Below are 276,779 nucleotides of genomic sequence, written 5' to 3'. Positions count from 1 at the left end.
AAATCAAAAAATGCGACACATGCTGAAAGTGTTCACCTGTGATATTTCATGCGATTCGAATGACGCATTTCACAAAAATGTCCCGAGTTTATGCAACTTAAAGGATGTATAATTGCCTTTGCTCTACAGATGGCCTGGTTTCATACAACTCTCCGGCAGGAGAGCACATGAGCGTGTCTGTTCCCCCAGTTTACGTCAACGACTCCGCCTATGATGGGGCCATCATCCACAGGTGAGTGTGTGTGCCTGTTCCTTTGTCACGCACAACACTGCTTCATCATTGCTATCATCATCCATCAGTATATTATTTCCTGGTCGCCATGGTGAAGGCAAAGAGACAGACGATTGCGAGTGGGTCACAGTGGTTTGCTGTTCGGCAGTGGGAATGACTCAGTCGTTGGGGTGGGGAATAATGTCCTCCATGACACAGGCAGGATTCCTTCTGTGATGTTTTTTTTTTTTTTATTTAACCATAAAGAGGCAGTGCTGCCACCTAGAGTTCGATGACGGCACCATAAAAACCTTTGAACAGAGGCTCTTTACAGGATGCTTGGTGATGTTTGTGATATCTTTTACACTCCTTTCTCTTTCGTTCAGTATGACAGAGGGTCTGGGCCAGCTAACTGATGGCGTGTGTGGCCTGGATGATTTTACACAAAGTCACGTCTACAATGTGTGGCCCGGCTATGATTATGTGGGTTGGAGCAATGAGAGTTTCCCCAGCGGCTACGTCGAAATCATGTTTGAATTTGACCGCATGAGAAACTTTACCACCATGAAGGTGCGTCTCCTTAAAATACGGGTTCGTATTTTCAGTTTTCACATCAGCACCAGTACTGAAAGCTCTCCCCACGTGGCTTAATCTACCTCCAGGTCCACTGCAGCAACATGATCTCACGGCACGTCAGGGTCTTTCGCCAGGTAGTGTGTTACTTCCGCTCTGAGTTGGACTGGGAGGCCTCGCCGCTTTCCTACACTCCTATGTTGGATGAGGAGAACCCCAGCGCCCGCTTCATCACTGTCAACCTGGCCAATCACATGGCCAGTGCCATCAAATGCCACTTTTACTTTGCTGACGTCTGGATGTTGTTCAGCGAGATCACCTTCCAGTCAGGTATAGACCAAAGAATATATATATATATATATATATATATATAAATTCCTGTTTACCTTGATGCCATCTGTCTTTTCAGATACAGCCATGTATAACACAACACTGGCGCCACCCAAGACAGGACTTCCACCTAACACGCAACCAGGTCAGCGATTACTCGGCACACACACACACACACACACACACATATTCATTAAATCATTATTTGACATGCGTTAACAAATAGCGATGCGGCTTTTTGTTTTTTGTTATTGTCAACAGTCTCACCCACATTGGGGATAGCGTAATAAGAATAGAATGTTATACAAAGTAAGATAAACATTAATATTTAGAATATATGTATTGACAAATCAGTGAAAATGTCACAACTGACTCTATTTCTGTAAAATAACACCAAGTTACTGTCAACATAGAAAAAAAGTTGTGCAAAATTATGTTTGAATTTAAGCTACCATTGTTGTTGTTTTTTCTTCCCACAGAAGATGATCCCACCCATAAAGTAGATGACAGCAACACTCGCATTCTGATTGGTTGCTTAGTGGCCATCATCTTCATCCTTGTGGCCATCATCGTCATCATCTTGTGGAGGCAGGTGTGGCAAAAGATGCTTGAGAAGGTGAGCTCCTTTCCTCTGAGATTCGTATGCCTCCTTTTGGGAGGTGGCCACAAATGTTCCTTCACCCGCCTCCCCAACATCCTTTATTCTAGGCCTCACGCCGGATGCTGGATGATGAACTAACTGCTAGCTTATCAATACAGAGTGAGACGTTTGCCTTCAACAACAACCAGTCGAGTGCGGCTAGCGAGCAAGAGTCTAATTCCACTTACGAGCGTATCTTCCCTCTCGGGCCGGACTACCAGGAGCCGTCTCGCCTCATATGCAAGCTGCCAGAGTTTGCTCAGAGCTCAGAAGAGCCCGGTAGGTGGAACACACGTATCTGCCGACACGGTCTAAAGTTCCTTAGATTTCTAGTTACAGTTTCGCCTTTCACGCATCCAGTTTCTACCAGCATGGCAGCATCTAAATCCACCACGACTGCAGCGACCCAAGATGGCGTTCCTCACTATGCGGAGGCAGACATCGTAAACCTGCAAGGTGTGACTGGCAGCAACACGTACGCCGTCCCTGCGCTGACGATGGACCTGCTGTCGGGGAAGGATGTGGCGGTGGAGGAGTTTCCTCGGCAGCTGCTCACGTTCAAAGAGAAGCTTGGGGAGGGCCAGTTTGGAGAAGTAAGTTCTCTTTACTCTTCCTCTACTCAGAACAGGTTTAAAACATGAGACTGGGATTTAAATGTTGCGCTCCTCTTCTCTCTCTCTCTCTCTCCTCGTTTCTGCCTCCTTCACGTCATCCCTCAGGTGCACCTGTGCGAAGCCGAGGGAATGCAAGAGTTCATGAATAAAGAGTTTTTATTTGACATCCCGGAAGACCAGCCAGTTTTAGTGGCCGTGAAGATGCTGCGGTCGGACGCCAACAAAAACGCAAGGTATTGACTCTAAATGTACAGGCGACCTGCACCCGAAACGGTTTAAACATCCTAAAAATGCACGATGATAATAATAATGTCTACTCTCCATAAAGTGAGTCATCTCATTTTTGTGGTTCGGTAGGAATGACTTCCTAAAAGAGATAAAGATCATGTCGCGTTTGAAGGACCCCAACATCATCCGTCTGCTAGCTGTGTGCATCTACAGCGACCCGCTCTGTATGATCACAGAGTACATGGAGAATGGAGATCTCAACCAGTTCCTGTCCCGCCATGAACCTGAGGGACAACTTGCCCTGCTCAGTGATGCACCTACAGTCAAGTGAGTGAAGCTAATCAAACGAGTAAAATGCGTTTTGTGTCTGAGTTATCTTTTCTTTCCTCTCCAGCTTCAGCAATCTGTGCTACATGGCTGCTCAGATAGCCTCGGGGATGAAGTACCTCTCCTCTCTGAATTTTGTGCATCGGGACTTGGCTACACGGAACTGTCTGGTGGGCAAGAACTACACGATAAAGATAGCAGACTTTGGCATGAGCAGAAACCTGTATAGCGGCGACTACTACCGCATCCAGGGGAGAGCAGTGCTGCCAATACGCTGGATGTCATGGGAGAGCATCCTGCTGGTAGGGACCTGTTTTCTTGGCAAGCTTTGGTGGATCTACTTTGATCATGCTCCTTCTCAAGGTCGTGAGCTCAGCGCTGGTTTCTTGTGCAGGGTAAATTCACCACAGCAAGTGATGTGTGGGCCTTCGGGGTGACCCTATGGGAGATATTAAACTTCTGCAAGGAGCAACCGTACTCTCAGCTCACTGATGAGCAAGTGATAGAAAACACAGGGGAGTTTTTCAGGGATCAGAAGAGACAGGTGAGTGCGTCCAATCTAAAAATCAAACATGATGAATCCCTTGCTCAGGGATTATTCTCTGCTTCGCAGATCTACCTGCCTCAGCCTGTGCTGTGTCCAGACTCTCTCTACAAGATCATGCTGAGCTGCTGGAGGAGGAACACAAAGGAAAGGCCCCCCTTCCAGGAAATACACAGAGCCCTCCTGGAACAATGTTACGGACAGTGATTCAGTCTGCTCATCTCTGGGGGGGGGGGGGGGGGGGGGGACCGTGATTCAGACACAATCCAGATTTAAGCTATTGTGTTTCAGTACCTAAATTGCCACCTGTGGCCTTGAAGCTATAGTTTAGGAAATGTTTCATGGACGGGGCAGTGGGTTGCCTCACAGCAAGAAGGTGCTTGGTTCAATTCCTTTGTGTGCGGAGTTTGTATGTTCTCCAGTAAACACGCAAACCGGCTTTCAGATAAGCAGTCAAGAAAATGAATGAATGAATGAATGAATGAATGAATGTTTCAGGGACATACACTCTACACAGATGGACTATCTGTATAAAAAAAATTGGATTGCCAGTTTGGGTAAAACTAGCACAATCAGATTGACCAAAACTTTTAAAGACATGCATGTGTTCTTAGGAAAATCTGGTGTGTTTTCTAGAACTCCAACCCAGAAACACGATCAAGGTTTAGCTGCGCTGGCATATATCGAGAAGGTTAAATTTTGCAAGTGACTTTCAGTTCGTTTAAAATGTTAAGTTCTAATTCAGCAGCATTTGAAGACACGTGGTTTTGATTTCTTGTGGATGACTGCTTGAATGTAGAAAAGTGCAGCAAAGCTTTACTGGCGCATTTTTATTATATTTCAAGTATTTCATGCAGACTGACAGGGTCACATCACGTAAACCGAGTCTTCCTCATCTCCCTGAAGTTTTCCGAAGATGATTTGAACATAAAGTGTATATGACTGTGTATTTTAAATAGATAAGTCTAAATCTCAAAAAACAATTTTTTGTATAATATGTTAAATATGTTTATATGATTTTGCTCTGATTATGTTTTCTTGTTTGTTTATATGTTATTAATATGTTGTTTGATTTGATTCAGTCACTTCTTTGTTTGTAATTTCTCATAAAACTCCTTTCAAAATAGTTAAATTGTTGTGTTCACAACTAAGAGCAATAAACTCCTAATTATTGATTGCATGTTACCGAATGCTTTTCAGGTGTGCAGGCTCTGATTTGGGAAAATGCTATTTTGGATTGGTTTTGATAAATGTGTTAAAGGTGTTGAACAATTTAATGCCTCTCTGCTTATACTTGGTCTCAACTGCTAAAAATAAATCTTTTATTTGTGCTATTTACAACCCTTTCACTGTTACAAGTGAATCATAGACAAATGTGTAGCTGTAAAAACAACAACAAATTTTATGATTATTTTTTATTACACATTGTAAGCATATGTTTTGTTTTTGTTGTTGTTTGTGTTTTTACACATAAGTAAATAAATACAAATGAAATTTCAACGGGAGAGCTTCTTTACGCAATAATCAGTGTGATTCTTTTGGGGCGGTGCCTGGAAGTCAGACGACTAGCTCAACGATCTGATTGGCTGGGTGCGACTGTATTGTCCAATCACAAGGTGGAGGCGGGATAAGACGGAACTTGTGACTCAGAAAGAGCGTTTGTAGTGGAACTTCACTGTCGAAGAAGCTCTTAATGAGGATTGTTTTACAGTTTGCAACGATGAATAAGGTGGTTTTGGTGACGGGAGCAAATAGGTAATATTTTTTATTAATTGTGTTTATTCTCATCCGTAAGTTTGGCATCTTAGGTATGATAGGTTCATCATGGTATATGAGAGCTTTCCTCAAGGTCATTAAAAAGGGCCTTTGAACTTAAAGCAAGTTAAAGCATGGATATTACATTTTCATTGATTGAGTTGTGGCGCAGACAGCAGCAGTACTTTGTCCTATAGAATACATCCACGTGTAATAAACAAAAATAGTAATACACAATAGTAATACACAAAAAAAGATATTTACACATGTTCTTAATATGACTATAGATTATTTAATTTTAAATGATACACAGAAGCAAACATTGATCTTTAAACCAGGACAATAAAAATAACAAACATTGGTAAAAACAAACAATGATGTGTAAAGTACAAACATTAAAAGAAATAGATGTTAGAATATATATAAAATGCAATAACTATAGCCTAATAATATCTACTGTATATACAAGTCATATTGTCATTTGTCTTTGATAGCTTTATTTTGGCATGCTTACATCCTATATGTGTTTCCTCCAGTGGCATTGGCCTGGCGCTGTGTGAGCGTCTCCTGTCAGACGATGTAGAGGGTTTCCAGCTTTGTTTGGCCTGCAGGAACATGCAGCGAGCTCGCGTCGCTCGCGCTGCCCTCCTCGCCTCTCACCCCTCAGCCCAGGTGACCCTGCTGCAGATGGACACCAGCAGCATTTCCTCAGTTATCGCCGCTTCAAAGGAAGTCAAACTCAGGTGGGAGAAGAGATGAGTCCAGTGCAGTAGAGCAGATCATGTCTGACACACAGTGTTACAGGGCAAAAGGTGTATTGTTTGCTGCAGATATAACCGGGTGGACCACCTTTACCTGAATGCAGGGATCATGCCGAGCCCACACCTTGACATAAAAGCCTTTTTCAAAGGCCTCTTTTCAAGGTAATTGCCTAATCTTACATGCTTTCTTGCAGCATGTACAGTGTGCACCTAACCTTGTCAAATTACCGAGCAACACCACAGATTATTTCAAACACGGTTTCCTGCCTCTCAGAAGTTCAGACTTCTTTGTTGTTTCCATTGCAGCAATATCATCACCATGTTTGCAACCGGCGAGGGGATCCTGACGCAGAAGGACTGCCTCACCCCTGATGGTCTGCAAGGAGTTTTTGCAACCAACCTCTTTGGTCACTTTCTACTAGTGAGTGACTGCTGTTTCAACTCCTGACTTATCTCGTAGTTCGGTTGGAGCCGCAACCATGTTCCCTCATGCAATTTTCTGGAGGGAGATCTACCGGTATTCTTGTCAGCTACAAGTGATACCAGATCTGTCTGTCACTTAGCAACAATGCTCATCAAAATTTAATTATTCTAGCCAAAAGGTCACAGCTACAGTGTTCTGCTGACTGTGCTTTTTTTTTTGTCAGATGAGGTCTGACATATATTAAGTTGTCAACTTTGAAAACTTTTCTCAATGTTCCTGTATAGACTTTCAGGGATTATTGATCCTTTTTTGCTGTTTAAGAGATTTAAGGATTGTTGCTGCTTAAAATCTGTAACATAACCAGTTTGTTTAATATGCAACTATAATTCATTCATCAATGATAAAGGTAAGAAAATACTTTAGTTACCTGTTTCCTACGCAAATCAACCAAATTCAAATTAAAAACCTTCCTCTTTCTTTGTCAAAGGCAGCATTTTTTTCTCTCAAGATATGTTGTGACTGAAACTGAGTGTAAATGATTTGTAATACTATGTGGTTCTCCTGTGTCCCGGTCCAGATCAAGGAGCTGGAACCGGTTTTGTGCCACGGAGGCCGGACCTCCCAGCTGATCTGGACCTCCTCCAGTAACGCTCACCGCTCAGCTTTTAATGTTGAAGACATACAACACCAGAAAGGCACCCAACCGTATAGCTCCTCTAAATATGCCTGTGATCTGCTCAGCCTGGCGCTCAACACACACTACAACAAGCAGGTACACACACACACACACACACACATGCTACTTTATTGTTACCACGCATGATGTTTATGAATAATTCTGGTTTCTAGGGTTTGCACTCATCTGTCATTTGCCCTGGTTTTGTGATGACCAGTCTGACCTATGGTATCCTGCCCTCCTTCCCATCATTCCTCTGGACCATTCTGATGCCGCTCTTTTGGCTTGTGAGTCCGCCCCCTGACAAGCACAAATATAAAAATGTCTAATTAGAATTAGCATTTTAATTGTGACTGAATCTTTTTCTTACAACCTTAGATAAGAATGTTCACCAATACTTTTACACTGACCCCTTACAATGGAACCGAAGCCCTTGTAAGTGAAAAAAATCTTCTAATTGCTATGCAGAGTGTTGTGCAGCTTCATTATTGAGTGCTGTTTATTTTTGCAGTTCTGGTTATTTAAGCAAAAGCCTGAGTCATTGGACCCTCAAGCCAAATACCACAGCTTAACATCTGGGCTAGGCAACAGCTATACACAGCCACGTAAGGTATGGCAGCTATTTACTAATAGTGAACGCTGAATAGTTCTGTGCAATGCTTCCTGTTGTGAGTTTTGTGTATTCTATTCTACTTTGCAGATGGATATCGATCTGGCAACATCAGAAGTTTTGTATGAGAAATTGCTACAACTGGAAAGCGATATGAGAAAGAAACTGAAGGAAAGAAAAGAAGGACTCGCAGCATGACCTGCATCATTTCCAAGCACGCCACACATTTTCAGGATGGATATTTTCTTCCAGTTTTGCAGGATTGCTTGGTTGCCGCAGGCACACCGATGTCAAACATAACGCTGACATGACTACGTGCAAGTCTTGATTCACAGCACACAAACACAAAAGTTACAGTGACTCTAAATATTTGGATTGAGTTCCTATTTAAATGTTTTATTGTGTGTATTTAGCATGACGTAAACTTCCAGTAATAGGAAAATGAACCAGAACTCTGTGTGTTGTGATGGTTCGGGAGAGAATTTACAATAAAACTAACCATTACCTAATTTCATTCACTTTATCCCAGTCAGAAATACAATACTAATCTGGACAGTTTCCGAAAATGTAGACATGGATATACGGTGAGGCCACCAACTGTTCAGAACGCGATCCAAGAGGGACTGCTTCCGATCTGATTGTTGATTCCACTGTCCTCCCGGCATAATTCACTGCAGTCCAGCAGCAAGCTGTCAGTATCGTCCCAAAAGTTTACATACGTGGTCTGTGTGAGTCCTTCTGCCGTGTACGGTGGCGCTGGCACAGGCGTACAGATGCACCGGTCGTTCGGCTCGGAAAGATCCGGAGCACAAACACAGCGGTTGTCCCCACGTTCTGCTGCTTGTTTCTCACTGTCGCTTTCCTCCTCTGCACCGCTCAGTTTCGGGTTGCAAAAAGCCCACACCATGCCACAGAAATAAATGAAAAACGTGCCCATGACCATGACCATAAGCGCGTAGGACTCTATCATTGCCTTGGTGACGGGAGATGTCATCTCTGGATGCGCAGGGGTAATAAATCACGGCCCAGGTGTGTGCAGGAGACGCTGCTGAAACTGCGACTGGCACTGTCCAATGGGTTTTCATTTCAGCACCACTCGGGTAACTTGAGATCGGGACAAGCACAAAGTAATGGATTGACTTTGTTGCCGTTTCTCTTTCACCTTGAAGCAAATGTACAGCATAGATGGGCTTTGTGGAGCTGCGTGAGGAATAATACAAAGGTCATACCATAAGTGGAGTAAAACATTTACCTACTGGTAGATCTTTTAAAATAAGATGAACATTCCTCTGTTTAAACTACTGAATTCTACTTACCTGGATAATGAAAGTGAATTCCCGTGAACTCAAACTAACAAGTAAAATGTAATGAAAACAGTCGTATTAATTATAATCTGGTATTTTCATGAGTTAACTTTACATCTTGTTTGCATTTGATTTTCTCTTCTACGTGAACGTAAATAAATAGACTGTGATATCACCTTTGTATATGCATTATACATTTGAACAGTGCAGATTTGCCTTCCTAACAGACACAGATTGCAGCTGCTCAAGGATTGACTTTCCCTTTAAGGTCAAACACTATAGCACTCCCAAAATACATTCAGTGATCGACCAATCTGTAACCAAATTAAATGCAGAGATATCACAACAAAATATAATTGGTAAAAAAACAAACAAAGGCAACAACATTCATTTCTATGAATGTAGTGCTATGTTTGCATAAAACTAACTACTATTCATTCTGCAGGACGACTAATAGCTGCACAACTCACAATGGAAACATACATTAAGTAACTAACCACAATCACAATTTATATACCTAATTCCATAAAATCTGTAGTCCATGAAACTTTTTTCCTTTAAAAAAATTATCATTGACCTAAAAGGACCCAAACTTTGTAATTCTGAGTACGGTATATACACATTTAATGTGGAGGGTCTTATAAATATAATCCATTGTGTCTGTTTACAACTTGATAAAGTTGTTGGGAGTTTTTTTTATTTCTTAATTTGTGCACCATTGTTTGTCAGAAATAGTGCATGATGGATCCATGGATCCAATCTAGTTTAAAAGACTGTTGTGCTTTTCATTGATGGCTGTTTAAAGGTTAGAGGAGACTTGTTGCAAGACGCCAGCGACATTAAAGAGAGCAGCATTGTGGGTAATGATGTTTTTCACGTCGATTGTGTGAAGGCATATGCCTGTTAAAAAAACTACATGCCCCACACTAACTAACGCACAGGTCCCGGATGTCTATCGCGCCGGAAGAGAAGAAGGTCCTTTTCATAGCCATCTTGTGGCCTCATTTAGCGGAGTGTTCGCTCTAAGCCTCATCGAATCGGAGGAAAATCCTGCTGAAGGGGCGCCATCATGCCCGGACATATGCAAGAAGGTTTTGGCTGTCCCATTGCCAATCGGTTCGCCGGGTTATTGGACAACGAGTCGGATCTGTTTGAGCTGCTGAAGCAAGCCGAGGTGAAGAAGAAGGAGGCTCCTGCTGCTGGTGCAGCTAAGACTGTAGCCCAGGCTGCAAAGCAGCCGAAAAAAGAGTCCCAAAAAGACAGAAAGGTCCCGCTGGCTGATAAGAAAGAGGAGACCCAGGCACCGGTACCGCTTAAAAAAGATGGTAAGTTCTGTTTGCGCCTCGTAGGTCGTGGCCAAGCTCCAACGTCACAATGCTAGGCTAACGAGTCGGTGCCGTCCTAGCTAGCGGGGGCTCAAGCCCGCGGAACATGAGGTCGACTCGGCTGCTTTTGTCGGCCCTCTGGCCGCCAGTCTGCAGAACCGTGGGGGAGTCGGGCGTGTTCGGCTTTAGAGATTCGCTGTTAATGGTTTCCATGCTAACTTGTTTTGGCTCGTTCCTCCTCCCTCGGCCTTGCCGAACAGGCAGAACCCGAAAGCCGAGTCGAGGATACGGCCGGTGGCGTCGGGGCTTCCACTACGAACAGGTCCCGGACGATGTTTTCCCGAACTGACGGGCCTTTTCATTTGGAATTGTAAAAAAACAAATCATGCAATTTATAATAATTGCTCTACTAAAGAAGTAAATATCCGCGCAAGCAATTGGGGGGGGGGGGGGGGGGGGGGGCGATCGATTTCGACTTTTTCGTCCGACGACGGGCGCAGCCGTCTAAGAACCTCGTGGTTGTAGTGCGGGGCGTGTTAAAGTGCAACCTGCTACTTCCCTTTGGAGAACGATGCGCGTGCACTGCGTGACATCCGTGCGCGCTCCATGGCGTGTTATTCTGCCTGACTGGATTAGCTCGATTCCTGTCGCACTTAAGTGATGATTGAAGTCTTTGTTAACCCTTAATTAACGCCTAAGAACTGCAAAAGTGAGCGTCCCGAGTTTGGGACCCGATTATGGGATGCTCCGTTTCCATGGTTTCCATGGCCGTGTTGTTGATCCGGTCTGTGCTTGAGAGGAGATGAGACAGGTGCGACTTGGGGGCGCCCAGCTGCTGTCGGAGTAAAGGCTGTCTATTTTGGTAGCTGGTGAATCCAGCAATGGGTGGGACTTGTTGTCAAACTGGGCCTGGTGGGGGGGGGGGGGGGGGGTCAAAGCATGTATAACTTTTGATCCTTCCAGATGCTGTAATTCCATTATAATTGTCTGCTAAATTTAAACGCTATAATGCCCTCCCCTTTGTTGCTCTTGTCTGGGGGGGGGGCTCAGCAGCGGGTCCCGGTCTCTGTGCCATTTGTCCCCTAATCCTCTTGTTGTGGTCAATTCTAGGTGCTGGCATGAGGAGAATGGGCCGCAAGCCAGAGGGCGATGGTTCCAGACCCCAGGGCAACCAGGGGGAGGGACGGCCCCCAACGGATAGGCGGCCAGTGGACAGGCGGCCCCCACGCCGCTTTGAGAGGCCTGCTGGCGAGGCTGGCGAGAAGCCCGAGGGAGGCGAATTCTCGGTTGAGAAGTGAGTTCCCTTTCCCTTTACCTGGAATTTTTAATGGAACAACAACCAGATATGAAGACGGGGGGGGGGGGGGGTGAGATAATCATTCTTGTCCAGACTTGATGTTTTTGTAAAATATGTCTTTTAGAAGAGAGGCAGAGAAGCCTCGACCGGGGTGACGTTTTCATGTGTCTCTTCAGACCCATTGGTGACAGGCTGATGAGGGGACGCGGCGGCGGCGCCCGAGGAGGCCGCGGCGGAAGGGGGCGTGGCATGGGGCGAGGCGATGGCTTTGATTCCAGAGGAAAACGTGAATTTGACAGACACAGCGGCAGTGACAAATCGTACGTACTTTTTTCAAATCTTGGGATTCCTGAAATAAAATGAAAAATTCTCAATTCAAACTGTATCTGTTTTAAGAATCTCTTTTACATCTTTCTGAGTGTTGTGATCTTTGCTAAAGCCAATATTGTTTCAGTAGTATGAAAGGTGAAGAGAAGCGTGGTGGAAGTGGACCTCACAACTGGGGCACTGTCAAGGATGAACTCAAGTAAGTTCATGCGTGCACGTATCACGGAGACCGTTTGTTTGCTCATGTCGCCGTAAAAGTTTCATTAAATGTTTATTATTTACCCTTGGCTCCAACAAATGCAGGCTAATGGACTGGACTCCATGGATCTTTAGTCAGTGTTATTACTTGTGTTATTACTATAATTATTGTTGAATCTGCTGTTGGAAACTTAAAAATAGAAAATGTTCTTCCTTCCCTTGTAAGTCGGTAAAATAAATGTAGAAATGTGTGTCGGTGTCTGACCCTTTTATCGTCCTCGATAGTGAGCTTGACCAATCGACTGTCACTGAAGAGAACCCCGACGGAGAGGAACATCCACCAGGCGACTCTGAGAACAAGTAAGTTTTAATTCGTTGCCTTTATGCGAGCTGACGTTCAGATTTTGGCGTAATTGATAAAGCGTTCATAACCTAAAATTAGTTTGGGTTTCACCTTTGCTAAAATTCAGCACTAGTGCATACAGTAGATATCCTTCTTAGTAATCTATTAATATAAACTGTATAAACTTTGATTAACATCGAAGTTGTGGCACTGTGTCTGTGTTGAAGGGAGAACGAGGCTGAGGAAGTGAAGGACGAAGGCCCCAAGGAGATGACTCTGGATGAATGGAAGGCCATGCAGGACAAGGAGCGGACCAAGGTGGAGTTCAACATTCGTAAAGTCAAGGAAGATGATGATTGGAACAAAGGATTTGTGCTGCGCAAATCCAAGGCGGAGGTGAGTCCAAGCTACTTTGCTCTGCAAGCGCTATAGTTGCTCAGGCTGGCAGATCCTTGGCGTCGCTTCAAATGACTGCAGTTCTTTATAAGAAAATTAATAAATCCAGCAGCACTGGGTTCTCAGGGAAAAGGTGCCATGATGAAACAAATTTCTTAAAGACGGAAATAGACTTCAGTTTCAGTATACCAAAGAGATTTTTAATGTATAAAATGGTTTTAAATCAGTCAAGCACAAATTTAATATGTTTTGTTTATCTCTCTGGGGTAAAACTTTGGAGCCTTAAAGCCTGAATCGGTCCAAATGCAGCGAGGAAATGTTGCGTTCATGTTTTTGTTGCCTTGCATTTCTCCAACACAGGAAAAGAAGATTGATCTGATTGAGCCCGAGGGCGATGAACCTAAGGTACATGTTTTTTATTTTATTGTTTTTAACGTTGCTCAGTATCTGAACCAACATCAAACGTAAAAATATATCATTCAATAATAATCTATTGTAATTCAGCTGGATGATGTGCCTCACTTCCGGAAATCGACCAATGACATTACGTCCAAGCTGGAGATCAATTTCGGAGAGGCGAGCCGTCCAGGCCGCGGACGCGGCGGGCCACGCGGTGGCCGGGGCGGACGTGGCCGCGGTGGCTTTGTTAGTGAAACCGCTAGGCCGGTCCGTGGCGGCAGGACTGACAAGGTACGTCGTGTAAAGCTCGCCGACTTGAAAATGTTTTGTCCACTTAAAGATAAGGACTTGGTGTAACTGTCAGAATCAACCCTTGTGTGCCACACCTTCGAATGCTTACTGTCTGACTCCGCCTCCACGTTCACTGTCCTCAGTCTTCTGCGTCCGTACCCAACGTGGACGACCCGGAGGCCTTCCCGGCCCTGGCCTAAGCCCAGCTGCTGCCCCTCAGGCCGACAGGAGCCCGTCGAGCAGCTCCACTACGAGGCTCGCATGATCCTGGATCCTTCAGCAAAGTGAAATGACGGAGAAGTTTGTCATTAACAAATGGCAATCAAGGACTGAGTTTTACCCAAACAAAACAAAACCAAGATGGGGAAGAGAAAAAAAAAACAGAAATTACAAAAAAAATTAAGAAAAATGGAGAGAAAAAAAACAATCTAAGAGAAAAGGACTTCTTGCTGCTCCGGAGCAACTTATTGGTAGAGGTTTTGTACTTGGAAACAAAGTAGCAGGGGTGCTTTCATACAGTATTCTTTTCAGAGGTTATGCATTGTCCGTTGAGGAAATTTTTTGTAATTGCTGCTTGAAAATATGCATTTTGAAATGTTACCATAAGAGCGTTTTCGGCTTGGTGTGAGCCCATCGCTTGCTCGCTTTGAAATGGGCGCTGTGGAGCCCGAGCTCATGAGCTCTGCCTGCCACTCGAGGTATTCTGGTGAAGTTAGAGCTTTATTCATTGAGATTTCTTTCTTTAGCACTGGGGTATTGTTTTTTTTTTTTTATGATCTTCAGCCTGCAAAGCTTAAATATTTTTCATAAATTGCTTCACAGACTGTGCAACTAGGACACACCTTGACCGTGGGACGCCGTCTACGTTTGAATGCATGGATAAAATGGCGCCACAATCTGTGTAAAGGTTCTTTTGTAACAAAATGTTCTAAAGGAGGAACATACGGTCATTTTTGGAAGAACATTAGCGATGACTGAACTAAACTTGCATTGCTCTCGAGACATTCGTCAATGGATGAAGTTGTATTTGAGACGCTCTAATATACCATTTAATGTTTCCCTGCCATTTCATCTTTGATCACAAGCCATCTCCGGGCCATTTATTGCTTTATTTTCTACTTTTAAAGAGTGTTTAAACTCTTTGCTGTGGCTGTAATCGTCTGGGAGCCCTCAGCTGTTTACACTCCACCCGAGCGTCCTTCAACAGAAGTGACTCGGCCCAGCTTCGGCTTTTTCTTGTTCAGGTCTGTGCTGATAATTCTCCGGCCCTGTAGCTTCTTTCCACAGTGTCGCCTCTGCATAATTGCTCTGAAAGAAATACGGTTCATTGTGTTGAACTTGAAGTGCTCTACAAATGTGTGAATTCTAGCCCTGCTATTGGAGACCTCTGTCGGTAAATAAAGGCGGTCGATTAATTCTTTTGTCGCTTTCTTTTTGAACCTCTCCAGATCGAGATGCAGCGTTTCCTTTGTGCTTATGAACAGATGCTTTGTGGCAGACAAGTTTAAAAACTTTACTAAAAATGTTGAATAATCCACATCAGTTAAGCAGTCGATTAAAGGCAAAGATTTCTCTATAAACAAACGAATCATAAATACTAAGCTGAAAATGCTTTTTTGAACTTGTAAAATTGACAAACAATTTGTTTCTGCCCTTATTTAAACCTGCAAATCTGACGCTTCCATCAGCAAACCTGAGGATGCTAGCATGTCAAATAGGGTACGGTGGATAAAACTAGCAATATAGCTTGTTTGTGTTTGCATTTAGCTCAATGCATAATTCTGTTAAAGTAGACTTTGTCTTGTTTCTGAATATTAATTATTGATACGCAGTTTTGCAGAGTAAAGCATCTACGATCACACAGAGATATTAACGCCAACATCACTAACAAAAATGGAAGACAACTTCTATTTGGTGAAGCTTGAGGTAGCACGATTGTATTTTTCCGAAATGGCAGATGCACAGGACTGTCAGGAATGCCGTGTCAATACAGAAATCCGATGCCCCCTTTTTACAGAACAGAACGAGACAATTTGAGATGTCGGTAAGGAAAGCGGAATTCAACCATTGTTGAAGCCTCTAATTTCAGTGTCATGATGACAAACCTGCTGAGGTAAGGGAATAACGTGTCCCCCTGGACGCTGTAATCTGTTCATGTTTCTGGTATTAATGTGTCCAGCGCTCTGAACTTAAAACAAATGCACTTTTCCGGTCAAAGGTTATTAAACATGCAAGCGGTCCAGAGGATGCGTCGAGGGTTGTCAGTAAAGTTTCTGGTTTCATTCAGGAAGGTGATTCATGGATGTCTCAACGTAGACGCCTGCCCCCACTCAAACAGGAAAACCCACAGAAGGAAAAAAAAAAAGAGTCCAGTCTCTGTCTCCTTCGGTTTAGCAGCGTCAGAAAATGTTCTGAAAGAAGTCACTGCCATTGATTTTAACTGCATCCAGAGTCAACTTCCCTCCAAACCCCAGCGGCTCAAAGCTGAAGTTGTGGCTTGGGAAGAAACCCATCATTTCTGTGGAATCCTCCTCATCCTCCTCCTCCTGCGCCTCATTCGGATTTTCCTGTACGTGCGATGCGAGATATTCAACAGGTGTGTCGAGAGAGGTCTGTGTGTGGTTGGAGCTGTCCGAGTCTTGGGAGAAGCTCTGGATGTAAGTGGTCGGCGCGTAGAGGAGTGTGTCGGGCTCTGTGATTGGCCTGGGGCTGGTTTGAGGAAGGAGCTGCAGGGAGAAGCTTGCAGGGGTGTGAGTTTCTCCGCTCCGCTTGGGCAGCTCCTCAATGTCCACCAGGATGGGCTCCTCTTCCTCGGTCACGCTGGAGTTACGTGGGTGGAGGGGGAGCTTCATCTTGCCCTGATTTGAAAGGACATGCGTGTTTAGACTGAACAATGAGCCGCCCTTTACATTAGCTTGTACTTTAATCCACATTTAATTACCTTTTCCAGTGTACAATCTTGAGCCCATTTGCTGTTTGCAGGGTCTGGCACATCATCTGGCATCAGGCATTGGAAAAACACCCACAACCTGAGGAGTGATGTGGACAGCTGCTGATCAATATGGAACAGAAACATTTGAGTTTGTCTGTCTGTTGGCAGGATTACGGAAAAACTGCAGGATGGATATATATATATATATTTTTTATCTGAAGATGGGTCTTGGTCTAATTTAGATCCCGTTATTATTGAAATATGAGAGCGATCCAGATACCCGTCTGGATACAAAAAAAAAATCAGGATTTTCCTTTTTACTTCTGAATTTTTTATTTTTTAAAGCCTCCATTATATCTTGTAAAACATACATTAAATTCACTCACCATAAATCACAACAATTAGGTTGTCCGATACGCACTATCATCCAAAATGCCTTCTGGATCTGATCCAGAATGAGGTCAGGAAAAAATATTTACGGATTCAAAAATCAGTGAAAAATACACATACACTCCGATTCACTTTGACTTTTCACGGTTGGTGTATAAAGACACCAAGAACACTTTAGAACCCTTTGATGATTAGAAATGTGACGATCGATGCGTTTGCTCGTGTACCTCTGCTTTACGGGTGAACTCTGGCACAGACACAGCAGAAACAGCCCGATCACAAAGACAACTGCAGCCACCATGAGGGCCAGTCTTTTCTCCTCTGCAACAGTGACAGAGAAATGGAGAGTGGCTGGTCATAATAAACACAGAGCTATGTTAGCTCTCAAAAGGCACCCATCTTGTGTTTAATTTCTGCTGTTCACACTAACTAGCCAATAATTCCTCCACATTGTGACTTTCTTTTTAAACATATCCAGACCAAGGTTTGTGCAAAAAAATAAATAAATAGTGCGCCGAAGAAAAAGGAAGCATGTGGCAATAGAATAGTTCACTTAAAAGGTCCCATGGAAGAAACCAGGGCCTGGGTCAGTGCCCTTCAGCTCTTGTTACACCTTGCCACTTACTCTGGATGAAGAACTTGACCTTTTGACCTGCAGGGCCTTCTCCTTCGGCAGTAGAAGCTGTCATCCACAGTCTGTAGAGAGCTGGAGGCAGATCAGCGAGGATATATGCTCTTCTTGAAGATGGTATAGGATCTGAAAAACACATTTTTAACGCACCACCTCAGTGTAAAAAGATGTTTCAGCAAAATAAACAACATCACTTCAGATAAATGCTTCTCACAAGCCTGTCGGTCTCCACTGTGGTTCTCTAAATAGATGGTATATTTGGTGATGCACCCCCCACGCTGGCCCCTGCTCATCTCTATCCAGGTCACATTCACTTTGTTTCCATCAACCTGCTCTTGCACCGATGGACCAGCTGTCGGAGCTGCAAACAAGGGCAATAACCGAATAACGCATTTCATACATTTACACATTACACAGTTTACTTTTTTTTTTCTCCGTCCTCACCTGATTCCAAAACGGCAACACCTGTAAATCCGGTCCTACTCTTGGAGCCATCGTCATGGACAGCATACACCGCTCCCTCGTAACACTCAAAATGCCTCACGCCTGCAGGAAGAAAGATGCCGGTAGATGTCAGTGAGCTAAAGAGGAAAAACAGTAAGGGCGGTTTCGTTTTCGGCTTTATTGCCCCACCTGTGAGAACAGCACAGTTATCATTCCTGCTCAGTCTGACCCATCTGAGCTCCTCCAGCTTGAGGCCCCGTGGGTACCACTCCACCACATAGGCAGCATGTTGAGGTGCAGTTTCAGGGTTCCTCCAGGAGATGGTGACACTGCGGGTGCCTGGCGTCACCTGGATGTCCTTAAGGGGCTTGGCTAGAAAAGGAGGCGCACATGTGAGGACTGCTTCACCTTGAAGTAAATCATATAGACGCCAACTCCACCTGGATTCAGTGTTATTAATGCATCACCAAGCATTCACTCATGCAAACCTTTTGTGAGTTGTGTTGTAATCCTGGCAGGAGGGGACAGCCCTTTGGAGTTACAAGCCCATACTGTCACTTCACATTTGGCACAGAAGGGGACTGAGCAGTTCCTGGCATTGGCGCTGAAGTTAGCGCTGAAGACCAATCCAGAGCTTTGGCTGTAAACTCTGACTTTATAATCTAGGATTTTCCCCCGAGCGATGGAAACGTTTGCCTCCTGCAGTCACAGAAATGTGCAAAAAGAATATCACCAAGTTTGACAAATATATTTGTGCATTTTGGGTAAGGAACAGAAAGAGCCGAGAAGCTCAAGTAAGGCACATGATTTCTGTTAAGCTATTCTCGTTCTGGTAAACTGAAAGTGCAGCATCTGCTCACAGGTTTCACTTAACTCTCTGTGACATTAAATGACTATAGTTGTGTGTGTGTGTGTGTGTCAGACCTCAGTAGTGGTCATGGCCTGAACTTTAATTTGTGCAGAACTTAACAAGAAGAGACACTGCTACTATGGTTACAACGCGGCAAGCCCACGCTGAGGCAAAGTGAAAGAGGGGAGAGGGAAAGCACAAGGTGACTCTTGCACAAAAATAGAGATGGCGGTGATAAAACTTACCTTCCAGTAAACTCTCAGGGATTTAAGGTCAGAGGCAGGTTCAGCGTACCACACATCCAGCGCTCTGGCAGGGGCTGAAACATTTGTAAATTAAACAGATTTTACATTTAACATTGAGTTTACATGCAGAGAATGATTCCATGTGGGTGCGTTTGAGTGCTGTTGGGAAACTGAAACCTTACAGTTATTGCCAAGGAAGTGTTTAAAGTAAGGAACTGCAAATTTCACTTCATGGTGAAGTGGAACATTTATTTCTAATGGGGGGTCTAATCGAACAAAAACATAAGAAACATCACATAGATCAAGTCCGTAAGAAGAAAATGACAAAATGTAATATTTTAAATACTTTGCAAATAATAGTAACATTTTGAATGAATGGAGAAAATGGTCTGTGGGAGTCCAAAGACTGATTAATCCGATTAGCACCGATTCACAACTGTCATCTATGCATGGAAGTTACTCGCAAGATTAGCTTTACTCAGTATGTCTCACTCTCAGTCCCCCCCCCCCCAAAAAAAAGAAAAACACTGAGAAAACTTACCCTCCTCTTGAGTCCAGCCAGAAACGTTGGAGCTCCACTGACTCCACAGGTTGGTACTGAATCCAGACCTGGCTCTGAAATGGTACAGCCCGCTTGGCTCCAGAGAGGAGATGGATCGAACCTGCACCGAACTCATCTTGACCCCCTGCAAGACAAAGAGATGCTTTAGTCATTTTTGTTGCTTTAACTTCAGCCAACATTTCAGTTTGGCTTTGCAGCCTGACAATTCGTATCAGCCTTTTGCGTTGAATAAGCTGATCTTGTAATGACTTTAATTTCTCTTGCAGCATCTCGCTGGACATCCCAGAATATGTTTGGAGCAATTGGGAACAATTAAGACTTCTTACTGAGTCCGGATAAGCAGTCCATGTCTGTGCTTCTGCTTTGTATTGGACCTCTAGGTGTCGAATCCTCACAGACTGATTTAGTCGGATGATGCATTCCCGGGAAGAGCACTCTGGTTGGTCGAGCTCAGGAGAGAGCGGCACCGCTGCTCAGAGAAGTAAAAAAAAAAACACATCTCAAGAAATGGGCACAAAAAAAGGGACACATGAGATGAGAACTTTGCTATCACTCTGCTATCTTTACCAATATCATCAAGCGTGTGGTTGATGCCGACGGATACTGCAGAGCCTAGTCGATTTTGAACTTGGACCCAGACAGAAATCAGCTTGACCGAACTGGACACAAGCAAACTGGCTGATGAGACATTAGTTCCCTTCCTGGAGACGTTGAACAGCACCGGTCCAACCGTCTGGTTTCCAGATACAGCTCTGACCCTGAAACACAAAAATCCAAGCTTCACGCCACACTCGACACAAACAGTACGGCTTTATGGAATCGGGCGTCCTTAATCAGACTCACCGCAGCACCGAGCTGTCTCTCAGGTAAGTGTGGCGTCCCCGGTCCCAAGAGCAGACCACGACGCCACCTTCACTAGTCCCGACAATATAGAGGCATGAAACGTTTCTGGGACTGTCTGGTGGGTCTGAAATACAGGAATACCCAATTAAGAACCACAAAACAAAACAAACCTTGCTTTCATTCCAGAATAAACAACTCCTCGCACACTTTCTTTCATGCGCATGCAAACGGTTTGTACTCTAAAAGCAGAAGCAGCAGAACCTTGAAACAGGCGAGAAGTCTCATCTCACCATTCACTGTAAAGAATCCTGCAGGATTTTGTCCTGAACCTTTGTTTCACACTCACATCCAGACGAGATGTCGAGTCCGCAGGGGTCCAAAAAAGCAGAACAGTCACAGTCGCAGCTGTATGTCGGGTTCTTGGTGATGTTGACGACGTGCATATATAGAGTTGTAGAGTTGAGTTCTTGGTGGCGCTGTTGTGTGGGAGGATGCTCGCTGTACATGGACCCCTTGCACTTGCACTTGAAGGTGCAGTACACCTTAAAGCTGGAGCCTCGCTGCACCACAGGTCCAGCAGAGGACCAGATGGAACAAGATGTCTCACCTGTGAATAACAATGATTGGCGCATGAGCTTATTATTCGCTAACGTGAATTTAAAGATTGTTTTGGAAGCTTAGAAAGATTAGAAAGAAAACTGATCAAAAATGAAAATATAGAATATTAGATCAGAACGGCGCCAAAACTGCCAAAATAACATTTTCTATGAGATGTTCATGTAATCCGCTTTCTGTCTTTACAAATAAGATAATATAAAGGAAAACAGGAGCATGTTAATTTACATGCATGTAAATTTGCATGCATGTTAATTTACATGCTACTGACATGCTAGAAATATGTCTGACCCTTACCTGCACAAAGCTGCCCAGCCAGCATCAGAGCAGCAGCGATGATATACCATGTTTGGGACGTTGCCGCCATGATTGATCAATAACTCCTTTTCTTCCACGTCTCTTACATTTCCACAGACAATTTGAGGTTATCTTAAAACAAAGAAAAGTACCCAAATACTATGAGGTTGACCTTTTTTTTAATTTATTTTTTAAATAGCAATGATTTCAGGATTAAGTAATGACAATAATCTAGTTTATTTAATTGGCAAGTCTCATTTTCTTTTATTTGTATTGATTAAGCATTATAAGAAAAGTTCAATGAGTTCAATGAACTCAGGAAAACTCACCGCGTATCACATCCAGGAATCATGTCGCAGCTTTTGTTGCTGTCTCCGTCGTCATGAGGCGCAGCGCATCCTCACCAGCGACGTGTTGGCGCGCGGCTGATTCTGGAGTGACGTAATAAAAACACGTTCAGATGCCAGAGGGGCTGTAGATGCCCCCCCCCCCCCCCCTCCACAATGGCTGTAGATATAGGAAGTTCTGTTTAAAGATGGGTTGACTTGAATTGTCTGCCCTTCAGCAGGATTTCTTTTTTTTTTTTTCATTACAGGAAAAAGGGTAGCGCGTGTTCCTGTACAGCACTGGTCCAAGAGCTCTTCTTCATTCTGTGCCCAAAATCTAATGGTTAGTGTGTATGCACAATGGATGGAAATTCTGACAAAACAGATAAACAAAGTGACGCTGGAAATAGATCATGATTGGCACGGACATGATGATCTGTGCCAATCACAATTCTCTGGTATTTTATGTTGGTCAAAAACTATCACGGTATATTGTTGATACTGAGAAGTTCCATGTTCCATATCCTGACACGATGTGTGCATGACCTGGTGTCTGGATCATCTTTCACAGATGCAACACAGAAACCCTTTCACATGAATTTTCATCACTTTTGCCACACACACACACACACACACACAAAAGTCTCACCAAATTAGAAATACAGACGCAATACTGGGATAAAAATAAATAAATGAATAAAATAACCGCATAGAGTAGCAGCAGCAGAAAGTGAAGTAAAGCAGAAAACCTTATGACAGTCTGATTGAAATGAGGAAGTGAGAGAACACTCAGGAAGTGCTACAAATGCCCTCTAAACACAGCCGGATGCACGTCTGAGTAAAAATGAACGTTTGGAAGCAGTTTGATCGACACTCACTGAGATATGAGCTGCAACAAGGAAACCCCCAACCAACCTTTTTTTTTCCTGTGTGAAGTCTGGGAAAGTTTCTCACTGACTCACTAATCATGATGGCTAACATTATAAACACGCAGATGCCACAAAATAAAGACTTTAAGCAGCTCACGCTGAAAAGCGACTTGATTCCATTTAATCTTTTTTCATTTATTTACTTGTTTTTTTTTTAAGGAAAGTAATTACAGTTACAGAAGCAGTGGTTTCCTCTGGTGACACAAAGCCACCAGAATAATGCTTTGGTACGGTTTTACTCCCATCATCCCTCCTATGTCTGCGCGCCACAGGTTGCACTGTCGCTAACAGCAGCTACCCGAGGGAAATAAGCACCAGTCAGTGTTGTCGTAACTGTAAACTGAGATAAACGAGTGTCTGCTGTGTTCCGAGTCATTAGTCCACCCTGCCGTGAAGACGGAGAGGGACAGTTTGCTCCCACATTGTCCTCACTTAATCCACTCATCAGAACGAGGCCTCCACTAGAGACATTTGTGGTTTCAGACGTTTTAGGCCACACTCGCCTGCCATCAGAAGTGAGAGTCAGTCCAAGAGGTGAATCAAAAAGGTTCACCTCCACGCTAGGTAGAAGTCGTCCAAGTAAATCTCCAAATGCATTTGAATATTTGTCTTCATCCCCGCTTGTATGCATGTCCCTCTGTTCTTCTGTCACCACCTCCTCCTCTTCACGTGGAGCCAACATGGCAACCTGGGGTTTGTAGCCAACATGCTCCACCTGGCTGATGAGCAATGTCCCAGGATCTGACTCTAGCAAAGTCGTCTCTGATTCAAGCCGAGACATTTCACCTTGGGTGTTAGGATGCATGTCCTCTTGAGAGATAAAATGAATGGGGGACAGCGGTGGATCGCTGTAGGTGCAAGAGAAGTTTGGTTCACTTCCATCCTGCTGGAGATAAAGCAAAACCTTGTCGTTATATTTCAAATGCAGAGTATGAAACACATATGTTGGAAAAAGATCGGTCATTAAGGAGGTATATGAGCACAAACAGGAATCTCACTGGTTCACCATTTCTCATTGACTGGATGACCAACATCCCATTTTTTTAAACCTTACATCCAATTAGCTGATGCTTTTATCTGAAGAGACTTCCAATAAGAATATTGAAAAGACAGTCATAATGTAAACATCGAAGCAAAAATAAACAAAATAAAATTTCAGTACGGTACCTATAGTCGTCCAAAAAACGGGGTACCTCAAAAGTATACGCTGGAAACAAAATTAAACGTTCAAAAATACTTATCAGGCTTCAAATGAAGTTCCTGTCTAGTGACGCTTGAGGTAGCCAAATAGATTTCAGGGATGCCTTTTTGGCACATGAAACATCAGCACACTGTAGTCCTCTAGAAATCCCATTTTGCTGGATATGAAAATTCTATCATTTGCTGTCTTTGAATACCTTCAGTAGTCTGGCAGCAAGACTGTTTCCTGGTTTTGGTAAGTTTTCATCAAGCCAGGCCGGCCTCCAGGATATACATTTCTGCTTGATCCTGACAGAGGAAACAGAACATGCATCTTTTTTTCTGATATCGATAATGAATTATTGTCTGATTCAGTTGTGACACCAACTTTGCAAAGTTTAGAGTGAGTGTTGTTATAATAAAACCGCATCGCTCGAAGCAGCTTTGACTACTGAGGCTCGTGTGTTCATGTGTTCCTGTTGTGTGATTTCATAAAAGCAGCCACAGCAGCATCCATCCCGCTTACGAGTAAAACATCACCGGAGTGAAAAGAAGTGAGGCTTACTATCTAAATAACCCCAATACAAAGATATGAAAATAGAAATGTTAAATAATACCTTTCCTTCACACAACTGCAGCACATCAGGTTTGCTATGACTGCCATAAAGACGGTGAAGATGAAAACAATCACAACTACCAGGCCAACTAGAAGACAGACAAGAAGGGGAGATATATACTTCTAATACAGTGGTTTCCAGAGGATTAAAAAAAAAAAAGAAAGTTGATAAGCAAATTCTTTTGACACAACAGCCTTTTTGAATGGGAGCAATCAGTGTCTGACCTGCAGGGGTTGCAGGCTGAGAGGAGATTCGGTTCCCCAGGGGACCTTCTCCTTCTGAGGTGGATGCAGTCATCTGTAGAGCCAGAGCAGCTTCAGGACACTCCAGCCACTTGTGTCTGGGGCCGGCGCCGGAGACGGTCACTGGAGACAAGCAGTCATGGGTTCTTTGTTAAATCAGCACAGTTAGTGCATGTTTTGCTTTTAGGATATCTTGTCAATGGACTTTGCGGTGCGATGTTTTTGTGCTCAAAGCTGACTCCACCTGATGCTTTAATTTTCAGGAGAGCTAAAGATGCTGTGTTTTTGTCAAAGTGCTGCTGCTGCATCTCCACCTTCAGGCTATCACCTGATTCAGAACATCCATTATGTTGTAACTGCATAAAAGGAGGAGATACACAACATACTCACATTAACCTTTGATTAAATGAATTAGAGAAAACACCCAGTTCATTTTCAGTGGGGTTCTATATTGCATTTATGAAGCAGGGCCGGTTAGTAACAGCTTTACAGTTGCATGTGTGCACATGGAGCCACATGGTTTCCTGTTTGTGGTCAAAACCAGTTCTAGACAATTCTATGGTTAACTGAAGTCAAAATGATGACAGCCAGTGTTTGTAACACCAACCTTTTCCACTACAAATCATCACTAGTAAGTCAAACAAAACTGACAACAATTATTGCGTGATGATGACCTTTCTTCCTCTTAACATCTTCTTCTCTCCTCTGGCTCTGTTTTTTATTGTTCTGACTTTTAGAATATGTAATTTATCACAAAAAAAACCTTTGAATCATACCACATTCCTGCATGGAAGGTCAAGGTGAAAACCCCTGCACACGCACCAAAGGGTCATGGGAGGAGATTATCAATGCTGGGTGCACACTCTTCTTCACTATCTAATTGTATCTGGCTTGTTTTAAAACATAAAATGTGCATACTACTGCACGTGTTTTCCCACATGTGTGTTTGATTAAAAGAGTCCCACAAGAACAGGAAACAGCTCACAGCAAAGACCTGCTTCCTTTCAAACCTAGAACTCAAACCAAGGTGCGAGTGAAAACTACAACTCCCCCCCCCAAAAAAAAAACGTTCCTGCCCTTAGTAGTGCTCACAGCATGAAAAAAAAATTTGATCAAGAAATTTACAAAAGTAAACAAACAAACAAACAAACACAGCGCTCACCATTGATTTCAGTGTTGCTGGAGTCCAGTGTCTGGAGATAGATGGTATAGTTTACAATGAAACCTTGCTGTTCGAATACAGGCAACTCTTCCCACTGGACCCAGATCCGCCTGGCATTATGGACCAGTACTGATATGTTGGGACCAGACACTGGCTCTGAAACACAGTGACAAACCTCTGTAGATATTGCAGCAAAAACCAGACATTTGCAGCAAGAATAGTCATTTACCACATTAGCAATGTATAGAGTGTATTTCTGATTAGTTTAAAGTCATCATTGAAAAAATAATGTGCGTTTCTGTCAAAAATGAGGACATTTCCAAGTGACCCCAAACTTTTGAACGATCGTGTATATGAGGGCCATATTTCTATTTAATGTAATGAGGAAGAAGCTACTACAAGGAGGGAATCTCACTCTGTTCTCTGGAGTAGATCAGATGGGACGATGGAACACTGACGCCTCTGGTGGTGACAGCATACAGGGAGACATTGTACCTCACGCCTGCAGTCAGACCTGAAAACAACCACAGGAACAATACACATCAACTCTCACTATATTTAACAGGCATTCAGACGTGTTCACAAGGCTGTCAGTTTTATTCTAAGGGATTTTTCCATGATGTGTATATATAAAGTATTTACTAGAAAAGCACTCTGAGATTCGGATCGCTCTCAAACTTTAATGGGATCTAATACAGACCATTTTCAGATTTTCTTTTTTTTCACCAAGATCCATCCAGCAGTTTTTATGTAATCTAACACCGACAAAAACAGAACCTCCTTGGTGGAGGTAAAAATGAAAACTGGTGCAATTCACTAAATTCCCACAAGAGGAGACAACATCGCCGCCAGATAAAACCAATGTCTTTAGTGATTTTTCTAAGGAGGTCATGTTTCCGCTCATCTGCTGACTGTCAGCAGGGTTACAGGAAAACTGACCCGCTTTTCATGAAAGGTGGAGGAAGGATGCAACATAAGCCGAGAAAGACCCAAATTCAGTTTAGCAGGAAAAGAAATCATGTTATCATCATTCAGATTCAAGGGCAGCAGCTGATATAGCTCAATAACATCAGACAATAAGAGGCAGACAGGCTGCACGAACAATAAATGTACTGTACCAGTGACAGATGTTCTGCTTAGATCCTTAGCCAGCTTTCGCCACTTCAGCTCTGTCGCTGGTACCCTGGTCCATTCTAAGACATAGTGCAACAATTGTCCTCTCGGCGTCGGCCAGTGTTTGTCCCGCAGCCACGACCAGGACACCGACACAGAACTGCCATCAGCTTCAGGAGCCGACACTCTAAAAACAGGCCCCGCTTCCCCTAAACAGCTCGAACCCAGGAAAGTCTGTTATTTATAGTTTGCAAATGCTTTGAATTTTGTTTTTTTTGTTGTTAGTGCCTAAATTACGTTTACCTGAGTATCGGAGAGGCACATCCGCGGGTGGAGATGCCCCATGTGAGGTGGAAGCACTGATGCTTAGGGCTTGGACCCCTGCTGGCAGCTGAACTAAGCACTGGCTCAAAGCAGCGCTACAGGTCACGTTCTGTTCCTGGCCTTCACCCAAAAAGATGTTGTACTGCTGGACCTCCCCACTGTAATCCTCTGGAGACGGAGGCTGGGAAAGGAGTCCGATTATATTACTCTCCAACATAATCTAATTACAATTTTTGGCTGGGAGCATTTTGTCCTCGTGTAAATCAAGGTAACCTATATTTAAGCCTTGTTCGCAAATTCTCCCTTCAGTCAACAAGTCACATACGTAGGCTGTCTGTGTGAATTCTCTGTTAATCTGTGGCCTTTGTATTACAAAATGGACCGAATCAATATCAATGTCGGGGCCGCTGATTCAATACATTACCTTCCACAAAACGAGCAGCAGCTCATTTGGCGTCTGCCTGCTCAAAGTTCTCCACACATGTAACCGCTCAGATGGGCCTAAAGACGAGTTTTAATCAAAAATTGTGTGTTTTACATAATCAACAACGAAAGCAAACGCTATTCTTATTAGATTTCCTGTAAGAATTGTGGGCATACCTTTTCTAGGGCTTCTCGCCCACACAGATGGGCTCCACTTGCTGCAGTATGACCTTATTCTGGTCGCTGACCTTGGCACAAATTTGGATGTGCTGTTATGCGTCCGTCCCGGTGCTGCGTCACACGTCGTCAGCTGGAACTCGTATTCTGTCAGAAATCTTAGGTGGTCCACTTGCGTCCGACCCTCGCCGAGCTGTGTCGTTTGTCCTACATTCTGGAAAAAGCAGACAAACTACGTCACACGCGATGCAGGGTTAAATAAAGCGATCTCCATTTGACGTGACATCACTTTACCCAGGAGCCATTTTCTGTGCGGAGCCTGACATAGGAGCTCAGCTGCTCTGAAGAGTCGCTGGTTTCCCACTGGAGAAAGGCTGTTGCAGACTCTTCCCCAAACTTAACCAGCGTAATACGAGGAGTCTCTGGTATCACTACAATTCAAAAGGAAATGGGAGTGATCAACTTCAAAACAAACAAATAGAAAAACTGCAACTACAACAAAGGTCAAGGCTTGTCACAGAAACAACTTTCACGTAAACGGCAACAATGGTGTTTCTATGAGAAAAAACAGAGAAATGGCTTCCGCACAGCAAGCGAGGGTGAAAGAGTCAAGGAAGAAAGAACAGATAACGAATTTCCCAAGAAAATACTTGATTTATCAGATCTTTTCTTTTTGCGTGTGTGCAAATGCATTAAGATTACAGAAATGAGAACTTACCTACATCCTTCACGCGGAGGATGAGTGGATCCGACCGTGACGCACCAAAGTGATTGTGAGCAGTGATAGTCAGCAAGTATTTGGCGTCTTCGTCCATCAGCTCTCGTCGTATGGCGATTTTATCCACATCCTGGATCTGGACTGATGGTATCTTGGTCTTATTTTCTCTGCTAATAAAACCCCCCCCAAAAGAGTTAGTGTTGTAAAATGTGAGAAAACATAGCACATCATGCACCATACTTACCTGTTGACTGAAATGTTGTAGACCGTCGGGATGTGCGTTTCCTGTCCCTTCTCCCACGCGCAGTCGATTATATCTGAGCTCCTTTGTGTTTCACAGATAACATGTTCAGGTTTGTCTGGAGGAACTCGAAGAGCAAAAAGAATGGCAAATGAAATAGAAGTCAATATATTTGTTTGCTTGCCAAGAACCACATAAACTACACATGTGTTTTTGGCACCTATGGAAATGTATGGAAGCCCATTTCCACCAATATGACTGAATTTGTTTTTAATGAAAATAACAATATCACAAAAAAATGAGGTTTCTCAAAAATAGTGAGACATCTATTTCAAATTGATGCCACAGTATCACAGTACTTTGACGGTATTTGGCATTCCCACAGGGTTTTATTTCAATTCCTTTTTATTTGTAAATTTCACCGTAGACAGCAGAGCCAAATGTACTTACGGCCGGCCTCCAGGGATAGCCCGCCGACAACATATTTGTCTCGCCCTCTCTGTAGCTCACAGCGTACTGTCGATTGAGGCATCCGAATGTCGAGCAAACTGAATACCATTGTAGTGGAGCTGATTTTCTTTTGAGCCACAGTTTTAAGATTTAGCTGAAGAGAAATTGTGAACCTGGAAGACAGTAAGAACTGCATCAGAGAATAACATTTTTATCATCTCTTAAAGGGGGTTATATATGATGTTAGGGCAATAATGTAGCACCAAACACCTATCTGCAAGGTAAAGATGCAGAAGGCAAAAGGTGAACAGAGAATGAAGGCACACTGAACATGTTCTGGTTGCTATGACAACACGTATCAGTACATGCAAGTCCAAGTTCTCCTAATAAATAAACTAAAAGGGACAGAACCTAATCACGCACCACGATACGGATTCATACGTCGCTAGCAGAGCCTATTTATGACTGAATCTTGGTACTGTAAGAATGTATTACATCGGAGTAAATTTCTACCATTCCCTGATCCGTTGGCATTTTGTGATGTTGCAGTATACTGTCAGGTTCGATCCCAAGATGAATGGTGAAGGCGGTTCTGTGGTGAGCGAGCCGCACCAAATGGCGCCGCAACCTGTCCAGAAAACATCAGCAAACATTCAATCCCGAGGAATTCGTTTTCTACAGTCCTCGTTCACTGATGCTTTCAGATAAATCATTCTGAGACAGACAGATAGATACTCACAGTTTATGGTAAAACTGGCACACATAATAAAGACTCTCAGGACGGTTGTATGAGGACTCATCTCAGGTTAGTGTCTGCAGATGTAAGAAGAACTAAAAATATTTTTAACACTATTTCTCAGAACAGGTCATTTTTCAATCGAGTAGTTTTTCCACAAACTCCAAAATCAAATCAACAGATGTTTGGATAAAGCTCACCTGAATGCCACGCTGTCAGGCCGCGTTCGAAGAGTCAATGTTTTCCTACCACGAGTTTTTACTTATGGCTTCGCCTTGTTCCGATGACTCGCTCTGAGACATGCATTTAATCGATGTCTGCAGCACAAATGAAACACGTTATGAAATACCACCAAACTAGGCCGCTGACCTAGTTTGGTGGGATTTTTTCAAAAACAGAAACCACACATTGCCTCTGGTGCTTTTGTGACCTTCTTCAGTTGCCTGTTTTTAATCACCACAAAGGCTCAGTTGACTTTAAATATCTGCTCTAAAAAAGAAAATGTGCTGCTGTTAGCAATGATCAACCAAACATGTAAAAACATCAACCTTTACTTTTGAAAACATGCCACCGGTAACTTTTCTAAATAAATAAAATCTATTTACAGTAAAAAAGTAGAGCAAACTCAGCCAATAGATAATAGATCTAACGCATTAAAGAATAATAAATTGCTGCCTCTGGACTGATGATAATACGTTACCTCTTATAGACTTGTTCATAAAACAAGCACGTTTTGCCTGAAACCGGTCATTAAATATCCTTTTAGTTGTCTCACATTTATAATCCCTCAGGGTTCCATAGTGTCGACTGTTTGGAGAAAAATAAGCAAAGACTGAAATTTTGGCAAGATGCATCAGTTTTTGTGATTTCCTTTCACTGCTTTTTTCCATTCCGAACATGCAACAGAAGTAAGACTGATGATCTGAAGATAAGAGAGACCTCAAGTTTGAGGTTTGCTACTTTTCCAAATTGACATGATTTACATAAAATGTTCAGTTGAGCTCAAATAGCTAAAAGTGCTACTCTCTATATTTATTATTTCTACATGGTAAATAGGTTTAAAATAAATTGTTTTGTTTTTTTACAGCCTCTTTATAGGCTGGAACAACCAATGCTTAAGGAGATAATAATGCATTTCTACATTGTAAACATCCAGTCAAAGGGTTAGGGTGGAACAAAGGTGGCAGCATCATGGGGATGTATTTCAGAGGCAGGAACTGGGAGACCAGTTATGATCAAGAGAAAGATGAATGTACAGAGACACCCTTGATTAAAAGCCGGCTCTACGGGGCTCTGGACCTCAGCTGGAGCGATCTGAAAATGGGTGTGCACCAACACTTCCCATCCAAGCTGATGGAGCTTGAGAAGTCCTGCAAAGAAGGATGGAAGAAACTGCCCAGAAAGAGGTGTGTGTGCCAAGTCAAAAGGACTTGAGGCGATAATTGCTGCCGAAGGTGCGCCAATAAAGTAAATACTTTTGCAAACTTTAGATTTTTATTTTGAAACATTTTTCACTTTGTCAGTCCCAAAGATCCATCACCCATTCAGCCAAAATAACTTCTGGCTGATCATGAAGTTCTTTGAGTGGCTCGTCCTGCAGAATAATAAATCACATGACCCTGTACCATTTTACATACAGGCCAAAGCAGTTCCACAGAGGACGCACAGTTATCTGGTTGATATCTTGATTTCTTATGTTAGTTCTAAAGCACTGGCATCATTTTAACTTCCAAGTTAGTCTTTCTGCTCTTAATTGGAGGGATTTCAACATTTCATGACACTGTGAATCCAGATGAGTTGGAATTACAGAGGAGTCTCCATTTAAAAGAAAGGCCTGTTTTGCAAGTTCAATGACGTGAAGGGTTACCTTTTAATCAACAGGTGAATTGTTTTAAAGCTGTGGCCTTTGGAATTAGATTAAATGTAGCTGGTAAATGATAATAGCTGGTACCAGGGGACAGTGATCTATGTTCACCGTAAACATTCACCAATTGTACAGTCAAAAACACATCATATAAATGAAAATGACTTTGCATTTTGTACATTTTCAAATTGCTTATAGGCCTCCCTGTGTCCTCGTCAAAATGAGAGACACAGTGTAGCCATGCAGTGTAAAATATTAGTATCATTTACTTCAAAAACACGTCAGGATTTAGAAAAACAATCTGCAAAGGAAAGAAGGAAAATATTGGGGGTTTCTAATTATCTGTAGTGTTTAAAGGACGTTCATGCGTATCTGAATTCAGTAGATTACATTAAAATGAAAATGTTAATGACCAGGAAAATAAGACTTGGCTAGTTATAGTGTTATGATTGCTCTGCTTGGGACAGTCCGTGGTTTATCGTGGAACAGCACAGAGCCGGTAAGGTTTGGGACTGCGAGTGGCTGCGAAATTAAACTCCAGACTGGGCTGCTCTCCATCAGATGCTGAGAAAGAAAACCTCTGCAGGAGGGAAGTAAGGAAGAGGAATAACTCCATCCTGGCCAACTGCTCCCCAAGACATGCACGTTTACCTGAGGACACACAGTCCACCAGATGAGCTGTACTTATGCAATTACAACAAATTAATTACTGCATCGCTGAGTGTGAAATAATTTAGAAAATAAGTAAGAAATCAACCCGACCTCTTAACAACTCTGCTGCTGGTAATCAGCAGTATGATGAAAACACAGAAGACATCAGCAAGGGGCTGAATACTTCATTCACAGGAGTAGAACTTGGCTTTTGAGGGATGTACCTCCTGACTAACCTGCAGAAAAAGGAAGGAAGGCTTCTCTGTTCCTAAATTTGCCATCCTGGTCCAGGAAATGTTGCGGGTTGAAGGAATGTGGAGTTTCCCACATCACTTCATCGTGTAGGACTGAGTTCAGCGTGGCCATGATCATTGTGCCCTGAATAAAATGGGATAAAAAGGAAGCAGTAAATAAAAATGATCATTTTTATTATTTACTAGAGTGGGAGAAACAAGAGAAATATAATCACAACAAAAAATAAATAATAGCGGCAATGATGACAAAGAGAAAAACATGTCTGAAGGATGTACCTTTGGGATTGTGTACTTGTCGATCGTGGTGTCTTTGACCGTTAAACGGATCACATTGAGAGGAATGATGTCGGCCATTCTCTGAATTTCGTGGATCACGGCATTCGTATAGGGAAGGTTTTCTCTGTCAGACACAGACGGCTGTCTGTTTGAACTGACAACAGAATCGATCTCAGCCTGGACTCTCTCTGTGCACAATGAGAACAGGAACAGTGTGCAGAACGATGCGCAGTGAGACCCGACATCCTCAAATCAAGTCCGGACGCTTACAGAGTTAGCAAGCAGGGGTTGAGACAGATGGCACTCATGAACATATAGACACCTTGTATGCGAGGGTAGTAGATCATGTAGAGTAGGCCCCAGTGTAAAGTAGTGGTAGTAGTTTCAGTTCCAGCACCAAACAGGTCCAGAGTGCAAACATGCAAATTCTCCAAATCAAAACCAGATTCTTTGTCCTCCCGCTATCAATAAAACAAAATCCAGTTTCTGGCATCATTTGGTGATATATTTTTTTTTGGGGGGGGGTTAGGGATTCAAAGTGAAAGAACAGGTAAAAAATAAAATCACCTCTCCCATCTGAGCGAGGAAGCAGTCAATATAGTCTCTGGGTGAGGAGGCGTCGAAGGTTTCTCTGTGCTCTCTGACCTTGATTTCAAGATAGTCAAATACCTTTTTGATCAGAGCAAATGCGTTCTGGTGAGGTCCAGGCAGCCTCTTCATCAACCAGGGAAATATGTTATAAACCTACAGAGGATGAAGGGTTTCAAAGAATTAGGCATCAGCTCACAACATGACCACAGACACTTTGAGGTGCGCCACTGCTCGCCGTCTCTCCTTGGATTTTCTACTAAATGAACTCGATTCGAAACACATGACTCTCTAGATAAATCCAGACTTTTCAAAACGATTAGAGTTCAGTGTCGTGTTTAAATGAGACTGACCCGGATCCAGACATTTCCCTGCAATTTCATGAATTCATTTAAGGCCTGCAGAATATAGAGGAACTGCTCATCAGTGTACTCAAAGCGGTGGCCAAACACCAGGCAGCAGATGACGTTGGAGACGGCTTGGTTCAGTTGTGTCTGGGCATTAAAAGGCTTTCCTACAAAATAAAGACGAAAGATCAAACACTCCTGCCTCATAAGGAGTTAAAAATATCTAAAAAATGTATAATTCCTGGTTGAAAAATGCGGTTTTGTGCCTTTCTGGAGGGCAAATGCTTCTATGAGATACTGGCACTCCTCCTGGATGGACGGCTCCAGGCTCTTCTTTCCAACGCCAAAGTTTCTGAGTGTATGAAGAGCAAATCTCCTCTGTTGTTTCCACGGATTGCCATTTGCTATCAACAGACCTTTCACGGAAACAAAGACAAATTTGGGAAGCAGAATTAATTGGAAACACGTGTAATACTAACAATTAAAATCTAACAGTTATTACCTTTATTTCCAACGACTGCGTCAAAGAACGGTATGACGGGGCGATCTATAAAATCATCTCCTCTTTGCACCAGAGCCTCTCTGAAAAGCTTGTAGCCATTAATGACCACAAGCCTTCCCCCGGTGAGACGAAGGCTGAAAACATTTCCATATTTCTCTGCAAACTGCACAAAAGGAGGAGACTGGTGTTAAATTTCAACACCAGTCTCCTTCTCCTTTATAGCACAGAGTCCAAATGTTCAACAAGTCATGCATCAACGTGATAAGAAACCTTCAGGAGAAACCTAAAATACCGTTTTTTTATTCAGGTTTTAAAAGGTGGGCTCCAGAAAATCAAAAGTTCTGCAACCCCAAATTCTTCCTTGCTCTCCTTCATGACATCATCAGCCATTGAAAACACGCTTTGTGTGACACATAAGTTCAAAGTTCACGAAATCAAAGCCTGTGGCGTCATTCTACCTTTCAAAGGGCGTTGAACCCAGAACAAATATTTACTCAAACTCTATGAAGCTGCACATTCCTATTTTCAATATCTGTTCATATGCAGATTATAATACATTTTGTTGAACAATTAATAATACATTGTTTGGTTTCTAAAGCGTGAGAAATAGTGCAACAATAGTCAGAGTCATTAAGCTAGCAGTAATTATCAGGAACGACTTTTTTTTCTAAACTTCAAAATAAAATAGACAAAAAAAATAAATAAAAAAAGCTTAAATGTTTATTGTTAAGTTACGGAAGGTCTGCGATAATCCGCTCATCGCTGAAGTACCTCTCTGAACTGCAAGTGGATCCTGCTGCGGTCGACGTGAAGCAGGTTACCAATAACAGGAAGAGGCCTCGGTCCAGGGGGGAAGTTTTTCGGGGTTGCACTTTTCAAAATATGAGCCAACAACAGAAAAACGCAGAAAAATAACGCAACAGTCCATCTGTCCGTCCACACCAAGCCGAGTAGGCCGTATACCGCCTCCATTTGTTCGTGTCGTCAATGCACGGTAGTTTAGCTCACCGTACCTCGATAGACGACGGTGCTTTCCGACAGCCGTCAAAGTATCAAAGTAGTTTCCAAAGATAGTTTCCGCCTCCAAAATAAAAGCAAGAATTTAAATTCAGCATTTATCTTCTATATAATATAATATAATATAATAAGTTAGTCACTAAAAACAATGCGACAACAAATGTGACTTCTTAATTGTTTTATTATTATTGAATGTTGAAAATGTTCAGCTGTCAGGATTGAACATACCAGAACTCTCCAGTCCTCAGATACCTGGACAACAAGTTCTTCTTGGATTCCAGAAATCAAATGACAAGGCTTATTGAACAGAACATTCAGTGTTGAAGACATGTGAGAATATTCAGAAGCATACTTTTAAGAGATCTGACTCCAAGCTTAATAGTGAATGAATCTTGAAAGCATAGTTATAATTGAGCACGCACATATCTAAGTAAACATCACAATTATTTGACTAGGTTGCTATTACGCATGATTACGTCTTAACAATGTAAATGGATTAATTATATGATTGAGTAAATATCCGTGTTTTTACATTTCATTGGCGCAGTACAGATAAAGCAGAAGTAAGAGCAAGGTTGAAATATTTCTGCTCTTTTTCAATATAAAGTCATGATGACCTGCTTTCAGGCACCACCCCTCACTTATTGAACAATTCCTTTCTTTCGACAATTGAGTCTCAAAGATTTACTCGTGCTGTGGAGAGGATCTAAAAACATTTTTAGAAGACTGTCATTTAATTTTTCCTGTGGGTCAGCCTTCCGGGAAACGTGCCTCACACAGCAGACTTTTGGAAGCCTTTAAAGAGGATGTGCTCTCCCACCATGGAGACAGCCTTGTTAGTAAGACTGAGAGCAACAAACACCCTCTGTGGATATTCTCCCTCATCAGACACAGTCAAATGGGACTCAAGGGAATAACCTTGCAGCGCTCAAGTAGATCTTCTAATATTGTCAGGTATGTATTTCCTAATTTAATTACGAGCTACACGTTTCTGTGAATAATGGATCCATATATTTTACACATCTGCGCTCGTTTGAAAGTTGATTTAGAAGATGTTTTGAAGGTGAGATGAAAACTTTTCCTCCATCCTTCAAAGCACCATCACATTTATTATGATCTTATATTCTATAACACAGACCTAAAGCTTATCAATTATGTCTTAATATTTGTTTCTTTGGGCAATGTAAATTCTGGTTTAGAATTTTTTTTGTGATGATACTGAAAGGGATTGCGTGAATGCAATGCAATAATAGTGCAATAGATGCACTATTATTGTAAAACTGTAAAAGCCCTTGAGAAAATTTAATCAAAGAATATTCCCCATGCTTTGAGCGAACAGAAGGGCCCATACAGTATATGGTGTTTGAAAGCTGCGAGAAATTATAAAAGAAAAAAAAAAATCTAAATTCAACAGCATTTAAATAAAGTAATTTCCTTTTAATGGCAGTAGTTTGATGTCCTTGTTTTATCAAACGTGACCTACATTTTTCAGAACAGAAATGAGGAAATACGATATTTAACAGTCTTAGAAGTCAGTTTTATTATTTGACTTTCATTTTCCTTCATGTTAATCAGATCGTCTTCAGCCACTGAAAACATTTACAGTGTCATGTCACTTACTGGGGATGTAAAATTGAGCAGTTTTCACAAACTAAAATTAAAGCAACCCCCTCACAGTGTCAAAAACCTACAAATACATATCCACTGTTTAAGAGATGAGTGATTTACAGTTTTTCTCAATTTGTTTGGTTCATTCATTGAAACAGAAATTACACTTTCAAAGCTCCATTTGTAAAAACATTCTTACAGTTCACCACGGCGCCATATCTCACTTACAAAAGTGCATATCTCTCCCAAAACTGCTCATCCATGTTTCAAAACTAAATTCCTTTCCCATACAAATAGTGCATCCAAAATTGCGAAAATCTTTCTCAATTGCTTTGGCTTCATTTCTTGAAACAGACTCGACGTTCTCAACACTCTTTGTACTTTTGCCAGAATGATCTTGACGGTTCAGCAGAACATGGTTCATACAAATAACAAACTGTTAAGAGAGCACAGAGCACACAATACCTACACAATATAATACAAGCTACATATTCAAAGACATTGTTTGTGCCGTTCTTGAAATTAGAATGACAGGAAATCCCTTGTCTGGTAAAATCAAAGGAAGCAGAGAAAAGAGATATCATTTAGCATCTTCTGCATATTAATTATAATCCAGATTTATTCACCTCATTATTCCTCTATGTGATCGTTTATTTCCGTGCTAATGATAAAACCTTTTTTTCATTTTTGACTGCAGAGTTCTAATGCTGAGAGGAGTCAAAACAGGAGTTGTCTTGTTGCTTTTGGGAACTCCTCTCTTCCTTGTTCAGTTCTCAAAAAATGATGAAAAGATCGTTGTTTTCCAAAACGTGAGCGAAGACAGTCCAGCCAAGGCACCCCAGAACAACTCCTATGTACACCCTTGGGAACGATGCCAACCAAATACATCTTTACATAATATAGGAGGCTTCAGAGCTCTTCCTCGAGGCATCAAGGATTTCCTCTACCATCGTCACTGTCGCCACTTCCCCATGCTGCTGGACCTTCCGGACAAATGCGGAGGACCTTATAAATCAGCAGAGGTCTTCCTTCTGTTGGTGATTAAAAGCTCTCCTCTGAACTACGACCGCAGAGAGGTGCTGCGCAAAACCTGGGCTAAAGAGCGGTCATACAACGGCGTGTGGATTCGAAGGCTCTTCATATCTGGAACGTCAGATTCAGGTTTTGAGAAAAGGAGACTGAACGAACTCCTGGAGCTGGAGCATCGCCAGTACGGCGACGTCCTCCAGTGGGACTTCATGGACTCCCTCTTTAACCTCACCTCGAAGCAGATCCTCTTCCTGGAATGGATGGAAAGAAGCTGCCCAAACGTCCGCTTCCTGCTGAATGGTGACGACGACGTCTTCGCCCACCCAGACAACATGGTGGACTTTCTCCAAAGCCTTGAGAATAATAATGGAAGCAAGCACCTCTTTACTGGCCATTTGATTCAAGATGCTCGACCCATGAGGTGGTCACAGAGCAAATATTTCATTCCAGTTCAAGTGCACAAACCAAACTCATACCCCCCATACTGTGGGGGTGGGGGCTTCCTCTTGTCGGGCCACACAGCTTCAGTTATATATAATGTGTCCCGGTCTATTACCATTCTTCCCATTGATGATGTTTACATGGGGATGTGTCTGGCCAAAGCAGGACTTTCTCCTACTTCCCATTTTGGTGTGAGTACTCTAGGATTTCACATTCCCTCTAGGAAAATAGATGCACACGATCCTTGTTATTATAGAGAGATGTTGGTGGTGCACAGATTCCCCCCACCTCACTTGTATCTCTTATGGCACAGACTAAATGATCCCAACCTGAAATGTGTTTCCTCCAAGAGTTCATTTTGGTAGGTTTACACTTCAGGTACTGTCAGGCAAAATACACACTAATGTTGCTTTAGATCACGGCCCGTGAATGACGGATTAAAAGCCTGATCGGAATAAAAATGCTGAATGTACACACCCAAATCGGATTAGTCTGGCCCCAATCAAACTCAATCCGATCAAGATACAGATTGATGATTCGATCAATGTGCATCAAAACACTTAAATCCGATATTTCGGTACAAGCCGCCCAAGACTGCGCATGTCCGTGACGTCAGTTATTCGCGCTTCTGCTATTCACAGTGCATCCGATCATAATTTTACTCCGAACTCTGATCGGATTAAATAAATGTAAACGCAGCCACTGTCGGTGGTGCAGTAATATCCGTGCGCACGGGGAGGCGCCACCTCTCTGCCAGCGCAACCAATCCGCCATAACGCGCAGGATGGAGCCCTCCAACAGCCCGGCTGGAACCCAAACTCCCACCGGGGGCCTCCACAGCAAACGGCTGAAGGAGCAGGAGAACGCCATTCTGCAAAACACTTTAATATCTCAAATGGACGCGGACTCTGGAGCGGACGCCGGGACGTCGTTGAGCTCCAGATCGGCTCCTCAGCCGCTGCGCACGGACACGGACACGGACACGGACACGGAGGAAGTGGAGCCAGCCGGGGATGTGGCGAAGGACCGCGTCGAGGAGAGGACCCTGACGGACCATCTCAACAAAAGACTGCTCTCCTCGTTCCTGGAGAAGCTGAACGAACGGGACCTGGCGCTCCCCGGCGTTCAGCGCCTGGACTGCGCCGTAGCGGGCGAGGACTCGAACAGGGCCGCGGAGGAGTGGTAGAGCCGAGCGGCGCGCACGGGGAGGGCATTCCGGAGAATCCGGACGCGCAGCTGGCGCAGCCGTTCAGGACTAATGCGCCCGGAAGCAGCACAACCCCGTCCGTATTACGCATGACGTCACGCGTCACAGTGGGCGATAAGAGTGTCTGGAAAGTCATGTTTACTTCTGTTTGACGGGAAAGGGTGAAATACTATGAAAAAGGCAGCGACGCTATGAGTCCGACGCGCTTCCGCATCGGCTTCGTGACGTATGCCGCATATGTTTAGTTCAACAGGCGCTAGTTTACGACTAAATCTACTTTAACTTCGGGTTGGACCCATATTTAACACTGGAAATAACCACAGTGTGTCTTCTCATTTTCAAGGGCCTTAGAATGAGAATTGACATGAAACCCTCCGTATAAAGCAAAATGTATCAGACGCAAAGAAAGTATTTTATTTATTGTCTTCTGCAAAGCTGCACAACACAATGATGTAAATTCAGCTGTGCTCAGTGAAGCCCCTTCCTCTAACGCTGCTTTTAAAATGGACACGACCCCTGGCGAGAAATAAAAAAGCGTCCCTTAAACGAATCTGTCATGTTGCCATCTTGTCTTCCTCGAAAGTACACACACACACACACATATATATATAATGTTTTAATTTAACAGCTTAAATTGTTATTTAAAATCTGTAAAGTCCACGTTCACAAGGACGTAAACTAAAAACAAAGCTACTTGTTTTAAGGAATATTTTGCACCCTTGTTCATGAAGTCCCTGGTGATCACTAATATGTGGTCTTCCAGGTTGATAATTCATTATCATGTATGTGTATATAAATATATTTGTGAATTTCAAAAACAAGCAGAGAATAGTGCTCATGAATCAGCGTTTATATTTTAAGAGAAGGATTGTAGCTGAAGCTTTTGCACTTCCACGTCCCTAATTTAGTCAACTGTAGCTTTTCCAAACATGTTCAAGTCTGAGTAAACATCTTTCTTGTTGCAAAGTACAACAGTAAATCAGAAAATACCAAAAAACAGTAAATTGTAGTGTGTGAGTTCTTGACAATGCTGACACTTCCTTTAAATTGTATGTGGAAGTCTCTAACTGGCATGGAAAGCTCCCATCTACTGGAGTTGAACATAACACGAATAACTTCATGGCAAGCAAGAATTCATATTGGAGAATTCTTGTGAGTCCACAGGCAGAGCAGGTGCATTGCAACAGTGCATGAATGTGCAGACGTGCAGACAAAAGAGGTATTCAGCACGGAAGGAATTTAAAATATCCCAGAGGGTACGTTTTTTCCCAGTTCAGTTCAGTTCAGTTCAGTTCAGTTCAGCTTTGACTCAACTCAGGGATCATCTATTTGTGGTCTCCAGGCAAAAAACAAAACTCCAGATTGTGAATCCTTTTGACAAAATGGGATAATAAATAAATCTAGGTAGCCTATATATTTTTTTACCTTTTGTCAGAAAGAGTTTGAACTGACAATGGCACCAGTGCAGTGCAGCAAACCAAGAGGCAGGCATACAAAATGTACAAATCTGAAAAGGTTGACACTGAAAATGAGTCTTCTGAGATGGGGACAGAAAAATACTCCCTGCAACAAGATACCGAAGGCAGCAGTCGTCAACGTTGGAAAGATGAGACAATTATTAACACAAACTTGGAAGAAGTTTTGCCACAGAGGTCTAAACCAGTAAGAGAGATCCGCACATGAGCGCTCTCATTCCCTTACTGCACAACTATGAGCTTTCAAGTGTTCTCTGAGAATACAATGGACATAAAAGATCATTTCTAGAAGTGGAATGTATGGAAAACGCGTCACTGTCTGCAGTGGGGGTTTTTGTGTGTGGCATAAACGCTTCTAAGTGTCCAACACCTGATCGCGGAGTGGGCATTTAATATTCCCATCTGTTGATTCCTCATGTTCATAAGCCCCTTCTTTATTCCGGTCCTTTAATGGCAGCTGGAGTGATGCGTCTGTCACATCTTCTCCCTGCAAAAAACCCCCCCAAAAAAACAGAATTCTGCTTTTAAAAAGACTTTAGAATTGATGCCTAGACTTAGTTTTTAGAAATGACTATTGAAGTAAACCACATGATGTTGACATAATACTTACTGTATGTTTTGAATGGACCTTTACTTGTTTTTTATTCAGATCCCACCATAACAGACCCTCTTTAATGTCATTCCTCTTAGTTGGTCCTGCGTGCAGAAAACAAAACAGCACTTATTAAATCGTCAGTGCGATAATACAATTAATTGCAGGTCCGAGTTGAATCAAACATTTCCGGGACAATATTTAGTCAGTGTACGGTAGATGAAATTCTGCAGTGTGGTTGATTGACTTGATTTAAAACAGATCTGCTCAGTAATGTGTCGCTGAGCATCTCAAGTCTCTTTATTTTCTCACCAGTTGCGTAGCTCACTATCAGCCCAACAAGCACAACCAAACAAGTTGCCACGGCACCGAAGTAGAGGTAGGATATGGAATAGAAGTTATACAGGCCCCTAGTGTTAGAAGATGAATATAATGAATCTTATGGCTCTACTCACAGTATGTCCTTAATTTAATATGATGTCATCAATTAAAGTTGCAATAATGACAACATCCTGGATAAATGTATTTCTCGGTATTTAGCGACTGTTTTTTTTTCCTGTTAATATAAAATGTTTTAATATCTGCAGATAACATGCTCCAAATGAGCCGGACTGGTTAAACTCACTGACCCCTGGTCACTGGGAAGAATTTGGATGGAGACGGTGTGATGTTCTTCCGCAGGGCTGCCGATTTGGGTGTAGTTGCTGGATGCGCACTCTGTTGCGTAGCTGGGCAGGACGCCCATGGTCTCCTCACTGGGTGGGTAAAGAGTTGAACCGACTGCCAACCACACAGAGACACAGTAGCCTGCTAATATTCCTGAGAATGCTCCCTGAGAGACAAAATAGAAGATGTTGAAGGTTCGCAGAAATCAAAAAGTGATTTGATCCATGACAGGATATGGCCTTTGGTTTTTTAATTTATATATTTTTTGATCCAAAACATTCGAAGTGACGTGTTTGCACCAGGGTTTCTCAAGTCTACACAAGAAGGTGTGTCCACTGCGCCGCCGTGCCAGTGGTCAGCGCGGTTGCCAGTATTATAGGTAATCCAGGAAAATGTATGTTTGTAATCATCTTGGTCAAACAGGACACATGAATGAAAAAGATCTATGTGTAATACGATTTATTGTGACTGCAATCTGCAAAAAAGGGGACACATCAAGTCACTCACCATGGTATTTGTTGCAGGAAAGAACATGCCCAAAATGAATGTGCCCAGTAATGGACCACTGACCACACCCATGATAGTGAATGAACCCTGAAGAGAAGACAAAGGCGGGTCAACAGATTCTATCTGCAGGCTTCCAAAACACAAATTGTTTCAATTTTACAGTCCTGAAACTTCATTTGTGCGAAGGAGTAGAGGTTGTTGCACACTAGACTAAATATTATTAGTACAGTATCCAAATATTTGTTATACCTGAAGCACTCCCCAGTCCAAGAGGGAGGAGAGAGCAGCCACAGTGATACAAGCAACTCCATACAGAAGCGCTTCAAAAAAAAAAATAGAGACTTTATGCTCAGAACAATGACTAAATGTTACATTTTGTATTCAAACGAAACATGATCTTAGCTAAACTAAACATACATTGGCATAATCTACCACTGAGTTAGTCTGAAAAGTTGAAAGTGATGTAATTATTGTAGAATATGCACTGTATGTTTTAAACAACAATAATAAATTGTAAAAAATTAAGACAGTCTAATCAGGTATACTTGCACGCATGTAATTGTTTGAACGTGACATTTCTTGGCAGCTTAAGTCCTTTGCATATCAGGAAAACATTAAGTCATCAACCTACACAGTCCTTTGGACACAAGGATCAATTTCTTCTGCGTCATTTGGGTCAAATAAGGTCGCAGTAAATCCTCCATCGTTACCGCAGCCATTGCATTGATACTCGTGGAGACCGTGCTGTGAAAAAGACAAGTGGTTATTCCATGACAGCAGCTCGTTGTTTTTGTGTACTTACTATACATATTAAAAACAAGATACCGTATGTATATTTTTTAAACTCTGAAACTAGCATTGCCACAGATGAAAGCAGAGCGTTGTAATAATTAGTGGCTCAGACCATCATACACAAAGCATTACTTCAAAAGTTAAAAAAATATATTCTTTTATAAACATGGGAAGTTTTTGAGATAATTTACTTTTACTGTTGGGCATGTTGGGATCAATAGGTAAAATTGGGAAAACTTGACATGATAAGCCAAACCATGAGAGAAAACAAGGCTAAATGAAATACCTCAGAGTTCCACTGTACGCAGAGGCAAGGAAAAGACCCGGAAAGCCAGGGTAACTTTGGAATATCTCCAACACGAAGTACGCCATGTACTTCATCAGGTGGCAAAGAGGGAAAATAAAGGATGGTAATATTTTAATATATACTGGATACATGCATATACATATACATTATTTTCATTTCATTAAACAAATATTGTAAATTATTTTCCCTCAGCTGTCAAGTCATGAATCATTATAAATATTTATCCTTTATTTATTACCAAATCAGGGGCAGCAATCCTCCCCGACTTCAAAGGATCACAGTTGATGTAATAACTGTACATGACGATGCCGCAGGTTACGGCACTGCTAACAATCAGCCACAGTCCCACTTGGTTCACAAATAGCGCCCTGCAATCACAAGAAAACATCATTACAATTGTCAACAACGTTGATGCAATTTCAGGTTTGGATTCATCTGCAATTCCAATCTACTCTATAAGACCTGGAGTGAAGGACTGTTGTATCTATAAAATGTCATTCATTCATTTATTTTATTGACCGCTTGTCTGAAATAAGGGTCACATGATTTACTGGAGCCTATCCAAGCTGTATATGGGCAAGAGGTGGGGTACACCCCGCACGAGCCGCCAGTTAATTGCAGGATCACACATAGCCAATGACTCATTCACGCACACCGTCAGACAAATTAGTCCAAATAATTTGGCTAAATTGCATGTTTTTGGTGGTGGGAGGAAGCCGAAGAGAACCAATGCAGACACGGGGAGAACATACAAAATGCACACAGATAAGAATCTGAAAAATGAATGAAAAATTCAGTGCTTACGGATGCCTTTCATCTAAATATAAGCGTTTACTGTAAACATAAGCTATAAGCTCTTCCTGCAACTTCTGTTGTGTCCCAAAGCACTGTGCCTGTCACCCAGCAATCTGAAGATGATTAGTCACCATTAAAGAGCCAATTAAAGCGGCACACTAGAACAAACAAGGCCGATGGGCTCATCTTGGGATATGGTGTGGCACGTGTGATCCATGCAAAGCATGATCCCATTCGAAATGACAGGCCTCGCTGTGACACAGCTCATTCCTGAACAAACCCTTTTATCTGGAGCCACTGCAATATCTAATATAATCTTTGCTATATGCCCAACCCTTCCAGCAAGTTTCAAAATCCCTCAGGCACTTTGTGTAACCCAGTTAACAGAAAGACAGAAGCCAAACTGGTTACCTGCACATGTTAATCTGTGTAAATAACCTGACTTTCCTTTGGCAAATATTCCACCTTCTGTACAAACACTCCGCTCAGGAAAACATGATTTGTCTTTGGTGTGCACATGTAGGGTGACATCTAGATCTGTCTGCGCTATTGGCACAGAATGAACCATCCTCAAGGCAGTTTACATAGCCTAATGTTGATAGCTTGGTTTAATGGTCATGCAGTTGAATGGGGGGGGATAGCACGCCATCTGATTTAACACCTATTTGCAAATCCTGAAAGGCACACGCTATAAATGAAATGAAGAACACGAGGAAACCGGTGGAACATGATGCGATTTGCTCTGGACCTGGGGGTGAGGGAATGTGGTTCTGCTGCCTGCTAACGCACATCTGATCTGATCTGACAGACCTCCACGAGCCGCGGGAAACACTCGAAACAAGCGCGGTTTGCTTGGTAGTTCCCGCTTACACTTTGTAACCGTGCGTGTTTGTTCCTCCCACTCTTGTCTGTACTTCTGAAGCTGCTTTCGTTCTTCCCTGACTCTTTCTGGGTTGAGCGAGGCGGTGGACTCTCTGAGTCCGATACCGACAGATCTGATGCCGGTGCCTCTGCCTTGATGCCGCTCCCGGTCTTTGTCAAACCCCTCTTTGGTACTGATTGGCTGAAAAGCCAGACGCTTAAACAATCAAATGAAAGAGGATGACGTTTAACACAATGTGGAGGAGCTATCGGTTCAATACTGGACGCGAGTATTTAAAAAAATAAAATAATGGACAATTCTGTATTTCAAAGGATGTTTGGCAACCCTACATGGAACAGACAGTGGGATGGAAGGGTGAACAAGTGATTCGAAAATATGACAGGAAGTGTAACGCAAAAGTCACTGCAAACAGGAAGAAGCTTAGGCAAAGGTGAATCTACTCCTGTTCATGGGTAAGCGACAAGATAACAGCAAAGTGATGTTCACATACGATACAGTAAGATCAGGGGCATCGACATGAAGCAACTCCACTCACCACTGTGCCTGCCTTTCAGTTCTGCAGGAGATATAGCGCTGGACTTGAGCTTGGTTTACGCCGTACATGGACAGCCAAACCAACGTACCCCCGACACTCAGGCTCCAGAAGGTATAGCGATTTCTTGGGTCAATGTTAAAACTAAAGTGGAAAAGATTAGTAAATAAATCAGTGACTTTTTCCATTGTAACAAAATACATTCCTGCAAATGTGGTGACAAAATGCAGTCTGCAGCATATTTGAATGTGGTTTTATTCTTGGCAGAAGCATCCACTTATGAGTAAAAAAAAAAAAATCAGTGTGCAATAATCTCTAATTGATGCATCGTTATCATAATGTAGTAGGTAGTCAGAAAACGATTGCTCGATGTCAGCTTCTTAACGTGTACACATTGTAATATGTTGAAATCTTAATCAAACAGTGTGTTCACTCATTGAAATTAATGCGCGATCCATTGCGGGCGATCTCCAGTACCACAGCAGGACCACCGACCAAAACTGTGCCGTGGATGAAAGTGGCCACAAAGCCAGACAACATGACAAATATCTGGAACACATCCGTCCAGATCACAGCTTTCATGCCGCCCTGTTACAGACAAGGGAAGAGACAAAAAAGAAAACCACTTTGGAGCATTTTAAACTTTTACACAACCAGAATACGAGCAATGAATAGTCATCGCTGAAGCCAGAACCTTTTGTTTTGTTTTTGGGTTTTTTCCCACTTTTTCAGATTGGGTCTATTGAATAAGTCACTATCATAAGCATAAACATGCTAATTTGTTAAGATGCAAAAAAAATATTTACTTTACCAGAGTGGTGTACAACGTGCAAATTATTCCAGTAGAAAACAGGGACGCCCACATGTTGAGTCCAGTAGCTGAAATTCAAAAGGAAAGTATGGCTCTTATAGTTTTAATGCATGAGAGGAATATTCCTCGGAAGACATTTCATCTTTTGTTGTGTGTAAAGACGTACAGGAATACTGTCCCTGACAGGTCCCCTACCTTCATTTAGGATTAAGGCAGGTGCGTAGATGACGATCCCTGTGTAAAGCAGCTGAGAAGAAACACAATTGTTCCAAATTAATGGTTAAAGAACATTTAGTTTACGTTTAGAATGTGTAAATTAAGGAATGGGTTTACCTCGTCAGAGCAAACACTGGGATTTAATTTAAACTGTTGTACCCTCTTTGGGATCAAAGAATTAAAAATAATGTTACTCTGTGAAAGAATACCGACCGCTCTTACCGTTGCCACGAGAAACTGGATGCTCCCCAACAGCTGCATCCCTCTGCCAAATCTCATGTTCAGATACTGTGACAGACAGAACAGGGCAGGTCAGGTCACCCTTCCTTCCTCACCTCCTCGTTTCATCACGCTTAATCACCCACAGGTGTATTTCGACATTGTGAAGAGAGAGAAATCCTGGCTCATTAGCATTATTGAATCTGGTCTGTAAAGATTCTCTTTTTACAAACAAAATATTTGAAATCTGTATATTTTCAAACAGGAGGTACATGAACAACAACCCCCCCCCCCCAAAAAATAAAATAAATAAATAAATAAATTAAATAATTAACCTCATTGGTGCTGGTGATGCCTAACCGAAAGAAAACTGGCAAGAAGAGATAAGCTGTCAGCAGGGAGTTGATGCTTTGTCCGAGGCACATATAGAGGAACTTAAAGCCATAGCGAAACGCTTCAGCTGGAACACCGAGAACCTGGACCGCTGACATAAAACTGGCACAGAGCGAGAGGCCGACGGGCACCGCCGGCAAGCTCCGACCTCCGGTGAAGAAGTCATCCACGTTGCCCTCCCTCGAGCTCTTCTTCAGAGCCTGGAAGAGTCCGATGCCCACAGAGACCAACAGCATGGCAGCAAACACAGCATAGTCGGCCAGCACAAAGCCCACTCTGGGGGATTCCATTGTTTTACGCTGGGAGATCCTCTGTCTTGCAGCTGGATGCAAGATATGTGATTTTTTTCTGTCAAAGTGAAAACAATAAACATATAAAACAATAACCTTTAATATTAGTTGCTACAAGTGAGTAAATATGTGCACATGTAAATGACTCAAGGCAACCAATCCAATCATTCTCCTCACATTAAAATGATTATCTTTTCCTAATATTTTACTTGCATGAGTTTTACTTTCTTTACTAATATATTTCTGATCACGCCATAAAAAAGTTGGCAAGGCAATAATGATGAAAGGGGCTGTTTGCAGTAAGTAGTGCCCCATTAACTCTTTGAGTGCCGTTCACGTCTAAAGACGTTTTTCTGAAACCCAAATCTGCCTCTCTTCAATGGCCAAATAACTCCGGAACAGAAAATGGTAGGAACACACTTTCTTTTTTGATGAAAGAAGAGACATTAATCTTTCATTCGATGCGTTTGCATATAGTCATAGTAAATTAAATATTCTTTGGATCTTGGAAAATCGGGGTAAATGCACGAAAACTGGGGCACTCAGTATATAGCTGTGTTGAAAATGGCTGGCACACACACTGGTACAGTAAATGACAAAGAGTAGTTTCAGGTCATACAAATAAAAATAATAATAATTTACAGATTGGGGCTTCCCTTTATCTATTTGTTAATCTGTTTTTGCCTTTTATGATTATTTGGATTTTATTACAATTTCCAAGATTGAAAACTGGCAACAGTTGGATTTTTAATCATAAATGTTGAATGAAATTACAAAGAACTTGTACAAAAAAGTATAAGCCACAACTTTAACATTTCTTCTATTACATTATTGTAAATAATTTAGAATAGGTGAATAGTCTTTATATCCATAATGTATGTATAAGATTAGGAAACTAAAGCTAAAAAATGTATTCAGTTGCACACAGAATCGCAATAAATAAGACTTGAAAACCATAACTGTATAGTAAATAATAAATCTCCACTTATTTCTTTATCATAGAGGTTTGAAATTTCTAAAGACTCACCGCTGACTGCAGTTTTGTCCAAGCAGTATGAGGAATGTGCTGACGGTCTCTTACTGCCCTCAGCAGCTGCCTTGACTCTAGACACCTTCTTCAACCCGGGGCGTGCGCATGAGATGTGTGCATATCATTAAAATTCATTCTAAGTTCCTCCTTAAAAAAACAGAAACTCAAGTATACGTAACATGACAGAGTCAAGCAGGTGGACATTTGCAATGAGTGAAAAAACAAAGATCAAATCAAGTGAAACTGTGATGGTCACATTGTAAGATGAGTAAAGTTCATCTTATCTTATGTCTTCTCATCTTATCTAATCTTATTTTGTCTCTATTATATAATATATATTACATATTATAATTAACGACTTCTATACAACCTGCAAAATCTAAACATCTTAGATTTTAGCTCCGTCTGCTTCCTTTCAGTCTGAACCAAAATTGACTGAACTCATCCCTCTTGGAGCGTTGCGCTCAGCTCCATTCAAAAGGCAGCGCCCGTCCATGGAACAGCGCACCTGTTTCAGAACTTGCCAAAGTAAATTGTTTTTAATCATACACTTTAACTTGTGTTTGAAACCTGTCCCTGAATTGCATTGTTTATTCTTTACTTTTTTGTGACCTGTGCTGCTGACTTCCTGTCTAGGTCACCTTCGGAAAAGAGATCTGGATCTCAGTGGGCTTTATCTTTTTAGATAAATGTTTTTATTTAAGATATTTGGGATATTTGGAATATTTGGAAGTGATAAACATAGCAGTCTGTGGGAAAATATTGGTGCTCATTCAAACCACCACAAACCAACTCACTGCTCAAATATGTTATTCAACATATAACTGTCAATAAAAACACTGTGGATGTGTGTGTGTGTGTGTGTGTGTGTGTGTGTGTGAACTATCTGCTGTCAGTTTCCAAAATCTTTCCCTGCACCAGTCTATTATATAACGTGCAGTGAAAGGGAAATATTCAATACATCTGTTGGAAACATTGCGTGGCACAACGGTTAACTCTGATACCTCACAGCGTGAATGATTCCAGAGACACCTTTGGAATTGCTATGTGGACACTGGGAGAACATGCAAACTCCCGGCCACAAGTCGGATTCAAACCCGCAACCTCCTTGCTGTGCGACGCCAGCGCTTACCACTGCGCCACCGGGCTGCCCTCATTTTAATTTCCGATACGCAAAAGAAGATGACATAACATGTTTACTGTCATCATTTGATTATGGTCCTTTACAATATGGAAACCCGCAACAGCCTCATCAAGAGGATTAACCCAAACAATAGCTTCAAACCGAGGAAGAGAGCAAAAATAATGAACTTAATTAGTTAATTACGTTAACTGATTCTGCTTACATCTGACCCTTGGAAAGGTAAATCTGAAAGCACTATTTCGCATTGATCTGAGAAGACAGTTACGTACGACCTCGTGATCTTCCAGCGGAAGCCGCCGACCTCTGAGCAACGGTAAGGAAAAATCCCGCTTTTATCCACAATTTTAATGAATTACCTGAAACTATTTTGTAGTTCCAGACCCACCATTCTGGTTCACGGTCCCTCTGAACAAATCGCATCGGTGCAATTTGATGTCAAAGCTGTCAACACTCCTCAGAAAAACAAATCATTTTGTTTCTCGGTGTTGTGATATTTATACCATCAATTTCCCAATCAACAAATAAAAACGTCTTTACAAAGCGAGCCTCAGATAGTTCATAATGTCAAGATAATAAAAGTCAATATTTGTCAGTTGATCAAAACAAACTTGTTCCTGACGACCTCCTCAAAAGCATGCCAAGTTGTTGGCGCCTTTGTATTTTAATTACACACTGAGTTCTCTTGTGTTCACGCTGTTAATCAGCCAGGAAGCAAACGCAGACATGCCTAATAACATATCATCATTGTGGGATTCGATATTTATCTGTGGATGTGTGTGTGTGTGTGAACTATCTGCTGTCAGTTTCCAAAATCTTACCCTGCACCGGTCTATTATATAACGTGCAGTGAAAGGGAAATGTTCAATACATCTGTGGGAACGGTTAACTCTGATACCTCACAGCGTGAATGATTCCAGAGACACCTTTGGAATTGCTATGTGGAGCAGGTTTTTCCCATATAGTTGCTACACAATTAACTCCTCAGCTGTGTGATTACAAGCAGATCATTAAGTCTTAATTTATTTGGTGACTCCGAGGTAATGCCGAGGGCTGCAAGATTAATAATGCCGAACATTCATGCTCACACGCAAATGTTTTTGAAAACATATGGGCAATCATTTTAATTTCATTCATTCATTCATTTTCCAACCACCTATCTCAACTCAAACAATAGCTTCAAACCAAACGGAAGAGAGCATTAGTTAATTAAGTTAAGGAACATCTAATTCAGTTAAATAATAAATATTTGCATGCAGTTCCGAGCAGGTGCTGATCTAACAGCTCTAAGAGGAAACTGCACAAGTCCTCCTACACGAACGGGAAACCACAGACGTCAGCCGGTTCTTCTTTCCTGTAATGTCACAGGTTTCTGAACGGGGTTTTCTGCACAGAAGAGCTTTTGCTTTGAGGAAGAACAAATTGATGCCGACTTTGTGCTAAAACACGAGATTAATAATGGTAACCCTATATTATATTGATTGAAATAAATACATCTGATTCTGCTTACATCTGACCCTTGGAAAGGTAAATCTCAAAGCACTATTTCTCATTGATCTGAGAAGACAGCTACGTACGACCTCGTGATCTTCCAGCGCAAGCCGCCGACCTCTGAGCAACGGTAAGGAAAAATCCCGCTTCTATCCACAATTTTAATGAATTACCTGAAACTATTTTGTAGTTCCCATGTCCCACTAGGTGTTAAATATTTCCTAGCTCAAAACATATTTGATATGTAAGATGTTTTTATTTTATTTCTCCTTTTAAAATTTGAATAATAACACATAAAACCTAAAGTTTTTAATTATTCTACATTTCAGTGTTTAATGTTATGCATGTCAATTCAGTCAGTGGGTTGAAATCTGACTGACGCAATTATATCTCAACTAACTCAACTCTGCTCAACTAAATCAGGAAATTCTATTTGACTTCCTGTCAGCACTGTTCCTCTCTCTCTCTCTCTCTCTCTCTCTCTCTCTCTCTCACACACACATAGTGCAAACGCAGATGTCACAGAAGAACATTCTGGTAAAGAAGAGCAAATGACTGAGATGAAGCCTTCTGCTCAACAAATTTAAAGGTAAAATTAAAAACAAATACTTTCACTAATGTGCGCCATTTGATCTTTAACTATTTCACTATTTATGTTTGATACTGCTTATATATGTGTGTGTATGGCATATTTATGTATATGTATATGGCATTTCTGGCAGCGGTAATAATCAAGCATGCTACACGTGGTTTTAAAAACAGAAAGTCACAATAATCTATCAATTTCCTGTTAGAGTATGGCTGTCTGAAAATAATGATAATCTTGCTAATTTGATCCTCAGAGGTATCGATGGATCTCAGTGAAGAGGAGTTGAGTCCGTTGGTGGACCGGGACAGGGAAGGCACCCAGAGGTCCAGTTCTCGCACTGGTCCCAGTATAGAGGTGCACCTCTACTTCTTCCCAACAACAATACACATTCCATCCGGCCAAATCTCTGCTGAAAATGTCTGCATCCAAGCAGCCAAAACATGCAGTAAGTTCGTCTGTACAGTAAACCATTCTGTTTACTGACGCCCCTAAAAAACATCTTTTTAGGGGGGGCAGTCGCAATAGCATCATCTGATCAGTGATGCAAATGTGATCTTTTCTTACAGGAATTTTACCAGTATATTTCAGCCTATTTGGTTTGGCATCAGCTGATCTGTCATTCTGGTATCCTCCATCACACATGTTCAGCTCCGAAGACAACTTACAAGTCCACTTCAGAGTCAGGTATGTTAAAAGTAAAAAAAACAACAACCTTACCTTCACTCTCTTATCTCATAAAGCAGTGCACATTACAAATAATAGACTTATTTTGGGGGTTCAGGTTTTTTTTTGCAAACTGGATTGGTCAAGGCCCTCAAACATCGTACCGCTACGGTCTCACCCGAGACAGGATGGGTCCCGTCCTGGACTGCAGTGTCATCGATTATCTCTTTGCTCAGGTAAAGTCTGAAATATTTCACTGCTGTCACATCATTTCATGCTTTATTTTCTATTTGAATCTAGTTCATTGTATATTTGAAGTTTGCATGGATATATATCAACAATACTTTCACATTATAAATATTTTTTTATACGATTACATTTGAAACACTGACAGAACTGCTGCACGCAATGAAACACTGTTACGTTAAAGTTGAAAGTCCAAAGATTTTACTCATTCCAACCTCGTTTTCGTTTTTTCTTTTTAGGGAAATATTTAAATTATTTATTAATACTTATGACAATTCATCATCAATATCATTGTAGTCCATGTTAATATCTGATATCTCTGGGTTTGTAGGTACGAAGTGACTTTATTGCTAGCAAGGCAGGGGTGGCTCCACCTTTGAGCGCCCAAGGGAAATGCCTTGGCCTTGTCGTCCTGGACTTACTGAGAATGGCTGAGGAACGCCACTACAGCACGAAGGAGATCTGCAAGACTGTCAGGTAAATTTAGGATAATGTTTTTATTTCATTTTACATAACCTCACTAGGTTGATATCCAACAACAAAGAGCATCTATACTTTCCTCCTTTCAGCTACAAGTCATGCCTTCCTGAATCACATCGTCTTGACATACAGAAACGAAACCGTCTGGACCGTTTCCGAATCAGAAACACCCTGAAGGGTTTCTTAAAGAACCTTGGAACAAACTCAGTGGATGAGTGCAGCTTGAAGATCAAATACTTGATTGAACTGGCTGGCATTGAACCTTCATTGGGAAGTGAAACCTTCCGGGTGAATCCTTCTTGCTCCCAGTCCACTTTTTCTCTTTTGTGTGTTAATGGGGAAACAGGAATTCAAACCAGTGCGAGCTGTCATCCTGATGGTGCCCAGGTAAATGCAACTTAAAGCTTGGTTGGATGATCTAGGTGCTTCTTCCAGGGTAGATCTTAAGTTTTGAACTGGCAAGCCCGAGGTTTCTCTCACCATGATATCTGATAGTCTCATCTCAGCTAATGATGCCAGCCTGCCAACCATATTTTATATATCATGCCTTTATTTTCTTTTAGTGGCAGACCTTTTGCGATTTCAACGACATCATTGACATCAGTATAAAGGGGGCATGCCATGAACAGGGTCTCGAAGACAGCAGGATGGTGACAATCACCCGCAAAGACGACAAATGTTTGGTAAATGGGACATATTCGCATGCCAACACTTCCTTTTTTTTTTTTTTACATTAACTGAAATGATTTTATGCAACATATGCATGTCTGCCTTTCCTTAATTTGAACTATAGGAAGCCGAGTTCCAAAGCCTCAAAGCAGCACTTTCATTTGTCTCACTTGTCGATGGCTACTTCAGATTGATCACAGACTCTACCCATTACTTCTGTCATGATATCGCCCCCCCAAGTATTCTGCAGGGCATCAAAAGCCACTGTCATGGCCCAATCACGTGAGTTGCCGCTGAATTCGACACTGCACACATACATGCGCCTCTTTTAGATGCGTCTATATCGTCTTCAATCAGATCAGAGTTTGCAGTCCACAAGCTGAAAAAGTCCGGATTTAAAGGCGGCGCGTTCGTTCTGCGACAGAGTCCCGAGAACTACGACAACTTCTTCCTCACCGTTTGTGTTCAGGTAATGGCTCCTGCACAATCAGAGATGGACTTAAAAAAAAGTATCCTCATGGGTAAATTCAGCAAAATATATGAACTGAAACAAGCATGAAGGATATGCACAAAAGTCATTCCCACTTTTTTTTTTTTTTCACAATTTTGCACTCGGGATTTCTGCACTGATTAGTTTGTAGAATCGCTGTTCTAAATGAACATTAACATATTTTATTAACACTAAAAAACGTTATTTAAACGTTGTATTTTTTTGCAGACGCCACTTGGGCTTGATTATAAAGACTGCCTCATCATTAAGAGTGAGTTTTACAGTCTCCCCGGCGTCCGGAAATCCTTTTCCAGCTTAAGAGAACTCACCAGCTATTACCAACACAACAAGCTGCTGCTGGCTAAAGTGCCAGTGAAGTTGGGCCGCTGTTGTCCGCCCCGACCCCAAGGTGCCATTTCCCCACTTATGGATTCTGCTGTGTATTTATATGACTGTCTGCACTGTTTCTTTCACTACAATTTTCACAATGCATATAGGGTTTGTGTCTGTTTTTTTTATTTTCAGGTTGCATGAAAATAAAAACTTAGTTTAAAATAAATGAAATTCACATCTGTGCAAATTGATATTTTTACAAATCGTTTGTGGATCCATCATGATAACGTGCTATCTGAGTGTCTCTCCATACTGTAAGCCTCAGACAAGCTTGGGTTTGTCACGCTGTCCTCGCTTGAACCTTCGTTGGCTCTTGGACAACAATCGTGTCATATTCTTTTCCTGCAGAGCTCACAAATCTGATCATCATACGCAACAGCAGCTCCCTGGAAGCTCAAGGTTCTCCAACACATGACAGGAACAAATTCAGCCACATCCAGTTCCACATGATCAAATATGAAGACCTTAAGTTGGTTAGTGTTTGAACATTAGTTATAGTCTTCCACCAAAGTCATCGCCACTAATCAATCCGTGCATCATTGCACCGATATAGTGCGCACAATGTGATGTCATCACGATGGTGTTGCCTTATGGAGGTCTGGCTCATGTCCTGCAAACGTACTCTAGAATTGGGAATCATGTGTTTATCAATCGGCACACAAACTGTTATTTAAATATATTATATAGGATATATTATTAGTAACATTCTTTCTGCATGTGTTTTTACTGTCAGGATGAATGCCTTGGAAAGGGATCTTTCACTCGAATTTTCAAAGGCTACAAAACAGACATTCGTGATGGGGAGAGACATGAGACACCGGTTTTCCTCAAAGAGCTCGATGCCATCCACAAAAACTGCTGGGAGGTAAGATACACAAAACATTCAGCGGCTTATTTTTTTTCTGAGTCTTTTTTAGCATTACCCACGCATGATTAACCTGTAATTGCTTTCTGCTAGTCGTTCTTTGAAGCTGCTAGCCTGATGAGTCAGCTTTCACACAAACACCTCCTCCTTGTACATGGCGTCAGTGTTCACGGAGTAAAGAGTAAGTTCCAACCTTGAATTCCAGCGAGTGCTTTTGCACCATCTTCAGGAAGCAATTGTGTTTTATTCATTACATAAAAGTGTTATGTAACGATCGGCGTTGTGTAAACATAAATATTGAGGATTATTTTGAGCCTTTCTCTAAGTGAGATCTGATGGTATTTTGGTAACAGTTTAAAAATCCATTAACATGCTTTATTCCTTAAAATTCACAGTATAAATAAACAGAAAACAGAATAAATGAACAAATGAATCACTAAATAATTACATTAGATCCTCGTGTAACCCGGACTTAGCCTCTTTAATTATGTCTGTCTCTGTCTGGTTTGAAGTGCGGTTGCAGCAACTAACTTTGCTGTGCCTTCCAGACATTATGGTACAGGAGTTTGTCGAGTACGGGGCCCTTGACCTTTACCTGAAGAGGGGGAATTCTGTGTCAGTGAGCTGGAAACTTGACGTGGTCAAACAGCTCGCCTCTGTGCTGAACTTTCTGGTAAGATTATCTGTGATGATAATCACAGTGAGTAATGACGTAAGTTAGTTAAAACCAGCGGTTGAGGGTCACACAGTCTGATTTGGTGGTTTATTGTGAGTATTAAGGTTAGTCTCCAGGAAATAAATACATTCCAATTTTGATGTCTTGATTGGAAATGGATCAATCGTGCTGGAATAAAAGTGCTTGATGTGTATTTGTAAATTTAAAAAAAAAAAAACACACACACACATCTCTCGTTTCCATTATGCATACTCAGTTTGTGTTTGCTTTGTCTGAAAAAGAATTAATAAAGTAACAAATACAGAATGATTTAACATTAAAATATTACTGTTTTCCAGGAGGGAAAAAATATTGTTCATGGAAATATCTGCGCAAAAAATTTGCTGCTAGCCAGAGAAGGTGACCTGTCACAGGGCAGGCCTCCGTTCATCAAGCTCAGCGACCCAGGCATCAGCGTTGCCATGCTAGAAAAGGATGGTAAATCAAGAAGGGCTTTTCCCAACTCCTTGCATCTTGTATTAATATATATCCTTTTATGGATCGATCAGTAAGGATACAAAATGAATGCTATCTGTCAGGGTTAAAATGGCATAATTTTAACCTTCGTTCAGCTTATTCCATCTTGGAGGGATTTCAATATTTCGTAATATGCATGTCTGTGTATTTGTCAGTGATCCTGGACAGAATTCCCTGGATGGCCCCAGAGATGATCGAGGCTCCTGATAACATGACGCTGGAGTGTGATAAGTGGAGCTTTGGTACCACTGTGTGGGAAATCTTCAACAGTGGGAATAATCCACTGCAAGGCTGGGATTTAGATGAGGTGCTCCACCTTCATGTATTAAACAAACTGAGCTAACAGGTTCACTAAGTCCACTATAAATCAAGCTGTTTTTTCTTTTTTGTGACTTCATATGAACTAAAGTTTAAAAAAAACAATCATCAAAGAACTCACAATAAATGATACGCACTGCTGATGTGTTTTCTGTAGAAGTGGCAGTTTTATGAGAGCTTCCAGCAGCTGCCTCCCTCACAATGGACAGAGCTGGCTGATCTGATCGGTCTGTGCATGAACTACCAGCCCGCCTTCAGACCCTCCAGTCGCAGTATCATCCGTCAGCTCAACAGTCTCATCACTTCCGGTAAGGGTGTGCTGCTTGAACACTCCTCAAACATGACAAGTTCCTTTTCCTTATTTCAGTTCAATTAAAAAAAAAAAACCACCGAATTTAGTTACCGGTAGTTTTATTGAATTAATTAATGCCACAATTTACAGAAAGCGATTCTAATGTGAAATGCCTCTTTGTCTGCCAGACTATGTGACATTGCACTCCACTGACCTCGTCACGCAGACTCCTGCGTGGCGAGCCCTCAGCGCCACTCAGTACAACCAGACGTTGTTTGAAGAGAGGCACCTACGCTACATCTCTCTTCTGGGAAAAGTAAGTCTGAATGCAACGGTACTTACAGCATATACTGCAGAGCATTTTGTGCAAATACTGAAGGATGAATTAAAGCCACTGATATACAAAAACATTAAACATTAAACACAATTGGACCATTGTGTCTGCAATAAAGATTTGATTGATTGATTGATTGATTAAAGAACGAGCTGCAATGGACTCTTGTGCTGCTCAAGTCTTTAATCAGCAGTGAAAAAACGAATCTGTGACAGAGTGCATGCCAACCTTTAAGCTTCAAACACGTCAGCTATGGGTGAAAATACATTCATTTGTTTCAAATGTTGCATCACCACCCACATATTTCCATGCCTCCTTTTCCTTGGCACTTATTCTTCCACAAGAGGGTAGTATGGACAGTAACAAAACAGGGTGGGGGTCGGAGGTGTCATTTATGAAAAGCACTAAATACATTTTGTAAAAATGGAAGCTTCTCATTATGTGAGACCAAGATTTTATTCACAAGCTGTCTCTTTGCACGACTCCCCTCATCGTTACCTTTTTAAATGACAACTGAGTGATTCTAACCTTTTCCAGGGAAACTTTGGCAGCGTCGAACTTTGCAGATATGACCCACTGGGCGATAACACAGGCGAACTGGTTGCTGTGAAGAAGCTGCAGCCCAACAAGCAGTCGACCATGGAAGATTTCAAGAAGGAGATCAACAGCCTCAGTGTTTTTCACTGTGACTACATCGTCAAGTACAAAGGAGTCTGTTATAGCGCAGGTAAATAAAATAAAAAAATAATATAACCCTATCCCTGTGAAAAATCTGAGTATTCATGAACCCAGGCTTTACTTCTGAATATAACATCAATTTCACACGTGTGGCTTACATTTTTTTTTTAAAGTTAAATCCGGTCTGTCTTTAATCTTGACAAAGTTGACTGTAAAGAGTCAAAAGTATTACATAGCCAAAATACTATTTTGTGTGGGTTAGCGGCTATTCTCTTTGTGTGTCCCACATTTGATTCTCTGCAAAAAAGCAAGTCATGCAGAACAGAAGTGTCTATCTCTACATTTTCCAAGCAAAGTTTCACAGTGACACGCAAAACTTCTCTTTCAAATGCAAACAAGTAAAAGTAATGGTAACAGATGCTGAAACTGCAGTAATGTACTTATCAAAATATGCTTTGTTACATGAAACGCCTGTGAGTTTTTTCTCAGTTTTGAAGTTGTTTTTTTTCTTTGGTTTTATTTTTTGCCTGTGTACAGGTCGCCTCAGTATGAGCTTAGTAATGGAGTACCTGCCCTACGGCAGCCTCATTGGCTACTTGGATGGTAAACGTCAAAATGTCAACACCAGGCGGATGCTGCTTTTTGCCTCCCAGATCTGTAAGGTAAGAGTCAGCTGAAATGTTTGTCATCACAACACGGAGCCTTGTCTCCGTGACCATCACTTGCCACCTCTCATATATCTACACGTGTCTCAAGCAAGGACAGGGCGGAGCTTGCCATTTGTACTGAATTTGAATTTTGTTGATGTTTTCCATAGCGCCCCTTTTTAGGTATCCAGGTTGCAGAATGATGTTTAATTGACGCACAAAGTGAGCTGTCTGTCTGTGTAACTTCATGGATCTTTTTAGGTTCACTATTCACAAAATAGCTCCTTTCTAAAGTCTTTTCTTTGTGTTTCTAGGGCATGGAGTACCTGCAGTCCCTGCGGTATGTGCACAGAGATCTTGCGGCCAGAAATATCCTCGTGGCCAGTGAGTCACTGGTGAAAATCGCTGATTTTGGTCTGACCAAGGTTATTCCTTTCGACAAGGAATATTACCGAGTCACCCAGCCTGGAGAGAGCCCCATCTTCTGGTAGCTTACCTGATGTTTGAATACCCAAAATTAATTCAATCCAAATTATTCAAACACAAATCTGTCGCTTTCCGCTACCAAGATTTCACAATTTTTCCACTAAACTAAGTTAATCAGCTGTGTGTAATCTTCTAATCGACCTATGCAGCAGTGCGTTTCCTAAAAAATAAGAACAAATTTCCTGAGAAGTAACATAAAAATTCCGGCAAAGAATGTTGTGTATTTTAAACTAATGTGCATCATTCATTGTCATGACACCCACACGATATGCTTGAATCTGTCCTGAATTGATTATTATTTTCCACACACTGATCATCTAATAATGCAGGTATGCTCCAGAATCCCTCAGTGAGTCCAGATTCTCCCAGAAGTCAGATGTATGGAGTTTTGGAGTTGTTCTTCATGAGCTGTTTTCCTACTGTGACATGAACTCCAACCCAAAAAGAGTAAGATTTATTACACACATGTTTAGAATGCTGCTGTTACGTTTACCCATTTTAATGTCTTTGTTATAGCTGTACATGCAGGAGATTGGATTTAATGTGCAGAGTCCATCCATTTCAATGCATCTGACCAACATACTTAAGAATAACTGGAGGTTGCCAGCTCCTCCGGACTGTCCACCCAAGGTATGCTAATTATTAGTCATTAAAAACAGCAATCGTTCTGGAAGACGCTCATCATCATCATTTTAATTGGATTCAATGTATTTTATATGACGTCAGTGTCCTTTTACGTCAGTCATAGGATATCAGAGTAAATGACCCCAAAGTGCTTCCCAGAAAATTCTTTGATTTTCCTCTTTTCTAACAATCTTTATGTTTATATTGTTTGACAGTAACACTATTTTCCTCTATAGTCACTAAACTACTGCAAAAATTGTTGCCCTGAAAAAATACTCATTGCAACTTTTATACTATATATTCTGTCTGTATATCCAACATGTACAACAAAAACGTTTATGTGTCTCTTCTTGTAACAGGTGTATGGCTTGATGAAGGAGTGCTGGGCTTACAACTTCAAGGAGCGCCCTTGTTTTTCAAGTTTGGGAAACCAGATTGAAATGATCTCACAGGATGAGAGAGAGAACCCCAAAGGCTGATGAAAAAGGAACCTTTGTTGAAACTTACATAAAATGTAATTTATGTGAGGAAATTCACTTTACTCACAAGAGTAGCTCAAAAAAGTATGTCTTTTGAAAACTTCAATCAGCTACTTTAATGCCCAACATATTAGAGCAATACATATATTTACATGTTAAACAGAGTAAGCAGGGGAAAAAAATCTGACACTGCATAAATGATAATTGATAGTGCTAGTGCCTAGGCAAGAACTTTGTCAACAAATAATTAAAAGGGTATCTACCCTCCAAATACTGTAGAATTTAGGAAGTATAAGCTTGATAGCAAAGTGGTAATATGCATATTTACATTTAATATTTTCCTTTCTACATTTATGCTGTGGTAATACAATGTTGTTGCGAAGAAGCACTCCAGGTTCATCTCAGCCTGATCTCATCCGTGTCCGTTGAGACTCCAGTCTGGCCTCATCTGTCAACCTGTCGATCACCATTGTGAACAAGAAGGGGCTCAGAGCTGACCCTTGATGCATCCCACCTTCCTGCTTTTTTATGTACGTGTGGCATTGTGCATATGGGGCTAGACGATTGTTGCCAACAAAGCCACTTTAGGACTTTCAACCTAAAGATCTATTTTGTGTTCCTTTGGTTCCCAGCTCGTTTTAGCAGGTTTCCCACCCACAGGTCCGCTCACAGTGAAAACCAGCACAGCAGTTAATAATTCAAAATATTTATTTAAGATGTCCTTAAAAACACTCTACAAACAAAACTAACAAATGAAAAGGAAAGACAAGCAGTGACGGTCTACGGCCAACCTGCCTTCGACGGGGAAAACACAAATGAGGACGCTGGAACGAGGGAGGGGAAGCACCTATATACGCCCCCCCCCCCCCCCAATCAGTGGTAAATGGGCCACAGGTGCTCCCTCCCACACCTGCCTACCTAATTACATCCCATCCGGTTACATACGCTTTTGGATTTTTAAATTTAATGTATATCTTGAGTCAATTGATTTAATATTTTTCTTAATTGCATGCTTTTATTGTTGCTTTTCTTTTTATTATTGTTGCCAAATGTTGCCTGCTGTGACTCAAGAATATACAAGAACATAAATCTAAAAATAAACATTCATAAATAGACGCAAGTTAAAATGAGGAATATCCAAATGATAGTTTTTCTTTTTGACAGTAAATGTATAAATAAAACAAAGTGTGACAAACTAAATATATTTATCATATAATTTATTCAGTGAGCAATTAACCCTGAAAACTTCAGCGCCCTTGTTGAAAATCCCCAAACATACCTTGTAATTTGCATGTAGTCATACTATATATTATTATATGAAGTATGAAACATCGGACATCAAACTCTATACAACACAAAACGTTATGAATGCATGTATGGATATCTTAATTTATTTATGACTGGACATAAACATATAAATTCCCCAGACACATTCCAATCCCTGTCAAATATAATGTATAACAATATAATAATATTAAGACATTAAAATGGTCATGGCACTTATAGAGAGCTTTCTACACCTTCGCGGTGCCCAAAGCGTTTTACAATTAAGCCTCACATTCACCCATTCACACTCCAGGGGGCGACTGCTGCCATGCTTTAAATTATAATCTGCAAAATAAAAACATCATACGTAAATAAAGCTATCTATTGCAGCAGCTCATAACAGCAAATGTAATGTATTAATACAATTAAACATTGTCATTCACGGGCCGTGATCTAAAGCAACATTAGTGTGTATTTTGCCTGACAGTACCTGAAGTGTAAACCTACCAAAATGAACTCTTGGAGGAAACACATTTCAGGTTGGGATCATTTAGTCTGTGCCATAAGAGATACAAGTGAGGTGGGGGGAATCTGTGCACCACCAACATCTCTCTATAATAACAAGGATCGTGTGCATCTATTTTCCTAGAGGGAATGTGAAATCCTAGAGTACTCACACCAAAATGGGAAGTAGGAGAAAGTCCTGCTTTGGCCAGACACATCCCCATGTAAACATCATCAATGGGAAGAATGGTAATAGACCGGGACACATTGTATATAACTGAAGCTGTGTGGCCCGACAAGAGGAAGCCCCCACCCCCACAGTAGGGGGGGTATGAGTTTGGTTTGTGCACTTGAACTGGAATGAAATATTTGCTCTGTGACCACCTCATGGGTCGAGCATATTGAATCAAATGGCCAGTAAAGAGGTGCTTGCTTCCATTATTATTCTCAAGGCTTTGGAGAAAGTCCACCATGTTGTCTGGGTGGGCGAAGACGTCGTCGTCACCATTCAGCAGGAAGCGGACGTTTGGGCAGCTTCTTTCCATCCATTCCAGGAAGAGGATCTGCTTCAAGGTGAGGTTAAAGAGGGAGTCCATGAAGTCCCACTGGAGGATGTCGCCGTACTGGCGATGCTCCAGCTCCAGGAGTTCGTTCAGTCTCCTTTTCTCAAAACCTGAATCTGACGTTCCAGATATGAAGAGCCTTCGAATCCACACGCCGTTGTACGACCGCTCTTTAGCCCAGGTTTTGCGCAGCACCTCTCTGCGGTCGTAGTTCAGAGGAGAGCTTTTAATCACCAACAGAAGGAAGACCTCTGCTGATTTATCAGGTCCTCCGCATTTGTCCGGAAGGTCCAGCAGCATGGGGAAGTGGCGACAGTGACGATGGTAGAGGAAATCCTTGATGCCTCGAGGAAGAGCTCTGAAGCCTCCTATATTATGTAAAGATGTATTTTGTTGGCATCGTTCCCAAGGGTGTACATAGGAGTTGTTCTGGGGTGACTTGGCTGGACTGTCTTCGCTCACGTCTTGGACAACAACGGTCTTTTCATCATTTTTCGAGAACTGAACAAGGTAGAGAGGAGTTCCCAAAAGCAACAAGACAACTCCTGTTTTGACTCCTCTCAGCATTAAAACTCTGCAGTCAAAAATGAAAAAAAGGTTTTATCATTAGCACGGAAATAAACGATCACATAGAGGAATAATGAGGGGAATAAACCTTTCCTTTGTTATTTTGCCAGACTAAGATCTCCCGGTGTGTGAGTATTCATTCACACCGTCACTCCCACACCGGTGGAGCAGCCACTGGGGGCAAATTTGTGCTTCAGTATCTTTCTCAAGGATAGGTTGAAATGTTGGCTGCAATGCTGGGACTTGAACCACCGACCGTCTGATAAGCAGACGACCACTCTACGACTGAGCCTTAGTTTACATCAGAATCAGAATCAGAATCAGAAGTGGTTTCTTGCCATTGTCAGTGAGGGTTCACAGACTAGGAACGTTGCTCGGTGAAGTCGTGCTACGTTAAAAAACAAACAACACAGAACGCACGAGAGCACCAGGGCGACCGTAGTTATTACAGATATACAGTCACTGTTGAATCCGAGCAGCATTGTAAAACTGTTTGACTTAAAAGGACAGTCTGTAGTTTACCCTTGTCTTAAATGTCGAGCTGGTCGAGCAGGTCATGGTGTGATCATATGACAGGTGGCGTGATAAATCATCCTAAATCAGGCTAATCCATGTAATCCCGCTAATACTTGTTAAATATAGGAAGAATTTTTAGATGTAATTCTTTCCCTGGGAGTAAATATTACTTAATACTTAATTCAATATTTTTGCATACAATCCCAATGAAATTTAAATTAATAATTTAGCTTTTGGTTAGTTGAAATTACTAGGAAAATATTTTGTCTGAATAATCTTGATTCTTTTTTTCCTCATTGATATCCTGTAATTCATATTCTTAATTTTATTGTGTGAAAGGAAAGTAGTGAAAGTAAACACTGGATATGTATTTGCAGGTTTTTAACACTGTAAGGGGGGGTTGCTTTGTGGCGCTTGTACTCTATTAAGTAATTTGACTCATGGAAACATTCCTGCGTTACCGGTTTGACACGAAAGTGCTCTTTATAAAACATCCTAAACCGTGAAATCCGATCAAGCGTGGATTTAGCGTGAATTTCCTGCAGGACTCGGACAACGACTGTGCGCGGCCGGAATGGATGGAAAGAAAGTGCTCCAAAAGCAGGAGAAAATATTTTGGTAATGTTAGAGTTTCCTAAACTCTCCCCGGTTCTTTAATCCCAAGGTGCATCATCAATGTCTGGTAAAGGTCAGACATTTATATTTAAACAACAATTCAGTTACAAGTTGGTGAGGAAAATCAGTTGTGGAATTCCATCCAATATGGAAATTCCCTACAGTAAAACGCAGCGTGACGCGTGCACGTAGCCCACATTTTACAAGGTGCACCTTATTGTGACTCATCGTCTTCTATGAGGTTTCATTTGAAGATGATTAAAATATGCCATTATCATTATTATTATTATTATTTAATTTTTTTTTAAAAAAATTCAAAGCCAGAATTTAAAATGCCCAAAGCAACAAATTTATGATAAACTGCAGGTCTCTGTTATAGAATGTAAAATCATAATAAATGTGCTGGTGCTTTGAATAATGGAGGAAAAGTTAAGGTTTCTCATCTCACCTTCAAAACATTTTCTAAATCAACTTTCAAATGAGCGCAGATGTGTAAAATATATGGATCCATTATTCACAGAAACGTGTAGCTCGTAATTAAATTAGGTAATACATACCTTAACATATTAAAAGATCTACTTGAGCGCTGCAAGGTTATTCCCATGAGTCCCATTTCACTGTGAGGCTGAGACTGTCCCTGGAAAAGTAAAAGATTCACAGATGGGCGTTCTTTGCCCTGAGTCTGGCTAACGAGGCGGCCTTATGGCAAGAGACGGCAGGCTGCAAAAATTAGATGACTTCATCTATGCCGTAATGAAATGTAGAAACACTTCTATTGAAATTCAAATCTAGGAATGACGGGGGAGGCATCAGATCCCGACTCCAAACAGGAATGCAAACAACCTGGTTTTTGTTTGTTCTTGGCTTTCACACTGGGGTGTACGTTTGTGTAACGGGTGTGCCTCTGTTCATCATTAGAGTAATGTTGATTTGGGCCACATCCGTTAACCCTAGTGATCTCTGCGTTGTGTTCTTTGTTTGCTGTACTGCATGAAGAAAGGACCAGGAAACGGCGCTGACCACTGGAAGCAGTTTACTGGCAATTCTGCACAAATAATAGAAAATAAAAACGTTCTTGTCACATGTAGCCTCGTCTCCCATGCACGTGTCACTCATCGGTCGCCTGCTCCTCAGATCCTCAGTACAGACTCCGGCAGCTTATACAGTGCATATACATTTTGAAATAAAATACATGAATTGCATCTTCAACATCCAGGGTAACTTAATACATAAACATTGGTTAAATGAGTTGCACATACCTGCACAAATAATAGAAAATAAAAACGTTCTTGTCACATGTAGCCTCGTCTCCCATGCACGTGTCGCTCATCGGTCGCCTGCTAGCAAGTGAAACCTGAGATGTTTTAGCTAGCTCTCACAGTGACTTGCTAACAGACACAGAACGCACTTTACATGGGTTGCCCCATACATGTTTACTCTTTAACGTAAACGTAAACAATTTCGCCATGAATTTATATATATTTGAGTGCCCAAATGATATTATATGTGGACGAGCGCAGCTCTGCACCTACCTCCTCAGATCCTCAGTACAGACCGAGAGAGGCGCTGCGCGTACGTGACAAACTGCACTCTCCGTTCTCTTAAAGTGACAGTACCGGCAGGAATGTGCAACTCTTACAACATTAATTAATAATTAAATAAGGCTAGAACTTGCCTCGAAATGCGAAATGGTTATAAAACATAACATAGTGAAGGATTTGGTGAAGTTCAATTACAAAAATAAAAGTATAATTTTCCCCTGGTTACAATCACCCCTCCTGAAATTCACCAACATCCTGAACAGTACTTACAGGACGTAAAGGAGGATATGCCCATCTCGAAACAGGCCGTCACAAGCCATTGATGGACCTAGTCCATAAACCAACTAAGAAGTCGCCTCTTGTCAAGGCTCAGAAAATAAAGAGATAGATCAAGTCTCAATAATTTCTTAGGTAAGTGTGACGCCTTGTACGCCACACTGTGCCCGGACCCAAACCACATTTCTCAGACATAAAAATGTAACCAAGGGTAATGAAAAAAAATAGACAAAAAAAAAAGAAAACCAAATCAAATCACTCAAACATTCTTAGAACCTCTGAACAAAGGTACCTGCACCATAGATTCAATCAACCTGTTCACAGACTTCACTAACCTCCCTGCACGGGTTCTCACTCGTGTACCGTCTCCTGGGCCTGAGTCAGAGTCAGCTGGAACTGAGATCAGTGAACGTGTATCTGTCACAGAGTCATGGTCAGGTAACACTGGAACAGGGTGACAGTCATTTGTGGGTGGTGGACTTGGTGGAACTGGATCAACACCAACAATAGTCGAGTCCTGTATGGTCCCTCGCTCATCCTGCGTGGATATGGCAGAGATATTGTCAGCACCGTCCATATCATCACTGAGCAGAGAAAAGTCCACATCCAACTCATCTTGAGTGCCAGGCAGAGGCAAAAAGTTCACATTGAGCAAAAGATTCCTGTGTACAATTTTTGTGCGCCCATCCACATCAATAATCTTGTAAACGTGAATGTTGGGGTTCGCATCAACAACAGTGTACACTTTGTCTTCCCACTTATCAGCAAGTTTCCTCTTCCCTCGTTCACCCTTATTTGCAACCAAAACCCGATCCCCCACGGACAAGGAAGTTCCTTTGGCACGTTTGTCGTATTGTTTGGCCTGGTGCTGCTGTTCAGAGGACGCATGCTGCTGGGCAATATCCATTGCACATTTGAGTGAAAAAAGCAAGGTATTGGCATACGAATCATAGTCCGCAACAGTGGGGTCGCTCAAAACCTGCCTGAACATTATGTCAACTGGCAACCTTGGGACACGGCCAAACATCAGGAAAAATGGCGCGTAGCCAGTGGTTTCATGAACAGTAGCGTTATAGGCGAAAGTGAGGGATTGAATCTGTTGTGGCCACTGTTGTTTGTCTTTCAGAGGAAGGGTCCGGAGCATATTGCCCAAGGTGCGATTGAAGCGCTCAGTGCCCCCATTCCCCATAGGGTGGTACGCAGTAGTGTGGGACTTAGCAACCCCTGACAACCTGAGAAGTTCTGCTATCAAGTTGCTTTCGAAATTAGTGCCCTGATCTGAATGAACTCTCTCAGGAAAGCCGTAGACACAGAACACATTATTCCAGAGTTTTCTAGCAACCTGTTTCGCTGTCTGGTTGGCACAAGGGAAAGCATGGGCCAGCTTGGTAAAATGGTCAGTAACCACCAGAACATCAACTGACCTCTGTTTGTTGTCCTCCGCTGACCAAAAATCTATACAAACCAGCTGCATCGGTGCAGAGCTCCTGATACTCTCAAGCGGGGCTCGAGCAGACGGTTCTGGAGACTTTCCAAAAACACACCTCGGGCAGCATTTGACACTCTCCCGAACATCTTTCTCCATTCCAGGCCAGTAAAACCGTTGCCTTGCTAGTGACAGGGTGCGGTCCTGGCCCTGGTGACCAGCCATGTCGTGGAGGCCCGACAGTGCTGTGTCCTTCAGATTGCGTGGCAGAACATACTGGAAACGTTTCTGTTTACACAGAAGATCACGTGCCACTCTGTACAGTACATCGTCACGAACAACCAACCTGTCCCACTGCTTCAGCAATCTGAGCACCTGAGGGCTCGCGCCAAACCTTTCTCGCCTAGATGGACGTCTCTTCGCTGTAACAAAAGGCAACACTGTGGAAATTACTTCATCCTGTTGTTGGCTCGACCGAAGATCTGTGATAGCTAAGACTGGTAGAGCATCCTGAACAATAGATAACTGCTGGACATGTTGGACCAGAGAGACTGCCCTAGACTCGGCTGCACTAACCCACTCGCTATGGGACTGACAGAGTGCTTTAACCTCAGCTGAACTGCACATGACTTTGTCAGACACAAGAGCCGATGGACTAAGAGCTTGAACCTGGCAGCTGACTCTGAAAACATCCTGCACAGACTGCTCACCTATCTCATCAGCCTCCCGGACCAGTGAAGAGTAGGGCTCTGACAAAAGTCTCTGATCAAGGCGTTTCGCAAAAAGGATCACGGCTAAGCGCATCTGCTACCACATTACCTTTCCCCGGCAAATGTCTGAGATCAAAGGAGTACGACGCGAGCTTCGACACCCAGCGGATCTCACAAGCATCGAGCTTCGGTTTTGTGAGGAGGTATGTTAGCGGATTATTATCCGTCCACACTGTGAAACTCCACCCTTTCAGCCAGTGGGAAAACTTTTCACAAACACTCCACTTTAGGGCAAACAGTTCAAGTCTGTGTGCTGGGTACCGCCGCTGTGCCGCACTTAGAGTTTTGCTCGCAAAAGCAACTGGTCTGGCCTTAGTCTCACCCTTGGGCACTTGAGACAGCACAGCACCAAGGCCGTCCAGTGAAGCATCAGTTGACAAAATGAATGCTCCATAAAAATCTGGATGGGCAAGAACCACACACCCCAAAAGCATTGACTTCAACCGCTCAAAAGCCTCAACGCACTCATCACTCCAGTCTGCAGGGGTGAGTTTGCGGAAGGCGCTCTGCAATCTCTTTGTCTTTGCTAACCTTCCCCTTCTCTTTTGACCAGCCGTCAGTGCAAACAAGGGCTTTGCGATGGAGGAACAGTTGGGGATAAAATTTTGGTAATAAAACACCATGCCAAGAAACGATTTGATACGCCGGACTGAAGGCGTGCAGTTATCATCCTCCATGAGATCAGTGACATTCATGTTTGTGATAACCTCAACTTTTGAGGGATCTACAGCCACACCTGTACCATCGATGACATGGCCAAGGAACCCCACCTTCTCTCTCAGGAAATGACATTTTTTGGGGGCCAGCTTCAGATTGTTTTCCCTGAGTCTCTGGAAAACTGTTCGGAGTCTTGACAGGGCCTCATCCTCTGAAGGTGCAAAAACAAGGAGATCATCAAGGTAACAAAGGAGTTTTGAAAAGCTCAAGTCCCCAAATATTCCAACCATCATCCTCATAAAAGACGCAGGACTGTTGCATAGACCCTGTGGCATGCGATTGTATTCATGCAACCCTAAAGGAGTTGTGAAAGCAGTATATTTCTTGTCCTCCTCATGCAATGAAACATTATAGAAGCCTGCGGTCAAGTCCATTGTACCAAACAGGCAGTTGCCACCCAGAGCAGCCAAACAGTCAGCCTGGTGAGGGAGAGGGTGGGCGTCTTTCAAGGTGCGGGCATTTAACCACCTAAAGTCTGTACAAATCCTTAAACCGCCATCTTTTTTCCACACCATGACCAAAGGCGAAGCATACTCACTAGTGGATTTTCTGATTATCCCTTTTTCCTCCATATCACTGAGCACCTGCCGCAACCTTTGATAATGTGCTGGGGGAACTCTCCTGTATGGCAGGCGAAAAGGACGATCATCACTGAGACGGATGCGGTGGGTGTAGCCTTTGACCTCCCCACAGTCCATTGAATGTCTGGAGAAAATGTCCTGAAACTCAATCAACAGCTGACCGAGCTTTATCTTACAGTTGTCTGCTACTTGGCATGAGTCAACGTCAATGTCTCCAAGACCTATATCGGACAGGTATTTGCCTATACTGCCCAGCTCACAAGGCGTGTGGGAGGCACCAATGTTCTGCTCCGAGTCACAGTTCTGGTCACTTGTGGCTACATGCAGACCCTGGAAAACTTCCAAATCCTCAATCGCTAAACAAGGCAAAATGTCAGCCAGTTTGCTGTTTCTTTTCAACATGACAGGCCTGTCTGTGGGATTAACGACTGTCATAGGAACCCACCTATCACCCCATAGCGGTGTAACCAGGCGACCAACTAAAACACTACGCGGCCTGGCCTTCGAAAAGTAAAAGATTCACAGATGGGCGTTCTTTGCCCTGAGTCTGGCTAACGAGGCGACCTCATGGCAAGAGAAGGCAGGCTGCAAAAATTAGATGACTTCATCTATGCCGTAATGAAATGTAGAAACACTTCTATTGAAATTCAAATCTAGGAATGACGGGGGGGGCATCAGATCCCGACTCCAAACAGGAATGCAAACAACCTGGTTTTTGTTTGTTCTTGGCTTTCACACTGGGGTGTACGTTTGTGTAACGGGTGTGCCTCTGTTCATCATTAGAGTAATGTTGATTTGGGCCACATCCGTTAACCCTAGTGATCTCTGCGTTGTGTTCTTTGTTTGCTGTACTGCATGAAGAAAGGACCAGGAAACGGCGCCGACCACTGGAAGCAGTTTACTGGCAATTCTGCACAAATAATAGAAAATAAAAACGTTCTTGTCACATGTAGCCTCGTCTCCCATGCACGTGTCGCTCATCGGTCGCCTGCTCCTCAGATCCTCAGTACAGACTCCGGCAGCTTATACAGTGCATATACATTTTGAAATAAAATACATGAATTGCATCTTCAACATCCAGGGTAACTTAATACATAAACATTGGTTAAATGAGTTGCACATACCTGCACAAATAATAGAAAATAAAAACGTTCTTGTCACATGTAGCCTCGTCTCCCATGCACGTGTCGCTCATCGGTCGCCTGCTCGCAAGTGAAGCGTGAGATGTTTTAGCTAGCTCTCACAGTGACTTGCTAACAGACACAGAACGCACTTTACATGGGTCGCCCCATACATGTTTACTCTTTAACATAAACGTAAACAATTTCGCCATGAATTTATATATATTTGAGTGCCAAAATGATATTATATGCGGACGAGCCTACTTCCTACCTCCTCAGATCCGCAGTACAGACTGAGAGAGGCGCTGCGCGTACGTGACAAACTGCACTCTCCGTTCTCTTAAAGTGACAGTACCGGCAGGAATGTGCAACTCTTACAACATTAATTAATAATTAAATAAGGCTAGAACTTTCCCCCTTAATGCGAAATGGTTATAAAACATAACATAGTGAAGGATTTGGTGAAGTTCAATTACAAAATAAAAATATAATTTTCCCCTGGTTACATTTGTCTCAAGCATTCAATATGATGAAAGCCGCGCTTATCACCGCATTAATGTATAAGCAGAGGAGGATGTGGTCAGGATCTGATAATCAACGTACAGACTAATGGAGATTAAATCTTTTATTGACGTCTGACGTTCAAAACTCAACCTGCAGTGTAAAATTCCCGAATGGACTCTGTTCACAAAAGGGCAACAGAAAAGGACAGCACATTGTCCACAGGTTGGAAACTTTACGCACAAATAACATTGCTTCTGAAATAAAATTAAATACAAATATATAAAATATAATGTATATAAATATATAAAAATATAAAACTTTAACATTAAAACCCAATTTACTGATTCAAAAATCACTTAAAAATACACATCAGCTCCGATTCACTTTTACTTTTCATGGTTGGTGTATGAAGATACGAAGAACAATTTAGAACCTTTTGATGATGAACCGGATTACCATGTGGATTGGTGTAAATCCGATTAGGAGGGGAATGAGCTTCTTAGCGGAGGACTGCGCTCTTTGAGTTATTTTCTTGTCTGAAATGTTCCTTTCTGTTTGTAAGTTCAAAGCGTGTTTACTGTAGTATGTTGCAGTAACGTGCTTTGAACACAAGGGGGAGCTCGTCCTTTTCACATGGCGACTGAACTCAGATCCAGTTGTGCGGGTCTGGATTCGAACCCAGAACTTTCTTACTGACTGAGATGCTGTCAGTGCTAACTGCCCAAAAGTTCATCTCCATTATATTTCTATTGCTATTTAGGATTTCTATTTATATGAGAAACATGGTCAGTACACAGGAAACGATTTAATTACACAGCTCTATATAAAATAACAAAATGATGAACAAATTCTTAACACCGTGAAAATATTTATAGATATATACGTAGCAATCAACTTTTATTAACTTACAAAGACTTGAAAGCGTACAGAAATCACATCTCTTCATTTTTAGACAAGACCCTTTGTAAATAATATTGAATTAAGTCCACTGTAATATATATATATATTTACAAGCCCACTGTTCAAAGACAAATATAAAATACATTAAAAAAACAACTTTAAACGATACATATATTAACTTAAGATCATTTCGTAGCATCACATTTTTACGGTTGTAGAAACCCTGAGGAATTATCGCAATGAATGGCATCACGCTCAAAGTGCTGTTTCATGAAAACAGTTTCATAAAAGATTTTGCATTTTGCATTGCACCCATCCACGAAAGAAAGTGTTGTCTGGTTTTATTATTAAATGTATTGAAAATATTATGCATATGAATATTTGTTGACAAAACATTATAAGGGTGTAAAAAAAATTCATTTTTATTAGACATATAGTAAGAAAGAAAAGTAATCATCAGTTATTTTGGATGCAACACCGTTGATTATCATCACCATCTCCCATTCATATTTCTGCACACGCATGAATTTACCAGCAACAGTCCAGACCTTCTTACGGCAGAATGAAAAAAGTTTTTACCTCCTTCCACAATCTGAGGGTCGGAAGAAAAGAATCATGAAGCTTGTCGCTGCTGAAACCTTATTTTTTAAGAACACTTGAGATCAGGATCATTGATTCGGTGCCACATATGGAACAAGCGAGCAGAAAGAAACCTGTGCACCAATAAAACGTCTCTGAAAAAGCAAGGATCGTATTGATCCAGTGTGCCGGGGGGAACGCGAAGTCCTGCTGTCATAACACCCATATGGGATGTTGGGCCGAGTCCCGCTTTGGCCAGACACATCCCCATGTAAACATCATCAATGGGAAGAATTTCCACAGACTTTGACATTTTATATATAACTGAAGCTGTGTAGCCAGACAAGAGGAAACCCCCACCCCCGCAGTAGGGGGGGTATGCCTCTGATTCCTGCACCTGAACTGGGATATAATACTTGCTGTAAGATTCTCTAATGGGCCCCACATTCTGGATGAGATGGCCAGTAAAGAGGTGCTTGCTTCCATCATTATTCTTAAGGCTTTGGAGAAACTCCACCATGTTGTCTGGGTTGGCGAAGACGTCGTCGTCACCATTCAGCAGGAAGCGGACGTTTGGGCAGCTTCTTTCCATCCATTCCAGAAAGAGGATCTGCTTCAAGGTGAGGTTGTAGAACGTGTCCATGAAGTCCCACTGGAGGACGTCGCCGTACTGGCGATGCTCCAGCTCCAGGAGTTCGTTCAGTCTCCTTTTCTCAAAACCTGAATCTGACGTTCCAGATATGAAGAGCCTTCGAATCCACACGCCGTTGTATGACCGCTCTTTAGCCCAGGTTTTGCGCAGCACCTCTCTGCGGTCGTAGTTCAGAGGAGAGCTTTTAATCACCAACAGAAGGAAGACCTCTGCTGATTTATCAGGTCCTCCGCATTTGCCCGGAAGGTCCAGCAGCATGGGGAAGTGGCGACAGTGACGATGGTAGAGGAAATCCTTGATGTTATTAGGAAGATCTTGGAAGCCAGTCACATTGGAAGCCAATGCATTTATTTGACACGTTGGCCAAAGGAAAACATCAGAGTTATTTGTGGAGGGCAGTCTGATTTGACCTTCCTCCACTTTTTTATACACTTGAGGTCGGATGACTTTGAGGTCGATAAAATCTTTGCAGAGATGGAGGGCAAAGAGAACAAGAGTCGTTGCCAGCAATAACCTTGTCGTGCAGACTTTTCTCATCCTCACAACCCTGCAGTGAGACAGGACACAACTCAGTGGGAAATTAGGCAACTGACGACACACATGTTTCATTATTTGCTTAAATAAAAACAGCTACACAATTAAGGGTAACTCAAGGGAACTCAACAGTCGGTCTAAACCTAACCACAGTCTAGAGTAGACTGCAGTCTAGACTCACATTGTGGATCCTGGAGTCCTGTACGTTATTTTCCCACATCCCCATAGATATAGTTATTCTGCCTCTAGAGATAAACCAGGCAGTGACATCTATAACAAACACATATACACCAATAAGTAGGTATTTTGTTGTAGAGTATCCAGAACTTGATCACATGATCTGGCTTCAACGGCTATCACAGTTAAAATGGATTTAAAATTAGCAGTGCTACTGGAAGTAGTTTTTCCACAGGTTCCAAAACACAATACTATTAGGCTATTTATAAATTAATTTCTAATTTTATTATAATGCGTTGGATTATTGAACATTACCGGTCACCGGTTCAAGTCAAGACAAAAAGTAGGACACAATGCACAATGCAAGGCACAACGCTGCTTGCATAACAAAGGCAAGGTGGTGACAGAAAAGTCAGTAGATTCCCTGGTTTGGTGTCATTCATGCGTTAATTTTCCTCATTGCATGCTTGTTGTTTTGTAGCTGATCAGACTATTAATAGCTCTGGAGAAAGCAAATGAATGAACATAATGGCCCTTATCGACAGTTTACTGCCTGCGGGTCTCCAAACGCACCGGTCAAGGTCATGCATGGAAAGGAGAGACTTCTTATATCGGGAACTTGGTGTGCATTTTGATGGAGAGTTAAGCCAGACAGCGGCAAATTGATCCTTGTGAGCCTTTTAGAAGTGGACACCAAGACAAGTTTGATGAATTTCTGCAAACTCAATCCAGTCCACGAAATTAATTGCTTCCATAACTAACCAGAAAAAGCCATTAAAGTGTATCAGGAGGGAGACAACGTGGTTTTTATTATCAACCATCTGTCAGATAAAAGCTAGAAAGGCTATTGATGGCCCATAAATGAACGCTATCACTGATGTAGCGTTGGGCATATGGGGCTAGACCAGACATGGGCAAACCCAGGCCCGGGGGCCATATGCGGCCCGTTGGTCTTTTTAATGCGGCCCGCCAAACTTATCCAAATTATATCATTAAATAAAATTGTATTATAATTAAACCTCATTCATTTGACCTTTTCCCTGTAATGCTGCCTGTAAAAGGCCAAATTCTTTAATGCGATAGCTTTCATGTGTCATTTATATTAGTTCACACAAATAGTCCATCCATCTGTTCTTGGTCCGGCCCCTCTGTCAAATTTTTAGAACCTATTGTGGCCCGCGAGTCAAAAAGTTTGCCCACCCCTGGGCCAGACGATGGCTTGCCAACAACGCCACTTTAGGACTTGCAACCTAAAGATCTATTTTTTTCCTTTTGGTGCCCAGCTCGTTCTAGCGGGTTTCCCGACGGCACTTACGCACAGGCCCGCTCACACTGAAGACCCGCAAGGCATTAGTAATTCAAAACATTTATTTACACTCTAAAAACCTCCTTAAAAAACGCTCTACAAACAAAAAGAAAAGGAGAGACACGCTAACAAATGAAAAGGAGAGACAAGCAGTGACGGTCTACGACCAACCTGCTTTCGAGACGGGGAAAACACAAATGAGGACGCTGGAACGAGGGAGGGGAAGCACCTATATACGCCCCCCCCCCCCCCCCCCCCAATCAGTGGTAAATGGGCCACAGGTGCTCCCTCCCACATGTGACCGGTGGACTTCTGCGTTGTGTAATTTCGTGCAGCGTGTGATGCAGGAAGGAGCCACGGGATACAGCGGGAACTTTTGGAGGGACTCTCCGTTTAATCTGGTTGACATATAAAATAAAACATCAATATGCGTCGCTAGCATACGATCCGGCCCAAACTAAAGGGGGAGAAGACATGCAACAGTTAGCATCTCCCCACACTTACTTCACACATACGAGTTATTAGGGATGACTGACCTCTTCCGCGATCACATACGAAAAGGGAAGAGGCAGCGGGAGAACTCAGTATTTATAACAGACGCACAGACACACGAAGAAGAAATAAAACCATAGAAGAAGTAGCTGGAGGACCTGAAGTCTGCACGCATATGACACACCAGGTATAATAGAAACATGACACACGGACAATTTTGTGTAATTATAAACACTTATTAATGAACCGGTTACACACACCTGCCTGCCCAATTAACTCCAATCATCCGGTTACACTGACTTCACTTTAACGCTCCTGCAGCGTGTCTCAATGGAGTGAGCAGAGGTGACATGGCACCGGCCTGAATCCTCTACACTGGACTATTATGTTAGGTGTGGGGTGGCAGCAAATTCAAATTCAAATTCAAATTCAATGAAAAGCGAGGAGGGGGGTAGATCCTAACCCAACAATTTACTGTATAAATTTAATAAAACACAACTGAGTGGATGAAACTTTCACGTTTACCACATTCACATTATCAATAAAATAAAATAAATAAAAAAAGCCAGGAGTTCTTTAAGTCTGTTTACACTATTTGAATATAACCTCTTAGTTCATCTTTGAGACAATAAGATTACTCGCTCAGTATACTGACGTCTCTCCCGTCCGCTCTGTCGCTTCCTGTATTTCTCGCAACGATATTTGTACATAAACGAAACTGTAACATCATGAATATTTTTAGAAATTGTCAATTAATAATCAAATCACATAACGAACTTCTGGCTTGACGACGCGCAGCAAATGAAACGCACCTTTGAATTTAACTTTTGAATATTTATAACGCGTTATTGTTGTTTTTTTACAGGCTGATTATTTTTTTTTTTAAAAAGCTCATTGTCTGTCGGTCTGACGTCACACAATGAGTTGTTTCATCTGTCAGATTTATAAAACGGCAACTGGAACAAACAAACATCGCTGAGGGAAGTTATAAACGGACTCACGTTCGAACTGGGCTGCGATCCTCTGATGCGCGTCCACTCGATGAAGCAGCCCACGGAGACGCGGCGCGTCGGGGTCGGATCCCGCGGGGCGGGGCGGGGCGGGGCCCCGTTTCATTCTCTTTCGTTCTGAGTTTCTTCTTATTGCAACAACGCCGGAGGAGAGAAGAGAATATCTGGCGCAGCTCAAATGCCAGCAGGGATGGACTATATATATATAAAACAGTGTGAACAATGGAAGAGACTGAGATGATGGATGGATGGATGAAAAAAAAAGTATTTTTTATTTTTCTAATATCACCTAATTAACATTGTCGGGTGTCCGTGCTGTAATAAAGTGTGCGTGCCGCCCGTAGATCGCTCTTCAGACTTTGAAGTGAACGACAGGAGCCGGTTCCCGTCATCGGGAGGCGATTGTCTTCATTTTGTGTTCATCGAAACAGCCCCAGGTTTCCCACTAAGTATAAATACATTAAAAAAACTATATTATTAACTATATGTATTATAATAAAGGTCATCTAATATAATATGTAATGTGTTGGAGTGTCATTTTGTGTCATTTTGGTTGGTGGTGTGCCGCAGGATTTTGTAAACGTAAAAAATGTGCCGCTCAAAAATGGTTGGGAAACACTGGACTAGAGCAATGGAAAGCAAATATGAAGACGAGCAATAAATAAATAAGAATCTGTACCTACAAACTAAACTCTTGAATTTGCCTGAATATACGACATCAGTGCTATAGTTTCTGTGAATGAATTGAAAAGAAGAAAATCCTGCCCCCCCCCCCCATTTCACTCAAATGTCATGTGGTCCATGTTGGCCCCAAAAAAGCCATCTACCTTCCACATTTATTATTTTCTGCAAAATGCTATTAATAAATCAGCCACAAACCAATGGACACAGGCGAAATATATATATATACACATATATAAAGTACATTTACATTGATTTGTCTGGTTTTTATTCCCATTTGAAACATTAGATATATATATATAAAATAAAAAAAACTTACAAGACAGAAAATATGAAATTAACTTCTTAATCTCACGTAAGAATATTAAAAAAATCAGGGCGTACATTTTAAATCACTTCAGAGACGTAGGAAGACAATGGAGAAAGTGACCATGAAGGAAACTCAACCTCGAAGAAAAGAATGAAGAAAATACTCCTGTATGTGCGAATTACATTTATTAGAGTAAAGAAATAATTTGAATCAATACTTTTAGCAGTCTTGTTTTTTTACTCACGTAACTATACTTCAACCTTAGTTTAAAAAATAAATAGCGCATCCTTTAGCCACTGCCCTGGTCAAAGATGCTTAAATGTCTCTTAACATACTCTGCTATAAATAATATATTGATCTAGTTGTAAATCTAAAAAGCAGAAGAAGAAATTGAGATTTCATTTAAGATACTGACTAAAATAAAATAATTACTACTACGACTACTACAAATATCACGCTTTCCCATTAAAGAGTGTAATTAAGATGCAACCATGGCAACAAGGGCAAATCTCAAAAATGATAATGAAGGAGTTACTGTATATGATCCCTTTCCATGCCAGCCGTAAGAACTGTTCAGTCAGCAACACTAAACCTTTATGTCTATGTATTCATAACAAGTGTAGTAACATACATTCACTGCCAGCCTAAAAATAGACGATCATCTTAAATGCATTTTGGAGAGAAAGCTGTTTAAGCCCTCCGAGTTCAGAGACTTGGAGAACATCTACTGACGGTCACGTCGAAGCTTTAGAAAGACACTCCTAGCTTTATGACTGGCAGATGTCTCTGTCGGTTAGAAATTAACAGATTATGATTATTGTTGCTATCAATGATTAGAACGCCGGTGGCAGAAAAGAATGCATGCAGCGGCTATTTATATGGCCCCTCCCACTGCCTGTAAACTTCAGATCATTATTCAAGATTATTCGCGAGATGATAGGTTCCTTCATCTCTTTCATTATTCATTGAGACGCTGTGATAGGAAATGTGTATACAGTCAAACAATTTGCACTGGAAATAAATTCAGATCCTCATATTTACCAGTTTAATCTTAAATAGGCACTATAAATACGTTCTGCACATAAAAAGACAGCTTGTAGCGCAGTCGTTGAGGAAGTGGTTATGAATAGTGGTTTAGTCAGATCAGGCTTAGTAGAGTAGACAATAGAGAGATATTAGTCAATGCATTTCGTAAAACACCTTGTGCTTTGCCGTATTGTTTTAAATGTCAAGATAATAACCACTGTGCAACTTGATGGCTTATTACAAACCTGGGGCAGGATTCCTGACACTCGCCCTTCTTTTACAGTACCATAACAAGTTATTTCAAAACAGCAAGAAAGTTAATCCGCCTCCAAGATGTCCTACATTCTACCACAGTTCTCAGCAAACTGATAATGACAGGGTGTCTAAGGACAAAACCACTTCTTGTATTCTTAGACGCCCACATATTCTCTATGTTAAACGTCAGGCTTTATCTGTCTGTCGTGTGTGAAATGTCAACTTTCAAGTTCACTAAGCAATATAAATCCCATTGAAGACATCTCATGGGTGCCGTATCATTTTAAAATTCAGTGTGTGCAATTGCAGTGGCTTTCACTACTACCGTCTTCCCTTGAGGGGTGAAAACACACGTCCAGGCGGTGTCTGAGGCGCCTTTTTAGCTGAAAGCGCTTCTGCACGAGGGTAGTGTTGTACTCCTGAGCTTTTAGCTTGGCATAATAATCAGAGAACTTGTTAAAAAGGAAAGAAATCGGCATGCCGTTGAGAATGATTCCGAATGAGATGCAGCCAAAGGCCACAAAGCGGCCCAGAATAGTGACCGGAACCACATCGCCATAGCCCACAGTAGAGATGCTGACCTGTGAAAGAACGGTGAACAGTCAGTGTTAGTTATTGCTCATCATAGCTTGGATTGGTGGTACATTTGTTACATTTGTGCAAAAATACAGATCAATGTTGAGATTCTAAAAAATTTGTAAAAAAAATTTACATTTAAATTGACTCTTTCTCAAGCCTGTTAATCCCGTCCAATCTCTGCTGGCCTAAATGTCAAATGTCAACCCACTTACATGTTCTGGCCTAATTGTGTGCGTGGATTGACTGCACATGATGGTAGTTAGGTGGATACACAGTGCTACTAAAGTTATTGGCAAATTGCTTGGACAAGAATGGCGAGACAAAGCCGCTAAAACGTCCAAACGTTAACATGTGCATCTAAAAGAAAACAAAAAAATATCATGTCTGACACTTTTTGTATTTGATTTTTCTTGCAGATAAAATTGTATTTTCCATGGACGAGCCTGCAGATTTTCCAAACCACAAATACTTTCACAGTTTAAGGGAGAAACTATAAGCAGTACATCAGGTGAAGTAAAGTGCGATTCGGTGGTGAGATAGAGCCCCCCCCCCCCCCACATGACTGTGTTAAATTCCATAAACATCGATCAATAATCAACTGATATATTAAGGAACAAATTTTGAAGCTCCATTGACTGCAATGTTAACAAAAATGTCAAAGTGATCCAGAATCCAGGATCTCTTCTGGATCCTCACCGAAATCTTATCATCTGTTCCTGACAACTTGACCGACATTTCCTGAAAAATCCACCAAGATTTGTCCAGATATTTTGGAGTTATCTTGCCAAAAGACAGACGGACGGACAAACAAACGCCAGCGATCGCATAACCTCCGCGTCTAATAATAAATGAGGTGCAGGAATATTACGGAAAATGATCAGACATAAAGTTTCGAAGCGGCAGCATAACACTGACTTATTCAAATACCCACCGCAGCCCACCACCAAGCGTATGGGATGCTGCTGATCGGAGAGCCGTCCGTTTCCCTCTCGGCTGAGTGAAGCAGAGCAGAGAAAGTGAAGATTCCCATGGCAATGAACAGGAAGATGCAAGATGCCTGCTGGTAGCATTGCCGCAGAGTGAACCCAAATGCCCTCATCCCAGTGGAGTGTCGAGCCAGTTTCAGAATGCGAAGGATCCGCAGCAGCTTGACAACTTTGAGGACCTGGCTAAGCTTACTGACCCGAGACATTGTCCTCCAGTCGTCCTGTGCTTTCAGCTCCTCTGTGTCGGAAAGGGCTTCAAAGACAATCTGGACAAAGTAAGGTACGACTGCCACCATGTCCACAAAGTTGAGTCCGCTCTTCAAGAACATCCTTACATTCGGAGTCGTGGCAAGGCGAATGAAATATTCGAATGTAAAGAACACAATGGTGAAGATCTCCACCCATTCCATGTGTGTTCTGTCATGCATTCTATACTTTTGAAGTTCTTCTACGGTGTTGAGGGTCAGCGCAACGATGGAGAAGAGCACAAACAAGTTGGAGACAACGCTGAAAGCCTTCGCCAGAGTTGAGGAGAACGGATTCTCGAAAACGTTCCACAGGATCTTCCGAATATTCCCAAAGAGCATGTCCTCGAAGCACTCATCATTGTACTTCACTTCGATCTCAGCCATTAACTCCCTGTCCACTTTGAGATCGTCCTTCACCTCATCAATCTTCTCCTGAAACACCATCCAGCAGCAGAGCGCGGTGTCCTTCAAGCTCAGGCCCCAGTAGGCGATCTCCTCCTCGAAGTTGACAGGGCACATCTCCCGCACTATCCACAGAACTCCACTTGCGTAGAAGTGGGAGATATGATGGAAAAAGGCCGGGTCCCGGTCAAAGAAGAACTCGTTCTTTTGCACAGAGTAGTCATCGCACAGCGTGAAGACTTTTGCCCAGTCCCTGCAGAGGGCCAACGAACCTATCCGGGTTTGAGGATATTTAACGGCAAACTTTTTGGGGATAAGAAACACTTTCCCCCCAACATTAAGATTGATGCTCTGCTGTTGCTCAGGTTTACCCTCTGCTTTGGAGGACTCCTCTTTGATGCTGTCCAGATTATCCAAAGACCTCCAGGCTTTGATTGTTTTCTCTTGGGAAAACGGAAATGTTTTGTCGTCTACTACACCTTTCGAAAGACAGTTGACAGTCAAGCGGCGACTTTGCAAACATCCCTGCGGCTCAACATTCTCTAAAGCCATGGCAACCGTGACTCAAAGTCAATAAGACAATGAAACAGCAAAAAAAAAAAAAGCATAACAGGAAACACTCCAGGAAAATGATTCCTGCAACACATGGGATCTTGCTGAGCCAGCAGAAATGGTGTGCAGGCGCCTGCAGGAACTGATATCCTGGTGAAAAGCAGCTCTTCCTGTTTTTCTAACTCAGTTGAGATTGTCACCTATATGTTCACAGGAGGGAGAAGAGATTTCTCTGTCTGCGGTGCGTGAAGCCATTTAGTCGAACAGACACTGAGCGAGAGAGTGAGCAGCTGGGATCCAACTAATCTCGTTGGCTCGTCTCCAGGTTTCTTTAAGAGGGAGCAAACGCAGGTTGTGAGGCAGGATTGGGAAACAAAGTCAATTTAAGGATTTTGAGGCAGAGTCAGCTGAGGCCATTTGTTACCTGACCTATATCGGCTAGTTAAAGAGCACATGCATATAAAAATGTCCTAAGGCAGGACTAGGAAGGCAAAGAGTCAACTGTAGTCATTTGTTGCACGACCAGTTTTATTGGAATTCACCTTTAATCTACTTTGCGTTGACACTCCCTTCCGTTCCGCACACCAGTTTTATGACTCTAAAGCCGCTTCAAGACATTGTCTGTGATCTAACAATTGAAGTTCTGGTTCTGTTCCAACATTAACAAATACGTTTTAGGTAGTGTTCTGTTTGGTAATGAGTGCTGAGGGTCTATTTATTCATGGCTTGAGGAAGGTAGCAAATTGGAGCTTTTCCCTTCCCTTTAATTTCTTACTAGTTGTTCTTCGTTAACCATTAGCTCCACCTGAGTCTTCTTTTTGCACTATTTATTTCTTCGTGTTGAGCAGCGCCCATTGGCACTTACTGCAAATCGGGTGGGGTTTGCCCATTACTCATCTTCTGCTGCAAAGGATACTTGTGCAAGGAATATACGAGTACTTCACTTTGCAGCTTCGCAGTGTGATCCACCCATCACAGTTTAACAAGTGTTCTAAGTTGTTAATAAATTTGGACTGATTGAAACAAATCATGACATGGAAATGTTTCTCAGTTTTGTAGCATTTATAGCCACGAGTTTCATGTCCTGATCTGCAGTTGGAGAATTCATCAGGACCTGCGCTAAACGAGATAAACCAGAAAGCACTAAAGCAACATTCCTCAGCCTTTGAATTACACCGTTTAACTTTAACTTCTGCTTGTCAGCACGACTCAGCAGAGTTAAAACAGTATTGCAAGGAAGGAACAGGAAGCCACCATATTTCAACAACTGTCACGGACCTTCATTTCAGCTGTCAAAATTGTCCAACTGAAATCAATCTTTTGTGCATGTTCATACTTCAGTGTGCCATTTTGGAGTCTGAGAGGCAGGCAAGAGATTATTTAACACATGCAAGAAAAATAAAAGTGAAACATTTTATTAGATATATTCATAGTACACATTTTTTCACAGTTCTATTCATGACGCACATCCGGCACAATATAATAAAGTCCTTCCCTAAAAATAAACACCAACCACAGCAGCTTGAGTGCTTTGACAGAATTCTGTCATTTAATGTTCAGGAAGTGAAGAAAAACATTTGAAAAAAAACAAACGAACAAAAAAGTACAGAATTCAAAGAGGAGGTCCGTCAACCAAACATTCACTTCAACACCGCCCTGTATCACCATGACACATTTAAAACACACACACACACACACACACATTTGTTCCCAGTGTATCAGAAGGCATCAAAACACCACCATCTCTTTTCCTGGTGATCAGATGAGAACCAATAGGACTGCAGTATCTACAATAACTGTTGATTATCTTAGCACGAAGACTGCAGACAGAAACCCACCAACCTGAACCTCACTAATAACTTAATATATTACTTCTCTATGTACAGAGGCATGTTACAAGTTAACTACCAGGAAATAAATAAAAGCAGTTTTACACCAGCTGGTTGGTGGATGTTTCAGGGAACTAACAAGCTGCTAGACAGATTAATACTTTTTTTCCCCACAAGCTTTAAGTGAGAGACAATCTCTTTGAATCAGCAAGAGCAAATGAGAGAATTGCCAACAATTGTCCAGGTTTTTCCTGCAGCATCAAATACTGCAATGCAGAAAATATCTTCATTACGGTTCAAGACATTTCATGAACGATGAGGCAAAAACTGCAGCAATCTGCAATAGTACTAAATAGAAGGCATTTGTACCTTATAGTAATTTGATAGATTGTTATTATTCCATAATTCCAGACTTGTTTATCACATATTTATCCCCTATGAAAAAAACAAACAAATATTGCATTGATTCAATGTTAAAAGGCCACTTCAAGTAAATGTCACTGCAAGAGTGCAAAAGAAGAAAATGAATGCTGAATTAATGCTTTTGATCATCAAAAAGATAAATGACAAATTATCTTATCTTCCCGTTTGACGAGCCAAGGCCACAAGATAAGGATAGTCTGAGTGAGAAGAGCCATCCAGTGGAACACACACGTGTGTGTTTTTCTTCTAAGATAAATGGAGTGTAATTACTCATAATTCTCATTTCCATTTTTAGATGTGAAAAAAAAATCTTAATACAGCACAGGATGAGAATTTTAGTAATAATAAAAAATCATGTTTGAAAAGAAACTAACCATTAAAATGAGAACTGTAGTCCAACAATTATTTGAGTAACCGGTCTGTCATGAAAGTTCAGTCTTGACAATATATATATATGAAGGAAAGAAAACGAGCAATCAACGTCTCAGTGATTCAACCGCCACCCAAAGAGTACTCCAATTCGCCGATTGTCTTTAAAGTGTGAGAACCCCCCCCCCATCTGAACTACAATATTATAACCGCCAGAAGCAATGTGTAAAGCTGATTAGCTGGGATCACCATATTGCCTTCCTGTTAGCTCTGAGGTCAGTCGGAGGCAGAGACGCCGCTGGGTGGAGCCCATCGCTGGGCTGGCCATCTGCGTCACGCCTTCATTCACCATCCGAGTCCGGCTTACGACGACTTTCCTGGCAGCCGAGACAAAACACAGCTTAGTCAACATGTCGCACTCCCAAAGCCTTTAACCCGATGGGATCTGCTTTATTTTGTATCTGGGAAGCTGGTGAGTGAGAAGAACTGGGAGATGTTTCTCCCCAATCAGTATTAATAACTCTGACAAGAAGTTAAAGAAGATAATGCTGGATGTTCATGGATGGGATTAAGTCAGAGAACTTGATCAGATCTCTCCCACTTATCAATGACTCTACATTGGATGAACCACAAGCAGAGTTTCTATTGAATTCGCCATTGCAACCTTGTTCCTGCAATCCCCCCGTCGTGCTCTACTCGTTTGGGGATTACGTCGTCTAACTCAGTGATGTAACTCCTGACCTACGGGGTTCTGGAAAAGCGTGCCTTCCTGAAGAGGAAGCACCTGCGGATCCTGTGACTTCAGAACCGAAAGCCTTTCTTCAGTTCTGGGACAAAAACAATGGCTGCACTGGCATAAATTCCTACATCACTAAAACATAACAATAGAAGCGTCTCTATAAATAAATCCCCACGCGTAAACACTGAATGCAGCTTAAAGCGCTGCAACTCCGCCGACACACTCGCCACCCAGTTCATCTACTTCAGAGCTCCGTGGAAAGCCCGGAGATGCCTTAGTGTACAACTTCTAATTTGAAATAATATGTCTTATATTTATGCGTTGGTGCGTGCGTATCCGCCGACCTCTCCGACTTTGCGTGCTTCTGAACCCATCAGCGGCACGTGAACGATGAGCGGGTCCTGGGACTCTTTGAGGGAGAGGGTCTGCTCGGCGACAGGCCCGGATGGCCTGAACTCTCTCCACCACCGCAGCACTATTCCAACCAGCAGCCCACTGAGAATGACTGGGATTACACACACACACACACAGATTGGATCATTTCCTGGAACTCTGCAGACATGACGGAGGCTAATAAACCAACATCAACTTTCTTCCACTCCCCTCCTCTGAGTGGACAAACACATCGTTGGCCGCCATGACAAGAGCGCTGGGCGCGACTATGTCGACCTCATCATACGGTGACATCACATTTATGTAATTAGTGACGCACTCTAAAACATGAAACTCTTGTTAAGCAGCTGGGCAGTAAGAAACTAAATTGTCAGCGCCCCTAGTTTTTATTTTATTTGACTATTTCATCAAAATCTTCTCATCCGCCCTGATTTACAAAAAAAAGATTGTTTGTTTTCATAAGTTAGTCATGGTGATTCATTTTAACTAGTATTTTCAAGGTTCTTACTGATAAGAGCGAGGATTCCAGCAAACGTTGGATCAGATAAAGATGGGGCAGGTATGGTGCGAGAAACTGATGGAATTTCTCGGGCTTTCTTTCGTCCCGTTTCAGGAGGAGTGCAGCGAAACTCTGGAGTCTCAGCCAGCAGGTCAACGACACAATCGTGCCGGCAGACTGTCCTGGTATTTCCACATAGAGATGGACCTAAGAATCAGATGAATGCATTTGATATTTGTTGAAAAGAGCCAAGTTTATAAAGTTTATACATCATGACTGAACTTTTTAGGGACTTTTTGTTATTTATAAAAGATAAGGTGAAAAAAAGACAGGGGAGATACTTTAGGAGAGGCAGACAGATAAAAATCGGTCACACTCGGTCATCCCCATCCTCCTCCGATCGACAGAACGCTCCAAACGGAAAAAAACGTCATCAAAATGACCCTCCTGCTCCTCCACGTTTAACTTGAGCGGTCATACCGTCTGGTTGGAGAACAGGATGTACGATGACCACGCCACCAGGCGACGGGGCGTTCGACAACAGTATCTGAAGGTTCCTGCCGTCGTGTTTGTTGACTCTGCAGAGAGATTGCGTCACTTCTTCGCTCCAGTATACGAAGCCCTGAAGCAGAACGGCCAGACATGGCAGAGCGAGTCAGGTCAAGCTCAAAAGCGACAGCTGGCAACAGTCATAGAGGAAACATGCGGCCATTTGTGATCAAGAACTACAGTTTTCTGGATCAATCCACCTTCTGCTGTTAAAAAGCAACAGGATGGGATCTGAATTCTGTGGACCTTTTAAACTCCTGGGCTTTTGCACCTTCAAGGATTTCAATAGAAGCAAGGAGAGACCACTGATCCATTTAATCTAGAGAAAGGTTATCGGATATTCTGTATAAACATAGGGCATTAATGCGACCCACTTACCTCAAACACAGCCAGTCCAACGGGCCGGTCCAGATAGCCGTTAGACTCCAGCACGGTTTTACGGTGACGGCCTTCTAAGTTTACCCTGGAGATGCTTTTAGTTCCTCGGTCAATCCAGTAAAGCAGCTGGCGAGGCATGTCTATAAAAAAATTAAAATAAATCACACGAGCGCATGATCCATGCCATGAATTTCAACACCAGGAGACCTTTCAACATATTGTTCTTCTTGTTGGAATGCAGAACCTGGACCCGGACAACTTAATAACTCCAAATCTAATTATCAATATACATTGAACGTACCCAGAGCCAGAGCGACAGGCTGGCGTATCGAGTGAGTAGCCAGAGCCACCCGGTCCCGACCATCCAAGCTGGCCCTCTCAATCCTTGCAGCGCTGCCACACTGGGACCAAAAGAGCAGCCTGAAAAACAGAAGAGCATTGCAGCTGGGCTCTGCAGGGACCGGTACGCTCTAATGACGTTCTAAAATGGCCTCTTCCTGCAGAATAATGAGCCCTGCCACGCTGCAAAAACTGTTCACGGATGATTTGAGGAACACGAGTTCAAGTAGTTGAAGATGCTAGATTACCGTCACGTGTATTTACGTCACGGCCCCTGTGGCGCTCGGGGAGCAAGTTGGAGTATCATGTAAACTGTGGGAACTGGGGCTTGAACCTCCGACCTTCAGATAGCTCCAATCCCAATTCTCCTCCTTAGCCCTCGCACCCGTACCCCACTCCGTTTCGTGTCATCTAGCCCTCCAGATGGAGCATTTCAGGATGCAGACTCAAAACGGAAGGGTAACGGCAACATGTTTTAAACCACGCTAATTTTAAACCCAAAGAAACACTTTCAAACCAACTATTTGTAATTTGACAATTGCAAAACGTTGCCTTTAACTATTAGCTTAAATACATAGGAATTGTCTGCCCCCCCCCACCCCCACCCACCCTTGGAGAGGATCCACAGCCACTGCAGAAGGTTCGTCCAGCCCAGTGATGAGCAGACGCTGCGCTGAACCGTCCAAAAGGCCAACATTGACAGAGCCTGTCTCCACACTGGTCCAGTAGAGGAGATGATGGATCCAGTCCAAAGCCAGGCCCGACACCGAGCCTTGAACCTTCAGCGCCAACACTGAATCCTGCCGCTTTTCATCCACAGTGACCCTAGTAGAGCCAGGAGCGAAAACATGGAAACATCAAATGTTAATGAAAACGTCTTGCTCCAAACAAAATTCAACAATCTTTGTTGCCTGTCAAATAAACTAAAGTAAATTAAAGTAGCCTAGAAGAGGTATTGCAGTTCTGTCCAGCTGTGAAAAGCCTGGAGGCGTCGCACACCTGATCTGCCCCAGGGAAGAGTTATAACCCGATGGGAGCTGGATTAAATTTAATAAAACCCTGACCCAGATAAATAGTGGAAATTTGATCTGGTTATTATTTTTGGGAGCTACATGACCCACAAATGGTTGTTTTGTCTTTGTAAGGTAACACGGGGCATTGAGGCGCGCTGGCAGCAGCTACAGCTTCAGTCTGGTACCTGTTAATGGAGCCTCGTCCCCTCGGGGCCCAGTACAGTGTTCGGTTAGAGGCCAAGGCTACCAAAGGCCCCGGCCCTGCTAAACGTTGGGCCGGTTCCCTGCAGTCGGTGCCGGTGATGTTCATCCATCTCATTCCTTTGGAAGAAGTGAAAACCAGCTGAGCTTCTCCTCCTGGAAAGACCATAAGACCAACAGAATTCACTTTATTTGGACATTTTTCCCCACACAAAAGATTTCAAGTGGCAAAGAGTGACAGGCTTTAGTATTTGGAGTGATTTTGAATTGGAAAAAGAAAGTAATCCAACAAGTCTTATCCACACAGCGGTCGGCTGTTCTGCTATTTGGTTTCTCGCCTTTGGCGCGGCACTCGCTGTTTGTGGGATTCATTCGATATTCCTCGAGACAGTCGCAGGTGAGGTGGCCGTTCGCGTGAACGCACAGCTGATCGCACACGTCGCTCTCCAAGCACGCGTCGATTTCTACATGAAAGAGATGCAGCGCACGGTTGCGTTAGAGCTGTGCAGTACGCATCAAGTCCAGTTCCTTTCATTCAATGGACGAAAATAAAAATAAACGAATAAAAAATGAGCACCTAAATCCGCCCCCACTGACGCTTCGTCTCACCTTCACACTGGCTGTCAGTGACCAGCTTCATGGTGTCGGGGCAGAGGCAGTAGAAACCCATGGGCTGATCCTTACACGTATGAGAACAGCCTCCATTATCGACCTCGCATTCATTCTGATCTGAAAGAAGAGACATCGCTATGGTGGCTACTGGTGCTTTCCACTGTTTACATTTGGTGAGTGTTCAGGCCTGTTTCCAGTCAGTCAGTGTGTGTGTGTGGGGTGCAATGCAATCGAATTTATTCCCATTAAACCAAAATGAGTTCAACAACAATCATCTTTAAGCTTCCAGGGAGAGGAGGATAAATTTCTCTTATTTTTCCTTCCCATTTCTTCAATTTAACAGTTTTCCTTTTCTGCTGTGGCTAAATTATAATAGCATCAGCTGCAGGGAGAAACACTTACCTGAGCAACAGACTGTTACACATGTTTCAGGTGTGTCACGGCGCCCCCTACTGGCGGTAATCCAGTCATCTTTCATGCAGAACGTTCCTACGCTGGCTGCTATCAACATTCAAATACAGTAAGAAGTCTAAGAACGACTGACGCCATCTTCCCATCCTATCAGCCTTCACTCTTCTGGAAACGATTTAAGGCCCTGCAGGAATTTTACCTGCCCGCGCTTCACTCACCACAACTGTCTTCGTCACCGCCATCATCGCAGTCCGGCGTGTTGTCACACTTCCAGCTGTGAGGGATGCACTGCCCACCTCCGCAGCGAAACTCAGACGGCGCGCATGCGGGAGAATTCTGCGGGCGTGGCCGAGACGAGCCAGACGAAGCGGCGCAGTCCTGGCAGGAAGCCTCGTCGCTTCCGTCGCCGCAGTTTTTCACACCGTCACACAGGAGGTGCGGAGGTATGCACCCCGCGCGGTGGCAGGCGAATTCCTCTTTCTTACACAGGCGACCTGTGAAGTCACAGCAATCATTTAATCCGGATTCTTCATCATATTGCAGCAGACAACTAACAGTTATACATAAAATCATCTGTTCAAGTGCAACATGTGTCAAAACTCATCGATTACAGCATCTGGGGTGACTCAACATGTTAAGCAGGACGAACCTGTCTAGCACTGCGTGGGTTGGAAACGGTCCGCAAGTGATATTTAAGGCCCAGCTTCAAGTGTCTAACCTTTAACGCTAATATTCATGCCTGCTGCCCTTAATCACGTTGACAATACTTCCCTCTGCATGTTGTTGTTTAACTGAAAGTTTTCAGCAGCTTATTGTTTAAGCTTAAATCCCACAAGAATTCAAAATACAAAAGTCTAATGACGTCCACATGGCTCCAGGCAAAAATCCTCAACGGTATTTACTCACACTGGAAGGAAAATCTGATGTGGCACAGCTTGAGAAGACAAAAAAACAAGTCAGCAGGATGAATAAAACTCTGATAATCCTTTATCCTGAAACACTGCCTGGATAGTTGGTCCGTGTTGAAGCGACACCCTGAAGCTTCCCAAACAGAACATTGGCCAACGCGTCACGCTGCCTCCGTCGCCTTGGCTTCTTCCCACAGTGCATCCACGTGTTCCATAGATAAGCAACGCACACACACCAAAAACAAGAGCTCGTGAAAGCCAAACCGGCGCGCACACGTGTGTTCGTTGCTTGGACTCACCGCAGCGGAGCTCATCCGATCCGTCTTTACAGTCGGCGCGTCCGTCGCACACCGCCAGTGCCGGTACGCACGAACCATCGCTGCAGCTGAAATCCAGCTGCTTGCGTGAGGCGAGCAGAGAGTGACCTGCAGCAACTGAGGCACAGGCAAACAGTTTCCCGTTAACATACAGTCGTTATTCAAAAGGACGACAGTCAGTTTACCAGAGTCAAGGAAGAGCTGAATAAAATGACTGCGTGCAATCAGGTCTGTACTATCACAATATACTGGGTCCAGCATTGCCACCAGCGCTTGGCTGGGAAAATGCAGCGTTCCAATGGATTTTATACAGTTGTGAAAGATCTACCGAGATAAGTGCACGACGTCAGATGCAGCCTTCCAGGGTCGGACTACTACTGTACTTTCGGCTTGTCCTGTGAGGGGTCGCCACAGCAACTCCTTTATTTGTAAATGGAAGACCATAATGAAGAAAGACACCATTTCTGGGCACAACCGATTCCTCATGAGGAGAATCCACTAGATGGCAGTAATTACAAAGGACTCCAAACAATCTTCACTCGAGAAGCATTTTAAGATGAAGACGTCAAGGGGCTCATCAAAGCCTTCAGACCTGTCCTGGGCGTTTCTCCCCGACTCAGCTTCTTCCAGGGATCTCCTCCTCCATGTGGCATCAGAACCTCCTCGCTCCAAGCAGATATTAGCCAGAAGGCCACCCATATTTTATTTTGCACAATGTTTTGCAATAGCATAAATCCACATAACACACATTTTGCCTTGTCTGATGGATCGTTCAGGTTTTCCCACACACACTGGGATATTAGCCTATATTTTAACAAGTATATCTGGTGGATATAACACTAAGCCAGTAGCAGATCTTGCTGCTAAAATGCTTACAGAATGCTCAAAATGTTGTTGTATAAAAAGGCACCCCAGGGTTGAAGCTGCTGTTCGGATTTCGAGCTAGAATTGCAACTGTCATTTCAAAAATATATTTTCATGATAAAAGTGTGGATTTTTAAGAAGGTTTGCAAAGCAGAAAAGCTGAATAAAATGAAATCTCTCATCTCTGCGAGCCAGTGACAGGCTTGAGAGGCTTCGTCAGCTCGGGCCAAACATCTCTGATCTGGTGCCATCTAATGAACCACCCCGACCCCTTGCTTTCCACTTTCATGTCCCAAGTATTGGAAGACAATTCCCAGAGAACAGCTGGTCTGCAACAACTCTCTGCTCTTTGAAGCAATTGCACCCATTTTGGTCTATTTAGGTGATTTTGCCTTCAGTTAAAATGATTTTAATCGTGTCTTACGTCGTCATATATGTTGTTTCTTTCCACTTCTGCGAAAATTGACTTAAAATTGCCTCGTCTTATCTTAGTATTGACATATGCCGTGCATTTAAACATAAACCAATCGTCTTGCACTGAACTTGGACTGCAATTTCTTGTCTTCCAACAACGACGATGTAATTTTAAGTTTAAAACCCAAGAAAACATAACAAGACACGTTCTTTGTACGTTGCACCATGAATCACTTTAGATTTCATTTCATTTCATTCATGCGTCCTGCTCGAATGGTAACTCTGTCCGTCAATGGAAAAAAAAAAAAAAAACTTTAATACGATAAGCGTTCATCCATATGCACGAGTTATTAAAGCATCTTTACCCCAGATGAAACCGCAGGCTGGAAGAACGACCAGAAGAAGCAGCCCTCTGCAGTGCCCCATGCTGTATGTCCTCCACTGGCGAACAGTATGCGGCGCAGAAATATGACGCAATAGCTCCGCGCCACACACTCGGAGTACTCGAGTGCCGTCCGGGCAGCAGGCAAAATTAACTTACCTTTCTAAACCGTCCAAATCGTTACATTTAGCGCGGGTTATGTGGACTTTAAATAGTACTTAAACGCATGAAATTAATTTAAAACAGTTTCATAGATGTCAGTTTTTGCTTTTATGGCAAAAACGTGCTTTGAAAGTCAAACAAAAGCTAATTTTTACACTGAAATTTAAAACCGCAATTCCTTTCCCCAACGAGGTAAAAATCTGTCGACACACCTACACAGGTGTTTCCAATCTCCTCCTGATTAGACAGATTAACACCCATCCCCTAGCAGTTTAATAAATGTCTTGATTGAGTATGGTCTTCTTTTGGGAGATGAAAACATTAACATCAGTATTTAAGCATCGTCCCAGCGCATTGAGGTTTTTTTTTCTGGATTACAGCTAGAAAACCCCTAATGTTCAGCTTTATATAAACTTCAGCCCGATTGTTTCTGTTTAACTACATTCCAGTTTATACCAAACATAAATGATCAGCATCTACATTGAATGTGGCTCTACATATAGTGTCGGTAACCTTGGAATGAGCATCAACAATTAAATAATTTGTCAAAAAAGTAAGTAAGTAACTCACTCAGAGGTGTTTGGTGAATAAAATTACAGAATTACCAGATGAACCCAAAAAAAAAGTAACACTTTTATTAACATTTACAGTGTACAGACAAGATGATGAGTCTCTACTGCAGATCTGGGGAGAGAATTTAGGGTGTTGAGGCTGCTCAGAGATACGGCTGGTCAGTGGAGAGTGACGGCTCCTTATATACAGCGCCGGGGGTCACAGGAAGCTTTGGAGGCTGAGACACTTGACTGGAACAGATCAGAAAAACATTCACGTTAACATTCATTACAAAACTAAACAATTACAACAGCTCGATGGACAATAAATGGTAAATGATCTTCATAGTGTTCCACCAAAAGATAGAAGACACATTGTGTGAAATGCTATCTACTGTATAACGTCACACCTATTAAAAGAACATCTTAAGTCGTGTTTCCGTTGCGTACCTCAGACTTCATTTGTTGTTATTTCAAGTTATTTTCATTCATGAGAAGCAGCCGGCATTTACACTGGTTATAATTAACACAAAAACAGATACTGATTCAGTTACCTGCCAGCAGACAGAGCTTTCTGTGAAGACATGACCACCGTGGCGGGCACAGACTCCCGGCGTCCATCTCTGGTGAAGTAGTAGTTATCGGCAAATTTATGGCTCGGGCCCACAGGAAGCTTAGGTGGCGGCTGTGTCCTACAGGGAAAAAGGTAATTATTGTTAGATAATGTTGTCAGATGGTGTCACCATCTTTCTACCTGTGAGAAAACCGGGTCTTCATTTGATGAGTGCCTGTCAGAATCCAAAGGGGATAATAAGGATAGATGTGACAAACCCTAAGCTGCCAGGTAATCAGCGAAACACTTATGGATAAGGCTTGACTGAATTAACAGGGACTATACATTTTATACAGCCTGTTGCTAATATGGTGACAATAAAGCTACTTAACGTCATGAGAAAGCCGACGCAAGTTTACCCTGGCGGCGCAAATGCTCTTACCGCTTCGCAACTTCTTCGTATCTCAGCTGGAGTTTCCCTTGCAGGTTGTGCTGAGAAGGAAACGCAAGTGAACGTTTAATTGTGTTTGCTACTATTATGACGACAACTATTAGCAGTGTCTACATTTGTATAGCTAAAGTAAGCTATCATCCGACTAGCTCCACTGGCTCTCCAGCCCGTTGGCTAACCACGAGAAGCCTCGAGTAGAGCTACTTTGGACCGCATTAAACGCCGGTTCGGATGTAGAGTTTGTGTCTTACCCCAGATAAGAAATTTCGGAGCCTTTGAATGATTTTGGTAGCAGTCGACATGTTTCTGCTGTTGTGAAGGGCACACGACTTCTTCGGATGCGTTCGGCAGACACTGGAGGCCACAGCGGCGCTTTGCTGCCCCCTACTGCTCATTGTTGATACTGCATATGCGCGTTATATTTTGACATTTGTTCGTTTGTTTGTCTTGAACCACATACACGTCACACTTGTGCTGGTGGACAAAATGATGGCATTTATTCTCGGTTATCTGATTACTGACACTGTATATTTATCAGAATAGTAATAATTTACTACAATGTTAACATCCCAGATTTTGTTCCTATTGAATTTAAATAAGCCAGTTTCCTCATTGGATTAACTGAGAAGCTTGGCCAAGTAGGTTGGGAAGGATCATTAAATATGCCGTTCATATGAATATAAACACATTTCAAAATGTTTCCTGAACTTTGGCCAAAAGATTTGTTGTGTTTTTAATTTTCTTAATATATCAAATACATTTTGTGTAGTAAACAATGATCAAGTAGACAAAACTCAAGCGCTAATGGAATCAGACTGATGCCAAGAGAAATACAAATTTAATTTGTTGCACAAGAAAACACAGTAAAGGCGCGACAACGCCAGTATACCATGCGATCAAGTATTACAGATGTGTGCTTAACTCATGCAGCATGCACATAGAACACTTGCACGTGTACAACAATTTCAGTTTGTTCTTCAAGATCAAGAGTAAGTTAAACAGCAGCTGAGAATGTTTAACTTTTCTCACCATACGGCTGTCACAAGCAAAGACTGCATTTGCATTCAAATAAACCCAGACTGCTTGGACAAAAAAAAAGGATGTAAACTAGTGTCAAATTGGCTGATGGTCTGTATTTCAATGCAACACACCTCTGAAGTAATCAAGCTTTATACGGTATATACCACCACTTTCTTTGTAGCTTTACTTTCCCTGTGTGACATAATTTTTGTGCAAATGTGAAAACAAATATTACAAGCCAAGTAATCAGGATCTTAGGCAGGAAAGGGGACCAGGTTCCCATTCCCCTCTCAATGCAGTTATTAAAACCAGGACGCTCAATGATCCAGTAACGTTAGATTCTCATTTTATAAAAAGTAGACCCGAGAGAAAACTGGTACAAAAAAACAGCAACAGTCACTGACAGTAAGACCATGATTGTACCAACTCTCATCTGTGTAGTGGAAAGGCGCTCATCCGGTCTGGATATTAAATCCCGTTATGAATCCAAACATTTTTTTTATTTTGTTATAAAAACAGCCCAATCCCTCAAACCACACTAACCAAAACTTCCTTCTGCCTCATTGTCATTGTTCATATCTTATCATTCAATACATTTATGTGAAATATCTTCTTTTTTTTGTTTTTTGTTAAATCAAAATATACATCGATATTTGTTCAATACAAAGACGTTAAAAAGCTGTTTCAGGAAGCCTGGGGTTGAATTCAACGTAAGGGTCTCCCCTGCCATCTTCGGTTTACCTCTAACATTCACTTAGAAAATTACATTAGTGCACTTCCTTCTCAATGTAAACATTACTACACAGTTTTGCGCATGGTGTCTCGTACATGCTTTTGTGTTGAGGGAAATTAAACTCCAAAAATACATCAGGTACAAAAAAAAAACTTATTTTGTAATAAGAAAAATCACATTTTGATTCTGCTACTCTGATATTTTTTGTTGCTTTGTGTAGAACAAGCTTTTAGAGTGAGACCGATTCCAGATGTTCGCTGGAAGAACCTAATTGATAACGCCTCGATTGTGACGCCATCACACCAAGTGAGAAAACCACACCAACGAACAACTTCATTATTCCCACGAGAGGTTACCAAGATACCAGGTGGAAAAAAAAATAAACACTCCTATTGAGAACTACAACCGACGCCTCCGTCACCAAACACTGCACTAACATCACAGCACAAATCGATTTCATAAGGGATTGTTCTCGAGGTCACACTTGGACTGCATCAATGTGCGTTAACAACCTGCATTGGCTGGTGCCACCATTTAGAGGACGGACTGTTTTGACCATGAACTCACACCGAACAATCATAAAACAAGTCAGAGGAAGTAATTCTAGATTAAATTTTTTTTTATATATATATATATATACTACAAATGTGACAAAGAAACACAGATCTTGGTGTTTTCTGTCACTGTGCTTCAACGCTACTTCTGTCCTCACAAAGGTGATCGTTTCATGAACACCAGCTTTGTAAAATATAAGAATTCCAAAGTTCCCGCTGCTATTTGACGCGTGTAGAATGGCGTGCTATTAAAAAGGCAAAAAATTGGCTGACAATAAATGAGAGACAACCACCATGTTGCTCACAGTGTGAAACGCAGCTCATTGTTGTGTTTACGGAGATCAAGATAATAGCAGCATTGCAACATACAACCGGAAGCTGCGATGATCCGATTTAAAATTACAATGAGAACCACAAGTTCAGCTAAAAAGAATTCTCGTACCTTTTGGTCCTTCAAGGCTACAGCGCTCCATCTACTGCCGCGGCTATTTAAAAAATAAGCATTTATTTAAAAAAAAGTCAAAAGACATAACAGTACATTTTATGGAGGAGGAGAGGGAGGAGTCAATTTTCTTTGACCAATGAGAACTTCCCTCTTTCTCTGTAGGTAAACGCAATCATAGTTTACAAGAGTAATAAATAAGACCCCGAACGTCCGCGCTGCCTTTTTGGCAACTATTTACAAATACAAAATTCAAGTAAAATCTTCTCCGCTCGGTCTCGGACAAAAAAGTTTGTGAATAAATTCACAAAAAAATAAAAATAAAAAAAGATACGGGTACAGCCGAATACATGGAGCGGTGAGTCCGTTTCTCAGACGCCTTTTGGTGGCGTTTCCTCTCTGCACTCTGTGGATGGTCCAGGCTGAGGACCGGTGGGAGGACGTCCCGCCTGAGAAGAAGAGGGTCCCACCTCCAGCTCAGGTTTGTCATCGGTCTCCTCTTCATCCGAACACGGCTCCCACTCGTCCTGCTCGCTCTCGGTGGAGCCCTGCACGGCAATCTGAGGCACCAACGTGAACCTCGTCACCGCCGGCGCTTCCAGATCCACTTCCTCACTGGTCTGGGGTCGCGAGGCATTCCAGGCCGTCCTCTGCTGCTGCTGCTGCTGCTGTGCTTGGAGTCCCGGGGCTGTGGGCGTCAGTGCGGTGCTGGTTTTCTCGTCTGGGTCGTCAAAGCTCACCTCCTGCACCGCCTCCTGCTTCTTAAAGGAATCCCGCCGCTCCGATAGGTTCAGCTTTCTCATCACCACCAGCTGCTCCGACTGCTCAAGCCCAGAGTCCCTTATTCTCTTGCCGCTGATGTACCCTCCCAGCCTACCGTGATCAGCCCCGATGTAGGAGCCTCCTGAAGCCCCCTCCGCCTCAGAATCCCCCAGCATGTCCCCCTCGCTGTAAAACGGCACTTCCAGCGTGTGCCTGCAAGACGTGTACGATTTCTTATCGCCGTGAAACATTCCAGACAGCTTCTCGGCCGACTGCACCCTCTTCAGCAGAGGGGAGCGAGGCGGCTCGGCGCTGCGGGGCCGCACGACGTGTCTAACGATGGTGGGCGGGGACAGCGTTTTGCCATGGTAGCTGTGAAGCGTTTTGGCGAAAGCCGAGAGAGGAGAGGGAGAGCGCTGTGGAGAAAGAGGCTGGGCGGAGGAGTTGCAGGCCAGGGGGGAAGGAGGGATGTTGCTGGTCGACTTCCGGCGGCCGACCTTCGTGTAGCGCTGGGCGGCGAGTTTGGAGCCGAGGCCGTGGAGAGAGCTGGGCCGGATGTGTGCCGCTGGGGAACTGGGAGAACTGGAGCAGGGGGAGGTGCTCTGAGGAGAACTATTTTCTGGGAAGCAGAAGAAAGTCAATGTTAAAAAATATTGCCTTTTACAACTATATAAATGTGCTGTTACACCACACTGATCTCACCGAAGGTCCGCTGGTCGGGGGCGGGGCTTCGGCAGGGCGTGGAAGGGCCCGGAGACAGGCTGTGCGTCGGCGACCCCGGGAGACTCTCGCTGGAGGAAACCGAGTGGTGGAGACCTGAGGAGAAGCTGCGACTGCTGTGCATTGCTGTGCTTTGCTTCGATAGTTTCTTCAAGATGCTTCGTCGCCTGGAAGAAGAGAAAATGAGTTTAAATATATATATATATAAAATGTGAGCATCCCCAAGACCCAGCAGGTTTTGATGGCGATCATTTGTCGTGTAAATAAACAACAAAGCGCAACACGGACTCCTCACCTGTCGTAATTGTCCCTCCTCTTACTTTTCTTGCTGCGACGCGCCATCTTGCCTTTGTTTTTGGTCTTCCGTGCCGGACCCACTTTGATGGAGGTGTTCTCCAGCGCAATAGTCTGGAGGGTCACCTTGCTGCCACTCTGAACATTTAAAAAAAAAAAACAGGAGCAGATAATGTTCAATTCGTGCCCGGATCCAATCCTGCGCAGTTTTAAAATCGATCTCATCAGACCGAACGAGCACCTTCAGAAGCAGCTCGATCATCTCAGGGTGGACCAGGCCTTGGACGGACTCGCCGTTCACGTGGGTGATGAGGTCTCCGGAGCAGAGGCCCGCCTTATGAGCTGGGCTACCCTCCTCCACGCTCTGTCCCAACAGCAATGAAGAGTGTCAGAGCATTCAATAACACGTGGCCCCTCTGGGGGGGGGGGGGGGGGGCGCACTCACCGACACCATGTGATGCACAGTGTAGACATCGCTGTCGCCCATGTAGACACGGATGGCCTGCAGGGTGAAGCCGTACTTCTTCCCCGAGGTGTGGATGACGATGGGAGGCCTCAGGCTGCCCAGGCTGAGGGACAGGTCCCGGTTCGGGGACGAGTCTCGGGACGACGGGTTGGAGATCGGGCTGGGCTGCAGGCCGACATGCGAGTCGTCTGAAACGAAGAGGAGCACTAGTAGTAAGCATAGCTATAAACATGCACCCGATATACACACACAACATATTCAGGAGTCTCAGGTGGAGTTCGGGTACTTTCATTATTACATTCTAAATACAGGCTTGTTTTACTTCCATGATTGAAATGACAAGATCTGTACCTGGAGTGATGATGAGAGAGAGAGCCGAGACCGACGCCGACTTGGAAACCTTCCCCCCACAGGGAAGCCTCTGCCTGTCTGGCGTCTCCAGTTGGTTTCCGAAGCGTCGGGGGCCAGCCGGGTCTTTGGGAGACGAGTGTTTGGCTCCGGTGCTGTTGCTTCTAATTCTGATCCTCCGTAGGTTTGAAACCACCACCTCAGCTACAGGAAACACAGACGCCTGGTTGTAATGTCACGAACGGAAAGGTTGGATTTGGTAGCACGATCGGTTTTGATTACCGTACCTTCATCGTCCGTGGAGAGGGCGAAGCGGGGCATCGCCTCCAGGCTGTGGGTGCTGCTCATCACCAGAGGGCTGGAGCTCCTTTCAGACTGGGAGGAGCTGGAGGAGGCCCGAGGGCGAAGGCTACAATGCAAAACAAACAGCCGACACAAGGGAGTGATCGCATGTTGCTTTTACACGGATAGAAGAGATTCCTTAATGGAGCGGTTAACCCTTCATTTCATGCAAAGAACTACAAATCAGAGGAGTGAAAGGATAGGAGTAAGATACGTTAGCCCCGCCTACCTGGCCATGCGTCCGGCATGTCTGCGCTCCACGCTGCCCTCTGCCGGGCTTGGGGAGGGACCGCCCACGTCCACGCGCTCCTCCTTCTCCTCGCTGTGGCTGCGGTCAGAGGAGAAGCTCAGGTTGGACGGCGTGGCCAGATGTTCTGTGCTGCTGTAAACCTAAGGACATCCCAGAACAGGCTGAACAAACAGAGCCGTGCGATTCTCGTGCACTTTAAGACAATAAACATGTATTTTCTATGATTTTTGCCTTTTCCTGTGTTCCGTCCTGCAAATCCGGCCACATTTGTCGCTAGTCAATAGCGACAAACAACCATCTTGCATGGAACTTTTAGACTTTCATGTTTTCAAGAGAAACCCGAGCAAACAGGCATCTAATCAATCGCATGTTCAGCGAAAAAGAAATCTGCTGCCAAAACCACAGTGGGAGTAAACGACCTGATGTGGAAAAGATTTTAACAGGACAAGTGTATTTAGTTTACATTTTAGACCAAGGAATCTAGAGGGCTTGAAAACCTTTGCAAGCTCTTCCTCCTGAGGTACAATGTGGTCCTGAGACAGGGCAGGCTCGCCCCAGCGGATCAGCACGCCAATCTAATCTCTCCGGCACGACACAGCTCGACGGTGTCAGAAAACGTTTCATGTTGAAACTGAAATTGTGCCTCTATATTTGAGTAAACCTTTCAAAAAAGTGTAAAACAAATCAAACCATCATTTCAAACCCCCCCCCAAAAGCTCCCGTCTTCAATCGGGTCGAGCCCTTACCTTGCTAAATCGATTGGACCAGGATGCAAACTGTCTGATTTCCAAGGAAGACTCTTCATCATTGGTTTCCTCGTCCTCGTCAGACGCCAAATGATGGTAGCGTTCTGAACGTGCTGAAAATGGAAAAGGGTGCGAGACACTCAGAGAAATTCACACGAAAGAAAACAGATAGAAAATACATGAAACAAAATTTCACATAATCTCCGACGGCCTACTGTCAAAGTAGCTGGTGTCGTCCTCCTCCTCCAGCTGAGGGATGAATTCCGCTTTCTGCCTCAGGAGTCCGTTCCAGTCGATACCCAGGAAGAAGGGATGCGGTTTGACCTCCGAGGCTCCGCCTGCAACAGTTCCCCAACCAATCAAATTCTGGATTGAGTATTAAAAGCTGTCACTTCAAGAACAACATCCTGATTTTTCAGTAACAGCGAGCAACAGAGTGGGTCAAGCGGCAGTACCGGTTCCGAGTCGGTCTAAAGGACTCTGTCTGAGCAAGCGGGTAATCAGATCTTGAGCATCAGCTGGCAACGCATCATCTTCCTCGGGCCAAACGATTTCATCTGCCAACAACACAGAAGTCAGATGTTTGTACTAAAACAAACAAGGTGTGTCCACATCTTATCTGTGTTCGGGTCAGAAAGAAAACCCGGAGAGAGTTCCAATGAAACAAACTATGTTGAAGAGATAAAAGGCTGCAAATCATTTATTTACAGTAATGAAGAATGGGAAAGTCTATAGTGTAGCGCTCACCACTGACAACTTGTCCAAAAAGCTCTTCGGGGGTGTCTCCGAAGAACGGAACACAGCCGACCAGGAACTCGTACAGGATGATCCCCATCGCCCACCAGTCCACTGGCCTCCCGTAGCCTTGCCTGAGGATCACCTCTGGGGCGATGTACTCCGGAGTGCCGCACACCTGCAGCACCAAAACCGCCACAGGTTAAAGGAACAGAAGGAAACCCGCTGCCATTTTGGTGCTGAATGCAAAAAGACAAAACACCGCAGCACCGAAAGTGGACTTGCCTGTTTGTCAACAAACTCCCTGGTGTCTTTCTCCACGTGACCCTCGTACAGGTTGGTGGTCATGTTCATCAGGCCGATTTTAGAAAGTCCAAAGTCTGTCAGCTTGATGTGCCCCATCGATGTGATCAACAAGCTGTTTGGTTGTAAAACAACAAAGACAGGACGCGCATGTGTGACGTTTGAGTTAACGAGTCGGCGAAGCGAGGCAGAGCCTCGGGTCGGAACCGTTTCAGACGGCGCTCATTTCGCGCAACGGTTTGCATTCTCACTTGTCGGGTTTGAGATCCCGATGCACGATACCGTAGTTGTGAAGGTACTCCAAGGCCAGGATGGTTTCGGCAAAGTACAGCCTCGTCATTTCCACGGGCAGGGGGCCCATGTTCTTCAGCAGGTTGGCGCAATCTCCACCTAAATGACAAACGGACCCGTTGGCACCGCGACGGCTTCAAACTCGACTCTACATTCATCAATGCGACCTAATGCGATAGGTCTTCACCGTCTCTGTTTTACCTTCAACATACTCCATAACCATGCAGAGATGCCGCCGCGTCTCAAAGGAGCAGAACATGGAGACCACGAAGGGGTTCTCAGCGAAGGTAAGGATGTCTCGCTCCACGAAAGCCTGCTGGATCTGGTTCCTCAGGACCAGGTTCTGACGGTTTATTTTCTTCATGGCAAACCGCTGGCGGGTCTCCTTGTGGCGGACCAGATATACAGCCCTATGCAACAAAAAAATTACACAAGCCTCATTAGAACCTATTGTGTTCAGAATACACTTCAAGAAAAGGAGAAGACGGCGTGAAGCCTTTCCTCTCACCCATAAGCTCCATTACTGATGAGTTTGATCGCTTCAAAGTCACTCTCCAGAGGTTTCCTCCGAGTCGGTGTCGGGGTCTGAGGAGCCTTAGTCTGCAGGGAGGAAGCCAAAATGAGAAAATGATTCAGAATTTGGGCCAATATGACTAAAACTTGATTGACTTCGGTATTTTCTTTAAGCTACTATCCCATCAACTGCGCTCTGCAAACTACAGTTCGGGTTTCTTTGCTTCTTTTAACGCAAACAGAATCCAAATGAAACACAAAGTGATTTAAAATATTTATGGGACCCATTCAAACTAAAATGGGTCGAAGGAAAGCACCACATCACACCCTCTGAGGATTTAGCACGGCTAACAAAATAAATAAAACAAGGGGCAGCATTAGACATCTATTAAACATTTAATCTCAGACCACACATGCAGTAAAAGGTAGCAACAAAAGCACCAGTTCACCTCCAAATTAGCGTCTGGGTCGACCGACATCAAAGGACTGGCATCGTACTGTTCGAGCTGCACCATGTCTGGAGAATGTAAGAGAGGGAGGGGGAGAGACACACCGAAAGAGTTGAAACGGATGTTCTATTCAACCATCGGACATTTTTAATGTGTAAGGCTTCAGAGTCTCACCTTCCAGGAGATCCCGCGTCAAACCCAGCTGGCTGATGATGTACCGCGGGATGTCCGTCTTGATTCCCTGGCCAGCCTTGGCGTGACCCTCTGCCGCCTCGAGTAGGTGATAAAACTCCTCGGGGTCAAACTCCTGTGATCAGCAATGAGAGTTAATTCCAGGTGGAGCGGCTGACGCCAAAAAAACATTCAAGTGCAACGTGCTCTTGCTTTTATTTTATACTGGCGACAAATCTGCATTCTAAGAAAGTTTCGACATGAACGGATTTCTACTTCTTGTAAACGCAGCGAGTTCATTTGGACTTTGCCCTTCCTCAGCTTACCAGACACTCCAGCAGGCGAGCGGGCCGGGAGATGATGATGAGGATCTTCCTCACCAGCTGGATGATGACTGTTACCTCTTCACTTTCAGAGCGTTCATAGGCCTGGAAAACAGAAGAGGAGCAGAAGCAAAATAAATAAATAAAACAGGTCACGTTCTTTATGTAATAAACACAATTCAGATAGAAAAACAAGATTTAATCATTTTGTCCGCCGCGTACCATGACTCTCCCCCCCCCCGCCCCTTTCAGAATCACATAAATCAAAATTTAACACTGAAACAAAACAAAATAAAAGAAGGGCTGAATTGAAAATATATTAAAAAAAGCCACAAACAAGGAGCCGCATCCAGTTTACGTGACTAAGATGTCATTTCAACGCTGACAAAGCGTTTAAGCTTGTGCGTGTGACAGAATTTGTTCCACTGCATGAGAACAGACTTATCAGTTCAGCTGGAGGTACAGAGCGTTGGCCACGCCGTCTGTCCGACCCGCTCGCCGAGAAGAACAGAACAGGTTGCTATAGAAACATTTGATCACAACACCGATAAGCTCCGTGACAGGAAAAAAAAGCAACTCTCAGTCGGGACGTTTCAGCGGACCAATCGACATTTCCGTTTCAACGCCGTCCCACGGAGAACATGAAGAATTGGAGTGGAAGGTCCAGCAGCTCATTAACCCCCTCACCTCGTGAAACAGCTTCTCCAGCTTCTCCTGCAGCTCCGCGAAGTAGCGGGAGGTAACCAGGCCCGTCTGGGACTTATCCAGACAGTCTCTGACCAACTCCACAAGCTGGTGCTGGATGAAGCCCAGCACCCCGTCAGACAAAGGGAGCGAGCTTTCCGGAGAGCAGTGGGTGACGATCTCAAACAAGCGCTCCTCCATCTGGGCCGTGGCCTGCACCCACACAACCACACGCAGGAAAGCATCGAACGCAAACCGTTAAAGCACAAACAGCTACGGACTTTTTGTCATTTCGACACGTCTCAAGTAATTCTTTCGGCTGCTTTAACATTCTCGCCGCACTTTGCGTACCTTTGGAAAGCGTTCTTTGTAAACGTGGTTCATCATGACGATTTCATTATCGAAGGAGACGCTCGATCGGCCGGGACTGAGACGGGAAGGAGAATAATAAGGTTGCATATTTTAAGAGAATAATAAATGCAGTTTAAAATTACAGGGTTCTTTTTATTTTTTTATACATTTGTATCGCCATCCGCAGTTTGATTTTTGATCTCTACCTGTCAAAATGCAACAAATTGTAAACCACATTAAACTTCAGGCTTGATGTCCTTCACTTGAGAGACCAACAGATGTTTGTTCTTCGTCATTTGCTGAAAACACCTTCCTCAAACAGACGGAGGGACAACCTGTCCCATGCAAACAGGCTCCTTGAGTCTTTTAAAGATGAGCTCTCTGCATCAGGTCATTCCAGCCCCGTCCTACAGTCGAGCCGCCAGATCCCCCGAGGCGCTCCATTAGGTGACGCGCCCCACGCACGGCACGCCATGGTGCCAGAACACAGAGCACTTGGGCGTCACAAGCGGCACCTTCAGATGTGTTTGCCGGTCATTCTGATGCATACGCATATTGTCTTCTGACAGTCTGTCATTACACAGCGAGACTGGGGACTCATGAATAATGCAAAAAATAAAACAGGCACTGCACGAGAAGAACTCCACAAAGATTTAAAAAAAATGTTTTCCACAACAAAGATGAAATTATACTATCAAACATGGAATATAACCGAATATACCTTGATTGTAAGCAGATGTTAAGGCTCATTTGATTTAGATTTACTTTGTATTATTTCATCGTCTTCCATCCTGCAGTGAACGACGCCAAAAGACACTTAAGAAGGTAGAATTCAGTTTGTGCAGCATTTTGTTCTGACAGATACCGACGAGGTCACAAGCAGCCAAGTCAATTAAATACGCAAAACCACATTACTGTTGTTAGGGGAATGTCAGGTCACGTTTGTGTAACTAATTATGACACAACACTAGGAGGACAGTGGGACTTGTTAGCGGGATAGACAAGCCAACTGAACTGGTTCTGCACGATCCTCATCGCAAGGCGGGTTGGGCCCTCCGGGCGCGGCGAACGCCATTTAGCATCGTATCCATCGGGTCCCAGACCACACAGTGTTACTAAAGAAAACAATCTAATGCGTGGCCGGACTTCGTTCTAATGGATCCACCCACCTGAGGCTCCGCGACCGAGGTCGTACGACCGTCGAGGGCCGCCCGTCCTCGTCGGTCGTGCTGTCGGTGCTGCGGAAATGCTTGAAGAGGAAGTGCAGCTCGTCTTGCGTCGGTTGGTAGGGAAGCTGGTGGAGGCGTTCCTGGGAGGATGAGGATGACTGTGGGGCCAAAAGAAATAAATAAAAACAAATCCCTCGAGTAGCACGATGTTTATTTCTTCCAAATGTTACATTGACTTGCTCGCCAGGCCAGGGTGCATTGTGGGAAATAATGCATCACTGCTATCATTGACCCGAGAGATGCGAGTGATATTTGTACTGAAGGGGGCCACATCTAGTTGGTCTCTAATGCCGCAGGATAACGAGGGCAGCGGGGGCCAATGAAGAGTCTCCTGCAGCTGCACAAGTTTTTTATATCTATATTTTGTTTTACACACACTTTATATCCTCATTTAAATGCACGGACTGTGGCTATTACTTCCAACAATGACTGGAGACGGACGAACCAAAGCAGAGGGGACGACTTACAGAGACAGTGGAGCTCGGCGGGTTGGTTCCATAGCCAGAAGACGGGAGGGATGCCAGGGACCATCTCCGGCCCTCGGCCCTGAGAGAAATGGACATGCACCGGAATTAGTTGCCATTTTATATTCAAAACTCTTTATACAACAGCCGACAGAGAAGTTCTGGGACTATGAGAGCATAAAATATGTGTGCGTTTTTAAATATTATAGCCAAAAAGGTTCTCTATATATTTGATACAGCTCTGTCGTATACTATACCTTCATGAAAAATTCTAAAACACACAAGATTTAAAAAAAGCTAAATATATATATGAAAGAGCTACCTGTCGGCGCGAGCCAGGTGACTGAGATCACGACAGCAGCAAAGAGAGAAGGGAAAGGCAAAGAACACGGTTTCAGTTACAGGTCATCCCACGAACTCCGACATTCAGCCGAGGGATTAGCTCGTTCCTTTGCCAGTTTTAATACACTCAGATAGAAGGAGCAGCCAGGGAGCCAAATTAATTCAAAGATGTAGTTTACGTAACAGAAACAAACCTCACTTCCCTCCATGAACGTCTTTCATCCTCCAATTTTCGTAAAAAGGAAAAAAAAAAAAAAGAATAGATGCTTACCAAACCTGAAGGTTAAGTTTTATCGTACTTGTCAGGCAGAAAAAAAAAAAAAAAACAAGGAAGCACGCAAAACAAAAGAGAGCCTTCCTGTGCGTGTTCAAGGTGCCACCTCACAATTGTAGGCTACAGCCGCCTGGAGCGAGACGAGCACATTGCCATGGCAACCGGGTTGAACGATGCACAAGTGGGCTTGGGGGGGGGGGGGGGGGGGTAACCCTGGATCTAACTCTACTGTCATCTTGCCAGGGAGGAGTTGGCTGTAGGAGACCTAGCAGAGGTGCGAACGCGCCAGGCTGAGTCACCTCGCTGCCGTTTCTCTGCAGCGCCTCCACACACGCACACACGCACGCGCACACACACACACACACACACACACACACACACACACAGTCACAGGGAAACGCTTGTGTGATTGAACTAGTTTGTGTATTTGAATTTGGTTCATTCGGCTTTGAGATGTCAGAATAAACTCAGTCCAGATGTGGTACGTAGTTCCTGTAATTTTATACGAACACCGAACCCTTCTGGAACCTCGACCGGAGTTTCATTATAGCAGCATCCCAAAGAGGACGACGGTCCTTTTAATGGCTGTGAAGATGCTGCTGTTGTTGCTGTCAGGCAGAAAGTCCTCTTCTTCTTATTTCCACGTCCAAGAAAACTCAAAAGTTGTTTTTCCGAAAATACAAACCTACGAATTCACCCACATAGCGATTCTTTAAATGGAACATATCGCCGGGATGCAACGCTTTAGATGTCAGGCGAGCTGCAAATCACGTACCTTCGAGCAAAAGGAAAGTTGAGGCAGGTGCCGGTCGACACATTTCGGGGGCTGTCCAGAGGGCTGCTCGCAGCTGAAAGAGGAGAGACGGCGTCACTATGGTTACCGGCCGCAGCTGTAATAATAACAAGGATGCGGAAATATTCTAAGACGAATGACATCACGCCTACAAAGGAAGAGCAATCACCTCGAGAATTAGCCCTCTGATATCACGCTTTGCAGATTTACTTCTGTGCTGCAGAAACGCAACCCGCTATGATGTCATCACCATCCACCGATCAATGCAACTCAAGTTGCGTTTGTGCAAAGCTTTTGGGGGGGGGGGGGGGGGCGAATATCTCAATCTGCATTTAAACCATGCTTCTGGTCGGTAATTCCTGGGATTACAGATTAACCTGGCATCAGCAAGAGGATCTTACCAGTGTGCAGCGACAGGGGCGAGAGCGGCCGTGACAGCGTGGGAGACGGCGTCCCGACGCCGAGATTCTTTCTGTTGCTGCTGCGACAGCTGGAGGACAAAGACGAGCATAATATTTATTCAACGACTCGTGATCTGCGAGACAATCGCATCCGGTGCCGTCCCAACCAGCAAAACCATTCGTGGTATGAACCGAGTCGCAGTGGTTGTTTATTTTAAAGTGAACGACAGAGAAATTCATTTATCCATCAATCAATCAATCCAGGCGATGCAGCAACTCGGTTTCTGAAAATACTAACGACACTTGAGAATTTATGCAATCAACAAACAAAACAAAAAATACACAAACCATAGTCTGGCACGGATTAAGATTAGACCCAAGAAGGGGCTGAGATTTCTTTGTCCTCTGAGCTCTAAGATTATTTCTGTCTTGAGAAATGGGTTTTGTATCTGCAACTCTGATTTGCGAGACAAATGCATCACACAGAGCAGCATGACGTCACATGAAGTTTAAGTATATAATGAGAAAACTCTTTGTCAACAGTCAAGGCTGAGCCACAGATGTCCAAAGCCCTCAGTGTGTGTGTGCGCGTGCGCGTGTGCGTGCGTTTTGTAATCCTCTGGTTTTGAAGTGAAGTAACATGCAACCGTTTTTACTGCGATATGTTGAACAGTTTGATTGCCTTTAACTAATTTGTGCATTGATCGATTAAATAAAAGTACTAAAAACACCCCCATGCAAAAAAAAAAAATACAAATACACATACAAATACAAATACACAGCTAAACCAGTGTGAGCCTGCGTTTTACATGTCGCTACCTTTTTGAACGCTTCGCCAGCACTTCCGGAACAACATTGGACTTATTTGGGTTCGGCACCGCAGACCACTGGCTCGGATCCGACATGCCGAAAGGGGGTTTTCTTCACACAAAAGTTAATGGAGGTCTCCTGACACTGGCTCTGGGTTCGAGGAGGAGAATCCCGCCGCCGCTCTGCCCACCATCGTCTCCGTGGCCGTTTCCTTTGTCACGCCGAGTTTTTCCTGATTCGCGCGGCCCAGCGGTCACGTCCTCCGGTCGGCTGTCCGGCCGCGGGCCTCGGCCTGAATCATCTCACCCACCGCGGATTGTTCGGACCGGGACCGGAACCGAGAACCTCACGGCACGGCAGCGGCGGGTTCGACTCTGACCTAACAGCGACGTCTGGCTGCGCACGCGTCTCCGCGTGAGGCATGATGCTGCATTCAAGTACCGCTCGTTCCCTTCGCTACCTCGCGCCCTGCAAAAAACATCTGTGACTCCCGGGCAACGTTCCCCTGTGCGTAATTACGCACAGCTGATACGGTCTTCGCGCAGCGAAAATCTACGTTGCGCACAAACAAAAATCCAACATAAATTAAAAACAACATAAACACGTAAAAATTCATTTAACACTTCTATTATCGCTTTTTTTTAATGTTATTTATTTTTATGCTATTGTGCACTTTGAGATTTGCTTTCAAATGTAAAGTGCGTTTAAAATAAAGTGTATTAGGGAACATTGCTCCCAGGCCCAAGCAGCAATGAAAGTTGAAGTTATGCAAATGTTTGTTTGTTTGTCGGAAAGATAGTCACAAATCTTTAGCGCATTTTGATGACATTTGAATTATGGGAGAATTTAAAAAAAAAAAAAAAAAAAGACATTTAAATTAGAGTTTCAAGCACATAGGAACACTAAAAGAGTATTTTGATAATTTTATTAAAAATAAAAATAGTGATAGGTCAAGCAAAGGTAATAATTTCCCTGCACAATTTGTGAAGTTGCACCACTGGAATCTAGAGGCCATCATCACGGTGAAATCTCTACAATGGTTAAGCCCTGGGAACGGTGATACAACTATTGATAAGGAGTAAAATAAAATATCATGCCGGCTGATAATTAAACGTTATGATATGATTCAGTGGCATGGCTTTACGTTATCTGCTTCCCCATTGTAACATTTAATATTTGGTTACCGTATAAACCTGCAGACAATTTGGTCAAAAGTTAGTTTTCACGACAAATATAATTAAACATTCAAATATCTGTACTCGTCATGTTTATCACTTTCGTCGCTCAGACCGTAAAACTATTTCCTACAGAACATGAAAGCAGCGTTATATTTTGGGTTAAACCATGAGGGGTTTGGTGGTGAGGAGAATCTTTGAAAAACTTTAAACAGTGGTACATTCCACTGCACAATATTATCGATAGTGTTCACATATACTGAAGCCACCGAATGTATTATCTGAATGCATTTTAATTATTTTGAGAACAAAAGAAATAACACAGTCGTCATTTATTTATCAGCGTACTAATATAATATCTGCTGTAAGAGAATAAATGTGCATCTGCATGTTGATCGAAAACAGGAGGGTTTGAAATGCAAAATGAGTGATCTGCCACATTGTGACACCAGCTTAAGGAATTTATGAGGGCTGCATTTTAGAGATATGCCCACTGGGCATTTGCTCATTTTCCAAAATAGAAAATTGAATTAATTTTCTGTATGGAGAATATAGTGTGACAGCCGAGCGCTGTTCACACATCCAGAAACATGCTGGATGCAGCCGCTTCTGTTTGCAGTGTTACCTGCCTCCACAGCACCAAGCACCGTTGCCAAGCAACTCACATACTGTAGTCTTAGTTGCAAGTAATAAATGATAGGTCTTCACTTCTGAACCAGAGGCACATTCATTTACAAAAACGTGTAAGTGTTGCATGTGTCTGTTCATATTTCACTGTTTTAAAGAACTTAAACTGTAAAATCTATAAACTAACAATTCACAAACGTGAATAGAAGTTTTAGTATGTCTAATAAGACTGTGGCTAACTGATGCATTGATCAGCCTTACCTCCAGGGATGAAGTGTTTGCAAGGGGCTGCAGGGGCTGCATGGGCTACACGGGCTCAGCAGCGTGGGGCTCTGGCAGGTGGGTGACAGACTGCAAGGTAAGACACGTTTGTATAGATTAGTGCCCTGACTCGGGCAAATCAGCGGGCACACAGACATCAGTCACCAGACAACAACATCTGAATTTTAATCAAGGATTCAAGTTGGACGGCTTCTTCTCGCTGTCGGACACAAATTTGTGGTCGTTGTTCTCCAGCTGCCTGCAGGGTGACGCTGCTGCCTCTCTGATAGCATCGTTTATTACTGGGTTGGAGGCCTAAAACACTGTGTGCATCTAATTCATCTGTTGCACCACAGGAAATTAAAAGCTGGGTGGGGTGTCAACAAACAATAAAGGAAGCTCTATGTTTACCGACCATCTGATTGAGTCCATATGAATTTTGAAATCATTTTCTCACATTTTATTTTAGCATCAAAAACCATGCCTGTTCAGCTCTCCTGGGGTTTGACACCTTTCCCGTTGCTGACCCAGCAGCAGAGCTCAGATGCGAGCTCTGCCTTGAGGGCTTCAACAGTGTCGCTATTGTCTAAGTTATTGCCGAGGCTTCTCAGTGCCAAACACAGTTCTCGCTACCAAAGCTCTAATGAATGTGTTGTCATAGTAATGCGAGGATGATGTCGGGGAAAAAAAACAAGTCTCGCACAAAGACTCCTCATTCTGTTGTGTTGTCACAATACATGCAGCTCATTATGCAGCATTTTGTCTGGACACATTCTCTCCCACTAGCCCGTTAGCCGAAGCCGCTTGAGTGAGTAATCATTTGCCATTTCCATGTTGCGTTTCCCTTCGGTTGGCGCTTCACGCACAATCCTCTTCAGAGTGTAAACCGAGTAGAAGATCTCACGCTGACTCATTGGTGACATTCACGTTGAATTTCTGATTCACTCAGATGTTCACGTTTTTTAAAAAAAGTCTCTGAAATCGCATGCAATGGCAGCTACAATCTGCCATCGATGAGCCAGCGACAGCCTTTAATGCAAATATGAACAACAGGAACGGCATTCAGAAGAATTTACTTATTCCCGAGGTATGTTTCTCATAATTTTGATACCTTCAAATAATGATGTTTTAGAAAACCACAAACAAGGCATAATAGCTTGCTCAAATGTATTCTAGAACCTCGTGTGCCTGAACACTCACAAAGCACAATCTACATGCAGCAGCAAGACTGAGAACAGACTTATCAGTTGCCATGCTTGCCATTTTTTCCACTCCTGAAAACTATATGTCACAAAATGTGTTTCGAGTAACTCGTCTGATGTGCGGCCACCAACAAAACCCTGGGCCCCTCCCAGCTCATCCATGTGGGGGGGGGGGGATCTCTAAAATGTCTCGAAATGAAACAAAAGAAAAAAAAACAGCACATATGAGAAGGTCCACAGAGGAGGGAGATGGACAACAGTATAAGCAGGGAGCTCCCACAGCTTATGGATCAGCATCTAATGGGCAGCAGGTACCCCCTGCACACACACACACATAAAACAAACACACACACACACACACACACACACACACACACACACACACACTGAAGAAGGCTTCATTTGCTGTGGAGGAAGAGTGGGCGGGTATAAGACATGCAGCCATGTCCTTTGATGCAGACACAATTCACGGGTTAGCAAATGCTGAAATGAATATCTGTTCTCCCGGAAGACTGAAGCGTGTCATCGGTGCAAGAAACGTGGAGTCGGGACGACGATGAAAAGCACGACACTGAGGAAGCATTTAAAACCATTCAACGTTTGGTACAGTCAAACTCTTAAAAAACAAACAGCACAAGCTGCTTAGTCTCACATGATCATCGTTGGTCCGTGATACGAGATGATCCAGAATTATGCAAAAACAGTGAAGTCGCTTTATTTACACATAAATATGTTCAAACATTGGGCAGGCAGGGAAGACCTGTTGAAAACCTGTGTTGCTGATAAGCGACTGGAGGCACCTGTAGCGGCTCTCATCTCTGTCTTTGGGATACAAGAGCTGAAGCTGTAGATGGAATAATGAAGCCTAAATTAAATGTTATAGAGACAAAGAGGATTTATTATTTTTTATTTTTTATTTCCATCCTACCGTTTTGACCAAAACCTTTAGAAGCAAATGAACAATGTCAACAAAAAGACTACAGGTTGAAACTTAAGCGGACTGAGTTGAGTAAACGCAAATATACATTGTATACATTGTCATTTAATCTCATTTCAAGAAGAAGAGAAAACAAACTTACTCGAGAGTGAGAGAAGGGATCTTTAGTTTATCTCGCCTTGACTTCATGTTTTGCTGATCACCGAGCGGGGGCTCCTTTTACGCAGCACGGACGCGGCTTTCAGACACTCATCACTGCGGTGGATCATGACTAAAAATAACCCTCCTGGCAGGGTGTCGTTTATCAGCGGCTTCCAGAGACATCTTAAATGGGAGTAGAGCCAATAAAAAGGCGTTCTTAAAGAAGTGAAGCGCGGCGTCGGGTTTTTGCGCGTCCTTGCTCAGCGTCTGTCTCCAAGGCGCACGGGAGAGCGACTGCCACAAAGCCGAGGAGAGAGAGAGAGAGAGAGACGGGTCACCACGCACCAACATGTGACTATCGCTGGTGGGGGAGGGCGGGATGGGGGGGGGGGGGGAGCATTGAGAGGGGCGGCTCAACACATTTGGGTATCGGCTACCGACTAAAGAGGGCAGATCGGTGGGAGAGGAGAAGTTGCCTTAAGGGCTTCATGATTCAGGTTTCCAGTAGAGAAGTGGAATAAACACACTGCTGTTACTGTACGTTCTGTTTGTCCCCCGAGGTGTCCCCCACAGCAGATCAACCTTCCCCACTTCACCCTGTCCTTTGCATCGTCCTCCTCAACACCAGCCACTCTCATGTCCTCCCTCACTCCGTCCATGTATCTTCTCCTGGGTCGTCCTCTAGCCCTGTTCCCTGGGAGCTCCATCCTCAGCATCCTTCTACCGATATAGTCCCCATCTCTCCTCTGGATGTGTCCAAACGATCAAAGTCTGTCCTCTCTGACCTTGTCTCCAGAAAGTCTAACCTTCACTGTCCCTCTTATTGTCTCATTTCTAATCCTGTCCAACCCGGTCACTCCCAAGGAGAACCTCAGCATCTTCATCTCCTCCACTTCTAGCTCCGCCTCCTGTCTTTTCCTCAGAGACACTGTCTCTAAGCCGTCCATCATGGCTGTCCTCACCACTGTCTCTGAGCCGTCCATCATGGCTGTCCTCACCACTGTCTCTGAGCCGTCCATCATGGCTGTCCTCACCACTGTCTCTAAGCCGTCCATCATGGCTGTCCTCACCACTGTCTCTAAGCCGTCCATCATGGCTGTCCTCACCACTGTCTCTAAGCCGTCCATCATGGCTTGTCCAAGCGCTGGGAATTAAACAGCGCCGTGAGACCTCGTGGGATGTCGCGCTGATGAAGCCGGGGATTGGGGAATACCTCTGCTGGAAACCGTGACAGCTGCCATATTGGATGCGGTTTCCCACTCTGTCACGCGCTGCGCGTGTGCGTGTGCGTGTGCGTGTGTGGGCACCTGCTGACTCCCGAGCCTTTATTTTACTGCTGTTGTGTAGGGAGTGAGTGTAGGCGGCGCGTTCAGACATCGCGCACGGTAACTGCTGTGAAAAGCATTTGTGCGCATTTGGCGTTTATTCCGACGCTTCTCCGGTCTGCGCGCACGTGCGTCTAACACGTTTCTGCAGCATGCTTGAAACGTGCGCGCGACCGTGAAAGAGCGAATGCGTGGACGTGGAAATGCAAGTCCATACTTGAGAGTCCAATTGTGTGCGTGCGTGCGCACGTTCCACTTTGCGCCTCAGCTTGGTTTCTGCAGACTTCCTTTGTCTCCAACGCAACCGGTGACAGCAGCGTCTTCCTGGTTGCCAGGACATGAGCAGCAACTAGAAAGCACTCAGAATGCATAGACCCCCCCCCCCCAGCAACAACACTGTCACTAAAACCATGACAACCACTGAAAAATATCCAGGGCAGGACATACCAAAACAAAATCCTGCATCAACCCAAAGTAAGATGATGCAGAACTCTTATTCCAAATCCACAATTACCTAAAATATATCCATATATTTCTAAATATCTCTTCCTGTACCCCCCCCCCCCCCCCCCAGGTTTTATATCTGATCTAGTTTAGGATCATCTCAGCATCCACCGGGATGAACTGGGGAGATGTCTGGGAAACTCGTCTTAGCTTTCTGCCTCTGCGACTTGACCTTGGATAAGTGGAAGAGGATGGATGGATGGATGGTTTTTACAGCTTGATTTGATGTCTGACAACAACCATGAAATGGACTGTATAGCGGAATCAAGATGCCGACACTGAAACCGCTGTGATTGGGAACGGAGTCTGGTCTGCGTGTGTCTGCTGTTGGGTGACGGGGAGTCGTACACCATGTTGCTTCATGTCATGGCGGGCGGTGTGAGGGGGTTCCCATTCAGATTGCCTGGTAATTGTTTTGCCAGTGCAGAATTTCATAGGAGAGTCAGTTTCTCAGTTACCATGGAGATAAGGATATTCCTGCTCTTCTCATCAGTGTGTGTGTGTGTGTGTTTGTGCTTCTTCCAGTCTCTGCTGCTGCTGCATGAGGCTTAACTAAACACTATTTCAACGAGTGTTCTTCAGCAAATAGCAGCGAAGGAAATTCATACCAAATCAGGAAATATGATTATATCTAATAAACATTGGCTTTTTTAAAATTTTTATAATTCAAAATCAATTTTCAAATGCCAATGGAGGAAGAATACATGAAGCTTAAATGCACAGATGAAATGTACAGTGACATAAAAAGGTCACTATTTGATCCTGACAGAACATGACAGGAGGATTAAAATAGGCTTTTAAGAATAATAAGTGAAAAGAGCCGCAGCTGTGTCTGCTGAACAAAGCTGCCACCGAGAGAACCACAGCAGAACCCAAATGGGTCAAAGCTTTCAGAGCTGGTGCACCAGGTGAATGCTTGTGGTACACAGCGCCCTCCAAAGGGGGCATCCTGTGCCTGCCTGCAGTGGAAAACAAAAATAGCCACACCAGTCTTCTAGTACATGCACCCCAGATCCACTCTGCCTGCTCGCTGTATTGTCAGCATTTCAGTGCTTGGTTTTGTGTGTCTGCCTGCTCGTCCCCTTTTCCCTGCAGCCAGGCGTTCCCTTGAGGCATCTTTGTGTTCTGGATTCACATGCCTACCTGCCTGCAGTGGGATTCCTGTTGCAGTGCATGTCCCTGAATGTCTCCCCACTCCCAGGCCATGCCTGCGTTAAAAAGAGATCTACATTTTCAGCTGTGATTCGTGGCACCCTGGTTAAGATTAATACGCTTATTGGGTTGAGTCATACAATTTTAATGAACTGACGATGAAGTACTCCGACCTTTCTAGCCTATGAGGTAGCTTCTAGGACACTCTAACAAATTCTTGCAGACTGGCACAAACATAAAGTGAATTCAATGTTTCTAAGAAAGTACTTTTGCAGCTTTTTGTTTCATTCATGGCGCCACCATTGATGTCTTATCTATGTGATATTCTGTCATGCGTTCATCAGCCCATGTTTTCATCACCCCCCCCCCCCCCCCCAAAAAACGTTTACTGCGCATTGATCTGGATTATCCAAAGCAACGGGATGGAATATGTCTGGGATGTTTTTTAATTATTAATTACATTTTTTGCATTTAAACACATTTGTTGGGAATTTTTGAGCAACACAAAACTGAGTACACAATGCATCACCAACACACAAAATAAATAAATAAACACACACACACACACACACACACCATGAGCAAACACCCCCTTTTAAATCTTCCATTGCAGCCTTGTGAAGGTGTAGTTAGGTAAAGTTGTGTGAACACAAGTTCCTGTCACAGTTTCCTCCAGCCAGACACTAAAACTGCAACTTCAGTGGAAATATCAGAGAGAATGATTCATCACACAAAGCTCAGAGGAATCGGTGTGAGCAGCAGCGTTGGGGACATCCTCACAAGACCTGCTCGACTACCATGGCTCGCAGTATCGTCTCAAAACCTCTCGGCTTGGTTTTGATCACCGCAGCTCACGTGGTGTTAAACGGTAAGCTGTCTACTATATCAGGCTTTGAGAAATTTCCCGCCGATGGAGGTTTTTGATTTTTACTGCTTTCTTTCTACTATATTTATTAATTCTTTGCTCAGTTACATTTATATTCGGACAGGACTGTGTTTTCCCGACTGCACTGAATGGATTGGCTGTGCAACTTTTGTTTTATTTTTATATACCGGTAATTGTATATCTGATGAGATGTCTGGATGTGGAGTTTGAAGAGTTACAAATGAAAAAGTAAGTTTGTCTTTAATAAAGAATAAAAACAAAACAATGGAAAAACACTGTGGAGGGACGGGCTGGACGTCAGGATAAAACAAAAACAAAACAATCCACAGCCAGAAAAGGAGCCAAGGAAGACGGGCTGGAGTAACAAACAAAATACAAAATCAAAGTACACAGCCACCATTCATGACACAAAAATACAACCTGAAAACTGGAAGGTGGCAGATCATCAGAATAAGACAGAGGACTGAAGACACAGCGAACAGTAATTTAAGCAGTCTGGAGATGGGAATGGGTTCAGGTGTGTCGGCCACGCTCTACCAAGCCGTCCTCTGCCACGCCCACTGCAGAGAGCGGAAAACAGAATGAACGTGGGAAAGCACAAGGAACGCAAAGGATCAATATCAAATACCAAAAACGAACCCTGACACTCAGGGAGCTCTCAGGCTGTTGCTTCAGGCCCGACCACGAAGAGAGAACAGAAACATTGTGATGTCATTTTGTGCTTTTCACTTTCACTACCTTATCCCAAAAATAAAATGTCTGTAGAATCAGCTTTACAGCGATGCAGATTAGTTAGTAGTTATAAATGTAAATATGATGACACTGGTAATGCTGGGTTTTTAATATACATTATGAATTTAAACATGTTGTTAAACATGTATACTGTGTATAACAATAACTATCCTATTATTTTATAGCATGTTAGCATCACATCTTCTTAATCACAGACTTCTCTCGTTTGATCTTTTTACAGTGTCCGACCAGGTGAGGGTCACGGGGAACTTCGGCAGCAACGTCACCCTTCAATTCACATTTATGCCGAACATCAGCCTCACGGAAAGCAGCCATTTTATTATTCATCACTACACAACAGGCCAGAAGAAGGTTGCTGAGTATAAACAGGGCAGCGAGGAAAATGTTTTTCATGTTCACCCTAAGAACTCATCTGTATTTTGGCATGTTAAAAACCTCATGCTAAATAGCAGTGGAAACTACTACGCCAGTTTGATTAGTAAGCAGGGACCTGCCAAAAAAAGTTACGAAGTGCAGCTGGTTGTCCGGGAGGAGAACCGAAGCAGCACAGGTACAAGGTTATTATAATACAGATCATTTAGTATGGATGTGTGATCAGTCAATGAAGTATATAACATAAGAAATGTTTTCTTTTTCAATGCCATTTCCTCCTGCAGTTCCTCGTTTGCAGCATGTGATCCCAACAACAGAAGATGGTGTGACTTTCTCTCACGCGATGATAGCTGCTGCCGTTTCACCCGTGCTGCTGTTGGTTCCTGCATGTCTGTGCTTCATCTGGATTCTAGTGAGGAACAAAGGTGGCAAAAGTAGGAAGAAATTATACTCTTCTATGGATTGTTTTTATTTATTTTTTATTTTACCTGTGACGTTTGTAAAAAAATCCTTACACAACAGCAACATATTTAAGGTTAATACATTCTGTCAATTTTCCCATGCCGTATTCTATTGATTAAAAAAAAAAAATCTTAGTTAAACTCTTAACATTTGACATGCTCATTTAGGAAATTATAATCTAGTAATGTATGCATGTAATCACTGGGATCCATTTAAACCCACTCACACTTCTAGTTTTAGGCTATAGTCAGAAGTATTCTTTAAAGTTTCCAAATCAACAGAGTGAATATAAGAAAGTAATTGTTATTCTTCGGAGGAAAAAAAAAAAAACGAGTACCGGTATTTCAAAAATCCCAACTGCATGTTTTCCATCCTTTTGATAAATGGATTCACAGTTTTTGAAAATAGGTCCTTTATTAATGCATGCAAATTTAAGCGCGTCATCTGTCACAGCCGGACTGGTGGAAAAAAAGGAACAACTTGCTATCAATGCACTTTCACTTGAGTGGCCTACTTGAGTAGGAAGAAGGTTCTGTTTGAAGTCCCACACAACATGCCATGCATTTCTGAATGAAGATTCAAATGCAAGTTTTTTTTTCTGACCATACCCTCCCAAAAGATAATGCCAATCAAATCAGGGTAATGGAACTGCTCCAACTGTAACATGAAAACCTGCAAGCGTTCCAGAAGCTTCCATCACTCCTTGTGTTATTTCACTTACAGACAAACCACAACATCCACAGCAACAAAGCTCCAACCCTACAGTACAAGTAAGAACACACTTACCCCCCCCCCCCCCCCCCCTCACTGAATATGTCAGCTTGACTCAGTTTGTTGTTTCAGAACACTGAGAACATGCCTGCACCCACTCTGGTCTACAGCCTCCTGGACTTTCCCAAGAGAACTCAGGCTGTTTTGGAGACCGATCCATGTGGCACAGAGTATGTTGTTGTCAGTTATGTCAAATAAGAGCGAAACTACGTGATGCACGAGCTAAATGTAAAGACTGCTTTGAGAAAAGTCATGAGAGAAAACCTACACAATTAAAAAAAAAAATGTTTCAATGAAGTGTGATATATTTGTAACATGAGCATTGGTCATGAGTCTGTGTCACGTTCAGTGTTGTTCACACAGAAATGTGGAGATGTTTACTGTTAAACCAGCTTAAATAAAGCCACGGTAAATATATATATTGTTCTTTATTGGCTCTTTGTTCCTTTCGGATTGTTTGGCCCCTAAACCCTAGATTTCAGGATCCTACATGCTTGTAATTGTTAACAAACACAAAAAAAAGACAATGGATTGAGTCACGAGTTTTAATTACCTCCGACAAGGAGGTTATGTTGTTGACGGAGCTTGTTTGTCTTTGTTTTTTAATTTATTTAGCCTGATTACGGAAAAACTGCTGGAAGGATCTTGAATAAAAACTTAGATCCCATTCAGATCCGGATACCCATCTGGATAAAAAAAATATCTAAATTTTCCCATTTTCTCATAATGGAGGCTTTTTGGCGGCTGTGGCTCAGTTGGAAGAGCGGGTTGTTCAGTGATAAGTAGGTCAGCGGTTTGAATCCCGGCTCTGACTGTTCACATGTCGAAGTGTCCTTGGGCAAGACGCTGAACCCCAAATTGCTGCCAGTGGGTGTGGCAGCATCTTGCAAGGCAGCAGTCGCCCACTGGGGTGTGGGTGTGGGTGAATGTGAGGCCAAATTATATGGTAGCATTGAACAGTTATATAATATAATAACAACAAATGTTCAAACACTATATTGCATGTTAATGCATTTTACTCTTCTTAAATTACACACAGATAAAACACTGTGGTATCTGCTCATAGTATTGTCTTCACCACATCTCTCGTCTATCTATCTTCTTCCTCGTCTCTCGGTAGCCTGCATATTTGTGGTCGGATGGTGCATTTGAATTTTGATGCGGTGATCTGTCGTATGTCAACCATGGATTACATATTTAGTTGATTCTTCATGCAGGTCACAGCCGAATGATTTTAGGAAGGGGGGGTGCAGTGAAAGAGTAGTGTGGTGAGAAGCGCTTGTGGTCCATCATTGCTTCTCACAAGTCAACAGCACACGTTGCACTTTGAACAAGGTCGATTTGAAACACCACAGACGCGTCTTTGGCAATGAGTAAACTAGCACCTGACATTGCATAACGTTTTTTTGCCTTCCTGTCACATGTTCACCTCTTGACATTCACTGTGCTACTTAAAATCTAGATACACTTTTTGCATTCTCAGGCTTATGGGTTACACCACAGCTTAAATATACAAAGAATGGGCTTTATATTAGAGATGTTATTGCTGTAATTGTTGAATAATGTCGCAAATGTAGCACATATATTTTTTTTGTTGGAGCCCAAAGCTGAGGAATATGTTTTTTGGTTCGATTATAATTGAGTTTAATCTGTAGTTGCTATACTGATGCGAACAGCACTGTGAGACTGACATTTTTTTATTTAAAGCAAGTCACTGTTGAAAATCTTATCTATGAAGGGTGAAGTAAATGTAACAATGCATCAAAATAGAAAATAAAAAGTAACACAACAACAATTTGCATTAGTCCCTTGTTTTAATTTGAAATACAGTCCCAGGATTTTAACAGCGAACTGCTTTTTTGGTTTCTTTGCTAATTGTGAATAAATATTTCAGTTTAGGGATTAGCCTGTCACCGAGGTGGTGGACAGACTGTCCAGAGAAGAAATGTAATTGCAACTGCACATAAAACTTTTCCAAAATCCTGACAGTCCTTCCACAGCTTTTATTGACAGCGTGCATTGATAAATATTGTGAAGGCTCAGCTCTCCTGCATTCAATCCTGTCATGCTTTTGTAAGACTCACAGGCAGAAGTGAACATAAAAACTGAATAAATATTTCACTGATATTCTGTTGATTCATTTGTGCAACAGTATATAAACAGCATGTTTTTTTATTTTTATTTAAAACATATAAGAATCAACCCTTGTTATATGCTTGTGCAAATTGTGCAGTAAAACTGTCACTTGAATCAACTTTAAGGAGAGTCTGGCCTCACATCAAATAGCAAACCATTCCTGTAAATCAGCATGGCGATCTCATTGTCCACCTGTTCCAGATCAGTATCTGCTCCCTCTCTCAAGCCCCTCAGCGCCTGGTGGGTAGATCCAGGGTTCAGTTGCTCATCTGTGCCACCGTCCCACTCTCTTCCAAAAACGGTGGTTTCCTCTGCCTCCGCTGAGACCGAGTCGTGCTCTAGATGTAGCTGGTGCAGTGTCACCTCATCCACGTTCTCTGTTCTCTCCAGTTCACCCTGCCACATTAGCAGAGGACAGACGGATTCAAGATCTTGAATGTGATCCTCGTTGACTGCGATATGTCACATAGAATTATTTGAAAGTAAAAAAAATAAATGTTGCTAGAACATCAAAACTCAAACAAACACAACAAAAAATGCTAAATATCATAAATGAGTCGTAAAGGTCAGTACGTTTCAGAGTGGCAATGCTACAACACTGAGTTTTAAAGAATATGCTGTCATGAGAATATCTGGACAGACGGATAGACAGTACATGCTTCTCCACCGACACAGTCATGAGGGACTTTCCTCCATTTCAGCTACTTCCCTGAGAAAAAATCTGAGTCTCGCAACTGTCTTTCTGATTAAATATTATTTCCAATACTGTACAGTTTTAATTTAAAATGTACATATGTGTCTTTCACTCCTGTGCTTGATCTTCTGGTATAGCATGAATGACTTAAATATGCATAAATTATTACATTTTCAGAGTCAACTCAGATAAATAATCTCTCTCCACAAGCCGAGACATTGCTGTAAACTGTTACAGTCCATAAATGGCTAAAGGTCCAGCTGGCAGAGTTTCAGGATGGGCTGCTGTCAGTTGGTTCTAGAATCTCTTACCTCACTCTCTTGCATAAAAGGGTTGAAATTTGGAATAACAGGTTTCGGCACAGGAGGCAAGACTTTTGTTTTGATCCTGTGAAAACAGAAAATGTTGAAAAGGAGCAATTTAACCAAATGAAAAAATTACAGATTAAAAAAACAAAATACATAACAAAAACTCCTTAAAGCCACTATTATATAAAACAGGTCAAACATTGAATTTAAGAAAGATATGCTACCTTATTAAACCATTAAGGGTTGTGTTACACATGAATACTTTAGTATCATCTCAAAATGTTGAATATGTACCTCCTCAAGATCCAGATGCATGGTGTTGATATAAAGAAGAGCACGAACAAAAAGCTCAGAATGAATAACGCCGCTAATTTTAGGGGGGGGGGGGGTTAAGATATGGAGAAATTAGTTGAGAAATGCAAAAAAACTGATATAACGTTTATGTTATTTAACACTTAAAAAACGAATTTATTTATTGTCAGTATTAATTAGGTAACATACCATTCAAAGACTTCTGTGGCGTGTTTATAATTTCGTTGGCGCTCGGTCCTTCTCCCACTTGTGTCGCTACTGCAAGGCTGATGTTATATTTTGCCCCGGAAGTCAAGTTTTCCAGACGGTGATTGAGCAGTGAGGCGGATATGTTGCGGCACGCTGTTGAAATTAGATGTGTGGACATCGTAATCTGACATCTGTGCCTGTACACATGCACCCTATGTGAAAATCAAGTGTCGATTTTTTTAAAGCAAGTAAATAAAATTAAAAAAATCACTTCTCATCTCCTGCTCTGGGCTGATTTTCACACTGCAGAGGCTGTAGTGTGTGTGGAAACCTCGCTGGTCCTCAGTGGGAATTGCTTTCCAAGAAAGATTAACAGAATTGTAGGTTTCACCAAATGCAATGAAGTCCCGAGGCGCTCTGACTGGAACTGAAGAAGAAGAAGAAGAAGAGCCACAAAGTCAACTGAAGAAGAATGGTCAAGTAAAACATCTGATTTCGACACTTTCTGGTTACATTTTAAGCCATTTTAAGCCTTAAACATTACAGCTGTAAGATGACGGTGATGGCTTGATAACAATGTATTTGTGTGTATTAATGATTTAAAATCCATCTTAAAGACACCTACCACCCTCTTTAAGGTAAAAGAGGCACTTCTGAACCGTCTGGGGTTTCTCACCATTACAGCCATGTTCCAGGTAAAGGTAACGAGTGAAGATCTTCACAGCTGCAAAAGAAACAGCACGACTCTAATGTTGCCAGATGTGTTTTTGGTCATACAAAATTTATTGGAACTTCCAACATTGTGTGACCTATTTTATATAAATATACTATATTGTTTCCCATCAATTCACTTTGGTGTAAAATTAGGTCACTGATCAGTTTTGAAGGGTGCATAAAAATAAACTTTTTACTAAAATAGAAAATACTTTTTCTGATTTTCTGCCTGTCGTTCTTGTTCTTCCTTCCTGGTAGAGTGATAACATTTTCTGTCATTAAGCCTCGATCTTGAAGCTCGTAGAACTCGAGACAAGTTGTCTTCTTTAACTTTTCACCCAGTAGAGTTTTGTCACAACCTGAACAGGGGAGAAGGGGAAAAGCAACTTTTAGGACATAATTAAAGATAAATACACCTGATATATGACTCACACGAGCTCATACGTACGCTCTAAACCTGCGACGGGTTCAGCCTGTATTGATTTGATTGCTGGGGGGGAATATCCTGCTGCATTTTTGGCTTTAATAGTGATGTTGGCGGCAGAGTGCGAGATATAAGTGGTGTATTCATTTGCATCGGTGCGAATTTTCATTTTATTACAAGGACATCCTTGAGAAGACTGCGTGTCCCTCAGGATGAACCTCACTTTTGTGACCGCTGCTGCATGTGGAATCGGCTGAGGAGCAGAAAAGCTCAGTTCAGACAAGGATAGATGAAAACTGAAACAGCTGGAAAGGGTAATGGCTGCAACCAACATGACTGGTGCAATCTGGTCAGTAACAAACCTGCATGCGAATACAGAAGTAAAAATGGATGAGTCACCTGTTCTTTGCACACATAGACAGATGCCCACTTACAGTGTCTGGGAAATAAGTAAAATATTATATACTAGGTGCAGTATATAAGCTCTTTTATGATAACTGAATTTTGGTGAGGGCAGAATCATATAATAGAATAAAATAAAACACACTGCTGTTGAATCCAGTTCAGTTGTAATTGTAATGCCAGTAAACATTTTAGCAGATTATTGCACAATATGTGACAAATCCAACGTGTGTTACTGAAAAGCAGTAACTTTTAAATGTGTGTTTCTCTAATCCAAACCTACAAGCTTGAACGATTCCCTGCCCTGACTTACCGTCCACCTTAGTGTTACCTTTCGAGTGCCATTTAAAAGTCTTGTTGTTATGGATACGTTGAGTTTTTGTTCCAGCTCTACATCAAAATCACACAAAAAATAGTGTAAAGACAATTTATGTTGAGAATATGAATCATTTTCTGTGAAGGTGCACGTGTTTATAGTTTATAGTCTCCAAAGGCAAAAAAGAGACAAAGAAAGGACACGTTGTTTTAATTTTACAAGGTCAAAGAGCTCAGCAATAACTTACCTGCAGGAACAATCAGAACGCGTGACCAGTTGCTCCACAGTGGGTTTCGTGCCTGATTAGACCGATGTCTGATTTGAACCTGGTACGCTGTGTGCTTCAATAGATTCACAACAATCACCTGGTCTGTTCAGAAATTAACACAATCAAGAGAAAAGTCATATTTTGATTTCACAGCTGCTGTTTTTTTCCCCTCAAAATTATTTTCCCATTGTCACTATGTTTCATAAAATTACCTCAGCTAGCAATGAACCGACATAAAACGCATTCCCATTATAAAGCCTCTTAAATTAGTTTCTTATGTCCCCAGTCTCTGAAAATGAAACTTGCTTCCAACTTCTTTTAAGATTTACATCATCATCATCTTTAAAAGAACAACATCAGACTATACTCACAATTTAAACCATCATCGGTCGTGTTCATGATTCTCTGCAACAGCAGTGCAGGTAACATATTAAAAATGTTAATTCAGGCAGAATTACAGTCAAATACACATTGAAATTTGGTCCTAAAATTGGACTCACATTCTCCCATGATTCTGTGGGGTGTTCATACGGTCGGAGTCGAACCTCTGCTAAAGCTGGATGATCCTCTGCTGCTGTCCAGCTCAGGGTGAGGTTCGTGTTCAACCAGGACATTGTAATATTTTTTGGAGCGTCGTATTTCACTGTTGAATAAAAGAAAAGTTATTTTTCCGCGTTTTCACATTTGTTTTACAAGATAGTCTTGTACTACCTCTACGGAAACAGCAAAAAATTGAAACTAGTCATTGATGCGTTCCAAATGAACTTGGTTACACAATGCAATCTCTCGTGTTGCCGGCTCAAATGAGAGGCGGATCAGTACCTGTGTGTTTGAGTACAACAGAGCTCCTGGTGGAGCTGCAGCTGGTGTTTCCTACGATAGCTTCCACCCAAATGGAAACTTCTTCGTGGATTGAAAGTTCTTCTTGCAGCAGCTCACATGAGGTCTCTTTGATGTGCTTCCATTTTTTTTTACTGAGGATAAATATTGGCAGAAACTGTCACAGTTCTCCAGAGTAGAATGAAGGTGATCCTTAACCGTTTTACTTCCCCCAAATGATTTCCCTTATAACACAATCTAATTCTCCACATTGTCTCTTACACAAAGATAAACAGAATATTCTATCTATTCTATCTAGCATCCTTTTAGAAGCATTGCCCCTCCAAAAAAAGGTTTCGGCAGGAAATGTTTATTAACCTATCACTGGAAACGTTATACAGTTTACAGATGCAGCACATTTACCACCTACTATTTTACTTTGTCTAGATATCACTATTTTAAAAAACATTGCGGCTCAAACTCTAATCAATACTCACGAGATGTACAGGTCATATGTCCCGTTTGTCTCCGTCGCCCCCGTGGTCCATTCACAGATGTAAGACGTTTCACTGTTCTTTCTTCTAAAGCATTGAGGGCTGCTTGGAGCCTCACATGACGACCCTTGGAAGAAGTCATTTTTAAAATGACCAAGCTTTAATTTTAAGATTTTTTTAAATGGCAATAACTTCAGCAGGTTTTGTGCACTTTTTTGTTGTTGTTTTATTACTAGAATCCACTACTTATTATATCCATTTGGTTTTCCCAATTGTATTGAATTTGCACTGCGAAACATTTTGTATGACCTGAGTCTCAAATTATCAAACATTTCATTCTGACAAAGTTCAATCCATCAGTCTAACAGGCACTGAATCTCAATCAGATATCACTTTGGATATCAAGGGCCACATTAGCATTAAGTTTGCCCTCCAAAGGCCAAATGTAAACCGTAACACAGTAAAAAATGAAATTAAATGCAATGTCATTTAATGTAAAATAAATGTAACTACTCCTTAACATGCTGTTAAATAATAAAAAAATGTTTTATTTACAACTACATATATAGCCGACTACCTATGGAGCTGTCCAGTGCTGATCCTGAGCGCCAACATTTCAGCACATGCTGGAAAAAACAAAAAAGTTCTAATAACTTTCAATAGTCACCGCCAGCAGATTATTAATTTCCTGACTGCAGCGTGTTGCTATTTTTATTGCCATGCTGCTGAATATTTCCATTTGATCAGTTCACTACTTAAGTTACAAACATTGCATATTCAATTGTATAGTTGTATAGTTGTAAAAATATATGGATAGATTATTGCTGTTATTATCAAGAATCCTTTCAATTGATCAGGTTAAGAAAACCACACTACTCCATCGATCAATAATCAAACTTATTCAAGTAAATAATATTAAATGAAAAATAAAGAAAAATATCATCCAACACAAGTTATGGCATTAACTTTGTTCAAAACTCTTTTGTCACAGTTGAGAGGGGCAGAACTGCAGAACAACCAACAAATGAGGGCTGTTAAGAACATGTGTGACAGATGCAGCATTTTACGAAAACAAATGTCTGCACACAGCTCTCGGGGGCCACTAAAATAACTTGGAGGGCCACATTTGGACCGCGGGCCTTGAGTTTGACACATGTGGTTTAGATAAAACTGCAGGGCTGCCTGTTCAATGAGAAAGCACAAAGCAATGCTGTGCAAATTCTAGCTCATAGTAGAAACCACAAAATGCAGATTTGCTGCATACAGTCTTGATATGATCAGCCATGAGGTTAAACCCCAAACAAAGTCAGTCAAGTGTTATAATGTAAAAGTGTTAAAAAAACGGTTATCGTTTCTGTTTCACTCGTTTCATTAACAAAAATAACATTAAGTGGAAAAAGACTTCTGAGAAAAATTGAAATGCTACAACAGCCAAATTGTAAAAAATAAAAATAAAATAATAATAATAATAATATTGTAGAAGCCAAATGCAACCGATGGAGTGCGTTTCCTATTTTGTGCACTGTGTGGCACTGCGGCCATGTGGGGTATATAAGGCAGGGCCAATCAGGCGGTGAACAGGTGTTGACCCGGAAGGGCATATAGGTTTTGACCGCTGTGGTGGGATTGTTTTGCCCAGATGCGTGTGTTTTATTGATTATACTTTTGTTGTGTTTTGTAATAAATGAGGATCATTTTACCTTTCTTAAACCGCTTCTGGACTCTCCCTGTTTGGACACGGAGAGGCGAAACACGACTTAGCCGCTGGAGCGCGTCTAACCGAGCACTGCCGGCAACACCACAATAGCCCAGCATTGGGCTGGCTATTATACTGTCAAAACCTGCCCGATTGGACTGCGGAGCTGGACCGGAGCGCTGAAGACCATCGCTCGGATTTACAGTAAAGGCGCCCAACGGAGGTACGTGTAGCGCTCCACCATCAAAGGCCTAATTGTGTGCGCATGTTAAATCCAACGCATTGGTGAACATTGAGCGCGTTTTTACGCATCGAAGCGTTGCGCTGGATCACGTGACTCATTGACCTACTTTCCGTTGCGCTCACCTGAGCTGAATCTGGCTTTGCGATACGAACCATGGAGGCGTGTGCTTTGGACGTGGACACAAATACTGGAAATGAACAACTTACCAATGATGAACTCTCTCCTGAAGATAGCATGTCAAATATAAGTAGCAGAAGCAGTCAAAGGAGCTACACGTCTAGTGCTTCATCTGCTAGATTACAGGCAGCAGCAGATAGAGCTGCAGTTTTGGCTCGAGTTAAAATATTGAAGGAGCGACATGTTATTGAAGAAGAGGAAGCAAAATTGAGAAGAAGAAAGGAGATGCTTGATTTGGAGGCTGAACTGGCGGCATCTGAAGCAAGGTTGGAAATTTATGGTGCCGAAGAAAAGTGTCAGTCACAAGCATACTCAAATACGAAGGGTATATGCAACAAAGGTGGAACAAACTATGAACAGATGTTACACCCCTCTGCTCAAGAGTTCATGCCTCAAAGTGATGACAAACTGGAAATCAAACCAGTAGATGTGAGACCAAAGCAACGGAACACATCAAACACAAGGCAACAGCACCACCGATTGCAATGCAATAGAAACAGGATGGAAACAAATGATCGATTTACAGAAAATGAAACACGTCAGTCACTCACCGCTATGCAGACACCTGGAGACCTTCTAACGATCATGAGCAGACAAACTGAGATTATAGCAGCTTCAATGAACCAGCAGCAGTCAATGACGCTCCCACCAAGAGACATTCCAATCTTTGACGGCGATCCCTTGCATTACAGGACCTTTATAAAAACATTTGAGCAAGGAGTGGAAAGTAAAGCAACCGCAGCAGACTGTTTGTACTATTTGGAGCAATTCACCAGAGGCCCGCCTCTCGAACTGGTGCGGAGTTGTCAACATATGGACCCAGATCGTGGCTACGTGGTGGCCAAGGCTCTACTGCAAGATCAATTTGGAAATCCTTACAAAACAGCTACTGCATACATCAGCAAGGCTTTGTCATGGCAGACTATAAGAGCAGACGACACCAGGGCACTTCAGAGCTACGCACTATTTCTGCGTGGCTGCTGCAACATCATGGAGGAGCTGGAATATGTGCAGGAACTGGACATGCCTGTGAATATGAGGGCAATCCTTGCAAAGCTCCCGTATAGGATGAAAGAACGCTGGCAGAGCAGGGCTCATGACATCATGGAGTCTACTGGCCACAGAGCTAGACTTAATGATCTGGTGGGATTCATGGAGCGTCATGTGAGGATCCGTTCAGATCCCTTTTTTGGAGATCTGCAAGAATACAGCTCTAATACAACATTAAACCAGCCAAAGTCACAACCCAGCCATAGAGAGAAGGGGCATGTGGTCGCCAGCACAGTGACCGCTATGGGCTCTCACAACGAAGTTAAGCCGTCACGCCCAATCAAGGAGAACGAAAGCTGTGTTTGCTGCTCTATGGAACATGCATTGGAAAACTGTCAGCAGTTTAAGGAGAAGAGACACACAGACAAAGTGTTCATATTGAGGAAAGGGAGAGTGTGTTTTGGATGCCTTCATCGAGGCCATGTCAGCCGTAATTGTGAAGCAAGATTGCAATGTGAGATCTGTAATCAATATCATCCGACTGTGTTGCACATAGATCGACAGACCACTGCTTTAGAAGATGGACTGGAATCACCAGAACCCACCTCAGTCTTTCATACGACTTATGGACATACAGGGGCCGGCAGAGGTCGCACCATGCTGTCAGTGCTTCCTGTTAGGGATGGGAATGATGAGCTGGACACTGGAACGATGTCAGCCAGAGGAGAGACCAATTTCCAAACTGTGTCTGGTGTATGAGGTCTAGTTATTGTTGTGATGATTCAATATTTGTTGTATTTTATGAAATGTTGAGAATTGCCATGTGTGGTACCATGCCAATTAGGGGCCGGTGTGTAGAAGCCAAATGCAACCGATGGAGTGCGTTTCCTATTTTGTGCACTGTGTGGCACTGCGGCCATGTGGGGTATATAAGGCAGGGCCAATCAGGCGGTGAACAGGTGTTGACCCGGAAGGGCATATAGGTTTTGACCGCTGTGGTGGGATTGTTTTGCCCAGATGCGCGTGTTTTATTGATTATACTTTTGTTGTGTTTTGTAATAAATGAGGATCATTTTACCTTTCTTAAACCGCTTCTGGACACGGAGATACGAAACACCACTTAGCAGCTGGAGCGCGTCTAACGGAGCACTGCCGGCAACACCACAAGAGCCCGGCATTGGGCTGGCTATTATAAATATAGAAATAGAAGAAACAATTCAATTGTTAAAGATGTATAGCCAGGCCATGTAAAAATATAATGCATCTACGCCTGCATCCTCAGAGACCCTGTTTAAACTTGGATGCATATTACAGCCCTGTGCTAATGGAGAAGATATGAGCAGCGGTTCACCCTGACGTTTTTGGAATATGATACGGTTTTCTTAGATAATCTAAGGGCACTCGGCTCAAAATAAAGCACATTATAGTGGTGTATATAATCTATACATAACGGCACACAGTGCACTTCACAATAGCTTTACTCTGTGGATCGTACGGAAGAGTTACTCAAAGGGGCTCAATAGCTTTTTAAATTAAGAGAGGAAAAACAATAAATCAATCAATCAATGCAAGCTCAAACTCAACGTAAACTTCAAACCCAACGTGAAGGATTCTCATATTTAGTCGTACCTGTCCTGACTGCTGTGAGGAAGATAAACACCATAGATCCATGTAGTGAGCGCCAGAGTGTGAAAGTTTCCATGAGGTCGAGTGGAAAGTCTGGAGGCCTCATTCTTTAACGTGTGAGAGGCGATGTACTCGGTCTGTCTTCACGTCACTCGGTTGGGTTTCTGAGAAATGTCACAGACGCTTCATGTCTCTTGGGTTAAGGGAGGTGCAGCAAAAAAAAAAAAAAAACCCCAGAAGTGTGATTGTGTTTGGTAGAGAGACACATCAGCCAAAATGAAAGTAGCAAATCTTTGAAGTCGTTTTATTGGTTTTTATTTATATATAAAAAAAAAAAGAGTTTAAGACTGGACCGGATTTTCACTTCACGGCTGTGGTCCAGAAGACAATTCTGTCTGAACTGCCTGTCTGACAACCGTTCCTGATTTTACTTCCTTTTACAAGTTATGCTTTAAAACCAAATCACATGTTGACTTTTGTTCACATGTTTTAGAGGAAAAGTGGATGGGGGGGCGGGGGGCAGTGGGATTTGTGGAAGTGACTGGCTGGATAATTAAATCTTAGAAACGATCTATGATCCATGAAAACCTGCGAAAAAGTTCAGAAAATGCAGGGAAGGAGCGAAGTTGGCAACACGCAACGATGAGACATGAATGTGTCAAGATGTGTTTGATGCCTACCTGCAAAAAGAAATCGTTATTGTGGGGCAATAAAAATCTGACTAAAATCCTACATTTTATTCTCCTTTCAAAGAAATCATTGCATCATTGTCCAACAAGTCCACCAAGGCTTGGCTTTCTATGCTCTGTATCGTTCTAGAGTTGCAGTCACAGTCGATTGACTGGAATCCTGCAGAACAGTTCTGGTGGAATTTGAAGGAGGAGGAAGCTGCAGCCCATAAATGCAGAAATATTCCACAACTTGGAGGCCTTTGGACATACTGAAGGCGCTAAGATTTGTCTGGAACGCTGCCTGAAGCTGATGTCTGGCAGGCAGTGCATCATGTTTTTGCAGCAGATCAAAGATTATGATTGGGATTAAAGAATTTTGAGAGTAGTAAGTAATGATGATGATGAATATATTTATTAGATAGAATGTTAGAGTACAAGTACAGTCACACAGTAGCATGTATTACAGTACAAATAAAGTCAAACATCCTGTCTGAGAGGAGCATTTCAAAAAAGCCCTTGCGGTCTTGTTTCCGTTGAAAGTCCTTAGTACATAAATCATCGACATTTAACAATACAAATTTAACGATACAAATAAAAATGAAACCAATATTAAATTAAATTTCTCAATTGATTCAACGTAACATTAGAAAAACAAAAACAAAATGATTTTACACCGCCAGTGCAAACTAACAAATAATCTAAAATAAATTACACCACTGATGCAAAATGACAATGAATGGCAATAAATAACTTACATAAATTACAATGTTTTGTTTTATATTTGAGAATTTTCAAAATATGCAATTATGCATATTTGATGATGATGAATATATTTATTAGATAGAATGTTAGAGTACAAGTACAGTCACACAGTAGCATGTATTACAGTACAAATAACGTCAAACATCCGGTCTAAGAGGAGCATTTCAAAAAAGCCCTTGCGGGCTTGTTTCCGTTGAAAGTCCTTCGTACATAAATCATCCACAATTTTATATGTGTATGACAGGAAAACATACATCCCAAGTGGCATTCCACAACTTTGACGTGGTATTCCCGCTTTGATGTCTTGGACACCGGTATACCTTTCCACTTGCGCCCCCTGCTGTTCATCCATCACCGTTGCAGAGGAAAGGGGCGGAACGAACGACCGGTAGGTAGGAGCGGTCATTGTATATTATCCGCTGCGGGATCGCAGATGTTTTGTCCGCTAAACGGAGCACCTTCACCTGTTTATTCAACACTATGACAAGGCCGACCGCGCCGTTGACCTTTCGGTGACATTCCTGAAAATGACACGCGTGGGTTGTCCAGCGCGAGAAGATGGCGGAGACAGATGGCGGGGACTTTGCATCGAGACATCCACAGAGCAGGTGAGCGACGCGGTGCGTGGCGACGCGGTGCTGGACCGGGCCCCTGCTACGTCACAGAGAGCCTCCGCGGCTCACGCCGGTTCCGAGCCCACTGTTGCGTGTTGTCGATGCCGCTGCGTGACTCTAGGATACACCGAGGAGCTGTCCGGGCCTCCGGGCGTCTAAACTGCCCGTTTAACAGTTTAGGTTGGATTTGTTTTTGTGCGCAACGTAGATTTTCGCTGCGCGAAGACCGTATCAGCTGCGCGTAATTACGCACGAGCGCACCTTAGAGGGAACGTTGCTTGCCAGGTGGGCTTTTGGTATCAATTTTGTAAATATTTGCCAATATCTTAGTGTCTAATAACATGCTTTAACGTCACTCTTACTGGCATGCCATCAAAATAACGTTTAAATAAGGTCACAACTTTCAAAGTACAAAATAACACCTTGACAAATGTGACGTAAAACGGACACGCACTTTGAAAACAAGTCTACCAAGACGTCACTTTCGTATGCTAATTTAGGATTCTCGACTCGGTTGAATTTAAAGAAGAACAAAAATATGTAATGAGTCTCAATTTTGCAGAAGCAAGGAAACTAATTTTACAACACGGGATATTGAGTCAACTGCAGAGATTATTTACAGGTTTATGTACTTGTGGATCCAAATGAAACCATATTTTCACTAAAGGGAGAGAGATATAATATTTCTTGAATAACTATCAAATAAAAAAATTAAATAATAGGACTCAATAAAGCAGCTTAATTCCTACTGATGCCAATGGTGTTTCATAAAGACAGTGGCCGACATCGGATTATGCATTACACCCTTCCCCGACTGGCAGATTAGATTAAAATTCCATCACAACATCTCTGAGTGTATCTCAAAACATTGTCTCTCCAAGGTCATTGGAAAAGTAAAACGCTGGGGGGGGGGGGGGGGGGGGATCACGCTTTTGTGAATAAACAATGTGGGAAATCAGTGATTATGACGAGGCCTTTTGTGTCTTTCCAGTATGGCTAACAAGAATAGCATCCTGCACTGTACATTCTCAGCTCCGGGCCACAGTGCCACCCTCCTCCAGGGCTTGTCTGTCTTGCGGGCTCAGGGCAAACTACTTGACGTTGTCCTAGCCATCAACGAGGAGCGCTTCCAGGTCCACAAAGCTGTGCTGGCCGCATGCAGTGATTACTTCAGGTTAGTCCGGATCACACGAGACTTCTTCCTGTTCATTTACTATTTAGGTCGGAAGCACTCAGAAGATAGTGCAGTTTAAGCTGAGTGCACGAATACGTTAAAAGCAATTCAGTCAGGAGAGGAAGGTAAAACGGTGAAAGGAAATGCAGAAGGATGACCCCGTGCACATTTCTTTCATCTTTTGAGTTTTACCATTTTAAATTAGTCTCTTGCATGTATACGTCATTCATGTTTTTTGTGTTGCAGAGCAATGTTTACTGGCGGCATGAGGGAGTCAAACCAAGATACCATCGAGCTGAAGGGCTTGTCCGCCCGTGGGCTGAAACATATCATTGATTTTGCCTACAGTGCAGAAGTGACTTTAGACCTGGACTGTATTCAAGACGTTCTTGGAGCAGCCGTGTTTCTCCAGATGGTCCCGGTTGTGGAGCTGTGTGAGGAGTTCCTCAAGTCGGCGATGAGCGTGGAAACCTGCCTGCACATTGGCCAGATGGCCACCACCTTCAGCCTGTCTTCCCTCAAAGAGTCGGTGGATGCCTTCACCTTCCGCCACTTCCTCCGAATTGCAGAGGAGGACGACTTCCTGCACATCCCCACGGAGCGCCTCGTCTTCTTCCTGCAGAGCAACAAACTGGAGAACTGTAGCGAGATCGACCTCTTCCACGCCGCCATCAGGTGGCTCCGGTATGACGGCGCCCGCCGGGCTCAAGCCAGCAGTGTTTTGCGCCACGTGCGCTTCCCGCTCATGCACTCCTCAGAGCTGGTGGACAGCGTTCAGACGGTGGACATCATGGTGGAGGACGTGTTGTGCCGCCAGTATCTCCTCGAGGCCTTTAATTACCAGATTCTTCCTTTCCGACAGCATGAGATGCAGTCTTCACGGACGCTCATCCGTTCTGATGTCATGTCACTCATCACGTTCGGTGGGACGCCCTACACGGACAACGACCGCACAGTGAGCACAAAAATCTACCATCTCCCCGACGGCGCGTCCCGTCAGTTCAAGGAGCTGACAGAGATGGAGGGAGGGTGCAGCCACGCTTGCGTCGCTGTACTCGATAATTTTGTTTACGTCATTGGCGGACAGCACTTGCAGTACCGTAGCGGTGAGGGGGCGGTAGAGTGCTGCTACCGCTATAACCCCCATCTGAGCCAGTGGCTACGCATCCAGTCGATGCAAGAGGCTCGCATTCAGTTCCAGCTCAATGTGCTGCATGGAAAGCTGTACGCCACCGGGGGGCGCAATAGTCGATCTGGTAGTCTGTCATCCGTAGAGCGTTACTGCCCAAAGAAGAACTTGTGGACTTATGTGGAACCGTTAAAACGCAGGATTTGGGGTCACGCAGGAAGTAATTGCGGAGACAAGCTGTATATCTCAGGGGGTTACGGCGTCTCGTTGGATGACAAGAAGACGCTCCACTGCTACGATCCAGCGTCGGACCGCTGGGACTTCAGGGCTCCCATGAACGTGCCCAGAGTGCTGCACGCAATGATCAGCGCCGGGGATAGGATTTACGCTCTGGGCGGTCGCATGGACCATGTCGACCGTTGTTTTGATGTGCTTGCGGTCGAGTATTACATTCCAGAGAACGACCAGTGGACGACAGTTAGTCCAATGAGAGCAGGCCAGTCTGAGGCGGGCTGCTGTCTACTGGACAGAAAGATCTATGTCATTGGGGGGTACAACTGGCACCTGAATAATGTGACAAGCATTGTGCAGGTGTACAACACGGAGACGGATGAGTGGGAAAGGGATCTGCACTTCCCAGAATCCTTTGCTGGCATTGCTTGCACGCCGATTATAATTCCACAAACGGCCACACAAGGCTAACCATCTGACCTGCGACATTTTCTGATACAACAGTCAACATAAAGTGTAAAAAATTGTGCGTGCGCGTGCAAAAACAACCACATTTTGCTTTGCCGTTTCTTTCTTTTTGGTGTTTAGAGTTTGTATGATTTCATGTTGAATTCTGCCACTGATTGGTAAATTAATTGTGAATATGTGCGACTTATTCGCTAAGATCTTCAACACTTCTTTGAAGAATCACAACTAAACCAGGAATGTGAAGGTGAGCAGAGGAACTGCGTGTTTTTGAAGTTGTATTTTGTCGTTTATTTTCAATCGCACACAATTCTTTTGAATGTTTAACATTTTGATTGTGCCTTTGTGAATCTTTAGTTTCCTTATTTTTGACATGCAATATTTAGTTATTTACTGTTTTATTGTTCAAAGAGCCATGAAGACTGAACCTTCACAGACCTTTGTGCTTTCCAAGTCTAACCTCTAGTTGAACACTAATTGATCACCTTTAAAACCTCTTGAATGATGCCAGTATGCATATCCACACGTACCTTTACACAAAGGAGAAACAACTTCATGCACTTTGACAAATGCAAAAGGCCAGAGGGAGTTTGAGGACCCTCTTGAGTAGCAGCCTACATTCATACTTTTTCTTTTTTTTATATATAAATATGGCACATTTACCTTCAATAGCACGCCTTTTGTAAGACTCGATTTAGATGATTCAACTCTTTGAAATGGTGCATTCATAAACATCTGCTGTTCACCTTGGCAGATGAGACATCCCAAGTATGGCATTTGCAATGTGCTTTACAAAATGTGAATCAGTGTGTGTCTGTTGTGGCTTCTTGTTGATTTGCAGAGTATCAGAGGAGTTGGCGCTCTCTGTGTGTGGCCCAGCTCCACACAAGACCTCAAGTACATCCTCGCTGTGCCGTGTGTGTGTGTGTGTGTGTGCGTTCATTCCTGTCATTGTGGTCTGATCACTCAGAACCAATGTGACTCGGCTATCTATTTTACTACACTTTTCGTAACAGCATTTAACAGCTATCTGATTCTGCCACTGTTATCAATGTGCGTTGTGTAATGTAATAGGGAGAACATAAACCCGTATTTTTCATTTTAAATGTAACCGTCTACGTGACATTGAGTGTCCCTTTTGAGATGGTCTCCTTGTCTCTTTTGTGTATTTTTATTTTACCTGTACCAGTAAAGACAACGTGACAACTTGTTGAAGTTCAATATAAAGACAAGTACTGTGGTCAAAGGGGAATGTATACATTCGTGTAGCTCCACATGCATTGCTTTATTAAAACGTGTGTCATGTTTTAAAAGTACTCCTGCTTATTTCTTAATTCTGATGCGAGAGGCAAACTGAAGCACCATCTTGTTCACTTAGAGAAAATTACCATGCAATGTTGCCTTGATTAGAACACTAATTATAACACCAGATGAGACGCCAGCTCATCACGAGGTTGATGCATTATTTTATATTACTGGTACCTCAAATTCAGTACAAATATTCTGATTCATATACAGTGTTCCCACTCCTGGAATGGGAATATATGGAATGCCAGAGTTGCTTATATTGTGCTATGTAATATTTCCACCAGTATCCTGAACATTATTTATTTGAAGTACATTTGGCCCTAATCCTATTTATGTGGTTAATTTTAATCTATATGATGCTGTACTTGGTCTAAAAACAAAGCTACATCTTATGAGTGACAAAAATGTAGTTTTTTATTTTCATTTTGTTAAATAAACAAGTTCTGCAAAAATCCAGGACACTTAAACATGGAATAAAGAAAAAATAGAGTGAGAGAATACAAAATAAAAACATGTATCTGAGTATAAACTCGCCTTGCTTCAAAGGTCTGTCATAAAGAGTCTCGTGCTCATGTCCGTGCGTCATGACGTCACCAGAAGGCCCTCGCGTAATGTGTAGCGTAACATTCCATTGAGAAGAAGGGGGAAAGATGGCGTCCTCAAACAATCCTCGCAAATTTAGCGAAAAAATCGCTTTGCATAACCAGAAGCAGGCGGAGGAGACTGCTGCGTTTGAAGAAGTGATGAAGGACCTGAACGTCACCAGAGCCGCTCGGGTGAGACCCGAACCCAACCCGAACCCCGTCGCTGTTTACATTTTGTTGCAGCGCTTTTATTTATTTTTTTTTTTTTTGGCAGCTGATGAACGCTGCGGATAGAGTTAAATCTGAATGCTGGGATGCTAGCTGAAGTTAATATTGACATCTTTAGCTGTACCGGTTTATACTGTTTATCATCTGTCTGTTAAAACGTGGCGGCGTTGCTCGGATCCATCAAAGCTATTCGTGCGCCGCGTTATCTTGCTAGGTTCGCTGGAGCTGTGAATAATGTGCACCTGTCTCTGTGTCTGCTTCTATGAGCGATCACAGCTTTCATTTCACTAAAACATGCCGCCAGACCTTTAGGATCAATGTCACATTTACACGAACGCGTCCGGGAGGTCGGCTGCTGCGATTTATAAGAGTATAAGAGCTGAGTTAGCGTTTTGCGAATGAATCAGATGTTAACCAGCCTTTCCAGCTGCTTTCCTCCAGTGGGAGCACAACTTTCCCCGTTTCTCTTTTCTCTAAGAAAACAGCCGACTTTTTTGGAAAATAAATAACAAGAACAAAAGTACTTCATGCCTTGGTTTAGTAGCTCCATATGTTAGTTTTATTTTCTGACTGTTTATATTGAGTCAGGAGTGAATCTCAGGTAATGGTTATTTTTATTCTAGACCAATCTGAATAAAAATAACATTAATTGTTGCACGCAAACACGCTGTGCTCACCTGTGCTATTAGTTTTCAATATTAAAGACACTGAAGAACAGTCAAACAAAATGTAGCATTTTATTTTGAAAGTTTTAAATATTTTCCAGGAAAATATGGCTGAAGAAATAAAGATAATTATCATAATCTTAGTCATTTGCCTTTGTGGTGTTCTGTTAGTCAGCAAATTGTTGCAGCTCTATTAATTAAAAACAAAAGGACCACTTTCTGCCAGGAAGTGATTGTGCTAATTGTTGACCTCCTTGCTGGAGATGACGCACACTTACAGAGGAAACCTGACCCGTTCTGTCATTCACTACAGGGAAAAGGAATCAATTGGTCATTTTCGTGTGGCCTTTGCTAGCTTGATTTGTCTTACCATTAACACATCAGTTCATTGCGATTTGTTCCAATCATTTACAATCTAGTTTGTCAAAGACAACTTCCATCGCTGTGTTTTATTTTTTTTTACTTGTGTTTGTTTTGTATTAAAACAGGTGACTGGAGTAATCACACGCTGTTACAGCAGGTGTCATTCATTTCAGCTGACGTGGCTTTTCTCTGAAAGATGTCTGATTTTTTTTATTCGGTCACAAAACGGTCAATCTGCCTGTTTCGTCACGTGTCATCGCTCGGTTGATGGACCCGCCCATCTTCCACGTCGCCACTGTGGACTGGAAGGCGCCATTCATTTTTTAGCAATTTTGTTTTTCCTGTGAATCAGATCAATCCATTCACTCATGCTTTCATGCAATTTTACTTTGCACAGTTGCAGTTACAGAAGACCCAGTATTTGCAACTAGGGCAGAATCGTGGACAGTACTATGGAGGCTCACTGCCCAATGTCAATCAGATTGGAAATGGCAACATTGACCTGCCTTTTCAGGTGAGCCCTTAGCCTCTCTCGGTTAGTAAATCAATGGTTTTGTTCTCAAAACATGTACCTGTCTCAGTTGTTGGTGATGTGTTTGGACACCAGTGTAATTCCCTTTTCAAAATATGACCATTCAGAGCGGGACAGTTTCTTGGCCACTGATATTGCTGCTTCGAGCGTTCTCAAGAACTTCTCATCCAATTGACTTCACATTTCACACCAACCGAATAGGAGCATTCAATCTCAAACTATGCGAGAACACTCAGTTCTAAATTACGTAACTTTTTCTGACTTAATTCACTGATGCATCACATCTCATCTAAGCACCGAATTCCTGCTCTCTCTTCACAAAACGGCTTTTTTATTAAAAATCTGTTAATGCTAAATAAGTAGCATTTAAAAAAAGCAATACAAATGCCACGTGTGAATGAGCAGTTCTTGAGCAGAGAGTACAGACGGAATTCATTTTTATAGCAATTGAACAAAAGTGGCCTCTTTTTATAAGTTGCAGTTCACTCAAAAAACCCAATAGCAGGATAAAAGCATCCCAGTGTGTGATTTCTTTGGATAGCATGTCAGAATTCTGCAAGCAATAGGTCTGTGATGCAGCTGCTTTGCTAAAAAAACAGTTATTTGCCAAATATAATATAAAGTTGTCCTTTAACATCAGTATTTAATTTAAAATGTGTATGCCTCCACTAAAGGGACCATATGTGCTTATTCTTAGTGCAATCATATTACTTTGCAGAGGCCCCAAAATTGTGCAGCTTATAATTTGTTCAATTTGCATATTTGTTTTGGGTACATTTGAACTCAGGCAATTCTCATTTTATTTTGCTCTCATTTATAAATAATACAGTGTGTGGTCTGTCCACTTCAGCATTGAGCTTTTCCAGTAGCGGGGGCATCTGTGTTCTCGGACACAGTTTTTCTAGTCTTCATTGAGTTAGCTATAAACGGCTACTGGCTGTTTGATAACCCCCCCCCCCCCCCCCTTGTTTTCAGACCGCACACGTGTCTGGTAATTTGGCATTATTACCTCTGCTGCCAGATCAGAGACGGAGCAACAATGGAGCCACATTGTTGTGCAGAATGTTTTTATACTGCCCGGTAGGGCACAGTGAAGATGCAGCAGTCCCGTTTTCATCTCGCTGTTTAAAGTACAGTCAAATACAAAGGTCGCCGTTTTCTGTTTTATTGGTGATCGATTGACTTAAAATTGGAACGTATTACTCGTAAGATTTATTCATAAAAAAAAAAAAAAATGTCAGCAGGCACAATTCAGTAAAATGCTGGCCCTCCATGTTAGAAATGCATAGTCCAGGTTATATCCTGGATCAGGAGAGAAGGGAAACCGGAAGGTTGCCAGTTCTACCCCACAGTGTAATGTAGTTTCGGATAATGATCTCATTGCTTGTCATGGCTTTCCATCTTAAAACACATTTGCCAGCCTCAAGCATCAATATGGGGGGGGGGGGTCCATGGCTTGATTCATTTTGAAATGAACACATAATTTGCACCATTATTCCCGAGACATTATTGTAAGACGTAGTTTTTTTGTGTTGCTGTTTCGCTGTCTTCATTCACCCTGGTGTGCTCACTCTAGAACTCGGTGCTGGATACCAGCCGGTCAACTCGGCACCACGGCCTGGTGGACCGTGTTTACCGCGAGCGGAACCGCATCACGTCTCCTCACCGCCGGCCGCTGTCTGTCGACAAACACGGACGCCAGATATCCTTTGTTTGAGTTTTTTGAAGCACGTGATGTGAGCAATGCTTTTTTGTTTGTTTGTTTCCTGATGCTGTCATTTTCCAGACACGCTGACTTAACCTTGAGGTACGCTGACCATGTTACCCCTGTATCTATGCTGTAACTGGACATTCTCGTGCCAGTCTGGTTGACTCAGCCAACAGGCATAAAACTATGGATTAGCAGAGTTCCATTTGTAATTCCTCTTTTACGACCCTTAACCAAATCCACATTGACAGCTGTCCTTACAGCTCAGTTTACCTCTCCCCACCGCCAGACACTAGCTGGAGGAGGTAAGCACCCTCCCATTGTCCATTTGCAAGAAAGCCTTTATGCGGGACAGGTAGGTCCACCGACACGAACTGCAAATGAAGCCTCTGTTACACAGTGGGGGGGGGACTCTTTGTGGATGATGCTGTAGAGCTGGCTGTCTGCCAGTGTTTGGTTCAGGGAAGGGAATTCGCTGACCTCTCATCTTTCTAACACGTTCAGGACAAATTCAGACTCGGCTTTACACCAGAGCACCATGAATACGAAACCCCAGGAGGTGTTCGCAGGGGGATCCCAGGAGCTGCAGCTAAAACGAGGTAATGGGAGATTGCTGCTTTTATTTATTCATGCGTGCGCCGTCCGCTAATGCAGGCATCAGCCCGTAAATGAGAAGAGAGGGTCGATGCCATTATCAAGTAGAAGTAGTTTGTTGATTAGATATTCATAGAGGAGATGTTTACTGATCGCTGGCAAAGCGCTGCTTCAGCACGTTCGAACAATAACGTCTCTAAATGGAGCTGACTTGGGGTGATCTCGAGAGGAGGATCAATAACTGAGTGATTGTCTGTTATTTTTTTTATTTTTTTTTGTTTTTTTTATGTGTGAGGCTGCGATATAATGAAATCAGGATTAGCTGAAATCCACTCGGGTCTGTCTGTCCTCGGGTTACCTCGCTATTTTTAGACTCTGTGGAATCGAGTTCACAGCTTTATATCCTAGTGACCGGCTGGGATATCGATGACTCATTCCTCGCACTGATTTTTAAAATGCTATCTATTTTAGCAGCTGCATCTCGCTGCTTCGCTAACTAGTGTGTCTTTTAATAGTGTCTGGGACAGAGAATTCGGAGACAAATGCAGACGAAGATGTCCACGAACATTTATGGGACAGCAAGGAGGTACCGATGGGGGGGGGGGGGGGGAAAGGGAAGGGCAAATTGATCTATGTTTTTGGCGATGCATATAAAATACCTCAGATTTGCTGCTTATGTTTCCCCCCCTAGGATGATGCATCAAACCCCAACACATGTGATGTCCCAGGAATCAAGTGAGTGCTTTTTTCATTACTATTGATTGTATAATTACATGTAACCGTTATCCAAACGCCCACTAATAGAAGGCCCATTGGAAAAGAAGCTTCAGTTATGATGGTACCTGAGAGAGAACATTTTCTCCGGTCTGAAGGAGCCTGTGTCTTTCAGTATCTTCCCATCACCGGACCAGGAGTTGAACCCGCTTGTGCTCCCAGCTGCACACAACACCGGTGGATCGCTGCCTGATCTCACCAACATCCAGTTCCCTCCTCCACTCTCCACCCCGCTGGACCCAGACGACGCTGTTGCCTTCCCGTGTCTCAGCTCGTCCAACAGCACGGGCAGCCTAACCACGAATCTCACCCACCTGGGCATCAGTGCCGCCAGCCACGGTAGTGATTTCTATTCGAAAGCTTTGAGCGCTCTGACGTCTGGAGAGAATGTGAAAGTGTCCCCTTATTTGTTTCCTCGCCAGGGATTCCCATCTCCTCTCAGCCCACGGCGACGGCGCAGCGCCGGCAGCAGCCTGTGGTGCCGCTCACCCTGACCTCCGACCTCCATCTCCAACAGTCTGCTCAGCAGCTTTCTGCCTCCCTCTCCTCACCTGTTAACATCCTACAGGTAATGAATGCTCTGCTGTGCAGCTTGGCGTTTGTCGACGGCCCGTTACGGCATCTGTTTTTTTAGCAGCAGTTGAATAACCCTCCAGTAAACTCGGCATGTCGACCTTAAAGGGGCGAACCTGAGCAGAGTTCATGTGCACCTTTCCTCAGGCTGTGCCTACAGAGTCACTGAGTCTGGAGCAGCAGCTCTCCCAGTATCCCCTTTTCAACCAGTTGACGCCTCAGGCCCAGGCCCAGCTGCTCGACGACCTCCAGAAGCAGCAGCAGGCCCTGTCGCAGGGCATCCAGCTCATCACCCTGCCAACTTTAGCCTCGCCTGGTACAGCTACCGCCGGTAGCCCCTCTCCTGACAGCCAGAGCCAGACCACTGCCAGCATCAGTGTCAGCTCGGTAAGAGTGGAAGCGGAGCTGGTTTCATTTTGTAGAATAACATTGTGAGAAACACTTTTCCTTTTGACTCGTGAAGCGAAGCCTTTTTTTTTTACTGCAGGTACCGTTACATCAGAACAATTGACTTTATTTGTAGTATTGTGTTCACATTTTTGCAGAGGAAAATCTTTGCACCACCTTCGTGTTTAAATTATTTAAGGCTCAAAGTAATGGATTACATTTGTCTGCGGCACTCAAGCGAGAAACCAGCTTATTTAAGCACATGAGATGAGATACACCGTTTGACTATTCTCTGACCCCACTTTAACTTTACCGTTGAACTACAGGCGCACCAGTTCCTCTTATTCTACAACGACATTTACTAGATGTGTAGAAAGAGTTGTCCCAAAAACTTCTCTAATACTTGTATGTAAACAGACATGAAGTTTAGTCCTAGCTAATCCTCTTCCCTCCAACAGTACCGCAATCAGACTGGCTCACCAGCCACACAGTCTCCAACCTCCCCAGTCTCCAATCAAGGCTTCTCCCCCGGCGGCTCGCCTCAAGTAAGGGCCCCACCCACCAAGCTAGCTGCTGATTGGGGAAGGTCTTTGCTCCTGGGGGGAAAGCTAAGTGTAGACGAGTTAGGCTGCCTTCAAAACTCTGTATCAGCAATTAACCACTCGTGGTGTCAGCAGCTGCATAACTCATTTCTCATTTCTGTCACTGTGTGCATGACGACATGGCAAATGCCTTGCGGGTTGAGACCTCGACAAGTTGTTAGTCTTCATGCTTTTAATCTGTCAGCTTGCGGTGTTCAGTCTTTCATTTAATCTTGAACAGACGAACATCAGGAAACGCTGGCAGTTTGACAAACACCAGAATTTCCTTCTTCCGTGTTTGCGTCATCGCGAACAGGACTTTCACGGTCAAAGCATCGGCGCATTGTAATGCGTCTAGTCCACAGGGAGGAGACTGTCATCTTCATCCTGTGTAGACTTCTGCTGGGGTTTCTCCCTTAGGCACGTGTGAAGTCATGCAATGTGTGTGTTTGTTTTTCTTTCTCTCTTTCATTAGCCTAAATCATAAACCATCCGCCGCTCCGCCCGCCAGCTGTGTGCCTTTGTGTTTTGCTTTTATCACCTCTTATTCCATCGCTTGGCGGCTTGTCGAATTCACCCTTTGACTCAACCCCCTGTTTTGTGTATTAACCCCTTCCTTAACGATTGCTCTGAATGTTGTGCATTTCTTCTCCCTCAGCACATTCCTGTCGTGGGCAGTATATTTGGCGATTCTTTCTATGATCAACAGCTGGCATTGAGGCAGACCAACGCTCTTTCTCACCAGGTGACAAAAAAAAAAAAAAAAACCACAAGCATTAATGCCTGAAATGTTTATACTGGTCTTAATTTTTGCACCTTTTGCAGCTGGAACAGTTCAACATGATTGAGAACCCCATCAGCTCCGCCAGCCTTTACAACCAGTGCTCCACCCTCAACTACACGCAGGCAGCGATGATGGGCCTCACAGGGAGCAGCCTGCAGGACACGCAGCAACTGGGCTTCAGCAATCACAGCAACATCCCCAACATCATCCTAACAGGTACACCAGGACACCAGCAGAAGGGCTTCTGCCGTTGTATTCATCTTTGTTTGGTTATCTTGCATTTAGCAGCATTATAATAATTTTGTAGAACAGCCCGTTGATATTGAGAATTAATATTTCCACAGGATTAAACTGGTCTGCTCTTCAAGAAAAAAGAAAAGCTCTTTTGGGGTTCAGCTTCAGTAAATTAGATATTCTTTCAAAGTGTTGCGTTGTTTTCACAGTAATTACTATTTTTTGTCGGATTTAATTGCACAAACATTGTAATCATCAGTTTGCTTGCTTTGAAACCGTAATTCTTGTCCATCTTTCGCCGCTGTGCTTGCTGTAGCTGAGCACACCCTCGGTTTTCCGGTACAGTGAGGATTAATTATTCACATTGTGGTCACACCTCTAAATAAAGTGGCCGAGGTCAGCGGTTCCAAAGACTGGGGCGCATTCTGATTCTATTTTAGTAGTATTCTAGATTTTCATCCGCAGTTCACCTTTCAGCCACACGAGAAGGTTTCTAGCTCCTCTTCACATGGAGTTCTGTCAATCTCGGTGTGACATCTGAGGTCTGGCACCTATATGTCCACCATTATTTTAAGAAAAGCAACAAAACAGACTTTGCATGGGATCACCAACATGAATTTGTGGCTAATAAAAAAAAACATGAGCATAGTTTGAGACGGGGACCAAACCCAGCTGGAGACCAGATATTGTTGGCCGAACTACCACAACAATATTTGTGGTGGTTGCCAAACCTGTCGCGTCTCGCTCTCTCATATTTCCCCAATTCTTTCTCTGATGTCTCAGTCACAGGGGAGTCTCCACCGAGCCTCTCCAAAGAGCTGACCAACTCTCTTGCGGATGTAGGTGATGTCAGCTTCGACGCAGACTCGCAGTTTCCTCTTGACGAGCTAAAGATTGACCCGCTGACCCTGGACGGGCTGCACATGCTCAACGATCCTGACATGGTGCTGGCAGACCCCGCCACCGAGGACACGTTCAGAATGGACAGGCTGTAAGGCGAGGAGCTGACTTTGGCCGAGAACAAGAAGAGGGAAAAAAAACAACTTGTGAATGGAGAGAAACACGGGGGCGGGGTGAAGCCTCGCCCTCGTTGCATGGTCGTCCAGCTGTCTGACCTCACCCTCAACTCTGTGAAGCTCCTTTGTGAAGCGGTCGTCAAGAGACAACAGGGAAAAAGACATCCAGTAGCTTGGGAATGGCTCGCTGTCATTTTAAATGAGCTCAGCGCTTCTGCTAGCCTGCTGTGTTTACAGTGTACCATTACATGCCACATATATTCCCAAAAAATGCACATTTGACTTTTTCATGTCCACTTTAATATTTCTTTGTTGGTATTTGCTCGAAGCAGGAAGCTGTTAGAACGTTAAGGTTAAGCAAGCCCATTATAATGGCTATGTTTAAGAATAAATATATATATTATATACAGTATATATATGTATGTATGTATACCATAGCCATTTTGCTTGTACTGTGCAATCGAATCGGTTTCCCCATCCCGTTTTAACGGCTTTCTATTTTTCAAAGCTTTATTTTTTAAAGCCAAATGTTATTTTCATCATGTACTGTATGTTTTGAAGCATTATCTATTTATACGTGTTATTTATTTAGATTTTATATTCCATTTCATAATATAAATTTGATGACAAAATGCTATCAGTACGCGTAGTGTAAAGTTGCACTGATGTAAATTGCGTCTATTTATTCATTGCAAACACAATATATATATATATGCATAGACACGTGTATGTGTGTGTGTATACTGTATATATTTATGTTAAAATATATGTATGTTGGTTTGTTAAGCTACTTGGTTAATGAATGAGTGCAAAACCTCCCCATAGTTGCTGTTTGGTGTTGGATGTGCCATTCTGCAGCCCAGTGGTCGAATCAAATTTTACAAATATAGATATATATATATATACAACAAATGTGATTTCAGAAATAGATTTGTTTTACACCGCTCGATTTAACTTTTTCTGAGGAAATCATCAGGTATTTCTATTAAATTAGAAAACAAAAACACGGCCAAATTGATTCCCTGTTAGTGAAATGCCAACATGTATCCAGATTGAACTTACTTTTGGTGAAGGAAGCCGTGCTTTTAAAATGCTAAAATCTTTTACAGTGTTCACTGTGAAATCACCTGATTTTGCCTTACATGAGTACTTTACTGTTCTACTTAAGTGTCTAATGTGACGATGTATTTTAGTAACTTATTGTGTTTCAGAGAAACCTTTGGTCAGTGATATTTGTGATTATGTTGTGTAAGGTTTGACAAATCAATGTACTGTATTTTGTATCGGTACAGTTTGTAGCCAAATTGTTTTTAAAGTGGGGCTAGGAAAAAACCCTCAAATCTTAAGAAGGGTTTGCATTTTTTAGAGGGAGTGCAATTATGGGGAGGCTTTTTGCTCCTTGACAGGGAAGCTCTAACAAAAATGCTATGGATCTTTACCGCAAATCCTCGACGCGTGTACAAAGTCTAGTATGATATTTAAATGTCTGATTTGTTGGATATCTGACTATCAAAGCCTGTAAAGGATTTCATAAGATTTTTAAAAGTTTAAGAATATAAGGATATTTTTTTATTTAAGGTATATTTACTTAATTCAGTAAAACTCCATAAAATATATTCTGTATAAGAAGCATGTAATTATATACTGCAAATTTTCAACAGCAATGAGAGAAGTTGTCCCCTCAGCATTACAGCGAAAGTCATCTCAAAAGTAATCACGTACGTAGTATAGTTTAAAATTGTTTACAACAAACTTGAAACTTCCAAGCTCAAAATGTTTACACAAGATATACCTAAAAATGTATATATATATATATATATCATCTTCAGCGGTTTCCTTGACACAAGTCAGTTTTGCCAAATTGCTTAAACCCAGTTCTGTCATGACAGAATCGGTGTTCGCTAGCCTTTTGTCAGAGTTTCCCTGAGAGGCTTGTGCAGCTCTGGGGGGGTCACATCCATTATAAAGCTGGTGTACAGATGCAGTAATCATTTATTCACTCAAAGGGAAGCTTTTCCACACACACACACACACCTTCCTGAAATGGAATCGCTTTTAGTTGATGCTTATGTCTGAACTTGTACGATTACTTTTTAATGTTTATCTGTGATCCTCCAATGTTGTTTTTTTCTTGCCTTTTCCTATGCAAATTAGACAAACTTTAAAGGAAAAATCCACCTAAAAAAGATTAGTGCTGGATTTAATCTTCTGAAATTTTATTTTAAAGGTAGCTTCCCAATGCCAAAATAAACCACATCCAACCTACATTATAAAAAAAAAAAAAAAAAAGCCGGGCCAGTGTGTAAAATGTAAATTTGCTGACATCAAATTCTAAATTAGGATATAATTTTCCAAAATGATTAGAAATGTCTGTGCTATTTTCAACCACATGGTGTCAGTGATTTGCATATCACATTTTTTTGGTTTACATTTTACACAGCGTCCCAACATTGGTCAGATTAGAAGTCAGGCATCGTTCTTACTGCAACTACACCACTGAGTCAAATGGGCAAATATGTAATTGGAGATGAAGTATTTAGCTTGTTGCTATGATATAGAAAGATTCATGTTAATTTGTCCAGCTTTTTGAGTTTAGAATGAGTACAAGACATCCATCAAGTGTTGGCCGTGGTGCTTTGACAATCAATGAGTGAAATGTATGATAGATTACATCAGAAGCATAGATCCAGCTTTATTTTGAAATGATCTCCCTCATTGTTTTTAATACATTTTCCAGAAGTACCCTTGCATATCTTTCTTTACAACTGAACTCTAAAGTTGGATTTTTCCTTTAAGCCACTGAAGCAACGTTATCGTTATTCCTAAAAGATAAGCTTGTTTGAGCCAAACTTCACTGTCAACAGTGATTTTGAGCTTAACTTTCACTTCTATTTCGTCATCTTGCTGAAAACAAAGGCCTACGTGTCAATATTGTACATATATGCTATAGCTGAAAGAAAATGCATGACTTAACGTACAGTCAAAACCTCTAAATGACGGCCTTCTATCGCTCTGCAGGTTTAATTTGTGTAAGATAACATAACAAAGGGATGCATGTATGGGTTTTTCCTGTGCAAGTTAGCTCAGTATCCTGTTAAGTGACTCTGTTACCTCCATGTTTTTATAATGCTACATGGCGAATGATGAGGGAATGTTCTTTTTGTTCTGTTTTTTGACCTGGTATTTGCAGTCTTTGGTCCTGTGTCACAGTCCGGCCAGATTCTCCTCCTCCTTCTCTTCTGAGGAATCAGGCTGTTGCTTGTTCCTCTCTTGTTCTCTCTATTCATTCTGTAGCATCTAACCGTGTGCGGGTGTAAACGGTCAATTCTAGCATGGAAAGAAACCCACGTTCAATCAAGCTGTTCGTCTCCTTGAAGCTTTTGCTTTATCGCGGAAAGCAGAAGTCGGTTCTGTCTTGCAGAGGTTGCAGATTGTTTGCGTATGCGGTCTCCTGCAGTGGCATGATAAATGCATTGCGCTGACCCTTATCCCTTGTTATGTGCGGGAGTTCGATCTGGGTACTGCATCAGATATGATTGTTTTATCTTGTCCATCCCTGTCATGTCAGGGTTGGGCCTGGGTAAAATGTAATTCCCTTTTCTGTGCAATGTTTTAGTCCATTAGTTGCTTTGCACTTTATTTGTGGCTTCCTGACTTGTGAGCAGGGACTGTTCTGCCTGATGTGAATGCTGACTGTTTCACTCCTGATGTAAGCTATTTTTCATGTTAAAGAAAAGAGTACTTATCTATTTTAGCTTGTGTTTTGTTTTGTTTTTATAAAACGGTGAAGATTTTAGGGGATGCAAAATCAGCAAGGGCTTACTCCTGAGCAGTATGTGCGCCCGTGTTGGAAAGGAACGGCGCTCAGAATGTAATTTTTCTTTTGTCGGTTATTCTGGCTGTGCAAAGCATTTGGTAGATGTATCACGTTATACAGGAGTTGTCCACATTTCCTCCAGGTTATAGATACTTATTAATAGTGACAACATGTGACAAATATGTCGGATGCCTCTTTCATTTATCGCTGATTTGCTAACAAAATTAGCGATACAAACACTGACAAGGATTTAACAAGTTATTTACACCTTTTAATTAATGCTAGTTAGTGAAACATCTGGGGGGGGGGGATAATAAGTCAACTTGGGATGGCAGAGTTGAGGTTGCACATATTTGTTCAATCCTTTGTTGATGGAAAAAGTTAGTCGTCTGAGGCTTAATGAAACATTTAAGGCAAACTCCATTTTCTTAACATAAGACGAATAAATCGCCTCAATATATTTTCTACATATTGCAAAGTAGTTCTGACTCATTTGTGGGTAGTATCCTTTGTAGTATCGGTCGTTACGCTGGATGTTTGTGTTGCACCGAAGGCATTGAAGCAGAAGTCCTTTGTTTAAAAGTCCAAGGCTGAAAGGAGCAAGTTGCTGCTTTGCCTTCACTACCGGTACTTGTTCTGAGTCTTTTCGGTCTGAATAAAATCTCCCTTTAATGATACTGGGTTTTTAAAATGACTTTACAGCTCTCGCTAGAAAAACAGTTTGAGTTATACTGAGAATAGCATTATATCACTGTTGTCTTGTAAGTCGTAGTAAAAGATCTGTAGCTATTTATTTGTTGCCATGTTAGTCTCCTTATGTGATCATCTGTTTATAATATGAAAGAAAAATGTCAATTAAATTGAATGTGGAAGACAGATTTTTCTCCGTACCCTAGTCTTGATTTGCAGAGTATGCTGTCTGGAAAAACTGTCCGATGTCATTTTACAAAGGTCCCAGCGTGTTGCTGTGGGCATGCATGATGTTTTGATCCTGTTGTATATTGTCTTTGCTATCGTTTATATTTTGTAACCTGTATTTCCAAATGCAAAATTTAAAAGATTATTTTGGATATGCGCATGCTTGTTCAATGTTCAGAGTGTTGATTTCCACTAAAAGCTGTTGAGTTAAAAAAGAAAAAAAGCAAGTCTTTTCTGTTACTTCGAATCTAATGTTTGTAGAGTAGCTTTTGTTTTAACGAACAGCACATTTAATACGAAGATATGCAAAGTTGCTTTACTTGAAAATTATTCAGTCCTCTTTACAGTAATTCTAAACACTACATATGATGAGGTTTGCGATTTAAAAATATTGGTTTATTCTTTTATAATTGTTGATTAACATTAGAATAGCCATTGTAATTTTATATGACATAGAAGTGATCAAAATCCACATTTATTCATTGCGGACACATTTTTGCAACATAAAAATATACCTTTCAGAAATATAGATTGAAATCTAAAAATATAATATTTCATAGCAAAATGATTTGACATTAACAGTAAAATGAATAATTGATGTAGTATTTGGATATGTAGTTCTGTTACATCTGATTATATGAAGTCCTTCTTATTCTTCTGATCATATGCATCATAGCTCCGATCATAGTTGTACTTTGAAGAGTGTTCTCGAAACTCCCCAGTCTCACTTGTCCTTAGGCCACCAGCCGGACCTGTTGGTTTCTGTAGGTGTCGAAGTCCTCGGGAAGAGTGTCTGAAGAGAGAAACCACAGGGATCACTGGTCGGCATTCTTGACAGCAGTGCATGCTGCATTGAGATAATAAAAGTTGATAATGGACAACATAAGGATATTCAATTTCATATTTAACAAAATATCCTAGAAAATTTGTAAATTAAGTGGTGAGTTTTTAAGTGTATTTGGAACAGACTGATAACAAGGTTGTATAAATACGTAAAAAGACGGCGAAAGCCACAGAATTGGAAAGTTGACTCGCCATTGCAGCGATAACGTAAATTGGCCCAGATGATATTCTCCTGTGAGAAGCAAAACACTCCTAGTCGCCCTCCTCTCATCGTGGCGTCGATGATGACGCCCGTGTCCGCCACAACCAGAGGTCCCTCGTAGAAACGAACTCTGCGGCCCCAACAGAGAGACAACATGGCAAGGATTCAATCAATGAGTTTGCAGGGTCAATGCTCATAACAGCTTCTTCCATGAGCATTCATCTCTTGGCAGAATGTGACATGGACCAATTACGATTGGCCTCCAACGCCCTACCTGATGTAACCATCAGCAGGACGGTGTTGGAGGAACCACCGATAAGAAGTCTTGTCCTTCCAGCCGACATTGCGAGCATCTTTCCACAGGAGTTTGACCTGGTCGTTAGTGTCACCAGTGTGCCACAGTGCATTCCTCAAGTTTTCCCCTGGACCCGTGGTCGACTTTACGGCCTTGTGGAAAACACGAGAGTAACAAGCTTCTTAAATCTCTGGACAAACCACCGTTTGACTTCCATTGATTCCAGGAGATCAATGAATATGCCTTGTGTGTTTATCTTTAAAACTAGTGATGCTTCAGGGAGGACAGAATATTGTTAGCGCTCTACACAGAAAAGGTCTGGATTTGAATCTAGAACCTTCTTGCCGTGGAGCAACCATACAGTGTTGGGCTGTCTCTCAGTTAGTATTCGTTTTTTGCTTCATCTAGGGCTAGACAGATGTAGAAAAGGGTGGATCACCTTCAGTTGGATGCCTGGTTCTGCCACAGCCCTGAATGGGTTCCCCTGCCAGTAGATCTGTTCCACCTGCTTCCACATCACCACATAGAAACTGGAACTGTCCTGGTACCCAAAGATAAATCCTGCATAGTCGTCATCTGTCACCGTGTTGACGTGAAACGTCCCTTCAAAATCCACACCGCTGAAAGCCGTGTAACCTGGATTGGGATGCAGGTGTCATTCGCTTAAACAAGAGTGACTTTATGAACGTCTTGAATTTTGTACCATTTTGCTATCAGGCTGATCTGAACTACGGTTTTACTTTAAAAAGCAAATGTTAATCCTCTTACCAACAGCCAGTCCAGGATCGCTGTTCATTGTCTGGACGATCTCTCTTCCCTGCTCAAAGGAGAGTTGATTGAAGAGAAATTGATTCTAAAAACATGTTTTTGTATTTTGTTTCAAAAAGACGAAATGCAATGTAACCTGGTTCAGCACCACCCAGTTTGGGTCAATCTGTGCGTCTCCCTCGGGATCTAAAACAACGGTTTGATACTCCCTGAAGTCGGTGAGGGTGACCTCGGCGTTTTCTGGACAAACGTCAATGGTGTCGATGACGGTGTCATTGTCAAAATCCTTCTCGCAGACATTACCCACGCCATCGCCTGAGGAGAATCATACGCTGCCTCAGGACAAGATCAACGAAAATGAAAATGGCACATTTACTTCACGACTGTCGGAAGGGCCATTTACTCACCATTAGAATCCTCTTGCAGAGGGTTGGGAATCAGACGACAATTATCAGGACCAGGTGGCAGCAGGTCTGGGATGCCGTCGTTATCATCGTCATCATCACACTCGTCTCCTTTGCCGTCCTTATCGGTGTCAAGCTGGGAGCTGTTGATGACGGCTGGACAGTTGTCACGCGAGTCTTGGTGGCCGTCGCCATCACTGGGCAAGAGAGACTTTTACTGGTACTAGTAACACAGATAGGTATATTAGTGTGTGTGTGTGCGTGATGTGGCTGCACAATACCTATCCTTGTTGGTGTCACAGGGGTCTCCAATTAAGTCATTGTCCATGTCCATCTGAAAAAGATGGAGTGAAATGATGTTACCATCAAACTGAAGAGTGTCTTTGTGACACGTTGTCAATCTTTAAATGTTTTTTAAAGCATTTACTGCAGATACGTTGGGCTCTTTTTTGTTTTTGTTTGTTTACCTGATCAGGGTTTGGAACATAAGGACAACTGTCGCAGGCATCTCCCACTTTGTCTTTGTCCCGATCTTTCTGATCAGCATTGGGAACCCTTCTGCAGTTATCCAGGTGGTTTGGGATTCCTGAAATTAAAGTGTGCTTCAGTGGATGTTCAGGCACTTGAAACTCCAGTTGTTTCTTTGTGGCCTTTGGTGCAAAGACTTACAAATATTGGTTCAATAAATCAACATTTTAAATCGAGGCGATCTGCTGCATAAACCTCAAAACCTAGAAACGTAATGAAATTGTAAACCCGCACTGAAACAACTGTAAAAAAAATCAAGCTGAACACAAACCATCTCCGTCAATGTCTTCATCGCACTCATCACCAAATTGGTCCACATCTGTGTCTTTTTGGCCATTGTTTTTGACAGCGAGGCAGTTGTCGCAGGCATCACCAAAGTCATCCTCATCAATGTTCCTCTGGTCGACATTTGGTACCAACACACAATTATCCTGCAAAGAAGTGATTTCAGCCAGTGCGGATGCAGAGGCCTTGGACTAAATGTAGCCACACAGGATGTCCATTCATTTTATGGTTTTGGTTTCCTTTTACATACAAACCTGTACATTAAGGATCCCATCCCCATCTGCGTCCTCATCACAGGCGTCCCCAATTCCATCACCGTCAACATCTTCTTGACCAGAGTTGGGCACCGTTAGACAATTATCCTGAAAATTTGCATGCTCACTATGAAATTATTTCTCTAACCATGTGGCAACAAAAGTTGCCTATAAACATTCTACAAAGGTATTATTTCTGACAGACTGTATGGATTATACTTCCCTATTCCTACATAAAACGCATGAATATTACATCCTTTGGAGATGACTAAGTCATTATGTGGCTCGCCTTGTAGCAGTTCTTCTCTGGGCAGTCTAGTTTCTCATCGGGGAAGCCATCGATGTCAACATCAGCTCCGCAGAGATAGCCGTTGCCAGCCCATCCAACTCCACACTGTGAGCAAAGATGGTGTTTTATGGCCTGCACAGACTGTTTTCAGAAGTAGAACGTTCATCTTTTCACCTGACACTCGATTTGACCTTCTCGGTGGACAACACATTCAGCACTGCCATGGCAGGGGTTGGGTTGGCCGTCCCCACAGGCTCTCTCCGGCTTACAGCCACGCCGTTGATCCCCAGCGTAGCCCCCCTTACAAGGGCCGCACCTGAATGAGCCCTGGTGACACGAAACGGATCCATGTATTGTTGCTTTATCATTAGAAAGACTACATCAAGCATCTTGGGTTATAGTTAGTGTTAGGATTATTCAAATAGTCTATTGGAGGCGAGGGTCTGCAATCTCTGATTGTCTCTTGTTTTTTTACATGTGCATCAACTCTCTATTTACAATCATTTATTTATCTGGAACAATATTTTTACTCACAGGAGTGTTAATGCAGATGGAATTCGGCACACATCCTCCGTTGTTGCTGGCATGACACTCATTGATGTCTGTGCACACCTTCATATGGAACGGAGGCACACAATAGCATCATTTAGTGTGACTGGAATATGCACAAAAAAAAATCTAAGTGAGGCAGAGAGAAATTGATGATGTTTGGAGAATTAAAGAGGTGCTGCTTGGTGTGTCATTCGTGATTTTGACCTGTTTGTGGGCGATGGCGAAGGCGAGGCCGACACCCTGGACTTGGGGCCCAGTATATCCAGCAGGACATGAACCACAGCGGAAACCCGGGGAGGTATTGATGCATCGCACACCCATAAGGCAAGGCTTCACAGTACACTGTCTCAGAAACCCAAGATGCATCAACATGCAAACTGGTAAACGTGATTGTAATTGTATTGGTAATGCTTCATAATATTTCTGCGTACCTCATCCACATCAGTGCAGAAGCTACCGTTGCCTTCCATGCCTTCTGGACATGGCCCACACTGGAAACCGTGCGACGTCTCCATGCATCTCACCCCTGGATGGCAAGGGTTCGGCACACAGGAGGGACGAGGCTGAATTCCTCCCATCCCTGCGGAGAGATGTGAGGATATAATATAACGTTGCAGAAACAATCACGAATGTAGATGACCCGTCAGCATTTCTGTTCAGGTAGTCAACTCACCACAGGCTTCACATTCCATCACAGTGTTCTTCAGGAATACAACCTCCTTTATCTGGAAAATACAATCGGTAATTGGTGCTCATCCGAAGTGTGAAGGGATATGAGTTGTATACTACATGTTTAATGGGTTTTTAACCTGTTGCTTCAGGAGCTCTTTAATCTCGGCAAGTGCTAGATTTGTCATTTTAATCTGACTGATAATTTCTCCATCTGAAAAGAAACAAAGAAATGTTTGTCATTCTTTGTGGATGTGGATGTGAGGGAATGGCCGCGATGCAACATAAAGAAAAACAACTCTCTGTTTAATAGATATCGAGTTCACGGCACCGCCACGATCACACCTTTCAAATTATGCATACGTTATTGATAAAGTTTTTACCATTGCATTGTTAGATCTACTAAACAAGATTGAAGTAGCTCTGGATAATACTCTGGGAAGAGTTACAACTTCAATGAAATGGAAAAAAGTATCAAAAATGATATTAACAACAGCATATTTCCAGTTCTGTTTAGGGCATGGAACCAAGAAGGTTTTTTCCATCTCCATTGTCTTCTACTTTTCAGAATTCTCAGTCGCATGTTATCCTGGGGTGGCCTCTTTGATGGGGGGGGGGTGCTACTTCTGATGTGCTTGCCAAGTTTCATGGGTTTTCAACTGTGTTCAGCCCCCTAAAATCACATTTGTTTGTGTGGAGAAAGGAATTATGATGCCTTCAAAGACAATAGGTTTCTTGCAAGTCTGGTGCCACGAGCTTGCTGGCCCCTGACGCTTGGTTACGTGATCCACTGCTTATCGAGTGTCAAATGCTTTGCTTGAGCTACCTCAGCCACCGCAGGCCTGACTTTAATCCACTACCCGAGCATTCACTGAAGTCAGAGATGCTTTCGTTGCAGCTGCAAAACAGATTTTCTGGAATACGCTTCTTTTTTTTTTTTTTTTTTTTTTACTTTGTGGCCGTTTCTGTTTTTCTACTCTGCTAAAATAAGTTTTGGTTTTCCATTCAGAACATCCATTTCAAAACATCGGTCCAATACCAATCGCTGAACAATGCAGAGAAGGAAAACGTTCTCTCTTTGACATGGGGCTGCGTAATATTTAAAAGAATCAATAAACTCTCAGAGTTAATAAAGAACGAGTGCAGCTGCCGACCCAAATTCAGCACATGCATTCATTTAATGGAGGTGAATGCCGTGAGTAACGTCGGTGTCTGAATGACAAACACTGTTATTCATCCATATATAATGCTGTGGAAGGGAAACATGAAAAGACACTTTTTGACACAATGACACAACGAGCCCGGGGAGGGTTAACCGAGACGTTTGAGCTAAACGGAGAGCCGAAATGTGCTCTCAAGCTTTAACTGGCTGCTTTAAATTTCCCCTCCATTTGCACTGAAAGATTGTGTTCTCCAAGATCTTTTCTGTTGTGATGAGATCCTGAAGGGACATGCTGCTTGTACGGAATGAGCCAAAGGCCCCATCACCCCCCCCCCCCCCCCCCCCGGAGGAGCCACAAGAAGGTTAAAATCTCTTGAGCGAGAAGCAGATGTGGTGTTCCCATTAGCAGCACGTCTGTTTACTGAATGGATTCCACAGCGGAGAGACTAAATGCTGGAAACAGATCACCTTTACTGCTAATAGAAGAATACATGTGACTTCTACAACAGAATCCTCGCTGGGATTGTTTTTCCGCACCGTGCGCACACTTGGAAATGCTTTGCACAGAAAGCTCGTGCATTATTTCAAGAATATTTAAAAACTGTGAATTTATTATTTTTTTCATCTGTCTAGAACATTTTTACAGTCTGCCAAGTCCAATAGGTTGAATTGTTTTATCTTGTGTGGCATAAGTTAATAGCGGTTGATTATCGAGTCCCGACTGGAAAATAGTGGCCACAACAACTTTGCACACAAAAATTCAGAAATTCAATTTACAGAAATGTTACTCTCGGTGTGTTTCCACTGTGGTATTTATATATTATAACACATTGAATATAACAGGCGTACCCACAGTGCCATTTAATTCAAATTGTGAAGGATGTAAGTGGCAACTTGAACCCATTTATTAATGCCTCTCTTAGAAATACCTATTTTCCCATGATGAAAATCAATCAAGCTTCATTGAATAGTTTCACATCTTTTACAGGACGTGTCAAAGATGCCTGTGTTCTCACCTCTCTGTCCGGCTGCAGGGTTTCCTCCCATGAACAGCACACAGGTCAGCGGCAGAAGCCACAGCATGGTTGAAGTTGTGTCGCAGAAACTGCAGATACAACAGCTTTGTGTTTTCTCTGTCTTCTAGTTTGAGTTCAGACTTAACCCTCCTCCTGCAAACCTGCTTCCAACCTCCTTGTTTTGGTTTTACTCTCTTCCACCCCCTCTTCCCAGTCTTACATCACCATATTTTCCCCTAAAACTCCTCAGCAAAGAAATATTAATGGAATTCTGACAAATAGGAATATCAGTTTAATAATGCATGATAAAACAGTTCACACATTTTGTTCTATCACCTGCATGCATTGAATCTTTGCACACTCATGCAACAACTATGTTCTTGTCACGTCATGTGCCCAAAGATGCTTTGATTAATAAATAATAAACGTTATAATAAAATAAGACAGAAGACAACTTTGAGACTCGAATCTTTATTTTGCCGATTTTTGCCGAAAGAATAACGATACAGTTGGTTTTATTGTTGATGATTTGGCGTTTGAGTTGAATGCTTTGCTTTTGACTAAATGGAAGCTTTATGGTTAATTTCTCATTGGGGGGGGGTTCGGTTCACTGATTACATTAACATATGCAGAAAGAATAAAGAAGCAGTGTTGCCTCACAAATCCGAATTGTGGTCTTTCTGTGAGGAGTTTGTATGTTCTCCTCGTGTCTGCGTGGGTTCTCTCCGGGTTCTCCGGCTTCCTCCCACCACCACCCAAACACATGCAAATTAGGTGAATTATTTATGAGGTCCAACGCCGCAGGGATGGTGGTGGCCAGGCCCACAGGGTGGACCGGTATTCGGGGTACAGCCAATATGTTGATTCCCAGTGTAGCCCGGCTTACAAGGGCCACAGTTGAATGAGCCCTGGTGACACAAAACAGATCCATGTATTGTTGCTTTATCATTAGAAAGACAACATCAAGCATCTTGGGTTAGGGTTAGGATTAGGATTAGGGTCAGTGACAATCAATAATACAGACACATCTCTCCAGCAAGTTTATTTATTTACATTTGCCACAATAGACTTCAACTCAGATCAGAGCAACTAATGATAAAACCTGGTTTTCTTCAACTGCACAAATTATTTTCATATTTGCTTTAAATTGCAGTTTAGATCATTTAATATCACCTTTTTCCTGAAAGCTCATTAACCTTCTCTGAAGGTTAATGAGAATTCTTCTGTTTACAAGAACCAAGTACCTGAAAGGCCTCAGATAATACGTGAAGAACATGAAATGTACCGGTAATATGATCCTGGATAACCCAACATCTGCTGAAGTCATTTATTTTTTACATGTGCATCAGCTCTCTATTTACAATCATTTATTTATCTGGGATAATTCTTCTACTCACATGAGTGTTAATGCAGATGGAATTCGGCACACAGCCTCCGTTGTTGCTGACATGACACTCATTGATGTCTGTGCACACCTTCATATGGAACGGAGGCACACAATAGCGTCATTTAGTGTGACTGGAATATGCACACAAAAAATTGAAGTGTGGCAGAAAGAAATCGATGGTGTTTGGAGGATTAAAGAGGTGCTGCTTGGTGTGTCATTCGTGATTTTGACCTGTTTGTGGGAGAGGGCGTAGGCGATGCCGACACCCTTGACTGGGGACCCAGTATATCCAGGAGGGCAGGGATCACAGCAGAAACCCGGGGAGGTATTGATGCAGTTCACACCCGTAAAGCAAGGCTTCACAGTACACTGTTGACAACAAAATCTCAGAAACTCAAGTTGCATCAAAACGACAAACTGGTGCTGTTCCACTAGTTTACTGGGATGATTGCCCAGTTGGTGAATCACTACAGTTCTATGATAGATCACCGACACCACCCAAATTACAAGAAAGTATCTAAATCATTACTCAGTGTTACTGATTCTGATTGGCTCGTGTGTGCCCAGTATTTGGAAATCAGAAAGAAAGTTCTGGATTGGCTGATGCGAGTCCTGACTGACTGACTGACCCTGAAAAACGTCCAGACTCAGCATTTAAAGTCAAGAAACAACAACATATGTTATTTTCATATGACAAAATCTACAGAGGCAAACAAAATGCTTTCTTTTTTAAAACCCGTGAGTGTCGTGTTGATAGACATTGTCCACCTACACAGGTAGTGACTTATTCAGGCTGATTTAAGCACTTGTTCAAGTTGAGCAGATCTAAGGTTGTAACTATGTGAGCTCATAATATTTCTGCATACCTCATCCATATCAGTGCAGACGATACCGTCGCCTGTCATGCCTACTGGACATGGCCCACACTGGAAACCGTGCGGCTTCTCCGTGCACGGCACGCCTTTATAGCAAGGGTTCGGCACACAGTAGTGATGGTGAGGATGGTGATGATGGTGATTATCTGAAGGGAGAAGTGAGGATATAGTAAAATGTTGTTGCAGAAACAATCACGAATGTATAGGAACCATCAGCATTCCTGTTCAGGTAGTCAACTCACTACAGGCGTCACAGTCCTTCAAAATGTCCTTCAGGCATATAATCTCCTTTATCTGAAAAATATAATCGGTAATCACACTGAATTACAGCATTTGGTGCTCATCAGCAGTATGAAGAGATACGAGTTGTATACTACATGTTTAATGAGTTTTAACCTGTTGCTTCATGAGGTCTTTAATCTCGGCCAGTGCGAGATTTATCATGTTAATCTGATTGAGAAATGCTCCACCTGTAAAGAAACAAATAAATGTTTGTCATTTGCTGTGGATGTGGATGTGAGGGAAGGGCCGTGATGCCACATAAAGAAAAACAACTCTCTGTTTAACGGATATTGAGTTCACGGCACCACCACGACCACACCTTTCAAATTATGCAGAAATCTTTGATAAGGTTTTTACCATTGCATTGTTAGATCTAGTGAATAAGATTGAAGTAGCTCTGGATAATACTCTGGGGAGAGTTACAACTTCAATTAAATGGAAAAAAGTATCAAAAATGTTATTAACAGCAGCATTTTTCCAGTTCTGTTTAGGGCATGGCACCAATAAGGTAATAATAGTTTCACATCTTTTACAGGACGTGTCAAAGATGCCTGTGTCCTTACCTCCATGTCCGGCTGCAGGGTTTCCTCCCATGAACAGCACACAGGTCAGCGCAAGAAACCACAGCATGGTTGAAGTCGTTTCGCAGAAACTGCAGATACAACAGCTTTGTATTTTCTCTGTCTTCAAGTTTGAGTTCAAACTTAACCCTCTTCCTGCAAACCAACCTCCTTGCTTTGGTCTTTATACTCTCTTCCACCCCCCCCCCCCCCCCCCTCTCTGACAAATAGGAATATCAGTTTAATAAGACATGGTAAAACAGTTCTCACATTTTGTTCTATCGTTTCTTGATTGGCCATATCTAATGAAATAATTGCCAATTACATGTTGTGCTGGTAACAGGATTGTGTGATGTGTACACCTGAATACATTGAATCTTTGCACACTCATGCAACCACTATGCCCAAAGCTGCTTTGATTAATAACTGACTTTATAATAAAATAAGACAAAAGACAACTCTGAGACTCAGATCTTTTTTTAACCAGGCGGAGCAACTGCGGACGGAGGAAGGTGGACGAAGACAAAGGTCGACGGAGGAAGGGCAGACGTGGAGGAAGGTGGACGGCGACAGTATGTGCGTTTACATGGACAAATTTAATCAGATTAAAAACTTGATGGAAATAAAAATGCTTCATGTACACACCCAAATCGGATTAGTCTGACCCAATCAACCTCAATCCGATCAAGATTCTATTCCGAACGAGAGGGGTGGTTTATACCAATTAATGATCCGATCAGGGCGCACAGTTGAAGCAGAGCGAGCGAAAGACAGAACTGGTCAATATCTGAGACAAACATGTTGCCGGAGATATTAAAGGAGGAAACTAACAGCGCAAACGGGGAAACGCGTGAAATAACGCTGACGTTTAAAGCAGAAACACTCGGAGCAATGTTTTGTTTACAACGGAAGTCACTACGGCTTCTTCTTCTACTATTTCCAGCATGTCAAAATAATTTATTCTGATCGAAAGTGTTGTAGGGTTTTACCAAACCCTCTTCCGGTTCTTGTTCTCCGTAGTGGGTGCGTATTCAATGAGAAGAATGTGGGTTAAGATTAAGACATTTATATAATTAACAGATCAGTACAAGTTAGTTCAGATATCAGCGCTGAGATTCCAACACAGCTCTCGTGCCCGCGCTTCGTTGGAATGAAGACGCTTCCTGCTTCGTCCTCACGTCATTCTGTCCCCTAAAAACGAAACTTTGCTCCAGCCAATCTAAGCCCATGTTTATCTGTGTTGTGTGATGTCACTGTTGTGATGCGTTCAATTGAAATCAGTCACTACAATAACAAACTAAACGTGGCGCGTCCCTGTTGTTCTGTCGGCATGTAAACCCGTTGTGGAATCCCATCTAAATACGGAAATTCCCTACAGTGTGATGCATGAACACACAAGTCCTAATCGGAGCAATATCGGATTAAATACATTTTGTCCATGAAAACGCACCATTGACTCGGGGAATGTTCTTTATTGACTCGGGGAATGTTCTTTATCTTGCCCACTTTGGTCGTTGTTTTTTGTTGACGCAGGTCCATGATAAGACAAGGTGGGGGCTGAGATGCTTTCGCGCGTCTGACCTCTGGCGTTTTTGTTTTTTTTCATCTCTGAATGGGTAGCGATTTTTTTATTATTGGTAAAGTTTATAAGCAGTGATTTATCTTCACTTGGGAACAGATTGATACTGAGATGAACTCTACACAGATTAGGAATAGCTGCCAACACAAAACATAAATTAAAAACCACCACTTTATTTAAAGACACAAAGTTGTCCTCATTTCAATGTAAAAAGCAGCAATGCTCTTTCATGTAGTGCTTTATTCACATTTGAATTTCTGATTTTCTGACAGTCAGATATGTATGTATGTACCTTCTATTTCTTTCTGAACTTATTGCTTTTCTTGGCCTCAATAGAAAATACTGATTTGGAACAGCAGCCCAAAACATGGATCACCTTACAGATGCAGATTTTCACAAATATATAAATAACGAGGTTTACGATGTCCAGGTCGGGTTGAGGTGTGAAACATTTTCTGTGGTATTTACAGAATCCTGCATAAAATTCGGAAACCCCATTTTGCTCCAACAGAAAGGGTCTCGCTTGGTTAAACATCAAACTGCTCCCTTCCCCGGAACAGAATGGTATCACCCATCATGTGGAAACCATGATGAAGGCCAGTCAAATGCAGTTTCACTGGAGCCTACTCCGCTTTCTTGACTTTCCTCTTGCGAGCACCCTCGCTCAGCTCTTCCTTGGTTTTGAGGGATGAAGATGGGGAACTAGTGGGAGGATGATGATGGTGGTGGTGGTCCTCCTCACATCCGCCCAGGGGGGAACCAAACAGTAGGTGGCAAACCCAGGACTCGATGAGAGCAAAGGGGGAGCCGTGAGAATGTCGGGCGGTCATGACCACCTGAAGGAAGACGGTGTCAGTCAGGGGAAATCAACATGATTTTCCAAATGCACCTAATGACCATCAGTGCTGTGAGAGCCGGTCCTACCCTGGATTTATTGTAAAATGCTGATTTATTGAGGGATGCTACTGAGAAAATCTAGCCTCAAACAATGACTTTTTAAAGGATCTTCTGTTATCTTTATCTAACACCTTTTTTTGCAATCACGTAGCCTCCTCCAACTCCCGTTGGTGAATTGCAACACAGTCTAATCTGATCTCACCTTCGTGGTAGCCATGAAGAGGGTGACGATGAGGATGAGGGTGCCCTTGGACACTGGCAGCCAGCGTGCCTCCTGAAGGGTGAAGAAGATGGTGCCGTACAGACTGGCTTTTGTCGGGCTACAAGGACCGGGGGGAAATGTTTGAGCACAGAAGAACAATGAAATGCATATTAGCATTGAGGTATAGAGGGAGATAAAACATTTACACGTGGATATAATCATTCAAAACATTTTTACCATTGCATTGTTAGATCTATTAAACAAGATTGAAGTAGCTCTGGATAATACTCTGGAAATGGAAAAAAGTATCAAGAATGTTATTAACAACAGCATATTTCCAGTTCTGTTTAGGGCATAGCACCAATAAGGATTTGTCCATCTCCATTTTCTTAATATGTCTTCTACTTTTCAGTGTTATCATGGGATGGCCTCTTTGATGGGGGGGGGGGGGCTACTTCTGATGTGCTTGCCAAGTTTCATGGGTTTTCAACTGTGTTCAGCCCCTTAAAATCACATTTGTTTGTGTAGAGAAAGGAATTATGATGCCTTCAAAGACAATAGTTTTCTTGCATCTCTGGTGCCACGAGCTTGCTTGTAGTCAGAGATGCTTTCGTTGCAGCTGCAAAATAGATTTTCTGGAATACGCTTTTTTTTTTTTTTTTTTACTTTGTGGCCGTTTCTGTTTTTCTACTCTGCTAAAATAAGTTTTGGTTTTCCATTCAGAACATCCATTTCAAAACATCGGTCCAATACCAATCGCTGAACAATGCAGAGAAGGAAAACGTTCTCTCTTTGACATGGGGCTGCGTAATATTTAAAAGAATCAATAAACTCTCAGAGTTAATAAAGAACGAGTGCAGCTGCCGACCCAAATTCAGCACATGCATTCATTTAATGGAGGTGAATGCCGTGAGTAACGTCGGTGTCTGAATGACAAACACTGTTATTCATCCATATATAATGCTGTGGAAGGGAAACATGAAAATACACTTTTTGTCCTTCTCAGGATGGCAGAAACCAGATGTGAACATAACATCGATGTCAGGAAGGGACATATTCGACTCCTCGGCCGCTCAATCCCCCCCCCCTTGTTTGCCATCAAGTCTCTGCGTCTGTGCCGACCAGAGAGATTTAAGACATTTTGCTGACAGTGTCTCCCTGCTGTGGCTAAAAATGACACAACGAGCCCGGGGAGGGTTAACCGAGACGTTTGAGCTAAACGGAGAGCCGAAATGTGCTCTCAAGCTCTAACTGGCTGCTTTAAATTTCCCCTCCATTTGCACTGAAAGATTGTGTTCTCCAAGATGTTTTCTGTTGTGATGAGATCCTGAAGGGACATGCTGCTTGTACGGAATGAGCCAAAGGCCCCATCATCCCCCCCCCCCCCCCGGAGGAGCCATAAGAAGGTTAAAATCTCTTGAGCGAGAAGCAGATGTGGTGTTCCCATTAGCAGCACGTCTGTTTACTGAATGGATTCCACAGCGGAGAGACTAAATGCTGGAAACAGATCACCTTTACTGCTAATAGAAGAATACATGTGACTTGTACAACAGAATCCTCGCTGGAGGAATTGTTTTTCCGCACCGTGCGTCAGTACAGTGCGCACACTTGGAAATGCTTTGCACAGAAAGCTCGTGCATTATTTCAAGAATATTTAAGAACTGTGAATTTATTATTTTTTACATCTGTCTAGAACATTTTTACAGTCTGCCAAGTCCAATAGGTTGAATTGTTTTATCTTGTGTGGCATAAGTTAATAGCGGTTGATTATCGAGTCCCGACTGGAAAATAGTGGCCACAACGACTTTGCACACAAAAATTCAGAAATTCAATTTACAGAAATGTTACTCTCGGTGTGTTTCCACTGTGGTATTTATATATTATAACACATTGAATATAACAGGCGTACCCACAGTGCCATTTAATTCAAATTGTGAAGGATGTAAGTGGCAACTTGAACCCATTTATTAATGCCTCTCTTAGAAATACCTATTTTCCCATGATGAAAATCAATCAAGCTTCATTGAATAGTTTCACATCTTTTACAGGACGTGTCAAAGATGCCTGTGTTCTCACCTCTCTGTCCGGCTGCAGGGTTTCCTCCCATGAACAGCACACAGGTCAGCGCCAGAAGCCACAGCATGGTTGAAGTTGTGTCGCAGAAACTGCAGATACAACAGCTTTGTGTTTTCTCTGTCTTCTAGTTTGAGTTCAGACTTAACCCTCCTCCTGCAAACCTGCTTCCAACCTCCTTGTTTTGGTTTTACTCTCTTCCACCCCCTCTTCCCAGTCTTACATCACCATATTTTCCCCTAAAACTCCTCAGCAAAGAAATATTAATGGAATTCTGACAAATAGGAATATCAGTTTAATAATGCATGATAAAACAGTTCACACATTTTGTTCTATCACCTGCATGCATTGAATCTTTGCACACTCATGCAACAACTATGTTCTTGTCACGTCATGTGCCCAAAGATGCTTTGATTAATAAATAATAAACGTTATAATAAAATAAGACAGAAGACAACTTTGAGACTCGAATCTTTATTTTGCCGATTTTTGCCGAAAGAATAACGATACAGTTGGTTTTATTGTTGATGATTTGGCGTTTGAGTTGAATGCTTTGCTTTTGACTAAATGGAAGCTTTATGGTTAATTTCTCATTGGGGGGGGTTCGGTTCACTGATTACATTAACATATGCAGAAAGAATAAAGAAGCACTGTTGCCTCACAAATCCGAATTGTGGTCTTTCTGTGAGGAGTTTGTATGTTCTCCTCGTGTCTGCGTGGGTTCTCTCCGGGTTCTCCGGTTCCTCCCACCACCACCCAAACACATGCAAATTAGGTGAATTATTTATGATGTCCAACGCCGCAGGGATGGTGGTGGCCATGCCCACAGGGTGGACCGGTATTTGGGGTACAGCCAATATGTTGATTCCCAGTGTAGCCCGGCTTACAAGGGCCACAGTTGAATGAGCCCTGGTGACACAAAACAGATCCATGTATTGTTGCTTTATCATTAGAAAGACAACATCAAGCATCTTGGGTTAGGGTTAGGATTAGGGTCAGTGACAATCAATAATACAGACACATCTCTCCAGCAAGTTTATTTATTTACATTTGCCACAATAGACTTCAACTCAGATCAGAGCAACTAATGATAAAACCTGGTTTTATTCAACTGCACAAATTATTTTAATATTTGCTTTAAATTGCAGTTTAGTTCATTTAATATCACCTTTTTCCTGAAAGCTCATTAATCTTCTCTGAAGGTTAATGAGAATTCTTCTGTTTACAAGAACCAAGTACCTGAAAGGCCTCAGATAATACGTGAAGAACATGAAATGTACCGGTAATATGATCCTGGAAAACCCAACATCTGCTGAAGTTATTTATTTTTTACATGTGCATCAGCTCTCTATTTACAATCATTTATTTATCTGGGATAATTCTTCTACTCACATGAGTGTTAATGCAGATGGAATTCGGCACACAGCCTCCGTTGTTGCTGACATGACACTCATCGATGTCTGTGCACACCTTCATATGGAACGGAGGCACACAATAGCGTCATTTAGTGTGACTGGAATATGCACACAAAAAATTGAAGTGTGGCAGAAAGAAATCGATGATGTTTGGAGGATTAAAGAGGTGCTGCTTGGTGTGTCATTCGTGATTTTGACCTGTTTGTGGGAGATGGCGTAGGCGATGCCGACACCCTTGACTAGGGGCCCAGTATATCCAGGAGGGCAGGGATCACAGCAGAAACCCGGGGAGGTATTGATGCAGTTCACACCCGTAAAGCAAGGCTTCACAGTACACTGTTGACAACAAAATCTCAGAAACTCAAGTTGCATCAAGACGACAAACTGGTGCTGTTCCACTAGTTTACTGGGATGATTGCCCAGTTGGTGAATCACTACAGTTCTATGATAGATCACCGACACCACCCAAATTACAAGAAAGTATCTAAATCATTACTCAGTGTTACTGATTCTGATTGGCTCGTGTGTGCCCAGTATTTGGAAATCAGAAAGAAAGTTCTGGATTGGCTGATGCGAGTCCTGACTGACTGACTGACCCTGAAAAACGTCCAGACTCAGCATTTAAAGTCAAGAAACAACAACATATGTTATTTTCATATGACAAAATCTACAGAGGCAAACGAAATGCTTTCTTTTTTAAAACCCTTGAGTGTCGTGTTGATAGACATTGTCCACCTACACAGGTAGTGACTTATTCAGGCTGATTTAAGCACTTGTTCAAGTTGAGCAGATCTAAGGTTGTAACTATGTGAGCTCATAATATTTCTGCATACCTCATCCGTATCAGTGCAGACGATACCGTCGCCTGTCATGCCTACTGGACATGGCCCACACTGGAAACCGTGCGGCTTCTCCGTGCACGGCACGCCTTTATAGCAAGGGTTCGGCACACAGTAGTGATGGTGATGATGGTGATGATGGTGATTATCTGAAGGGAGAAGTGAGGATATAGTAAAATGTTGTTGCAGAAACAATCACGAATGTACAGGAACCATCAGCATTTCTGTTCAGGTAGTCAACTCACCACAGGCGTCACAGTCCTCCAAAATGTCCTTCAGGCATATAATCTCCTTTATCTGAAAAATACAATCGGTAATCACACTGAATTACAGCATTTGGTGCTCATCAGCAGTATGAAGAGATACGAGTTGTATACTACATGTTTAATGAGTTTTAACCTGTTGCTTCATGAGGTCTTTAATCTCGGCCAGTGCGAGATTTATCATGTTAATCTGATTGAGAAATGCTCCACCTGAAACGAAACAAAGAAATGTTTGTCATTCGCTGTCGATGTGGATGTGAGGGAAGGGCCGTGATGCAACATAAAGAAAAACAACTCTCTGTTTAACGGATATTGAGTTCACGGCACCACCACGACCACACCTTTCAAATTATGCAGAAATCTTTGATAAGGTTTTTACCATTGCATTGTTAGATCTAGTGAATAAGATTGAAGTAGCTCTGGATAATACTCTGGGGAGAGTTACAACTTCAATTAAATGGAAAAAAGTATCAAAAATGTTATTAATAACAGCATTTTTCCAGTTCTGTTTAGGGCATGGCACCAATAAGGTAATAATAGTTTCACATCTTTTACAGGACGTGTCAAAGATGCCTGTGTCCTTACCTCCATGTCCGGCTGCAGGGTTTCCTCCCATGAACAGCACACAGGTCAGCGCAAGAAACCACAGCATGGTTGAAGTCGTTTCGCAGAAACTGCAGATACAACAGCTTTGTATTTTCTCTGTCTTTGAGTTTGAGTTCAAACTTAACCCTCTTCCTGCAAACCAACCTCCTTGCTTTGGTCTTTATACTCTCTTCCACCCCCCCCCCCCCCCCTCTCTGACAAATAGGAATATCAGTTAAAAAGACATGGTAAAACAGTTCTCACATTTTGTTCTATCTTTTCTTGATTGGCCATATCTAATGAAATAATTGCCAATTACATGTTGTGCTGGTAACAGGATTGTGTGATGTGTACACCTGCATACATTGAATCTTTGCACACTCATGCAACCACTATGTCCTTGTCACGACATGTGCCCAAAGCTGCTTTGATTAATAACTGACTTTATAATAAAATAAGACAAAAGACAACTCTGAGACTCAGATCTTTTTTTAACCAGGCGGAGCAACTGTGGACGGAGGAAGGTGGACGAAGACAAAGGTGGACGGAGGAAGGTGGACGGCGACAGTATGTGCGTTTACATGGACAAATTTAATCAGATTAAAAACCTGATGGAAATAAAAATGCTTCATGTACACACCCAAATCGGATTAGTCTGACCCAATCAACCTCAATCCGATCAAGATTCTATTCCGAACGAGAGGGGTGGTTTATACCGATTAATGATCCGATCGGGGCGCACAGTTGAAGCAGAGCGAGCGAAAGACCGAACTGGTCAATATCTGAGACAAACATGTTGCCGGAGATATTAAAGGAGGAAACTAACAGCGCAAACGGGGAAACGCGTGAAATAACGCTGACGTTTAAAGCAGAAACACTCGGAGCAATGTTTTGTTTACAACGGAAGTCACTACGGCTTCTTCTTCTACTATTTCCAGCATGTCAAAATAATTTATTCTGATCGAAAGTGTGATGCATGAACACACAAGTCCTAATCGGAGCAATATTTTTAGGGTCCATGAACACAGTGTATCCGATCATGATTTTACTCAGAACTCTGATCGGATTAAATACATTTTGTCCATGAAAACGCACCATTGACTCGGGGAATGTTCTTTATTGACTCGGGGAATGTTCTTTATCTTGCCCACTTTGGTCGTTGTTTTTCGTTGACGCAGGTCCATGATAAGACAAGGTGGGGGCTGAGATGCTTTCGCGCGTCTGACCTCTGGCGTTTTTGTTTTTTTTTATCTCTGAATGGGTAGCGATTTTTTTATTATTGGTAAAGTTTATAAGCAGTGATTTATCTTCACTTGGGAACAGATTGATGCTGAGATGAACGCTACACAGATTAGGAATAGCTGCCAACACGAAACATAAATTAAAAACCACCACTATGCAATGTTTTTCTTTACTTTATTTAAAGACACAAAGTTGTCCTCATTTCAATGTCAAAAGCAGCAATGCTCTTTCATGTAGTGCTTTATGAACACATCACCCCGGTCCTTAAAAACCTTCATTGGCTCCCGGTCCCCCAACGCATACAGTTCAAAGTCCTCCTCATCACTTTCAAAGCTCTCCATAATCTGCCCCCCCCCCTACCTCACAGATGTGCTCCACCATCACACCCCATCTTGTTCCCTCCGCTCCGCAGACGCCAACCTCCTCTCCCTCCCCTGTAGGACCAAGCTCCGAACCTGGGGTGATAGAGCCTTCTCCATTGCTGCACCCACACTTTGGAACACATTGCCACAACTGCTACGAGCCTGCCCGGATCTAAATTCATTTAAAAAAGATCTCAAAATGTATCTGTTTGACATTGCTTTTACTGTATAATTTCAGTGTTGGAATTTCTATTGACTGCTTAAACCGTGTTCACTTTTAATGTATTATTTTACTGTTTGAATTTTATTGATTCTATATCTGTGTTCACATTTTTATTGTTTGTATTTTTTGTTTTACTTTATTGTTTTTATTATGTACACTGTAAAGCGTCTTTGAGTTCTAAGAAAAGCGCTATATAAATAAAATGTATTATTATTATTCACATTTAAATTTCTGATTTTCTGACAGTCAGATATGTATGTATGTACCTTCTATTTCTTTCTGAACTTATTGCTTTTCTTGGCCTCAATAGAAAATACTGATGTGGAACAGCAGCCCATGCCGGTCCAAAACATGGATCACCTTACAGATGCAGATTTTCACAAATATATAAATAACGAGGTTTACGATGTCCAGGTCGGGTTGAGGTGTGAAACATTTTCTGTAGTATTTACAGAATCCTGCATAAAATTCGGAAACCCCATTTTGCTCCAACAGAAAGGGTCTCGCTTGGTTAAACATCAAACTGCTCCCTTCCCCGGAACAGAATGGTATCACCCATCATGTGGAAACCATGATGAAGGCCAGTCAAATGCAGTTTCACTGGAGCCTACTCCGCTTTCTTGACTTTCCTCTTGCGAGCACCCTCGCTCAGCTCTTCCTTGGTTATGAGGGATGAAGATGGGGAACTAGTGGGAGGATGATGATGGTGGTGGTGGTCCTCCTCACATCCGCCCAGGGGGGAACCGAACAGTAGGTGGCAAACCCAGGACTCGATGAGAGCAAAGGGGGAGCCGTGAGAATGTCGGGCGGTCATGACCACCTGAAGGAAGACGGTGTCAGTCAGGGGAAATCAACATGATTTTCCAAATGCACCTAATGACCATCAGTGCTGTGAGAGCCTGTCCTACCCTGGATTTATTGTAAAATGCTGAATGGTGAGCAGATCGGATTTATTGAGGGATGCTACTGAGAAAATCTAGCCTCAAACAATGACTTTTTAAAGAATCTTCTGTTATCTTTATCTAACACCTTTTTTTGCAATCACGTAGCCTCCTCCAACTCCCGTTGGTGAATTGCAACACAGTCTAATCTGATCTCACCTTCGTGGTAGCCATGAAGAGGGTGACGATGAGGATGAGGGTGCCCTTGGACACTGGCAGCCAGCGTGCCTCCTGAAGGGTGAAGAAGATGGCGCCGTACAGACTGGCTTTTGTCGGGCTACAAGGACCGGGGGGAAATGTTTGAGCACAGAAGAACAATGAAATGCATATTAGCATTGAGACATAGAGGGAGATAAAACATTTACATGTGGATATAATCATTCAAAACATTTTTACCATTGCATTGTTAGATCTATTAAACACGATTGAAGTAGCTCTGGATAATACTCTGGAAATGGAAAAAAGTATCAAGAATGTTATTAACAACAGCATATTTCCAGTTCTGTTTAGGGCATAGCACCAATAAGGATTTGTCCATCTCCATTTGCTTAATATGTCTTCTACTTTTCAGTGTTATCCTGGGATGGCCTCTTTGATGGGGGGGGGGGGGGGGGGGGGGGGCTACTTCTGATGTGCTTGCCAAGTTTCATGGGTTTTCAACTGTGTTAAGCCCCCTAAAATCACATTTGTTTGTGTAGAGAAAGGAATTATGATGCCTTCAAAGACAATAGTTTTCTTGCAACTCTGGTGCCACGAGCTTGCTTGTAGTCAGAGATGCTTTCGTTGCAGCTGCAAAATAGATTTTCTGGAATACGCTTTTTTTTTTTTTTTTTACTTTGTGGCAGTTTCTGTTTTTCTACTCTGCTAAAATAAGTTTTGGTTTTCCATTCAGAACATCCATTTCAAAACATCGGTCCAATATCAATCGCTGAACAATGCAAAGAAGGAAAACATTCTCTCTTTGACATGGGGCTGCGTAATATTTAAAAGAATCAATAAACTCTCAGAGTTAATAAAGAACGAGTGCAGCTGCCGACCCAAATTCAGCACATGCATTCATTTAATGGAGGTGAATGCCGTGAGTAACGTCGGTGTCTGAATGACAAACACTGTTATTCATCCATATATAATGCTGTGGAAGGGAAACATGAAAAGACACTTTTTGTCCTTCTCAGGATGGCAGAAACCAGATGTGAACATAACATCGATGTCAGGAAGGGACATATTCGACTCCTCGGCCGCTCAATCCCCCCCCCTTGTTCGCCATCGAGTCTCTGCGTCTGTGCCGACCAGAGACATTTAAGACATTTTGCTGACAGTGTCTCCCTGCTGTGGCTAAAAATGACACAACGAGCCCGGGGAGGGTTAACCGAGATATTTGAGCTAAACGGAGAGCCGAAATGTGCTCTCAAGCTCTAACTGGCTGCTTTAAATTTCCCCTCCATTTGCACTGAAAGATTGTGTTCTCCAAGATGTTTTCTGTTGTGATGAGATCCTGAAGGGACATGCTACTTGTACGGAATGAGCCAAAGGCCCCATCACCCCCCCCCCGGAGGAGCCATAAGAAGGTTAAAATCTCTTGAGCGAGAAGCAGATGTGGTGTTCCCATTAGCAGCACGTCTATTTACTGAATGGATTCCACAGCGGAGAGACTAAATGCTGGAAACAGATCACCTTTACTGCTAATAGAAGAATACATGTGACTTCTACAACAGAATCCTCGCTGGAATTGTTTTTCCGCACCGTGCGTCAGCACAGTGCGCACACTTGGAAATGCTTTGCATAGAAAGCTCGTGCATTATTTCAAGAATATTTAAAAACTGTGAATTTATTATTTTTTTCATCTGTCTAGAACATTTTTACAGTCTGCCAAGTCCAATAGGTTGAATTGTTTTATCTTGTGTGGCATAAGTTAATAGCGGTTGATTATCGAGTCCCGACTGGAAAATAGTGGCCACAACAACTTTGCACACAAAAATTCAGAAATTCAATTTACAGAAATGTTACTCTCGGTGTGTTTCCACTGTGGTATTTATATATTATAACACATTGAATATAACAGGCGTACCCACAGTGAAATTTAATTCAAATTGTGAAGGATGTAAGTGGCAACTTGAACCCATTTATTAATGCCTCTCTTAGAAATACCTATTTTCCCATGATGAAAATCAATCAAGCTTCATTGAATAGTTTCACATCTTTTACAGGACGTGTCAAAGATGCCTGTGTTCTCACCTCTCTGTCCGGCTGCAGGGTTTCCTCCCATGAACAGCACACAGGTCAGCGCCAGAAGCCACAGCATGGTTGAAGTTGTGTCGCAGAAACTGCAGATACAACAGCTTTGTGTTTTCTCTGTCTTCTAGTTTGAGTTCAGACTTAACCCTCCTCCTGCAAACCTGCTTCCAACCTCCTTGTTTTGGTTTTACTCTCTTCCACCCCCTCTTCCCGGTCTTACATCCCCATATTTTCCCCTAAAACTCCTCAGCAAAGAAATATTAATGGAATTCTGACAAATAGGAATATCAGTTTAATAATGCATGATAAAACAGTTCACACATTTTGTTCTATCACCTGCATGCATTGAATCTTTGCACACTCATGCAACAACTATGTTCTTGTCACGTCATGTGCCCAAAGATGCTTTGATTAATAAATAATAAACGTTATAATAAAATAAGACAGAAGACAACTTTGAGACTCGAATCTTTATTTTGCCGATTTTTGCCGAAAGAATAACGATACAGTTGGTTTTATTGTTGATGATTTGGTGTTTGAGTTGAATGCTTTGCTTTTGACTAAATGGAAGCTTTATGGTTAATTTCTCATTGGGGGGGGTTCGGTTCACTGATTACATTAACATATGCAGAAAGAATAAAGAAGCACTGTTGCCTCACAAATCCGAATTGTGGTCTTTCTGTGAGGAGTTTGTATGCTCTCCTCGTGTCTGCGTGGGTTCTCTCCGGGTTCTCCGGCTTCCTCCCACCACCACCCAAACACATGCAAATTAGATGAATTATTTATGATGTCCAATGCCGCAGGGATGGTGGCCAGGCCCACAGGGTATACCGGTATTCGGGGTACAGCCAATATGTTGATTCCCAGTGTAGCCCGGCTTACAAGGGCCACAGTTGAATGAGCCCTGGTGACACAAAACAGATCCATGTATTGTTGCTTTATCATTAGAAAGACAACATCAAGCATCTTGGGTTAGGGTTAGGATTAGGATTAGGGTCAGTGACAATCAATAATACAGACACATCTCTCCAGCAAGTTTATTTATTTACATTTGCCACAATAGACTTCAACTCAGATCAGAGCAACTAATGATAAAACCTGGTTTTATTCAACTGCACAAATTATTTTCATATTTGCTTTAAATTGCAGTTTAGATCATTTAATATCACCTTTTTCCTGAAAGCTCATTAACCTTCTCTGAAGGTTAATGAGAATTCTTCTGTTTACAAGAACCAAGTACCTGAAAGGCCTCAGATAATACGTGAAGAACATGAAATGTACCGGTAATATGATCCTGGAAAACCCAACATCTGCTGAAGTCATTTATTTTTTACATGTGCATCAGCTCTCTATTTACAATCATTTATTTATCTGGGATAATTCTTCTACTCACATGAGTGTTAATGCAGATGGAATTCGGCACACAGCCTCCGTTGTTGCTGACATGACACTCATCGATGTCTGTGCACACCTTCATATGGAACGGAGGCACACAATAGCGTCATTTAGTGTGACTGGAATATGCACACAAAAAATTGAAGTGTGGCAGAAAGAAATCGATGATGTTTGGAGGATTAAAGAGGTGCTGCTTGGTGTGTCATTCGTGATTTTGACCTGTTTGTGGGAGATGGCGTAGGCGATGCCGATACCCTTGACTAGGGGCCCAGTATATCCAGGAGGGCAGGGATCACAGCAGAAACCCGGGGAGGTATTGATGCAGTTCACACCCGTAAAGCAAGGCTTCACAGTACACTGTTGACAACAAAATCTCAGAAACTCAAGTTGCATCAAGACGACAAACTGGTGCTGTTCCACTAGTTTACTGGGATGATTGCCCAGTTGGTGAATCACTACAGTTCTATGATAGATCACCGACACCACCCAAATTACAAGAAAGTATCTAAATCATTACTCAGTGTTACTGATTCTGATTGGCTCGTGTGTGCCCAGTATTTGGAAATCAGAAAGAAAGTTCTGGATTTGCTGATGCGAGTCCTGACTGACTGACTGACCCTGAAAAACGTCCAGACTCAGCATTTAAAGTCAAGAAACAACAACATATGTTATTTTCATATGACAAAATCTACAGAGGCAAACAAAATGCTTTCTTTTTTAAAACCCGTGAGTGTCGTGTTGATAGACATTGTCCACCTACACAGGTAGTGACTTATTCAGGCTGATTTAAGCACTTGTTCAAGTTGAGCAGATCTAAGGTTGTAACTATGTGAGCTCATAATATTTCTGCATACCTCATCCGTATCAGTGCAGACGATACCGTCGCCTGTCATGCCTACTGGACATGGCCCACACTGGAAACCGTGCGGCTTCTCCGTGCACGGCACACCTTTATAGCAAGGGTTCGGCACACAGTAGTGATGGTGATGATGGTGATGATGGTGATTATCTGAAGGGAGAAGTGAGGATATAGTAAAATGTTGTTGCAGAAACAATCACGAATGTACAGGAACCATCAGCATTTCTGTTCAGGTAGTCAACTCACCACAGGCGTCACAGTCCTCCAAAATGTCCTTCAGGCATATAATCTCCTTTATCTGAAAAATATAATCGGTAATCACACTGAATTACAGCATTTGGTGCTCATCAGCAGTATGAAGAGATACGAGTTGTATACTACATGTTTAATGAGTTTTAACCTGTTGCTTCATGAGGTCTTTAATCTCGGCCAGTGCGAGATTTATCATGTTAATCTGATTGAGAAATGCTCCACCTGTAAAGAAACAAATAAATGTTTGTCATTTGCTGTGGATGTGGATGTGAGGGAAGGGCCGTGATGCAACATGAAGAAAAACAACTCTCTGTTTAACGGATATCGAGTTCACGGCACCACCACGACCACACCTTTCAAATTATGCAGAAATCTTTGATAAGGTTTTTACCATTGCATTGTTAGATCTAGTGAATAAGATTGAAGTAGCTCTGGATAATACTCTGGGGAGAGTTACAACTTCAATTAAATGGAAAAAAGTATCAAAAATGTTATTAACAACAGCATTTTTCCAGTTCTGTTTAGGGCATGGCACCAATAAGGTAATAATAGTTTCACATCTTTTACAGGACGTGTCAAAGATGCCTGTGTCCTTACCTCCATGTCCGGCTGCAGGGTTTCCTCCCATGAACAGCACACAGGTCAGCGCAAGAAACCACAGCATGGTTGAAGTCGTTTCGCAGAAACTGCAGATACAACAGCTTTGTATTTTCTCTGTCTTCGAGTTTGAGTTCAAACTTAACCTTCTTCCTGCAAACCAACCTCCTTGCTTTGGTCTTTATACTCTCTTCCACCCCCCCCCCCCCCCCCCCCTCTCTGACAAATAGGAATATTAGTTTAATAAGACATGGTAAAACAGTTCTCACATTTTGTTCTATCTTTTCTTGATTGGCCATATCTAATGAAATAATTGCCAATTACATGTTGTGCTGGTAACAGGATTGTGTGATGTGTACACCTGCATACATTGAATCTTTGCACACTCAGGCAACCACTATGTCCTTGTCACGACATGTGCCCAAAGCTGCTTTGATTAATAACTGACTTTATAATAAAATAAGACAAAAGACAACTCTGAGACTCAGATCTTTTTTTAACCAGGCGGAGCAACTGTGGACGGAGGAAGGTGGACGAAGACAAAGGTGGACGGAGGAAGGTGGACGGCGACAGTATGTGCGTTTACATGGACAAATTTAATCAGATTAAAAACCTGATGGAAATAAAAATGATTCATGTACACACCCAAATCGGATTAGTCTGACCCAATCAACCTCAATCCGATCAAGATTCTATTCCGAACGAGAGGGGTGGTTTATACCGATTAATGATCCGATCGGGGCGCACAGTTGAAGCAGAGCGAGCGAAAGACAGAACTGGTCAATATCTGAGACAAACATGTTGCCGGAGATATTAAAGGAGGAAACTAACAGCGCAAACGGGGAAACGCGTGAAATAACGCTGACGTTTAAAGCAGAAACACTCGGAGCAATGTTTTGTTTACAACGGAAGTCACTACGGCTTCTTCTTCTACTATTTCCGGCATGTCAAAATAATTTATTCTGATCGAAAGTGTGATGCATGAACACACAAGTCCTAATCGGAGCAATATTTTTAGGGTCCATGAACACAGTGTATCCGATCATGATTTTACTCAGAACTCTGATCGGATTAAATACATTTTGTCCATGAAAACGCACCATTGACTCGGGGAATGTTCTTTATTGACTCGGGGAATGTTCTTTATCTTGCCCACTTTGGTCGTTGTTTTTTGTTGATGCAGGTCCATGATAAGACAAGGTGGGGGATGGGACGCTTTCGCGGAATAGCTGCCAACACGAAACATAAATTAAAAACCACCACTATGCAATGTTTGTCTTTACTTTATTTAAAGACACAAAGTTGTCCTCATTTCAATGTAAAAAGCAGCAATGCTCTTTCATGTAGTGCTTTATTCACATTTGAATTTCTGATTTTCTGACAGTCAGATATGTATGTATGTATGTACCTTCTATTTCTTTCTGAACTTATTGCTTTTCTTGGCCTCAATAGAAAATACTGATTTGGAACAGCAGCCCAAAACATGGATTACCTTACAGATGCAGATTTTCACAAATATATAAATAACGAGGTTTACGATGTCCAGGTCGGGTTGAGGTGTGAAACATTTTCTGTGGTATTTACAGAATCCTGCATAAAATTCGGAAACCCCATTTTGCTCCAACAGAAAGGGTCTCGCTTGGTTAAACATCAAACTGCTCCCTTCCCCGGAACAGAATGGTATCACCCATCATGTGGAAACCATGATGAAGGCCAGTCAAATGCAGTTTCACTGGAGCCTACTCCGCTTTCTTGACTTTCCTCTTGCGAGCACCCTCGCTCAGCTCTTCCTTGGTTTTGAGGGATGAAGATGGGGAACTAGTGGGAGGATGATGATGGTGGTGGTGGTCCTCCTCACATCCGCCCAGGGGGGAACCGAACAGTAGGTGGCAAACCCAGGACTCGATGAGAGCAAAGGGGGAGCCGTGAGAATGTCGGGCGGTCATGACCACCTGAAGGAAGACGGTGTCAGTCAGGGGAAATCAACATGATTTTCCAAATGCACCTAATGACCATCAGTGCTGTGAGAGACGGTCCTACCCTGGATTTATTGTAAAATGCTGATTTATTGAGGGATGCTACTGAGAAAATCTAGCCTCAAACAATGACTTTTTAAAGGATCTTCTGTTATCTTTATCTAACACCTTTTTTTGCAATCACGTAGCTTCCTCTGAATTGCAACACAGTCTAATCTGATCTCACCTTAGTGGTAGCCATGAAGAGGGTGACGATGAGGATGAGGGTGCCCTTGGACACTGGCAGCCAGCGTGCCTCCTGAAGGGTGAAGAGGATGGCGCCGTACAGACTGGCTTTTGTCGGGCTACAAGGACCGGGGGGAAATGTTTGAGCACAGAAGAACAATGAAATGCATATTAGCATTGAGGTATAGAGGGAGATAAAACATTTACACGTGGATATAAATAAATAGCTAGTAATTGGTGTTCCTCTGGGGTGAATTTAAACACAGGCTGTTTTACTGTGTGAAACGAGTGTGTGCGTGTGTGTGTATGTGTGTGTGTGTGTGTGTGTGTGTGTGTGTGTCTCTTTCTGACACCAATGAATGTATCTGTAACGTTCTGCAGCAGCTCGGTTCATTTAGTTACTTTGTTTCCACCGCAGTGAAGATCAAACAGTTCAAAGGGCTCCATGTTTCTCCTGCAACATTGTTTCCTCTCAGTTGTTCCTTTACTTCCTGTTTCAATCAGAACAATACATCTTCCTCTCTTCCAGTTCCAGTACATCATGTCTCCATCTCCACATCTTAAATGGAACACCTGTTCCAGAAGGCAGGCTTTGTAGGTCATGAGGAAGTCCCAGCTTCGTCGGTGTTCATCAGTGTTCAGTTATTTGGTTGCTGTTCAATGGTTCCATGACAGATTATAAAGTCACTGACTGGAAATTATATTCTGGCTGTTTTTATTGAGGCATTCCTTCAGAGCCCTACAATACGGTTGAAGTGATGCTAGAATGTCACGGTGATATTGTGTAAATCTGGAGCGTTACAGTCTGCAGCCTTTTTGTCACGACCACGAGCAGGGGGATAAATAAAGGAAATAAATGTCTCAGAATATGATTTCTCACAACAGCTGGTCTCATTTGATCAGAGCAACATCCCTATATGTTTGGTTGAAAACACTTTGGTGATACGCTTGAAGAGGCAGGAAGTAGCATGTCTCCCCATCACCAGCAGGAAACACAGACTTACAATGACATGCTGAGGATCTCGTTGGTCTCAGGCCTCCACACACCTCGCAGCAGCTGCTCAAAATTGGACATAAGTGCCACTCCAGACCCTGAAAAAAAAAATTGATGTTAAAAAATGTAGGTCTCTAGTGACTGTTCTTCTTTTGACTTCTGACTTTCCCTGCCAACATGGATGCCTGCAGGACCGCACAACTGAAGCAGAAACGGGCAGGGGCAAGACCAAATAAACGTTTATTAAGATTTCCAAGACAATTCTCTAACTTCTGGATTATATTTTAGGGGATAAGTTTAAGTAAAAGTAGGTCGACAACCAAGGCATAACTACACAACCTCTTAACAATGTCTTCCATCATTTAACAGCATTAAATTACAAAGAAGTCACGCTGACCTTTCACGTATCCAATGATGACCATGATGAAGAAGCCGTGGTGGTAGGCGTGGTGAGCGTGGTGAACGCCGGCGGCGATCTTACGCGTACGGACCACTTCCTTCAAGGCGACCAACACCAGCTTGACGGGCAGGAAAGCCACGCATTTGTAGAAGAGGTTCAGCGGGCAGTAAAAGATGAGGTACCTGAGTTTGCATTCGACAAAGAAAGACAACGCTTAGGAGGGAAGTGCAGGGAAACAATTCTGACCTCCAACGAAAGCTGGCACTAACAAGTCCTGGTCATGTGACCTCAAAACATCTCATCAGAATCGCTGAGCATTTTCTCACCAGACAGCTGAGGCCAGCAGGATGTGACTGTTGTGTTGGAAATAGTCGATGGGGCTGCTCCCAAGCATGACGTCTGCCAAGATGTAGCTTCCAAAGCAGTAGAGCATGGCACAGAGCCAGGAGGCCACGGGACTCCTGCGAGAAACCTCCACCGAGCCTGCAACGCAGTGGAGGAGCTGAGAGGGACTCGTCCCAACACACAGGCGTGAGATGAAGACACGACATGTCTTCTGTCACAAAATGAACTTCAGTCAATCGTCAATCAATCAGACATGTGATCATTATAATGATTCAACCAACGAAGAAGAAGTAAAAAAAAAAAAAAGGGAAACACTGAGTAAAGGGTTTCATGTTTGTTTCAACATGCTGTGTAGGATTTTATTGCTTATGCAGTTGTGTTGATTTTTTTTATTATTATAATTTCACTCTACCATGTGTTGTCTAAATGCATCGTTCTCGGGTTGCTGTGGCTGCTTGGGGTGATCTGGGGGTTCATGTTGCCATTGTTGGGTCCGGGATGACTGCCCCGTTCTTAGGTGGAGGTTTCATGCATGCCAGCTCCACCACACCAGCACCTATCAAAACTTGATTTGAGAGTTAACTCCGCCCACAGATCTCTGAGTCAGTGGAGGTTGCTGGTTCAGTGTTTGTGGCTCTCACTATGCTCTCCCTCTTTTTCCTCAGATCTCCTGAGAACTTGGTGATCCATACTGTCCTCTAGCTAGAGGCTGATGAGAACGTGGTGTATTGGGACAACTCTTGGTTATGGTTGGATGGAAGGGATAGAATTAAGGAGCACACATAAATCCATTGCACTTTCTTCTCAGAACACTGTGTATTTGTCACTTTTTGTTTGTCCATGTTGTATGTTCACTGCGGTGTGCACAGCCCTCTACGGCGGTAAGCAGGTAATAAAACTAATAAAACATGAATAGGCTAGTCCGCCAAGAGGGCAGGTAGAAGAAAAAAAGAAAAGAAAAAATGCATCCATTAATAATTCTGGTGAAACGCTGCAATAAGGACCTCCGGCATTTTGCTTGCCTCTTTAGAAACCGTAATAATTTTGTTGCAGCTGGCTCCTTGTGTGCTGTATCTCGGACTGTAAAGACCTCTGCAGCTAATTTATGACAACCAGTTGCTTTGACACGAATCTAGTGGCGTGAAGTCATCAGTAACGCCCTCTGAAATGCCTTGGAGTAATTAAACACTTATAGATGTTTAAGCTCCTCCACTATGCTCCTCCCCACAGCACTTTAAGATGCAGGCCTAGTTGATAAATCCTGATTGTTAGCAGAGCCGCTTCACAGCACAAATGGGGGGGGGCAGGCGTTCAGTTTGAAAGCAATCTGATCTGGAGAAATACCACGCTATAAATATATTCCGCTCAACTGCCTCTGTCTTAACCTTTGACCCCGCCCCGCACTGGTGTGCCCTCCTCCCCTCTCCATGTGGACTCATTCATGTGGTCTTCTGACATGTGCTGTGAAACAAGGAGTCTCAGCCGCAGGTAGAGCAAAGGAGATATTTGACTGTCAAATATCCGGAGATGTTAAGTACACAGTTACACTTAGGGAGTATATGCCGTTCAAGTTCGCCCGAGGAAATGATTGGTTTGAACTCGAAGACACGAATGAGATGGTTCTCTGGATAAACAAGCAAAGGCTTTGGAGGATTTGAACTCGTTTCATTCTATAAAAAGAAAATACAACAATGTGTTCAAATGGGAGTCCGACGATCTCCTTTACCAGGCCAATCAGCCAATTGAGATTTGAGTATTTCACTTTTATTGTACACATATTCAACCCAACCACTAAAAAAGTCATTCCGAGGCCTAGTTTAGCTTTGATAATGCAGCTAAAGTAGCCTCAACCAAAGATGGGGAGCACAGCCATCCACCCATGCAGCCATCCATTCATCCAACCATCCATCCATCCATCCAAAAGGGAAACTTACTAAAATGATCATTTATGTAATATTAATTCCCAAGGACTGTCAACAGACTGCAATTTATCAAACTGGACTTCCTCAACATTCATTGAAACTTGAATGTCACTGCATGTGACTGAACTTTGGTGACGTTGGAAGCTGAGGAAACTCAGAAACGGCCGAACTCGATGAACTTATTTAATGTTTAACATTCAGTGTGAGCAGCAATAGACCTACTGACACTGTCTATTTCAGGGTCTTCTATTTATTGCCTTAGTCGCTGCTATGCACAGACCCACTCTCGGGTTTCACCGTCTTCAGGCTGTTGCTCAAAGGAATTAAATGTTGGAAAATATCAGACTTTAATCAGAAATGAAGGATTGAATCTAAGCTGAAAGCGATCAGGCTGAAGCAGCGACACACATTTCACCACTGGAAGCTGAAATAGCTCCCTGTAGGCCATACTTTATAAGGTAGTGGTGCAGATAAGAGCAAGAGAAAGCCCCCAGAGGGATCCTACGACAATACCCTGAAAAACACACTTTGTGTTGTAAATAAATGCTGTCTGTCTTTAGATAAGGGTTAGGGTGAGTGTGGGAAATATAAAGCAGACCTTGTGTAGAGAGCATTTACATTGATGAAGTACTAAAGCATATGTTTCATCTGACAAAACAAAATGTTCTCTTCAATAAAACAAACAAATGAGGCGTGGAACAGAACTGACCTGGCTCATACTTGAGGTAGAGGATGGACACGATGTAATAAGCAAGGTCAAAGACGGGAAACATTCCAATTTTAGAGAACATTTGGGGAAATTCTCCCAAATTAAGAACTGACAGCACTTCCATGTTGCCTGTCGGTAAAGCGGTCTGGACGAGCCCCAGCAACCCGGACCAGCAAGCCCCCAGGTCTCAACAGTGAAAGTCCGTGACATTCAAGCCTTCCTATAAATAACACTCATCTACACACAGCCTCAGCATCATCATCATCATCATCATCATCATCAGCGCTCTTCAGCAGCTGCTTTTAGGCAACAGCTGTTTTAAATCCAAAACGGTTGTCTTCTTGTGTTCATCGTTGAAAACCACTTCTTCTTTTTTTTTTACTCGGAAGCAAACGCCGTTCGAGGTTTGATAGACGATGACAGGCTGAAAACAAGGACGCCGGTGACCTTGAGAAATAAGGAAAAATATGTATTCATTCTCCCGTGAATAACGTCGCACGAATCCGAAACCGGTTCAGCCACCTCGCAAGCAAATGAGTAATCCCGAACCGAGCTGCATTAATTTCGGATTGTCAATGTTCGCATTCATGCAGATGATGCAGATGTGCGAGGATTAGAATTTTGTTGATCAACTAAATTCTAAATACTGTGACGTTTGTTATACGTCCATTTCCGATTTAGCGTTTAAATACATGCGACTAATAAGAGCAACGACCTCTTGGACCACCAGGTGGCTCTGAAGCCACAAAAATGAAAACCTCTACAAAAATAAAGAAAGCAACCTTTGATGGAGATGTGTTTCAATTCAAAGTCAACTTTCTCAGTCTTTACACCTTATTCTTTAATAATATTTAAAGGTAATTTTTACGTTTCATTTTTGTTTATTTTATTCTGACAGAAAATATTATAACAGGTGTGCAACTCTCTTTTTTGCTGGTCACCGTTATCACTGTACAACTTTAGACACAATTAAAATAAGGGTTGTGTTTTATTGTGCAAATTATTTATATGTGCTACCCTAATATTTTGGAAGGGTGAGAAATAACCGCATTTATCATTTTAATTACACATCTGAGTTATAGTATGGTCGCTGCAGAAATCAACATCTCGCGACAACTAAATAAATGCCCTCCAATAAACGCAAGGCGTCACGATACGCCCTATCTACCTGTGATTGGCTGAGCGTCTTAACGAAGTTATGATTTAACCAATCACTGAAAGACAATTTGACTACGTATGGAAGGCTCTCATCGTGTCAAACCAATTAGAAGCAGATGTGGGCGGGCAATAGGACTGTCCGTTGTCGGATTACTTCCTGTTCCGCAGACCAATACGGAAGTGAGTTGGATCAGATGTGATCAAAATGATTGGCGATCTATTAATTTTCGGGTAATTTTTCTCTCCTTCTGCTTTATGTTACATACTAATACATCTAATACGCTAATCGATGAGTCTTCTCTGTGCATGTTTTTCCAGCATTGCGTTGTTATTTAGATTAGCGGTGCCTCAAGCAATAATAAGCTTGTTTTTTCCGAGCCAGCTAATGCTGGCTCAGTCAGGCAATGTTAAATAATGTTAGCGCTGAACTAATGCCGCTTGTATCTCCGTGCTGTCTAGAACCTTACTAGTGAATGCAGGAGCGGTGCTGAATTTTAAGCTGTGAGTATGAACTTTAACGCTCAGAGTTAAGACGCTACCGAGCTCTTCAAAACAAAACAGGCTAAATCAGTGTGTTTACTGTGGATGTTTCGCAGCAAAAAGAAGGAGTCCCAAGGATTTGAGGATGTGTCGAGAGCGCCAACCACAGGTGTGTGTGTGTGTGTGTGTGTGTGTGTGTGTGTGTGTGTGTGTGTGTGTGTTTGTTCCTTCCACTTCATTGATCAGCATGTCTTTCAGGTGACAACATCAGAGAGTTTCTGCTCAGCCTGCGATACTTTCGGATATTCATCGCTCTGTGGAACATATTCATGATGTTCTGTATGGTCCTGTAAGTAACTGTCGTTTAGTTGCTGATTGTGTACCTGGAAAATTTTAATTAATTTAAGGTTGGGATGGTGAATAGAGTGTAATATTCAGAAAAACTGCAATATTCAAATTATTTTTGAATAAAGGTAATATTATTTTCCATATAGCATATGTACACACATACATACTTGCACAAAAGTACAAATACCAGTGGTAGGTTAGAGGTCAACAGACATAATACAGAACTCATAAATAAGTTGGAGATTGAATTATTCTCTATTGGTTTAGTTTCATTTATAACATTTGTTGTTTTGATTTTCTTGTTAATGTTCTAATCTCTAATCTATCTAACTCTGTTAGCCAAAACAGACTGTGATTATATTGAAATGTAAACTTGTAAAATATGTGTTGCAATAATAAGTTTGGGGGACAACAATTTGAAATCACAAAAAACAGCCCAAGAGATTATTTAACTGATTTGTCTTAAATCCCCTTAGATTGTTTGGATCATAATCGGCCTTTGTGGGGTGACTGGACTTCAACAAGGATGAAGATTTTCGAAGATGGATGCTATAAAATTGTCTTTAATTGTACTCCATTTTCTTATTACTCTTACCCATAAATCTTCTACTGACTGTACAGGAGTTCACGAATCTCTGTATTTATCTTGTGTTACAGGAGATTTTGCAATGTCAATGTCTGTTTAAATTGTAGGAGCACGGTCACCCGGTCTGTTGTCTTCGTGCCCTAAAGTGAAAACGGTCCCTCTTCCATAGTGAATAGTACTTTGAATCTCAAAGGCATTGAATGCAGCGATATGATGGGGAAGAAATTACATTTTCATTGCTCTTGGGCACATGAGCAATGTCAAGGAAATGTATATATTCTATTGTAAATGTGACCTTAAGCTTATCATTAAAAATACAAGTTTGTTGTCCACTTTCAATTGACATGAACAGTTGTAACAGTCTACACGCACAATGATTGGTGCTGTGACACTTTCTCATAATTATAAAGCATTTATACAATTGCACTCAGTAGAAAATATGTTTCTGCTATGGCCAAACGATAGTTCATGGTTGTGTTTTTTGGGATAATACTTGTATCCCTTCCGCTATGTTTCAGTTAAAACCACCTGGGAGTTTTTGTATAATGGACAAAAATGATTGAAAACTTAACTTTAGCAGAAGTCATCATGCCACACTACAACATTAAACTGTACTGATTGTTAAAGTTAATGTGCATAAAAAAGACCAGACAATAAAAAATACATAATGCTTGGCTCTCTTGGGAATTGCAATTGTTCTTTCATTTGTCAATTTCAGCACTACAACAGCTTTATACTGTCCTATTATTTATATCAAGTCTGCTTTGTCATACTACTAATGTATAGCCTCGAATTTGTGTTTTAAGATTGGGTTGCACTCTTGATTCCTTCACTGCCTGTCGGGCCCCAGTTACAATTTTGTTAGTGGAATATATGTAGAAACGGGTCATAGAGTGTATCAGAAGGACCTGATGACAAAGACAAAAAATTAAATCCTACTGTTAAATGTTAAAAATCCTTATAATAATACTGTTCTTCCAGATTTAATGCAACATTTGCAGACATTCTTGCAAGAACAAAACAATCCTTGTATAAAAATCGAATGGAATAATAGCCAGTTAAGAAATAAGGACAAAATAAGATTTTCGTAAAGTGTTAGAAAGACTGAGGAGCCGGTAAATGAGAGAAAATGTGTATTACGCAAAAACGAGAGAAGCAGCAGTGTTAGAATTACTTTTGCAAGGCGTGTGAAGCTTTATGTATTAAACTAATTGTATATATTGCAGGGAAAGGTTTTGTGAGTATTTGTCTCACGTGATCACAGCCTGTACTTATTTTCAAATATGTTTAAACTGCAAAATCGTTCTCTAAGCTTCGGAGCACGAAGCATCCATCCAGCCGTAGCGCTGCTGTCCCATTTCATACGGGTCATACCGAGACGTCGCGAACGTCAACGAGTGATTACGTAAAACCTTCCCGGCATGCTCTGCGCGGAGCCTTCACAAAAACTCCGAGGGAGGGAGGCTACCTAGCCAAGGAGGTAGCCGCCGACTCCCGGGGAGAGGCGTACGTCCGGAGTCTTAAATTAATGCGCCGGTGAAAGCATCATAAAGAATGATGTTTGGTTCTAGAGGAGACCTCCCGTCGACCCTGCGAGTGTAGGTTTACGACCGCCATCTCTTCGGGAGAGGGGGTGGGGGGCGGTGGATCGACACCGCTAGGCGATGACAGCCGCTACAGCCACTCCGCAGGTGATGAGAGACCGGCTACTACAGGCCATCGACGCCCAGAGCAACGTGAGTGTGTCCCGCATAGTTCACCAGGGAAATACTGGGGGCAGAAATGCAGAGAACAAGGCCAAAGCCGATTCCGACTCCGCACCAGAGGAGGAGGGGGGGTTGTAAACACATGACATTTGCTTGCTAATTAGCTGGCTAGCATAAGTAGCTGAAGTAAGTATTACTGCTGTGAGCTCATGTTGATATCTTAAGTTGGCAGCAGCGTTTTAGGACTTAAGGCTTGTTAAGAAGAGGCAGGTTTTTCTGTTTAATGTAGATGTACACGCAGGTTGTCTTCTTGTCACCCCCATAGTTTATGTGACTATCATTGTGCGTTAGATCAATAAGACGAGATCCAGTTCACTGGTATGTCCGTTCGTTACAGAGCTCTGTAAATCTACCACGGCGAATCCATAAGTAGTGACTATCTGGTTAAAATGGGAAGTGTTGGAATGAATTTGTCGTTATTACGATGAATTGAATCACTTTGAGGTGGAATGTAATGTTTCCATTACTCAAACAGCTGTCATATGGAAAGATGTGTTATAAATCAGACATTCTTGAATGTGATATAATATAAAGGACAAGTGTGCGGGTTCTCTCCGGCTTCTCCGCCTCCCTCCCACCACCAAAAACACGCAAATTAAGCCAATTGGTTACACTAAATTGTCCATAGTTGTGTGTGAATGGATTGTCTGTGTGTGGCCCTGCGATGAACTGGCGACTTGTCCAGGGTGTGCCCCCCGCCTCTCGCCCCTTGACTGCTGGGTTCAGCTCCAGCAGCACCCGCAACCCAGTAAAGCAGAGCGGTTTGGACGATGAATGAATGATCACTCTATTATTGTGTGTGGAACAACTTAAATTTAGTAGACCAGGCCCAGATTTAAGTCATGGGTTTAAATCCTATGTGCAGGTCTGACTTTGTCTTCAGATTGAAGATGAGAAATTAGCATATTATGACAATGTTTCACAGTTGGCCTGAAACCAGGATGAGTAGTTTTTGTGGTGGACATACAGGTGCACTTCTGAAAGTCTATTCAAATTATTCCGTCCCCTTCTAACAGCTTTTCTCTCTGTGGGGAGAAAAAAAAGGCAAATACTTGTGCGTTTTAAGTTCGTAAGGATGTAAATAACAATTTGTACCATCTGTATACATGCTCGATCCCAGTTCCTCTTCTCTAACTTCTAACTGTTCGTCTTTATCGAGTGCCCCTGGCTATTTGACTTGGCAGAGTCGTGAGGTTTGGAGATGGTGGTTGAAATCCTTTATTTAGCAAACGGGATGACACACAGATGCTTTTCAATATGTATGTTTTTATTTATTTATCATACGCACATATGCATACGTTGGTAAATGTTTACCTCTGGTGACTCACTTTGTTTGTCAATTTATTTCTGCTTGAAATAGGATTAGATGTTTGTTTTGCTCAGGTAAACATAAAAGTATTCTAGTTCTGTATAAGCTTGTTTGTTGCTTCCACTACTTACAGGCCAGAACAAAAGAGGTGACAATAACACAAACCGCATAACACAAGAATTCATGTTTATTGTTTAAAGGAACATGAGAATAGCATGATTATTTATATACATATATTATTCCTCGGGTGTGCCCTACAAAAATCCAAATTTTCGTCTACATAACATTTTTGCATGGTTCTTTGTGAAGATGTAAAGCATTATCACGGCCATTTAACCGGAACCGTAGCCAAGCCAAGCTGCTTTTGTTTGCAAAGCATCCTGGGATTTTAAACTAGCACCTTTTTGCTCTTTCATTTTTGAATCTGCATCCGAAACAGTGCAGTTGAAGGGCTGTCTCCATCCCCTGATGAAACTGTACACAGTGACAGCCAAAGGATGAAGTGGGACTTGACCATACGACTTGACTTGGATGTGTTTATGTAACTGAAAACAACAATGTCTGACGATTGTGGTTATAACCCTTGTGTCTTTGTCAGCAGATATGCAACATGGTGATAGTTATGGAGGTGGTTTCCTTTTTGGAGAAATATCCAATTACCAAAGAGGCCCTGGAGGTAGGTTACATTCAGATAGGCTGCATGTGCAGTTGGAATAAAATGCCATGAAATTAAAGCGAGTCATTTTTAACCCTAACACAAAGCAATCTCCTTTTGAAGGAAACCCGTCTCGGTAAGCTCATCAACGATGTCCGGAAAAAAACGAAGAACGAGGATCTCGCAAGACGGGCAAAGAAGCTCCTGCGAAACTGGCAGAAGCTAATTGAGCCAGGGAAGGTGGACCCGTTATCCAAAGTACACCCAGTTACAACGTGGTCTTCCAATTGTGGTGCTCACCCCTGCATCCCCATCTCCGCTCCAGCTGCCTTGACTTCATCGGGTAAAACAGGTCCCGAGTTGAAGAACAGAAATGACTTCAACAACTGTTCGTCCCCTCGTGTGGAAAAACTGAGCGACAGGAAACACAAGAGCGATCATAAAGATGGACAACTATTACCAGCCAAGACATCTAAAGTGATGCGGAATGAGAACGGCAAACAGCTGCTAACAAATGGAATCGGCTGTAGCTCGGAGATTTTGACAGATACCTGTGCGCATCAGTCTTTTAGTAGAGATGCTCCGGAGCCTTTGGAAAACGACCGGTTGAATAAAATCCCGGTGAATGCTGTGAAACCTCATCCAAGCGCCCTGGGATACAGTAAGCCTCTCAGCACTTCGTATTTGCTAAAAGCATCGGTTCTGCAGCAGCAAGCCAGACAGGAGCAAGCTGCCTCTGGGGGGCAGTACCGACCCAGAAGCCCACACGATTCTTTGCACAGTCCTCAAACCACAAAGCCGGAAGTCGGCGTCAAGCAAACTGCGAAAGGACAGAGTCTTTCAAGCTCCTCTTTGAAGCCAGTTTCTGTGGACAACTCGGCTGTGGGATCTTGTCCCCGGTCTTTCTTTGTTGGTGTTCAGGATTTGCATCCTGATGGTACAAGGTCTACAGACTTGGACCCTCCAAGTACGTCTATTCCCACCTCACATGACCTGCCTTGCAGCAGTGGTGTCAGTTTAGAAGATGGCGGCATTGCAATCAGTACATGTAAAAGGAAAGGTCAGAAATGCAAGTCTAAGGACTTGGATGTACCGACTGTAGAAGGCAGCGTAAAACCAGTCAGGTTAAAAGACAGGAGACTAACATTTGACCCGATAACAGGGCAGATCAAACCTTCCTTGCATAAAGAGGGGGCGGTCAGACCGGACCACAAACCGGAAATTCAATGGTCGGAACAGTCGAAGCAGAATCCGCCTCTTCCTCCGAGTCCGTTCCAGCAGACGGACTGGAAAGAGCTGTCAAGGAGCGAAATAATCCAGTCATACCTTAGCCAGCAGAGTAATGTGCTGACGTCGTCGGGGGCCCACACGTCCAGCGCGCACCTTTTCATGACAGAGTTCTTGAATAAAGAGGAACACCGAAGTAAAGATGTTGAGCAAACGCACTGTTTAGCGCCAGAACTCCCAGCCCTGCAGGATTTGCCAGGAGTCGGCAGGGAAATAGTGAGCGAAGATCTGAGCAGATTACACACGCGGCACTGGTCCGGGGTTAACGGTTGCTATGACACAAAGGGCAGCTGGTTTGACTGGACGGAGTGCATCTCTCTGGATCCGCACGGAGATGAGAGCAGGTTGAACATATTACCGTACGTCTGTCTGGATTGAAACTTCGTAAGATGGACTCGTTTTGCAGACGAAGGCTCTTTCTCTGTGCAAGCTGCCTCTTTGCACAACGTGTGGAATTGGGAAGTGGATGTGCTTGTCTGATTGGCTGAGTGTAGAGCACAGGGGTTAACGGCTATGCACTACCCGACCCTTCGGCTGTTGCTGTTCAGTAACGGATCGAGTACTACCTGTCGTTTCTTGAGAGGACTTCATATTAAGACTGCACGGCTGCATTTTATTTGTACTTTGAGAGCCACACGTTTTGTGGGATTTGCTCGACTGTGAACTGGTTTCCTCTTATTTCAGTATATTTCATTTACGCTCGAATCAATCGAAATGTATCGGTGAACTTCATCCAACAGACGCATCAGTCTGTTGGGTTTTTGTGCGAGTTTGCTCGCCGTTTGAGAAGCGAAGGCCGTCTTCAAGTGGTTGTCGTTGCCATTGGTATTAACAATCTAACATTTTCATTGTCCCGCTATTTCACATTTACAGTGCTTCACCTTTTCTACATTATGTTACAGCTGTAACGTCACAATGTGGATCAAGTGCAACGCTGAATACTTTCTGGATGCAGAATAAATGAATCTTTTTTTTTTTTTTTTTATGTACCATTTTACTTGTGTTGTGAGGTCTGAATGTTGTGTAAATGATAAGATGCCAGACATAACTTGTGTATGAATACATGCAGATAAAGTAATTAAGGTCAGTGTGTGCGGCTTATGTTGTGTATTATAACATCTTTTTTAATATTCCTTCAGTGAAGCTGCAAATCTCTTGCATTTTTCCTGCTGACGCACCGGTTTACGCAGGAACATGTTCTAAAATCACGCGTTTTGATAATGTGAACTAATTTATTTTGTACTTGCCTTTTTCCCTTTCCGACGTATTTATGTTGTAAAATGAGAATTGAAATGGCAGAGCAGATTATGTCACGGGATTGCATCTTTGTACTGTCGGGAACTTTTGAGCTATAAATTGACATGCTGGATGAAGTACTTAATGTCATTCCTTTAGATGTTGTTTGCCTTATGGAAACCTGTGTTTTCCCTAAAGACAGAGCCTTAGTAAATGTACAGAAATTAGCCTTTTGTGTTCAGTGGAACACAGAAGAGAACATATTTACTACTTAGTCCTTTTAAGTGGACATGTTTATGTGTTAATAAAAAAATGCAGGAACTCCTGATTGTCTCCACCTGTTTATTACTGACATTAATTAGTAGCATAACCGGATTATTGATTATCACCTGTGAAATGCGCTGAAATTGTGTTGCACTGTCTATTTATTTGCCTTGTTTGTTTCTTAGCCAGATTTTGGATAATCATCAAACAAATTAAACAAAGCTCATGATGTTATTTTCCTGCAACAGGGAGCGGCGCGTTTTAAAACATCTTGAGGGAAGAAACGCACACCGGTGAAGGGCTTTTATTTTTTAAATGCGAAGCGGATGCTCCGCGCCGTTCTCTGCCCGGCAGCCTGATAATGTTCGACGCCGGCCCGGCCCGGCCTCACGCGCCGCCCGACGGTGAGTCATCACTCCGCGGCTGCAAGATGGCTGTGGCGGAGCGGCCCCCGGTCAGAGAAGGGCTCCGGATCGTCATCCTGTGCGTGGGCTGGTACACGGTTAGCTCGGGGGGCAACATCGTCAACAAGATTATCCTCAATGGATTCCCGTACCCGGTCACGGTCTCCCTGTTCCACATCGTTTCTATCGTCGTCTTCCTGCCGCCCTTGTTGCGGGCGTGGGGAGTCCCCAAAGCGGAGCTGTCGAGCAGGTACTACCGCTGGTACATCCTGCCTTTGGCTTTCGGGAAATACTTCGCATCGGTGTCGGCTCACTTCAGCATATGGAAAGTGCCGGTTTCGTATGCGCATACCGGTGAGTACCGTGCGTTGTTATCTTATTGTGACCGCCTTGTTGGTGTCGGCCAAGCCGGATGATTTGTCCGTACGGACGGCTGATGTTAGCTTCGGTGCTAACGCCGATCAACCCGGGCGACGGCGGATGTTAGCTTCGGTGCTAACGCCGATCAACCCGGGCGACGCGGACAATGGGCTCGCCAGTGGGCCCCGGATCTGTGGGGGGGTTCTGACATAAAAAGATAAGCAACGTAATGCGTGGACAAATAAATCCACGTCGCGCGCGAGATCCAGCATTTTATTATTACCTGAAAGTATTTAAGTGCAGCTCCATTAGATGTGTGCATAAAGTTTTTAACATAAAATATTAGAACAATTTTTAAAGTTTTAATCTGAAATATTTTGTATGCATAAAGTTTCTTGTAAGAATAATTCAGGAATGAAAACTTCAGTGGTCTGCTTGTAAAACATGATTCTGCATTTACATGTGTGGAAGGTTTGGGACATGCTGGATTGGGTTTAGTTTAAAGATAAAGAACTTTTTTTTTTTTTTTTTTTACTGAGTCTCTTGTTAAATTAACCCACTTAACCCAATAAAATATTTGTAAAATGAGCTGTTTGCATGCTGGAGATGGGTGCAGTCAGCCACAAAGGGTTGCCTGCCTGGGGGGGGGACGCAATGCTCACCATCCCAAAATAGTCTTTAATGACAGCTTCACACAGACAATGGAACGACGCAATCAGGATTGCTGATTGATGAGAGGGACACCAGTTCCTGATTTCGACCTGGACCACTTGGGGTATTTTGTTTGGGCTGATGACATCATGTCTTTTTTTGGTTTATCTTTGCTGATCGCATCAACATAACATTTTACAGCACAAGGCAAATGTACAAATGGCCGCTGTGAGTGTTGTGCATCTAAATGTGTTGAGTGCAACATATGCAAAACAATTCAGCAGCACAAGTCTGTAAAAAAAAACGCCCCAATCCGAAACATCAAACATCAGCTCAAATTAACAAATACGAAAGTGAGTAAAAAGTATGCGCCTCAAAATTGCATTTAAATTTATTCCATTGTGATTTACAAAAAACATTTTTTTTACTGCGAATATTTCTTGGTTCCGTATCAGTTGAGTTCTTTAATTTTGAATAATCTAAAGAGAAGACCTGAGAAAAATAAATTTTGCTTGCCGCTGCTGTCAAGTTTTGATTAATACCCTGAATGTTTCTAAAGGCGTCGTGAGCGAGGCGCCGGTTCGTTGCGTGACAAAAGCAGCTTGGAAGGTGTTTCGTGCTGTCGTGATCCAGAAAGAGAAATCACCATCTTATTTTAACCACAACTTGTCGAACCAGTTCTGCTCTCTACCCTTTGACTTCGTTAATGTAACAAATTGACTGTCACCGTTTCCAGACTGACGTCATCGTCCTATCTTTGTGTTTTCCGCAGTCAAAGCCACAATGCCGATATGGGTTGTTCTCTTATCAAGGATCATCATGAAGGAGAAGCAAACCACAAAGGTGAGCCAGCGAGACGCGAGGCCTGTCGGCGTGACCGGAGGCGGTGACGTGGCACGCTGCTGCTCCCGGCCCTGCTCCTCATGTTACGGTCATCAGTGGGAGGGAGGAAGTCGAGAAGTAAAGCCCTCCCCCCCCCCCCCCCCCCGTTCGTCTGATAAACTGGGGGTTATCCAACAATATATTTCATGCAAAACATCGTATATTACTAATAAAAAATACAGTTTTAAAAGTCATTGGAGGGACGCAGACTGTATTCACTGTCAGTGAAATCGCTCTGGCTACGGCGACTATAATGATCTGCCGTAGTAAGTAGAGCTGAGCAGCTCTATTATGTTCTAAAACATATGGGGGGGGGGGGGGGTATGCAAAATATCTGCCTCCTTAAAGCTTCACTCAACATCTCAGGGTTGCAGTCGAACTTTACATCCTGGTGGTGCTAAATCTTTGCAGTCAGGGTTTGCTAGAGTTTGCATGAGGAGACCTCCGAGTCCAACATCAGCTCGTCATGTTTGCCTTCCAGCTAGCGCTTTGCTGTTGGGACGGATTGCATGCTCAGAAAGCCCAGCTGCGGATGTGCTGCGGTGTGAAGTATACTTTAGAACATCTGATCGGCTGAACAAACGTGCATAAATGATCTAATTCTGTATTTTCTTTTCCTCCGTTGACAAACTGTACAAAATAAATCGGTCCTTTCCTTTATAAACAAAGAGTTTTCTCACTCTGTGATCGGTCGGTCCCGGGGAGAAGTGGGGGCGGGTGTGTAAGTGGGTTTCGTGACACCTGCAGGGCTCTGACATTTCTCATTCTGATATATTTTTAGCATAGTAATAAATGACCTGTATATGTTTAAACAGTTTCGGTCCGGGGGGGGGGTTAGGTAACTAGTTTGTGTTTGTGCTTGCAGGTGTGGTTTCAGGGACAGCAGGGAACAAAGAAGGCTGTCTGCCAGAGAATGAGCTTTAGACCAAGTTGGTTAACAAGAGACGGATGTTGCACAAACGGTTTAACGCCGGACAAACACTCCCATCCCCTGCACAGCTGCAGGATGTCCTTAAGGGGGGGGGGGGCTTCTCAAAGTTACAGCCTGGTTCGGGTTTATTTGGTTTTAAAGGGAAATCCGATATCATCATGCCAGCGACGGACCTTTAATACCCGGATGCACGGGCGCAAAGGAGTGGATTTCATATCGGCAACTACTTTCATCGTGTAGCAACCCGACCCGCAGCCTGACGTGTAGCTGACGCCGTCCTGTCGCGTGTCTATTGCAGGTGTACGTCTCGCTCATCCCCATCATCGGCGGCGTGCTGCTGGCCACGGTGACGGAGCTGTCGTTTAACTTTTCGGGACTAATCAGCGCTCTCGCTGCGACGCTCTGCTTCTCTCTGCAGAACATCTTTTCGAAAAAGGTAAATCTTTCTCGCGTTGCGATGTTCACAGGAGGCTGGTAATTATTCCCTCCAATGAGGTCGTCACGTTTTTTTTTTTTTTTTTGGCCCATATGGTGCACAAAGTTCACGCCCATATTTCATAAAAACTTCGTGCACGGCTTTCTGAAGCTTTACGAGACGGTCCCCATGTTTCAATGTCCCAGTGAAATAATTGGGACATTTGTCCTTCAGTAAAGCGCAGCAATAATTACGGTCTTATTACAACTTTATACCAAACGGTCAGGTTTGAACAAGTGGTGAAATAATTGTTAGCTTGACCTAACCTGACCTTTTTTGGGGGAGGGGGTCTGTATATGAGTGGACTTCTGCGGTTTTAAAGCGACAGGAGCCCATCTTGGCCAAAGAAACAATTATTTGCGTGATTTAGTGTCATTTAAAACGTGATCCGACATGATTTCATCCGGTAATGTAAGTGTGCAGCAGAGATCATCCGTTTAAACCCGCTTGGCTCCCTTTTTTCCATTTTTTTAAAGGTGCTGAGAGACGTAAAGATTCACCACCTGAGGCTGCTCAACATCCTGGGCTTCCACGCCGTCTTCTTCATGCTGCCCACGTGGGTCCTGGTGGATCTCTCTGTGTTTCTCGTGAACGGAGACCTGGTGAGTGGTCGACTTTTAACCGCAGCCGGTCCCTGAAATGATCCCGGAACGCAACCTGTCCATTCCTGCCGTCCTTCCAGTATGACATACCCTCCTGGTCGAGTACCCTTCTCCTCCTCCTCATCAGCGGCTTCTGCAACTTCGCTCAGAACGTCATCGCCTTCAGCATCCTGAGCCTCATCAGCCCGCTCAGCTACGCCGTCGCCAACGCCACGAAGAGGATCATGGTGATTAGCATCTCCCTGTTCCTGCTGCGCAACCCGGTCACCTTCACAAACGTCCTGGGTATGATGACGGCCATCGTTGGAGTTTTCCTCTACAACAAAGTGAGTCACTCCAAGCAAGGGGAGAAAACCCAAGTCATTGATGAAGACGTTGAATGAACAAACAGTAAAGACGTACAAGACGCGAGAGCTAATGCTAGATATCCTTTCATCCATTCATCTTTCCATACTTGATTTCATCTCTTTGGGGGGGGGGGGGTGTTTTCCTAACAAACGACGCATTGACCCTTCTCCTTTTTCCTCGACAGGCCAAGTACGATGCTAATAAGGAGAAGAAGCTGCTTCCCAGCACCAACCAGGACCTGGTGACCTTTGACAATCCTATGCCAGACAAGATCCAGGCCAACGGATCGGGGCCTTTCTCCCACGGCTCAGAGCAGCAGCAGCAGCACAGCTGGAATGACGACCATTTCCAGTACAGCCGGCATGCCTACACGTCAACCGCCAGCGGCAACCACCAGTACGTGGTGTGACGAGTTGGTCTCGGGTCACTGTCGCAGACATTTCTGAAGGCCGGCGATGTTTATTCTGAGTAAGGAAGAAGAAGATGTGAGTCATGATGAGCCAGTGACGGCGGCCGTCTCCCACGCTCCTCCCTCTTTCAACTTCACTTCCTGACAGCTTTTGTTGTTTGTTTATTGCTTTGGTTCCCAACGATATGAGATGGCCTGAGAGAAAAGTTATTTTGATGATGGATGCAGAAATGCTGCTGGAAAAGCTGAAGTGATTTGGCCTCGACTTTGGGGGGGGATTCTTGCCTTGTGTTTTTACAAGCAGCCGCTGTTCGTTTTGGGAGACAGGATAGTATTATCTACAGTCTTCATTTTATGACCACAGATTAAAATTCGGGGTTTGACGCATTTTTTGTTTGCGCCTCTCGTTTTTCTTCTCGAGTAGAAACGGTCGGTTTGACTTGCCAGTCCCCTGGGAACATTCCTCAAAGGGGGATTTGTTTTTTGGGTTTAGGGGATGGTTCTGGAACTTCCCCAGAGGACGAGGCCCACTTAAGTTCTTTTCCAGCATCAGCATGAGATTTGAAATATTAAACTTTATTAGGATGCCATCTTTTTACATCAAAGTCACTGGTGATCATTTGATTTTACGTCATCATGGAATCCATTTTATTTTCAGAATAATTTGTGTGGAATAAATTCCCCCCTTGGTGGCATAGTGGGTAGCGCTGTCGCCTCACAGCAAGAAGGTACCGGGTTCGAATCCTATCTCTGGCGTTTGCATGTTCTCCCTGTGTCTGCGTGGGTTCTCTCTGGGTTCTCTGGTCTTATCCTTCCTCCAAAAAAACATGCAGTTTAGGAGAAGTCATTACTCTAAATTGTCCATAGAGTGTGTGTGTGTGAGTGCTTGTCTGTGTGGCGCTGGTGACGCGTCCAGGGTGTGTCCCGCCTCTCACCCGTAGTCAGCTGGGATAGGCTCCAGCGATAGCCGTGACCCATAAGGCGGATAAAGCAGGAAATGGATGGCTGGATAAATCATCCCCCCCCCCCGGAGCTCCGTCAGCTGCAGACGTCCTTGCAGAACGTCTAAGCATGGCTGCAGGCTCTGCCCGTGTGTTGAGGAGAAGCTATTTTTGATACTAAAGCACCTGCTTTACCAAGTGGGTCAGAAAAATACAGCTGTGAATACATGGCCAAATATCAAAATGCATGAAAACGATGCTCGTACGGTTCAGTGGTTAAAGCCTCCATGACATGTTCACAGGAACGGAGAGTGAGACGAGTTCTGTTACCCAGAATGGTCAATGACCTCACAGTGACCCCCCAAGATGCACAATCTGTTCTCATGGAGTAATCGTGTAAAAAGCTTTGTCAGGAAAACGCACCCCCTCAGTTTGCACTGCATCAGCTGCAAAATGCGAGGACGCTCATTTTTAAATTACGTTTCCACGGGGACTCTAAACATCTCGTGTAACACGAGAAGTTAAAATTCACTTTTACGCTGTCGCCGTTTGCGGTTGGAAAAACCGGCTTCACGTTTTGTTTGTCTGTTTTTGATACTGATATTTAGTATTAATTGATCTGGAAAGCTCCTAAAGCAGAGTGAAGGTTCATGTGTCGTTGGGCTGTTTCTTTGTTCGCCTGAACCAAAGCCATTTTGTCACGTTTATGGTTTTTGAACAGGGTCTCTGTTTGAGTTTGCACATCCTGGAAAAATCCAGATGTGTTCGGAAGTTTGTGCTGATCTGTCGTGCGACTGTGTATTCCTGAAGTCTTTTTGTAGCACCTCATGTACGAGCTCAAGTTTTGTTTGTGCAATTAAAGATCCGATCATCATTTCAGGAAGACGAGAGAACTTTACTTTTCATTATTGATTAGTTCCGAAAGAATTGTTCACTATCCCTACATCAAGATAGTGAAAAAAAAAATCAAATTATTATTAGTTATCTTGCATAATAACCAATTTTCTGTGATGCAAACTGAGCACTGCAGCAATATGATAAGTGATATTTGTGTCCGACATAAATCGCTACCAGCTGAAGTTTCCGTTTAAAGTTCACTCTTTTATTTTGAAGGGTCAAACAGGATAATTGAATATTCGAGGAAGTGAAAGTTGTTGCTGGTGAAGGCGTGCTTTTATTTTCTTCCTGCTGTAGTTTCTTGAAGGTGTGCCTGTGGGTGGATGACGTTATATTCTAATAATATTGTATTCTTAATGTTTTATGTTTAAATTTGCACCACACTCACAAACGAGCTCCGCTGATACTACTGAGATCATTTATAGATTATATTGTTTGGGCTGCTGTTTTTCTGCAACAGGATCCTTTTTGGTCACGTAGGTGTTGAATCAAAACCTCAAAGGTGTAGTTTTTAAAATCGAATGTTTCAGGAAGGCAGTGAGTGTGGATCGTCTTTGTTTTGTGGTAAATGTCAAATCCCAAATAGCTGTTGATCGACGGGGAACACCCAAACGAAATCCACTTCATTTGCGTATCTTAACATTTATATGCGATCTGTATTTCTGTTTCCAGTTAATCACTTTGCTGCAGCTTGTGTTTTTACGCAATTCCTGCTTGACTTGCCAAAATGATAACCCTTCAGATGCTGATGCACCACAAGGACGGAGGGGTTGTCTGCAGGTGGACGGGCTGTAAAAATCCATGAACTACAAACTGTCGCCTCCTACGAACTTCCGTGTTGAATTTTTTTGCGTCCTATGGCTTTTGATTTGTGAGCGAACTGGGAGAACTGCTGATCGGCGTTGGCTCTCTTTTGTCCAACTTTTAACTGGGATGCGAATGAGAGGGGAAAAGGGAATGATTACTTTGTACAAACTGTATATTTATCAACTTTGCCCATCTTTAATTGATCTCGAGACAGAATTTCTACTTAAATGATGTGTATAGATTTTTATTTATAGGTGTCAAGGTACAAAACGGTGTTTACAGACATCTTGTCTGCTTAGGTTTAGTAAATGCTATTTTTGAGTGTTGGAGGAAAAAAAATAAATGCATCATGGAATACTGAACACATTGAACGTCTTTTTTTGCTGGTAAAGCGTCACCTTCATCTCAAACCAAATTTTCCTCTCTTCTGCTTGGCGTCCAGAAACAAGCCAGACACGTCTAACAGCTCTTGGATTACATCTGGATTATTTGTGCGTAAACCAGAGTTCAAACATAAATCTCTTGAGTTTGAGCGGTTTGTGTGCTCAAAGGGAACACGCCGTATTCGTCAGCGTTCTGAGAATCCTCTGAGAGAGCTTGCTCTTAGCTTGGTGTGAAAAAAGAAAATCCTATCCTTAGGAGGGAGTAAAGAATGTTCTCGGCACTCCGAGCAAAGGAAGGGACAGGATCTCTTGTCTTCGCGAGGGTGCGGTCCGCTGCTAGTCCAGCTTCGTGGGAGGGTGAACATCTTCATCGCCGTTGCCATCATCCTCGTCTTTTGTTCTCTGCTTGGGCCCCTAGAGTTAATGCATCCGAATTTAATTCGAGACAACTGGAAATCGTGTGAAGCTGAAAGTCCAAAGTGGAATCGGGTTCCTGAAGTACACGCCGCACTGCAGTTAAATAAGGTGCCCTCTGGCCATGCCGATGGTTTAACAGCTCCTTTGGAGTTTCCCCCTGCCCCACCTTCCCCAGCAGAGGGCAGAAAAGGTCCTTGAATCGTGAAGGATTCCATCCTTCCCAGTGAGAATAATGAGTCTGGGCCAGCTTGCCTGCAGCAGGAGAAGGCAGCAAACCACATAATGTGGAGAACGCATCTTTATTCACCTTCAAGTCTGGCTGTCGGTGTCATTTGGGGTGAATCTGACACTGGCGGGGAGTTGAGCGATGACGTTTGCGTTGCCCATCAGTTGGGCAAACACGTGGCTGTCTGAGTTCATTTCAGAGTAAAACAGGCTCGTTTGTGGCAAAGTGGTCAAATTACTGTTAGTCCTGCTGCCTTTCCTGGATAAACGGAGTAGCCGACTAAACAGAGATCTCCTGAGGAGGATGTAGATCCAGGGGTCAAGGATGGGGTTCACTGAGGCTATCCGGATGGCTGCCCGGTCGGTGTCGGGCTCATTTTTCAGCATGAAGCTGTTGGCAAACACTCGGACCTTAAAGACAGAAAAAAAACCAACTCATTTTATATATGGCACCTTCAAATGTTGCAATATCATCATACACACAAATTATTCTCCATTATTCGAGGTTTCCCCCCAAAAATGATCAAGTTCTTCTCTAACCCAATAATAAAATGGCGATAGCTTCACTACTTGCCAGCTTTTCTGGCTTACGAGCCTCAAATCAGTCATTATCAATCATTTAGAAAAACAACAGAGAATATATCAAAGGAAAACAGATTGATTTACTGCTTTGTGTGTTTGCTGAGAACAAAGATCAACCCTTATTTCTTAAAAAGAAAAGTTGCATTCCTGCCAACATGTTTCCTGATTGACGCTACAAATCGATGGGATTAAACAAACATGGATTATTTTTGCATTCTAATCCTTATATATTCCGAGGATTATTCTCAATCTGACTCACCACCAGCGGGGCCGAACAAGCCAGCACTACCGCAGATGTCATCACCAGAACCGCCATCATCTGCGTCTCCGCGGCGGAGGACAGCGCCCTCCATCGCCCCCGCACGCTGGCTCTGGTGACGGATCGCCTGGCGCTCCTCCGGCGCATCAGCAGCAGCGCGCCGCACACCCCCAGGTTGAGCACGATGGTGCCCAGGATGAGCAGCAGGCTGACGCCGCCGTAGAGGAGCGAGTACGCGGCGGCCACAGGCTCGTCCGTCCGCCAGTCGATGAAGCACCAGGTGTCGGTCGGCTGCAGCTCGCTCCTCGCCATGCCCATCATCGGGAGGGAACAGAAGAGGATGTGACTGAGGTAGATGAAGAGAAGAAAGGTTTGCGCGAAGCGCCGGTCCACCGCCCAGCGCTGGTAGGTGTACGGGCAGCAGATGGCCAGGTACCGCTCTGCGGCCATGGCGCAGATGATGCTCAGTCCTGCCAGACTGAAAAACAGCAGCAAGAAGGAGAGGAACTCGCAGACGCGTCGCTGCTCCAAAACGTCCTGGTCCAGATAGTTGGCGATAGTGAGCGGACTGGCCAGGCAGGTGCCCAGAAGGTCCGTCACCGCCAGGCCGCGAACTAGCATGTAGAAAGCCGAGGACTTCCTCTCCTGTTTCGATACCGAGAGAACGATTATTGCAATTAAATTCCCAACGGCGCCTCCGGCAAACATGAAAATAGGTAGAGCTATTGCCTTTTCAACTTCGGGCGCGTGCCCGTGCGTAATGATCGTCTCGTTTGCGGAAACAGTTCCGTGCGTAAAGTTCGGGTGTTCCATTGGCAAATGCGCCCACAAACTGGTGTTAGGCGACGCGTCCTCCGGTTTGAGGCGGATTTCTGAAAGCATCGCCTTCAAAACTCCTCAGAATAGACGATGTGCCAGAAGTTGTACTTTCTAGTCATCCAAACGCCGTTAGTCACTGACTTTACGCACGCCTTGGGAGGCGAAGATGTTCCGCCCAAGAAACTTTCTACAGGGAGGACACTCTCTCTCTCAGTCAGACAGAAAAAAAAAATCGACGTTTGGGTCTCCTTCAATTTCTGCAGCATGCCTCATCTGTCGATATTGACGTCATCGTCGCATGGCGTCATGTCTGTTCTCGAACAGTTCAAAAATAGCTTTAGTCATAAAACCTTTTTTTTATCAATGTAATTGTGTCATTTTACCCAAATCATAATTGGACAAATATATCCAACATTTATTTATCCACACTTGAAAGGCTTGGACCTGTTAGTGCAGGATTATACATTTCCCCATCCATCCATCATCATATGGCCCTCTGTCTGATGGATCCTATCCCAGACCCTCTACCAGTCATTTAGAACTGAAGAAGACTCTTGGATGTGACGTGAAACGTCTTTAACCAAACTGGAACTAGTCCAGTTGATTCTTTAATTTTTGATCTTTGATTGGAACATATTACAATGAAATAGCAAACCAAACTTTTATTATTTTCCTCTAATATGGTCTTTTGCCCATTATTTTCCGATCCATATCCATAGATCCATATGAATATCTGTTCGGCTGTTTCCTAATAAACTCTGCCCACAGGCCGACGCACCAATTTGGTCCCAAACAGAGATGACTGTAAATGGCTGCGTGGAACAACAAGAAGCTGACGGACAACCCTGAACACATGAAACGTCAGTGCACTCAGCCTGCTCCCACTCTCCAGCCATCACGCATTCATTACGGCATGACTTCTGTTTACAATAAGGAGCAGCAGTGGAGGGGCTCTGTCTGCAGCCGACCTTAAAAGACAAAACACAACACCTCTCCAGAGGTAAACCGCTGCTACTCATCTCTACTGTAGACAAAAGGGGAGCTGGAAGACTGTAAAAACAACAAAGCACTTAAGTGATGCCAAGGCTTGGAAACTCCAAGGCCATCTGGAATGTTCTTTCGGGTTCACCGTGAATCACGAGATGTGCAAGACGTCGCTGCGTGGTTTATGGTTATTTTTTAATGTTGTAAAGGTAATCCATTTATTGTAAATGCACTTAAAGTGTATTATCTCATTCTGTGGTCTCTGCAGCAGGCGGGAGCTATAAAACTATATGTAAGCTTTACTGTGTGACTAAGCAGGGCGTGCCACTGTTATTTATGCCCCTAGAAGGTCTGCATAAAGGATTCTTTCGCTATAAACCCTTGTTAATGTATGAATCAGCGCTTAAAGTCACCAGCCAATGAAGAGGGACTTTTTCCCCGCTATTCTTAAAAAAAACTAAAAATAACAGTATACATTTGCAAATACAAATTTGTATTTATGATAATCTAATCCTAGTTAAAGATAGAATATTTGGTATTTACGGAAGTCCTGAGATGTCAATGTATCTTTTGATGCACTTGTGCTATACTTCCTTTATAAATGAAACATATTTTAAATAAAATCTGACTTGCTGTTGCAAATTAATTGTAGAGTTTGTTTTTTGAACATTATTTTTTGGGGATCTTTGCCTAAATATATGTGACAGGAAATGGGGACGAATTTGACGTGAGATCAAAGGCCGCCACACGGGGACTGCAGCCTATAAGAAAGAGCTGTAGCCAGCATTTATTATTGTCATTACTGTTACATGTTGCACGACTGCACCGAGAAAAATTCCTAGTCTGTGAACCCTCATTGACAATGCCAATAGTCTGATTCTGATTCTGAAGAAAAACATGTATTTGGATTTTGACCGGCCATCCAAATTGTTTAAAGATAGCAAAAGATTTCATCGTTGTTGTGTTTTCCCCTTGAGGAAACACATGACCTCTCTCTCTACCCCCGAGTGGGACAGCACCATGCACAGCTCTTTCAAATTACAGCCTCTTCAGCATTCTGCAAAAAATTCCCATGCACTTCAGGATGTTAATATATCACCAGTAAGTCTCTAGCCTAACCTTTGACTCAGAGAATTTTCAGTAGCGATTCAAGCCAAGAACAGGGGGGGTCAGAGCAGAGACAAACTCCCAGCAGGTGAGGTGGATTTTAGATTTCGCTCTTGCTCTTTATAGAACAAACAGATCCTACCCAGGAATTGTTTAATTCTTTTAGCATCTGATAATATTTTCATTTTAAGTTTTTTTGTTTCGTTTTTTTGTGTGTGAAACTTCCTTTTGTCAGACAAAGCGAGACGGCCCCATTGTTTTCTCGGCATCCCGAGCACCGAAGCCTTTTATTTCCAAAGAAACCCCATCATGATGGAGACAGCGCAGAATGCTGGGAGTTGTCTTGCCCCGGGCCAAAGTGCTGTCAGAACCCGGCTCTCCTCCAGCACAAGAGGTACGAGAGATCAGCTGCTGCTGGTGGTCAGGAAAAGTTCACAGACAAAAAAAAACTCAGCTTGGAGTTTTGACAGAGCCAGTTACCAGTGACCGGAGGACAACTGTTCCAATCCCTCTGAATGCACAGCTTTGTAATTTTTCCTTTGAAGTTATTTTTTAGTTTATTTCCTTCGATTCTCATTCAAGGAAAATACCCTAAATCAGTTTTGGCTTACTTTATTTCAACACTAGTTAATTTTGTGCTTAATCCTGTAAGCATGTGGTCTGTCTGAGATTTTAGGTCAGTCTGATCGACTGATTTTCTCAGCAGAAACTGCCTTTATTTCTCCTATAATTTCAGAAATAAAAAATGTTCTTCTTAAATTTATGGGACCTTGTGCCAGTTTGTGTCACCTCCATTGCAACTCTTGTGTTTTCCCACTGCATTTGAATGTCACACGCCTTCAACGCAAATGTACATGATTTTAGAAATGCATCTCTAGTGAATCCACCAAATGTCCAAAAGTTTGATGCTGATCAGTCAAGATTTCTTCAATTTTCAGTGTAAAAGGGAATTCCTTCACAAATGACAGCCACACGTTTTGGTTATGTGATCATGAATGACATCATAGCTGTCAGATGTTGGATGTATAACATTAACACCAGTAAAGTTCAGGACAGTACGTCCTCTAGCATGACTTTGGACAGTAGTTCTGTTTATATCTGCTGGGAAATGGGAGCATTTTCAGTTGACTCCTTGTTCCTCCATGCACCACTGGAGGGTGTCCAGTTGTTCCAGCTGTTTGAGAAATGCTTTCCGTTACATTCGATTGTCTTACTGGAAACGGGTTTTTAAATTGGAGAGGCTTTTATGTCAAGTAAATAAGTGTCTGATAGTCTGGTGTGGATTACAGGTCAGCCTGATTTCAGTTGTTTCCCTTTGCAAACAGGAATGTCAATAAAGTTGTGGCTTTTCTTCTTTAGAACTATAGAGTTTGCACCTTGTGCGTTAAACATTAGCCCGTTGAGATCGTATTTCAGTGCTGTGCTTATTAAAAACATGCAAGAAGTCATACTTTGACAATAAAACACTGGAGAAAGCATTATAAAAGTTAATAAAGCATGGAATTGTATGCTGCAAATGCAAGACGTGGGTTTAAAACTGCTTTTAAATGTTAGACAATAAATTCAGCAGGAAGGAGTCTGTGACCGTAAAGGCGCAATCCGTGACTTAATGGCTCATCCCGTCCAAAACAGTTAAATGGATGTGATTCATCACCAGGAGCACTGGGGTGAAGGTTGGGAAACTATTATCAGCAATATCATGGAATATTGAATATTTCCTTTTATCATCCCTCGGTTAAAGCATCTTTGTCTTGTTTTGGGTTTTTTTCATTTCAATGTTTTGATTGCCCTGCTTTGTTCATCTTGAATAAAAGTGCCTGTATTATCGAGAGACAACCATTATTCATCATTACATCATTCATAATATGTAATTATTTCCATGAGAATGGGTCAGTTAGTGCTGGAAAGCTGGTTCTGCCCGTCTGTGCCCTGAATCTCAAGTGAGACGCCTCAAAATCTGCAGCATGAAACAAAATGACCTTTGAATTGAATATTGATTTGTGTTAAATGTGTTTGTGCCTGAAGAGTGTCCATAAACCAGTGAATGTTACACAATGAGAATGAGGCTGTTTAAGAGCAGACCTGTGTTGCAACATATACTTACATTTATTACTAAATTTCAGTTTTCATTTTGGACATTGATATGAAACATTAAAAACAGACACACACATTTTGTCCTATGCTTTAAATTGTTATCGCCTCTCCTCATGTTGCCTAGGGACACCCAGTCGAGCCAGTGGAATGAACCTGCGTTTCTCTGGAGACGGGGTTCGCTACAAAGCCAAGCTGATCGGGGTGGACGCAGTGCCCGATGCGCACGGAGACAAGATGTGCTGGGACTCCATGATGAAACTCAAGGTATTCTGTCCTCCATAGTGAAAATCCGCTTTTCTCTGTCCTCCTGTACTCAAATCGGGTCAGTTTACTGCAGTAATTCTTTCCGGATTAGATTTATAAGAAACATTTCTTCACTGATGTCATGTATAAGATTAAAATAGACCATCAGTATTTACTTCTTGGAGGGAGGCTAACTGACTGAGACAATTCTTTGAGATATTAAAAGGCTAAACCTGTATTGATCAGTCTGTTCATTATAGTTAGTACTGATATTATTCTAAAAAAAAAAACATTGGAATTGTTACATGCTTTAAATTTATTATAATCTCAGATGCCAAAGATTTTTGTTGTAACAACATGACAACAAGTCCAGTATCTGTGGTTGAATTTTCCATAAGCCAGTTTGGGCTTGTGCCCTGACGTAACTGGGCAAACAAAGTATGATGTGAAATTATGCGTGGTGGGTTTTACGAGAAATAGCCATATGCATCAGAGATGAGATAGACGCTGCATGAGCTGACTTCAGATACCAGAGTTGAGCAGCGCCACACATGGGGCCCGAACTTTGATCCTGGGTGAAAGTCAATTGCGTGACCCCATCACTGAATCCTGATTGCCAACCCTCCTGGGTATTTCTCACTATGTAAACAATGCCGTGTGGTGCAGTTACTCAGATCATCCCGTTTAGACTTGGATCTGTTCGCATTGCAGGAACATTAAAATCATGTGTATCTGATCCAGAAGCTAAAGCAGACTTTAGCTCAGAGGGACGTGACAAACGGCCGCACGCTCGATGGATGGGAATTTAGACTAATGCTTGAATTATCGATGTTTAATAATGATGGGCTAATATAGAAGAAATCTTCATTGCAAAACCACAAAAAGCAGAACTGCTGCTTCATCTTTCCCAAGTCGAAGCAAAGCGTCTGCACTGCACCGAGCACCCTGTACACTCAACTCCTCTGTGTTCCAAATTTAAACCACTCATTCTTTTTTTTCTTGACTCCATCTGCATTAGGGCTTTGAGGAAGCAGCGAGGAGACAGGGGAAACACAAGCAGAGAATTTGCCTCAAAGTTTCCTCCAGGGGCGTGAAGATCGTGGATGAAAAGACAGGGGTGAGTGTCTTCTCATTGTGTGGTCGTGCACTAGTAGCGCCCTCCTCATGCTAATGGTTAAGAACAATGGTTGTTTGTTGTGTGCAACAAATAACACAACAACAGCCTTGTTGGTTTGGCTTCTCATTGTTCTGTGTAATCAAGCTTGGTTTGTTTTGTTTTCACAAATTGCACAATTTCTCTGGCTTCACTCAGGAAAATGCATCAAATGACTTGGATCAGTGCCAGAAAGATGGGCTCCACTACTTAGCTGTCTGTTTTCAAGACAACATTCATTTAAAAAAAATGTTTTCCAACTTAAAAGCACACATTTTCTTTATTGGTCTTACAAAATCAATCTGCTAAACATTAGTGGTGGAAAAGAAGGAGATGGAGAAAGGAATGGGGATGCATTGTTTCCCATGTTCCCCATGAGAAATTAAATTGACGTGGAAGTTTGCATGTGATCTGCATTTTCGTCCCTCATTTTAGTCCCTCACTTTATGGTTCAGGGATATTTGTGGTGATGATAAACGTCATCAATTTACCATCTGTGTGCAGGAACACCATCTGTTCCTGCACACAGATTATTTCAAAGAACTCGAGGCAATGCTAAAGCCGGTCCCTCTTGGTGCCATTCTATTTTTTTTGGGGGGGGGGGGTTCTACAGCCTTAGTTCACCTCTGTAGTAAAAAGTTCAATTTTATTTTATTCTTAGGCTGTACTTCATGATCACGACGGGAGCAAGATGACCTCTTTGAAGAAAGACGAGTCTGACCCAAGAGCTCTGGCTTACGTCTACCAGCAGCAAGATTCCTTCAGCCTCTTCTACATCAAGATGGCCAACCTGGTATGAGCAGGCAGACGCCTTCCCCCGTGGGAAACATACAAGATGTGTTAGGGTCATACGAATAAGCATCCAAGTTAGAGGATTACCGTAGTCATGAAAACAAGATGAGAAATAAAAACATTTCAGGACAACAATAGGATAAAATGCCAAAAATGTAATTTGAGTACATTTTGCCAGTAATTTCTTTGTCTGAATTTCTTTGTCTGAATCAGGCAGAGCCCGTCCTGGTTGATATCGAGGAGGTTTGTCAGGTTGTGGAACAAGCCACAACACCAGAGGAACCTGCAGAGGCATGAACACTTAATCAGGAGTTTGTGTTTATTTGTTTGTTTTGATTTTCAGAAAGATTATTCAGGGTTTCCTTTTTTCCATTTGTTCATTCCAGAATGATTCCATGCTGCTTCTAAATGACAGTTCAGCACCTCCAACTGAGGTAAGTATAAAATATAATTATTTCTAAATGGTGAAATGCTTTTTTTTAACATCTTTTTTCCAACTGGTAGAGGTTACATGTAAAAAGAAAAAGAAATCTTCTGAATTTTGTTCTTTCAGAGGATTGATGCAGAGGATGTCTTCAGTTCTTGGCCAGACTCTCCAACTCGACAACTAAACCAAGTAAAATTAATTCCAAAAAACATAAATTAAACAATAACAAATAATTAACAATCATATAACCACAAAGACATTTATATTTCAATGTTTTTAAATGAATTTTGATGTCAAAATGAGAATATTTTAGAAAATACATGATTACTCCATGAATAGATTAGAATAGAACTTGATCTATTCATATTGATCGGTCAGTTCTCAATCTCCTCCCAGCATCTTTGCAGAACATCATACCGATGCCGACTTCTGTTGACTGAAATATAGTTGCTTTGGAAATACTACACAGATTTTAAACTTTCCTCTCGCTCTCTTTTTTTTACAGACCTCTTCCTCCAGTGAGTTGCTGGAGGTTTTCTCCTTCCCAGTTAAAGAGCCAGTAATGTCAACCCAGAGCTCCTGCATCATTCAGCCAGGTCGGACACAGCAGGAAAGTCAGACAGGTTGCTTTTGGCCTGATGTGCAACATCTATTTTGTTTTAAGTTCAGAGTTTTGCTTGTAAGTTTTGCTGGATTGTGAAAAAAGGCAGAGAAGACAGACGAAGAATCAGAATGTCTCTGGCTACAGTCCTTTTACCAGCAGTTCAAGGAGATGCTTGATGCATAAATCCAGTTCAATATCAAGCCATGCAGAAACCTTTTATCTTCATTATTCTCAGATTCTCCACAGCCAAGGCTCTCCAGCTCCCAGATCTCCTCCATGTTCCCACAACGACCTGTTGGGGGGTCTCCGTATTCATCTCCCCCATACTCTCCCACCACCGTGCCCTGGGTTCAGCAGGGGCTTCAAGGAAATCAGTGGGCAGCCCCAGCGGTGGCACCGTGGCCTGCTACGCCGACGTGGGCACCAGTAAACAGCCAGACCGAAGCTCATCGTTCTCCACCAGAAATCATGAGGGATGGAAACACGGCGGCTTCACCCACCACTGTCAACGGATTCCCGACCTCTCCAAACTCCCTGTATCTCCCCACCGGGCCTACAGTTCCGCGTCAGTCAGCTTCGCCCATCTTGGACTATTTTCATAAGTGATGAAGCAGCTGGATGAGAAAATGTCCCACGACTTGAGCGTTTTTAATTCAGGTGATGAGTTTGTGGAACTCTTGCTTTCATGCGTCAGAAGAAGATTTAGCTGCTGAGGTTTCCCCAGTCAATATGTCTCTCATATTTTTGAAAATTAAAGCCATTTAATGTTCCCAATTCAATTTATGTTGAATGCTGCTTTGCTTTCCTTGAGTGTTCGTCACGCTGCACCTGCAGAGTAAAATACAGCCCATTTGACTTTGTCTTATTTTTCTTCAGACAAAGACACTTCGCACTCCATTTTCTGCAGGTGCCTCGTTATACTCCAGCTGTGTGCTATTATTGGTGCATTTTCACACACACGATCAGACAAACTGTAATGAAACAGCCGTGCTGGTACCATCTATTGTTAACCCGTGCCGCGTCACCGTTAGAGCATTTCCTCATTTGTTAGTCAGTCTGTACAGTAGCATCAGTCCGGATCCTGATTCAAATGCTGATCATGGAATACTTTACCCATCACTAAACCTTCGCCAAAGACAAGTATGGTAAGAAATTATTGTGTGTAGATATGATAGAAGTACAGAAGTACAATTTTTAATCCGTCATTCAGAAAAGAGTTTAAGAACAGCTCAACGTTTTCAGACTTTTCTTCGGGTGTTGGTTGATTCATGCTGACCATTTCCATTTTCTATTTCCTATCTTCCTGCTTCAATGATCTCTTCTGAATAACTTCTGATGCGGCAAAGGTTCAGTGACGCTTGACATTTAACCCTTTTTTTCAAGCGAGGAACCATATGTGATTCGATAAAAAAAATATCTTCTTATATCCACCAACACGCCATGGATAACCTTTTTTATTTCATTTCCATGATTGCCCTTAAAATGCTTAATCCTTAAATTGTAAAAAAATAAAAACAAAGATCAGATTTTTTTACTTCAACACTGTAAGAAATCTGGAATCATTGTAATTTCAGTACCTCAGTTAACTAACAACTAAAGTTGTACAATTAAATCGTCAGATGCCTTTTGGAGCAGAGACTGAACAGAGCCTATTTACTCTACTTACACAGAACATTATTCCACTATAGCACAATGTAAAATCATTCACAGATGACTGACACACTGATAAGACAACACAAATGTTTTATTGAGTGCTAACGTAATCCACAAAAGGACACAAATATCAATAAAATGCACTATAAAAGAATCTAAAAATATATATAAATATGGCTTGTGATTGTATTGCAGCTATAGTGTCTCTTTTTTGCCTTTATTTTGTCACTTTGTCGCTCCCCTGCACTGACAAAAGTCTGTGGTTGGACCTTTGCAAACATCTGCCATAATATGACAGTGTCAGCGGAGACAACACACACACACACACACACACACACAAACACACACACACACACACATTGTGTACATTCTGTAGATGCTCGCTGACGGAAAATTGAACCCCGTGTGCGTGTGTTCTGTGGTGTAGAAAAATAGTTTTGTCTGTTTCCTTTTTTCTTTGTAACGCGAGGTGACTGCATGCACGGGTTGAAGCTAATTGGTGCAGGAATCGCAGAGGGCGTCTCTATGGTAACGGCTGCAAGTTGCTGGAAGAGGTACAGAGGCGTGTGGTTGTGTGCATTTCCTGCTTTCTTCAAACAAGCGTTGGGTGTGATTCTAACCCTGGATCCAAACTGCACATAGTGGCAGGGCATCGTGAATTAACCAACACTCATCAGTAGTGGCAAAAATGTTATTATATCAATTATCAATTTAATGAAGTGCCTTAATTGAAACTCATCTAATTGAAAACCATTTAGAAATTGACCCATCTTATTGCGCCTTTCCAATGTAGGAGTTGAGTATCAGTAATGGCAGCACTTGTGGCCTATCAAAGCCTGCACAAGTGTCAACAAAGATCCAAACAACCGGTCGAACCGTGAATTCTCAGTCTGTAAAGGTCGTTTAGGGGTTCGATGCGTCCTTTGTGTGCACAGTGGGCATGCCTTGCTGTGCTGCTAACTTCCTGCTATACAGGCAAAGCTGCTGATTTTGACTGTTTGCTCCGGTGCCGCTCTCAGGGGGAGAGCATTGACGTGAAGGCACTGAGGGCCAGGTTCAACAACAGAACCAGCACCTCAGACACCAGCAGCAGAGACAGTGGCTCCCCGAAATCTCCTCAACCTGGGTTTGGGAGGTCAATCCCGCCAGCGACAGAGAACGATCCGGCCCATCGGAAACTGTCTCCCACAGTTCCTGCTCCGATGCCCGGTTCTGGCCCGATCAGGTTCCCGAAGGCAGACCCACCGATGGCCAACAAGGTGAAGCAGACGGGGGAGATGCTGGAGAACTTACTGCTGAAGCAGCGTCGGCTTCCGGTCAACACACTGACCTTAAGTCCAGCTCAGGCCTCTGCTGCTGCCATCCCTCAAATGTTCCGGCAGAAGCCTCGGCAGAGGAACGCTGGGAATGTGACCCCGCTGAGAAGGCCCCTGCCCCCAGAAGGACCCCTGCCACTGAAACCCAAACGGCCACCCAACGTCAATCTGGAGCTCGTCCAAAGGTCGCAAAGATCTTCCTCCCTTCCAAGCCCAAGAAAGCAAAATGGTGAGTCTCTCAGTCTTATTCCCTTAGAGATTGATAGAAAGAATTTTCAAAGCAAACATACTCACGTTAATGACGAAGCACAGGACAGAAAGAAAGCAGTATTTTTATTTCTTTTTGGTACATGTGGCGTCTCTTCTAATCCCAGCAGGTTGTCCGGGTTCAGCAGGCAGAAATATGTCTCTACCTGCAGTTATAAGTCCTCCAACGCTGCCACAGCGATGCATCAAGCCCAGCAGGCTGCCGCGCCAAGCAGCCACGGTGTAGGTGTTCGATGTCGCATGATGCAGAAACGACTGCAGCCTCTACAAGGATGCGCATACAGGAAAAAACGTATTTTGTCGCGATGGACAATAAAGATGGGAGTAACTCATGACAGATTCTTTCATTTAGAGTTTTGATAGAATAGTATAAATATGGGCATCTTTTTCTAAACTTAGACCAGAGACAGATCAAGAGAGCAAAAGTTGGACTTTGATTTGCAGCTGTCAAAAATCTGATGATATTGTTTTGTGTCTACAAGGTGTGTAAATGAAAAACTAATTACAAGTTCATCAAGCTGAAGATGTGTCACTGGTGCATGCACAGCGTCTTTCCACTTTTCATTTTTATTCATTTATAAGACGTAACTTGCAGAATTCCATCTACTATAAAGGAAATGTAATGATTTTTATTCTATTTGATAAAAGGAAGAACTTTTTACTGCTGAATGATGGAATGTGCATCGTGTCTGTTCGATCGCTGCAGGGACATCGAGGACTTCCAGGAAGCCTACGATGACATCACGACCCTGGAGATGAACGGTGACGCAGTCTGTTCACTGCTTATTGCAGCAGCTTTTGTTTAGGATGTTCTGAATCCCGGATACACTGTAGAACTCCTTAATTAAATTATGACTCATCGTATATTTTGTATTTTCTTCACAGAGTCCAGGCCTCTCGATTCCCAAGGCATGGACGAGGTGAGAGTAGACGATTGATGATAAAATTGAAAAGTGAGAAGGCGATCAGTTTTAAGAATTCAAAAGCAGGCGACTCTTCTCCTCTTTCTTAAAACCAGAACGAAGAAAAAAATTGGAATAGAATTTAAATTCCTGTTTATACCTGTTTGACAATATGATTATTATTTTTTTTTTTAATGGATTATTCTAGTTTAATCTAATGATCCCTATAATGTATTTTTTCTTTATTCCTATAAAGTACAAATAAAAGGTTTTCTCTTGCAGGTTGATGAAGATGTGTACGAGTCTATTGATGAGTAAGACTGCCTTTTGTTAAGTTCTCTATCTTCTAGTGATTGCACCTGCATGAACATGAGGAAGGACAGCATTGCTATTATTTTCTTCGATTATTTCTGTCAAGTTATTTTTGCACTGGCTGACTAGTGAAGCAGCTGCATGAAAATAATATGTTGTTCCGTGAAACTTTGGTTATCAGTAATTTAACTACTAATTGAATAACATTGACAAGTTACTTTACTTATCTTATACAGTCATCTGTAAGTATTATACCTGCTAAACATCAGAGGTTAGAGAGGAATTTTTTGCATGTTAGCATCCCATCAGATTCCTGTAGAGTTGTTCTAACTGTTTTTGGGTTTGAAATCGGTTTAAGTCGTTCCTCGTCCCTTTTCAGGGACCAAGTTGAGGCGAGTCTCACAAATATTGGGAAAAAGACCAAAAAAAAAATAAAGAGGGACGAGCAGGAGAAGAAAGATGAGACGGAGCGTCGGAAAAAAGAAAACGAGTTGAGGAAGAACTTTCAGGTGAGGAACAGGAAACATTTGTCCTTCACCTTCCCAAACGAATGCAATTTATTATGCAGAAGTTTAAGAATTTGAGAATTTAGTTATTTATGGATGATGTTTTTTTATTGACATAATCCTGAAATTCAAGCTGAGAGGCAAAAAAATATCAATATTGTTGAGACTGGAAAAAATACTACCTAGTTGTTATATTTCCTTTAGCCGCAGTAACTTAACAGTCTGGCCTTCCAAATTGTTCTGATTTTAAATGTGTTAAAAAATGAAGGTGAAATGTGTTATTTTAGTCTGTTTATTCAGAGAACATCCTATTTTAGCACCTCCAAACACTCTTCTTTTAATCCTCCCACTCTTCCTGAACCACATCTCATTATTTTCTTTTGATTGTCAACTTCATTCATTCATCTTACTGAACATGAGACGATCGTGATCGTCTCGCCTTTGGCCGCTTATCCCAGCTACTGGTTAAAGGTGTTTTGCAAGAGGGTACACCCCGGACGAGTCGCCAGTTCATCACAGAAAGACAGCCACCGACTCGCGCTCACAGTCATATACCTAAGGTCAATTTAGAGTGACTAAATTCACATAAGCTGCATGTTTTTGGTGGTGGGAAGAAGCCGGAGAACCGGGAGCGAACCCACGCAGACCCGGGGAGAACATGCAAACTACACACAGAAAGGCTCCAAGTGGACTCAAACCCGGGACCTTCTTGCTGTGAGGCGACAGCGCCACCGTGCTGCCCTGAATGGCAACTTCAGTAACTTTATTTCCGTCCTTCTTTAGTTGCACAATGAGGATGAGATTCTTCAAACAGCCAGGATACGGCATGACTGGCACGGCGGCGGAAAACTGGATCTGAACGTACGCCAGGGTGAGACCGTGGAGATCCTCCGAGTGACGAATAACCCAGGAGGCAAATGGTTGGCTCGGTCGCTGAAAGGAAACTGTGAGCTCTACTTTATAATGACTGTACAGATCAGAGAGGTGTACTTGATGGAAGTTGCTTTAATACCACCGAACCAAAATCAAGCTGAAATAGTGTGTTTTTGCAATAATTCCCATTGGAGTTGTAGTTCTGTTTGTGGTCTTGTGCTAGAGAGGGCCAATTTAAGTTTTATTTAAATTTAAAAAGCTTTTTTTTTTTCAATTGTTTTTTCTAGAAAAGACTTTGGTCCTGACATGATTGTGATAATTTATTACCGATGCTAAGAAGAAAATGATCTCTATCTATTCTTTTGGTAAAGAGTCAGAACCAGGATTTTTTTTAATGCTGTCTTTAACATTGTGAGATGACATTTCCCTTACGGTATTTAAAAGTGTAACTTGATTGATCTTGGATAAGACTCGATTGATTAAAGGAACCTATGTAAATAACGTAAATAGATTGAAAAATGCACCACTTTGCAAATTTGCGTGGGTGGTTTGTGTTGTGTGGAAACATACTGTATTAATAACATGATTTGATCAACAAGAAGAAAATCCCTTTATCAAAATTTCTCAAGAGTAAAAATAGGAAATGGCGTAAATAAATGACATTTATATCATTTGAGTTACACAGACCCAGTGATGAAGTTACTCCCTGTGTTAGATCAGGTTTTTTGACTCACACGCTGACATCCTTTCATTTTTGCCAACCCACACGCTGATTGCAGACGGATACATCAGCAACACGTGCGTGGATGTTGACGATGAGGCATTCAAACACAACATGCTCCATTCTGAAAACATAGACATGTTACCGCTGCCCCCGCCTCCTCCAGACCCCCCGCAGATGCTGAACGTGGAGTCCACTAACAGAGACAGGTGCTGTGGATCACATTCATCCATTCATCTTAGGATGTATTATAGACACGCACACATTTCTTAGTTCCTGCCTTATTGAGCGTTTCATCTCACCCACAGCATGCTTGAAGATTACGGTAAGTGACAACACTGCGCAGGAACACGGTCAGACGTGTCAGGTCGTTTGGTTTAAATATGCACTACTTTTATTATTATTATATATTACAAGAAGAAAAGATCATTTTAGTTACGGCATACTTTTCGTTTTATCCTAAGAAGACGACGATGATGTTCAACTCATAGCAGAGGATTTCCCCCCTCCGCCACCTGATGTCAGGTATCTATTCATATTCAGCTCACTAAGGAAAGAGGAAATAAGCTTGAGCTACTGACAGCTGCTCCTCCGTTATCAGCTTCATTTAAAGCTTTATTTGTATACAACAGATGAAACGATCGCTAAATTTATATCTTAAATCCATTAGAGTAAATTTGTTGTATGAATTTCATTACATGCTCCTTGATTTGCTGCTAAATTTTTTTTTTTTTTTCAGCATAGATCCCAAAGTTGTAAAGGAGCTGAGAAAAAGATTTAAGGTCAATAATTTTCCATTTATTTATTTCGTTTAAGTTTATCATATGTCCTGAAGTCCAGGATGGATCATTCATTATTTGCATTTGATGCAGATAATATAGGTTATTCACTTTCATGTTTGTTTTTTTAGTATTACGGGCCTCTCAGAGCCCAACACACCATGATGGTGGATCCTAATAGCATCATAAAGAAGCCAGGAGGAAAGGATCTGCACGTGACTCAGGGACAAATCCTGGATGTTATCCATTTCACCAACAGCAAGAAAGCTCTGTGCCGCAACCAGTTTGGAAAATGTACGTTAAAGCTTCACTTCTGCAGCAATTAAAATACACAAACCTCTTGGAGGTGATTGGCTTCAGAAAACAAGGGATATTTATTTTCTGAATTAAGAATTATTTAATGACTAGGATCACACAGCGACCTCAGAGGCATGCTTCACACAAAAGAAGGCTTGACTTAAAACTGTAGATTTGTATCGGTCAAATGGTTTTGGGTGTGAAATGAACATGGGAGTCCAGGAAATGGCAGCAGGAGCAGAAAGTGACAGTTGTATTTTCCACCTTTACTGTGATTGTTTAACTTCTAGTTGTTGCTTTTCTCTCACTCTGTAGATGGTTATGTGTCCAGAAGTCTTCTTCTTCAAATGTAAGTCAATCTTCATTAGTTTAATATATAAAAACAATTAATTCATACTCTTTATTTTGTAAATAAATGATGGACTGTGTTGCTTAGTATTTATTTTATAATGATGTGAATTAAATGAATATTTATGCATTCCCATACACTATATTATATAAATATGGATTAGCCAAATTAGAAAATTGTTGCACATGATACACCCATTTTCATTTATCTAAACATCACTTGTGCTTAAATATAAGCATCATCTTGTAAACCCAGTTTTAACTTCTCCTTTTTTTACACAAATATAATGTCTTCTTTTGCAGGGAGGGAGATATTTATGACGAAGTTGAATATGCAGATGGTGAGTCCTCTTGTTCTGTATTTAATGCCAGGCAAACCGTGCTACTATACTTTCCAATGTAATCTGAAGCACTGATTTTGAAGGAAGTTTGTTTTTCACATTTTTTTTTCAGACATCTACGACAATGACTCTCCTCATCCTGGTTATTAAAATATACCTAAACATAAACTACAGGACAAAACCACACAGACACAGAGGTGCCCACACTTAGCCAATGCTACCAATGAGAAAATCTGAGATTCTATATCTTCTATATTCCATACACATCTGGATGCACATTTATTTGCTTTATTTGACTCTAGCTGGTATCATTTTCTTTTTAAAAACAAACAGGATTCTGATACTGTCTGTGCTGCACAGCCATGTTTGCTCTTGCAGGTGAAATGTAACACATTTATATAAAATGAAAATTCTTCATCATTACATTGTCAAACTGCTTGTATAAAAATCAAATACACTATTATTGTTTTTGGTTTATTTTTCTTGTCTTCTGAGATAATGTAAATTGAATAAATTAACTTTTTCTGTAACTGAATTACGTTGAAATAAAATAACAATCGTATCCCCTCATGTGTGTTTTATAGATATATGATGCATGAACTGTCCTAGAATCTATTAGATATAACAATTGAATTTACCTTTAGTAATAAAAAAAAAAGACTCCCAATGGATCCCATTATGATATTGATCATGTCAGTAGCTGTTATACAGTTCATATAGTCGTATATAAGTAAGATTATAACTCCAAAACAAGTTTTATCATGCATGAAAGAGTAAATCTTTTTTTTTTTTGTGGTTACTTTTATTTTTAATGTCTATATATTAGGGACGTTTTTACTCAACCGAACCGACGGCAGCAGTAAGATGAAGAAGTTCGATTGAATCTGTGATCGTTTGTTTCTGCCTACTTTGTTTATTTCCTGTTTCAAAGTTCAGGTGTGAACAGCTGTGTTGTTCTTTAGACACCACTGATGCGTTTCTGCAGGACTGGTGCGTTCATGCGTTCTCTACAGATTGTTTTTGAGTGTTTTTAGCAGCCGGCAGAGATGCAGCAGTCTGTGAAGTCCCTTTTGCGAACGCTGGAGTCCTACAGAGGAAGAGATAAAGTCGTAAGTGTTTACGATCGTGAAGTAGAATTAATAGCAGCCTTGTTTAGATCAATTTTATTTATGTATGTATGACACACAAACACAAACAAATAAATAAACAAAAACAAAAAAACACCTTTGTTTTCCTGTGTTTTTTTCCAGATCAGGACCGTCTGTTATGGCTCTCAGCTGGTCGGAGGAGTTCTTACCCGGAACACTCGGACAGACATTTCATCTCACCGACTTGGGAAAAGTCTGCTGCTGTTTTCTGCACAGCTCAGCCACTGCCGGACCGTGCTGAGGCTGTTTGATGATCTATCCATGATGGCGTACTCCCACAGCTACGGGACGGGAGCCGGGGTAGGTTGCACAATATGAAAATGATATGGTGCGTAGATGCATGTTTTCATCTCTTTTGAAGGAGGATGACAGAGGCCTGCGCTGGATATCAGTGCTGACCAACGTGGCAGACCAGCTGTATTACCCCTGCGAACACATCGCGTGGGCCGCCGATGCTGAGCTCATTAAAGTGAAATCTGACAAATGGTGGCTGTTCAGCACGGTGCTGTGGGGGGCATCGCTGCTATTGGGCATACTTAGGTGTGAGATCATCTATCCGCAAACGTCACACCAAAATATACTGTAATTTATTTGATGATTCAAATGTTTCACAAAGAAATGCTTCATTACAATTTAATACTTAAAGAACTTAGTACGACCGAGGCACCAACCTAATCAATAGCTATCCTTTCCATCAACCCTCGTTCTGAGATGAAGTGTTATGTGAACGTTTTACTCCTCAGATCGCTCAGAGTTCTAATCTTAATGAAGAAGGAGGGCGGTGGCAGCAGGTGAGGTATCTAAGTTTTCAGTGCAGTTAATATTGAGATGTCACGCTGGGAGACGTAAATAATTTACATTATTGATCCATGCCAAATGGGGGAAATTCTCTTTACACTTTTACACACACACATGCGATGGTAATGTATTGTGTTTTTCCTGCCGCGGTTGCTCTCAACTCTACAGACAGATGCGAATGGAGGTCCTCTCTGTCCTCAGCAGCACGGCCGACCTCAGTAATGCCATTCACTGGATGCCGCCCGGCTTCTTGTGGGCGGGACGATTCCCCGACTGGTTGGTGGGTCTGATGGGTACTATCTCGTCTCTCGTTGGTTTGATCCAGATGAACGCAGGCAGCTGCAACCAAGCAGAAAGTTTATAGTTCTCTCGTCTCAGCGAGCGAAATGTATCAGACATCTCGCCAATCATTCAAGTGGTTTATTGAATGTGACTTAAAACCTGTAAAATTATTTCTGCCACATGTAATGATACATATTTTCTTTTTTATACAAAGGATGCAGTATGCCAGTGGTTTTACTAATGATTTCCTCAGGTGCTGTTGAATTGATCTGCTTAATTACATTGAATATTCGGTAAACAAAACCAATGTTTACATGGAAACATTGTCTTGTTTCTACTGATCAGATGATGCTTAAAATGTAAATTGATTTAAATGCCATGTTATCTTAGAGTAGACGATGATATATAATAAATTAAATGATATGTTCTCTCTCGGTTCGATTTATTGACGTGCGCATGATCGGGTCTGGGAGGTGAAACGAGACGCACCAGCAGTTGCCTTCAAGGCTGACGGACAAATTAAATCCAAACGCTGCTTGACTTGAAATGACCAATTTAACTAAAAGCTTCAGTGTGTATATGTTTAAAAAAAATATTGGGATGAGAGGCGTTTTCACCTCAAAAATCGGTGATTAATAATAAATAATAATAAATAGATTGTGTTGTCTTGTACGCGCACGAAAGAGGGACAAAAAAAAAACGAGACGACGACAAAGTAATATTTCTACGCGTCCTGAACGCAGCGCAGCGACAGTCGGCGACTAATAAATAGTTTTAGAGCTGCTTAAAACGACGCCGACAACAAACACTCTTAATTACTCTGACATTATACTAGTTCATGTGCTCTGCGAGTGCGAGCTTATGTAACTGTGCTGCTGCTGCTGCTGCTGCTGCTGCTGCTGCTGCTGCTGCTGCTGCTGTTAGCATGACGTGTAAAACGAAGTCCAAAGCTTGGAAAGGACACAAGTCGCAGTCCACGTCAACGTATCCGTCGCGGCTCCCGAAGGAGTCTCTGTCCGGCTAAAGGAGACCGAGAAGGACCCGAAGGTGAGCGCTGACCCGTCCGCTTCTAAAACACCGTTTTAACGTGGGGTTTGTGTATTATTGTTGACGAGTTGCTCCTGTGATGCTAATTAGCTAACTAGTTAGCACTAAGCTAATTTAACAGCTAACTTTTGTTAGCTAAATAATTCGTCTTTGACGTTCTTTGGTAGTCAAATGTTTTTTTTGTTTTTTATTACGCTTACGGCTTCCATTTATCACAACTGATAAAGTTACTGATATGTTTTATCACGTTAAAGTCAAGAGGATTCCTGAACTCCAAAGTCTGGTATGCTACATTTTACGCACAAAGGAACGGGCTTTCTGGTGTTCTCCGTTTCTTTGTTGCTAGGGGGGCTTTTTTGATTGTTACACAACGTAGTTGTTGATGTGCTTTGAACCGCTTTCTGCTATCTTGATGGCCATGGGACAAAGTTCCAGCTCAACCAGTTCACTCCAGGTTGAGCTGCTCTGACTCTTATTTGCACTAAATTTTGAAGTAAAAACACACAAAGTGGAGTATGAATGTGAAACTGACTAAGTTCGAGTCACTTTCCTTCTGCAGGCTCTCTCCTAAAATGGACTCCTTGTGTTCTGCCGCCATCCCTGCTGCTGGAACTTCAGAGACCGAGGTCACCAGAGAGACGATGGCAGCTGCGCCGCGGTCAGAGGTCAAGGATCTGGAGTCCTACGACCTGATCGAGCCTCCTCCATTAGACTGGAGGTCGGACTCCTCCAGTGAAGCGGGCTCTGGAGATGAACTCGATTTCCCCACCGTTCAAACTCTGGGTAAGGAACCCAGTGAGCCGGTGATTCTACCTTCGAGCGCGAGTGACGCTGTGGATTCGCTTCGTGTGAACCGGCAGGGACTCGTGGGAAATATTGTTTTGCCAGTCCAGGATGGTCAAGTGGAATCGGAAGAATCGGTGAGGGTTGAGGACTCGGCGGATGTTTGGAAATACCGGGAAGAGGTGGAGAGTGGGATCGGAGAAGAGAAAGATGAGGTTGCGGACGGAAGGCCAGGTGATGAAGACCACAGTCGCATCCACAGCTTGCTCACCCAACTCCAGCTGATGGGAGAGGAGCGTCATTGCAACCAACAAACACGACATTGTTACTCCGGCCCGTCTGAGCTGGACGCTTGCGATCCCTCCCTAATAACGGACAGCAGCACCGAAACAACGGGGCTGCTGTTTTCCGAACGCCATCAGAGAGACGTACTGGGGATGCTGCACTTCGCCCAGATCGGCACGCCACGACGTCCAGCATGTGTCCCTCACAGAGAGGTTGATGCCGTAGTATCGGCGTCCTACAGTCAGGAGGACGCACAAAGGTTCTGGGGGGATCACGGCAACGGTGAGCAGCGGCGGCGGCGGCGGCACAGAGACGCCTCGCTCACTTCTCTTCCTGACGATGAGTATCCTGAGCCGGTGTGGAAGAAGCTGGGTGAGGAGCCTCCGGAGGACGAAGAGGCTGCTGGAGAGAGTGAGCAGGTGGGGTGAAGTACTGTTAATATAACAAACTACAAAGACAAATGGATCGAGTCAATTATTTATCGTGTATCTTTCAGAATATGTCTCGGAGGTGTATTTTACACACGCGTCTGAAAATGCTACGTGTGAGCTAATATGCAGCTAACGCCACAAACTGTTTACCTTCAATTAATTGCATGTTTACCACCAGAAGTAGTGTAACTTGTTAAATTGTGTTTTATTATCATCGACTAGTTATGACTGAAACTAAGAAATACTTTCATTCAGTTCATTCTGCTTTCTGTTTCTTCAATTTATTTCATTCTATAAAATATCAAAGTAAATAATTAACATTAAAATATGACCATCAGAAGTCAAGGCATTTAAATAATCTAGTCTAACTGAGAAAAGCAAGATAGACTGTAACCTGGAAAATAAATTAACTTCAGTCGCATCGGACATTTTTTTTTTATGTCCTTTGATCAGCTACACTGAACTGAATTTAATTGTCTTTATATATACAATGCAAGTCAGTCTTAATGATTGATTTCTTCGGGTTTTGTTGTACTTGCAGAGTACAGATCAACCATCGTATAAAGACGGTGAGTAGCTTCGTCCATCTGTCCGTCCGTCCAACCAGTGGTCGTGCTAATGTCGGTGTGTTTTATTCCTAAGTGCCTGGTCCGTGTGACCCTGAAGACTTGCTGGATGGAGTAGTATTTGGCGCCAAGTATTTGGGCTCCACTCAGCTCAAATCTGAGCGGAACCCCCCGACAAACGCTCGCATGAGCCAGGCTCAGGAGGCTGTGGATCGCATTAAGGTGAAATCAAGAGACGCGAGGCCAGATTGTGTGCTAAATAGGCTGCTATCGCATCGGTGTGGTTTTATTCTAGTAGGGAATAGTTCTCATACGTCAGATGTTGCCGTCATGATAGGAATATGTGTGTGTTTTTTTTGGATCTCAGGCTCCAGAGGGAGAGTCTCAGCCAATGACGGAGGTGGATCTGTTCATCTCAACCCAGCGAATCAAAGTGCTGACTGCTGACACGCAGGTAGGGTCTGCTACCTGATCAGAAGAGCTCGCGTTGATGTCTCTAGCTCACAGAGACGATTGCCTTTTCTCTTTTTCAGGATTCGGACTAAGTCTATCTCTGGTTTATTATACCCTCATTGCACTTTTTATTTTATGTCATGCATAAACTGGCGTTTTCTAAAGTGGTAATGCTGCTAACTAACTTAAAACTTAAAGTGCTTTCTAGCAGCTGATTGTTGTTTTCGCTCTTTATTCATGTGTCCCTGAATGTGAGTTTTCGGTTTGGCCTCTGCTTGAAAATAAATTGTCCGGCAAATTCATATAATCACCTTCACGCCTCACTTCCACTCAGGAAGCCATGATGGATCACGCTCTGCAGATGATTTCCTACATTGCGGATATCGGTGACATCGTGGTCCTCATGGCACGGAGGAAACTTAAAGTGAAGGACGGTGACTCGGCCTCGAAATCCTCGTCTTCATCTTCCGCCAGGCCTCAGAAGAAGTACTTGATGATCTGCCACGTATTCTCTTCTGACGATGTGAGTTCGTCCCAAATCTTCATATTTGGGACTTTTTTTAAAAACCCCAGCAGCTGTTGGACTCCAAGGCCTTCTCTTTTTTTATATATTTGTAGCGTCAGCCTCGTTGGGCCAGTTCATCTTTGTTTTCGAGCCTTCGGCTGAAAATCCCACTAATTGGTTCACAATTCCTGACATGATGAAAGTGTCCTTTGCTCCCCTCAGTGTCTCATCTCAGGTTAAATGTGCTGCTTTTCCAACTGGACAACAGATTCAGCTTCTGCTTGGCCCGGTCTCCTTCCACTAGACTATTCCCCTGAATGTAAAAATGGACTGGCTGTTATCCCAGTTTCCCAGTCTTGGCAAGAGTGAATAACAGGATGAACAGTTTCTGGAGACCAATTACCAGTGGGATACGCGAGGCCACGAGATCAGCGTCTACTGCTAGCTTTCCCCAAACTTAACTCTTACAATAGAAAATATTTTACAGTAGATGTACACGACTGAGCGACTGACACAGATGAAAAAGGAAAACAACATCTTTTGTTGCAAAATAGACAAAAACAATTCTGATTTGCTATTTCATTTCAGATGTTTACAGGTTTTATATAAGCCATGGAGTGTTGACTTGTATTTATTCTTATAGTGTAATGGACACATGAGTTTAAGGACAATGTCAAAACCAGCTTCTGCGTCACCATTCAGGCTCGGACCATAGCCCAGGCGATCGGCCAGGCATTCGGTGTAGCCTACCAGCAGTTTCTTCAGGCTAACGGCATCAAGGCCAGCGATCTGAGGCCTGGAGAGTACAGCGACTACCTGGAGAGTCAGGAGCTCTACAACGGAGACCTGGCCCACTTCTCTGACTCTCAGAACATCCGAGATGTAAGCAAGAGGAGACTGATGCGTGAGGTTTTGGTTTTAGTTTCGGTAGTAACAAGGTACTTGAATCTGGATTTGTGGTTCAGGTAGTCATCACCAAAGCTCCTGGAGAGATTCTGGGTCTGGCGGTGGTGGAGTCCGGCTGGGGATCCATCCTGCCCACCGTGGTGGTGGCCAACCTCCTTCACGGCGGCCCCGCCGAGCGCTGTGGCGAGCTCAGTATCGGTGATCGCATCATGTCCGTGAACAGTACCAGCATGGTGGGGCTTCCCATCACCACCTGCCAGAATATCATCCGGGTAAGATGGGAATACGTAATCTGAATCACCAGGATTGTATCTTGAATCATCTCAACAGTTCTTAATTTCTCTTTCAGGACTTAAAAAGCCAAAAGTATGTGAAGCTTAGCATCGTCCACTGCCCGCCAGTCACCATGGCGATTATCAGGAGGCCAGATCCAATGTTTCAGCTGGGCTTCAGTGTCGAGGATGGCATTGTGAGTCAATAGTTTTATTTTTGTGTGTTATTATTAAGTCTTAATGTTTCTGCTCGTTGCTGAAACACTTAACGTGAAATCAAAGGGTTTGAGGTGCTTCTTTAACTGTGCCACGTGTCTTTGTTTGGAGATGCTAAAGGTCTCACACCTCCCTGTTGCAGATCTGCAGCCTGATGCGGGGGGGCATCGCGGAGAGAGGAGGCATTCGTGTTGGACACCGCATCATTGAAATCAACGGGCAGAGCGTCGTCGCCACCCCCCACGAGAAGATCATCCAGATCCTGACCAATGCCGTTGGAGAGGTGAGAGCGGACAGATGTTATTTTATCATACAAAATAGTAGGATGATGATAGATTCTCAAAATTAGTTTTGTTTCATTTATTTCTCTCCTGGGCAGATTCACTTGAAGACTATGCCGGCCTCAACGTATCGACTCTTAACAGGACAAGAGCAGCCGGTGTTCCTTTGAGCACGTTCTGCAGCATCCAAGAAAAAAATATGTCGTCGCCTTCAAGCTGAAAGAAATTTTGCCAAAATGTAAAAATATTATGCAATTCTTCATAGAGCATATTCTCATGCCACTGAATCAAAAAAAAAAAAAATAGTATAAATAAATATTTTAAGATGTAAAGCACATGGGGAAAATGTTGATAGCAGGTTTTAAAGTGACGTGGATTTTGCCCTACATTTATTTTATCTGGCTTTATTTAACAAAGCAAGTAGCAGAGATGCAATAATTTATAAATGGAATGTTTTTGACTTCATTTTTTTACATGTGGACGATGGTGCTGAGTACGCTGTACTGTAATTGTAGGTCTTCCAGCCTCGGCTGCTGCCGGAGTCCTTGAGGTGAACCTGTTTGCAGGAGAAACAATAAAGAATCTCTACTTCATGAGATGCGCTTCCAGTCCCTTACAAATGCACCCATAATCATCAAATGTCTATCGGTGGGGCGCGATCGCCTCGGTGCCTGACAGCAAGAGATGTCGCCTTGCATAACTACTTGGGGTTAAAAGGACATAAAGTTGGTTTCTTGATGGTATTTCCAGAATAATTTCAAGTCCAAAGTTGCTTTTCGTACTCTAGTCCCAATACGCTATTTGAAGCAGATTTTATGCGTATTTACATTTGAGTCTGAGGTCATGTTTGGAGAGCGATGTTTTCTTTGCAATACATGATTTAGAAAAATGCTAATAGAGCAGTTCACGTGAGACATTTCATGTAATAATTACAGATTTAAAGCCAAGTTCTATTTTAAAGTGGTTACAAATATATAAAGTAATCAAATGCTTCCTCTGCTAATAAAGTACTTCTTATTTATGTGAAAATGCTGCTATTTTTGAACTTATTTGTAATGTTGCTGTCGATGCCTGAAGCTTGTTACATAAAGTGAGTTTATCTGATAAGTCGGGCTTATTCTGGTGTGTCTGACTTATTATTATAATTTGTTTTACAAGATTTGGGTCCAAGAAGCAAGTTCAGAAAGATGGAACTTAATGAGCTGTTCTTCTTAAGCTACGAGTTTGGGAATCAAAATGAGGGTTGTAAAGTTGTAAAGCAATATATAACAGAAATATAAATATGTTATTGTCAAGAAAGAGTAAAATCACCTGCCAGGTGTGACTGCTTCAGGATAACTGTCTCCTCTTATTTCGGTCCAGTAGCGCCCCCTTTTGGCGGATTAGAGTCGGTGACGCGAAAGTGTTTTTAATGGGATGCAGCGATAAGCTAAAAACCAACAGGTGTCTCTGCTGCAGAAAATTACTTTAAATCAATAACCGCTTAGATTTAAATATATATAAATCATATTAAAGATATAACGGAGTGAATTAGTAACTTGTTCAATGCTGCCGACCAGTTTAAACGTCGTGTTTTGATTGATTGATTGATTATTCTGGTAAGTTACCTGCTAGCCAACAACGATTTGTGTTTAACTTTGAACAATTTATGCTCTTAAGAATTTATGCTTTATAATGTCATTACACTAAAATGCTTAGATTAAAAATCTAATGTTGGGAATTTCACTCGAGTGAGTCAAATACTGCGTATTTAGAAGCAACCTTAATTTAGCGAGTAGCTAAAAGAGCTAATATTTAGCAGCAATAATTCACGTTATAAGTATTTTCTGTTTCATTAACTGACGCTGCTGTTCCTTGGCGAGAAAGTTATATTCAGAAACAGAAATAGATTAGTAGAAAGTAAAAAAAAAACAAAAACAATGAGAGACCTACAGGGATCTAACATTTGTGTTTTTAAACCTCCATTATGAAACGCACATTAACTGTTAACTAACACTTGCATAAACAGAAACACAGATATTTATCTGTCCTTTGCTTTGTCTCCACTAGTTTCCGTTCTGATTCCACGATGAGCAGCAGCAGCGGCAGCGTAGCACGGTCCCCCCTGCAGATCGGGCAGCTCTACCGTCTCATTCAGTGGGTCCACAAAGGGGACGCCGCGGAGATCGAGAAGATGCTGGACCATGGCGTGGAAAACCTCATCGATCTCACCGAGCCGCGGGACGGCATCGGGGCGCTTCACGTAGCAGCCTCAGCCGACGATCGGGGTAATGGTCGTCGTCGTGAACCAAAACCGACGGAATGATTAACGCCCTCAAAAGCCACTTTTACCCCGCCGATGGTTTCTCTGCTCCGACTCCCTCAGACATGCTCAACTTGCTCCTCTCCGCGGGAGCGAACCCCGACGTTCAGGACAAGAAGGGCCGCACTTCTGTCATGATGGCCGCTGAGCTGGGGAATGACGCCGCGGTGGAGCTGCTAGCACGGAGCCATGCTAACTTTAGGTTGCAGGACAGCAAGGGCAAAGGTCAGTCGCTGCCAACACGTGCAGACGATGCCAAGCGCACAGGAAGCAGCCGCAAAGAGAGAACAGCTGATTTTAAAGCTTGGGAGTTCGTTCACATGAGTTTCAAACGCTGATATTGTGTTAACAAGAATCTGCTGCTTCCCTCGAGGCCTTCGGGTCAGTCACGTTTCTCTCTCCCCTCAGGCGTGCTGTTCTACTGCGCTGGCCCCACCGAGCGACACACCCGCTGCCTCCGGGTGGCGCTGACGCACCAGGCAGACGTGAACAACGTGTCCACCGAGGGGGATCACATCTTCCAGCTGATGTGTGAGAACGCCCAGGAGTTCACCTGCAGGTGTCTCAGCATGCTGGATGCAGGCGCAGACCCCGATGCAGCCAATCAGGTCAGACCTCAGACGCGGACTTTTCATGGCGCTGCTCCTCTTGTTGTTTTGTGTGGTTTTTTTTCACCTTAATCTGCCTCCTCTGCTCCCTCTCCTCATCCTCAGAACACTGGAGTCACAGCGTTGATGGCGGCAGCCAAAGCCGGCTCCGCTCGGGTCGTTAGAGCTATACTGAAGAAGGGGGGGCGCCCCGACGCCGTGGACAAAATACGCTCCACGGCCGTTCACTACGCCGCCGTGGGGGGCTGCTTCGAGGTGTTTTAGCTGCTTTACATTTTTAAATGATTGAATAATGAAGTTGTAGTGATAACAATCAAAATGTAAGAGGCTGGTTGTACTTATTTGATCAGGCCATTGATTACCGCCCCCTATTTGGGGGGGTTTCTCGACATGTAATTTCAAGTTACAGACGTTGCTCTCAGATTCTGGCTTATTTTTGTTTCGTGCTTTTCTCCGTGTTGTTATGTTTCCTCTCAGGTGATTCCGCTGCTCTCTGCTTACTCAGCAGACATCGGCGTGGTCAACGTGGACGAGTGCACGCCCCTGCACTACGCCGCCGCCGCCGGCGTCGCTGCCTGCTGCAAGTTCCTGGTACAGAGAGGTACGGAAATACTGACGGCAACAGACAGCCAGATTTCAATGCTGTGAATGAAAAAATAAATGTCTTTGTGGATTTTACTACAAATACCTGAAATAGTTGGCCCAAAAAACATTTATATTTATTCATTATTCATCACGTACATTCAAGCTCATATACTTTCACTTCGGTGTTTTGTGGTACATTCAGAGCCAGGAAATTAATGTGTAGTTAGTATTTCACCCACAAAAAAAAACATCTGTGTTAGAAAATGCAGCCGCAAACACATTCCCCTTTTAAGCATGTTAATTCCAACTTGTGTTTATATATATTTTTTTACTAAAGCTACTCTGTGTGTTAGGTTGCAGCCCCAACCTGAAGAACAAGGAAGGGTTGCTCCCCCGTCAGATCGCCAAAGACGCCGGCCACAAAGCTGCGGTCAAGGAGTTAAAGAAAAAACAGAATGAAAAAGCAGACGGCGAAGAATCCAGCGATTCACATTTCATCTCAGATCTTTGGGTTCTGACCCTCCATGACTGGATTCACGAGAATGAGGCTGAACTACGGCAAGCCTTTGGGGGGGGCGAGTCCGGCACAGTTACCACCGAGATGGTCATTTCTGTGTTGCAGGAACTCAAAGCTCCGGTTGAACTAGACCAACTCCAGAAAATCTTCTCGGGCCTTGACGAAGGGAAGGAGGGCAGTGTGACTATCGATGAGTTCATCAGCGGTGTGACGTACATCAAGAAGCCGTTCCTCCTCTCCTCGTATAAGCCGAAAGAGAAAAAGGGGAAAAAGGGGAAAAGGGGCGCAAAAGGAGGAGGTAAGAAGAAGAAGAGTGCACGTGTTTCCCCCATGCCCATTTGCTACCTCCCGCCGGAGCTCATGCCCCGCCGGCCAGACGGAGGCCCGCCCCTCTTCATGATTGAGAAGTGCGCTGACGGCGGCGACCTCCCACCCGAACGCCACCCCGTAACGGACGACTCGGCGTGGTACGCAGACGAGGCAGAGAAGGCGTATATCAGCGTCAACTACTGCGTGGCGAGAGGAGACCTGAAGTCTGTGGCGCACGCCCTCTCTCGGGGAGTTCCTGTCGACGTTAAGGATCCGTATTACAAGACCCCGCTGATGGCGGCGTGCCTCAGCCACAACCTCGGGATGGCGCAGTACCTCCTGAGTCAGGGGTAAGACCGATTCACGTGCAACTTTAAGTGCACTTTGCTTGTAGATAAGCTCCAGCAGTGTGTTAAAGTCACCTGGATATCTAATATTGATTCCGTGTTCCTGACAGGGCGGATGTGAATGCTGTTGACGGACTCTTCTGGACGCCGCTCCACCACGCAGCTTACGCTGGCCACTTGGAGCTGATCAAACTCCTGGTTGAAGCTGGGGCCAACGTAGATGCTCGGGCCCTCAACGGAGGCACGCCCCTCATGAGGGCCATCCAGACCTCCCAACAGTCCTGTGTGGACTTCCTCATCAAGGCGGGTGCCGACGTGAAAGCAGAGACCAAAGCAGGTTAAAAAAAATATACCGAAGCTGATTTTGAAAGTGCTGAACAAGTTTTAATTTATACGAGTAACAGATTAATTTAAGTATGGTCATTATCGAGTTTAAATTAATTGTCATTTTAGTCAAATATTTTATGTCTTCATCTGCTTTTGTTTTTGTTTTTTGTTTTTTACTGACAACATTTTGTTTTCCTGCAGGAAAAAAGTGCCTTGATATCGCCAAAGACTTTGAAGACTCCGGTATAATTGACTTGTTGAAAAATATAATGGAGTCATTGACCGAACCAGAGGAGGACACAAAGGGAAAGGGGGGTAAATCTCAACAGGCTCAAAAGGATAATAAACCTGCTAAAGCAAAGGTATCCAAATAGTGCCTTTACAAACCCTTTCACCGGAGTGCTACAGACATGACTTGGTTTCCAGACTGTTCCTGTTTTCTTTGATTAATTGTCACTTACAAACTCAAATAAACAATCCGAGTGCTTCTTCTTCTCCTGGTGTATTTTCCTGCAGATATAGACGCTTGTCTGACACCAGCTCCGTAGCATTTTTCCGGTATAATGGAATTAGTAAAGACCAAACAGTCTGGACCAAACTGGAAAGGCGGTGGCAAATCTATTCTAGTCCGGAGACGGAACGGGCCGCTGGCCAATCAGCTGCTCCAGTAGTAAAACATGGAGCGAACCAATCAGATTGTTTCACCGGTGTTTATATCCCCGATCAAAGATATATCTTGACCAATCAGCCTCGTTTGTGGGCGGGAGTATCTGCAGCGTTCACCTCCAGTTACAAAACAGTGGAGGAAATGGAGCGACAATGACAAGCTGCCGGTGTTCCGGTTATCCCGCACTCTGAAGGGGGATTTTAACACCGGAATTAGAGAAAGATAATCCGAAACAACAAGTTTAGCAAGAACGCTATACATTTTAGAAATCGCATTCGAAAAACATTATTAAAAACCACTTCACAGCATCACTGCGACATGCTAGGAAGAGGAAGCAGGCGAGTGTAAGGTTAGCAAAGAGTTTTCTTCTTGGCTGTGTTCTTACCCAAAATGTACTGTTTTTGGTCATTAGTTAGGGTCAAATATTTCTGTGAAATTGTAAATGCAATGACTAGTAATTCCGATTTTACTAAGCAGTTCGTTTTAGTAAATTGTGTCCCAAATTAAATATTAAAACTTATTTGTATTACTCGAGCTGCCCTATTTGAGTTAGAACAAACTTATCTTGTATTTATCGACCCATTTTCTTCTTGCCTTCATTAAACGTGATCAAATTGGGAAAACGTGTTAGAATGTCTCAGAAGACAGAATCCAGACCTTTAAGCTGTGCCTGTATTTGACTTGTTCAAAGCTTTGAAATGTAAAAAATGTTAAGGAGAAACAGATTTGTAAAATAGATTTGTAAAGGTAATTGCTTTCTGTAAAAGATCAATGAGCCTGACTTCCTGATTATTCGCTGTGGCCCAAACAGGAGAACGAGGACCTCCTGGCATTGATCCTGTTCGGTTCAGGAGGATTTCAGGGGATTGCCTGTCTTTAGAAGTCACATAACACAACTGCCATTTAAAGCAACATTAACAAAAGAAACTGTACAAGGTGTGTGCCTGAAATATATAAGTTAAAGATAATATGATTTAATTGAGGATTAAGCTCAACTGTCAGACACCGTCGTGCTCTCCGCACGAGAAAGGTGTCACTCGTGATACCTTTTTCATGGTTAGGGACGATCAAAAGATTCCAAAGAGTGCAAAGTTAATTACAATCTTCATTGCAGTAACAGAAAACAAGCAGTAGTAACATGTTATCAAAAGGCAACTGGAGAGCCTCAAGCCTCTATCGTAAAATAGTCCCGAGTCATTATTATTTTCTTGCTTAAGCTCTTTTTGCTTCTCTGATAGGCTGCTTTTAGAGAGGGACAAGCCAGACAGGACCATCAGGTGGCTAAAATAGAGTTTGATGATTAAATATAACATTGTCCTGTAATATTGGATGAACACATCACACACAACTTATCCCCCCCCCCCCCCCCACTATATTTGCCATTTTTCAGCTTTGCATCCTGGCCAGGTAGCTGTTCAGTGCAATGGGGTTTTTCAGGCAGCTGGGTCTCCTGCTCTGGAAAAACATCACAAACCGTAGGAGGAACAAGGTAAGATGGTGCGTCGTGTGATTTGAAGGAGAATTTTAACACTGAATGTGCAAATGATTTGATCTACTCGTAACTTTTCTTACATAGATCCAGCTGGCCATCGAGCTCCTTTGGCCACTTTTCCTGTTTGTCATCCTCATCTTTGTTCGTCAGTCACATCCTCCTTACAAACAGAGCCAATGTGAGTGTTAAGCGTGAGGCTGTTTGCAGACGCACAAGATGGCTCTGAGCCCAACGGCTAAAGAGGATCAAGAGTGAATCTTGTTCCACACCCACATTTGTTTTTCCTAACCTGCTGTGTCTTGACCTTCTTTCAGAGGTCATGCGTTAGAATAAGATGACATGAAGTCGTAAAGAGAGAAGCAACAAAACCAAACAATGCAGTGAAATTCAGCACATTTTCTTTGCTGTTAATCTTTTTCAATGTCAACAAATTTTGACGCGAAAAGCATTTATTTATTTTTCATTATGGATTAGCTTTCTAAAGTTTTTAAGTGAAATTATAACATCTTGAAATATGCATGGACTATTGCTCAGTTCGCTCTCTTTAGATTGTTTTTCAGGTCGCTACCACAAAAGTCCCTTTGTTTTCTATCTGAACTAATCTCCCGGTGCTGAGGAGGTGATCACATTTTCTTTTCCTTCACATGTAGGTCACTTTCCAAACAAGGCCTTACCATCGGCAGGCATCCTGCCATGGATTCAGGGCATTATCTGCAACATCAACAACCCCTGCTTCCACAGCCCGACACCAGCTGAAACTAGTGGCCAAGCTGGCAACTTTGATAACTCGATGTAAGTATAGACTTGATTGAAAAGCTCATTGACAAACCCTTACAGTCTACTAAACACAACTTTGCATAAACATAATAAAAACTGCATACCAGCACCTTTTAATTTCACTCATAAACATGTGTTTTTTGTTTGTCTGGGGACAGTCATAAAGTATTTTTCCATGACGTTGCGAGATAACAAGCTGAGACATTTTAATAGCTTTTTGTTTTTAGCTTCTATAAAAAAATTCCATCTCTGAACTTAAGAGTCAGAGCTTCCTGTTTACTGCATTAGAAAGACAACAGTCACGTTGTGTTTTCATCAAACTCCGTTGGTGGTGTTTGACAGCAATAAGTGTAAACTAAATAATCTGATGAACCGTTTTTGTTTTTTTTACATATTGACGTCTCTCGCTGATGTTTTTGTTCTCCAGCCTGTCTCGTCTCTTTGTCGACATCCAGACTCTTCTGTCCTTCAGTGGAAACCAGAGATTCTCCGCCTTTCAGGAGCTGATGGACAGTGTCCGGAGGCTGGGAGAGAGACCTGGAGCCTGGCCAAGTATGACAGTTGATTTGAAAATCCTCGAGCACAGATATGTTAACAGTCTGAATCGCATCAGTTTACTTCCTGCGGGCAGCTCACTCGTAATTATTTGGATTCCTCATTGAAAACTGGGAAGGAGTGATTGTGGAAGGTTCATGAGAACGTAACGTCAAGGTTTCTTTCCAGGAATCAGAATAAATTATGCATGTGGAGGTATCCAATAGTGCCTTGGCCTCTGATTGCTAAGATGTCTAGTAAACAGCTATACGATGCTAAAATACAGGACAGGACACTAATGATAAAAATATATATATATTTGCAAACCTTTTCAAGCCGGAGCTGTTCCCAGACTTACCTGAGCGGTTACTCGCGGCTCATCTGCGTATGAATGGCCTGAACAGGTGTTGAATGGCTCGTTCAACGTGGCCATTATTGCTGTAGTGAATGCGGCTCAGTGTGGCTGTTTAGCAGATTAAATTACCGCGAGCGACGACCCCAGAAAAACAATCGGCCGTAACTAAAGCCCCGTGAAAATGTCCAGACAGATGCTGAGTCCTAAAATCCTGACAAGGATCGTAATCGGAGTCGACTTTCCGATTGTAGCCATGAAAGAAACGAGCATTTTATATGTCTAGCAGTAGCGCGGAGTCATTGTTTTACGGCTCTTCCTTGCTTTGTTTGTCCTGTAGTGTCTTTACTGATTGTGTTTCCATTGTAGATCTTCCAGTTGAAGAATACCTGCGAGCCAATGAGACTTTTTCCGCCTTCCTCTTGAACAATGGCAGCTTGCCGCCTGCGACTGTGGAGCAGCTCCTGAAGGCTCGTCTCAATTTACAGGTGAACGATCTGCTCTATATTTGGAGAGGAAGCATCCACGAAAGCCCCGGCCTTTTAGCTGCGGTTAAAAGTGTCATCCCTTTCCCAAAAGAATGGTCCAAATGAAATCAGTTGCAATCAATAAGGGAAATAAGATTGCTAAATTTTACGTCAACATGTTAAATCCTAAATAAAATGACCAAGATCTTTAAATGAATTACAAATTGTTTTTAATTCCAGTCTTCATGTGAGTGGTTTATAATTAGGGTTTTATCTGTCTTGCAGGCTAACACTGCTAAAATGTTTTCCTGTCTAGATTTCTATGGCTGGAGCTGAGATGCCGCTGAAGGACTTGCTGTGTAACGGCAGCATGCTGGGACAGTTTCTGACTGTTGCCGGCGGAGACGCCGCCGCGAGGAATCTCCAGGCTCAGCTGTGTAACCTGCCAGCCGACACTTTGCAGGAGGCCGAACGCCTTTTCCTCTCCCAGCTCAACCTGTCCAAGTTTGTGACGGTAGGAAGTAACGACAAAGGAAAACCTGCTCGAGTTTCAACCAATTGCGTGACTTCAGATGCGCTTTGCTGTGACAGAGAGTTGTTTGCGTATTTGATCTGTCTGTGTTTCCCGTCAGAGAGACCGTCTGATGGCCAACGCTGCAGACCTCCGGGTCATCAGTCAGGGTGTAGCCTCGGTTTCACAGGAGCTGGCGGCGCTCATTGATGATGTAAAAGCACAACTGCTATTCCCTGTGTCTGAAATATTGTGTTTATATATGTTTTTTAAACGTCCTCTCTCCGTCCTCTCTCAGGTCTCCTCTCTCTCCAGCTTTGCGGAGATGAACACAGCTCTTCGCTCTCTGTCTCCGGAGAATCGCTCCGCCCCGCCCAGGGAGAGCTTCCGTGCTTTTTCCAGGCTCATGTGCGGCCATCCTGAAGTCGGCGGCGAGCGCATCCCGTCGCTCAACTGGTATGAAGACAATGACATCAAATCCTTCTTGGGCAAAAATGGCACTAAAGACGCAGACCTCGACGACGACAACGTCACCAGTAAGAGGCTTTCCACTCCAGTTTGGACAGATGCGTTTAGAAATTAGAGTTCGGTTTGTGCTCAGTTTATTTGAAAATGATGCTTGTTCCTTTTTCAGATGTTTTTGTCCACCACTTTCCCCGAATTGTTCTGTCCTTTCCTCCCTGCAGCTCCGTTCTGTAAAACCTTGCTTCACGGTTTGGAGTCCAATCCTTTGTCTCGCATCGTGTGGCGAGGAATAAAACCTCTGTTTACTGGGAAGCTGCTGTACACTCCAGACAGCCCTGCAGTGCAAGAAGTCATGAAAGAGGTATGCGAGTAAAGATCTCGGAATCCATTTTATTAGTAACGATTTAATCAGATTTATTTTACTGTTGATCTCGTTGTCCAAGTAGGAGAAGTTGGCAACAAGATTGTTTTAGCAACTTTGTAAATTGTATGCATTGTAAAACAGCTCCTCCAGTATTTTCTTATATTATTAGCCATTTACCGAATCCATAAAAAGTAGAATTTATTTTTTTTATCAAATTATAATTGATTATCATTAGAGCATTCTTAGCCAAAGAGTTACAGACGAGCGTGTTAGTTTGAACCTGTGATAAACAGTGGCCTGACAAACCTTCCAGAATTTAAGATGAGGATTTTCACACAACCAAGGGTTTTATGAAGCATATTTTAGCTAACTGCATGCTGTGTCTGAAGGTGAACAAGACTTTTGAAGCCCTCCAGATCCTTCTGGATGTAAATGAAGCCTGGGTGGAAGTGGGACCACAGCTAAAGAATTACATGGAGAACAGTGTGGAGATTCATCTTCTGCAGGTCAGACTCACCAGCTGCTGTCTTTGACGTATGATACATTTACGAAAAAAAATGTCTTTTTCTCATATTGTGTGCGAGACAGGATTTATTAAAGCGACCAGAGGTGGCAATACTTGTCAATCTACGCCTGGAGAACACATCCTGGACAGCTTCCCGGATTGCACGCTTCCTGTCCACGGCCTCACCAGATTCTCCAAGGAAACCTGGAGCGGCACCTACCTGGCAGGACATCTACAACGACTTCAACCACTCTATCACCACCCTCGCACAAGTCACCGAGGTTCTCTCGTTTTTCCTGCCTGCTACTCTTAAAGTCACGTAATATTTCAGTGTTCTTCAGCGAGTACGGACAGAATTTATTCCAAAGTGCAGGTTAACTGCAGCCTCTCCTCCCCGTCACTTATTGTCGCTGTCTTTCGTGTTTGCTATTGTCCCTCCAGTGTCTCTCCCTGAACAAACTGGAGGGGCTGGGGACTGAGGGTCAGCTGATTGACAGGGCTTTGGAGCTCCTGGAGGACAGGCAATTCTGGGCAGGTGTGGTTTTTCTGCTTCCCAACTCCTCGTCCCCTGAGCTGCAGCCCCATGTCACCTACAAAATCCGAATGGACGTCGATGATGTGACCCGAACCAACAAGATCAAGGACAGGTGCTGAGGAAGCCACGTTCATGTTGGAACTTCTTTGATCAGAATTGCAAGGGAACAGCTTAGTTTTACATGAAATCGTCCTACATTTTTCCTGAACACAGTTTTTATTGCTTAAACCGCATGTACTGTGTTTTCTCTGCACTTGGGTAACTGAACGAACCAGATTAAGATCCTAATCTGTTAATATTTGACAAACTCACCTTTGAAATAATTAACCTTTGGGTCACGTACATTATTCTCTCCTATTTGGGACTTTCTGAAATGTCCGTCTCACTTTAATCACTTCCTCCATCCCTTTAAAACAAAACAAAAACATAATTTGATTGTATTTCTCTTCAGGTTTTGGGATCCTGGTCCTGCAGCCGACCCGTTTGATGACATGCGCTACATTTGGGGCGGCTTCGTGTACGTCCAGGACCTGGTGGAGAGCGCTGTCAGCCGCATCCTGACTGGAGTTCAGCAAACAACCGGCATCTACATCCAACAAATGCCTTACCCCTGCTATGTGGATGATGTGTGAGTCATGCGATACTGATAATAAATTCAGTTCTAAATTGTGCCATACATTGAGGAACCTTTTAGCGAGTTTGCGACATTATTTGGCTAAAGCATATCGGTTTCTCGTTTGTTTTCCTTTATAACAGGTTCCTTCGAGTGCTTAACCGCTCGCTGCCGCTGTTCATGACGCTGGCCTGGATCTACTCGGTGGCCATGATAATCAAAGGCGTGGTGTATGAGAAGGAGGCGCGGCTGAAGGAAACCATGAGGATTATGGGTCTGGGAACGGGAACTCTGTGGCTCAGCTGGTTCATCAGCAGCGTAGTTCCTTTCCTGATCTCTGCCGGACTCTTAATTGCTCTCCTTAAGGCAAAATGAGCTTTCACTCTACACAGAATATATTACCAATAAAACACACACACGTGTGGATTGTCTTTATTTGTAAATGCTTCAGTTGTTCCACGTTGTCTCCTGCAGTCACAGTTTAAACTCCCTCCGTTTACTTTTCCTTCTTTCCAGTGGGGCGACATCCTTCCATACAGCAGCCCGTCGGTGGTGTTTTTTTTCCTGACTGCCTTTGCCACGGCCACCATCACGCAGTGCTTCCTCATCAGCACCTTCTTCTCTAAAGCCAACCTAGCGGCTGCATGTGGGGGGCTCATATACTTTGGCCTCTACCTGCCGTACGTTCTGTGTGTGGCCTGGAGAGATCGCCTCAACACCAAGCACAGAGTCCTCGCTGTGAGTTAAATAGTGTGACTTTGATCAAATCTTTGAATTGTAAAAGCCTCCCGTAATATCAGTTTGTACTTAAACGTGTGTTTTAAACCTTCCGCAGAGTTTCTTGTCTCCTGTGGCTTTTGGTTTCGGCTGTGAGTATTTCTCCCAGTATGAAGAGCAAGGCGTGGGCATCCAGTGGCACAACCTCCACTCCAGCGCTGTGGAAGGAGATTCCTACAGCTTCACTATCGCTATAGTCATGCTTTACGTGGACGCCTTCATCTACGCAATCGCAGCCTGGTACATTGAAGCAGTGTTTCCCGGTATGATGATTTGAGCTTTTATCTTCGCTATAATTGATGAAAGCGTGCAATAGATTTTTTGTCACAACGAGGGGTTTATGTTTAGTTGTTGAGTACAAGATGATGACAGAGTCTCATCTCTAATAAATTAGCACATTGTGATTGGAATGTCACTTTGTAAATGGTGTCAGAAGTTTATTGTTTGGTTATAGACTAGTGTGAATATAATTATTTCATTTAATGGATTGAATAGATGTGATGCCATTTGTTTTTTTGATAGCCCTTGTCTAACTTTTTAGAGGAATTTTATATATCTGTAAGCTATCATAACGTTTTACTCAGCATTTTTAGTCTTTAATGAAATTGGTAGGACAGAAACAATAGACATACATGTTCTTTCACCAAAAATACTTGGTTTAAACCCTGTGTGTGTGTTTACACCAGGTGAATATGGGATTCCCAGGCCCTGGTACTTCATCTTCCAGGTCAACTACTGGGGTGGATTCCCCCTGGAGGCTGGCATCCCGATCCCACCTGCACCAGCAGAACAGGCTGAAGGTAGACGAAGAGCTGTTTCCCCTCGGTTCTTTCATTTTTTTTCTGTTTCAATAATCGTTTCAATGATGGCTACAATTTGTTTTGTGTCAATAAAAGTCTCATTTTATTTTGCCTGGTAGGAGACGCTATATACTCTTCTTAATACGGGTTAAAATACCATGCAGATCTACACCACTAAAAAACACATGAACATAGTGTATTGACAACATGTAGTTTCTCCTCCTCCTCTAAGAATATAAAATGCATTTCTGTTATTAGATCACATTGAACCAGAACCTACTGATCTGACACTCGGGGTAAGCATCAGTAACCTGGTGAAGATTTACAAGCGGGGAGCCAAACTGGCCGTGAATCACCTCAACCTGAAGTTCTATGAGGGGCAGATCACCTCTTTCCTCGGCCACAATGGAGCTGGGAAAACCACCACCATGTAAGGAGCAGCTATGATGTCTGCTTTCAGTGTGTGCATGATGTTTTTTTGTTTTGTTTCTACAGAGATATGGTGCATTGACATGCAAATTACATTTTGAGTGCATCATTTTATTTTCGTTGCCAATATTCACCATCTGAGTGATGTTAAACCAAATGAGTAGAGATAGAAAAAAGTTATTTTGTGGTTCCAACACAAAGGAAATGTTTGCAAAAGAATAAGATCAAGGTCAAATTCAAACTTTTTCTTACAGAATTCTTTTTTTATTCTAATCTGCCTGGTGTTTTCCAGATCTGTCCTGACTGGCCTTTTCCCACCCACCTCTGGCACTGTGTACATCAAGGAACTGGACATCCGCCATGACATGGAGATCATCAGGAGGACGCTGGGAGTTTGTCCACAACACAATGTCCTGTTTGACATGTAAGGCTTGACCCTTCCAAAGAATACCTGCTATGTTCTATCCCTTGTCTGTTCTGTTCCTCTGTACCTGATCAATCCGTCTTAGTTTGATGGATTGCAGAAATTCCATTGCATAAGTTGTTTTGACAATTTTTCTATTTTTTTTAAAGTGATTTATGATTTAATTTGTTACATCAAGGAAACAAAAAAGGGACTGGAAAATGCTTAATAATCTGGTATTTCTGACTTTTTCTATAAAATACTTAAAATTATTGAATCGGTTTTAAATCCCCTGTCGTGTTTTCTGTCTGCCTCCCTCTTTCTCTCAGGCTAACGGTAGAAGAGCATGTGTGGTTTTATGGGTGCCTGAAGGGTTTGTCTGCATCGGAGGTGAAGGCTGAGCTGGACACTCTGTTGGATGATGTCGGCCTGCTGCACAAACGCCATGAACAGACCAAAAATCTCTCTGGTAAACCACCGTCGGAGATTTTATTTACTTCTTTATTTATTTTTTGAAGAGGGGTGTTTCAGTTTTGTCTTCCTAAGTTAAAGCCCTCCCTTCATCTCTCTTTTAGGTGGCATGCAGCGGAAGCTGTCTGTGGCTATCGCTTTTGTTGGAGGTTCTAAGGTAGTTGTTCTGGACGAACCTACAGCCGGGGTTGACCCTTACTCCCGCAGAGGGATCTGGGATCTGCTGCTCAAATATCGTAAAGGTACAGGTCACCCACCAGGTGCTATGGAGCTGTGCACGCTTTAGTTTTTTCTGCGTGGGGGATAAGAGAAAAGAAAAGTATTAGACAAGACTTCCACCAAATTCTGAAGAGGTTTTAAGACGTGAAGCAAACTGCAAGGTTAATATGAGACCTACAAAATGCAAGAGATGGCAAACGGTCAACATTGCATGACTGCGTTTTGCTTTAGACCGGACCATCATCCTGTCCACCCACTACATGGACGAGGCGGAACTGCTCGGTGACCGAATCGCCATCATCTCGCAGGGGAGGCTTTGCTGCTGTGGCTCGCCGCTCTTCCTGAAGTCCCACCTTGGATCTGGCTACTACCTCACTGTGGTGAAGCGGGAAGGCCTGGACACCAGCAGTTATAGCATCCGCACCAGCACTAACAATTTACCTCCACTCAAGGTCTTTTTTTGGGGGGGGGGGGGGGGGAGTCAACTGATTTTTAAATGTGAAAAGTTTGATATAAAATTCCATGCACATAAAAAGCTGGATGGAGAGTTAGACACTTGCATTTAGACGTCATTATTTCACGCTAGATCCTTTATAAATGTAATAATTCATGCCATCTTCGTGTTTCAGGACAGTGAGTCGTCTATGAGTGAAGACACAGGGCTGGGAAGTGATGAGAGCAACTCATGTGAGTGTTAATCAAGTGCCATTAGGTGCATTTGTAACTTCTTCAACCATCTTTTGAAGACTGGTGACTTAATAAAAAACTCCTTATCATCTCTACGGCAGACCTGGCTGCGCTTCTTTCCCTGGCTCAGCAACACATCCCCGGTGCCACGCTGGTGGAGGAGTCGGGGCGAGAGGCAGTGGTCAATCTGCCCCAGACGGCCGCCAAGGACAGCAGCATGAGCATCTTCCTGTCTGAACTGGATCAGAAGATGGCCGAGTTGGGCATCAGTAGTTATGGTCTATCTGACAGCACACTGGAGGAGGCGAGACGTGGTTTTGTTTTCTTACTTGTTAAATATGAATCATTAAATCAGTAACAGCAGCAACAAAAATGCAAGCAACGCGTAGTTCTCAGAACGATCATCTGGATTATACCACTTTTTTTTTATTCTGACCATTCTTTTCATTTCCAGATCTTTTTGCGAGTAGCAGAGGAAACTGGTGTGGATGCCGAACCAGAGCAGCAGGCTGGATCTCCCTGTGGGCAGCAGCCATCAGCTGAAGAACCAGAGACGGGTACGTACGCTCACACAGACGGACGTCATTTGTTGTACATACCATAGAGTGTCTCTCTGCATTGTCAGTTTCCTCCAAATGTGACTCTTTATTTCCTCAATGCTGTCAGGAAGTAAAAGGCTCCTTAGGCAAGGTATACCTCCAGACCCGTTTGACATTCTCTCTCATATTTCTCTGGAAGTGTCTGTCAAATGGAGTCCATGTCCTTTTATACTGCAAACGGAATCTACCTAGTCTATAGTCGACCATTTTTCCTTCTTGCAGAACCGCATGAGACAGACCCACTTAGTGGAGAAGGCCGAGGTGGGACCCCCTTGACCGGCTGGTGGCTGACCTGGCAGCAGCTGAGGGCGCTCTTCATCAAACGCTGGCTTTATGCTCGTAGGAGTCGCAGAGGCATCTTTGCTCAGGTGTCCTTTCTACTTCAGTTAACTGATAGCTCCACTTCGTCTGTTTTAGGATTATTCAAATGAAGGGTGATTTCTGCTTCAGATTGTCCTGCCTGCGGTGTTCGTGCTCATTGCTTTGCTCTTCAGCCTAATCGTGCCTCCGTTTGGAAAGTACCCTGCAATGGAGCTCCATCCTCGGATGTATGGAGAACAATATACTTTCTTCAGGTCGGCACAGAACAATATCTGTGTAGTTTGGTCTGTTTCGTATATATCTTTGTCAGAGCTAACCTGCAACAAACTGAAGATCTTCCTTCCTTTCTAATGAACTATTTTCAGCAATGACGCACCCGGCAGCCCAACCATGGAGAACCTGCTGAAAGCTCTGCTGGACCAGCCAGGTTTTGGAACCAAGTGCATGGAGAAAAACAATGCGTGAGTCATCTACTTGTAAATCCCATAATGCAAGCAGCAGCATTTTAATGCTTAAACAAACAAAATAAATAAATGACAGTGGCCCCTGCATAATCTCTGTTCTCCATGCAGGAGCCCTCAGTGTGAAGGGGAGTGGGGTGACGCATTAATGCGCCCAAAAGTCACCTACTCCACTTGGCAAATGTTCAACAGAGGCAACTGGAATGTTCAACAGAGGCAACTGGAGCACAGACAAACCCTCGCCCGATTGTCAGTGTAGCACAGAGGACGTCCGCAGGATGCTCCCCGACTGCCCGCTGGGGGCCGGTGGACTGCCACCTCCACAGGTCGGTGTGGTATCAGGGGGGATCAGGATCGGCATGCGCGTGTTCAAATGGGGTTACGCTCTGCTTATTCAGCACAGAAGGATAAATTGATGGACAAACCTGTCCAGCTTGCTAGAGTTTCTGGGGCTGATTATTGCTCCTGTGTACACAAAGGCCTGGTAGTTGTCCACCACCTCCTCGTCTAACTGTAATCTGAGGGTTTATTTTATTTATATTATCTTTCAGATTAAGAGGCCAACTGGGGACATTCTCCAAAATTTGACAGGTTATAATATCTCTGATTACCTGGTGAAAACCTACTCTCAGATCCTCAAGAAAAGGTACAAAATACAATAGCATGCATTACTAGTTTGTATTCTGTTCAATTTTAGTATTTTAATTCATTCACCAGTTGTTTTTTTGTTATTCACGCTTTTTTGCTATTGTTTTTTTTCCCTCTGTTTTGATTTGTCTAAATTGTATTTTTATTTAGTTATATCTTAATTTTTAATTGTCTAAAGGTACCAAATAATCATAAAGTTCTTATTTATCAATTTCTTGAATTGGCTCACAGAACAATATATCGATTTCTAATTTTTATTCTTCTTTATTTGTAGCCTTTTTTACTTGAATGTTGGACTTCTAGTGAAGCTGTTATATATGCAGTGTCGATGTACAGTGTTTCCTAAACCTTGACTAAATGCCAGCAACACTGATGTCAGTATACACAGGAAATGCCTTTATTTTCCTGTTATAAAATATTCCTCACACACACTGTTCCTTCTTTATAACAGCATAAAAACCAAGAAGTGGGTGAATGAGTTCAGGTAAGCGGAAGTATTATTTTGGAAATAAAATATTTACAGTAGAATCTGCAGTTTTAGAGTAAATAAATTAAAAAGCTGTTTTTCTGAAGAACAAGCAGGAATCTGAACATTTCAGGGTTTTTTTTTTAAGTAATTGAAAGTTTTAACTTCTGTGTTGCAGATATGGAGGCTTCTCGCTCGGAGGCAGTGCTACCCAGAATTTATCTCAGGTCCAACGTGTCCAAGACTCAATCGTGACGATCAGGACTCGATTTCGAGTTCCACAGGTAGGAATAAGGTTTTGTTTCACTTAAACTGGTGTTCTATTCTTTGTTTTCTGATGCTCTGTCGGTTTGTCACAGAACAGTTCTCTGGATCATCTGCTGAACAGACTGCCGGGTTTTCTAGAAGGACTGAACAGTCAAAACAACGTCAAGGTATGTGTGCAATTGTGATTCTGTGATTCTCGAAGGACTCAAAACATGAAGAAAGCACATTTAAGATACCGGTACATTTAACATGCCATAATCCTCTGTGCCTATATAGCCCTTTCTTATTTCTTTGCTTTCACCGCCAACAGAGAAACCCAGACAATGTCCTTATTAATAGTATTAATTCTCCTGAGCAGCAATGACAAGTTTCCTTCATAGAATTACAGCATAAATTATCTAGGAATGAACAAAAGGTGTTTAAAAAAAACACACACCCTTAAAAGTCTGAGCTCAACACTAAGAAAAGAAACTCACAAAGGGGGTGGTAAAGCGAGACCTCCAAAGTTCCCCTTTCTGGGCCAGGGTTAGGGTGAGACAGGATGGTCCTGCCTGGCTCTAGAGCGGCATGCTTTGATCTTGATCTCTACTACCAGTTACTCCACTCAAAAATGTTTTTCTTCACTGTGCACAGGTGTGGTTCAACAACAAAGGATGGCATGCGATGGTGTCCTTCGTCAACGTGATGAACAACGGCCTTCTGAGAGCGAGTCTGCCGCCAGGCCCGGAGAGGAGAAAGCACGGCATCACTGCCTACAACCACCCGCTCAACCTCACCAAGGAGCAACTCACTGAGATAGCCATGTTTGTCCTCCGCCACGCATTGTTGTCCCTTTGCAGCTCCACTGACGGCAAAAACAAATGAAATCAGTTTTATTGAATAGGAATAGATGATATCGCCACTTCATAGACCTCCTTCATGAAATCACACGATGTATTACTTCAAGGAAAGAACTATGAAAAGGTGTGTGTGTGTGTGTGTGTGTGTTAATGTTGTCCCTGCTTGCTTTCAGGATGGCTACATCGGTGGACGTGCTGCTCTCCATCTGCGTGATCTTTGCCATGTCCTTCGTGCCGGCCAGCTTTGTCCTGTTTCTAATTGAGGAGCGAGTCAGCAAAGCCAAACATCTTCAGTTTGTCAGCGGGGTCAAGCCGATCCTCTACTGGCTGGCTAACTTCACCTGGGACATGGTCAGTGCTGGAGAAATACCCCCCCCTCCTTATATTGTGGTGTTTTCACAATAAGAGCACGACTCAAAATAGCCTCTTTAACGATACTTAACTTTAAAATGCATGGTGCGAAATCCTGCTTTTCCTCAAATCATCTGCTTTAATGGAAAAAGCACTCACTACTTTGTAAACGTTTGTGTTGTGATCTCATCAGTTGAATTACAGCATCCCAGCCGCCATGGTGGTGCTGATCTTCATCTGTTTCCAGCAGCAGTCGTACGTCTCGGAGACCAACCTTCCTGCTCTCATCCTGCTGCTCCTGCTCTACGGGTACGTTCATTCAAACTTCTCTCCCTGCTGTTACATTAAAGTTTTTTTTTTAATTACCAGTTCTGTGTCGCTCATTTATCAAAGGGCAGTCCTGAATAATGTCTTCATTCTTTTCAGGTGGTCCATCACCCCTCTGATGTACCCAGCATCCTTTGTGTTCACTGTCCCCAGCACAGCGTACGTCGTTCTGACCTCCATCAACCTGTTCATCGGGATCAACGGCAGCATTGCCACCTTCGTGCTGGAGTTGTTTGTCGATGAGGTAGAAACAGAACCATTTCAGAGGAGGAGGAAAGAAACTTTTATTTACCGGCTCCGCGATGAGACGAAATGGCTCAGACATGTTTAATTAAGCATCAAACTAAATGGTGGCTGCAGAGATATGTTACAGCAACAACGGCTATCAGTGGGAGTTCACAGAAGTATTTTATTGTATTTATTTTGCAGCATTTGAACGAGGTGAACAGGATCCTGAAGAAGGTGTTTCTCATCTTTCCTCACTTCTGTCTGGGACGAGGGCTAATCGACATGGCCAAAAACCAGGCCATGGCAGATGCCTTTCAAAGACTGGGTACCTTTACCGCTGAGCAGATACTGTATCTACCATCCAATATCTGAAAGTCAAATTATTTTACTCAGGGACGTACTAAACTTCACTTCTGTTGTAGAATATACATTAAACAGTTAGTTATATATTTAGATGTTTCATGCGGGAGGTTTTTGTTTGTGTCCTGCAGAGCCTTACTTGATGGACAAAATGATTAATTGTGAAATTAATCAGAAGATTAATCAATAGTGAAGAGAGTTGTTTGTGTCGACTTAAGAGGGGAGACGCACAAAAACAAAAGTGTGTGTCTTGTGTTTCCTCTCTTTAGGAACAAAACGGACATTGGATCCTTTTCAGTGGGACTTTGTGGGGAAGAACTTGTTTGCGATGGCAGCCGAAGGAGTTATCTTCTTCATCTTCACCGTACTGCTGCAGTACAAGTTCTTCATTCACTGCAGGTATATTAACTATGACAAATATGATGAACTACAGACAAAGAATTTTGTTGAGGCTGAGCTGAAGTGGGTGAACTAAAGCTAAAATTAATGCATGTAAGAAATCTACAATGAAACTCCAGATATTTTGCTTTTCATAGTTCCTCTTCATCACTGCTCAGGCCGTGGTGGGTTGCGTCTGAGATGCCTCCTCTTGGTCCAGAGGATGAAGATGTCGCTAAAGAGAGACAGAGGGTCATGAATGGCGAAGCCCAATCGGACATTCTCACCATGATCGAGCTTAGCAAGGTAAAACAGAATGCGCCGAGTTGGCGTAAAGAGTCCTGTTTGTTATCGACAAAGCTTGAGCAGCATTTCTCTGCGCTTTGGTCTGTGTGCATGTGTTTGTGCGTGTGTGTTTGTGTGTGTGGGGGGGGGGGGGGGCAGGGTAATGGCTACACAGTCGATCAGATGATGGATGACTTCATTTTTTAGGTTTATAAAGCAGGAGGGAAGCCGGCTGTGGATCGTCTCTGCCTCGGAATACCTCGTGGTGAGGTGAGAGATAAAACACACTGCGTCGTCATGCAAGGAAAACACACATATTTGTATTCTAATAAATTGACCATCTATTGCTAACTTTGGATTATATGAATAAAATATTACCGCTGCTGCTGAAATCAGTGATGCTTGTCATCGCCGTGATACAGCGTGATGTGGCTACGACTAGTACTGCGACTAATACTGGCATTGCTGTACTTCCTTCTTGCGCGTATGTATTTAAAACGTCGCATTGTTGTGTCTTCCGTGCGTCCACCAGTGTTTTGGTTTGCTGGGGGTGAACGGAGCAGGGAAGACCTCGACCTTCCGCATGCTGACCGGAGACACGCCCGTCACACACGGAGAGGCTTTCCTGAATCACCACAGGTGAAGAATTTGTTGAATGCAGTGGATTTGGCTCTGGCCCTATTCCCTCCTAAGATTTCTGTGGTTTTTAGTGTGCTGACAGAGATGGAGCGAGTCCACCAGCTGATGGGCTACTGTCCACAGTTTGACGCCATCAGCGACCTGCTGACAGGGCGGGAACATCTGGAGCTGTACGCCCGCCTGCGGGGAGTGCCAGAGGTCTCTGTCACCAAGGTAACGGAAAGGAGTAGGTCAGAATGATGAAATATCAGAATGAAATGAGGGAAGGGAAGGGGAGTGACAAGTGTATGTGGTGACACTGCAGGACTATTTTGCGATGTACCTTCCCTGCTGTCCTGTAGGTGGCGCAATGGGGCTCGAAGAAGCTGGGGCTGACACAGTATGCTGAACGAGAGGCTGGAGGCTACAGTGGAGGCAACAAGAGAAAGCTCTCCACTGCCATCTCTCTTATCGGAGCTCCACCCGTCATCTTCCTGGTGAGGAGGATAGGACTTAACGTCTGTTTTAATTCTCATTTTAAATCATTATTATTGTGTCTGAGCCGTTTCTTCAAAGCGCTGATTTCTTTGACTCGTGTTAGGATGAGCCCACGACTGGGATGGACCCAAAAGCCAAACGGTTCCTGTGGAACTGCATCGTTCGCGTCACCAAAGAGGGAAGGGCTGTAGTTCTCACCTCCCACAGGTAGGGGGAGGGTGACACTAACACACACTTGTGCATGCTATAGGTTTAACATGTATGAACTGTGTCTTGTTGGTCAGTATGGAGGAATGTGAAGCTCTCTGCACCAGAATGGCCATCATGGTCAACGGCAGATTCCAGTGTCTTGGATCTGTCCAGCACCTGAAGAACAGGTAAAGCGCGCTGCTATAATCATCTCATCTAGACTTGGATCATTTGCATTGACATAACGGCACACATGCAATCTCCATTGATTATTTTTGTCTTCCTGTCCACGATTGTTCAGGTTCGGTGATGGCTACACCGTCATCCTCCGCCTGTTGGACACCAAGTCCAGCCCAGACTCGTGCCCCATCACCGCCTATATGAAGGACTCTTTTCCCAGCATCGAGCTGAAGGAGCGGCACCAGAACGTTTTGCAGTACCAGCTGCCCTCGCGCGCCTGCTGCCTGGCGCGCGTATTTGACGTGCTGTCGAACAACTACGAGGAGCTGGGCATCATCGACTTCTCCGTCTCACAGACCACGCTGGACCAGGTGAGGGTCGCCGGGGCAACAGCAACAACCTCTGCAAAAGGGTTCTTTATCCCATAGATTCATTATTGCAAAGTGGCAATCACTCAAGAATGCGATTTTCCCATCATGCTTTGCTCTTCAACTAGTTTGAATGAATGTGACACTGACGCCGTTAATGTCTGCAGGTGTTTGTCAACTTTGCTAAGGAGCAGACGGATGAAGACCACCTCACTGAGGTGGCTGTCAGCAGCAGACCTGCACAGACCAACCTGCCTGCGAGGACCTCCATCCAACCGCAGCCGCCCCTCACGCCCCCGCTGCCAAGTAAGAATCCACAGCAGCATGGGACAACGTCTGAAAGCAAAAACAAAGAGGGTAGAGCAAAAAAGGCAAAAGCTAGCAAAGGTAAATCTAAAGAAGCCAAAGCGAATGGGGGGAAAAGCAGCGGCTCAGCTAAGTCCAGAGCACTCCGGCCAGAGGAGACCAATCAGGCACGCCGAAGGGGCAGCAGCGGCTCAAACGGCACTAACGGTGGTCTTCTAGGAGAATCCGGCGGGCCCAAACTCAAGTCAGAGGCCTCCAGGAAAGACCCCACAGCGCTCTTCATGGTCAACAGCGAAACACAGGACAGCGCACTGTGACGCTGCTACAGGCGTTTAAAGGACCAAGGACTCACTCGGCTTGTTTTTAATGCCGCTTGTGCTGCCGGCAGCCTCGTCATGCAACACAGAACAGCAGACGAGATGCACTTTGTTGGTGAAACTAAGACATTAGAGACAAAACAATCTCAAGTGCAAAGCAAACGTTATACAGCTTTGGTGCCTTTATGACCTCCTTAAAAGATCTTTAGCTTTACGCCCTTTATCAGGTTCATGAATCTTCCACCATGTATACCGTTTGTATACATTTGTGTACGTTTGTTTATTTATCAAGAAACAATATTATGCAAAGTTTAATAAAAAAAAAAAAAAAGAGCAAGGAATGGTATTCCTCAGGACCCCATTGTTAGACCCCTCACAGGGCACTTTTTAAACTTCTTTCTGATCTTTCCAAGCCAAATACCTCTTAAAAGTTAATAATGCATTTTAAAGGTGTTACTGTTTTATAAATCCAGTTTATTTTCTTGTTCTTCTGTCCATCTCTTATTTTACATTATTTGGCATTGTGTAATTGGCCAAGTGTGGAGAGAATTACATATGATGGGGGGGGGGGGGGGGGTGTCATTTGCCCGTTGCAAGTTACTAATTTGAAAACATAATATCATGGAATAAATCAGGGTTTGAGTTTGAAATGTTTCTTCATTACACAAAGTTTATTTTGAAAATGAAAACATATAAAACATGAAATGTGCACTAAGAGTAAATAAAAAAAACCAAAACTTGTATTTAAAAGTTGTTGTTACTGCACTGTATTACAGTGTTATTCAGGAGACAGTTACAGTAGTAACTATAGGCACGAGGCAAACGCTAAGTATCAAAATGAATTCAAACTGTAGCGTTTAAAAAGGTTAAATGTACTGAAATGATGCAAAATATAAACACGCTGAATTTAAATGTTGGAATGTCTGTTATATTGAATGTATTCTTATTTATGCTTGAAAAAAATCTAAATGACCATTTATCTGTGCATAAACTATAAAATTAGAAGATATACTCCGACTGTGCTGCTAAATAATTAAATGGGTGTGTCTATTGTGAATGTTTTGTCCTAAAGAAAAATAAAGTGTCTTTATTTGAAAAAAACAAAACATTGTTGAGTCGCTCGAGGTGTTGGAAATCGCAGTTTTTCTTGGTCATGGTGAGGATGAGCCGTGGTCTTGGTGGTAGGAAGAAGTGGAGGGAGGCACTTCCGTTTATTTACCGGCCATCTGCACTCTGAAGTTCCTTTCATTGCGTGACTGTTTAAAAAAAGAAAAGACAACATTTTCCTGGATAACTTCATTACTTTCCAATGAGTTATTGGTTACAACCACTTGCCACGATAAGATTAATAAATCACGAAAATACTTGTTCAGAGATTGAAAAAACTTGAATCCATTGAGGTATCAGTCTGACCAGTCAGCTTTCAACTATCCAGTCCTTAAGTCATTTTTTACACCCAACCGTTGGAGAGACATTTGCTGCTTGATGCTTTACTTTTATTCTTCTTCGGCCTCACGGTTCTCATCCTCGGAATTGATTTCACGATCATCGGAGAAGTGTCTGGTTCTTCTTGTATTTCCATTCGTCCTCGTCGCCTTCTCTTTACACATTCTGAAATTTGCATGACAATACATTCAAGAAACTTATCCTATGTAGTCCATGCATCTCTGCAAAACTATAAACTTAACACAGGTTTGAATTCTACCATGGTTGTCATGGAAACATGCAGACAACCATTCAAGAGTTATTTCTGATGCTAGCAACGTTTGAAGCCACTAAAAGGTAACTATGTAGATAGGATTCGTGTGTGTTTTCCAAGTTCTAACAATAATTTGTTGGGTGAAGTGTTGCCAAAAATAATCTCTTTTTGGAATAACTCAAAAAAAGCATTTCTGTTCTGGTCTAAAATATCCCAAAATATGTTTTGGAGTTATTATAATTGCAATATTAATTTTTAAGCACTTTAATGTAACTACAAAAAGACAGCGTGATCGTCCTACCTCCTTTCTTTGTTGTAAATGGCCCCAGCTGCTAATTTTATTTTGAAGGGTCAGCCCACTGTCAACAGCTAAGCTAGCTAGCTAGCTACTTACGAGCTAATCAGCCAGGCGAATACACTCTTTTGGGTTTTGCATTTCATCCCTTGTTCCTTCACTTTTCCCACATTCCCTGAAGACCCGGGCTTGGCTTTCTTTTCTCCGCTAAGTTTATCGGAATAAGATGGTCGTTTTGACAAACAGCAATGAGGAACAGGATTATATGTGAGTTAGAGAATTGCCTGTATATGACGTTAGCAAGGTGTGTAGCATTAGCCAGAATTATAGCTCGATTTAAATGGTCGGGTGTTATGCAGGCTTATATATTATTAAAAAATGTCCTCATCTCATTTTCATTTACAATTCTCATTTAATTTCTTGAGATCAGTTTGTTTGTAAATATTGAGGTTTATTTTTGTCGCCGATCACCTTTTTTTTTTAGCAGCTGGCTAAACTGTAAATAATGGATGCTGTTATATTCTAATTAAAAATGTAAAGGTGTGTCTAGCGTTATAATTTACTGTTTTTATCACCAGATTAACAGATAGTAATAAGTAATAATACAATAAAACACTTGTTCCGGTTTTATTGTGACGAGGCCGCTGTTGTCATGGCTAGCTAGCTACGAGTTACATTTTTCGCATGTGGAAAAAAATAAAATAAAATATGTTATCAAACCTAATCAGCCATAGATTTGCATGTTTTTATCTTGCAGTAATTTTGCTAATATCAATAAGCGTGGCTAGTAGCTGTTTTTGTAGCATGCCCAGTGGTCCAGGCTAAAAATTGCATCAGCTGATTAAGTTGCCACTGAACACCCACTGACCTACATCTGTAGCCAGTTTTAACTCTGGCTTTCTGCTGATATGGTGGATCAACTCAAAAACATGGCCTGTCCTCTAGCGCCAAACTTTAGAATTAGTTCATTATTATATAATCTTGAAAAGAAAAAAAGAAAATAAGATGTAGAAGTCTCAAAATCCTGAAAGGCCACGTGTATCAAATCAGATCTTTTCCACAGCCTGATAGAGGAGCGGAGATGCGCCTCACTGCCCGGCTCTCCTGCCAAGCGAGTGTTTCCAAACAAAAAGAAGCAGTTTTTTATCAACCAAGCCGTCCGTAACTCTGACCTCACCCCCCGAGCCAAAGGCAAGAAGAGCCTTCGCCGACAGGAGAACAGTAAGCTCTCATTTCAGACGATCAGATTGTATACGAGCCTTGATATCTGAGGAAAGAGCATTTACACCGAGTTGCTTCAGAAAAGAATGTTTTTGTTGTCACAAGGATTCAAATGTATCATTTCTGTTCTCTTTTCCCTGAAAAGCACGCTTCCTCACTAATCTTCTCGAGAGAGACGAGTGCTCCATAGATGATCTCGAGGTTGGCAGCGCCCCGGCTATTCCATCCATCTTCATGGAGGCCTGCCCCAATGGAAGCTACGTAGAGGTAAGTTCTCGTCTTCGTATTCCCAGCACTTATATTTAGATCATTGGATTTTAGTGTGCCCCCTGCCTCTTGATCGTTCGATTGCGATCATCTCTTCTGCAAGAAGATGGATGGTTGGATTTGGCTTTTTTTCAAACTACTTTCATAAACCATTATTAAATGAAATCAAATTAGAAACCTGCATCTTATCTATGAGCCGGGCTTAATCACTGATGGCCATGATGATTAAAAAAAAAAAAAAAAAGGTTCCTCATTCCTCTCTAATCCTTTCAGCCGTGGAACGACTTCATGAACTGCTCAGGTGAGGAGCAGGAGAGGCTGTTGTCTCTGCTGGAGCAGGAGGGAGCCAAGAAAAAGATGACAAACCGGCTGCCCAAAGACGAGAGGAACGGTGAGCGCCGCCGCTGGTTGACCATCGGCTGTTTTCAGGTGTGGCTGTTTGACCCTCAATTATCTGTTCACAGTAAATGTTGCCTTCGCTGCCCAGGACTGCTTCCAGAGGATTGATCGCAGATTGCGAGCAACTCTGAGACGGAAGCAAATCCCTCTAGTGAGTGATGTCTCTGGAGGATTATTGCCTAAATCAGTTGAATAGTGACTCATAGAGCGTAATATATAACTACCATGGTTCTCCTGCTGTGTGCAGTAAACCTTTTTTTTTTTTTACTTCTCCTGTTTAACCTGTGCATCATTTGCACTTTTTTGCACCCGCAAGCGTCACGCTGACTAAGACAGACAAGTTTGAGCGTAGCGCAGGAATCATGGCATCACCGTGAAAATGTTTTGTTCCAGCTCAAACCGTTGCGCTCGTTGATCTGTTGTCTGGCTGGAACCCACAGTTTGTTTTAACATTTCTTCACAGGGAACTCTGGAATTACTTGAAGACAAACTTGTGAGCTTCTTCGACTCTCAGCCGCACTCAGTTTACACGACCAACCTCGCCAGCAGGTTCAGAAGTCTTTCTTTCTATAATCTAAGTGTTCAGAAGTGTAGATGAAACGGTGAGACATCTAACCTGCACCGTGTGTGGAGCCATGAATTGATAGCAAACCATGACCCTGTCACCAGTTCACCAGTCCTTCTTTAGAATCTTTACAGTTTCGTTGCTTCCAACTCATCGACGTCCAGAACGCGTTCAGTACACGCCTCGTGTATCCCACCCACTGAGATAATCCACTTCTTCACCCGTCAGTGATTATAATGTTGTGTGCGTTAGGTCCGTCAGTCCTGACTCATGCTGCTGTGCCGCAGTGGACAGTGTTTTTGGTGACTGTTAAGCCTTCAAGCTCACAGGAGCGTGACTCAATCTGAGCTTCCGGGATCGTATTTTATTCCTCACCCGGCGCCTGAAACAATAAACCCCAGCCCCTTCAGCCCCATCGGTTCTTTTTATTGACACTTCCCTCTTTACAAATCCTAATCTTTAGATTGTGTGAAATATATTACAATCTATTTCTAAGTGTTCAGAATTGCTGTCTCTGTTTGTGAGTCAGCTTTGAGAGACTTCTGCTTCACGCCGTCTGCCAGTATCTGGACCTTGTTTCTGCAAGTGAGTAGACGCACACTCGGCGTGCCAGACTGATCCCGCGCTTCGCAACTGAAATGTGAAAGTGATCACAATGTGTCTTCGTTGGACTCTCAGGCACCTTCCAGGACGGTTCCCGTCAGACTGAAGTGGTGAACAAACAAGAAGAGTTTCTGCCGCCCAGACCTCTGCTGTCCGCCTACGTGGAGCAGATGAGTTGAGATCTGTTTCCGCGACGGCGCTCTTCTGCAGTCAGGAGCATAAGAGATGTAGCTAGAAAGCGCCGTCTGTGTACGATGTCTGCTTAATGCCGCAAAGCTCGGAAAGAAAAGATGAAAACATGTTGTGACAGATTTAGCATTCATTTTTGTCTCGATCTTAAACTGTGAGATGCAAGTCTGCACCTGTAGCTGCTGCAGTTAGCATCTGGCTGAAAACGAGCTAATCCTGAGCACATAGATTGTGCAAAAAAAATTATAAAAAATGTAAACATTTTTGCCCCACTTGTGAAAATAGAAGAAAGATTTAGTATCAAAGCCGCACGGCGTATTTGATCATCTTTCCATGCAGCATTTGCAATTAAATGAAAAGTTCTACAAAAGTTCCCATGATACTCATTAATCTAAAAATATAAATGGGGCTGTCATTCTTTTCTTTTTCACTCTTTGCCCAATTTGGGATGTGGAATAGGACAATAGCGAAATCATACAGGCAAATTACGTTCGTTGCCTGCTGTCCCCTTTCATACTGAAATTGACAGCTCGAGTTGACACAAAATAAATTTATAATTTTCAGTTGAAGGAATATAAAGCAAGTATTATGCTGTGAGAAACGATATTAAATATTAACTTAAATAAAACCGGAATTAATGTTGGTAAATATTGACAATATTAACCTATTAATGATGGAACTTTTAATTGCAGCTTTGTGTTGCCAAAAATGATATTTTTTTTTCGAATAGGTGCTGTGAAAACGGATCCGATCAATGCCTGGAGGATTAGCCCGTAGGATTTGTGCAAGTAATGAGCGTTAATATTATAATAGTCTTCTTTCTTTGCAAACAAAAAAACAGGATTCATCATGGTAGAAAAAAGAAATGTCTGTTATCTCTTGGCATGCTTTGATATGCTTGGGGTGTAACTGTAGGATTATTATCCACAAATTACAGGAGAACAAAGCTCTCGAGGCACCGTTTCTTCAGAATCTAATTTCAATCTGTTTTGTTTTTTTTATTTGAACCTTTCATCAAATTTATGATCTGAAGCACCCGCTTGCATGCTCGCCAACAAAACTATCAATCAATGGAGGAATGGCTGAGCACGAGCTACATAAATGATGCGACTCCAAGCATTTTCAAACCTTTAATTTCTAGTCTATGTGCAGGAAACTGCAGCTTCTTACTTCAATCTTCAAAAACAAATGGAACTTCTCCATTATTGTAGTTTTACGTCTGAGGTGCTTTGATAAAAATAAAAATCTACAACCCTGTGAAAGATCTACCTTATCAAAACAGGTTTTTATGCTTTTTTTTTTTCTGTAGATAGATATTTAATGTGTACTTGAGTGGAATATTTAAACAGGCGATGAAGAAAGCGTAATCCTGTTATGTTTTCCTGCTGTCATTGGCGGCGTACTATTACAAAACTTGACCTGTTGGTGCGACAACCAAAGTTGTGTTTTTTTTTCCACACGTATCTCAGGCTTTCGACTTCTCACTCTGAATTTCTTGTAGAAATTTCACATGGACTCATTTCCCTTGAATTGTGTATTTTCCTTGAGATTAACTTGTACCAATATGTTCATCCTATTACCTGGGGTGCTACCAACGATCTAAGCACAGGTACAAATATTAGTGCTGTAAATAAGGAATGTGCCAATATTTTAATGTGAAAGAAAAAAGCCTGTAACCGTCTGAAAGCTTCATAAACTGCATTAAAACGTATCTGTGTATATAATCAAATGTCTGCCACAGTACCTATTTATAATGAACACTGCAGCCATTAATTAAAAGAGTAAAGCGATTTATTCTCTTTGCTTGTTTCATTGTGTTTGTTTTACTTAAAATGATGAGTTTAGCCTTCAATTTAATGACTATGAAATAAATATACCGGTACTTCCGACAGTCTGCCCTTCTTTCATGTTTGGTTGCACCGCAGCACATCACAAGATGTTGCAGATGAGGCGAGTCTATAAATAAGACTAGATGCACATTTAAAACATCAAAGTTGTTCGGCTCCTTTATCTCGCTTTTGGAGATAGAGTCCATCAGGAGGCCATGATGATCAGAGCCCTGCGTGGCTTCAGCGGCAATCAACTGTAGTAAAACATAAAATAAAATATGAGTGAGTCTGGAGACAACTTGGGTGTCTGAGTCCTTCCTCTAGGTGGGGCACTAATACAATAAATTCCTCCACCATGCAGCGACACCCTAAGATCAACCGACGTAGACCGTCCGTCTTCAGGGGCCGTACAGAAATGACAGATGCTGCTAACTGATATCTGACTGCATGTGCTGCACATTGTCAACATCCAAGCTCTTATTCTGTTGATGTTTTGTGACTCAAAAAGAGGTTCGACCAAATTGTACAAAGGATTTGAGCTCCGGAATTTCTTATAAAATGTAAAAACAAAACTAAAACACAGATGAATCAAATGATTTGATCAGTTCTTCACAACTCTACGTGTCACTGTTAGTAGAAAGCTAACTATTGTTATGCTGTATTTACATGTCAAAAGGCGACAATACCACACAAGTATTTACTGTATATACACTTGTGTACTTGTCAACACAATGCGCTTGTTAAATGGGATCTCTCTTAGAATACGTGTTGCACTTGTAACTTTTGTTCATATCAGCATAATGAAAACCAATCTGCTGGACGGATGCTGTTAATATTAACCCGAATTGATGAAAGCTTTATCTTTAATCTGGACTCTCTTCGCGTTTTGTCGAGTTCTTCTGAGCTGTTTTCAGTATACCTGTTTTCTTCTTCTTCTTGCGTCATTGGAGGCTCACATCATTGCGGGTTACAAAGCCAGTAATTTTCTGCGTTGATCTCACCCTGGCGAAGATCAACTGCAGCTGACGTGCGCCATCGGTGTCGTGTCACTGGATATTTTGATTAATCTACTCATCATCACCGCAGAGAGCGTCAGCGCTGTTTGATTTTAATTTGATGTCTGTCTGTGTCAGCACAATGAATACAGCTCTCTCCCCTTGGATCCCATTACATGCGATGAGGCAGATGGTGGGTCATTTTTCTCTTTAAAGCACGTTGAGCTTTTTTTTATTTTAGTCAGCAGTCACAGCAGTCTTTTTCTTTTTCTCAAAGTGTAAAATCATTTCTGGAAAAATATACATCGCACGTCCTTTGACTCCAAGAAGCTGCCAACCACGGTGGGACGAAGACAGTTTAAGCGTATTTAACTGTGACTGAACACTTTATTTACAGACAATTTCATATATATATTTTTTTCCCCACGTGAATTTGTCAGCCCTTTGTTTGCGCTTGCAGTTAGTCAAATGTATGATTAGTCAATGTGTTTAATGTGGTGGAAAAAAAACTTGATTATGTATTTTTCAGTTGTGTTCTTCATGCATGTTCAGAACGCACGTTGTGCTGGAGGCCACGGAATGCAAAAACAATGATTACTTAATGGAGGTTTTAATGGTTTCAAACACTGTATTATAGCCTCTAAACATACTCAGGAGAGTTTAGCTGACTTCTTTCTAAATGAATGTATTTATTTAAATAAAACGAAATTTAAGAATGTAAATGTAATGTATACAATATGTGTTTGAATGAATGAATATTTTTTATTTACCGGTATTTAAATAAAACAAAATTAAGCACTAACACTATAAATTAATTATATTAAGAGCTGGTTAGATCACATACAGCTGATTAGTTTCTCCCACTTTGGAGCTTATTTTATGCCATTTTCAGATCAAGAGCCATCAGCAGAAATCAACAATGAAATAGAATGTAAACGGTAGCAAGAAGGTCACAGGTTCAAATCCAACGTGAGGCCTTTGCGTGAGGAGTTTGTATGTTCTACCCGTGTCTGAGTGGGTTCTCTCCCGGTTCTCAGATTTCCTCCCACCTCCACCATTTACCTAAACATGCAGTTTAGGTAAATTGGTTACACTATAGGTGTGTGTGTGAATGGATTATATGTGGCCCTGCCATGAACTGGCGCCTTGTCCAGGGTGCACCCCGCCTCTCGCAGGTGGACTGATGGGATAGGCTCCAGCTCTACGGATTTCAGATGAAGCGGTCAGGAAAATTAAACCAAAATACCCTTTAATAAACGTTACGGATGTCACATAATTCCCTACAAAATGTGCACACAGAGCTGGACCTCAGTACTGATTCCAGGAATAAGAGGAAAGTCAATGATCAATCAATGATTCATTAGGCCGCACCCCATAATTAGCTTTGCAATCAGATGTTGATTCATCCACAGATAAATAAGAATTCCCACCCATGGCTTTTACCCTGGCACGAAGAGAAGGGGGTGGGGGGGGGGGTATGGGGGGGCTGGCCTCTGCTGATTCAGAGGTTAGGAATTTGCATCTCATTAGTTTGTCGACCAATGACGTGCCTGCGCAAACCACGCCTCCCTGTCGGGCTGAACGTTGCGGGCTCTGAAAAAGACGTATACCGCTTGAAAACGCAATTACACGCAAAACAAAAAAAGCGGAATGCGACGATATCATGCAGTCACGTGAAAGCAGCTTAATCGATAAACGCGCCGATCTCCGCTCATCGCGTTCTTCTCGCTGTTTTTTTATCGACGGAGGAGACTTGCGTTCACAGACGGGGAAAACAGCGACGCGTCTTCCGGTGCCGAAGAGCGTGAACACGGAACGGAAGCCGATTTGGTAAGTTTATATTTATCTTTTTTTTTTTTTTGCGGTGTCGTCTCGTCGATGTGGCCCCGCACGACTTCCTTCTTATTTGATTCTTCGCCTCTATTTGTCCGATATAGGAAGCAGCTTATATATATATAAATATGTTTTCAATTATCAAATGGACTGATCAATAGTCGATTTCTAAGGTCGTATGCCAACCCCACGACTTTACCAATACCTGTAATCGATATAACGATGGCAACACCTTCAGGAGAGTTTGTGGTTTAAATTTGTCTAATTTTATTTCGACAGGAAATAGTATAAATAAATGGAAACCTACAATTAAAAGCGCACACGCACACACGCACACGCACACACTGACTTGCCAGGGTTTGGAGTTCAAATTTCAAATTTGAAAATGCTGTCAGAAATGTAAAACTAGCTGCTTAAGCTAAGCTAATAATACAAGGTGATTATTTACAGCTGTTTGAGATTCATGGCTGCTATTTAAAGTGATTTATTTTAAATGATTCTGCTGCTGGCGGCGACACGTTCTGTGCCACCATTTCTAAGTTGAATGTCTTTCACAGCACTCATTAAACAATATAGTTTTGTTTTTTGTTTTTTGCAGTATTTCCAGGCTGAATATTTATCATCCAAATATGAAACTTTGTGAAGTATGTTCCTCAGCATATGATGCATCTGGAAGTCCTGCTGGTTAGCCCAGAATAGTCCATATCTTTTTGGGTATAGGCTTTGGAGAAGATGAGTCACCTTTTTAAAATGATCTTTCTGTAGAAAATGTAAAAACAAAAAGCTGAGATGTGATGCTAAGATGACAAACCTGCAGATTCACCTTAAACATCACATTTCCATAAAGACAGGCTAAAATATGCATTAAAAATGGCTTTTGAAGCTATTTGATCAAATTAAAACTTATTATATCCCTTTGTCATGTCAAAGGAAAATTTAACACGGCAACAAACTGGGCCTTGAAAGAAAGTTGAGCCTGATAAATGTTCGTGTTGAATTATTCAAAGCAGAATGTTATAAATATATTTGATGCAGATTTGTAGAGGTTTTTGCTGCTCACATTTATTAATGCCCAACGCGGAGCGATAGTAACATTCATCGGGTGTTATTTCAGTCTTTGCTTGTTTCGCTTGTGTCAGTTTCTCGCCGGCGGGATATCTCAAAAAATGATTGTTATTTGTGTTGAAGTGGAAAACAAAGGTGGAGCGGGCTGATAAAATAGTCTGTCAGCAGATCGAGTCAAATCCAACATGTCAGGGGAATGATATGGACACAATGAACTGCCCCCCTCCCCTACAGCATGGGCTGTGGCAGGGGGGGGGGGGGGGGGGGGGGGGAGAATGCTGCGTTTCACAGTCGGTGTTATTTCTCTATGTGACGTCTGCAGTAAACGTTTCTTCCCAAGTGACTTCAAAAAGAGCTCGAGGCTCTATTTTTCAGTAGAAACTGCCAAACCTCACGGCCGCAACCAAAACTGTCTTGGTTTGTGGTTGGTGTAACTGTTGTTTTTTTTGTACATTTAATGGGGTAGGAGGGGAAACAGGCACAGGAAGCTGGTTTGTTTTTGTGCCTCACATAGCACTTTGTCTTAATGACCTTAAACGTGCGTGTTCTGAATTGTGAGAAGCCTGGATTCAGTGGTGACTTTTCACTGCCGCAGTCTGATCAGGACCAAGTTATGAAGGCGTTTAGGAGACTAAGAGGTGTTCCGACTAAAAACACAAAGATGCGCCATTAAAACACGTGAGCAACAAGGGTCGGATTTGAAGTTGTGGAGCTTTTCACCCGGCGTGGTCTGACCTCATCCTCCCATTGTGATTATTAAGCGCTGCACTCATTAAGAGCGATTTCCTGCCACATATTAATTCCTGCGCTCGATCAATCTTCCAATCATCTTTAGAGGCTTGCCCAGAAATTGCCACACTAATCTGTTCGGGCCAATCTGGCATATGTTAGGATTCTGTTGCCGGCTAGCTCGGTGTTTTTCTCAATGGAGGAACTATTTCTTCAGCAAGCGGGGTCAGATATTAGATTCATGCCTCCATGTGTTTTACGTTTGCTCAATGAACTTGTCGTCATTCAAATGCAAACAAATCAACACGGCTTCCTGCAAAGAGTTCCCCCCGGTCTCTGCCAGAAGGGCATTTGGAAGCGATAAAAGTAATATGCAAATAGGACGCTCATTCTTGCTTCAAGGCATTACGACTGAGCGAGTGGCAGCTGTTGGCATTTGACCAGTGAATGTAAGATGGCTGTGTATTTCTGAGGAACGCGAACAAGACAAACAGGTCTGCTGTCTGTTTCCTTCAGCGTTGTGAAGTCTGCTTTATACAGTGTCACTGCATTTAGGGCTAAGGGCTTGAAATTAATGCTTGCATTCTGTCGCTTGAATATTTCAGTAATACCCCCCCCCCCCCCCCCCCTGTAAATGTCAGGATTAATTGCGACGCAGTGAGCCTGAATGCATTCAGCACTGGAAGCTTCCCTGGTGTGTAAGACGGGAGGAGAAGTGTCTCTTGGCTGACTTTCAGCTGTTTCCGTGCCCAAAGCCACATTTCATTTGAACCCTTTCTTCTTCTGCCTTCTGCCAAAAAAAATGTTGTAGAGGTGGGAGGGGGGGGGGGACTTTACAAGTTACTTCATTGCCTGGGCCTGAGCCATGGGGGAATCCTAGCAGGGCCGATGGCGACGACGTCAGCAGACCGAGGAAGACTTTTCAGGATCCCCCGCAGTTCCTGAACGAAACCACTGGAACCGTTGGCTCTGACTTCAGGCAGCAATGGGCTCTCGGACCAGCGTCCCAGTGATCCATCCCAGTGATCCACCCCAGTGATCCATCCCAGTGATCTATCCCAGTGCTTGTCTGCGGGGTTACCGGCACACACACACACACACAGCTGAAGCAGTTTTATTTCTGCGCCGGTAATCTGCCAAAGCAATTACAAGCTAATTTAATCGGATCCTAGACGAAAGGCACACACCTCAAGGGAGTGCGCACACACACACACACACACACACGGTGCCTGAGAGTCTGCACAAACATCGCCGCTGTGAAATCCTCGTATTTGCCACACTTGTTTCAGATCATCAAACAAATTTTTAATATTAGACAACTGTAACTCAAGAGAATTTGAATGGCAGTTCTTAAATTTATTATTATTATTATTATTATTAATGGAAAAGCTATCCAAACGTACCCGATCCTCTGTGAAAAAGTAAAGAATGTGACTGGCAACATACTGTGACACGATTCGTGTCACAGTATGTTGCCAGTTATGGTAACGGTTTGATTGAAGTTGGTGGGGCAACCAGTTATGAGGTTTAGGGGGCAATTAGTTTTTCACCCTGGTGTTGATATTGGTTTTGATAAACTTTTTGCCTTCATTGGCTGGAATGATCATTTCAAAGCTAAGTGTTGTGTTCAGTCACATCTGTTTTTATGATTCTCATTATTTTTGATCTGAAATCTTTTGAGATCTTTTTGGCAGCAGACGCTTTTGAACGTTGCCATTTCATCCAGCGCCCCGAGCTCTTTATCTAAGATTTCGAGTCATCCTCATCATCCGACAGCAGACAAAAGGCTTGATTGTTACAGCTCACAATGGTCGTGACGTGACTTCAAAGCCGCCACTGAAACCAGCATGTTAATCCAGTTTGCAACGTTCATTCCATTCAACAAAAATGCAAACTTCCTTCCCCACAGTTGAAAAGGCAGAGAATAAAAGGGGGGACTGATAAAAAAAAAAAAAAGGTGCTAGAATTACACTCCGACCTGAACGGAGTGCAGCGTAAGCTGATACGTTCTTTGTTTTCATTTACCGGTCGTAGTTTCAGGAGTGGCCCGCGTTTCACCACCTGAGCTGTCATCAAGCGCTTTATGTGCTTCCTGCCATGCCAGTGCAGCGTCCACACGAAGCCATAGGTGAGCCTATGACATGGGGGGGGGGGGGGGGGGGGGAGACTTTTCATTGTTGATTCTTCATCTGATGCCCATTTCCTGTGTTTAAAGGAAGTGCTTTAATGACGCTGTTTTGCTTTGCATCCTTTTGTGGTCCGTCCAATCCTAAAATAGCTGCTGTCTTAAATATAGAAACACCCGATCTTGCAAATTCCACCTCGGAATCTTGAGTTCGGCTTGAAACGTATGTCTCTAGAACAAAGTCGCAAAAGAATGTGGATATTCTATTTTGGGGGGGGGGGGGGTATTATTGATATTTTTATGGGCCCATCAGAGGAGGCACGTAGAGTTACCCATGTGCATATGACTGTACACCCCTACATTGGTATGTAATTATATAGGGTTATGGTGTATCCAGATCTTAACAAATAATGAAATGTTTTGCTTGGTAAGCACCTTTTTAAAAGGTCTGCATCTCATACTTGGTTTTTCATGTCATTTCGCTGCTATCATTTTATGAGAAGGCAGTGCATTGATGGACGTTTTTGAAATTGTCGACTTACTCAGCTTCCTAGTCAGAAAGCGCCCTCTCCCCTTTGTAATCTAGTAGCGTGCATCAAACTATTGTATTATACGCGGTGATATTCGGATTTTGCATACTGGCACGCCGGTTCAAACAGCCGAGCCTCTCATCCGAACAGCCGGCTCCTGTTCCTTGAATGATGGCCGCGTATTTTGCTGCTGAGAAGTGGCTCACTGGATTGTTCTTCCTGCATGCCCACTCAATTTATGGCCTAGCTGGGGCTAATCAGATTTAGCTGGCCGTGTTGCTGCAGCTCGCTGGGAGAGGTCGGTGGAAGAGTGCGTGGCACTTCCTCAATGATCTGGTTGTTGGTGCAGTGTGGCTCAATGGAGCCTGTGTTAGTGCCTTTCAAGGTAATACTGCAAGGAATGTCAGCGACCGGCGTAATCAAGGCCGACGCCACTCGGCGACTTTTAGCTTTTTATGTAGAAAGGATCGTGAATGGCTTCTGTTCGGCTGATCCCTGCACAGTTACTCTTGGCTATTTTTATCTATGTATTCTAAATCCTTTCGTCCAGGCTGCAACTTTCCTGACACATGTCAATACCAGTGATTAATTTTATAACATGTATTCCTTGTTACTGTTTAAGGTGTCTATTTAGACATATTAGTGTCTTCTCCTTGGGGGGGGGGGGGGGGGGGGAGTAGGCACAAACTCCACAGCATAATTTTAGCTGCAGGGAGGAACTAAAAGCAAATAACGAAAACATTTTATTTGATTAATGTAAAGTCAACAAACTAATGTGGCAGTTTCTTTTTTTGAACTTTATTCACAGAAAAAACAAACAAAACGAAACAACAAGTACAAATAATAATAATAATAATAATAATAAATTTAAAAATAAATAAATAAATAAATAACAAAAAACAAACAAACAAACAAAAAAAAAAATGCTACTACAAACAGCGTTCTGAGACCGGGCATTACACAACATAAATGAATTACCATTGCAATAACTTAAAATGAAGGCTGATTTGTGACATTGAGAAAATTCTTAATTAAATCCCATTTTCTTTCAAAGACAGGTGTTTGTAACCGTAATTGTGCAGTCAATTGTTCCATAGAGTATACTTGTCTTATTTTTTGTAACCATTGTGCTATTGTAGGTGGTTCAGGTTTCATCCAGCAGATTGTTAAAATTTTCCTTGCAGTCATTAGCAAGAGATGGAGTGTAAATTTTTGATCCTGGGATAAACTGTCTGGGAAAATGTCCAGCAAGAAAACCAAAGGGTCCATCGAAAGATTGATTTTAATTACTGTTCTCAATGTAAATTGAACCTTTTCCCAGAAATTAAGAATAATAGGACAGTCCCAAAAGATGTGTGTTTGGTCTCCCACAAGTCCACAGTTTCTCCAGCATTTGTCAGTTGTGCTACATTTGATGAGGAAAGATTTTAAAGGTGTTGTGAAGAATCTCATTTTCATCTTCCAATCAAATTCTTTCCAAACCTGACTACCCACCCCCCTGTGACAGCCAGAACAAATACTTTGCCAAACCTCGTCTAATGTGACATTTAACTCCAATTCCCATTGTTGTTTAATATGTTGAGTATTGTCCATGGTATCAATCAGCAGCTGTTGGTAAATCAATGACACTTGTTTTTTCATTACTCCACCCTTTTCCACCAGATTTATAAAATGTTTCTCTATGTTTGTTGGTTCTCTTACAATATCTTCCCAGTCAGAATGTTTTGTGATATAACTTCTTATCTGCAGGTACATGTACAAATCACTTGATGGCAAATCAAATTTACTTCCTAGTTGGGCAAAAGTTTTAAATACATTTCCTTCAAACAGTTGATTCACTGTGATGAGCCCCCTCTCAGCCCATCTCCCAAATCCGCCATCTGATAAAGAAGGGAGAAACTCAATGTTTCTATTTATAGCCATTGCTCGGGATAAGACAGCCTTCCCCTTCAACTGTTTTTGTGTCTTGTTCCATATCTGTAATGTTTGTTTAACCCATAAGTTTGATATATTCATTTTTTTCTGAGATTGCGGGCTCAGAAATGGAAGACTGGAAAGGGGAATCCCCAACAATGAATTCTTCTCCATAGACACCCACTGTGTTTCTGGGTCACTAATAATCCATGATGTCATTGCTTTTATTTGGGCTGCCCAATAATACAGTTTAAAATTAGGTAATCTTAAGCCCCCAGTTTGTGGCAGTTTCTACCTGACTTTTCTTTTTTCTTTCATTGATGTGGGCTGTAAGGCAATTACATATGAAAATACTTTTATACTAACAGAAACCGGCTTGATACACATAAAAAAAAGCTTGAAGGCTTTGATTGGGTCTTCATTGTCTTTTATCATACAGTCACTCAATATGGTACAAAGTTAAGAAAAAAAAAATATTTCCAAAGGTAAAGGTCAATCAACATTGTGGGTATAATAATTGTGCATTGGTGGCACAAGCTCAAACATGGAAGCTATTTCATAAATAAACTAATAAATAATAAACATATGTAAATAAAGCAGTAAGTACAGCATACAGGAACTCAAACTGCATTATCAGACAATCCTAGGAACACTTTAGTGGGATTTTAATGCAGATTATTAACGTGGAGAAATGCAAGCACTTGGCAGCAGAAGTGGCGACAGAATTATAAATCATATTAAGGATCTGATTCTAAATTTAAGCAAGGCTTCATCTGGTTACAAAAGCTCGGATATCTCATTTCATACAAGGAAATCCGGATTTAAATTCCAAATGTTGAAATGCAACATGTCTGCGCCGAGCTGCCATGTTTAAAGGGGCACATGTTGGATGCACCGTGTGTGCAGGTGTCAATGTGTACCTGTAGGAAGGTCGCAAAGGTCGAATTCCTTCATGTTTGTCCGCACCATTAATGCTTCATGTCTGTATTATCAGCCAGTTCTGAAGTGCACATGTGTGTGTACGTATGTGAGGCAGTCTCTTTATCTCATTGGAATTAGACCCTTAGCTCTTGCTCTTATCTCTGTGCCCTGTTTGCTCAGTCCTTGCAATCTTCCACCTCTTAAATGTGGGTTTAAAAAAAAAAAAAAGGAAAACCCATGAGCCGTTTACCCCTCATATCCTTCATTCACCCAGCGCTCGAGGTTTCTGCCCCGGCAACTTCTCCTCATAGGTCCCCACAATCTATCCAGCGTCCTTTTCAGCCGAGATGTTAAATAATTCCTCCATGTCTTACAGGATCAAAATTGCACAACCATTTTTATTACACTGTGTGATCATCGGGGGGGGGGGGGGGGCTTCAGTGGGGTAAACAGTCTGGAGTCTTGGACCCTCATTCCTCTCCATGAGGTCAAAGGTTGCTGTGCACATGTAGAAATCCTGAGTTCAGGTTGACATGCAGGCCTGGATGCCTCGTTAAGTAATGAGTGCTCCTCGGTTATGGTTAATGTGACAATGAGTAATGGAGACTAACCATAAAGTGAAGCGGCTGCTGTGATGGGCTTTGACTGGCAGAAAAGGACTTTAGACCGGCTGGTCGCAGTCGCAGCTGAATTCAAGTCTTGTTTCCAAATGACGGCGCCCTGAGTTCTGCACAAAGTTGTTGGTAATATAAACTACAGTGGATATTTTTAATGTTGGGACCAAATAGAAGAAGTTATTTCTAATGTGCGAAATGAGGAACCAGCATCCAGTTGGATGCAGCTGTGCATTGCTCAGGGTTCTTGAACTCCAGCATGCAGGGCTGGGTTGGAGGTGTGCCGAGAGTCAGGATGAACTAATGAGATCAGCTGATGTGCTGTTTGGCTGGAACAAAATGTGCATGCTAATGGATCTGCAGCTGAGATATGGGTTTATTACCAGTCAGGCCCATGCGGGCGATTATTATCAGTGCTTTCAGGCAGACGCATGTAGAAAACATCAGACAATCTAACTTTATAACCTTCCTTTCAGAGGCACGACTGTAGTGTGATATAAGCATGTCATTTACCCCCCCTCCTGATTTGGGGAAGCAAGTGGCACAATGTAATTTGCACCATCAAGCAATCCATCCTGCCTGTCATGGACACTGATATGAAACAAACCGGCCACTTCTGCTTCCCTCTGCACACGAAAAGCTTTGCTGTCATCACTTCTGTCTTTACAATGACATGTGTGACACACGGGGGGGGGGGGGGCAGTATTTGCCTCTAATAGTGAGTAACAACTTAATCATTTGCTCAACAGTTGAAAGGTTTGCTAGTTTTAATGTTGCATAGCGTGTATTGTAAGTATTATAGTCCAGGTAAAAAAAAAAAAAAAACTTACGTGACGTAAAATAAATGTTTCCGGCAGTTTTTGGTGTCTCTCCGTTTATCTCTCCATCTTTTTTCCACTGTACTCTGTTGTTGTTCTGCAGTTAGATAGCAGAGAGAAGTTGTGTCTGCTAAACCAAAGCCTGTTAGGTAAGATGTTTTAATCCTATTTATACTGGCGCTTCTCTCCCTCTGACAACTGCAGCCCGTTCAGTTGCGCCCCTGCTGCCCGGAAAGAATGCCATGAATCAATATTGAATATCTGTCGACTGCGTGGCTGCGTCTGCCCCATCAGTTGCCACTTCCTTCACCCGTTGAAGAAACCAGTTTCGCAGCTCTTATTTCCTTGTGCAACATTTCTCTGACATGCAGGGCTGAGTGACTGAAATACTTTTCCTGGCCATGCTGGGGTTCATTCTTGACTCTTACGTGATGGAGTCGTGTTGTTTTAAGATCTTGTTGCCGTGCGGGGTTTTTTTTATTTTTATCAAGCACCTTTTTTAAGATCGTTATCAATAGATGTAACGTCTTTAGTGTCCGACCAGTCGAGCTGCAACACGTTTTTTAATTTGTGTGAAGTAATTACGGTGGCGCAGCGGTGAGTGCTGTTGCCTCGCAGCAAGAAGGTCACTGGTTCGAGTTGCGGCCTTTCTGTGAGGAGTTGGGATGTTCTCCCCGTGTCTGCGTGGGTTCTCTCCGGGTTCTCCGGCTTCCTCCCGCCACCAAAAACATGCAAATTAGGTGAAATGGTTACACTAAAATTACCCATAGATGTGTGTGTGGGGGGGGGCAATAAAGTGCAATAATATGCAAAACAGAACAGGATCAGGGTCGAGGTTCGTTCATGAATTAGTCACCGTATCTGAGTGAGCGATGGCGTCCAGTCGCTGCCGCTTCCTGTCGTGACTCGTTCTTCGGCGTGCCGAGCACCTGCGCGTCAAGTTAAGTTCCCCACACGGTGTTGACTTGATCCGCTGCTGACTTCTTAATCTGACCAATCTCAGCCGCCGTCTCCGCCCACCATGCTTCATTTTGACCGGGACAAAGCAGGCCATTGCTCTCTTGCAGGTGTAGATGTCAGATAGGACTCTCGTCGATCTAACGGAGGCTGCTTTGCATACCTTCTGGTAACTGTTACGTAGGTGAAGCTTTACCACCCGTAGATGCTGCACAATAACCCCCCCCGTGTCACAACCCATGTCATACCTGAGCAAAGTCAGACAGTCGATTATTATTTGTGCGTGCGCGGAACAACGACAACGCTGCTCATTTTGGTCTCGTCTCTGCTTCGAGCCCAACCAGGTGATGAAAGCGGCTGCTCTTCCTGTGATTTCACTTCCTCTTGTTGCTGAGGCTAAAACGCTTTGTCCCTTTTGTGCTCAGCATGGTCTGGTCCGTGTGAGTAACACGACACATGTTGCACAACGCAGACCAACTTTGCAATGTCTTTTTTTTATATTTGCTTCTTGTAAATTGGATTTGGCATTTTTTTGCATGTCTGTAATCACCGGGCTAGTTTTCTCCTCCCCCAGCAACGTACTCCAAAACGTTTTTTCTGTCTTTTTTAAACAAAACTTGCTCTTGATAGTTGTGAATCTAAAAAAATGCTAAAGTTCTTCAAATAATCTTTTCTGGTTTGTGTTGACCCTCGGACTGAAGGTGCCGGCGTTAACAGATGGTGTGGAAGCGGCACTTTGACACGGTTTGTTTTTCTTTCCTCAGGTCTTTGTAGTCCGTCAGCACACTCGTGCACGTCTGGCCTCGCACTCGCCACTGGTGCCTCCGTTGAACTCGACTCGACTCGACTCCGGTGTTTCCCCAATCAAAGGAGAAAAGCATTGAGACAAGAGAGAGAGGCCTCCGTCTCCAGATCTGCGGCCGACCACAGACTGCATGTCTCAGACCTCTGGCCGACCCCTCTCCTGTTCTTCCATCTTTGCCTTTCCCAAATATCCTTCAAGCCTTTGAGAAGCCAAAATTGCTCCACTATTGGTACATTTGGAAACTGTTCTGGAAATCTTCGAGCATCGCACTCTGAACCGCCGGCTGATTGGTTCTCCTTCAGTAGGGGAGGAAGGGGGGGAAGGAAGGCAGCTAACGCTGTGCCGCTTTCCCCGGAGATGAAGCTTCAGGCGGTCATGGAGAACCTGCACAGGCAGCAGAGGGCTAAGCTGCTGATGGAGCAGCAGCTACAGCAGCAAGCCACAGGCCACCGCGCTCAGATCCGCACAAGTAGAGGAGCAAGGGATGAGGCCATGGCCCCGGAGGCGGAGCAGGCCCAGATGGCGGCGCTGGCGGCCATGCGTGCCGTGGCGGCCGGGCTGCAGAGAGTATCAGACAGCCCCATGTCGGAGCGCAGCAGTGGCTGCGAGTCCGAAGATGATGACCGTGATAATGATGAAGGGGAGGAGTCTTACAAAGACATGATGGGGTCGGACGAGGAGGAGCAGATGTGAGCACCGGATATCTGTTGCAAAGTTGTCTTGTAAAATATAATCTGTGCCACAAAAAACAATAATCTGTTTGTGATCCACACAGCAAACGGAAATGGGACGAGGAAGACTTTGAAGGCGAGATGGAAGAAGACTTTGACGATGACCTTGCGGAGGCCGGTCTGCCGACGGGCCACGATGCGGTGGCTCCGGGGAAGGGTATCCTCCTGCTGCCCCACCGCCAGCTCCACCCGCACTCCCAGCTGCTGAAGGCCCGGCCGAGTGTTGACCCGGAGCCTCGCATAGCAATCATGCCTCCCCACGCCACGCACAGCCACCTGGGTGGGCAGGACCACGGGGAGTGGACCTACGAGGAGCAGTTCAGACAGGTAGGGAGGTCTTCAAATCGAAGGGGGGGGGCAGTTACAGCAAAATGATGTAACACATTTGGTGCCAGGAAGTGAGATCTGATCACAAGTTGGTAACAAGAGACGAATATGGGGGTTAAAATGCATGAAATTGTCTACCTGTAATCTGATTACCCTGGACGGATGCTCCTACTCGGTATGAACACGCTCTCAGCAGTAATCTGACCAGGGTGGGAAATTAGCAGGGGCTTTGGGTTTGTCTTTTACATCTTAAAATCCATTCGAATACGACATTTTCTCACTAATTTGTGCTTCAGAATTAAAGAAAAGTTTATTTCCTGTCACGACTCGGGAGAACTGAGCGCAGTTGAAAGGGAGAGGGGCAGGTAACAGTGCATTTGACCATACTCGCATTTACTGTAAACATGCTAGTGGGATAAATATTATGAGGGAGCTGGAATAAGAAAGGCTGTTTACATGAAGCGATTTAAGTCTGTCAGCAATAATGGTGAGATGGAGGGCAGCAATGGAAGGCCTATTAAAGAAGGTTACGCTTTTAATACTTTAAAGATACATTTATAGATTAGGAGCCATTTGAACAACTTTATAAAATGAAATGTTTTATGAAATTTGTATTCATTTCTGTATAAAGCCAGAAGAACAAGCAGCATTTCTGATGTCCTTTTTGGATAAATTCTTCTGCTTTTCTGGATTTAGAATAGTCTGGGGGGGGGGGGGGTCTTCAGAAATCTAGATTGGCTTTCGGCATGTTGGATGAGTTAGGATTATCCATGTCATCCAGGCTGCACGTGTTTCATTTTTTACACCTAACCACAGATTCTGTAATTAAAACGTATATAACGTATAATGACAGAGCTCATGGAATAACACTCCCTTTAAAACCTATACTCTGCTTCTTTAAATAGCCTGCCCCTCCCTTCATAAAGCTTTGTGCGGATGACTGGAGTTGATACTCTCAACAGTTGGTGGTTTTCATACGTCAGGTAGGACAAAGAGTCCGTTTTTCTTTTTTTTTTATCGTGACATGTCAGTTAGTCCACAACGGTTGCGTAATGAAAACAGCCAGCGTCCTGACTGTCTAGAATAAGATAGTGTTACCCAATCCGCTTCTGATTAAGACCGATCACGCCTGTACAGCGTCAAGCAGCTCCTTCTGCTGAGGCCGGGCTGCAGACTGTCATTTAAAACCTTTTTGTATTTCAACAGGGCCCAGTGCTGAGGTGGGGGGGGGGGGGGGTGGTCTTTGCTCTCGACCTCATTGCTGCTGAGCGTTTGTAATATTGTGAATCTGGGATTTTCGTCTTTATTCTCACGAGGCTAATTTTAGCTTTGCATGATAACTGTGATTAGCAATAATGGCAGGATTGGCCTGTAATTATTACCTGATGTGAATGTGCTGTGTCTGCAGCAGAAATGATAGACTTGGGCTGCTCCCTTTGCTAATTCTAACCCTGTGCAAATCAAACTCAATGATTTCATCTTTAATGTATATTTGGTAGGTTCCTTTTTTTTTGGCTTCTCTTTTTCTTCCCTGCCGAAACCATCGTCTGTGTTTTCTCCTCGTCATGTGAAAAGGAGACGGCATTTAAATCTAAAGATCACGGTTTAGAATTTATTTTCTGTGCAAACATCCATGTTTGCTCGGTTCAATCAGGAGGTTAAAAAAATTACGAGATGTTGACTTTCATTATAATATCTGTTATAAAAGTTAATGAGTCACCAAAATGTACAAATAATTACCAAGGCTGCACTCAAACACGCTGCTATGTTTGACGTAATAAAACTTTGCAAGCTTAGATAAGCAACCATTCTCAAAAGCATTTAGAATTGGGCAGACTAACGTTTGCAGCGCCTGCACATGCAAAACAGGTGTCTTCTGTCGACAGGAACACCTCTTGGGTTTCCAGAAAACATTATCTTCTTTGTAAAATGTCTAATAAACGCAGGAGAACGCGAGGATCTGGTGTGTCTGACATGTAATTGGAATCTGGCTTCGAGCAGTGTTTCGGCCACACTATAATTTGCATATGATCCACGTGCTGTGGCGTGAAATCGTGTGTAGATTTTTTTTTTTTTTGGAAGGCACCGAGTGGGAAGGAAGGGGTTAAGATTGCACAGTTTATTTTGGGGCAGGTGGGTGGAGGCTGTTGGAATGTGCCTGAGGGAGGGTGATAATGTGGCCACTAGGAACCCCAGTTCCTCGACAAAAGCGTTGCATGTCTCTATCAGCCTTTAGCAGTTGTAGCTCTTCACGCTGAGAACCCCCCCCCCCCCCCCGTCTTTTGTTTGAGCCACGTCAATATTGACAATATCATGTACAACGATCCAGTCTTAAGTAAAAGCCATAAATCTTAAGAGCATACATTGAAAACAAAGATTACCCCTCTCTACATGATGGACGGTGTGATTTTTAGCCATAAAAATAACTGGAAAATGCAATAGTGTATCACTTTTGGGGGGGGGGGGGGGGGCTAATAATACATTCCGTAACAGTAAGATAAGTCA

General features: G+C 42.8%; 29 protein-coding genes and 2 pseudogenes across 32 annotated transcripts in view; 17 read left to right on the top strand and 14 right to left on the bottom strand.

Moving 5' to 3' along the window:
* ddr2a (discoidin domain receptor tyrosine kinase 2a) overlaps positions 1-3,674 on the top strand; it is a 9,864-nt gene extending 6,190 nt beyond the window's left edge. The window contains exons 5-16 of the mRNA XM_068743498.1: positions 130-232; positions 598-781; positions 874-1,114; positions 1,194-1,259; positions 1,594-1,730; positions 1,823-2,033; positions 2,115-2,347; positions 2,474-2,601; positions 2,726-2,923; positions 2,991-3,225; positions 3,318-3,467; positions 3,537-3,674. Coding sequence (XP_068599599.1) covers positions 130-232; positions 598-781; positions 874-1,114; positions 1,194-1,259; positions 1,594-1,730; positions 1,823-2,033; positions 2,115-2,347; positions 2,474-2,601; positions 2,726-2,923; positions 2,991-3,225; positions 3,318-3,467; positions 3,537-3,674 — 2,024 coding nt within the window. The remainder of the gene's footprint in view (positions 1-129; positions 233-597; positions 782-873; positions 1,115-1,193; positions 1,260-1,593; positions 1,731-1,822; positions 2,034-2,114; positions 2,348-2,473; positions 2,602-2,725; positions 2,924-2,990; positions 3,226-3,317; positions 3,468-3,536) is intronic.
* Positions 3,675-5,187: 1,513 nt separating this feature from the next.
* Positions 5,188-8,365, top strand: hsd17b7 (hydroxysteroid (17-beta) dehydrogenase 7). Its single transcript, XM_068743079.1, has 9 exons — positions 5,188-5,222; positions 5,759-5,965; positions 6,053-6,145; positions 6,290-6,404; positions 6,985-7,179; positions 7,257-7,370; positions 7,462-7,518; positions 7,595-7,693; positions 7,784-8,365. Exons 1-9 carry the CDS (start codon positions 5,188-5,190, stop codon positions 7,889-7,891), a joined length of 1,023 nt encoding a protein of 340 aa, XP_068599180.1. The 3' UTR covers positions 7,892-8,365.
* Positions 8,366-9,967: 1,602 nt separating this feature from the next.
* On the top strand, positions 9,968-14,988 carry serbp1a (SERPINE1 mRNA binding protein 1a). Of its 4 annotated transcripts, none has more exons than XM_068743078.1 (9): positions 9,968-10,322; positions 11,433-11,616; positions 11,796-11,939; positions 12,077-12,145; positions 12,430-12,504; positions 12,715-12,883; positions 13,244-13,288; positions 13,388-13,573; positions 13,717-14,988. In XM_068743078.1, the coding sequence occupies exons 1-9, from the start codon at positions 10,067-10,069 to the stop codon at positions 13,771-13,773; spliced, it is 1,185 nt and encodes a 394-aa protein (XP_068599179.1). In that variant the 5' UTR covers positions 9,968-10,066; the 3' UTR covers positions 13,774-14,988. The 4 variants fall into 4 exon arrangements, with proteins under 4 accessions (XP_068599179.1, XP_068599178.1, XP_068599177.1 ...); XM_068743077.1 differs by having other exon boundaries at positions 12,712-12,883; XM_068743076.1 differs by having other exon boundaries at positions 12,074-12,145.
* Positions 14,989-15,972: 984 nt separating this feature from the next.
* On the bottom strand, positions 15,973-21,452 carry il12rb2 (interleukin 12 receptor, beta 2a). Its single transcript, XM_068743833.1, is given in 15 exon segments — positions 15,973-16,431; positions 16,515-16,602; positions 17,123-17,216; positions 17,521-17,652; positions 17,741-17,887; positions 17,971-18,072; positions 18,160-18,342; positions 18,438-18,669; positions 19,066-19,139; positions 19,607-19,751; positions 19,954-20,096; positions 20,195-20,385; positions 20,471-20,594; positions 20,817-21,077; positions 21,383-21,452. Coding segments are annotated over 15 exon segments (2,445 nt in total).
* A 1,313-nt stretch (positions 21,453-22,765) lies between these two features.
* On the bottom strand, positions 22,766-30,083 carry il23r (interleukin 23 receptor). Its single transcript, XM_068743808.1, has 16 exons — positions 30,023-30,083; positions 29,797-29,911; positions 29,284-29,456; positions 28,837-28,960; positions 28,593-28,759; positions 28,169-28,305; positions 27,875-28,088; positions 27,699-27,775; positions 27,254-27,455; positions 26,956-27,159; positions 26,253-26,351; positions 25,838-25,993; positions 24,658-24,798; positions 24,434-24,521; positions 24,035-24,125; positions 22,766-23,523 (listed from the first exon to the last, which is right to left on the bottom strand). Exons 1-16 carry the CDS (start codon positions 30,081-30,083, stop codon positions 22,891-22,893), a joined length of 2,682 nt encoding a protein of 893 aa, XP_068599909.1. The 3' UTR covers positions 22,766-22,890.
* A 2,275-nt stretch (positions 30,084-32,358) lies between these two features.
* Positions 32,359-35,504, bottom strand: LOC137899188 (cytochrome P450 2J4-like). The gene is made up of 9 exons (XM_068743208.1): positions 35,273-35,504; positions 34,502-34,664; positions 34,266-34,415; positions 34,006-34,166; positions 33,632-33,808; positions 33,387-33,525; positions 33,065-33,252; positions 32,771-32,912; positions 32,359-32,534 (listed from the first exon to the last, which is right to left on the bottom strand). The coding sequence occupies exons 1-9, from the start codon at positions 35,471-35,473 to the stop codon at positions 32,359-32,361; spliced, it is 1,497 nt and encodes a 498-aa protein (XP_068599309.1). The 5' UTR covers positions 35,474-35,504.
* A 912-nt stretch (positions 35,505-36,416) lies between these two features.
* LOC137899460 (N-acetyllactosaminide beta-1,3-N-acetylglucosaminyltransferase 3 pseudogene) lies at positions 36,417-39,782 on the top strand (annotated as a pseudogene).
* A 1,851-nt stretch (positions 39,783-41,633) lies between these two features.
* slc5a5 (solute carrier family 5 member 5) lies at positions 41,634-48,281 on the bottom strand. Its single transcript, XM_068743497.1, has 15 exons — positions 47,934-48,281; positions 47,602-47,667; positions 47,359-47,410; positions 47,164-47,231; positions 46,786-46,940; positions 46,356-46,496; positions 44,381-44,510; positions 44,122-44,210; positions 43,675-43,787; positions 43,293-43,363; positions 43,044-43,130; positions 42,500-42,702; positions 42,183-42,280; positions 41,889-41,974; positions 41,634-41,765 (listed from the first exon to the last, which is right to left on the bottom strand). The coding sequence occupies exons 1-15, from the start codon at positions 48,279-48,281 to the stop codon at positions 41,634-41,636; spliced, it is 1,839 nt and encodes a 612-aa protein (XP_068599598.1).
* Positions 48,282-52,793: 4,512 nt separating this feature from the next.
* On the top strand, positions 52,794-61,388 carry jak3 (Janus kinase 3 (a protein tyrosine kinase, leukocyte)). The gene is made up of 23 exons (XM_068743646.1): positions 52,794-52,977; positions 53,099-53,216; positions 53,314-53,431; positions 53,773-53,918; positions 54,011-54,308; positions 54,485-54,604; positions 54,715-54,872; positions 54,948-55,059; positions 55,309-55,489; positions 55,822-55,946; positions 56,207-56,338; positions 56,432-56,519; positions 56,887-57,011; positions 57,353-57,491; positions 57,686-57,837; positions 58,006-58,156; positions 58,329-58,456; positions 59,012-59,201; positions 59,690-59,814; positions 60,114-60,286; positions 60,615-60,732; positions 60,802-60,915; positions 61,269-61,388. The coding sequence occupies exons 1-23, from the start codon at positions 52,794-52,796 to the stop codon at positions 61,386-61,388; spliced, it is 3,315 nt and encodes a 1,104-aa protein (XP_068599747.1).
* Positions 61,389-62,622: 1,234 nt separating this feature from the next.
* On the bottom strand, positions 62,623-66,032 carry LOC137899612 (N-acetyllactosaminide beta-1,3-N-acetylglucosaminyltransferase 3-like). The gene is given in 4 exon segments (XM_068743647.1): positions 62,623-64,293; positions 65,297-65,299; positions 65,892-65,939; positions 65,942-66,032. Coding segments are annotated over 4 exon segments (1,278 nt in total). The 3' UTR covers positions 62,623-63,157.
* Positions 66,033-73,241: 7,209 nt separating this feature from the next.
* LOC137899458 (N-acetyllactosaminide beta-1,3-N-acetylglucosaminyltransferase 3-like) lies at positions 73,242-75,023 on the bottom strand. Its single transcript, XM_068743495.1, has one exon. It carries the CDS (start codon positions 75,021-75,023, stop codon positions 73,902-73,904), a length of 1,122 nt encoding a protein of 373 aa, XP_068599596.1. The 3' UTR covers positions 73,242-73,901.
* Positions 75,024-80,567: 5,544 nt separating this feature from the next.
* LOC137899457 (potassium voltage-gated channel subfamily V member 2-like) lies at positions 80,568-83,044 on the bottom strand. The gene is made up of 2 exons (XM_068743494.1): positions 81,788-83,044; positions 80,568-80,858 (listed from the first exon to the last, which is right to left on the bottom strand). Exons 1-2 carry the CDS (start codon positions 83,042-83,044, stop codon positions 80,568-80,570), a joined length of 1,548 nt encoding a protein of 515 aa, XP_068599595.1.
* Positions 83,045-86,006: 2,962 nt separating this feature from the next.
* Positions 86,007-92,677, bottom strand: LOC137899455 (very low-density lipoprotein receptor-like; annotated as a pseudogene).
* A 1,785-nt stretch (positions 92,678-94,462) lies between these two features.
* Positions 94,463-95,758, bottom strand: ndufa7 (NADH:ubiquinone oxidoreductase subunit A7). The gene is made up of 4 exons (XM_068743317.1): positions 95,653-95,758; positions 95,393-95,442; positions 94,952-95,089; positions 94,463-94,649 (listed from the first exon to the last, which is right to left on the bottom strand). The coding sequence occupies exons 1-4, from the start codon at positions 95,701-95,703 to the stop codon at positions 94,562-94,564; spliced, it is 327 nt and encodes a 108-aa protein (XP_068599418.1). The 5' UTR covers positions 95,704-95,758; the 3' UTR covers positions 94,463-94,561.
* A 2,763-nt stretch (positions 95,759-98,521) lies between these two features.
* mast3b (microtubule associated serine/threonine kinase 3b) lies at positions 98,522-114,602 on the bottom strand. Its single transcript, XM_068743491.1, has 28 exons — positions 114,556-114,602; positions 112,275-112,364; positions 109,402-109,490; positions 108,983-109,055; positions 107,914-107,934; positions 107,595-107,673; positions 107,068-107,225; positions 105,899-105,974; positions 105,551-105,760; positions 104,867-104,968; positions 104,544-104,676; positions 104,370-104,437; positions 103,916-104,007; positions 103,609-103,817; positions 103,368-103,506; positions 103,099-103,231; positions 102,826-102,991; positions 102,534-102,635; positions 102,294-102,416; positions 102,079-102,191; positions 101,312-101,472; positions 101,028-101,149; positions 100,744-100,944; positions 100,372-100,580; positions 100,168-100,290; positions 99,928-100,064; positions 99,615-99,799; positions 98,522-99,531 (listed from the first exon to the last, which is right to left on the bottom strand). The coding sequence occupies exons 1-28, from the start codon at positions 114,600-114,602 to the stop codon at positions 98,522-98,524; spliced, it is 4,371 nt and encodes a 1,456-aa protein (XP_068599592.1).
* Positions 114,603-122,574: 7,972 nt separating this feature from the next.
* Positions 122,575-134,427, bottom strand: il12rb1 (interleukin 12 receptor subunit beta 1). The gene is made up of 14 exons (XM_068743489.1): positions 134,342-134,427; positions 127,365-127,516; positions 127,043-127,185; positions 126,914-126,947; positions 126,522-126,644; positions 126,290-126,348; positions 125,581-125,809; positions 125,345-125,491; positions 125,044-125,142; positions 124,690-124,845; positions 124,419-124,571; positions 124,212-124,284; positions 123,921-123,996; positions 122,575-123,311 (listed from the first exon to the last, which is right to left on the bottom strand). Exons 1-14 carry the CDS (start codon positions 134,425-134,427, stop codon positions 123,036-123,038), a joined length of 1,806 nt encoding a protein of 601 aa, XP_068599590.1. The 3' UTR covers positions 122,575-123,035.
* A 152-nt stretch (positions 134,428-134,579) lies between these two features.
* klhl26 (kelch-like family member 26) lies at positions 134,580-137,640 on the top strand. The gene is made up of 3 exons (XM_068743412.1): positions 134,580-134,629; positions 135,627-135,809; positions 136,056-137,640. The coding sequence occupies exons 1-3, from the start codon at positions 134,580-134,582 to the stop codon at positions 137,638-137,640; spliced, it is 1,818 nt and encodes a 605-aa protein (XP_068599513.1).
* Positions 137,641-139,592: 1,952 nt separating this feature from the next.
* crtc1b (CREB regulated transcription coactivator 1b) lies at positions 139,593-147,944 on the top strand. The gene is made up of 14 exons (XM_068743387.1): positions 139,593-139,718; positions 141,180-141,296; positions 142,891-143,016; positions 143,266-143,327; positions 143,527-143,621; positions 144,132-144,202; positions 144,308-144,351; positions 144,506-144,729; positions 144,813-144,958; positions 145,111-145,350; positions 145,809-145,895; positions 146,590-146,676; positions 146,757-146,931; positions 147,733-147,944. Exons 1-14 carry the CDS (start codon positions 139,593-139,595, stop codon positions 147,942-147,944), a joined length of 1,812 nt encoding a protein of 603 aa, XP_068599488.1.
* A 5,222-nt stretch (positions 147,945-153,166) lies between these two features.
* comp (cartilage oligomeric matrix protein) lies at positions 153,167-167,892 on the bottom strand. The gene is made up of 19 exons (XM_068743268.1): positions 167,826-167,892; positions 157,930-158,003; positions 157,794-157,845; positions 157,552-157,700; positions 157,325-157,462; positions 157,103-157,180; positions 156,743-156,895; positions 156,569-156,673; positions 156,280-156,387; positions 156,012-156,171; positions 155,680-155,798; positions 155,494-155,546; positions 155,216-155,409; positions 154,945-155,123; positions 154,809-154,857; positions 154,480-154,676; positions 154,020-154,192; positions 153,736-153,875; positions 153,167-153,493 (listed from the first exon to the last, which is right to left on the bottom strand). The coding sequence occupies exons 1-19, from the start codon at positions 167,890-167,892 to the stop codon at positions 153,435-153,437; spliced, it is 2,247 nt and encodes a 748-aa protein (XP_068599369.1). The 3' UTR covers positions 153,167-153,434.
* Positions 167,893-180,297: 12,405 nt separating this feature from the next.
* On the bottom strand, positions 180,298-185,802 carry tmem38a (transmembrane protein 38A). Its single transcript, XM_068743313.1, has 6 exons — positions 185,602-185,802; positions 182,952-183,108; positions 182,623-182,807; positions 182,236-182,323; positions 181,233-181,350; positions 180,298-180,982 (listed from the first exon to the last, which is right to left on the bottom strand). The coding sequence occupies exons 1-6, from the start codon at positions 185,723-185,725 to the stop codon at positions 180,770-180,772; spliced, it is 885 nt and encodes a 294-aa protein (XP_068599414.1). The 5' UTR covers positions 185,726-185,802; the 3' UTR covers positions 180,298-180,769.
* Positions 185,803-186,906: 1,104 nt separating this feature from the next.
* On the top strand, positions 186,907-188,854 carry smim7 (small integral membrane protein 7). The gene is made up of 5 exons (XM_068743665.1): positions 186,907-186,990; positions 187,219-187,260; positions 187,356-187,408; positions 187,498-187,588; positions 188,064-188,854. Exons 1-5 carry the CDS (start codon positions 186,965-186,967, stop codon positions 188,077-188,079), a joined length of 228 nt encoding a protein of 75 aa, XP_068599766.1. The 5' UTR covers positions 186,907-186,964; the 3' UTR covers positions 188,080-188,854.
* Positions 188,855-189,837: 983 nt separating this feature from the next.
* LOC137899790 (mediator of RNA polymerase II transcription subunit 26-like) lies at positions 189,838-193,568 on the top strand. Its single transcript, XM_068743831.1, has 3 exons — positions 189,838-189,909; positions 191,847-191,924; positions 192,027-193,568. Exons 1-3 carry the CDS (start codon positions 189,838-189,840, stop codon positions 193,566-193,568), a joined length of 1,692 nt encoding a protein of 563 aa, XP_068599932.1.
* A 1,419-nt stretch (positions 193,569-194,987) lies between these two features.
* slc35e1 (solute carrier family 35 member E1) lies at positions 194,988-202,759 on the top strand. The gene is made up of 6 exons (XM_068743102.1): positions 194,988-195,448; positions 196,878-196,948; positions 198,217-198,354; positions 198,870-198,995; positions 199,076-199,321; positions 199,528-202,759. The coding sequence occupies exons 1-6, from the start codon at positions 195,052-195,054 to the stop codon at positions 199,750-199,752; spliced, it is 1,203 nt and encodes a 400-aa protein (XP_068599203.1). The 5' UTR covers positions 194,988-195,051; the 3' UTR covers positions 199,753-202,759.
* A 747-nt stretch (positions 202,760-203,506) lies between these two features.
* On the bottom strand, positions 203,507-205,145 carry LOC137899090 (prostaglandin E2 receptor EP4 subtype-like). Its single transcript, XM_068743101.1, has 2 exons — positions 204,264-205,145; positions 203,507-203,833 (listed from the first exon to the last, which is right to left on the bottom strand). The coding sequence occupies exons 1-2, from the start codon at positions 205,143-205,145 to the stop codon at positions 203,507-203,509; spliced, it is 1,209 nt and encodes a 402-aa protein (XP_068599202.1).
* A 6,209-nt stretch (positions 205,146-211,354) lies between these two features.
* Positions 211,355-221,329, top strand: si:ch73-40i7.2 (FYN-binding protein 1). The gene is made up of 20 exons (XM_068743488.1): positions 211,355-211,456; positions 211,669-211,746; positions 211,842-211,889; positions 212,388-212,478; positions 212,841-213,055; positions 215,075-215,684; positions 215,830-215,944; positions 216,429-216,484; positions 216,608-216,642; positions 216,907-216,938; positions 217,316-217,445; positions 218,226-218,388; positions 219,095-219,245; positions 219,345-219,361; positions 219,501-219,561; positions 219,776-219,818; positions 219,947-220,109; positions 220,428-220,461; positions 220,764-220,801; positions 220,914-221,329. Exons 1-20 carry the CDS (start codon positions 211,355-211,357, stop codon positions 220,949-220,951), a joined length of 2,220 nt encoding a protein of 739 aa, XP_068599589.1. The 3' UTR covers positions 220,952-221,329.
* A 340-nt stretch (positions 221,330-221,669) lies between these two features.
* pex11g (peroxisomal biogenesis factor 11 gamma) lies at positions 221,670-223,403 on the top strand. Its single transcript, XM_068743189.1, has 5 exons — positions 221,670-221,910; positions 222,052-222,249; positions 222,311-222,489; positions 222,693-222,739; positions 222,897-223,403. The coding sequence occupies exons 1-5, from the start codon at positions 221,848-221,850 to the stop codon at positions 223,109-223,111; spliced, it is 702 nt and encodes a 233-aa protein (XP_068599290.1). The 5' UTR covers positions 221,670-221,847; the 3' UTR covers positions 223,112-223,403.
* Positions 223,404-224,648: 1,245 nt separating this feature from the next.
* si:ch73-40i7.5 (amyloid-beta A4 precursor protein-binding family A member 3) lies at positions 224,649-229,922 on the top strand. The gene is made up of 10 exons (XM_068743487.1): positions 224,649-225,563; positions 226,117-226,144; positions 226,218-226,363; positions 226,509-226,595; positions 226,929-227,117; positions 227,802-227,981; positions 228,065-228,277; positions 228,355-228,474; positions 228,636-228,776; positions 228,873-229,922. The coding sequence occupies exons 1-10, from the start codon at positions 224,649-224,651 to the stop codon at positions 228,942-228,944; spliced, it is 2,091 nt and encodes a 696-aa protein (XP_068599588.1). The 3' UTR covers positions 228,945-229,922.
* Positions 229,923-230,842: 920 nt separating this feature from the next.
* Positions 230,843-234,291, top strand: LOC137899447 (ankyrin repeat and EF-hand domain-containing protein 1-like). Its single transcript, XM_068743485.1, has 9 exons — positions 230,843-231,041; positions 231,140-231,301; positions 231,485-231,684; positions 231,790-231,939; positions 232,162-232,285; positions 232,623-233,445; positions 233,553-233,779; positions 233,971-234,131; positions 234,286-234,291. Exons 1-9 carry the CDS (start codon positions 230,843-230,845, stop codon positions 234,289-234,291), a joined length of 2,052 nt encoding a protein of 683 aa, XP_068599586.1.
* A 1,070-nt stretch (positions 234,292-235,361) lies between these two features.
* On the top strand, positions 235,362-253,070 carry abca7 (ATP-binding cassette, sub-family A (ABC1), member 7). The gene is made up of 51 exons (XM_068743187.1): positions 235,362-235,372; positions 235,827-235,925; positions 236,013-236,106; positions 236,579-236,720; positions 237,133-237,257; positions 237,961-238,079; positions 238,375-238,572; positions 238,691-238,783; positions 238,868-239,105; positions 239,256-239,395; positions 239,788-239,904; positions 239,987-240,184; positions 240,345-240,550; positions 240,890-241,066; positions 241,195-241,417; positions 241,568-241,789; positions 241,887-242,091; positions 242,515-242,628; positions 242,887-243,058; positions 243,350-243,481; positions 243,790-243,929; positions 244,036-244,173; positions 244,382-244,602; positions 244,780-244,837; positions 244,939-245,141; positions 245,292-245,394; positions 245,504-245,527; positions 245,659-245,804; positions 245,887-246,011; positions 246,123-246,218; positions 246,330-246,401; positions 246,433-246,544; positions 246,770-246,864; positions 247,318-247,350; positions 247,511-247,616; positions 247,692-247,766; positions 248,233-248,402; positions 248,612-248,789; positions 248,983-249,098; positions 249,216-249,360; positions 249,546-249,669; positions 249,974-250,103; positions 250,262-250,388; positions 250,575-250,637; positions 250,900-251,006; positions 251,078-251,219; positions 251,348-251,482; positions 251,587-251,690; positions 251,768-251,860; positions 251,974-252,223; positions 252,388-253,070. Exons 2-51 carry the CDS (start codon positions 235,860-235,862, stop codon positions 252,841-252,843), a joined length of 7,068 nt encoding a protein of 2,355 aa, XP_068599288.1. The 5' UTR covers positions 235,362-235,372; positions 235,827-235,859; the 3' UTR covers positions 252,844-253,070.
* A 1,904-nt stretch (positions 253,071-254,974) lies between these two features.
* Positions 254,975-258,071, top strand: r3hdm4 (R3H domain containing 4). Its single transcript, XM_068743677.1, has 8 exons — positions 254,975-255,104; positions 255,901-256,058; positions 256,204-256,325; positions 256,599-256,716; positions 256,790-256,875; positions 257,188-257,273; positions 257,819-257,874; positions 257,968-258,071. The coding sequence occupies exons 1-8, from the start codon at positions 255,064-255,066 to the stop codon at positions 258,069-258,071; spliced, it is 771 nt and encodes a 256-aa protein (XP_068599778.1). The 5' UTR covers positions 254,975-255,063.
* A 15,502-nt stretch (positions 258,072-273,573) lies between these two features.
* Positions 273,574-276,779, top strand: part of arid3a (AT-rich interactive domain 3A) — a 15,418-nt gene continuing 12,212 nt past the window's right edge. Inside the window, exons 1-2 of the mRNA XM_068743725.1 lie at positions 273,574-273,905; positions 273,992-274,274. Of these exons, the coding sequence (XP_068599826.1) occupies positions 273,574-273,905; positions 273,992-274,274 (615 nt within the window). The remainder of the gene's footprint in view (positions 273,906-273,991; positions 274,275-276,779) is intronic.

Source organism: Brachionichthys hirsutus, chromosome 9 (assembly GCF_040956055.1).
Source record: "Brachionichthys hirsutus isolate HB-005 chromosome 9, CSIRO-AGI_Bhir_v1, whole genome shotgun sequence".
NCBI classification, from domain to species: Eukaryota; Metazoa; Chordata; class Actinopteri; order Lophiiformes; family Brachionichthyidae; genus Brachionichthys; species Brachionichthys hirsutus.
This window is presented reverse-complemented; position numbering and strand designations above follow the sequence as displayed.

Excerpts from the sequence above, each read along its gene's own strand:
- serbp1a (XM_068743075.1), top strand. The coding sequence starts at position 10,067 with ATGCCCGGACATATGCAAGAAGGTTTTGGCTGTCCCATTGCCAATCGG. Across the intron at positions 11,617-11,795 it reads GGCGAATTCTCGGTTGAGAA|ACCCATTGGTGACAGGCTGA; the intron begins GTGAGTTCCCTT and ends GTGTCTCTTCAG. Across the intron at positions 11,940-12,073 it reads CACAGCGGCAGTGACAAATC|TAGTATGAAAGGTGAAGAGA; the intron begins GTACGTACTTTT and ends ATATTGTTTCAG.
- LOC137899188 (XM_068743208.1), bottom strand. The coding sequence starts at position 35,473 with ATGGAGGCGGTATACGGCCTACTCGGCTTGGTGTGGACGGACAGATGG. Across the intron at positions 32,913-33,064 it reads ACAAGTACACAATCCCAAAG|GGCACAATGATCATGGCCAC; the intron begins GTACATCCTTCA and ends CATTTTATTCAG. Across the intron at positions 32,535-32,770 it reads CTTCCTTCCTTTTTCTGCAG|GTAAACGTGCATGTCTTGGG; the intron begins GTTAGTCAGGAG and ends GTGTGTCCTCAG.
- hsd17b7 (XM_068743079.1), top strand. The coding sequence starts at position 5,188 with ATGAATAAGGTGGTTTTGGTGACGGGAGCAAATAG. Across the intron at positions 5,223-5,758 it reads TTGGTGACGGGAGCAAATAG|TGGCATTGGCCTGGCGCTGT; the intron begins GTAATATTTTTT and ends TGTTTCCTCCAG. Across the intron at positions 7,694-7,783 it reads GCTATACACAGCCACGTAAG|ATGGATATCGATCTGGCAAC; the intron begins GTATGGCAGCTA and ends TCTACTTTGCAG.
- ndufa7 (XM_068743317.1), bottom strand. The coding sequence starts at position 95,703 with ATGTCGACTGCTACCAAAATCATTCAAAGGCTCCGAAATTTCTTATCT. Across the intron at positions 95,090-95,392 it reads TACGAAGAAGTTGCGAAGCG|GACACAGCCGCCACCTAAGC; the intron begins GTAAGAGCATTT and ends TTTTCCCTGTAG. Across the intron at positions 94,650-94,951 it reads AAAGCTCTGTCTGCTGGCAG|TCAAGTGTCTCAGCCTCCAA; the intron begins GTAACTGAATCA and ends GATCTGTTCCAG.
- r3hdm4 (XM_068743677.1), top strand. The coding sequence starts at position 255,064 with ATGGTCGTTTTGACAAACAGCAATGAGGAACAGGATTATAT. Across the intron at positions 256,059-256,203 it reads CCTTCGCCGACAGGAGAACA|CACGCTTCCTCACTAATCTT; the intron begins GTAAGCTCTCAT and ends TTCCCTGAAAAG. Across the intron at positions 257,274-257,818 it reads ACGACCAACCTCGCCAGCAG|CTTTGAGAGACTTCTGCTTC; the intron begins GTTCAGAAGTCT and ends TTTGTGAGTCAG.
- slc5a5 (XM_068743497.1), bottom strand. The coding sequence starts at position 48,281 with ATGGAATCCCCCAGAGTGGGCTTTGTGCTGGCCGACTATGCTGTGTTT. Across the intron at positions 46,497-46,785 it reads TCGCGCATTAATTTCAATGA|TTTTAACATTGACCCAAGAA; the intron begins GTGAACACACTG and ends TTTCCACTTTAG. Across the intron at positions 42,703-43,043 it reads TTCCTGCAACAAATACCATG|GGAGCATTCTCAGGAATATT; the intron begins GTGAGTGACTTG and ends TTTGTCTCTCAG.
- LOC137899458 (XM_068743495.1), bottom strand. The coding sequence starts at position 75,023 with ATGAGAAAAGTCTGCACGACAAGGTTATTGCTGGCAACGACTCTTGTT.
- LOC137899790 (XM_068743831.1), top strand. The coding sequence starts at position 189,838 with ATGACAGCCGCTACAGCCACTCCGCAGGTGATGAGAGACCGGCTACTA. Across the intron at positions 189,910-191,846 it reads CCATCGACGCCCAGAGCAAC|CAGATATGCAACATGGTGAT; the intron begins GTGAGTGTGTCC and ends TGTCTTTGTCAG. Across the intron at positions 191,925-192,026 it reads TTACCAAAGAGGCCCTGGAG|GAAACCCGTCTCGGTAAGCT; the intron begins GTAGGTTACATT and ends CTCCTTTTGAAG.
- LOC137899457 (XM_068743494.1), bottom strand. The coding sequence starts at position 83,044 with ATGGCTTTAGAGAATGTTGAGCCGCAGGGATGTTTGCAAAGTCGCCGC. Across the intron at positions 80,859-81,787 it reads ACGCTTGGTGGTGGGCTGCG|GTCAGCATCTCTACTGTGGG; the intron begins GTGGGTATTTGA and ends GTTCTTTCACAG.
- il12rb1 (XM_068743489.1), bottom strand. The coding sequence starts at position 134,427 with ATGACCGCTCCTACCTACCGGTCGTTCGTTCCGCCCCTTTCCTCTGCA. Across the intron at positions 126,645-126,913 it reads GACCGATGATGGTTTAAATT|ACCAGGTGATTGTTGTGAAT; the intron begins GTGAGTATAGTC and ends ATTTCTGAACAG. Across the intron at positions 123,997-124,211 it reads TGCATCTGGATCTTGAGGAG|GATCAAAACAAAAGTCTTGC; the intron begins GTACATATTCAA and ends CTGTTTTCACAG.
- slc35e1 (XM_068743102.1), top strand. The coding sequence starts at position 195,052 with ATGTTCGACGCCGGCCCGGCCCGGCCTCACGCGCCGCCCGACGGTGAG. Across the intron at positions 196,949-198,216 it reads AGGAGAAGCAAACCACAAAG|GTGTACGTCTCGCTCATCCC; the intron begins GTGAGCCAGCGA and ends TGTCTATTGCAG. Across the intron at positions 198,355-198,869 it reads AGAACATCTTTTCGAAAAAG|GTGCTGAGAGACGTAAAGAT; the intron begins GTAAATCTTTCT and ends ATTTTTTTAAAG.
- crtc1b (XM_068743387.1), top strand. The coding sequence starts at position 139,593 with ATGGCGTCCTCAAACAATCCTCGCAAATTTAGCGAAAAAATCGCTTTG. Across the intron at positions 139,719-141,179 it reads ACGTCACCAGAGCCGCTCGG|TTGCAGTTACAGAAGACCCA; the intron begins GTGAGACCCGAA and ends TACTTTGCACAG. Across the intron at positions 143,017-143,265 it reads TCGACAAACACGGACGCCAG|ATTGACAGCTGTCCTTACAG; the intron begins ATATCCTTTGTT and ends AACCAAATCCAC.
- klhl26 (XM_068743412.1), top strand. The coding sequence starts at position 134,580 with ATGGCGGAGACAGATGGCGGGGACTTTGCATCGAGACATCCACAGAGC. Across the intron at positions 134,630-135,626 it reads TCGAGACATCCACAGAGCAG|TATGGCTAACAAGAATAGCA; the intron begins GTGAGCGACGCG and ends GTGTCTTTCCAG. Across the intron at positions 135,810-136,055 it reads GCATGCAGTGATTACTTCAG|AGCAATGTTTACTGGCGGCA; the intron begins GTTAGTCCGGAT and ends TTTGTGTTGCAG.
- comp (XM_068743268.1), bottom strand. The coding sequence starts at position 167,892 with ATGCTGTGGCTTCTGGCGCTGACCTGTGTGCTGTTCATGGGAGGAAAC. Across the intron at positions 157,463-157,551 it reads TCTGCACTGATGTGGATGAG|TGTACTGTGAAGCCTTGCCT; the intron begins GTACGCAGAAAT and ends TTTCTGAGACAG. Across the intron at positions 156,896-157,102 it reads CCATCTGCATTAACACTCCT|GGCTCATTCAGGTGCGGCCC; the intron begins GTGAGTAAAAAT and ends TCGTGTCACCAG.
- il23r (XM_068743808.1), bottom strand. The coding sequence starts at position 30,083 with ATGAGTCCTCATACAACCGTCCTGAGAGTCTTTATTATGTGTGCCAGT. Across the intron at positions 29,912-30,022 it reads TGCCAGTTTTACCATAAACT|GTTGCGGCGCCATTTGGTGC; the intron begins GTGAGTATCTAT and ends TTTTCTGGACAG. Across the intron at positions 28,306-28,592 it reads CCTCCGCGTGAAGGATGTAG|TGATACCAGAGACTCCTCGT; the intron begins GTAAGTTCTCAT and ends TTTGAATTGTAG.
- si:ch73-40i7.5 (XM_068743487.1), top strand. The coding sequence starts at position 224,649 with ATGGACTCCTTGTGTTCTGCCGCCATCCCTGCTGCTGGAACTTCAGAG. Across the intron at positions 227,118-227,801 it reads ACGTATTCTCTTCTGACGAT|GCTCGGACCATAGCCCAGGC; the intron begins GTGAGTTCGTCC and ends GTCACCATTCAG. Across the intron at positions 228,777-228,872 it reads TGACCAATGCCGTTGGAGAG|ATTCACTTGAAGACTATGCC; the intron begins GTGAGAGCGGAC and ends TCTCCTGGGCAG.
- abca7 (XM_068743187.1), top strand. The coding sequence starts at position 235,860 with ATGGGGTTTTTCAGGCAGCTGGGTCTCCTGCTCTGGAAAAACATCACA. Across the intron at positions 241,790-241,886 it reads CCAAGCACAGAGTCCTCGCT|AGTTTCTTGTCTCCTGTGGC; the intron begins GTGAGTTAAATA and ends AACCTTCCGCAG. Across the intron at positions 244,174-244,381 it reads GCTGCTCAAATATCGTAAAG|ACCGGACCATCATCCTGTCC; the intron begins GTACAGGTCACC and ends GTTTTGCTTTAG.
- LOC137899447 (XM_068743485.1), top strand. The coding sequence starts at position 230,843 with ATGAGCAGCAGCAGCGGCAGCGTAGCACGGTCCCCCCTGCAGATCGGG. Across the intron at positions 231,042-231,139 it reads AGCCTCAGCCGACGATCGGG|ACATGCTCAACTTGCTCCTC; the intron begins GTAATGGTCGTC and ends CGACTCCCTCAG. Across the intron at positions 231,940-232,161 it reads CCGTGGGGGGCTGCTTCGAG|GTGATTCCGCTGCTCTCTGC; the intron begins GTGTTTTAGCTG and ends GTTTCCTCTCAG.
- pex11g (XM_068743189.1), top strand. The coding sequence starts at position 221,848 with ATGCAGCAGTCTGTGAAGTCCCTTTTGCGAACGCTGGAGTCCTACAGA. Across the intron at positions 222,250-222,310 it reads GCTACGGGACGGGAGCCGGG|GAGGATGACAGAGGCCTGCG; the intron begins GTAGGTTGCACA and ends TCTCTTTTGAAG. Across the intron at positions 222,740-222,896 it reads GAAGGAGGGCGGTGGCAGCA|GTTGCTCTCAACTCTACAGA; the intron begins GGTGAGGTATCT and ends TTTCCTGCCGCG.
- tmem38a (XM_068743313.1), bottom strand. The coding sequence starts at position 185,725 with ATGGAAGTGCTGTCAGTTCTTAATTTGGGAGAATTTCCCCAAATGTTC. Across the intron at positions 183,109-185,601 it reads CTACCTCAAGTATGAGCCAG|GCTCGGTGGAGGTTTCTCGC; the intron begins GTCAGTTCTGTT and ends ACTGCGTTGCAG. Across the intron at positions 182,324-182,622 it reads CATCATTGGATACGTGAAAG|GGTCTGGAGTGGCACTTATG; the intron begins GTCAGCGTGACT and ends TTTTTTTTTCAG.
- LOC137899090 (XM_068743101.1), bottom strand. The coding sequence starts at position 205,145 with ATGCTTTCAGAAATCCGCCTCAAACCGGAGGACGCGTCGCCTAACACC. Across the intron at positions 203,834-204,263 it reads CTTGTTCGGCCCCGCTGGTG|GTCCGAGTGTTTGCCAACAG; the intron begins GTGAGTCAGATT and ends TCTGTCTTTAAG.
- jak3 (XM_068743646.1), top strand. The coding sequence starts at position 52,794 with ATGGATCTCAGTGAAGAGGAGTTGAGTCCGTTGGTGGACCGGGACAGG. Across the intron at positions 54,873-54,947 it reads CACTGTCATGGCCCAATCAC|ATCAGAGTTTGCAGTCCACA; the intron begins GTGAGTTGCCGC and ends GTCTTCAATCAG. Across the intron at positions 58,157-58,328 it reads CAACAGTCTCATCACTTCCG|ACTATGTGACATTGCACTCC; the intron begins GTAAGGGTGTGC and ends TTTGTCTGCCAG.
- mast3b (XM_068743491.1), bottom strand. The coding sequence starts at position 114,602 with ATGAAGTCAAGGCGAGATAAACTAAAGATCCCTTCTCTCACTCTCGA. Across the intron at positions 107,674-107,913 it reads CACCTGGCTCGCGCCGACAG|GGCCGAGGGCCGGAGATGGT; the intron begins GTAGCTCTTTCA and ends CATTTCTCTCAG. Across the intron at positions 100,581-100,743 it reads CTCTCTCATCATCACTCCAG|ACGACTCGCATGTCGGCCTG; the intron begins GTACAGATCTTG and ends TCTTCGTTTCAG.
- si:ch73-40i7.2 (XM_068743488.1), top strand. The coding sequence starts at position 211,355 with ATGACCTCTTTGAAGAAAGACGAGTCTGACCCAAGAGCTCTGGCTTAC. Across the intron at positions 211,890-212,387 it reads GTTCAGCACCTCCAACTGAG|ACCTCTTCCTCCAGTGAGTT; the intron begins GTAAGTATAAAA and ends TTTTTTTTACAG. Across the intron at positions 218,389-219,094 it reads TCGGTCGCTGAAAGGAAACT|ACGGATACATCAGCAACACG; the intron begins GTGAGCTCTACT and ends CGCTGATTGCAG.
- smim7 (XM_068743665.1), top strand. The coding sequence starts at position 186,965 with ATGATTGGCGATCTATTAATTTTCGG. Across the intron at positions 186,991-187,218 it reads GGCGATCTATTAATTTTCGG|AACCTTACTAGTGAATGCAG; the intron begins GTAATTTTTCTC and ends CGTGCTGTCTAG. Across the intron at positions 187,409-187,497 it reads GTCGAGAGCGCCAACCACAG|GTGACAACATCAGAGAGTTT; the intron begins GTGTGTGTGTGT and ends CATGTCTTTCAG.